Below are 273,846 nucleotides of genomic sequence, written 5' to 3'. Positions count from 1 at the left end.
CAGCGTAGGTTTACTAGGTTAATTCCCGGAATGGCGGGACTGTCATATGTTGAAAGACTGGAGCGACTAGGCTTGTATACACTGGAATTTAGAAGGATGAGAGGGGATCTTATCGAAACGTATGATTATTAAGGGGTTGGACACGTTCGAGGCAGGAAACATGTTCCCAATGTTGGGGGAGTCCAGAACAAGGGGCCACAGTTTAAGAATAAGGGGTAGGCCATTTAGAACTGAGATGAGGAAAAACCTTTTCAGTCAGAGAGTTGTGAATGTGTGGAATTCACTGCCTCAGAAGGCAGTGGAGGTCAATTCTCTGAATGCATTCAAGAGAGAGCTAGATAGAGCTCCTAAGGATAGCGGAGTCAGGGGGTATGGGGAGAAGACAAGAACGGGGTACTGATTGAGAATGATCAGCCATGATCACATTGAATGGCGGTGCTGGCTCGAAGGGCCGAATGGCCTCCTCCTACACCTATTGTCTATTGTCTATCTATTGTCTAGAATGAAAGGAAGATTGCAGGAAACGTAAACATTGACTGTGAACACTTGTGAAGAGGGGAAAGACTAGTGAAGACAAATGCAGGTCCCGTACTGTCAGAGGTGGAGGAAGTTACAACAAAGAAAGAAGCAAAGAAATGTAGATCAATGAAATATATACTTCATTTTGGCCTTCGCAAAGGAGCAGACAAATATGGGAATGTTGGGGAATACAGAATCCAGCGAGAGAGAACTAAATGGTGGTGTTACGGAAATCGAAGGGATTAAAGATCAAGAAATCTGCAGGACCTAATAGTCATAAGGTCATAAGTGATAGGAGCAGAATTAGGCCATTCGGCCCATCAAGTCTACTCCGCCATTTAATCATGGCTGATCTATCTCTCCCTCCTAACCCCATTCTCCTGCCTTCTCTCCATTACCCCTGACGCCCGGCTGCACCTGAGAATCCTTAAGGAAATAGCCCTACAAAGTGTGGGTGCATTGGGGGTCATTTTCCAAAATTCTTTAGACTCTGGAATAGTTCCAACAATTGGAAGGTTGCCAATGCAATCCCAATCATTATAATAAAAGGCAGAGAGAAAACAGGGGGTTCTAGATGGGTCCATCATATAACAACGATGGGGATGGGAAAATGCTAGAGTCCATAAGAGATGTTATAGCAGAAAACTCAGAGAAAAATGACACGATTAGACAAAGCCAATGTGGATTTGCAAAAATGATGATCGTGTGTGACAAATCTGAACATTTTTTGAGGGTGTAACTGGCAGAATATATGAGGGAAAACTGGTGGATGTGTGTATTTGGAGTCCTATGTTTACAAACCTGCTGTGCTGCTGCAAGGAGATACAGATGGCAATAAAACACTCGACTTTTAACTCTTGGGTTTTGTAAAGATCCCATGTAGCAGGTTAACACGCAGAAAATTAAAGCATATTGGCTAAAGAATAAGATATTTTATAGGTAGAGAACTGGATAGCCGACAGTAAGCAAACAATAGGAACATTTTTCCCAGTAAAGGCAGGCAGTGACTGTTGGGGAATCACAGTGACTAGTGCTGGGACCCAAACTATTTAACATAGAAACATAGGAAATAGGTGCAGGAGTTGGCCATTCGACCCTTCGAGCCAGCACCGCCATTCAATGTGATCATGGCTGATCATCCAAAATCAGTACCCCGTTCCCGCCTTCTCCCCATATCCCTTGGAACCATTAGCCCTAAGAGCTCTCTCTTGAAAACATCCAGTCAATTGGCCTCCACTGCCTTCTGTGGCGGAGAATTCCACAGATTCACAACTATTTAGAATATAGATTGATGATTTCGATGAGCGAATTGACTGTATTAACTCCACGTTTGTGTAGAACACATGTTTCTAAATACGCAGGACAAGATGTTCGAAATCCAAAGTGCCAAATGTCAACTTGCTCCCGGTGGTGATGGGAGGCTTAGGCACTCACCTATGCTCCTCCAATGTTGAGAAAGGCTAGGCAGACACGTCATTGGGGTTATCAAGTGGGCACCTACTTTCATCGACGTTTCGCTGATTGGACCCACGACTAAACTAGAGTGTGAGGAAATTGAGTGAGGCGGCACGGTAGCGCAGCAGTAGAGTTGCTGCTTTACAGCGAATGCAGCGCCGGAGACTCAGGTTCGATCCTGACTACGGGTGCTGCACTGTAAGGAGTTTGTACGTTCTCCCCGTGACCTGCGTGGGTTTCCTCCGAGATCTTCGGTTTCCTCCCACACTCCAAAGACGTACAGGTATGTAGGTTAATTGGCTGGGTAAATGTAAAAATTGTCCCTAGTGGGTGTAGGATAGTGTTAATGTACGGGGATCGCTGGGCGGCACGGACTTGGTGGGCCGAAAAGGCCTGTTTCCGGCTGTATATATATGATATGATATGATGATATGAGTGATTAGATTTATATCAAAATGCGTATAATGTAGACAAATGTGAGGTTAACCACATGTGGCGGCAATAGCAGGAAGGCAGATTACAATTAGAATGGTGATAGATTAAGAAAGGGTAACATGACCTTCATGCCCTTTCATCAGTCACTGAAGTTAAGCATATAGATGCAGCGCTCGATTAAGAAGGCAAATGGCTCATAGGCTTTGGTCGCAAGAGATTTCAAGTGTAGGAGCAAGGATGTCGCACCTTGACGTTTGTGTGCACTTTTGGTCATGAATGAGGAAGAATGCCCGAGCTATGGAGGGAGTTCAGCCAAAGTTCACCTGTCTGCAGGAAACATGTACGGAGAGAGATGGATTAGGCTTATATTACAAGAGTGGGTAGGGATCTCAATGAAACGTGCAACATTCTGACAAGCCAAAGCACATTAGATGCAGGAAGAATGTTCCCGATGTTGGCGAATTCAGGGTTCACACCAGGGTTCACAGTCTGAGGAGAAGGGCCTCATCATATAAGACTGAGATGACAAGAAATGTTGTCTCCCAGAGAATAGTGAACCTGTGGAATTCACTATTGCAAAAAGCATTTCACTTTAAATCATTAAATATATTCGAGGAGTTAGATCACATTGAAGGGCAGAACATTAATTAGAATAGACAGGGCACAATGTAAGGGTAATATAAATATTACCCACACATTGCAGTCTGAAGAAGGGTCTCGACCCGAAACGTCACCTATTCCTTTTCTCCAGAGATGCTGCCTGAACCGCTGCGTTACTCCAGCTTTTTGTGTCTCTCTTATGAATGTAAAGACATTTTTGTGAGAGTGGAAGTCAATAGACAATAGACAATAGACAATAGACAATAGGTGCAGGCCATTTGGCCCTTCGAGTCAGCACCGCCATTCAATGTGATCATGGCTGATCATTCTCAATCAGTACCCCGTTCCTGCCTTCTCCCCATACCCACTGACTCCGCTATCCTTAAGAGCTCTATCCAGCTCTCTCTTGAATGCATTCAGAGAATTGGCCTCCACTGCCTTCTGAGGCAGAGAATTCCACAGATTCACAACTCTCTGACTGAAAAAGTTTTTCCTCATCTCAGTTCTAAATGGCCTACCCCTTATTCTTAAACTGTGGCCCCTGGTTCTGGACTCCCCCAACATTGGGAACATGTTTCCTGCCTCTAACGTGTCCAACCCCTTAATAATCTTATACGTTTCGATAAGATCTCCTCTCAAGTCAATTGGAACACAACTTTGAGAAGAGGTTGGTGTGGGAGAAGTGTGGGTAAATTGCATTTAATATAAAGGTTAACTCAGGGAGAGCGCTACACTGGCAAAACCGAGGGCTTGAGTTTCCTGAACGTTGGAAAGAATGAAGAATACAGTGGTCAGCAATCAGAACATCAGTGGTTCAGGATCTGAGCTGATCAAAAGGACAGGTCCGCAGAGGCCACGTTTACACCAAACTATGAGTGGGTTTTGGTGGGAGGGGAGGTTGTGAAAGCTCGAAGGATAACAGATAACCAAAGTACCAAAAGACACAACGTACTGGAGCCACCAAGCGAGTCAGGCAGCATCTCTGGAGATCATGGCTAGGTGATGTCTCGGGTCGGGACCTTTCTTCAGACTGATAGTGTTGGTGGTGGGGGGGGGGGGGGGGGGGAGAAAGCTGGGAGAGAGGGGGTGGGGGGGAGGACAAAGCCTGGCGAGTGATAGGTGGATAAAGGTGAGGGACAGTTTTGATAGCCAGAGATGAAAAGACAGAAGGTGTGAGATAAGGATTGAGGAGGGGCGAAATGTGAAGCTAGAGGAAGGAATGTACAGGTATGTGGAAGGGGAGAAATGGTTGCAAGTGCAGGTTGAGCACAGGGAAGGGGGGGAGGGGTAGAAGAAAAAAAGGGTTGTCCTTTTTGTAAACCAGCACCTACAGTTCCTTGTGTCTCCAGATAACTATGGCACTTGGCCTTTTTAAGGAAATAGTTTTGTGCTGCACAAGTAAAGCACGATTGACTGTGGAGTAATCAATGACGATCACTCCCATCAGTGTGGGATACTTTCTTGGCCTTGCTTCCAATGGAACATTGTATGACGATACATGCTACTAATACCGGTCAGATATTACAGTTGCATCTATGCACAGCAAAGTGCCCAGTCCAGTAAAACAGTGATGAGAAATGAATCAAATGTTGTTGTGACTGTGTTGTTCTTTCCATTCGAATGTTTCAATTTGCATTGCGTCGAAATAAACAGGGTTGCTCCATTTATGTGCTTCAGTGTCTCGAGGATCTTAGCACGAGAGGCCTGTTTCCTCTAACATCGTTACATTTTTGCATATCTTTCATTCAGTTGTTCTGCGCCTTGCTACATCACCGTCTATATCTCAAGTTTCCCTTTTCCCCTGACAAGTCTGAAGAAGGGTCTCGACCCGAAACGTCACCCATTCCTTCTCTCCAGAGGTGCTGCCTGTCCCGCTGAGTTACTCCAGCATTCTGTGTCTACACTCGGTTTAAACCAGCATCTGCAGTTCGCTCCTACTCCAGGACATTCTTAAATGCCGGTTGGAAAGATAAAGAAAAATGGCAAGGAAAATAGAAGCGTTATCACATCTGACACGTAGATGTGGAAAATTACAATAAGTTCCTATTTGTTTTTATTTAAGATGGTGTCGTATCTGTAGGTGTCGAGGGACTGTCATTATTTCCACAGATCCACACCGTCAGAACTGTTAGAAGCGTTTGCTTCGGTCCCTTGGGCTCCTGCTGTGGTGGCGAAGCTGCAATAACAAACTGGACGACCAAATTACATTTTGCGCTTGAATTTCCCTGCTAAGCACTTCCCATTACGTACAGAGAGCGGGAAAATCTGATCCCACTAAAACTAGGAATCACTCGGAGCAATGCTAGTGGGTTTTACCGTGACAGAAGGACAATAGTTTTCACAATTTTATCATGCCTTAATGAACCTAAATGTTATGGCAAATAAACGGACATTTTACGGTCCAAAGTAGCTTATTTGGACAATTCAGTGGATAACCAACGTGGAGCTTCTTCATTATGTCTGTGCTTTTTCATATCAAACAACATGGGCATATCTGAGGGAACTGCAGATGCTGGTTCACACCGAAGATAGACACAAAGTGCTGGAGTAACTCAGCGGGACAGGCAGCATCTCTGGGGACAAGGAATGGGTGTTGTTTTGGGTCAAAGAAGAAACCTGAAGAAGAGTCTCCAGCAGAAAACGTCACCCATTCCTTCTCTCCAGGGATATTGCCTGTCCCGCTGTGTTACGCCAGCATTTTGTGTCTATCTGAGGCATGTCTGAGGTCAATCACAGTACTGCTATTGCTGAGTGTGCAGGGATTAGTTAACCAGGGCCTGCTCTGTAGTTGAGCCAAAGACCGTCATGACATGTGTGGCTGAGTGCAACACATGTGCAAACAATGGTTACTCGAAGAAGTCTCGCTGGGATTGGTTTACCCATGGTCACAATGTAACCGTTAGTTGGCCGGAGATACCCTTTGATTGAGCCTCATTGACATCAAGTTGGCACAGCCCCAGTGAACAACCTGTCAGAAAAGAACAACAGGAATCATGCTGCTAGTTGGATACGAAGGAGGAAGAGGCCAAGGGTGGTGGAGGTGAAGTAGGAGACTAGTGACCTCAGAGCTAAGAAGTCATGGACTTAGGATACAGTGTCACACCATCAGACAACATGGAAGCAGGCTCTTCGGCCCAACTCATCAATGCTGACCAAGATATCCATCTAAGCTAGTCCCACTTGCCCTTATTCCACTGAACCTCATTGGTGACCCAAGGACTACCTTTGATTGGACTTTACTGGCTTTACCTTGCACTAAACGTTATTCCCTTATCATGTATATAAACTTTAAATGGCTCAATTGTAATCACGTATTGTCTTTCCAATGACTGGTTTGCACGCGTCAAAAGCTTCTCACTGTACATCAGTACATGTGACAATAAACTCAACTGAACTAAACCTTTCCTATCCATGTACCTGTCCAAATGTCTCTAAGATGTTGTTATTGTACCTGCCTCAACTGCCTCCTCTGGTGGAAGCTGAGGGTTGGGGTAATGAGAAACCAGATCAGGAAGGCCAGGGTTCCACTTTCAATAAAGATGAGATCAGGAGGAATGCTGGTTCTTTTAAAAAAAATAATAATTTAATATCAAAAAATACTTTATTCAAGTAATAAATATTTACTTTCAAAACATCTTCTTTTTTAACAACCCCATCCGACATTTCCGGAGGTTACACATTCAATACAGGCATTCACTTCCAAATTTACAGACATTTACAGACATTTACACAGTATCCCTTATTTGGAGGGGCGTCTCCACCACCCCCTGCCCCCCATGTCCAGCAGCGGAAGGACCCTAGACTGTGGTCCTCCCCCACAGGGCCTTGGCGTTGCCTGCACCGAGCTTCAGTGCGTCCCTCAGCACATACTCCTGCAGTCTGCAGCGGGCCAGTCGGCAACATTCCCTGACGGACAGCTCGCTCCGCTGGGAGGTCAACAAAGCTCGGGCAGACCAAAGAGCGTCTTTCACCGAGTTGATGACCTTCCAGCAGCATTCCCCTGGTTCCATGTACAAGATTCAAGATTCAAGATGGGTTTATTGTCACATGTACCATAAGGTACAGTGGAATTCGAGTTACCATACAGCCACACCAAGTGAAAAGCAGTAAGACACACAACCACATAAAATAAAGTTTAACATAAACATCCACCTGCGGGCTCCCCACATTCCTCACTGTGATGGAAGGCAATAAAACAAACTATATTGATAAGGTCTCAGAAAGGCTTCAAGGCAATGCTTGGCCCTCAAGTGTTATTTATATTTGTTGACTATTTCAAATATGTGCACTGCATGATTTATTTTCCTTTTAGTGACGAGAATTGCAGCTCGTTTCTGGCCGTAACTGCGTGCAAACGTTTCCTGCAAACCAAACAGTGGGCTGAGAACTACCTGAACCGTGCAATGGGAGCCTTAATTGATCACAGCGTCACTGGTCAAACTCTGCATCTTCCTACGAACTGGATTGGGAAATATATCCACTTGCACAGAATCCATAAAGTTAATAGGAATGAGCAGATAACAAAGCCTTGACTATGCATCTAGCTCAGGGATTGTTTCTACCTTGTTTCAAGGCATCATTGCCGTCTCTCGCCTTTCAGTAAAAGCTCTATATCAAAAGTCAGTCATTAACTGAGTCTTCACAGGCCGTTAAAACCAAAGGTTAACAGAGTCTGAAGGGCATTATGCTGTCAGGCTCCAAAACAATCACCATAAAAGGGAAGAAAAGTGCAGGTACAATCTGCAATCTGGAGACCTGGCGATCAAAGGAACTATCCCTCACGACGTCCTCAGCTGATAACCTGAGGCAGCTATCACAAAGTGACTTATTAGAGTTGTTTGAGTTAGCCATAAAACGGAGCTGTGTTGCAATTATTAAAAACAAACTAACTAGCTTGTACCGACACTGCGCTCCTTGGGAGACCTCTGTAAGATATCGCTTGCATTGAAAGAGACTAATACATGACTGCACACAGACAGTACAGGACACAGACACACAGCTGAAAGTCCTGTTGTGTTCCATACCAATGGAGGCTATCATTCATCTTCAGCATTCTCTGTTCATTAGAAACATAGAACATAGACAAATAGGTGCAGGAGTAGGCCATTCGGGCCTTCGAGCCAGCACCACCATTCAATATGTGTAAGAAAATAACTGCAGATGCTGGTACAAATCGAAGGTATTTATTCACAAAATGCTGGAGTAACTCAGCAGGTCAGGCAGCATCTCAGGAGAGAAGGAATGGGTGATGTTTCGGGTCGAGACCCTTCAGTCTGAAGAAAGGTCTCGACCCGAAACGTCACCCACCATTCAATATGATCACGGCTGATCATCTAAAAATCAGTACCCCGTTCCTGCTTTTTCCCCATACCCCTTGATTCCTTTAGCCCTAAGAACTAAATCTAACTCTCTCTTGATTATATAGACTATAGAAGATTATATATCTTACTTATAAGACTTGTGAATGCTCCTTGAACAAAATAGACAGGGACATTGACTTCACTGTGGTAAGTCCCCAATTCTCTTAGGTATTTTTTTTAATGTAGAAAATGGCTTACCTGATGCACAAAACAACTGGATGGCCTTGCAGAGAATGGGCTTTAGGTCCAGCATCAGCCCAACACTGGCATTATCATCATATCAAAATACTGGGTTAACCCAAACATTTCGATTATGTGTATTCGACAGGAAGTGGGAGAATCTTTAGTTTCCTCGTTCCCTTTTCATGTATTTATTGGAAATTTCTTACAAGAGCTTTGATGCTAGTAGTTGTGAATTCAGTCGGGAGTCTGTCTAATTCCCAGTGGTGTGGCACTGAAGGGAAACAAGCGCAATGGTTGAAGGCCATGGTAGAAAATAGATTTTCTCCAGGTTCCTTTATCACAGACTACGTGTGGTTGAGAGTAAAGCATGACACAGCTGTTTTATGACTGCTGTATCACCACTGGGTGGCAGAATTCTTTCTCCCTCCTGACTTCACCGCATTGTGGCTTTCAAATCAAGACTTACTGTGCGACGAAGATAGACACAAAATGCTGGGGTAACTCAGCGGGACAGGCAGCATCTCTGGAGAGAAGGAATGGGTGGCTTTTCGGGTCTGAAGACTGAGGAAGTCTGAAGAAGTTTCCCGAACCGAAACGTCACCCATTCCTTCTACCCAGAGATGCTGCCTGTCCCGCTGAGTTACTCCAGCACTTTGTGTCTTTCTTCAGTGTCAACCAGCATCTGCAGTTCCTTTCGACACTTACTGTATGACTTCCTTTGAAATGAAAATTGAGTTCATCTTAAATGTGAACATTCAGAAGCAACACGCACAAAAATATACATTTGGAATCGATTTCTCAAAAAAGATTGCAGGGGCTATTTTAAGAATGTCTTTCCACTACTGTGCTTGAAGTGCTGATTCTTGGATTATTTACTTAGAGAAGTAAATTTACTTTAACTTCAAACCTCTTGCTGTCCCAAGGCTGTTTGGTTGAAGCAGGCTAGCACCTGTGTGTGATTTGATGTTCAGCGGGTTAGATCAAACTTCGTTGTTATTGCACACGCAGTGAAAGCAAAACTTGCACCTCTTGTGACAGTGTGGGCCAAAGGGCTTGTTCCTGCGCTGAACTATCCACACTCTTTGTTCTGACGCGGAGACACAAGAAAGTGCAGATGCTGGAATTTTGAGCAAAACACAAAGTACTGGAGGAACTCAGCATCTGGAGAGTGAATGGACAGATGACATTTCTTGTCGTAAGCTTTATTCTTCTTGCACTAAACATGATTCCCTTTATCTTGTACGTGCACACTGTGGGTGGCTCGATCGTAATCATGTACTGTCTTTCCGCGGACTGGTTAGCACACGACAAAAGCTTTTCACTTTACCTCGGTACACCTGACAATAAACTAAACGAAACTGCTATTGATCACTGTTGATGTCCAGAAAACTAGCCTATAAACTGCCCTGTTGTTTTTCGCATTGGTTTGGCCTCAGCTGGAATATTCTGTTCACCTTTAGACCACACTCTCAAGGAAGAATGCTTGGACAGGGTGCAATGGAGGTTTATCAGAATGCTCCCTTCTTCTTAAACTGTATCGAAGAATTAAGAATGACATGTGCTAAAGTTAATACAGGTGAGGGTGTTCACTTATGCAGAGGATCTGGAGAAACTAGGCTTGTTCTCCACGGAGCAGAGAGATAAAAGACAAATTTAATAGTAAAGTCTCACATTGAGAAAGTTTAGTTTCGTTTAGTTTAGAGATACAGCGCGGAAACAGGCCCTTCAGCCCACCGAGTCCGCGCCGAACAGCGGTCCCCGCACATTACCACTATCCTACACGCACTAGGAACAATTTACACTTATACCAAGCCCATTATCCTACAAACCTGCACGTCTTTGGACTGTGGGAGGAAACCGAAGATCTCAGAGAAAACCCATGTGGTCACGGAGAGAACGTCCAAACTCCGTACAAACTCCGTACAGGCAGCACCCGTAGTCGGGATCGAACCCGGGTCTCCGGAGCTGCAAGAGCTGTAAGGCAGCAACTCTACTGCTGTGCCACCGTGCCATCCACATTAAACACATTACAAAATGTTTTATAAAATGAACACTTTTTGGATTTTCAATTACAAGTGAACGGCAGAGGGTTGATTGGTTTGCCTGTTGTCTTCCTGATCCCAATTGACTAGATGTAGGGGGTCAATGAAAATTAAAAAACACTGATGCTGGAAATCTAAAATAAAATCGGAACATGCTGCAAATACTCAACAGGCCAGGCAGCATCTGTGGAACAAGAAGCAAACTTGCTGTGGGGAGCCTGGGTACTGCCCTACCAGAAAATGAAATGCCTCCATCCAAAATCAAAATTACATTAAGAAGAGACCTGAAAGGAGTATATAAAATTATGTAAGGTGTAGATCGGGTAGACAGTCAGAACCTTTCTCCCAGGGTGGAAATGTCAAAGATTAGAGGGTATAGATTTAAGATGAGATAAGAAGAAACTTTTCCACCCAGAGTTGTGAATTTGTGGAATTCTCTGCCACAGAGGGCAGTGGAGGCCAATTCACTGGATGAATTTTTAAAGAGAGTTAGATAGAGCTCTAGGGGCTAGCTGAATCAAGGGATATGGGGAGAAGGCAGGCACGGGGTACTGATTGTGGTGATCAACCATGATCACAATGAATGGCGGTGCTGGCTCGAAGGGCCAAATGGCCTCTTTCTGCACCTATTTTCTATGTTTCCATGAGCAAAATTTAAGGAAGATATGCAGGGCGAGTTTTTTACACGGAGATCGGTGGGTGCCTGCAATGCGCTGCTAGGGGTGGCAGTGGACGCAGATACAATAGCAGATTGAGGTGATTTAATAGTGGTGTAACACGCTTTGAGATAGGCAGGGAATGGAGGGATATGGATCATGTGCAAGCAGTGCTTACTTTAGGAAAGAACTGCAGATGCTGATGTAAACCGGAGATAGACACAAAAAGCTGGAGTAACTCAGCGGGTCAGACAGCATCTCTGGAGAAAAGGAATAGGTAAAGTTTTGGGTCGAGACCCTTCTTTGGATCGGCTACATTGTGGGTCTCGACCCGAAACGTCACCCATCCCTTCTCTCCAGAGATGCTGCCTGTCCCGCTGAGTTACTTGTGCCTATCATCAGAGATTAGTTTAACTTGGCGTTATGGTCGGCACAGACATTGTGGGCCGAAGGGCCTGCTCCTGTGCTGTTCTGTTCTATGTACCATTTCCACTGAAAATCTGAAATACAAGCAGAAAACACCGCCAAGTACTCGGCAGTTCAGGCAGCAGTGTGGCTTCTCTTAAAAGGTCATCGGTCTGAAACCTTTGCTGTTTCACCCTTTCCAGATGCTGCCTGACCTGATGGGAAATGTCCCTCATTTGTCTTTTGTTTCAGATGTCGTGGACATCTGGGGTTTACAGAAGGGAGATCTCATTTGCTCCTTGGCTTCCATGTCGCTGGCACAAAGGAAGAGCTCTCAGCCTGCTGACAAACATTCACTGAAGACTTTGGAATGAAGGCAACAGGGAAAGACTAACATCGGAGAGTATTGGAGCCTGGGACTGGATGTCAAGTATCCCGACAGGCTTTGGGGGATGCTACTAACTAAAGACAGACAGAGCGAAATGCTGGAGCCAGGGGAACAAATGGGCGCGGTGAGAACGGTCACCTCATTGACATCTGGTACCTTCACAGCTAGGCAGTACGGCCTTGAGATGATAAGGTGCCTGGCAAGGACATATTGCAAAATAACTATAATGAGAAGGAGGTATGGGCAAGCAACATAATAAGAACTCCCTCGCCTGATAAGGTTTTGTTTATTCAGCCCTTGGAGGAGTGGCAGCTTGAAATGATCGACTGACTGTAAAGCCATTTATTCACAAAATGCTGGAGTAACTCAGCGGGTCAGGCAGCATCTCTGGAGAGAAGGAATGGGCGACGTTTCGGGTCGAGACCCTTCTTCAGACTGTTGAGGGCCTTGGGTTGGATCAAAGGCTTCCTTTCGAAGGTGGAAGGAAAATTAGTATAAAAGAAGGGCGGTCCGAGATATCGGCGGTGACTACCAGGGAACAACCATGGCAAGAAGTAGGGACCTGAGTTTGAAACTCAGAGAAGATTACCCCCTACCTACAGAGTGAATCCGGCCAATTCATTCATACGGGTAATATCCGACTCCAAGTCATGAGTTTTGTGATTTAGTTTAAGAAGTGATAAGTTGAAATAGTAGAGTAAATGAGAAGTTATCAGAAGTCAATGGTTTGCATGCATGTTTAAGTTACTCGAGTGCTAATAAACATTAAGTTGTACTAAACCTTGGTTTAGAGTCCTTTGTTCGATTCGTCAGTTGATACCGTATAGAGGTAATAGGGTCAACAGTATTAAATGGCATTTCTTCTGTAAAAATTACATACTCCCAGATATAATTTTAGTTTTGGATCACTGCTCTGAAGTAATTAAAGGAAAATTTCACACAAATCCTGTCTAGCTACTCAGAAAGAAGTATTTGTTTCTGTGTTTGTGTTTGGATGTTTGTGTTGGGGTTGTGTGTCTTGTGTTTTTTTGTACTGCTGGCAAATTAATTTCGTTCGGTAAAAGTAGCTATTCTGTATTCTGTATTTCAGCAAATACTGTATCGTCTTTGAAAAGACACATTTCTATTCAGATCGTTTTTGGTTGGGGTCTTTGTTCTGTTCTCTTGAGTAGGAAGGAACTGCAGATGCTGGTGTATACCGAAGATAGACACAAAATGCCGGAGTAACTCAGCTTCATGCTGCCAGACCCGCTGAGGTACTTCAGTCAGCACTTTGTGTCTTTCTTCTTTGTTCTCTTTCTCTCCAGCCGCAGCAGCAGCTGATTGCCTGCAGGTGGCACAATGGAGTGACTTTGGCAACGTGGGCTGCAACCGAGAATTGTATTTTGTTCATGTTGAAATGGATTGTTACAAAGCACTGGGGATTTCTGTCGAAAATAAGAAAATAGTTTCTGAAAAGTTGTCAGAAAATGTTCCCTTCAGAAATGTGCACAATCTAATAATTTTGGACACAAAGTGCTGGAGTAACTCAACAGTCAGTCAGCATCTTTGGAAGAAGGGTCTGGTCACGAAACGTCACCCATTCCTTCTCTCCAGAGATACTACTCCAGCACTTTGTGTCTATCTCTAGAGAACATGGTAGGGGATGTTTCGTGTCGGGACCCTTCTTCAGATTGATTGTAAGGGTGGGGGGGGTGGCGAGGTGAGAGAGGAGAGAAAGGAGTTCTCTTCCCCTCCCATCTCCTCCTGCTGCCCCACCTGGACTACCATCTACTTCTCTACTTCTCCCCCACCCCCTCCCCCTCCATTCCTTCCTCACAATTTGCAACTCTCCAATCAGTCTGTCTGACACCTTCTGCTTCTCTGTCATTCGCTGAACCTCTCTGAACTGCATGGATTTCGTTGCACCTGGCGCACATGGCCACTCTGCGTGAAAGGGGCTTGGAGGCAGTTTCTATAGAAGTTGTGAAAGGGGAATTAGAATTAGAAAGGTGATACTGAATTGTGGGGGAAGTGGGGAAGAGTGTGGGACTAATGAGAGGGCAAATGGCCTCCTTTTGTGTTGGACGAAGTGAAGGCAGACTAGTGGTTATATCAAGTCTTTCACGAAACCAAGAACCCCGAAGGCTCCTACAACCAATGAAGTATTTTTACACCGCCATCCCTATTATCATGCAGGAAACACAGCAGCCAATGTGCACACAGCAAAACCCCATATACAGCAAAATCATAATAACTGCTTTATAGTGATTTTAAAAAAAGACTCAAGATGGGGGAGTAACACAGCAGGTCAGGCAGCATCTCTGGAGAACGTGGTGCAGTGATGTTGTGGGTCAGGACCCTTCTTCAGACTGATTGTGAGCGGGATAGAGAGGATGAGGACAAAATCTAGCAGGTAACAGGTTGATATAGACGAGGGGGGAGGGGGGGAGGGGGAGAGAGAGAGGGAGGTTGATTGGCAAATGGTGGACAAAGGCCAGAGATTAAAAAACAGAAGGACAAATTAAGTTGCGGCACGGTGGCGCAGCTGTTGAGTTGTTGCCTCACAGCGCTTGCAGCACCGGAGATCGGGTTCGATCCATACTGTGGGTGCTGTCAGTATGGAGTTTGTCTGCTCTCCCTGTGACCGCATGGGTTTTCTCCCTAGTGTGTGTAGGGTAGTGTTAATGTGTGGGGATCGTTGGTTGGTGCGGACTCGGTGGGCCGAAGGGCCTGTTTCCACGCTGCATCTCTAAACTAAAATAAACACAAAAGATGAGACAAAAGGATTGAAAAAATGCAAATTGTGAAGCTAGAGGAAGGAATGCAGGTGGACGGGGAGGGAGAGGGGAGAGATAGATGTGAGTCCAGTTCCGGGAAGGGGGGCGGGTGGTTGGGGGAAGAAGGGAGAGGGGGAAGATTTCAGATTTAGATTTAGAGATACAGCGCGGAAACAGGCCCTTCGGCCCACCGGGTCCGCACCACCCAGCGATCCCCGCACGTTAACACTATCCTACACACACTAGGGACAATTTTTACATTTGCCCAGCTAATTAACCTACACACCTGTACGTCTTTGGAGAGTGGGAGGAAACCGAAGATCTCGGAGAAAACCCACGCAGGTCACGGGGAGAACGTACAAACTCCGTACAGACGGCGTCCTTAGTCAGGATCGAACCTGAGTCTCAGGCGCTGCATTCGCTGTAAGGCAGCAACTCTACCGCTGCGCCACCGTGCCGCCCACATAAAGTTACATAAAATGACCTACAATTGATTTAATAAACTCTTTAAAGGTGTTGTTTGAGGGATAAATAGGCCCAAGTCACTGGGGAGAGCTCCCCTGTTCACAATAGACAATAGGTGCAGGAGTAGGCCATTCGGCCCTTCGAGCCAGCACCGCCATTCACTGTGATCATGGCTGATCATCCACAATCAGTACCCCGTTCTTGCTCTCTCCCCGTACAACAAAATAGGGCAATGGTTGTTTTGTTCACGTCCATCTGAAAGAACAGATGCAGGTTCTATTTAGCGGCTCATTGTGAAGCAATGGTGTGAACTCTGCCCAGCAGTGTGGAGTGGAGGGCAGTCACCGGGCAGATGTGGAGGGAGGAGAGGAGGGTCAATGAAGAGAATGGATGGAGAGAGATTGCAGCTCCACTGCAGCAGATGCCTCCCCTCCCCCTCGTGTTAATTGTCGCCATCACCAGGAGGTTTGTTCCAGTCAGTCCCAGTGGCAAGAGCTGAGATGTTGAAGTTTCCATTGATGACGACCAGCTGCATTAGCCGAGCGCTGGAGTCAGTGACGGAAAGCATTTTGCTGATTTTCCTTCTGGCACAACGAATGCAATTCATTGTGTTCTGGCACAACTTGCTAGAAAGGGGATTTTTATCTCAATTCTCAAATAATTTCTGAAAGCAGTCCAGCGACCGGCCGGCATGCATTGCAAAGAGCAACCATTGTAAATGCGAGACTAGGAGAGCTGTCAAAGTTACCAACCATTTTAACTCATTCAACATCTAGAGTCAAGAGTCCAGAGTGTTTTCAGTTTTAGTTTGTTGTCACCGAGATACAGTGAAAAGCTTTTGTTTGTGTGCTAACCAGTTTTATTGTCACGTATCGTGAAACATCATGTATTATAAATTCATAAGTGATAGGAGCAGAATTAGGCCATTCGGCCCATCAGGTCTACTCCGCCATTCAATCATGGTTGATCCGTCTCTACCTCCTAACCGGGGCGCCACGGTGGCGCAGCGGTAGAGTTGCTGCCTTACAGCGAATGCAGCGCCGGAGACTCAGGTTCGATCCTGACTACGGGCGCCGTCTGTACGGAGTTTGTACGTTCTCCCCGTGACCCGCGTGGGTTTTCTCCGAGATCTTCGGTTTCCTCCCACACTCCAAAGACGTACAGGTACGTAGGTTAATTGGCTGGGCAAATGTAAAAATTGTCCCTAGTGGGTGTAGGATAGTGTTAATGTGCGGGGATCGCTGGGCAGCGCGGACACGGTGGGCCGAAGGGCCTGTTTCTGCGCTGTATCTCTAAATATAAATCTAAAACCCCATACTCCTGCCTTCTCCCCATAACCTCCGACACCCCTATTGCCTTTCTGCAACAAAAGCTTTTCAGCGTACCACGTGACAATAAACCAAACTCAAACGGAACCATTTAATTCTTGCTTGCAGTGTTTACATTCCCAGGACAGCATTCCTCGTCCCTGTTTTGTAATTGTGTTTCTGCTAACAGGATATCTGTAGTCTTATTAATAATGAAAGATAGACACAAAATGCTGGAGTAACTCAGCGGGACAGGCAGCATTTCTGGATAGAAGGAATGGGTGACGTTTCGGGTCGAGACCCTTCTTCAGACTCTGACGTCCCGCCGAGTTACTCCAGCATTTTGTGTCCATCTTCAGTGTAAACCAGCATCTGCAATTCCTTCCTATTTATTATTGATGGATCAGTTGTGCTTAGCTTGTGTATGCATTTCTCCAGTGCAATGTCAGGCTGTGGGGACCAGGAAGATCTCAGTTAGGGTTGCCAACTGTCCTGTATTAGCCGGGACATCCCATATTTTGGGCTAAATTGGTTTGTCCCGTACGGGACCGCCCTTGTCCCGTATTAGGCCCGGGGGGGGGGGGGGGGGGGGGGAGGTGCGCTGTAGGCCCGGACGCTGTACGTCCGGATGCTGTAGGTGCGGATAGTGTAGGCCCGGACGCTGTATATCCGGATGCTGTAGGTGTGGACAGTGTAGGCCCGGACGCTGTACGTCCGGATGCTGTAGGTGCAGACAGTGTAGGCCCGGACAGTGTAGGTGCGGAGGCCCGGGCGCCGCCTAACAAAGGCTGCGTAGCAACCCGCCTCCCGGCCCGGGCGGCCGCCATTGGTGGAGCGGGAGCACGTGGCCGCTGGCTGGGTGAGGTCACGTGGGGCGTGGGGCGGTGTCCCATATTTGGGAGTGAGATAGTTGGCAACCCCTAATCTCAGTGCAGTTTGGAGTAAATGGATTCAACCAGTGTTGATAGCTACTGCACTTGATCCCAGCCATAGAAACACACTGCATGTAACAGATGTGGATGAGTGAGTGTTAGCGTGATGTCGATGGAGTTTAGCTGTTGGTGGGGGGAGAGTGGGTGGAGGCGGGATTGTGGAGAGTATGATTAAGGTGCGGTGAAATTTGTGGGGATATTAGTCATGGAGTCAAACAGGCTTGGAAACAAGCCCTTCGACCCAACTTGCCCGCATCGATCCGATCCACACTCGTCCCACCTTCCTGCGTTTGGTCCATATCCCTCCAAACCTATTCTATCCATGTAACTGTCCAAATGCTTCTTAAACACTGCGATAGTGCCTGCTTCGACGAACTCCTCCGGTGGCTCGTTCCATTCACCCACCACCCTTTATGTTAAAAAAATCACCCTTTTAAATCTTTACCCCCTCACCTTAAAATCTCTGTCCTCTAGTTCTCGATTCCCCTACTCTGGGCAAGATACTGTGCGTTTCCCCAGACTACTGCAAGTTACGTTTTAAAAAATCTAAATCATTACAAGAATACAATGAGAAATGGGGCGGCCAAGTGGTAGAGTTGCTGCCTTGCAGCGCCAGACACCCGGGTTCCAACCTGACCGTGGGTGCTGTCTGTGTGGAGTTTGTACTTTCTCCCTGTGACCGCGTGGGTTTTCTCCAGGTGCTCCGGTTTCCTCCCACATTCCAAAGACGTACAGGTTTGTAGGTTAATTGGCCTCTGTATATTGTCCCAAGTGCAAAAACTGGGATAACATGGAACTATTGTGAACGGGGGTCGTTGGTCGGCGTGGACTTGGTGGGCTGAAGGGCCTGTTTCCACGCTGTAGCTCTAAAACTAAAACTAAAATGAAATTAATCCTGGAAGATTTCACTGTGCCTAATTTTTCAAGTGGAGGCACCTTCCACACAGTATTTTGCCTTTATCTTTATGTTATGAAGGCACCATAATCAGATATCCACCATTGACAAACCAGCAAATTGGATCATTACATTTATGATGTGCAGGCAAGGAAGGGTTGGTCTTCTTGGAATCATGTTCGGCACAGGAAATGTGGGCCGAACGGCCTGTTCCTGTCCTGTCCTGTACTGCTCTATGCTCTACTTTTGATGAGGTAATTCAGTGTATTGATGTGATCTTGACAACAAGATTCATAGTAACCTTCATGTGGGACTTGGCAGGGAAATATTCGCTGTTATGGGATTTAATCTGGCTCTTGCAGCACAGTTGGATGCATGTAGTCTTATTATTAACGGGTCGATTTTGCTCAGTCTGAGAATGCATCTGTGCAGTGCACTAGGTGGCTAGGAGGTTCTCAGCGTAGATTGGGGCAAATAGATTCAGTTATGAATGCAGCTAATGCACTTATGCGCTTGATGCTAACAAGCTGAGGGAACTGGTGATACAAGCAACTGCAGATACAGGTTTACAAAAGTGCTGGAGTAACCCTTCCAGGTCAGGGAGCATCTTCCAAGGTGGAGTAAGGGTTGCTGTTCCATCTGCTCATCACTGAGGCAAGTTAATAATCTTAGGGCCCAGTAATAGTTGGCATCAAACGCAAAGTTGGAGAGCTCACAACTAGCGGTGCCAACCGAACCTCCTCATAAGATCCCAGACTTCTTCACATTTAATTTACTCCACATGGTATCAAAAATGCCCCAGATCCCTAGAGATGCCAAGGCTGTGAAAGAAGAAATCATCGTGACTGCAGTAGTGAACACCAGCTTCCAGAACTAGCTACACCTCCATCCCACTGTACAGTTACCACACAGGCATCTATCTGGCTCCATCTATGGCTGACAATAGACAATAGACAATAGGTGCAGGAGGAGGCCATTCGGCCCTTCGAGCCAGCACCACCATTCAATGTGATCATGGCTGATCATTCTCAATCAGTACCCCGTTCCTGCCTCCTCCCCATACCCCCTGACTCTGCTATCCTTAAGAGCTCTATCTAGCTCTCTCTCTTGAATGCATTCAGAGAATTGGCCTCCACTGCCTTCTGGGGCAGAGAATTCCACTCTGAGGCATCAACAAATTAACAAAATAATGCAACAGCACCTTACTAACCCCCCAGTAACATCATCAGAGCTCAATTCTCTGGTTTTATTTCATATTTTCAGCATCTGCAGAAATTTGATTTTTTTAATTGTTTTACTTTTTAAAACTAAAATATCACTGAATTCTTGCACTTTAATATTTTCTTCCTACTTTGTCTTCTAGTTACTCGTTGCTGCTTCACATGTTCACTCCAATCCTCTGACTTGCCACTGTGGCTGCGTAAACCTCAATGAAGAATGGTGGGAAAGGAAGCCATCTCCATGGCGACTGGTCTTCAGAGAGCAGGAAGGTGGATACTGGATACTGGCGAGGGGAAGCATTGATAGGAAGATGGTCAGGCAAAGGCCAGATATGGAGTGACTACATTTGTGAGAAAAGGATTGAAGAGGTGCAAATTGTGAAGGCAGAGGAAGGAACATATGTGAAAGGGCTCTTAAGGATAGCGGAGTCAGGGGGTATGGGGAGAAGGCAGGAACGGGGTACTGATTGAGAATGATCAGCCATGATCACATTGAATGGCGGTGCTGGCTCGAAGGGCCGAATGGCCTCCTCCTGCACCTATTGTCTATTGTCTAAAGGGGAGGAATCAGTGCCAGTCCAGGCACGGCACAAAGAGGGGGGGGAGGAGATGAAAAAAGGGTTGTTTCGTTTAATTTAGATTTGAGATACAGCGTGGAAACAGGCCCTTCGGCCCACCGAGTCCGTTCCGACCAGCGATCCCTGTACACTAGCACTATCCTACATACACTACGGACAATTTACAATCCTTACCAAAGCCAATTAACCCGCAAACCTGTACATCTTTGGAATGTGGGAAGAAACCAGAGCACCCTGGAAAAATCCATGTGGTCACGGAGAGATCGTATAAGCCCTGTACAGACAGCACCCGAGGTCAGGATTGAACCCGACCAGGATCGCTGGTCGGCGCGGACTCGGTGGGCCGAAGGGCCTGTTTCTGTGCTATATCTCTAAACTAAACTAAACTAAACAAAAAAGCTAGTTAATGATTTGAACCAAATTGGATCTGAAAGATGAACTGTACTCCTAGGTCCCTCTACATTACTCATATGATGCAAAACCAGGATGCTTATGCAGGCTTCGCCAAGAGATTTATACACACGACTATGGTTTCACATCAGTGATTTTAAGTCTCTGGTTCGTGCTGTTTTAAAGTAACCAAATGCAAATGGAAGAATACTGACTCACAAATGAATTAAAACCAATTGCAGTTGCATGCAATAATAAAATATGCTAATACATTCCAAACATCCCTCCTATTAATCCTACAATAATATTTCATATTCTTTTCAAAATGCTGCATCAGGGTAATAAATGCCAGGCGCGTCCTATGAATATTTCAGTATTCACAAGAAACAGCTGGTGACAGAAAGATGAAGTGACCTTCCAGCTACCTCAATATGAAAGGATTCGAACCGAATCTAAGAATATTTTAAACAGACCAAAGGCTGGAGAAGGTGAGCGGGTCAGGCAGCATCCAGGATGGGAGTGGACAGGCCACGTTTCAGATCGGGACTCTACTTCAGTCATTTTGTCTCCTTTTCACCTCTGGGCAATGTCACTACCTCCACCCATCTGCCAATCACCTCTCCCCTCACCTGTATCCACCTATCACTCTACCTCCCCATATGTCCAATACCCCTCGTTTCTCATTTTCAGTCTGAAGAAGGGTCTCGGCCTGAAACGTCACCTATTCCTTTTCTCCATGGGTGCTGCCTGACCCGCTGAGTTACTCCAGCATTTTGTGTCTGTCCACCTATCACTTGCCCGTCATTGCTTCAACGCCACCTCTCTTTTTTCTGCTTGTCTCCCTCTACTCCCATCAGTTTGAAGAAGGGGGGGTGATTGCGTGTACTAAGTGACAACTTGAATTATTAAGAAATAAGAGGTTTCTTAAGGACCTCGTCAACTCCTTTATCGATCTTTCATAATGTAATACTCGTTTAGGAAACTGATTACTGATATTATTTGTGAACATCATCATAGGAGGGACATGCAAAAATGTAGCTACATGTACAGTTCACACTCTGAAACTCCAAAGACGTACAGGTTTGTAGGTTAATTGGCTTGGTATTAATGTAAGTTGTCCCGAGTGTTTGTAGGATAGTGTTAATGTGCAGGGATCGCTGGTCGGCACAGACTCGGTGGGCCGAAGGGCCTGTTTCCCCGCTGCATCTCTGAACTAAACTAAACTAAAAGTTCTTTATGATATCATTCATCTCATTGCAGAAGTTCTGAGTGATTCATGTAATATTTCAACATGGTTTGTGGTTGCTGTTTGTGGTCTCACTTTCTTCATACTTTACATTCTTTGGTCATTGTGATAGAACATAATCATCTTCTTATTGGACTTTGAGGTATTTGGATGCAAGGCCTTCATATTTACATTCAATCTACTGCTAATGAGAGAGAAAAAGGGTTGCCAACATCATTCCCAGCCTCTCACGGCCCTGTCTGATCAGCCTTATGTCTAATATACAGAAGTACCGAAGGAAAAGTGAAACAAAATGAGTTTTTGAAATACCCTAATGATTTTTCTCCTTATAGCAATATCTAAAAGACTCATCTTTTAGAAACATAGAAAATAGGTGCAGGAGTAGGCCATTCGGCCCTTTGAGCCAGCACCGCCATTCAATATGATCATGGCTGATCATCCAAAATCTTTTCACTGTACCTCGGTACACGTGACAATAAACAAAACTGAAACATCTTAAATGTCCAGAGACTTGGTTACAACCCTGGAGAGCTGGCTATCTTAGCTGCACAATATATCTTCCTTGTGTCATGTATAAGCAATGCTTTGAGGCAAGTGATTCTTTGCTAAAAACTGCATTTTGTTAATTTTCTCAACTTTAAATGTTTTGCTTCTTCACTGAATTAGGCATTGATGGGGTAGCTTTTTAAAAATAAATGTTACCGATTTACCAAAGAGTTTCTGACTCCAGTGCAACATGTTTACTGGACATTACGTCATAAAACATCTTGAGAAGGCACTTTTGATTGATTGAGAATGGAAACAAGCCTTTCAGCCCACCGAGTCCACACCGACCATCGATCACCCCGTTCACACTCGGTCTATGTTATCCCATTTTCTCATCCACTCCCTGCACACTAGGGGCAATTTACAGTGGCCAATTGACCTACAATGTGTGGAATTCTCTGCCTCAGAAGGCAGTGGAGGCCAATTCTCTGAATGCATTCAAGAGAGAGCTAGATGGAGCTCTTAAGGATAGCGGAGTCAGGGGGCATGGGGAGAAGGCAGGAACGGGGTACTGATTGAGAATGATCAGCCATGATCACATTGAATGGTGGTGCTGGCTCGAAGGGCCGAATGGCCTACTCCTGCACCTATTGTCTACAAACCCGCACGTATTTGGGATGTGGGAGGAAACCGCAGCATCCGGAAGAAACCCAGGCAGTCATAGAGAGAACGTGCAAACTCCACACTGACAGCACCTGACGTCAGGATTGAACCTGGGTTTCTGGCGCTGCGAGGCCGCAACTCTACCAGCTGCGCTACCGTGCCGTCCTGAGAGATGGCCTGGATAGAGAGGATCAGCAAGCCATTCCTACCATCACGGGTGACGGTTCCAATTAGTGTCTGCATTGATCACACGGAATGGTTGCAGGTCCTGATCTCAACTAAGGCTGCCCATGTGTTCCACAAATGGCCTGAGGGCTTAGTTTAATTTAGTTTAGAGATACAGCGCGGAAACAGGCCCTTCGGCCCACCGAGTCTGCACCGACCAGCGATCCCCGCACATTGACACTACCCGACTCACACTAGGGACAATGTTACATTTACACCAAGCCAATGAACCTACAAAACCTATGCGTCTTGGAGTGTGGGAGGAAACCGAAGATCTTGGTGGAAACCCACGCAGATCACGGGGAGAATGAACAAACTCCGTACAGACAGTCACCCGTGGTCAGGATGGAACCCGGGTCTCTGGTGCTGTAAGGCAGCAACTCTACCGCTGCGCCACCGTGCCGCCCTTTCATCTTAATTCTCCAAGTGAGGTTGGAAATGCCGTTCCCTGTCCACAATAATGCAAATTGAAGTAAATCATTCCAGAAATAATAACATCTCATCTTCCTACATCGGAGCTGCTAACTGTGATTTCATTAAATGATCTCCCATCTCCACCTACCCTGATGCTGTTAGTCCGACCTCCTCCCCCCTTTCCACTCAAACTGGAGCAGCTACATGAGGAACTCAAGGAGCACTGGATGTGGAATATCCACGACAAAGGGCCCATTCTAACTTTGATAGTCACACAATAAATCACAACATTAACAAATATTCCAATAGATCAAAGGTGTTTATTCGCAAAATGCTGGAGTAACTCAGCAGGTCAGGCAGCATCTCAGGAGAGAAGGAATGGGTGACGTTTCAGGTCAAGACCCTTCTTCAGTCTGAAGAAGGGTCTCGACCCAAAACGTCGCCCATTCCTTCTCTCCTGAGATGCTGCCTGACCTGCTGAGTTACTCCAGCATTTTGTGAATAAACACCATCGATTTGTACCAGCATCTGCAGTTATTTTCTTATACATCCAATAGATCAAAATCATTGTACAATACCTCTGTTTACTAAGCAGGACAGGCAGCATTTCTGGAGAGAATGAACGGGTGATGTTTCAGATCGAGACCCTTCTCCAGCCGTCTTGACCCAAAACGTCACCCATTCATTCTCTCCAGAGATGCTGCCTGTCCCGCTGAGTCACGGCAGCATTTTGTGTCTATCTTCGGTGTAAACCAGCATCTGCAGTTCCTTCCTGCACACCTCTGCTTACTGGTGGGTTTTCTGAGAGCGCTCCGGTTTCTTCCCACATCTCGAAGACGTGCGGGTTTGTTGGTGAATGGGCCTCTGTAAACTGCCCTTAGTGTGTGGAGAGTGGACGAGAAAGTGGGTTAACGTAGAACTGGTGTGAACGGAGGATCGATGGTCGGCATGGACTTGGTAGGCTGAAGGGCCTGTTTCCACGCTGTATTATTCAATCAATCAATCGATCAATCACAATCACACCAATGAAGAAGATAGCCCAGTTCTAAAAAACTTGTACGAATGGATGTCGCAACATAAAGTTGGGCGTGGGGCTTCTTGTGAATAATATTTGGTATCCAAAAGTGAAAACATCGAGGAAATATGCTGATGAAGCCCAATTTGTGGCACGCATGGGATATTCAATTCCAAATTGCCTTTTTATTTGCTAAACAGCTCCGTGCCAATTGCTAATATTCTTCTTAATATAACTGCCAACTTTCAAGCCGATTGCAATTTTCCATTCTTTAGGCAGTTTGTTCCCCCCCCCCCCCCCCCCCCCCCAACAAGCTGTGCGTTTAGTTTCCTCCTTAAAACAATGAGCTTTTGATTCGGCGGCTATTTTCCACGCACCTAACTCGGAGGTTCTTGGTTCCCTTTGATCATTCCTTGCTAATGAGGCGATTTATGTAGTAGATAACTCAAGAAGGAAAATTCTTAAGAACTTCCTTATGAGTTTGGAGTGCGGGGCCATAGCGATGAACAAGGATCACAATTGCCTTTAATTACATGGGTGATGCATTACATATCAACAACATCAGAAAATGCTCTGAATGGACTATTTGTGCTTGAGGCCTCCAGACCAAGCCATGAAATCTGATGTCTGAAGTCTCTTGGCTTCTCACGTTGGCACTTCCTTTATTTAACCACACATTCTTCGTGTAGGAATTTGGGCACCGAGAACTGGATTTAAGCAACCAATCCAAGTTTGACTCCCCTTCCCATTCCCGTACTGACCTTTTTCAGAAGGGTTGCAACACGAAACATCAGCTATTTCTTTTCTCCAGAGATGCTGTCTGACCCGTTGAGTTACTCCAGCATTTTGTGTCCATTTTCTGTCCTGGGCCTCCTCCACTGTCAGAGTGAGTCCAAGCGTAAATTGGAGGAATAGTGCCTCGTATTTCACTTGGGCAGCTTACACCCCATAGAAACATAGAAAGTAGGTGCAGGAGTAGGCCATTCGGCCCTACAAGCCTGCACCGCCATTCAATATGATCATGGCTGATCATCCAACTCAGTATCCCGTACCTGCCTTCTCTCCATACCCCCTGATCCCTTTAGCCACAAGGGCCACATCTAACTCCCTCTTAAATATAGCCAATGAACTGGCTTCAACTACCTTCTGTGGCAGAGAATTCCACAGGTTCACCACTCTGTGTGAAAAAAAACGTTCTCATCTCGGTCCTAAAAGACTTCCCCCTTATCCTTAAACTGTGACCCCTTGTTCTGGACTTCCCCAACATCGGGAACAATCTTCCTGCATCTAGCCTGTCCAACCCCTTAAGAATTTTGTAAATTTCTATAAGATCCCCCCTCAATTCATACTCAGCGGTATGAATCTTGAATTCTCGAACTTACCCTCTCTCTCCGTCCCTCCCCCACCCTAGTTGCCATTCTAGTTTTAGTGTCGTCCCGTTGTTGAGTCCCTCTGTCCTTCTAACTCATTGTCACCTATCCCACAACCAACAATGGCCAATTGTGGGCTCCATATTTCCTTGATCATCATCGCATTTTGCATATCTTCCATTAATTTCTCCTAAATACCATCTATATCTCTCGTTCCCATTTCCCCTGACTGTCTGAAGAAGGGTCTCAATCCGAAACGTCACCTTTTCCTTTTCTCCAGAGATGCTGCCTGACCCGCTGAGTTAGACAATAGACAATAGGTGCAGGAGGAGGCCATTCGGCCCTTCGAGCCAGCACCGCCATTCAATGTGATCATGGCTGATCATTCTCAATCAGTACCCCGTTCCTGCCTTCTCCCCATACCCCCTGACTCCGCTATCCTTAAGAGCTCTATCTAGCTCTCTCTTGAATGCATTCAGAGAACTGGCCTCCACTGCCTTCTGAGGCAGAGAATTCCACAGATTCACAACTCTCTGACTGAAAAGGTTTTTCCTCATCTCAGTTCTAAATGGCCTACCCCTTATTCTTAAATTGTGGCCCCTTGTTCTGGAGTTAATCCAGCTTTTTGTGTCTGTCTAAGTTTGTTTCTGTTCATCTAGAACTTCTACATACGTTTTCTAGAACAGGAGACAAAATGTGGTTGGGAGGGAGAGATTAGGCCATTTGGCCCATCATGTCTTCTCTGCCCTTCAATCATGGCTGATCTATCTTGTTCTCACGACCCTTCCTGCCTTCACCCCATAACCCCTGACACTCTTACTTCTCAAGAATCTATCAACCTCCACCATATTCTTTTATCTCAGCTATATTTCTGGATTTTATCTCCACCATAAAAATATCCTTTGACTTGGCCCCAAGCCGCCAGCTGTGGCAATGAATTCCACGGCTTCACAGATTTCCAAGAAATTCCTCCTCACCTTCTTTCTGAAGGTATGTCCTTTTATCCTGAGGCTGTGGCCTCTGGTCCTAGACTCTCTCACTAGTGGAAACGTCCTTTCCACATCCACTCTATCCAGGCCTTTATCAGTGTTCTGCAGACCCATTATCAAGTAGTTAACGGCTTGAAAAAAAAAAATAATGCCATCAATTCCAGACTAACCCCATCAATTCTCTGCAACACTGGGGACATCAATAATCCTGTTACTTCACTTGATTTTATTGTGAATTGAAACAGGGAGAGAGCTAGGGGGAATTCAATAGATCAGAGAGAGAGAAAACCAGAGTCCATATTTCAAATCGATGGCCCTTTGACCGATGATAAGTGGACTCTGTTTCTCTAACCACGGATGCTGCTGGACCAGCTGGTTATCCTCTGTACTTTCTGTTTTTGTTTTCGATTTCCAGTATTTGTTTTCTAATTTTTGCACAATTCCTTCCAATGCCCTGGTGTACAACTGAAGCACATAAGGAATAGGAGTAAAATTAGGCCATTCGGCCCATCAAGTCTACTCCGCCATTCAATCATGGCAGATCTATCTCTCCCTCCTAACCCCATTCTCCTGCCTTCTCCCCATAACCTCTGACACCTGTACTAATCAAGAATCTATCTATCTCTGTCTTAAAAATATCCACTGACTTGGCCTCCACAGCCTTCTGTGTGACAAGGAATTCCACAGATTCACCACCCTCTGACTAAAGAAATTTCTCCTCATCTCCTACCTAAAATAACATCCATTAATTCTGAGGCTGTGACCTCTAGTCCTAGACTCTCCCACTAGTGGAAACATCCTCTCCATATCCACTCTATCCAGGCCTTCTACTATTCTGTACGTTTCAATGAGGTCCCCCCTCATTCTTCTAAACTCCAGTGAGTGCAGGCCCAGTGCTGACAAACGCTCATTATATGTTAACCTACTGATTCCTGGGATCCAGTCAGCTGAAAGGCAATACAGGATTACAATCGAGTCACCCACAGTATACAGATACATGATAAAGGCAATAACGTTTAGTGCATGATAAAGCCAGTAAAGTCCAATCAAAGATAGTCCGAGGGTCTCCAATGAGGTGAGGTAGAGAGTAGTTCAGGACCACTCTCTAGTCTGTCTGTCATGGGCCTCCTCCAGTGCCATAGTGAGGCCCACCGGAAATTGGAGGAACAGCACCTCATATTTCGCCTGGGCAGCTTGCAGCCCAGTGGTATGAACATCGACTTCTCCAACTTTAGATAGTTCCTCTGTCCCTCTCTTCCCCTCCTCTTTCCCAGATGTTCCTCTATCTTCCTGTCTCCACCTATATCCTTCCTTTGTCCCGCCCCCCCTGACATCAGTCTGAAGAAGGGTCTCGACCCGAAACGTCACCCATTCCTTCTCTCCCGAGATGCTGCCTGACCTGCTGAGTTACTCCAGCGATTTGTGAATAAATACTCTCTAGTTGATTGTAGGCTGGTTCAGTTGCCTGATAACAGTGGGGAAGAAACTGTCCCTGAACCTGGAGATGTGCGTTTTCACAATATTCCTAAAGACGGGGAGCACAACAAGTTGTGGCAAAAGATATAGAAGTGTGAAAACACACAGCAGGGAGTTTGAAAAGCTGCTTTGGAAAGATACTAGACATCTCCCAGTAACCTTTGGAGCCCTTTACTGGTTAAGATGCCTCAGTGAGGCACAAGCCAAACCCAGACAAAAGAAAAACAGTGCAAAGCAAAGTGAAAAACAAGTGCTTCGTTTCAACCAAAAAGTAATCTCAGCTATATTTCTGGATTCCTTCCCTATATGAGATATAAATAACTTTTTTTAAAGTGAAAACACGAGGCTCCGTGTTATAAAAATATTGGAAGCTATGTGAAAAGTACCTTCAGAAAATATGCTGTCAAATTAATATTTTGTTTTCCACAGTCTAAACATAGCTGTGTTCTGAATCACCGTCTTCCACAGGAAGTCTTAAATCTTTAACAATAAGTGAAACCAAATGTGTAGGAAGGAACTGTAGATGCTGGTTTAAACCGAAGATAGACACAAAATGCTGGAGTAACTCATCGGGACAGGCAGCATCTCTGGCACAGAAGGGATGGGTGACGTTTCAGGTCGAGACTCTTCTTCAAACTTCTGTCCTGCTGAGTTACTCCAACATTTTGGATCTATCTTCAATGAAACCAAGTGGTTCCCTTGTGCTGAATATGTTCCTTATGGAGATTTCATAGAAACATAGAAAATAGGTGCAGGAGTAGGCCATTCGGCCCTTTGAGCCTGCACCGCCATACAATATGATCATGGCTGATCATCCAACTCAGTATCCCGTACCTGCCTTCTCTCCATACCCCCTGGTCCCTTTAGCCACAAGGGCCACATCTAACTCCCTCTTAAATATAGCCAATGAACTGGCCTCAACTACCTTCTGTGGCAGAGAATTCCACAGATTCACCACTCTCTGTGTGAAAAAAAACGTTCTCATCTCGGTCCTAAAAGACTTCCCCCTTATCCTTAAACTGTGACCCCTTGTTCTGGACTTCCCCAACATCGGGAACAATCTTCCTGCATCTAGCCTGTCCAACCCCTTAAGAATTTTGTACGTTTCTATAAGATCCCCCCTCAATCTTCTAAATTCCAGCGAGTACAAGCCGAGTCTATCCAGTCTTTCTTCATATGAAAGTCCTGCCATCCCAGGAATCAAAACCACGTCCACGAAGGAAACTCAGTCCGGACACACTTCCTTTCTTTCTTTTGCCAATCAGTGCCAAAGATGGATGTTGTTTCATGGTAACATTCAGTGGAGATTCGGAAACTCCTGTACACGTGTACCCCGTAGAACACCTTGGAATGAACAACCTATTTAACAACAATCAAGAGTCAAGAGTGTTTTATTGTCAAACTGTATGTTCCGAAACGGAACAATGCAATTCTTACTTGCAGCAGCAAAACATATATGTCATAAGGTCACAAGGAATAGGAGCAGAATTAGGCCATTCGGCCCATCAAGTCTACTCCGCCATTCATTCATGGCTGATCTATCTCTCCCTCCTGAACCCAATTCTCCTGCCTTCTCCCCATAACCTGTAAACATAGTACTCTGTAAAACTCATAGTAAACAACAACAAAAGTATATGATAAACAATCACAAATATATATATCTTCTGTCATTCTATTCTGTTTTATATATAGACAATAGACAATATGTGCAGGAGTAGGCCATTCAGCCCTTCGAGCCAGCACCACCATTCAATGTGATCATGGCTGATCATTTTCATATATATATAAACATAGCACAAAAAGTAAGGAAATTTGTGTTTGGTAGATTATTTCTTTGTTGTAACAATGCTTCTTGGCAATAAATCTTATACCGTTGGAAAGCCTGTTTATTTCCCTTTTAAATGGTGCCACATTTGTAAGGAACATGCATTTGTGGGATGAGCAGCAGAGCTGAGTATATGGGTTGCGCCCATGAAAAATTTGCCAAATCTTCTCTGCCAATGCCAAACAGCTTATTCTGCTGTTGCTATTGACTCTTGTTTTGAGCTTCTGGTACCCCCAGGTGCTGACAAGAATGGGATGCCATCCCACAACAGTGTGTGACCAGGCTGGTGACCAGCATGAGGAGGAGGTGCCAGGCTGTTATGGCTGTGTATGGTTCTTCCACACGCTACTGTGGCTCCTGTTTATTAAATGAATAAATTGTTAAATTGCCAATATGTCTTGTTTCTTCAGACTTCAATCATCCAATCCACCAAACAACACCGAACAAGAGTCAATGGCAGAATAAGCTGTTTGGCATTGGCAGAGAAGATTTGGCAAATTTTTCATGGACGCAACCCATATACTCAGCTCTGCTGCTCATCCCACAAATGCATGTTCCTTACAAATGTGGCACCATTTAAAAGGGAAATAAACAGGCTTTCCAACGGTATAAGATTTATTGCCAAGAAGCATTGTTACAACAAAGAAATAATCTACCAAACACAAATTTCCTTACTTTTTGTGCTATGTTTATATATATATGATTAATGATTGAATGGCGTAGGAGTCTTGATGGGCCGATTAGCCTAATTCTGCACCTATCATTTATGAATTTAAGCTCTTCTGAAGAGCAATCAGCAATGGACTATTACCACCAGTACTGATAATGATATCCAATTCCCTGAAATGAATATTTTAAAAAATAATGAGATGTCAAGTTGAAGTTCTGAGAACAGACAAAGCTCTGAATGGCTAACGCTGGCCTTTAAATTTATTTGTTTCTGCTCTTAAAACGATTAGCCCATGCCAGGAAAGCTGCTATTTTGGAGGAACAAAATGCTGGTTTATTTCAGAAGACACAGGTTGCTGTGGTAACTCAACGGTTCAGGCAGCATCTCTGGAGAATGTGTAGGAAAGAACTGCAGATGCTGGTTTAAATTGAAGGTAGACACAAAATGCTGGAGGAACTCAGCGGGTCAGGCAGCATCTCGGGAGGGAAGGAATGGGTGACGTTTCGGTCGAGACCTGAAATGTCACCCATTCCTTCTCTCCCGAGATGCTGCCTGACCCGCTGAGTTACTCCAGCATTTTGTGTCTAGCATCTCTGGAGAACATGGATAGGTGACATTTCGGGTCCGGGCCCTTCTTCGGACTGATTGTGGCGGTAGAAGGGGGAGAAAGCTGGACAAGAAAGAGAAAGAGAGGAGGGGCAGGACAAAGGCCTGTGTGTGATAACCTCTGCCAGCCTTCTTCAACCACTGCAGACTGTGAGGAAAGGTTGCTCTCCCTTGCTGAAACATGTCTCAGCAAACTGAAGCCATAAAACATCTCGGCCTAAGTCAGGATGGGATGCGAGCAAGAAGCCATCACTGCACAGTCAGAGATGGACATCAATTGCTACTTTAGGCATTGGACGAACAGCGTGGACACAGGCCCTTCGGCCCACCGAGTCTGTGCCCACCAGCTATCACCCTGCACACTAACACTATCTTACACACTCGGGACAATTTACAATTTAACCAAAGCTAATTAACTTACAAACCTGCTCGTCTTTGGAATGTGGGAGAAAACCGGAGCACCCGGAGAAAGCCCAGGAGGTCATGAGGAGAACGTGCAAACTCCGCACAGACAGCACCCGTGGTCAGGATCAAACTCGGGTCTCTGGCGCTGTGAGGCAGCAACTCTACCACGGCGCCACCGTGCCGCTGACTCAAGCCTCTCCAGTCTGAAGAAGGGTCTCGACCCAAAACGTCAGCCATTCCTTCTCTCCAGAGATGCTGCCTGTCCCGCTGAGTTACTCCAACTTTTTGTGTCTGTCTTCGGTTTAAACCAGCACCTGCAGTTCCTTCCTACACAGCTGTTCCTTACGTCCAGTTAATCTGGGTTGACTATCTGACCAAGAAAGGATCCTGGTTGGACCCAGTCTTATTCTCAATGTTTGGTCCGTGCATTGCCACAAGCAGCGTCGTGGCAGCAGGGGTTTTGTTGATGTGTCGCCCCAGCCCCAGCCCCAGCCCCAGCCCCCTACCCTTCCCACTGCAGCCCCAGCCCCCTACCCTTCCCACTGCAGCCCCAGCCCCCTACCCTTCCCACTGCAGCCCCAGCCCCAGCCCCAGCCCCCTACCCTTCCCACTGCAGCCCCAGCCCCCTACCCTTCCTACTGCAGCCCCAGCCCCCTACCCTTCCCACTGCAGCCCCAGCCCCCTACCCTTCCCACTGCAGCCCCAGCCCCAGCCCTAGCCCTTCCCACTGAACGGCCTTTGTCTCAGGTGCCTCAGCAAAACCACTGCATCTCGTTAGGCAGCTGAGGCACAATTAGTCCAATTAGTGCAACCCAGGAATAGGAATAGTGACCTTTGGCCTGTATGGATTAGCTCCACTCTCTGGAGTGCTTTCCCCAATCTGTGGAAAGCTATTGATCAGTTATTGATCAGCTATTATTTTAGTGCAGATCAAGAGTCAAGAGAGTTTTATTGTCATGTGTCCCAAAAAGAACAATTAAATTCTTATTTGCAGCAGCACAACAGAATATGTAAACATAGTGCCCTGTAAACAATATAATAAACTAAAAAAGTTATATATATATATTATATATATGTGTGTGCGTGTATGTATATATAAAACTTTTGATACATAACTTTATATATGTGTGTGTATGTGCGTGTATATGTGTACGTATGTATGTATTTATGTATGTATGTATGTGTGCATGTACATATATATGTGTATGTAGACATACACTGATGAGCCAAAACATTATGACCACGTGCCTGATATGCTGTTGGTCCTCCGTTTGCCGCCAAAACAGCGCTGACCCATTGAGGCATAGACTATACAAGACCCCTGAAGATGTCCTGTGATACCTGGCACCAAAACATTAGCAGCAGATCCTTTAGCATCACCCCACAAGCCTTGCCGCTTCAGAGAAGCTCTGACCCAGTCGTCTGGCCATAACAATTCGGACCTTGTCAAAGTCGCTCAGGTCTTTACTCCTGCCCATTTCTCCTGCATCCAACACATCAACTTCAAGAACTGACTGTTCACTTGCTGCCTAATATATCCCACCCCTTGACAGGTGCCATTGTAACAAGATAATCAATGTTATTCACTTCACCAGTCAGTGGTCATAATGCTTTGGCTCATCGGTGTATATACAAACAAATGTTTGTGTATATACGTACATACATCAGGCACATACGTACTGAAGAAGGGTCTCGACCTGAAACGTCACCCATTCCTTCTCTCCAAAGATGCTGCCTGTCCTGCTGAGTTACTCCAGCATTTTGTGTCTAACTTACATACATCCAAAAATGAATTTCACTGTACCTCAGCACGTGACAAATACAGTAGCATAACTAACTAACTGACTGACTGACTAACTACCTTAACTTTTCCCTCCCAATGACAGGGCAAAGTTCACCCTCAACATGTGTAGGAAGGTAGTGCAGATGCTGGTTTACATCGAAGATAGACACAAAATGCTGGAGTAACTCAGTACATACATACATACATACATACATACATACATACATACATACATACATACATACATACATACATACATACATACATACATACATACATACATACATACATACATCCATACATACATACATACATACATACATACATACATACATACATACATACATACATACATACATACATACATACATACATACATACATACATACATACATACATACATACATACATACATACATCCATTGGGAGTGTGCAATACTGTGACAGGGAGGGATCTGACCTGCTGTCATCTCCACACACACTAGACCTCTGCACAGTCCCAGTTCATTGATTGTTGCAATCCTCCAACACTATTTACTGAGCACGGAACACCGGAACGGTGCCAAGAAGGAGAGTTTTCTGAATCGAGAGAAGCTGAATTGTGTTCCTCAGCGCAGGGAGGATTAAGGGTGATTTAATAGAGGCTGTCACAACTACGAAGAGTAGATTAAGTGCATTTCCTCAGACTGGCAGCTCAGTTACAGAAGATTGCCTTTAAGGTAGTTGGCAAAAGAAACAGAGGGGAGATGCAGCCATTTTATGCAGTGATTTGTTATAATAAGGGAAGGGCTGCTTGGAAGGATGATGAGAAGCAGATTTAGCAATAACTTTCAAATGAGAATTAGGGAAATACTACGGAAGGAAAACTGGTGAGTTGTGGGAAAATGCAGTGATGAAACTAATTGGACATATCGTCAAACCTCTGACACAGACAAGAAAGGTTAAATATGCAGGAAGGAACTGCAGATGTTGGTTTACACTGAAGTTAGACACAAAAAGCTGGAGTAACTCAGCGGGTCAGGCAACATCTCTTTGTAGAAGGAATGGGTGACGGTTCTGGTCGAGACCCTTCTTTCTGTGAAAGGTTAAATAGACTCTTTCATGAATGCTTGGTCATCTTTGCTGTTTAATGTTAGGGTAGCACGGTGGCGCAGCGATAGAGCTGCTGCCTTACATTGCCAGAGACCTGAGTTTGATCTGACTACGGGTGCCCTCTGTACAGAGCTTTTTACTTTCTCTCTATGACCACGTGGGTTTTCTCCGGGTGCTCCGGTTTCCTCCCACACTCCAAAGACCTGCAATTGGTTTCTGTCAATTATCCCTAGTGTTTAGGTTAGAACTAGTGTGCAGGTGATTGGTGGTTGGTGTGGACTCAGTGGGCCACGCTGTATCAACTAACTAACTAACTAACTAACTAACTAACTAACTAACTAACTAACTAACTAACTAACTAACTAACTAACTAACTAACTAACTAACTAACTAACTAACTAACTAACTAACTAACTAACTAACTAACTAACTAACTAACTAACTAACTAACTAACTAACTAACTAACTAACTAACTAACTAACTAACTAACTAACTAACTAACTAACTAACTAACTAACTAACTGACTAACTAACTAATTAATTAACTAACTACCTAACTAACTAACTAGCAAGCTAACTACCTAACTAACTAACTAACTAACTAACCAACCAACTAACTAACCAACCAATTAACCAACTAACCAACTAACTAACTAACTAACTAACTAACTAACCAACCAACTAACTGACTAACCAACTAACTAACTAATTAACTAACTAACTAACTGTAGCTGAGATGCTTATCAAATATATATCTAAGTGCTTATGTATAGTGATACTTGCACTGAACTGTATACAAAAATGAATTTCAAAGTACCTCAGTACATGACAAATACAGTAGCATAACTAACTAACTAACTGACTGACTAACTAACAACTTTTCCCTCCCAATGACAGGGCATAATGTTCACCCTCAACATGTGGAGGAAGGAACTGCAGATGCTGGTTTACATCGAAGATAGACACAAAATGCTGGAGTAACTCAGTGGGTCAGGCAGCATCTCTGGAGCGAAGGAATGGGTGGTGTTTTGGGTCGAGACCCATTCCTTTCCAGAGATGCTGCCTGTTCTGCTGAGGTACTCCAGCATTTCGTGTCTATCTTCACCCTCCACGCACCCTTTTCACGTTATGTCCTTAATTTACCTGTAAAACAATGAAAATATCCTGCCTATTGGAAACACAAGGAACTGCAGATGCTGGAATCTTGAGCAAACCACAGTGCTGGAGGAACTCGGAGGGTCAGGCAGCATCCGTGGAGGCGATGGGCAGACGACGTTTTGGGTCTGAAGAAAGGTCCCTTCTTCCTTCTTCCCCATTCCCTCACAGATGCTGCCTGACCCGCTGAGTTCCTCCAGCATTCTGTGTCTTGCTAAGAATGATAGACTCAAAATGCTGGAGTAACTCAGCGGGACAGGCAGCATCTCTGGAGAGAAGGAATGGGTGACGATTCGGGTCGAGACCCTTCTTCGGACCTATCAGACGCAGCAGCCTCTTCAGACCTGCTAAGTATCTCGTCGGTAAGCGGCAATTGCTGACAGTGACATTATATCCTATTCCTGCTCTGGATCGGAAGAGACTGAGTGAAATAAAACAGAGACAAGGTAATGGATAAATAAGGAAGCCATCGATCGCTGCTTCTGCTTAATGTCAAGCAACCTCCCACCTTTCTCTACATTACTATGAATGCTGCACAACATCTTTGAACGTATCAAATATTTACAGCTAATTTAAGTTGCCACAAAGTTGTCAGGAAAGAGGAAGTAATTTCTTTGATTGGACAAACAGCTGGCAGAATCTGGGGGCCACTGCCTGCAGTTGAGGGAGGTCAGCCGATGTTGCTTTTGCCTCTGTCATGATTGCATGTGAGTGGGTTAGACAAGGACGGAAGTCTCTCAGAGCAAGGTTGACAGCTTTACTGCCCCATTAAGACCAGCAGAGCAGGTGGCTCCATTTTGACTGGAGCCCGGCACCTGTTTTAATGTTTTTACTTTCATTTTAAGATGGAAACCTCATTTCCAATGACATAACAGGGATTCAGTTCGCAAGTCGTAGGAGCAGAGAAAGGGGTACAATGGTAGGGTTGCTGCCGCACAGCGCCAGAGACCCGGGTTCCATCCTGACCGTGGGTGCTCTGTCTGTGTGGAGTTTGCACGCTGTCCCCGTGACCCGCGTGGGTTTTCTCCGGGTGCTCCGGTTTCCACCCTCACTCCAAAGACGTGCAGGTTTGTAGGTTAATTGACAATTGTAAATTGCCCCTGGTGTGTGGGATACTGGTGTAGGATAGATCGTGGGTCGCGGTGGGCCGAAGGGCCTGTCTCCGGAGTGCGTCTCTAAAGTCTAAATCTCTAAACCGGCTTCCTTTGTCTGATTTGTGCACCATCTCTAACCTGCTCTCCGCACCATCAATTATTAGTGAGCGGCATTAAAAATCACACAGCATGCAATAAATAGTACAAGCCACTCAATCTCTCTCCCCCTTTCTCACGTGCACATGCCTCACAGCTGCAGTCTGAACAGGTCTCGGGGTAACGTTTACCAATCCGACAGGGTCACTGGTGCACAAGAGGCTGCAGATGCTGGACCCGAGAGCAACAGAATGCTGGGGGAACTAAGCGGTCGGTTGCTGGGCTGTTCTGCCGCTCCACCGTCCCATTCAGTGATCTGACTGCCACTATTGTGAAGGGCAACCATGGCCTCTTACACTGCACTGCCACGTTGCCATGGGAACACGCCAATGCCCCATCCCCCCACTCCATCAGACCGCTCGCTGCCCTCCCCTGCCTGTGGGCTTCTCACCAACAGCGTTGAAAACATTTGCAGGAAGGACCCGCAGATGATGCCGGTTTAGACCGAAGACAGTCCACAAAAGAAGCCAGAGTAGCTCAGCGGGCCAGGCAGCTTCTCTGGAGGAAAAGGAACAGGCGACGTTTCGAGTCGAGACTCTTCTTCAGACGGGGAGTCAGGGGAGAGGGAAATGGAGAGATGTCAGCGATAAAAAGGACAAGTGAATGGAAGATATACTCGAAGCAATGATGATCAAGTCAGTCTGAGGAAGGGTCTCGACCCCGTCCCTTCTCTCCAGAGATGCTGCCTGACCCCCTGAGTTACTCCAGCATTTTGAGTCCATCTTCGATAATCACGGAAAGGTCCATTGTGGAAAAATATTTGCAAAAAAAATATTTGCCTGCATCAAATCCTTTTACTCTCCATTAGCAGAGCAGTCTCTCTCTCGAAGCTCTCACTCTGTGAGCATGATGATATTTATCCTGGTTGCTCGGTTTTCCTTCTGTCACAGGGGATGGGAGCAATTTAGTGCCGCCTTCATTTTGCTGCATTAAACGTAGCGGCGGGGCAGCAGGGCAAACCACAGTGAGATGGCACTTAGTTCCCAACCTCCTGATTCATACTGAATGCAATCCCTCCGGGACTCCTGTAGAATAAATGGATGGAGCGGCGATAATTGAACTGCTTTATGTTGTGGCCTTGGTTCACATTAATGAGATTTGACCACGTAACAATTATGATTCATGGGCTGACATTTTTGGGTTCGCTCGAAGTGACGATTCGCTTTATTGATGTCAAAATTAAGCATCTCCAACCTTTGATCAATGTGAATTAAGATGTGCTTTTTTGCAACTGCCACAGTAATATGCCTGAAGTCTGTGCCGCCCTGCCTCTGTGGAGTTTGCACGTTCTCTCTGCGACCGCGTGTTCCGGTGTTTCGTCCGAGAGAACGTGCAAACTCCACACAGACAGGGCGGCACGGTGGCACAGCGGTAGAGTTGCTGCCTTACAGGGCCAGAGTCCCGGGTTCGATCCTGACTGCTGCTTGTACGTTCTCCCTGTGAGTGCGTGGGTTTTCTCTGGGTGCTCCGGTTTCATAGAAACATAGAAAATAGGTGGAGGAGGAGGCCATTTGTCCCTTCGAGCTAGCACCGCCATTCATAGAAACATAGAAAATAGATGCAGGAGGAGGCCATTTGTCCCTTCGAGCTAGCACCGCCATTCATTGTGATCATGGCTGATCACCCACAATCAGTAACCCCTGCCTGCCTTCTCACAATATCCCTTGATTCTGCTAGCCCCTAGAGCTCTATCTAACTCCCTTTTAAATTCATCCTGTGAATTGGCCTCCACTTGCTTCTGTGGCAGAGAATTCCACAAATTCACAACTCTCTGGGTGAAAAAGTTTTTTCTCACCTCAGTTTTAAATGGCCTCCCCTTTATTCTTAGACTGTGGCACCTGGTTCTGGACTCCCCAAACATTGGAAACATTTTTTCCTGCATCTAGCTTGTCCAGTCCTTTCATAATTTTATACGTCTCTATAAGATCCCCTTATTGAGGCAGCTCTTTCCTCCCACATCCTGAAAAGGTACGAGTTTGTTGGTTAATTGGCCCTCCGTAAATTGTAGGGAGTGGGTGAGAGAGTGGAGTAACATAGAACTAGTGTGAACGGAAAATCGATGGTCGGCATGGACTCGGTAGGGCTTTCAAGTTAAACTTTGAGATTACACAATTGGTGCAGCCTATGCTATCTGAGGACACTCATTGGCCATGAAGTGTAAGAAAATAACTGCAGATGCTGGTACAAATCGAAGGTATTTATTCACAAAATGCTGGAGTAACTCAGCAGGTCAGGCAGCATCTCAGGAGAGAAGGAATGGGCGACGTTTCGGGTCGAGACCCTTCTTCAGTCTGAAGAAACGTCACCCATTCCTTCTCTCCGGAGATGCTGCCTGACCTGCTGAGTTACTCCAGCATTTTGTGAATAAATACCTTCCATTGCCCATGAATATCATTTAAAATGAACCTACAGCTGCCTGTGCAATAGACTTCTGCAATATTATGGTAAAGTTAGAACCCAATGAATGGGGAATTGATCTGCACAGTGAGAGGACTAGTTACACATGTCAGCACTTAATGGAGGGCATGCAATGTCACTTACATAACATTACTTTACATCAGTCTCTATTGTACCAAACAGCATCTTTTTCAGTTCAGAAGTAAGAAAAATGCATAAAGTTAAAAAGAAGATAGACACAAAAAGGTGGAGTAACTCAGCGGGACAGGCAGCATACCTGGAGAGAAGGAATGGGTGACGTTTCGGATCAAGACCCTTCTTCAGACTGGTTAGGGATAAGGGAAACGAGAGATTTAGACGTGATGTGGAGAGATAAAGAACAATGAATGAAAGATGTGCAAAAAAGTAACGATGATAAAGGTAACAGGCCGTTGTTAGCTGTTTGTCGGGTGAAAACTAGAAGTTAGTGCGACTTGGGTGGGGGAGGGATGGAGAGAGAGGGAATGCCGGGGCTACCTGAAGTGAGAGAAATCAATATTCGTACCACTGGGCTGTAAGCTGCCCAAGCAAAATATGAGATGCTGTTCCTCCAATTTGCACTGGGCCTCACTCTGACAATGGAGGAGACTGAGGACAGAGAGGTCTGTGGAGGAATGGGAAGGAGAATTAAAGTGTCCAGCAACCGGGAGATCAGGTTGGTTCAGGCGGGCTGAGCCAAGGTGTTCCGCGAAACGATCGCCCAGTCTGCGTATGGTCTTGCCGATGTATAAGAGTCCACATCCTGAACAACGGATACAGTAGATGAGGTTGGAGGAGGTGCAAGTGAACCTCTGCGCAACCTGAAAGGACTGTCGGGGTCCCTGGACAGAGTCGAGGGAGGAGGTACAGGGACAGGTGTTGCATCTTCTGCGGTTGCAGGGGAAGGTACCTGGGGAGGGGGTGGTTTGGGCGGGAAGGGATGAGTTAACCAGGGAGTTGCGGAGGGAACGGTCTCTGCGGAAAGCGGAGAAGGGTGGAGATGAGAAAACGTGGCTAGTGGTGGGATCCCGTTGGAGGTGGTGGAAATTTCGGAGGATTATGCGTTGTATGCGACGGCTGATGGGGTGGAAGGTAAGGACTAGGGGGACTCGGCCTCTGTTGTGGCTAGGGGGGAGGGGGAGCAAGGGCGAAATTGCGGGGTGCCGAGGAGACACGAGTGAGGGCCTCGTCTATGAAAAGATCTGTCTCACCAATGGCAACATTTGCAAAGTATCTGAAACTGCTCCTTGGAATTTGCCTTGTTATAGGACATAGAGATTTACAATCACCCTCAGTATGTAATGCCAGAAAGCTTCATTGAATCGGGGCGTCACATTTCGGGCAGCAAGTGGCACCCCAGCAATAGAGCAGCTGCCTCTCAGCACCACAGACCCGGGTTCAATCCCGACTACGGGCGCTGTCTGTACGGAGTCGGTACGCGCTCCCTGTGACCACACGGGTTTTCTCTGGGTGCTCCGGTTTCCTCCTGCACTCCAAAGACGTACAGGTTTGTAGGTTAATTGGCTCCAGTAAAAATAGTAAATTGTGCCTAGTGTGTGTAGGATAGTGTACGTGTGTAAGGATCGCTGGTCGGCACGGACTCGGTGGGCCGAAGGGCCTGTTTCCGCACTGTATCTCTAAACTAAACAAAACTAAACATCATCTAAAATATCGCAAACGGACTTCAATCCTGCATGACTCTATGGTGTGTGTGTGTGTGTGTGTGTGTGTGTGTGTGTGTGTGTAAATATATAAAAATAAATAAACCAACAATACTAGTGTAAAGCAGGGCCGTTTTTACAGCATTATGGGCCCCCGGGCAAAGCAGTGTACTGGGGCCCCCTACCGTTACTCTCCCCCACCCCCTTTCCCTACCAGCCCCCCCCCCCCCCTGTCGTGCCGGCGAAAAGCACTTACCGAAAAGCACTTAGCGATGGACTTAGGGTGCTACATTGTTGCGAAAAGCACTTACAGATCGCTGTGAGAAGCACTTAGGGACCGAAAATGTTGCGAAAAAGGCACTTATTGAACCTACATTTTTAAAGTAGTATTTATTTATTACAAGTCACTTAACATACACAGATCAGCATGGGGTCCCTATGCTCGTGGGCCCCCGGGCAAGTGCCCATCAGGCCCATGCGTTAAGACGGCCCTGGTGTAAAGACACTATTATTGTAGTGTTTAACAGCCTGATGGCTGTAGGGAAGAAGTTGTTCCTGAACCTGGACGTTACAGTTTTCAGGCTCCTGCACCTTCCTCCCGATGGCTATGCGTGCGTTTACAGGACCTTTCATCAGCAGATAGACACAAAATGCTGGAGTAACTCAGCGGGACAGGCAGCGTCTCTGAGAGAAGGAAGAGGTGACGTTTTGGGTCGAGACCCTTCTTCAGACATCAGCAGATCAGGCGTGTGAGTTGCCTGCCAGTGAGGAATGTCAGTGTGTTTGTAGTGTCTGGTGTCGTTCAGGGCCGCGGATGGATAAGAGAGTTGACAGGGGTTATCTTTGCCTGGTGCACTGGGCTTCGGCTTATTTATGCTTTCGACATATTTTCAACTGCTCAGCCATCTCGCCATCCTCCCCCCACAGCACAGCTCCATCACGGCGTGTCTGCTACACTGATGTGATACCAGCATTGCCAACCTTCCAGGAAAGGTTCCATGTCCTGAGTGCTGCAGCAAGCAGCCGGGCATAAAAATGACAGCGGTGAGAGCATTTAAAAATGCACTTTCAGCACTTTCATCTGTTGGTTAAATATACCGGGCTGACAAAGTTATGAAAGGAGTAACTCAGCAGGTCAGGCAGCATCTCGGGAGAGAAGGAATGGGTGACGTTTCGGGCCCGAAACGTTACCCATTCCTTCTCTCCCGAGATGCTGCCTGACCTGCTGAGTTACTCCAGCATTTTGTGAATAAATCGATTTGTACCAGCATCTGCAGTTATTTTCTTATAATAAAAGTTATGAAAGGCATGGTTTAGGTTCAAGGCACAAGAGTCAAGAGTGTTTTATTGCCATATGTCCCACAACAGAACAATAACATTCTTACTTGCAGCAGCATAACGGATATATTGTGGTTTAGATTGATTTTTGTCATGTGTATCGAGGCACAGGTACAAAACCAGTGCGCTACAACGCTGAGAACTATATTCTGCACTCTTCCTCTTTGCTCTACCTACTGTACTTGAGTTTGACATGTGTCATCCGGACCAAACTCAGATCCTGGGGGGACAGGGCTTTCTCCATCGCTGCTCCCACCCTCTGGAACTCACTACCCCAAACCGTCAGAGACTGCTCCTCACTCACCACATTCAAAACATCACTGAAGTCTCACCTGTTCAGTACTGCCTTCAACCACTGACCGTCACCTCACCTTCTGTCTCCTTTTTCTGTTCGTTTACTTATTTATCTATTTATTCACTTCTCTATGTTTTAGTAATCCCTGTAAAGCGTCTTTGAGTGTTTGAAAAGCGCTATATAAATGTAATGCATTATTATTATTATTATTATTAATGGCAGTTTCTACACCATCTCAAAGTCCCACTTCGATAGCCATTACTACTCGGGGATGAAATGTAGGTATAGCTTACGCACACGTCGCACCCTGACATGACAAAACGAACCTTCCAAACTTCTTTTCTTCATTAATTGTTTTTTATTAAAATAGCACAAATCAAAGTAATTCATCACTTTCCGTTCTTTATCAACTGTTTCTTCTTCAAACAATATCTCAGAATTCTTGCAGTTATTACCGTATGGTTCTTACAAATATAACGAGCGCATGGTAAAGAACTATGTGCTCACCATCCTCCGAGTCTAAACTGATCCACAACCTCTGTGGCCACACGAGCCTCCTCCAATCTAGACACTCCCAATTACGCATTAAGTCACACCCACAAACAGGCAAAAAGGACATAAACTAGAAATATTCAAACATAGCCATAACGCAATGACAGTAATTGAACTTAGCATAAATGACTCCTACAACATGATTGTATTTACATATTTATAATGTATGGTATTGTAGCGACCATAGAGAGTGGTCCTAGATGTCGAACCCTCAGATTGGCCAGCAGGGTCACGTGTGGGTGCGACCGTAAGGATTGGTCCAGGGAGTGAGACCGCTGATTGGACAGCGTCGTCACGTGTGGTTTTGGCGCCCAAAGGAGTCAGTTGAGAAACTCCTTCGAAGAGAACAGTTAGTTTTAATGGTTGTCTGTCATCTCGTGATGTAAACTTTGTGATCGAATATTGCTGTCGCAATAAACTTCTTCAACAAAGAACGAGCCTCCAGACTCGCCATAGTATATCTGATCCATTTGGATAATCATTTTAGTTTGCATTGTATCCAAATAGATACTTGCACTACACGTTATTCACGTTTCTCCCTTTATCATGTATTTGTACACTGTGGACGGCTCGATTGTAATCATGTATTGTCTTTCCACTGACTGGTTGGCACGCAACAAAAGCTTTTCACTGTACCTCGGTACACGTGACAATAAACTAAACTCACACTTGGGTCAGATGTACCATACATAACTACAATCTTATCAAACTCATGTACAATAGACGGAGCAAAGGGGATGATACAGAGTACAATATAATTCTCAGCATTGCAGTGTATAATTTCCATAGACAAAGTCCAAAGTCCATTGAGATGAATCAGACAGTATCCTAAACTATGGAAGGACTGTTCAGATGCTAGCCAAGTCAAGTCAAGTCAAGTTTATTTGTCACATACACATATGAGATTTGCAGTGAAATGAAAGTCCACCCGCAGTCCAGCAATAGAGCAATAAAAATGAACAATTTCAATAGACAATAGACAATAGACAATAGGTGCAGGAGTAGGCCATTCAGCCCTTCGAGCCAGCACCGCCATTCAATGCGATCATGGCTGATCATTCTCAATCAGTACCCCGTTCCTGCCTTCTCCCCATACCCCCTCACTCCGCTATCCTTAAGAGCTCTATCCAGCTCTCTCTTGAAAGCATCCAACGAACTGGCCTCCACTGCCTTCTGAGGCAGAGAATTCCACACCTTCACCACTCTCTGACTGAAAAAGTTCTTCCTCATCTCCGTTCTAAATGGCCTACCCCTTATTCTTAAACTGTGGCCCCTTGTTCTGGACTCCCCCAACATTGGGAACATGTTTCCTGCCTCTAATGTGTCCAATCCCCTAATTATCTTATATGAGCCAGCGCTGCCGTCGCAGCTGCGGCTTGCCTGCAGTCCGTCTGTCTTTTGTGTTTTTTGTTGTTTTTGTATGAATTGTGGTTTTAATATGGTGTAGTGTTTGTATGTTATGTTTGGGGTTTTTGGGGGGGGGGGGGGGGGGGGGGGGGGTGGGAGGGAACGGGAACTGTAAAATTCTCTCTCCAGAACGGAGACGTGACCTTTGTTCTGTGTCGTGTCTCCGTTCCCGTTGCGGCCTACCACCGGCCATTCACCTGGGACCACCTGGGGCTCTGGTTCGCAGAGCCCGCGGCCTAGACTCACCACCTGCGGCGCTGGCTGCCTGCGGATGCTGCGGGTGCGGCTGCGACTCGTCTCCGGAGGCTCCGGCGCGGGCCGCGTGGACGTCGGAAGCCCGCAGACCCCTGGATGGGGGCCGACATCGGGAGCTCCGGCAGCGGCAGAGGCAGCGTGTTCGCCCGCCCCGAATCGCGGGGCTTGGGTCGGCCCGCCGCGGACCTTTCACCATCCGGCGCGGCCTGAAATAGGCCGTTGACCTTTCACCGCCCAGCGGGGGCTTCAATATCGGGAGCCCCGACCGCCCCGACGTGGCAAATCCAACAGCCTGACCGCGGGACAAGACGGCAGGGAAGAGAAAAAGACATTTTTGGCCTTCCATCACAGTGAGGAGGGACTGGAGGAGACTCACTGTGATGGATGTTTATTTTTGTTTGGTGTTAGTTGTGATTGTATGTGTTATTGCATTTTTATTGATTAATCTTATTGGTCTTATTGTTCAACTGCGGGTAATGTTTCATTTTACTACACATTTATGTGTATGTAACAAATAAACGACTATTGACTATTGATTGACTATGTTTCAATAAGATCCCCCCTCATCCTTCTAAATTCCAGTGTATACAAGTCCAATCGCTCCAGCCTTTCAACATACGACAGTCCCGCCATTCCGGGAATTAACCTAGTGAACCTACGCTGCACGTGTGTGTGTGTATCTATATATATATATGTAAGAAAATAACTGCAGATACTGGTACAAATCGAAGGTATTTATTCACAAAATGCTGGAGTAACTCAGCAGGTCAGACAGCAATCTCAGGAGAGAAGGAATGGGTGACGTTTCGGGTCGAGACCCTTCTTCAGACTGATGTCAGGGGGGCGGGACAAAGGAAGGACATACGTGGAGGCAGGAAGATAGAGGGAGATCTGGGAAGGGGGAGGGGAAGGGAGGGACAGAGGAACTATCTAAAGTTGGAGAAGTCAATGTTCATACCACTGGGCTGCAAGCTGCCCAAGCGAAATATGAGGTGCTGTTCCTCCAATTTCCGATGGGCCTCACTATGGCACTGGAGGAGGCCCATGACAGAAAGGTCAGACTGGGAATGGGAGGGGGAGTTGAAGTGCTCAGCCACCGGGAGATCAGATCGGTTAACGCAGACCGAGCGCAGGTGTTGAGCGAAGCGACCGCCGAGCCTGCGTTTGGTTTCTCCAGGAGTATGCTTGGCTACATTAGCCAGCTGACCTGACACTGATTTGGAGACACATAGACCAGGACCAGGGGGTTTAGATGAAAGGTTGGGTTGATCTCCCAACTTGGGCTGCACAAACATACGGACCTGTGACAGACACCAAACTCCAGCGCCAGACTTCAATATTTCAGGGAGAACCCACTCGCTCATCACTCTGCCAGTGATCCGTTGGTTAAAACATGAGGGCCAACACCTGTAAACGAGGCACTTGGTACACCACTCCAGACAGCATCGCTAGGTAGAGCAGAACAACCATGCTGAGCCGTTTAGATAGTTCCGTCACAATGTTTCTTTAACACGAGCTGAGTTATGTTCCCTTGTACTGTGTCCAGGAGTTTCTTGAGGCTTTTCCACTTCAACGCAGTCACAGATGCGTTCCGTTAAACATCAGCGAATATTTCAGAGCGGCACGGTGGCGCAGCGGTAGAGTTGCTGCCTTACAGCGCCAGAGACCCGGGTTCGATCCTGACTACAGGTGCTGTCTTTACGGAGTTTGTACGTTCTCCCTGTGACCTGCGTGGGTTTTCTTCAGATGCTCTGATTTCCTCCCGCACTCCAAAGACGTGCAGGTTTGTAGGTTAGTTGGCCTGTGTGGGTTGCAAATTGTCCCGAGTGTGCAGGATAGAACTATCAAACGGGGATCGCTGGTCGGTGCAGACTCGCTGGGCCGAAGGGCCTGTTTTCTCACTGTTTCTCTAAAAAGAAATCCGACAATACACAGCTTAGGTTATGCTTAAAACAAAATGACATTTTCCGACTGGGGCCACACACGGGAGAGACAGGACTATCCGGCTGATCCACGTTGCGAAGATTCACTGCCTCAACTCAGCAGCAAATAACATCTGCTTTTGATCTGTCCCAAATTACTGCCTGTCTGTGCGCAGCCGGCTGACGCATCGTCTTGGAGACGCAAGGGAATGCAGACGCTGGAATCTCCAGCAAAGCACAGAGTGCTGGAGGAGCTCAGGAAGACAGGCAGCGTCCGTGGAGGGAATGTACAGGTGATCCTGTTCTTCGGCCATGCTGTTGAAATTGTCTGGAGCAGTGACTAACAAGTGTCCGCTCGCTCACTGTTGGCAGCCAGATGTGAAGAAGGTGCTCCCTCACTGTTGGCAGCCAGATGTGAAGAAGGCTGGCTCGCCCGCCAATTGGCACCATAAGTGACCGTAACCACTCAATGGATATTTTTAAGGCAGAGATTGAAAGATCCTTGATTAATAAGGGTGTCAGGAGATATGGGGAGAAGGCAGGAGAATGGGGTTGAGAAAGAAAGATATATAGACAATAGACAATAGGTGCAGGAGGAGGCCATTCGGCCCTTCGAGCCAGCACCGCCATTCAATGTGATCATGGCTGATCATTCTCAATCAGTACCCCGTTCCTGCCTTCTCCCCATACCCCCTGACTCCGCTATCCTTAAGAGCTCTATCCAGCTCTCTCTTGAATGCATTCAGAGAATTGGCCTCCACTGCCTTCTGAGGCAGAGAATTCCACAGATTCACAACTCTCTGACTGAAAAAGTTTTTCCTCATCTCCGTTCTAAATGGCCTACCCCTTATTCTTAAACTGTGGCCCCTGGTTCTGGACTCCCCCAACATTGGGAACATGTTTCCTGCCTCTAACGTGTCCAACCCCTTAATAATCTTATACGTTTCGATATGATCCCCTCTCATCCTTCTAAATTCCAGTGTATACAAGCCTAGTCGCTCCAGTCTTTCAACATACGACAGTCCCGCCATTCCGGGAATCAGCCATGATTTTCCTTGAGCCTTCCATATCTCTGTGTCTCCCTTGTCCCCTGGCTCTCAGTCTGAAGAAGGGTCTCGACCTGAAACGTCACCCATTCCTTCTCTCCAGAGGTGCTGCCTGTCCCGCTGAGTTACTCCAGCATTTTGTGTCCACCTTCGATTTAAACCAGCGTCTGCAGTTCTCTATCACACAGTGTTTCTTGCTCAGCTTTCCAAATTGCTGCCTTTGTGTTTGTGATATAAACCTCACTTTAATAGACTCTTGCCAAACTCCTCGTCTGTTTTCCATTGCAGGATCCTGATCCATACTGAAGAATGCAGGAGTACATTAAAATGGGGTCTATCTTTAGCCATGATTGAATGGTGGTGGACTAGATGGGCCGAATGGCCTAATTCTACTCCTATCACTAATGAACATGAATAAATGAAGATTATCCACTCACTGAGTCCGTCTATGGGAAAGACTGAAAGGATATCTGAAGCCCATGATATCATCTCCCGGCATAAATCGACCATGGCAGAGGTGGAGTCGGGAAAATAAAACTGCAGATGCTGGTTTAAATCGAAGGGAGACACAAAATGCTGGAGTAACTCAGCGGGTCAGGCAGCATCTCTGGAGAGAAGCAATGGGTGACGTTACGGGTTGAGACCCTTGTTCAGACTGATGTCAGTGGAGGGGGCGGGACAAAGATAGGATGTAGTCGGAGACAGGAAGACTGGTGGGAGATCTGGGAACTGGGAGGGGATAGAGAGGGAAAGCAAGGACTATCTGAAGTTAGAGAAGTCAATGTTCACACTGCTGTGGTGTAAATTACCCAAATGAAATATGAGGTGCTGTTCCTCCAATTTCCGGTGGGCCTCACCCACTCTGACAATGGAGGAGGCCCAGGACAGAAAGGTCAGATTGGGAGTGGGAGGGGGAGTTGAAGTGCTCAGCCACCGGGAGATCGGGTTGGTTAAGACGGACTGAGCGAAACGATCGCCGAGCCTGTGTTTGGTCTCACCGATGTAGAGAAGTTGACATCTGGAACAGCGGATACAATAGATGAGGTTGGAGGAGGTGCAGGTGAACCTCTGCCTCACCTGGAAAGACTGTTTGGGTCAGAGCGGGAAGATGGGGGATGAGCAGCAGAAGGTTCAGTCCACACGTGTTTATAATGGATGTTTTCAGCTGCTGAGCATTGCTCATGGTGGCTTATGTTTCAAACCAAGTGTAAGGCATGTAGGGAGGCGAGCTGATTTAAAATCCACGGACTTTCTCCCTTAAATGTGAAGCAGCAGCATTGTGAGTGAGCAGGCAATGGCTGATGGCAGCTGCAGCTAGAACAATAGACAATAGACAATAGGTGCAGGAGGAGGCCATTCGGCCCTTTGAGCCAGCACCGCCATTCAATGTGATCATGGCTGATCATTCTCAATCAGTACCCCGTTCCTGCCTTCTCCCCATACCCCCTGACTCCGCTATCCTTAAGAGCTCTATCCAGCTCTCTCTTGAATGCATTCAGAGAATTGGCCTCCACTGCCTTCTGACGCAGAGAACAACAATGTCCCTTTATTTAATGCCATCAACGTCGCACAAATGTGCCATGCATGCAATTCATTGGAACGCTATTGAAGAAAACAATCACACTAAGTCACAGAAAGTGATACAAAAAAGCATAGCCAAAACATTAGTCAAAGAGGTAAACACAAAAAGCTGGAGTAACTCAGCGGGTCAGGCAGCATCTCTGGAGAAAAGGAGTAGGTGAGGTTTCGGGTCGAGACCCTTCCTCAGACTGAGAGTCAGGGGAAAGAGAAACGAGGGATATAGAAGGTACATAGAACAAATGAATGACAGATACGCAGAAAGCAAAGATGATGCAGGAAAGGTGGAGCCCACAATGGTCCATTGTTGGACGTGGTGTAGGGGATAATGAGTTATACAGTGAAACTCAACAGGACGACAGTTAAACTGGTACCTCGACTAGGGTGGGGATGGATGGAGAGAGAGGGGATGCAAGGGTTACTTGAAGTTAGAGGAAATAAATATTCACACCTCTGCTTTGTAAACTGCCCAAGAGGTGAGTTATACAGAGTTATACAGAGTCTTAAATAAGAAGACTTATGGGTGACACTGTGGCGCAGCGGTAGAGTTGCTGCCTTACAGCGTCGGAGACCCAGGTTCGATCTCGACTAAGTTTGCTGTCTGTACGGAGTTTGTACGTTCTTCCTGTGACCGCTTGGGCTTTCTCCAAGATCTTCGGTTTCCTCCCACACTCCAAAGACGTACAGGTATGTTGGTAAAATTGTAAATTGTCCCTAGTGTGTGCAGGATAGTGTTAATGTGTGGGGATTGGTGGACGGTACGGACTCGGTGGGCTGAAGGGCCTGTTTCCGCGCTGTATCTCTAAACTAAACAAAAGGAAGAGATAACAGGAGAGCAATGTGAACGGATGATCGATAGTCAATTGATACTTGGTGGGCTGAAGGGCCTGTCCCCACCCTGTACTTGGGAACTAAAAACTAAAACTAAGTCACATACCAGTAACTTGCATTATCCAATCTGAATCAGAATCAGAATCAGAATAACCTTTATTGTCATCCAAAAAAAACAAGTCTTTTGGACGAGATTTTGTCACCCACAGTCCAACAATAAGAGCAATAAAAATAAGCAATAACACACACAATCACAAACCAACACAAAACAAAAATAAAACATCCATCACAGTGAGTCTCCTCCAGTCACCCCCTCACTGCGATGGAAGGCCAGAATGTCTTTTCTCTTCCCCTGCCGTCTTCTCCCGCGGTCAGGCTGTTGAAGTTGCCACGTTCCAGGCCGTGCCGGACGGTGAAAGGTCCGCAGCGGGCCGACCCAAGCCCCGCGATCCGGGGCGGGCGAAGACGCTGCCGCTGCACGTCGGGGCAGTCGGGGCTCCCGACATTGAAGCCCCCGCCGGGCAGAGAAAATCCCGCGGCCTATTCCAGGCCGTGCCAGACGGTGAAAGGTCCGCGGCGGGCCAACCCAAGCCCCGCGATCTGGGGCGGGCGAAGACGCTACCGCTGCCGGAGCTCCCGATGTCGGCCCCCACCCAGGGCAGGGCCTGCGAGCTTCCGATACCACGCGGCCCGCGGCCGAAGAAGCCTCCGGAGCCTCCGGAGCCTCCGAAGGCGAGTCGCAGCCGCTCCCGCAGCACCACCACAGCATCCGAAGGCAGCCAACTCCGCACATGGTAAGTCCGGTCCGCGGGCTCTGCGAACCAGAGCCCAGGTGGTCCCAGGTGGAAGCCGCCAGCTCCAGGTGTTTGGCCGATGGTAGGCCGCAGCGGGAACGGTGACACGGCCCAGAAAACAAAGGTTGGGTCTCCGTTCGGAAGAGACAATTTTACAGTTCTCCCCCCCACACATAGTACACAACCACAAATAACACTACATCCCATCTAAACACTACAATTAAGACAAAAAAACAACAACAAAAGCACAAAGACAAACGGACCGCAGGTAAGCCGGCAGCGCCGCCATTTTGGGTCCTTTCTGTCCCTGTTCTGTCCAAATCTCTTTGACCTGAAAGGTTAACGCTGTTTCTCTTTCCACAGATGCTGCCTGACCTGCTTTGTGGTTCCAGCGTTTTGTGGCTTTGGACGAGACAGTTACTGGGTGTGACTGGGAAATAGCACCGCAGTATTAATCAGAGCTGGATTAAAATTGAGCCCTTTGTTTTTACAAAAGGCGTGTCTGAGAAGCTTTGTGGTCTTTGGCCGAGAATCAGTCTGCTCGTCCTGAAAGCAGGTATCAGTTCCCCAGTCCCAACTAATTCCCAGCACGGCACAGTTTCACTGCATCCTGCGTTATAATCCCGCTGCAGTCCAACCTTCTGCATGAAGGCATGATTTAAGATCATTAGCGCCAGAACCAGAAGTATAAAAAAGCTTCACGCTGCAAGTTGTGCACTGTAAACGGATCGATTGTAATCATGTGCTGTCTTTCCGCTGACTGGATAACACGCAACAAAAGCTTTATCACTGCACCTCAGTACACGTGACAATAAACTAAACTGTTATAAAGATATGATATGATTTTTTGTAACAAAATAACTGCAGATGCTGGCACAAATCGCAGGTATTTATTCACAAAATGCTGGAGTAACTCAGCGGGACAGGCAGCATCACTGGAGAGAAGGAATGGGTGACGTTTCGGGTCGAGACCCTTCTTCAGACTGATGTCAGGGGAGAGGGAGATACAGAGATGAGGAAGTGTAAGGTGTGAAAATAGGACAAAGGGAAAGGAGATCAGGGGAAATGTAGAATAGATCATTGTTAACCTGGGAGAAGGTAACAAAAACAAAGCAAACAGATATAAAAATGCAGTCAGAGACTGGTCGGAGAACTGGGAAGGGGGGGGGGATGGAGAGAGAGGGGAAGCAAGGGTTACTTTAAGTTAGAGAAGTCAATGTTCATACCGCTGGGGTGTAAGCTGCCCAAGTGAAATATGAGGTGCTGATCCCCCAATTTCAAATGGGCCTCACTCTGACAATGGAAGAGGCCCAGGACAGAAAGGTCAGTGTGGGAATGGGAGGGGGAGTTGAAGTGCTGAGCAACCGGGAGATCAGGTAGGTTAAGGCAGACTGAGCGGAGGTGTTCAGCGAAACGATACACAGGAGTCCACATCTGGAACAGTAGATACAGTAGATGAGGTTGGAGGATGTGCAAGTGAACCTCTGCCACACCTAAAAAAAACTGTTGGGGTCCTTGGACAGAGTAGAGGGGGGAGGCATAGGGATGTGTTGCATCTCCTGCGGTTGTAGTGGAAAGTACCTGGGGAGGTGGTGGTTTGGGTGGGAAGGGAGCGAGTTGACCAGGGAGTTGCGGGGGGTGGGGGAGGGGATGGTCTCCTCAGAAAGCGGAAAGGGGTGGAGATGGGAAGATGCGGCCAGTGGTGGGATCCCGTTGGAGGTGGCGGAAATGTCGGAGGATTAAGTGCGGTACCTACTGTTATCCGCTGTTCCAGGTGTGGACCCAGATATGTAGAACAGATGGAATTCTGTTCAGAATGTCTCCTGCACCCATAACAATGTATTTTCACCCTCGGGGTATACAATGACGTCAACAATGGAACTGTTGGCCGTTTAATGTGAACCTCTGTCTCATCTGGAGGGACTGCTGGGGTCCCTGGATGGATGTGAGGGAGGAGGGATGGCAAGGTGTGACCCGTGGTGGGATCACGTTGAAGGTGGCAGGTGTGTCGGCCGCCCCCACCTCTCTTCCAGCTTTCCTCCACCTAGGGTTGCCAACTTCCTCACTTCCCAAATACGGGACACGGTGACTCCCCCAGCCGGTGGCCCCGTGCTCCCGTCCACCAATGGCGGCCGCCCGGCTCGGGCGGCCGCCATTGGTGGAGCGGGAAGCACGTGGCCGCTGGCTGGGTGAGGTCACGTGGGAGCGCGGGGGCGGTGATGTCATCCTTTGTCCCTTCTTTGGGAGTGAGGAAGTTGGCAACCGTACTAATACGGGACAATACGTATCTGTGGAATTCTCTGCCTCAGAAGGCAGTGGAGGCTAATTCTCTGAATGCATTCAAGAGAGAGCTAGATAGAGCTCTTAAGGATAGCGGAGTCGAGGGGTATGGGGAGAAGGCAGGAACGGGGTATTGATTGAGAATGATCAGCCATGATCACATTAAATGGCGGTGCTGGCTCGAAGGGCCAAATGGCCTCCTCCTGCACCTATTTCCTAGAAGGATGAGAGGAGATCTTATCGAAACGTATAAGATTATTAAGGGGTTGGACACGTTAGAGGCAGGAAACATGTTCCCAATGTTGGGGGAGTCCAGAACAAGGGGCCAAAGTTTAAGAATAAGGGGTAGGCCATTTAGAACTGAGATGAGGAAAAACTTTTTCAGTCAGAGAGTTATGAATCTGTGGAATTCTCTGCCTCAGAAGACGGTGGAGGCCAATTCTCTGAATGCATTCAAGAGAGAGCTAGATGGAGCTCTTAAGGATAGCGGAGTCAGGGGGTATGGGGAGAAGGCAGGAACGGGGTACTGATTGAGAATGATCAGCCATGATCACATTGAATGGCGGTGCTGGCTCGAAGGGCCGAATGGCCTCCTCCTGCACCTATTGTCTATTGTCTATTGCTTATGTTTTCTATGAATGAGGAAGGGGGGAAGAAGTCCTTGTTGTATTTCTAGATGCTTCTATCATTATGTATGCTGTGTACTCTATCAGCTTCATATCAACAAGTAACTTTATTGCGCCCTGGTGTATACGACAATAAACTAATCTGAATCGCAATCTGCTCCTTAACAATTCAACAAAACAGAACATGACTGGGACACACTGAAGGGAAGCAGATTCGACTGAAACTTTAATGATATGGATCAGTCCACTCTTTTATCTCCTCCCATCAATTATCAGTCTCTCTCCTCTGAAAGCAACGGCTTATGTGGGAGGCACCAGAAACCCATTCACTCAGTACTTTGTCAAACATCCTTCCTTTGTGCCGAGGGCCCCTGAACACAAGCAGGCCACTGAAGCACCATCTGTTCCCACAGGATGTTTATGTCCACTCTTTATTGTCATCAGCCTGTAAAGACCCCGCAAAAATAGTAGATTTGCGGCAAACACGAGCTTTTATTTGACACAGTTCGTGTTCTGCGAACAGGAGAATCGTAGAAAAACGTGGAAACGTAGAAAATCGGTGCAGGACAATAGACAATAGGTGCAGGAGTAGGCCATTCGGCCCTTCGAGCCAGCACCGCCATTCAATGTGATCATGGCTGATCATTCTCAATCAGTACCCCGTTCCTACCTTCTCCCCGTACCCCCTGACTCCGCTATCCTTAAGAGCTCTATCCAGCTCTCTCTTGAATGCATTCAGAGAATTGGTCTCCACTGCCTTCCGAGGCAGTGAATTCCACAGATTCACAACTCTCTGACTGAAAAAGTTTTTCCTCATCTCAGTTCTAAATGGCCTACCCCTTATTCTTAAACTGTGGCCCCTGGTTCTGGACTCCCCCAACATTGGGAACATGTTTCCTGCCTCTAATGTGTCCAACCCCTTAATAATCTTATACGTTTCGATAAGATTTCCTCTCATCCTTTTAAATTCCAGTGTATACAAGCCAAGTCGCTCCAGTCTTTCAACATATGACAGTCCCGCCAGGAGGAGGCCATTTGGCCCTTCGAGCCAGCACCGCCATTCAACATGATCATGGCTGACCATCTAAAATCAGTTCCCCGTTCCCGCTTTCTCCCCATATCCCCCTTGATTCCGTTAGCCCCAAGAGCTATGTCTAACTCTCTCAGTGGTAAACGTCACCCATTCCTTTTCCCGGAGATGCTGCCTGACCCGCCGAGTAACTCCAGCTTTTTTTGCGTCTTTCTTTAGGGTGGGAGCCAGTTGGAAAGGTTTCAGACTCTCGAGTTATTCTTTACGACCGAACTGAGACAGAATTGGACATGCTGTTTAAAAGCTTCTTTATGCTTCCCTCTCGCCTTGAACCCACGAGAGTTAAGTTACAGGCCCAGTGTACAGGGGCCTACATACTTACGGAGAGCAATGAGTTTCAATTCCACCACGGCGGATGGACTATTTCGTTTCAGTTGATTAAAACAATCTGGGTGGCAAAGATCGCATTACTATTGAAGATAGATGCAAAGTGCTGGAGTAACTCAGCGGGTCAGGCGGCATCTCTGGAGAAAAAGGAATAGGTGACGTTTTGGGTCGGAACCCTTCTTCAGAAAGGTAAGAGACTGACTGGGCTACATCCAGCAATTGAGTCTGAAGAAGGGTTTTTTCTTCCCAAAGACATACGGTTGGGAGGCGAAATGGCTCGTCTAAATTGCCCTCGGAGTGGAGGGGAGTGGTGGAATCTGCAAGGAGTTGACGAGAAAGTGTGGAGAATTAAAAAAAATTAAATTACTGTCGGATTAGTACATATGGTGATTGATGGTCAGTGGGTGAGATGGATCTGGTGAGCCAAAGTGTCTTTCTCCAGGCGGTGTGACCTTTGACTGTTGTTGGCATCCATCCATCCATCTGTAAGAGACAATGATGCGGATTTGACATGGTCTTGTAACCATGACTCTCATCTGGAATATCTCTAATCTGTATGGTTACATACAGATACAAAGTGAAGATACAAAGTGAAGTCATGGTCATCTTCAAACCCGAATGACGAACAACAACAATGGTTACTCAACCGGACGCAACTAAATTACAGGCAGCTCTTTTTCTCCAAGAAGCCTTCTTGCTTAAGTCCATACTCCGCCACCTCCAGTTTAAATTCCATTTGGAATATTTTGGAGGACCAAGAACCAAGAACTCAAATGTCACTGTACCTTAATTGGTACGTTTGACAATAAATTGATCTTGAAATCATGAATCCTGAGTAAAGAATGCTAGAGTAATGATGACTATCAATAGACAATAGACAACCTACAGAACGTTTAAGTTGCACTCCAGACTTTTTGCACTATGATAGTCTAGTTTCGTTCAGTACAAAGATACAGTATGGATCCTTTGGCCCACTTTAGTTTAGTTTAGTTTAGCTTAGAGATGCCAGCTAGTTCAAATTGCCCAGTGATCACCTGTTTACACCAGTTCTATGTTATCCCACTTTCCCATCCACTCCCTACACACAAGGGGCTAATTTACAGAGGCCAATTCACCCACCGGTTATTCATTTCTCGTATTAATGATTGTCGCATTTGCATTATTGCGTTAATGTGTCGGTAAACCTGCAGCGAGTAAGAATTTCATTGTTCCTTTTCATGCACGTGTGACACTTAAACACTCTTAACTCTTGAATATTTTTCATGACAAACAAAGGCATTCAAAGGAAACAAAAAGAAAACATTAGTTTAATTCCCTGATGATTTTTCTTTCGTGACCCGTGTCCTGGCTGGGTATCCAATTGGCCATCCTGGCTGGGTATCCAATTATTAAAAGCAACTATACATCAAAAGAGGTGGACACAAAATGCTGGAGTAACTCAACGGGTCAGGCAGCATCTCAGGAGAGAAGGAATGGGTGACGTTTCCCCGAAACGCCGGCCATTCCTTCTCTCCCGAGATGCTGCCTGACCTGCTGAGTTACTCCAGCATTTTGTGTCGGCCTTCGATTTAAACCAGCATCTGCAATTCTTTCCTACACATCAAAAGAACTTCATTGCCTGTGGGACACTGAGGTCATGAACATACGGCACAAAGACAAGAATGGACAAGAAGGGCGGCACGGTAGCGCAGCGATAGAGTTGCTGCTTTACAGCGAATGCAGCGCCGGAGACACAGGTTCGATCCTGACTACGGGTGCTGCACTGTAAGGAGTTTGTACGTTCTCCCCGTGACCTGCGTGGGTTTTCTCCGAGATCTTCGGTTTCCTCCCACACTCCAAAGACGTACAGGTATGTAGGTTAATTGGCTGGGTAAATGTAAAAAATGGCCCTAGTGGGTGTAGGATAGTGTTAATGTACGGGGATCACTGGGCGGCACGGACTTGGAGGGCCGAAAAGGCCTGTTTCTGGCTGTAGATATATGATATGATATGATATGACTTTCTTTCCACCTCTGCAGAGGTCAGGGAGTGAACCTGGGCTGGCCGCGGTGATTTATGGAAGTGCAAAGGAGCTTTCACATCCCACTCTTTTCCCTACAGATTGTACGATCTCGGAGTTCAGTCAACTATCGTTATTGCAGGTCTCAAATTTATGATGGCGTTTCCCAATGATCAAACCCAGTTTACGTTCATGTCTCAGCTGTTTCGCCAGACATCAGCATTCCAATGGCACAATCCAAATAGGAACAAAGTTCCCATAACCTATTTAGTTTAGTTTAGTTTAGTTTAGAGATACAGTGTGGAAACAGGCCCTTCGGCCCACCGGGTCCGCGCCGCCCAGCGATCCCCGCACACTAACACTATCCTACACCCACTAGGGACAATTCTTTTTACATTCACCAAGTCCATTGACCTACAAACCTGCACGTCTTTGGAGTGTGGGAGGAAACCGAAGATCTCGGAGAAAACCCACGCAGGTCACGGGGAGAACGCACAAACTCCGTACAGACGGCGCCCGTAGTCGGGATCGAACCTGAGTCTCCGACGCTGCATTCGCTGTAAGGCAGCAACTCTACCGCTGCGCCACCGTGCCGCCCTTAACTTACAAACCTATTGTTATTCCCCAAACCATCTCAAACAGATCAGTTGGTTTATTCACCTCCTTGCTGCCCAGGGATCCTGCCATTAACAGAGCAGTTTTAATATTAATCTGCACAATATTTTTAAAAACCCAGCATCAGTGACGTTGACTGTACAAAGATCAGCTGCACGGTGGCGCGGCGGTAGAGCTGCTGCCTCAAAGCGTTGGAAACCCGGGTTCGATCCTGACTGCAGGTGCTGTCTGCACGGAGTTTGCATGTTTTCTTCCAGACCGCGTGGGTTTCCTCCGGTTTCCTCCCACATCCCAAAGACGTGCAGGTTTGTAGGTTAATTGGCTTCTGTAAATTGCCTCGAGTGTGTAGGGATTGGATGAGAGAGGGGGGGTAACATAGAACTGGTGTGAATGGGTGATCAACGGTCACTGCGGACTCGGTGGGCCGAAGAGCATGTTTCTATGCTGTATCTCTACACTGCTGGAGTGACAGCAGGCAGTGAGAATGGGCCCGCATCTGTCCTCCATTATCACCCTGAGTACTGGCACACCACAGGGCTGTGTTCTGAGCCCCATGCTCTACTCCCTATTCACACACAACTGTGTTCCTGCATTCGCCACCAACACCATTGTCATGTTTGCAGACGACACAACAGTGATTGGGCTGATTACCAACGGTGATGAAACAAACTACAGAGCGGAGGTGCAGAACCTGGCGGACTGGTGCTCTGATAACAACCTGTCCCTAAATACCACCAAGACCAAGGAGCTGATCATCAACTTCCCTAGGTCACACAACGGGGAATACGCCCCGATCTTTATCAACGGGGACAGTGTGGAGAGAGTGTCCAGTTTCAAGTTTCTGGGCACTCACATTTCGGAGGACCTCACATGGTCCAATAACACTGCTGCGCTGGTCAAGAAGGCACAGCAACGACTGTTCTACCTAAGAACACTGAAGAAGTCTGGTCTACCCCAATAGCTGCTGACGACCTTCTACCGCTGCACCATAGAGAGCATCCTAACACATGGCATCCCTGTGTGGTACCTCAGCTGCACGGAGGCAGAGAGGAAAGCTCTTCAGCGGGTAGTCCATAGAGCTCAGAGGACCATCGGAACACAGCTACCAGCCTTGGAGGGCATCTACAACACACGATGCCTCAGAAAAGCCACCAGCATCCACAAAGACTCTTCAGACCCCTGCAACAGTCTGTTCGAACTTCTACCATCGGGCAGACGATACAAGGCCTTCTACGCCCGCACCTCCAGACTCAGGAACAGCTTCATCCCCAGGGCCATAGCTGCTATGAACCGGTCCTGCTGAGCCGGATGGTCACATCGCACAGCGAACCGGCACAGATCTACTTGCACTTTATTCTGTTTTAAAACTGTTCTAATTTATTTCATTGGGTTGTTTAAATTAATACTGACGAGCTAATTAATTTATTACATCGTATGGGAGGCGCATTCCCAATCTCGTTGTACCCCTGTACAGTGACAATAAAGATATATTGTATTGTATTGTTTTGTAAACTAAGCAAAGAATGGCAAAATAAAATGCTAGTCATTCCACAGATGGTAATAAAATTGTAAAATAGTATCTGCACTTCTAAACAATTCATTGTTTGCAGAATGCCATGGAATATTTGTGGGAGAGTTGGAAATGCATTATATTTATGCAAACTCTGTAATCAGGCGGTACATTGGTGCAACGGTAATATTGCCTTACACCGCCAGAGACCCTGGATCGATCCCGACTACGGGTGCTGTCTGTACGGAGTTTGCACGTTCCACATGGGTTTTCTCCGGGTGCTCCGACACTCCAAAGACGTACAGATTTGTGGGCTGATTGATCTTTGGCAAGTTGTAAAATTGTCGCTAGTTGTGTGTAGGTTAGTGTACACGGTGATCGCTGATCAACGCGGACTCGGTGGGCCCGTAGGGCCTGTTTCCGCCTGTATCTGTATCTCTGAAGTCTACAGTAAAATCTAGATTCAGAGAAGGTAGCCTGTGTGCAGTGTGATTTCAGATCGTGAGTTTGCACATGACCTTTCCTGTCATGCTTTACGATATCCTCTGAACTCCGAGATTAAACTACAAACTTATTATCCTTCCCCATCTAACCGACGTTCTCCTTGCTATGCAACGCACCAAGTCCTTTCCTCACACTATGCAGGCTGTGATTAATAGTTGCATATATTCCCCTTGGCATTCAACATTAGATATTAATCCTTTGTCATGCTGCAGCAGAAATATATGAGCGCCGCTGATTGAATAATGCATAAATGTTATTAATGGACTGCTTGATTTATTCACTATCCATTTATATCAAAACCTGAGATTACCACTTATTGGCCTTTCAAACCCAGCACGTCGACCCCCACAGGGCTTGGAAATTAATGGAAATTCTGCTCTCACACAAGATATTTCCTCTTTTCACTCTGTTGGTATTTTCACCTTAATTTAGGTTGGCACCTTTCTTCCTTCTTGTTAGATGCCAAGGTATATTTAGTAAAATACACCTCTCTTGCTCAGCATTTCCACTGTTTTTGGTTTTCACCGCATACATTCACGTGACGTCAGTTGCCACCTTTGGTACAGCTGGAATAGTCACAGTCATACAGCGCGGAAACAGGCCCTTCGGCCCACCTCATCCATGCCAACCAAAATACCTCACCTAAGCTAGTCCCACTTGCCAGTGCTTGACCCATGCCCCTATCCACGCACCTATCCAATTGTCTTTTAAATACTATTACATTACCTGCCTCAACTACCTCCTTTAGACCAGAGATACAACGTGGAAACAGGCCCTTCAGCCCACTAATATTATCCTACACACTGGGGACAATTTACATTTTTTTTACTGAAGCCAATTAACCTACAAGCTTGTACCTCTTTGGAGGGAGGACCCAGAGAAAACCCACGCGGTCACAGAGAGAACATACGGACTCCGTCCAGACAGCACCCATAGTCAGGATTGAACCAGGGTCCCTTGCGCTGTAAGGCAGCAGCTCTAAATCCCATCCCTTCCAAACCCCATTCTCCTGCCTTCTCCCCATAACCTCTGACAACCGTACTAATCAATAATCTATCTATCTCAGCCTTAAAAATATAACTGGCTTGGCCACCACAGCCTTCTGCGGCAAAGAGTTCCACAGATTCACCACCCTCTGACTAAAGACATTTCTCCTCACCTCCTTCCGAAAAGAACATCCTTTAATTCTGAGGCTGTGACCTCCAGTTCTAGACTCTCCCGCTAGTGGAAACATCCTCTCCACATTCACTCTAACATACCTTCTGTTTGTTACAATGAGGTCCCCCCCCTCATTTTTCTGAACTCCAGCGAGTACAGGCCCAGTGCCGACAAACGCTCATCATATGTTAACCTACACATTCCTGGGATGGTTCTTGTAAACCTCCTCTGGACCCTCTCCAGAGCCAGCACATCCCTCCTCAGATATGGTGCCCCAAATTACTCACAATATTTTAAATGCGGCCTTACCAACGCCTTGTGGAGCCTCAATAGTCAATAGTCAATTTATTTGTCACATACACATAAATGTGCAGTGAAATGAAAAATTACCCGCAGTTCAACAATAAGACCAATAAAAATAAGCAATAAAAATATGCAATAACACATACAATCATAAACCAACACCAAACAAAATAAACATCCATCACAGTGAGTCTCCTCCAGTCATCTCCTCACTGTGATGGAAGGCCACAATGTCTTTTCTCTTCCCCTGCCGTCTTCTTCCAACATTACATCCCTGTTTTTGAATTACAAAATCTTGGGGCACGTGGTCACCTCATGATACCTCAAGGAACAGGTCCATGCTGAGAAGGCATCCCCACTGGAGAAGTGCAGATTCGATCATCAATAATTCCATTTCCTTTTGATCCCTTTTGCTTTCAGCCCCTGTTCCTTATAGATTCCAGGGAATTGAATTGTCGGATTTAAACGAGCCTAAGGAAACTAAACCCTGGGATTTAACCGGGCTGAGAACCTTAACTCACGAAACACAAAGGCTTTGTGCACCTTTTGAACTATTGGAGCATTTATATTAGCCTGGAGCAAACTTCAAACAAGGTCAAGTAGGTTAGAGGAGATCAGAGTGAGCATAGGGAGTACATTAATCGCCCTTGACTTGCATCATTGGGTACCTGTACCTTGAGTGAAGTGGGTTGGGTAATTTGAGGGGACTATTTTCTCTCCAACAATAAATGTTTGATGCAGATTTTGTTCATATTTCACAAATGGCTCATTCATATCTCGTGACGAATTTGGGATTTTATTAACTTTCCCTCTGGATAGCTGTGCAGATTCATGTCAGGGTCTTAAATCTGGGGAAATTCAACCTTATTAGTCGTTTCCCAAAGGCTAATGTGACACCAACACCAGTTCAAAGTCTTTGGATATGAATATAAATTGGAGCTATTGGATATCAATTTATAGACCTTTGTGTGGAAACAGGCCCTTTGGCCCATCGAGTCCACCCTGACCAGCAAACATCCCAAATATTAGCACTATCCTGCACACCAGGGATAATTTACCACAGTCAATTAACCCACAAACCCACACGTCTTCAGAGTGTGGGAGGAAACCAGAGCACCCGGAGAAAACCCATGGGAGAACGTGCAAACTCCGTACAGACAGCATCCGTAGTCAGGATCAAACCTGGGTCCCTGGCGCTGTGAGGCAGCAGCTCTACCCGCTGCGCCACCATGCCGGCCTTCTCATCCATTCCCAGGGATTTTTTTATATTAGACACAAGGAACTGCAGATGCTGGTTTACCAAAAAAAAGTGCTGGAGTAACTCAGCGGGTCAGGCAGCATCCCTGGAGAACATGCATAGGTGACGTTTCACAGAGTGCTGGAGTAACTCAGCGGGTCAGGCAGCATCTCTGGAGAACATGGATAGGTGACGTTTCACAGAGTGCTGGAGTAACTCAGCGGGTCAGGCAGCATCTCTGGAGAACATGGATAGGTGACATTTTAGTTGTCCCTTCCGAATATCCTTTGCCTCCTGAGGAAGTAGTGGTGGAGTTTGATCACCTAATTCTCTAGTTCCTTAACATAATTGTTCTCTGATCATTGGTAATATTCTAGTAAACCTTCACTGCACACTTTCCAGATCTTGACAACTGTCTAAATTGCACTGCATCTTGAAGGTTATTTCACGCTGTGCCACGTACGTGACTCACCTATATCACAAATGACCCTGGTAACCTGGCCACCTGGGTAGACTAGGTGTACGCGTGTGGGCATCTGGCACAGCTGCATGTCCTGTTACTGGTCACCTTGTGGGGAATCCGCTGTGGTGGATGTTGATGTTCACTTTTATGTAGTTGTAGAGTTTTGGTGCATTTTTGTTAGTATGGCTGTTTGGTAATCCGAGTTTCACTGTACCTTAATTGGTACACGTGACAATAAACTGACCTTTGAACCTTTGTTTTCTTTCATTCTAAGATCAAAACAAGTCTCATCTGCTGTGTGAGTTGATTTGGCAAGGCGCCATAAACCTAAACTGCTCTAGATGTAAATAAACAGCTCCAGCAATGGTCCGAGCTGGTGAGTTCGATGCATTGCTAAATGGGACCTGTTTATTCCAGCAAAGAAGGATGTTTCATGTTCACAGCCGCCAATCCCAAACGCTGCTCGTAGAACGAAACATTCAAGGAGTAACATGTACATTTTCACATCGAGTTGCAGTCTGGATATTAGTTTAGAGGTAGAGCATGGAAACGGGGCCTTCCACAGCTCTCTGCCACAGAAGGTAGTTGAGGCCAGTTCGTTGGCTATATTTAAGAGGGAGTTAGATGTGGTCCTTGTGGCTAAAGGGACCAGAGGGTATGGAGAGAAGGCAGGTACAGGTTACTGAGCTGGATGATCAGCCATGATCATATTGAATGGCGGTGCAGGCTCGAAGGGCCGAATGGCCTACTCCTGCACCTATTTTCTATGTTTCTATGTTTCCAAGTCCACGCTGGCCATAAATCATCCGTTCACACCAGTTCCATGTTATCCCACTTTCACATCCACTCCCTCCGCACAAGCGACATTTTAGAGAGGCCAATCAACCTACAAACCTGCACATCTTTGAGACGTGGGAGGGGGAAACCAAAGCACGCAGAGGGAACCCACGCGGTCCCAGGGAGGAGGTGCACAAACTCACCACCCGAGGTCAGGATCGAACCTGGGTCTCTGGCGCTGTGAGGCATATGTGCAGGGAATGGACAGGTAGTGTGAGAAAATAACTGCAGATGCTGGTACAAATCGAAGGTATTTATTCACAAAATGCAGGAGTAACTCAGCAGGTCAGGCAGCAGCTCAGGAGAGAAGGAATGGGCGACATTGCGGGTCGAGACCCTTCTTCAGACTGAGATGCTGCCTGACCTGCTGAGTTACTCCAGCATTTTGTGAGGGCATGGACAGGTGTCGTTTCGAGTCGGGACCCTTCTTCAGATGGTTATATTGGCACGGGCGTAAGAGTAAAGTCTTTATCCTTCTTCAAAGTATTGACAATAATTTGTTTGCACCCAGCAAAGAGGAACAGGGACAGGGACCCTGATTTGTCGTTTCATCCAAAACATGGAACCATTGAAGATGCTGTATTGAGAAGCAGATAATACCAACGTGTGCGGCAATATACTTATGAACCGATTACAACACGGTACGGTACGGCATGGTAGCAGCGGTAGAGTTGCTGCTTTACAGCGAATGCAGCGCCGGAGACTCAGGTTCGATCCTGACTACGGGTGCTGCACTGTAAGGAGTTTGTACGTTCTCCCCGTGACCTGCGTGGGTTTTCTCCGAGATCTTCGGTTTCCCCCCACACTCCAAAGACGTACAGGTATGTAGGTTAATTGGCTGGGTAAATGTAAATGTAAAAATTGTCCCTAGTGGGTGTAGGACAGTGTTAATGTACGGGGATCACTGGGCGGCACGGACTTGGAGGGCCGAAAAGGCCTGTTTCCGGCTGTATATATATGATATGATATGATATGATATGATATGATATGATATGATATGATATGATATGATATGATATGATATGATATGACAACAGATTTTGAAGGAAGTCAAACCCAAATAATGTGTTGTAGTAGGTATACTATATTTGATGAATAAATTAAAAACACACAGCCACCATTGAATCCGCTAACTGACTCACTAACCAAACACAAGTTAAGTCCACTGAGACAGCACACACAACACAGCTGGATTCCATTTACAGTACAGTTGTTGGATTCTGACCACTTACCTGGCCCCATTCCTCAAAATTATTCTATCTGAAAGTTGACCTAATTCCCAAGTCTTCCCATCCCAAAGTTGACCCCATTCCACAAACTATTCCCATTCCAAACTATTCCCATTCCATTCCACAGGATTTCCATCCCAAACTATTCCCAGCCCAACATTCCCATTCCAAAGTTGAACCCATTCCCCAAATTATTTCCCTCCCAAACTATTCCCAGCCCAAACTATTCCCATCCCGACATATTCCCATCCAAAAGTTGACCCCATTCCCCAAACTTTTCCCAGCCCAAACTATTCCCATCCCGACATATTCCCATTCCAAAGTTGACCCCATTTCCCCAAAGTGTTGCCATCCCAACACTGGCCCCATTCCCCACTTCCACAGCCCCATGCCCGTCCACCTCCCATCAGCACCTGCAATCCAGCTCCCAGCCACATGACCCGGTCCCAATCCTCTGTTGCACCCTGTCTCCATGCTCCAGAGGATGGCCATTGCCAAGGTCCTCCCCAATCACCTGTCCCCTGTGGCAGAGGGCTGCTCCCCAAATTGCAGTACCAAGAGAAAATGCAGATGAAACCGGAGCACCTGGAGAAAAACCCACGCAGTCACAGGGAGAACGTGCAAACTCCGTGCAGACAGCACCCGTAATCAGGATTGAACCCAGGTCTCTGGCGCTGGGAGGCTGCAACTCTACCGCTGCGCCACCGTGCCACCCAACAACCCTGCTTGGAGTATTGTGTGTGCAGTTCTGGCAACAATGCTGCACAAGGATGTCATTAAGCTGGGAAGGGTAGCAGTAAAGATTCATGAGGATTTGACCAGGACTCATGGGGTTGAGTTGTAAAGAGAAATTGGATAGACTAGGACATCTTTCTCCTGGAGCTCAATAGGTTGAGGGAGGACCTTCTAGAGGTATACGAGATAATAATAGACAAAGATAAAGTGAACCGTCACAAACTTTTTCCAGGGTACAACAGTCCAGAACTAGATAGAACTCAGCGGGTCAGGCAGATTTCTGGGGAAAAGGAATAGGTGACGTTTCGGGTCAAGACCCTTCTTCAGACTGAGAGTCAGCGGAAAGGGAGACGAGAGATTATTGAAGGTAAATAGAACAAATGAATAAACAATAGGCAAAAAGTAACAATGATCAAGAGCTCCTGGATAGGATTATGGTGAGAGGGGAAGTATTTAAAAGAGATCTGAGGAGTAATTTCTTCACAGAGAAGGTGATTAGACTCGTGCACACAGCACAACACTAACCACAACACAACCTCCGCAAATATGGCCCACATTGCTTGCATTACGCTACATACAGTACTTTGGTTTAACACTATTCTTGTCTGTTTACCAAGTATTACTAATTATTAATTGTGGATCAGTGGAGAGGTCATAGCCTCAGAATTAAAGAACGTTCATTTCGGAAGGAGATGAGGAGGAATTTCTTTAGTCAGACGGTGGTAAATTGGTGGAATTCTTTGCCACAGAAGGCTGTGGAGGCAAAGTCAGTGGATATTTTTAAGGCCGAGATAGATAAATTCTTGATTAGTACGGGTGTCAGAGGTTATGGGGAGAAGGCAGGAGAACGGGGTTAGGAGGGAGAGATAGATCAGCCATGAATGAATGGCAGACTAGTGGCAGTGAAGAAAGCCAATGGAATGTTGGCCTTCATAACAAGAGGAGTTGAGTATAGGAGCAAAGAGGTCCTTCTGCAGTTGTACAGGGCCCTAGTGAGACCGCACCTGGAGTACTGTGTGCAGTTTTGGTCTCCAAATTTGAGGAAGGATATTCTTGCTATTGAGGGCGTGCAGTGTAGGTTTACTAGGTTAATTCCCGGAATGGCGGGACTGTCATATGTTGAAAGACTGGAGCGACTAGGCTTGTATACACTGGAATTTAGAAGGATGAGAGGAGATCTTATCGAAACGTATAAGATTATTAAGGGGTTGGACATGTTAGAGGCAGGAAACATGTTCCCAATGTTGGGGGAGTCCAGAACAAGGGGTCACAGTTTAAGAATAAGGGGTAGGCCATTTAGAACTGAGATGAGGAAAAACTTTTTCAGTCAGAGAGTTGTGAATCTGTGGAATTCTCTGCCTCAGATGGCAGTGGAGGCCAATTCTCTGAATGCATTCAAGAGAGAGCTAGATAGAGCTCTTAAGAATGGCGGAGTCAGGGGGTATGGGGAGAAGGCAGGAACGGGGTATTGATTGAGAATGATCAGCCATGATCACATTGAATGGTGGTGCTGGCTCGAAGGGCCGGATGGCCTACTCCTGCACCTATTGTCTATTTATCTGTGTGTAATTGCGTAAATGAGGCTGCAGAGAATTAATGGTGAGATCCCAACTAAAAGGATGTGGAACAATGGCCTTGAGCATATGTGAATGATCCAAAGCCACAACTGAGTACGGAACAGACGTTAAACACCAAAGCCGACTTTATAAAACAGCACTCAGACAGGCAACTCATGGTGATAAATACTAGCCATAACAATAAATACTGTTGACACAACTGCTTATTTTCAGATTTTATGACGATGGAGTTAACACATTCTGAGGCTTTTATCGCATGACAATGGATTATTAACTAATGAATAATGGCAGACTACAGAATAAAAGGGTGTCAAGTCAGTTTAGGTCGTTGAAGTGCACTGCAGTTGAAACATCCTCGGCATAAACAAAAAGATTACTCTTTTAGTAAGAATATAAAAGATAGATTAAAGATGTATGGAACGCACTGCCGGGAGGAGGTAGTCCAGGCAGGGACTATCGCGACGTTTGAGAAACATTTGGACAGGTACATGGATAGGGCAGGTTTAGCAGGATTTGGGCCAAACGCGGGCAGGTGGTACTAGTGTAGATGGGAGGCATTGGTCAGTGAGGACAAGTTGGGCCAAGTTGTTTCCATGCTGTATGACTCTCTCACTGTATATATATATATATATATATATATATATATATATATATATATATATATAACTATATATATATAGCCAGGCTTCTCTCTGGAGAGAAGGAATGGGTGATTATTCGGGTCGAGACCTTTCTTCAGACCTATATGTGTGTGTGTGTGTGTGTGTGTGTGTGTGTGTGTGTGTGTGTGTGTGTGTGTGTGTGTGTGTGTGTGTATCTATATATATATATGTAAGAAAATAACTGCAGATACTGGTACAAATCGAAGGTATTTATTCACAAAATGCTGGAGTAACTCAGCAGGTCAGACAGCAATCTCAGGAGAGAAGGAATGGGTGATGTTTCGGGTCGAGACCCTTCTTTAGACTGATGTCAGGGGGGCGGGACAAAGGAAGGATATAGGTGGAGACAGGAAGATAGAGGGAGATTTGGGAAGGGGAGGGGAAGAGAGGGACAGAGGAACTATCTAAAGTTGGAGAAGTCAATGTTCATGCTGCAAGCTGCCCAGGCGAAATATGAGGTGCTGTTCCTCCAATTTCCGGTGGGCCTCACTGTGGCACTGGAGGAGGCCCATGACAGAAAGGTCAGCCTGGGAGTGGGAGGAGGAGTTGAAGTGCTCAGCCACCGGGAGATCAGGTTGGTTAAGGCGGACTGAGCGAAGGTGTTGAGCGAAGCGATCGCCGAGCCTGCGTTTGGTTTCGCCGATGTAAAGAAGTTGACATCTAGAGCAGTGGATGCAATAGATGAGGTTGGAGGAGGTGCAGGTGAACCTCTGTCTCACCTGGAAAGACTGTTTGGGTCCTTGGATGGAGTTGAGGGGGGAGGTAAAGGGGCAGGTGTTGCATCTCCTGCAGTTGCAGGGGAAAGTGCCCGGGGATGGGGTGGGATGGGGATGGGGATTCCTTCTCTCCTGAGATGCTGCCTGACCTGCTGAGTTACTCCAGCATTTTGTGTATATATATATATATATATATATATATATATATATATATATATATATGTATATATAGCTTATAATATTCCACACTGGAGTAACTCAGCGGGTCAGGCAGCATCTGCGAAGAGAAGGAATCACTGAGGTTTCGGGTCGAGACCCTTCTTCAGACTGAGAGTCAGGGGAGATAGAGACTGGGATATAGATTGGAGTTTCAGTGATGTTGAGGGAGCCATAAACTGTGGCCAGGCCTCCACGATGACTCCCATCCCCTTCTTCAAAATAATGCCACGTATTCTTTCACATGTACCCAACTGAGCGAATGGGTTATTAACAATGCAGTCTTTTAGTCTGATGTGAAAGACAGCTTTGTCTGGAACCATGCCTCTCAGTACTGCACTGCAGTGTTAGCTTAGACTGATCATGTCTCCAGAGTGTAAATTTAACCCATGGTCTTCTGACTCAGGACCATCACCAGGAGCATGGCAGACATGCAGACCTGAGGACACAGATACTGCAAGTGCTACACTTTGCCAGTGCTATGATGCTGGTTTAATTTAGTTTAGTTTAAAGATACAGTGCGGAAACAGGCCCTTCGGCCCACCGAGTCCGCACCGACCAGCCACCACCCCGTACGCTAGCGCTATGCTGCATACACACTAGGGCCAATTTACAATCCTTTTTACCAAAGCCAAATTAACCTACAAACCTGCACGTCTTTGGGGTATGGCAGGAAACCGGAGCACGCGGGTAAAACCCATGTGGTCACGGGGAGAACGTACAAACTCTGGACAGAGATGGTTAGATTCAGAGGCCAACGGCAGAGCTGTACCTCCAGCAGTGCATGCAGGTGGCTTATTCTCAATGGTTACTGTTACGTGGCGGCACCTGGAAGTGTGGTGATGTTGTGGGGGTGTTGTGATACCGAGCAATGACAAGCCCAGCATCATCAGAGACCCACGCCACCCTGGCCACACTCTCATTTCACTCCTGCCATCGGGAAGAAGGTACAGGAAGCTGAAAACGGCAACAGCAAGGTTCAGGAGCAGCGTCTTCCCTACAACCATCAGGCTATTAAACACTACAACCACAAATATGCTCTTACACTACATAGACTAGGGGACACTGGTTTTGTCTTTTTGCACTATTATTATTTGTTTGTTTTAAGTGTTTGTGTGTGTTTGTGTGTTTATATGCATATAAATAAACATATACACAGTATATGCAAATAAACACACACAAACATATATATATATATACACAAAATGCTGGAGTAACTCAGCAGGTCAGGCAGCATCTCAGGAGAGAAGGAATGGGTGATGTTTCGGGTCGAGACCCTTCTTCAGACATCTGAAGAAGGGTCTGGACCCGAAACGTCACCCATTCCTTCTCTCCTGAGATGCTGCCTGACCTGCTGAGTTACACCAGGATTTTGTGAATAAATACCTTCGATTTGTACCAGCATCTGCATTAATATTTTCTTATATATATATATATATGTTTATTTATATGCATGCCTGTGTGTGTGTGTGTATGTGTGTGTGTGTGTGTGTGTGTGTGTGTGTGTGTGTGTGTGTGTGTGTGTGTGTGTGTGTGTGTGTGTGTGTGTGTGTGTGTGTGTGTGTGTGTGTGTGTGTGTGTGTGTGTATAGAAGATAGACACAAAAAGCTGGAGTAACTCAGCGGGTCAGACAGCATCTCTGGAGAAAAGGAATATGTCCTAATTTGAGGAAGGACATTCTTGCTATTGAGGGAGTGCAGCGTAGGTTCACCAGGTTAATTCCCAGGATGGCGGGACTGACATATGATGAAAGAATGGAGCGACTGGGCTTGTAATCACTGGAATTTAGAAGGATGAGAGGGGATCTTATAGAAACATATAAAATTAATTAAGAGATTTGACACGCTAAATGCAGGAAACATGTTCCCGATGTTGGAGGGAATCCAGAACCAGGGGTCTCAGTGTACGAATAAGGGGTTTAGATCTGAGATGAGGAAAAACTTTTTCACACAGATTGTTGTGAATTTGTGGAATTCTCTGCCTCAGAAGGCAGTGGAGGCTGATTCATTGGATGCAGTCTAAAGATAGTTAGATAGAGCTCTTCGGGCTAGCGGAATCAAAGGATATGGGGAGAAGGCAGGAACGGGGTACTGAGAATGATCAGCCATGATCACATTGAATGGCATTGCTGGCTCGAAGGGCCGAATGACCTACTCCTGCACCTATTGTCTATGTATCTATGTAACATTTCAGATCGAGACCCTTCTTCAGTCTATATAAATATATATTATACTGAACTTTTTTTTCTTGTTTATTATATCGTTTACAGAGTAATATGTTTACATATTCTGTTGTGCTGCTGCAAATAAGAATTTCATTGTTCTGTCTGGGACACACGACAATAAAACACTCTTGACTCACTACTCCCCCCTCATCTTCCCCACATACCGGCAAACAAAAAACAAAAATCTCTTAAACAGCTTTTTGGAAGCATGAGGCAAGAGGATTGGCAACAAACTGAAAGGAAGAGAAAGAGTTTAGACGTAATCTCAATGTTACGTTTAATGGATCAGTCTGAAGAAGGGTCTCGACCCCAAAACATCACCCATTCCTTCTCTCCAGAGATGCTGCCTGTCCCGCTGAGTTACTCCAGCACTTTGTGTCTACCTTACATTTAATGTCCATCTGTGACCACTGACATTGACCAGTCCTGACCTGCCATCAATACAGGGAAAGAATCACAAAGTGCTGGAGTTTGCAGATTATACAAAAGTGGGTGGTTTTGCAGATAGTGAAGAGTTGCAGCAGGATCTTGATCGATTAGCCAGATGGGCTGAGGAATGGTTGATAATTTAATACAGAGAAATGTGACGTGTTGCATTTTGGGAAGTCTAGAAACATAGAAACATAGAAAATAGGTGCAGGAGTAGGCCATTCGGCCCTTCGAGCCTGCACCGCCATTCAATATGATCATGGCTGATCATCCAGCTCAGTAGTCTGTACCTGCCTTCTCTCCATATCCCCTGATCCCTTTAGCAAAAAGGGCCACATCTAACTCCTTCTTAAGTATAGCCAATGAACTGGCCTCAACTACCTTCTGTGGCAGAGAATTCCACAGACTCACCACTCTCTGTGTGAAGAAATACACAGTGTGTCTCTGTGTCTAACATGGGCAGGACCTACACATTGAATGGTAGGGCTCTGTGTTGTCGAGCAGAGGATGCTAGGAGTGCAGGTACATGGTTCCTTGAAGGTGGAGTTGCCGGTAGATAAGGTGGTCAAAAAGGCTTTGGGCTCGTTGGCCTTCATCAGAGTATTGAGTATAGAAATTGCTGCCTGTCCTGCTGAGTTACTCCAGCTTTTTGTATCTATCTTAGAAGTTGAGAGGTCAAGTAGCAGTTGTATAAGACGTTGGTGAGGCCGCATTTGGAGTATTGTGTTCATATCTGTGTACCATGTTATAGGAAATATGTTGTCAAGCTGGAAAGGGTACAGAGAAGATTTACAAAGATGTGTAAGAAGGAACTGCAGATGCTGGTTCAAACCGAAGATGGACACAAAAAGCTGGAGCAACTCAGCGGGACAGGCAGCATCTCTGAAGAGAAGGAATGGGTGATGTTTCGGGTCGAGACCCTTCTTCAGATTCTATAAAGATGTTGCTAGGACTCGGGGGAGCTAAAGGGAGAGGTTGAGTAGACTGGGAGCACAAGAGGATGAGGGGTGATCTTATAGAGGTGTATAAAATCTTGAGAGGAATAGATCAGGTCGATGCACAGAGTAGGTACATCGAGGACAAGAAGGCATAGGTTTAAGGTGAAAAGATTTAATAGGAATAAAAGGGGTACCTTTTTCCACACAAAGGGTGATACATGCTGGTAGCTGAGGCAGAGACTATCCCAACATTTAAGAAACAGACTGGTACATGGATAGGACAGGTTTGAAGGGATATGGGCCAAACGCGGGCAGGTGGGGCAAGTGTAGCTGGGACATGTTGGCTGGTGTCAGCAAGTTGGGCCAAAGGGCCTGTTTCCACGCTGTATCACTTTATGACTCTATAACTCAGCGGGTCAGGCAGCATCTCTGAAGAACACTGGAATTTAGAAGGATGAGAGGAGATCTTATCGAAACGTATAAGATTATTAAGGGGTTGGACACGTTAGAGGCAGGAAACATGTTCCCAATGTTGGGGGAGTCCTGAACAAGGGGCCACAGTTTAAGAATAAGGGGTAGGCCATTTAGAACAGAGATGAGGAAAAACTCTTTCAGTCAGAGAGTTGTGAATCTGTGGAATTCTCTGCCTCAGAAGGCAGTGGAGGCCAATTCTCTGAATGCATTCAAGAGAGAGCTGGATAGAGCTCTTAAGGATAGCGGAGTCAGGGGGTATGGGGAGAAGGCAGGAACGGGGTACTGATTGAGAATGATCAGCCATGATCACATTGAATGGTGGTGCTGGCTCAAAGGGCCGAATGGCCTCCTCCTGCACCTATTGTCTATTGTCTATTGTCTATTGATATGTGCTGTTTCGGGTCGAGGCCCTTCTTCGGACTGAAGACACCGCCTGACCCGTTGAGTTCCTGCAGCATTTTGTGTTTTGCATTGGGATAAAGATTGGGCTTTCAGTGACGTTGATGGAGGGGTAAATGTTGGCCAGGCCCTTCAGTCTGAGGAAACGTCACCTATCCATGTTCTCCAGGCATGCTGCCTGACCCGCTGATCGACTGATAGTCAGTTCAGATAGTCAGTCCGAGGAAGGGTCTCGACTTGGAATGTCACCCATTCCTTCTCTCCGGGGATGCTGCCTGACCCGCTGAGTTACTCCAGCACTTTGTGTTTTCTCCCGACCGTTAATATGGACAGGCTTATGGTGGAGAATTATCCCAAAGAAAAAGCCAAAACTAACGACATGGAAAAATAAATAGCACGCAGACAAAAAGGGGGAAAATGAATACCACCAATCAATTGATTGAACCTCTAACACCATTGTAACAGCTATCCAGAAATATATTGGAGGGTCAGTAGGTTGATTGGACGTTGCCAGTTACACACTCCTTGTACAATCTGAAAATCCCCACCCTCCCCTTCCATCGACATCCCTCCCTCTGACTTTACTTTTCACTCCCTTTCTTGCCTTATCTGACAGCTTTTATTTTTGTCTGCTTCAGTCCACTTTGTCACCCTGGTACATCCCTTTCATCTCCAGTCTTTGTCAGTTAGACAATAGACAATAGGTGCAGGAGGAGGCCATTCGGCCCTTCGAGCCAGCACCACCATTCAATGTGATCATGGCTGATCATTCTCAATCAGTACCCCGTTCCTGCCTTCTCCCCATATCCCCTGACTCCGCTATCCTTAAGAGCTGTATCTAGCTCTCTCTTGAATGCATTCAGAGAATTGGCCTCCACTGCCTTCTGAGGCAGAGAATTCCACAGATTCACAACTCTCTGACTGAAAAAGTTTTTCCTCATCTCCGTTCTAAATGGCCTACCCCTTATTCTTAACCTGTGGCCCCTGGTTCTGGACTCCCCCCAACATTGTCATTTACTCACCTCAAATTTGGGGCAACTTGGTGGGCAGGGCGGAGAATCTAGAATTCTTGATATCTTGGGGAAAGGAAACACATTTCATAGATGGTAATGATGATGATATATTGAACTTTAAAATTATAACAAAACAAAAAACTGGAGTTACTCAGCTGGTCACAGACGGCATCTGTGGAGGACACGGATAGGTGATGTTTCTGGTTGGGGTCCTTCAGATTGCATAGGGGTGGGTGGGGGGGGGGGGGAGCTGGAGAAGAGGTGGGGGTGCGACAACGCCTGGCCAGAGACACGAAATGCTGGAGTAACTCAGTAGGTCATGCAGCATCTCTGGAGAAAAAAGGGGGTGGGTGACGTTTCAGGTCGGGACAGTTCTCCAGAACAAAGGGGGGGGGGGGGGAGAGGAAGAGAGAGCACCTCTTTAAAATTAGCCAGGAGTTGCTTAGTTGTGGGCTATGATTGTCGGCAGTGCTCTTTGACTTCAACAGGTACAGAGGGCGTCTGGGGGAAGAGAAAAATACATTCTGGCCTTCCATCACAGTGAGGAGGTGACTGGAGGAGACTCACTGTGATGGATGTTTCTTTTGTTTGGTGTTGGTTTATGATTGTATGTGTTATTGCATTTTTATTGCTTATTCTTATTGGTCTTATTGTTGAACTGCGGGTAATTTTTCCATTTCACTGCACATTCATGTGTATGTGACAAATAAATTTACTATTGGGAGGGGAAGGGTGAGGGAGGGAGAGAGAGAGAGAGTGTGTGTGGATGGAGATAAATGGGTCTACTGTGGATAGGGTGAGCAGTTTTAAATACTTGGGAGTCCGCATCACAGAGGATCTGACATGGGCAACGCACATCGCCGCACTGGTGGGTAAGGCAAAGCAGCGCCTTTACCACCTTAGACAGCTGAGGAAATTCAGAGTGTCTCTGAGGATCCTTCATTGCTTCTACTCTGGGGCTGTAGAGAGCATCCTGTCCGGCAACATCACAGTCTGGTTTGGGAACAGCTCTGCCCAGGACAGGAAGGCCCCGCAGAGAGTAGTGCGTTCAGCAGAACGCACCATGGGAACTACACTCGCCCCCCTGCAGGACCTATACATCAGGAGGTGCAGATCGAGAGCAAGCAAGATCATGAGGGACCCCTGCCACCCCAGTAACGGACTGTTCCAGCTGCTACGGTCAGGCAAACGCCTCCGCCTGTCACGCTGTGAAAACGGAGAGGATGAGACGGAGTTTCTTCCCACAGGCCATCAGGACTGTCAACTTTTATAACTCCAGGGACTAAATTTTGTCTTCTCTATATTAACTTATAATTTATATGCTGTAACTGTAATTTTTGTTGTTGTTGTTGCACAATCCGCAGGCGTTGCCACTTTCATCTCACTGCACATCGTGTATGTATGTGTATGTGACAAATAAACTTGACTTGACTTGAATGGATGAATGAATGGATGAATGAAGAGGGTGTGGGAGCAGAGAGTGGGCGGGGCGGTCTGCTGTAGGCGCCGCCCGCCCGCCCGCCCGGCCGCCCGCCCGCCCGCTCTACGTCAGGCGCGGTATAAGAGCCTTGGTGGAGGAGGTCGCGTCCCATCGTGGTGTGTGTGTGTGTTGGTTGGAACAGGGGGGGTCTGCAGGCGGACAAAGGAGCTGTGGCCACATCAACATCTCAAGAGGCTGAAAGGAAAGGTCCCGGGCCGCCCAGAGCGCATCTGCAACCCATCGTCCCCTCACCTCAACACAACACAACACAACACAACACCAACCCCAACCACCATGCCGGCCAACGACAACAGCCACCGCCTGCAGATCCAGTTCGGGCTGATCAACTGCGGCAAGAGGTACCTGACGGCGGAGTCTTTCGGCTTCAAGATCAACGCCTCGGCCGCCACCATGAAGAAGAAGCAGATCTGGACGCTGGAGCAGAAGGGCGAGGACACGAGCGCGGTCTTCCTCAGGAGCCACCTCGGGAGATACCTGGCGGCCGACAAGGACGGCAACGTGTCGTGCGACAGCGAGGAGCCCGCTGACGACTGCCGCTTCCTCATCGTGGCCCACGACGACGGCCGCTGGTCCCTGCAGTCCGAGCCCCACCGGCGCTACTTCGGCGGCACCGAGGACCGCCTGATGTGCTTCGCCCAGACCATCGGGGCGGCAGAGAAGTGGAGCCTCCACATCGCCATGCACCCCCAGGCCAACATCTTCAGCGTGACCAGGAAGAGGTACGCCCACCTCAGCGGCCCCAGGGACGAGATCGCCATCGACCGCGACTGTCCCTGGGGGCTGGACTCGCTCATCACCCTGGTCTTCCAGGACCAGAAGTACAGCGTACAGACCAGCGACAACCGCCTGCTCCGCAGCGACGGGCAGCTGGTGGACAGGCCAGAGCCATCCACCGGCTACACCCTGGAGTTCAGGTCGGGCAAAGTGGCCTTCCGTGACAGCGACGGCAAGTACCTGGCGCCCTCCGGCCCCACCGGCACCATGAAGTCTGGCAAAAGCACCAAGGTGGTGAAGGACGAGCTCTTCGTGTTGGAGCAGAGCTACCCACAGGTGGTCCTCAAGGCAGCCAACGGCAGGAACGTCTCCATCCGCCAAGGTAAGGGTTTGCGTTCAATATCTCAGGTGTTTATTCACAAAATGCTGGAGTAACTCAGCGTTAAATATCTGAGGTGTTTATTCACAAAATGCTGCAGTAACTCAGCGTTAAATATCTGAGGTGTTTATTCACAAAATGCTGGAGTAACTCAGCGTTAAATATCTGAGGTGTTTATTCACAAAATGCTGGAGTAACTCAGCAGGTCAGGCAGCATCTCGGGAGAGAAGGAATGGGAGACGTTTCGGGTCGAGACTCTTCTCCTCTCCAGAGATGCTGCCTGTCCTGCTGAAGTTACTCCAGCATTTTGTGTCTTGTCTTCAGTTTAAACCAGCATCTGCAGTTCCTTCCTGCACGTAATCATACTTTTTCCAAGATTTCTTCAGACTGAAGAAGGGTCTCGACCCGAAACGTCACCCATTCCTTCTCTCCCGAGATGCTGCCTGACCTGCTGAGTTACTCCAGCATTTTGTGAATAAATACCTTCGATTTGTACCAGCATCTGCAGTTATTTTCTTAAATATCTGAGCAGCAATTGAGCAGGTCACATCCATCTTGTCGTTCATGCCATCAGAATTTCAACATGCCAAAGAGACAACAACCATCATACCTTTGAAGAAGGGTCTCAACCCATTCCTCCTCTCCAGAGATGCTGCCTGTCCTGCTGAAGTTACTCCAGCATTTTGTGTCTTATCTTCAGTTTAAACCAGCATCTGCAGTTCCTTCCTGCACGTAATCATACTTTTTCCCAAAATTTGCTAGTGGCAGTCTTCATGTTATCAAACATTATCAGAGTAGTTCTACTCCGCTGCGACACACGACGTGACTTAAAACGAGTTGTAAGAAGGAACTGCAGACTCTGGATCACACTGAAGATAGACACAAAATCCCTCAGTCTCGACCCCATCCATTCCTTCTCCCCAGAGATGCTGCCTGTCCCGCAGATTTACTCCAGCATTTTGTGTCTATCTTCAAGGAAAGGGTTAATGCCAGCACTGACTGGGCGGATGATTCCTACAACCCCTTCCCCAGTCTACGGGTGAGCCTTCGAAACCGAGAATATACGATCCACGTGTAAAATAAAAACTCTGCTGGAGTAACTCGGAGACCCAGTGAGTTACTCCAACACTTTGTGTCTATTTTGTTATGAAACAGCATCTCCAGTTCATATATTGTGCCTCCAATATACAGTATGATCCACTATTGATACATTCATTGTGTGTTTCTCCTCTCCCCCCCCCCCCCCCCCTTCGACTGAAAGTGCTTACATTTTTAGAAAATGCATAACAAATCTTGATACCGAAATGCAGCCCGTTAACTGTTTGTTAAAACACGAGTTAAATCTCGACTGGTCTCGCCTCGCAGCTAACCGCATGCTGAAATTCTTCCAGCTAGTTTTAAAGAGGTGTTCTTTCTTCCTCCCCTCCCCCTTTGCTCTGGAGAACTGTCCCGACCTGAAACGTCACCCACCCCCTTTTTCTCCAGAGATGCTGCATGACCCACTGAGTTACTCCAGCATTTTGTGTCTGTTATCTTATCACTTGCCAGGCTTTGTCGCACCCCACCTCTTCTCCCCTCCCCCTCTCTGCAATCTGAAGGACCCCCACCAGAAACATCACCTATCCGTGTCCTCCAGAGATGCTGTCTGACCAGCTAACTCCAGTTTTTTTTGTTTTTTTTAAAGTTCAATATATCATCACCATCTATGATATTTATTCACAAAATGCTGGAGTAACTCAGCAGGTCAGGCAGCATCTCAGGAGAGAAGGAATGGGCGACGTTTCGGGTCGAGACCCTTCTTCAGAAGAAACGTCGCCCATTCCTTCTCTCCTGAGATGCTGCCTGACCTGCTGAGTTACTCCAGCATTTTGTGAATAAATACCTTCGATTTGTACCAGCATCTGCAGTTATTTTCTTACATCACCATCTATGAAATGTGTTCCCTTTCCCCAAGATATCAAGAATTCCAGATGACCACATTGCCTGTAGTTGTATGGCTCAACTGGGAGTGCGTCGGCAATATGGCTTCTATGTTCATTCCAATGCAGATCTCTTTGGATTGTTGAATGGAAGCGACCCTGGGGGGTTGGTCGTGAATATCCATCGGCTATTTCACATCTCCCTCCTCCCCCCCCCCCCCCCTCCAAATAACTGCATTTAATTATAAGAAAATAACTGCAGATGCTGGTACAAATCGATTTATTCACAAAATGCTGCAGTAACTCAGCAGGTCAGGCAGCATCTCGGGAGAGAAGGAATGGGTGACGTTTCGGGTCGAGACCCTTCTTCAGAAGAAACGTCGCCCATTTAATTACTCTGGGCAAGGGAAAGGTCAGTTAGCTCCACCGAGTTCTCATTCCACCATCTTGTTGATTTACAAGACCTTCCTCTCCCCGTGTAAAACAAGATTCTATTGTGTGCAATGTGTGTGGTGATAACTTTGTAAGAGTGCCTCAGGCTTGCACGCAACAGTTTAATTCCCCCAGCATAATATCTTAAGGGGTGGGGGGAGGGAGGGTGAATAAGGGGCGATTAAACGAGGTCTCTTTGCAGCTGCCCACGATTGCTTTGTCCCCCTTTACAACACAGGCATTGAGCAGCGAACAATCCCAACATTTCCTTGCAATTCCTTGCCAGCACCCCACCCCCACCCCACCACGGTTTTTTTAGGAGAGGACGTGGAATAAAAGGGCTTCCAAACGGATACCATTTGAGCATATCCACGCCTGCAGAATTATTTAATGCACATATATATATTCTCTCTGCGTGCGTTGAAAACATTGGTGCTGAAACACAACCCCGTTAAGTCCGTATTTTTATAAAGCGGTCCGGAAAACGAGTTAAAATCTCAAATGGGGTTCCGCCTTAGTAAATAAACTGCACGCTGAAATTCTCCCGGCTAATTGGCGTCGTTTTTAAAGAGGTGCCAAGAAACACATTTGGCATGCCACGCAAACAAAGGGACTGTGCTTGAATTCAGAGAGTGGACCTTTGAGAATAGACTCGGCGAAATGTGCTTCGGATTCGTGGTCTAGGCTGAGATACAACGGAGCCTGCCCGCCCTCCCCCCCCCCCCCTCCTCCCCTCCCCCTCCTCCCCCTCTCCCCTCCACCACCTCTTCCCCCTCCACCTCTTCCCCCTCCCCCCTCCACCTCCCCTACCTCCTCTTCCCCTACCTCCTCTTCCCCCTCCACCTCCCCCCCTTCACTTCCTCCCTCCTCCTCTCCCCCCCATCCCCCCTTTTCCTAAGCCATGCTCATTTACAACCCCCTTTTCAGCCGTGCAGAGGGGAGGGAGGGAGAGGGGGGGGGGGTGGGGGAAGGAAAACCGACGCGATCTCTCGCTCGTCAATCGCGAACAAAACCAGATGTGTGTCCTTGAAGGAAGTATTTTGTTGCTGTCTGTTTCGGGTCCGCGGACGCAAATCAGCGCCTGTTGGTTCGAGATGAAGTCAGCATCAATATGCAACATTTCATTGCTGCATCCCGCCGGTTGCTTTAATGCAACAACAACAAAAAATCCAATCTCCGGTTTATGAATATGTCCTCACTATTTAAAGTGAGATTTCACGAACCCATGTTTTTGATTCTTCCCTCCCCCTCCACCCGCCCTTATTTTTCAACATGGGGTTTCGTATTGTTTTCCTCAAATGTAATTTTCAATCGTTTTTTCAAATTCAGGAAAACAATGAGATTTGTATTTAAGGCAAGCAAGCTGGAGTCGCTCAACCGGTCAGACAGCATCTCTGGAGAAAAGGAATCGGTGACGTTTCGGGTTCAGGGTCTCCAGTCTGAAGAAGGGTCTCAACCCGAAACGTCACCTATTCCTTTTCGCCAGAGATGCTGTCTGACCCGCTGAGTTACTCCAGGTTTTTTTGTGTCTTATCTTTGGTGTAAACCAGCAATAGCAGTTCCTTCCTACATATACTTGTGAATTGTCTCTGCAGAATTGTTCTTCCATTACTTTGGTATGTTGAGGCTATAAGAGTCCATCCTGGCTTTGAATGTTAGCTGTGTGCACACAGAACATCACAGGAACAGGCCCTTTGGCCCACAATACCTATCCCCAACATCACGCTAAATTAAACTAATCTCCTCTGCCTACATGTGACCCATATCCCTCTACTCCCTGCATAACCATGCACCTATCTAATAATCTCTTAAATGACACCATTGTATTTACCTCCATCACCATCCCTGGCAGCGTCTTCCAAGCACCCACCACTCTGTGCACAAAACCAAAACTTGCCCCACACATCTCCTCTCATCAGTCTGAAGAAGGGTCTCGATCCGAAACGTCACCCATTCATTCTCTCCTGAGATGCTGCCTGACCCGCTGAGTTACTCCAGCATTTTGTGTCTACCTTCGATTTAAACCAGCATCTGCAGTTATTTTCCTGTACATACATGCCTTCTGCTCTTTGACATTTCCACCTTGGTCAAAAGTTTCTGACTGTCTACTTGTGCTGTAAATGCCTTTCATAATGTTGTGTACTTCTATCAGGTTTCCCCATCAACCTCAAATGTTTTGGAGATAACAATCCAAGTTAGTCCAAAATGAGTAGGAAAGAACTGCAGATGCTGGTTTAAATCGAAGGTAGACACAAAATGCTGGAGTAACTCAGTGGGACAGGCAGCATCTCGGGAGAGAAGAATCTAGGAGTCTGAAGAAGGGTCTTGACCTGAAACGTCACCCATTCCTTCTCTCCAGAGATGCTGCCTGTCCCGCTGAGTTACTCCAGCTTTTTGTGTCTACCCAAGTTAGTCTAACCTCTGCCGTCCAAACTGTCGAGCATTCTGATAAACCTTCTGTACCACCTTCTTCAAAGCCTCACATCCTTCCTGGAAGAGGGTGACCTGAACTGCACGCAATACTCCAAATGTGGCCTCACCAAAGATTAACGTAGCTGCAATGCAACTTCCTGACTCTTACGCTCCATGTCCAGATCCATAACAGTAAGCATACCATATTCCTGCCCACCATCAAGCACATGGAAACATAAAAGGTTGATAAGTGTATATCATATCATATCATATATATACAGCCGGAAACAGGCCTTTTCGGCCCACCAAGTCCGTGCCGCCCAGTGATCCCCGTACATTAACACTATCCTACACCCACTAGGGACAATTTTTACATTTACCCAGCCAATTAACCTACATACCTGTACGTCTTTGGAGTGTATGTGAAAGAGAAGGGCAGCGATGTTTGGAGTGAATTCAAATGTTCTGGCCCAAGAGAAATAAGGGTGCGGTCATCGGTAGTGGTGATGAAAAGTGCTAAAGCTTGGATTTATTTGACTGGAGGATGGCATCGTTAAAATGAAACACTGACCAGTTGGCCCATTGTACCTGCTCCACAGTTCAAGACGATCATGACAAAGATACCTTTGCCAACTTCATACAGTAACCCCATATCAAAGATTCTCTCAATCCAAACCTCGGTGCCATTTGTCTCTAGTCCCCTACATCAATGTATCTCTCAGTCAATATTTACTGGGTAACTGCACTTCCAGAGTGAAGAAGAATATCTATCATGCATTTAAATGAACATCTTGTCTTTTCTGAATCAAACAGTACTGGGGTTGTTACAGTGGTGAGGTCACTTTTCACTCTTCAATACTTGAAAGACGATGTTGGCTTAATTACGACAAAATTGCTATTCCAGCAGTTAACTACCATTTCATTTCACTCAATCACAAAAGGTATATTTTGGCAGGGAAACCAGTCCTGCACATAACATTCGAGATGTAGCCCCATCATGTGCTATGTAATTAGAACAAGATGTCCATTGTATTGAAGTCTTGAAATAAAGGACTGTATTTCCTGAGATAGACTCAAAGTGCTGGAGTAACCCGGCTGGTCAGGCAGCATCCCTGGAGAAAAAGGATGGGTGAAGTTTTTTGGTTGGGACCCCTCTTCAAGGGGGGGGGGGGCAGCTGAAGGTGAGAAAAGACCATTACCACTCGAAGCCAGCTACAAAGATAGATAGATATCTAAGATATCCCTTTGATCAGTCTGAAGAAGGGTCTCGACCCGAAACATCACCCATTCCTTCTCTCCCGAGATGCTGCCTGACCTGCTGAGTTGTGAATAAATACCTTTGATTTGTACCAGCATCTGCAGTTATCTTCTTATAGATAGATATCTATATCAAAGATAGATGGATATCTATATCTATCAAAGATATATATATATCAAAGATAGATAGATATCTATATCTATAATCAAAGATAGATAGATATCTATATCTATCAAATATATATATATATATATATATATATATATATACAAGATAGATAGCTACAAAGGACATTGTTGGAGATAGCTACAAAGGACATTTTTTTGTGGCTGGCCCCGATATTTTCTCACCTCCGGCTTTTCATCTCTTTTCAACTTTTCAATCTGTGTGCCAAACTTGATGTCGAGACCAACACTCATCTGCCTGCACATAACCCATATCCCACCGATCCTTGCATCTCCATATGCCCATCCAAAAATCACTTGACTGCCACTGTCGTATCTTCCTCAACCACTACCTCTGGCAGCGCGTTCCAGGTACACACCATCCTGTGTTAAAAAAAAACACTTGCTCTGCACATCTCCTTTGAACTTTGCCCCATCTTCTATATACTAAAACTCTTGTTTGTTTGTTCCTGAGGGAGGGAGGATAAGGGGGGGGGGGGGGGGGGGGGGAAGGGAGGATAAGAGGGGAGGAGAGGGTGCTGCACCAATGCAGGAGAGGTTTGGGCCCAACGGGTCCACTTGGTCTAGTTCACTTTAAAGATATGGCCTCGAACATTTGATTTTTCCATCCTGGGGAAAACCGTGTTGACTGTCTCCCCTATCTATGCCATCTACTTCTCTCACATGCCCCTCCTATCTCTGGTGTTCCAGGGGAAACAACTCCATGTCTGTCCAACTTCTCACTGTACCTAATACCCCCTGATCCAGGCATTGTGGCAATTTTTATAGAAGGCTACTAATAGCTCATATCAACATGTTCTCGTATCAATTCTGATTTGGTACGTTCTAGCAAGATTTTCCCTGCTATGGATGTCGGGCTAATTGTCCTGTTCTCTATTATCTGCCTTCCTCATTTCCTAAATACTGTAGTTACATTTGCTACCTTCCAAGTCGGAGATACCATTCAGAAACTGTAGAATTTTGGAAGATAACAATGATTGCACTTATTGTCTACACAACCATCGCCTTAAAAACTCTTAGCAGGTCCTGAGTGTTTGACCGCACTGGGCCTGTACTCGCTGGCGTTCAGAAGGTTGGGGGTGGGACCTCGTTGAAACTTTCCGAATAGTGAAAGGTCTGGATAGAGTGGATGTGGAGAGGATGTTTCCACTAGTGGGAGAGTCTAGGACCAGAGGGCACAGCCTCAGAATAAAAGGACGTTCCTTCAGGAAGGAGATGAGGAGGAATCTTTTTAGTCAGAGGGTGGTGAATCTGTGGAATTCATTGCCACAGACGGCTGTGGAGGCCAGGTCAATATATATTTTTATGGTGGAGATTGACAGATTCTTGATTAGTACGAGTGTCAGGAGTTATGGGGAGAAGGCAGGAGAATGGGGTTGAGAGGGAGAGATCGATCAGCCATGATTGAATGGCAGAGTAGACCTGATGGGTCGAATAGCCTATTACTTATGAACTTTGTATAAACATCCAATTCCCACTTGGATATTGTAAACACTCCAATAAATCTATCTGATAAATTTTAAACAGATTTACTTGTGCTTATTTATGATGGACTTTCAGTTCTCGAATCCTGGCAGAATTTCCATCTTCCTTCCATAAAGGAACGCACAAAATGTTTGTTTAATTTCTCTCCTGCCATTTTTTTCCTTCCTTCTACCTCGCATTGTATGAAAAACTTGTGTTAATCTTTTATTCTTTGTGCATCCACACAAGTTCACAGTCTGTTTTCTTCCCCCTCCCCACACTAACTTACTCTAGAGTGTCACTTTCCCACATCAATGCATTTTCCACCTCTGAATTCTGAAGAATTTTTCCCACTGTGAGAGCCCCCCTTTTTGGCAACAATATGCACAATTTCCTTTTGATCCAATACTATTTTAAGCAAAGAAAAAAACCCCCGAACTGCTGGAGGAATTCAGCGGGTTCCCAACAATTTGTTTTTGGCTCCAGATTCCAGCATCTGCCGTCTCCTTGTCTCCATAATGTTATTTTAAGTTCTCTTAGCAGTTCCAGCTGGGCCACTTTTCCTGTTCTGTTTTTACCTTGAATACCACGTCTTTTTAAATATTAGCCATTCCCACATGTTTTAATGTAGTTTCCCAGTCCACCATAGCCAACTCTTTATTCTGATTTTTAAAACATTGGTTTCAGGTGGAAATAAAATATCAGACCACTGTTCCTAAAAGTCTCCTTAGAATAGAATAGAATAAGTTTTATTGGCCAAGTATGTACACATACAAGGAATTTGCCTTGGTACTCTGCTCGCAAGTAACAACACGACAATACAGTAAACAAAGAACCCGATTTATCAACCAGCCTTTTCTTGGTGTACTTTATGGGTTCCTCAACACACTGATTAACTTGACTATTGACTATTGATCTAGAAAATCATTTCTATTTTTTAGTTTATTTTAAAGATACAGCATGGAAACAGGCCCTTCAGTGACCGAGTCCGTGTTGACCAGCGATATCCGTACACTAGTAATTTACTACACACTAGGGACAACTCACAGAAGCCAATTAAACTACAAACCATTGGAGTGTGGGAGGAAACCAGAGCACCTGGAGAAAACCCATGCGGTCACCGGAAGAATGTACAAACTCCGCATAGATAGCACCGGAGGTCAGGATCGAACCGAGTCAACCCAGGACCTCTGGCGCTGTACCGCTGCGCCACCGTGCCGCTATTCGTATTCTCACACTCACCTCTTTAGATAGGCAGAAGATGGACACAAAAAGTTGGAGTAACAAGCAGCATCTCTGGAGAGAAGGAATAGGTGACGTTTTGGGTTGAGACCCTTCTTCTATGGCATATGGATCATGTGCAGGCAGAGGAGATTAGTTTAACCTGGCATCATGTTTGGCACAGACATAGTGGGCCACAGGGCCTGTTCCTATGCTCTACTGATCTATGTTATACATTCCTTGAATTCCTCATTTGATTATATGTAGATAAAACGCCCTGTTGATCATTGTATTTTCCTTGCAACATGCACCTCTAATTTCCCGATTTGTGTTTTATTTTTGCGTAGCATTGCCTTACCGCCACTGTTTTAGGGACTTGTGTAGAAATCCTACCAATGTTTTCTGTTTCATAGCCCCAGTCAAAGTTACTCAGTTTGACTTAGAGTTGTGATTGTTCCTGTCCACTGCCTCGGTCTCATTAGTTAATTCATGGGCCATTGGTCTCCTTTGCCTTTTTCTTCTGAACATTAAGTATCCTGGAGTGTAGACCCAAGGAACTGCAGATGCTGGTGTACAAAATAGACACAAAGTGCTGGAGTAACTCAGCGGGTCAGGCACCATGCCTGGAGAATGTGGATAGGTGCTGCTTTGGGTTCAATGAATCTTTAGACTCTTCCTCTTGAAGGTGGTGAAAACAGTTCTTCAATATTTTAAGGCAGTGGTTGAGAGATTCTTGCTGAACAAATGGAGTAAACGTATTGTGGAGTGTTGAGTTACAAAGCATGGCCACTTTGCAAATGTATATTTGATTAGATATTTATTTTTATTTTGACAATAGACAATAGGTGCACGAGTAGGCCATTCGGCCCTTCGAGCCAGCACCGCCATTCAATGTGATCATGGCTGATCATTCTCAATCAGTACCCCGTTCCTGCCTTCTCCCCATACCCCCTGACTCCGCTATCCTTAAGAGCTCTATCTAGAGAATTGGCCTCCACTGCCTTCTGAGGCAGAGAATTCCACAGATTCACAACTCTCTGACTGAAAAACTTTTTCTTCATCTCTGTTCTAAATGGCCTACCCCTTATTCTTAAACTGTGGCCCCTGGTTCTGGACTCCCCCAACATTGGGAACATGTTTCCTGCCTCTAACGTGTCCAACCCCTTAATAATCTTGTACGTTTCGATAAGATGCCCTCTCATCCTTCTAAATTCCAGTGTATACAAGCCTGGCCGCTCCAGTCTTTCAACATATGACAGTCCCGCCATTCCGGGAATTAACCTAGTAAACTATGCTGCACGCCCTCAATAGCAAGAATATCCTTCCTCAAATTTGGAGACCAAAACTGCACACAGTACTCCAGGTGCGGAGTACCATTAATTCTCCAGCACCTATCATTTTGAAGTTTTAAAGAGTAGGGATGACTTAATTTAACGTGCATGACCATGACACATGGATGCAGAGCGGATGTTTTCTTAAGGGGGAAAATTTTGAACCAGTGGTTGACTACTTCACACTGAAAGCTAGGGCTGTTATGCTTTGACCCCCCCCCCCCCTCTGAAGGCTGGTAGAAGCAGAGTCCTTGAATACTTACGGTACTGGTCAAGTTCATAAGTGATAGGAGCAGAATTAGGCCATTCAGCCCATCAAGTCTACTCTGCCATTCAATCACAGCTGATCTATCTCTCTCTCCAAACCCCGTTCTCCTGCCATCCCCCCCATAACCCCCGCCCTTGGTAGATTTGTGGTAAACAAATGGGGTGAATGATTAAACAACGATGCAAAGTTAAAATTACAACCCCATCAGTTTTGGTGTTGCTTGGTGGAGCAGACTTGCGGGACTGAGTGACAAGCTGAATCCCCAAGCTTGGTCTTGTGATCCTTTGGGCCGTGTTCCTCTTAAAAGGTGGTGGAAGCGCAGTCCACCAATATTTTATTGATGTGGGTGGCGCAGCGGTAGAGTTGCTGCCTGGCTGCTCCAGTGACCCGGCTCGATCCTGACTACGGGTGCTGTCTATACGGAGTTTGTACGTTCTCCCAGTGGGTTTCGTCCAGGTGCTCTGGTTTTCTCCCACAACCCAAAGACTTGCTGGTTTGGCCTCTGTAAATTGTCCCTGACATGTGGACTAGAACTAGTGCACAGGGTGATCGCTGGTCGGTGTGGATTATTTTTTTTAGATTTAGAGATACAGCGCGGAAACAGGCCCTTCTGCCCACCATGTCCGCACCGCCCAGCGATCCCCGCACATTAACACTATCCTACACCCACTAGGGACAATTTTTACATTTACCCAGTCAATTCACCTACAAACCTGTACGTCTTTGGAGTGTGGGAGGAAACCGAAGATCTCGGAGGAAAACCCACGCAGGTCACGGGGAGAACGTACAAACTCCTTCCAGGCGGCGCCTGTAGTCAGGATCGAACCTGAGTCTCCGGCGCTGCATTCGCTGTAAGGCAGCAACTCTACCGCTGCGCCACTGTGCCGCCGTTTACTCGGTGGGCCAAATGGGCCTGTTTCCACGCTTTTTCTCAAACTATTTTCAAGGCGGCGTTTGAGAAACAGCGTGGAGTGGCGGTCTGGTGCTCCGAACGTGTGTTTGCATCTTGTTATCAAAGTTCCGTGGATTTAGAATAAAGTCCTTACATTTTTTTCCCTGTGCTTTTTGCCTGCTTTGAAAAAAAATTACGTAGTTAATTAGAGTCAATGCACCATCCCTTCTTTGTTAAAATACACATTTTGCTGCCCTGCCCTGTTGCAGTGAATCCTCTAATTTCCCAAACTACCCCTCAGATGGAAACAGCCAGCCCCTTTCTTGTGTGGAAAATTTAGAACCAGGGGCTATTTACTGAAGACATAATTTTAGGGTTGTGGTGCTTTAGTCTCTCCCTCAGAGAGCTGCTGGAAGCAGAGTCCCACCATTCTCCAAGGCCTGAAATAGTACAGGCCATTCAAGTGTAGCTAAATAAACTTCCCAACACCCCTTTCCCCTGCTGGGCCAAACAATGACTTCAATCCGATAAAGATTCTCTGCCTTGCGTACATTTAAAGCTGTTTCATTGATAACTTTTGTGCTGTGGCATAATGCACTCTGGGTTCAACATGTGTTTTACTAACTGCTTTGTCGTGAGGTTCAGCAGCAAATATAATCCCAAAGCTCGCAAACCAACGACAGACACAAGGGCAGAGGGTAGGACTTCTAAACCCGACTGGAGCCAACATATTTACTGTGCTGGATTACAGCCAATTTGAATTGTTTAGCCCATAAATCTCTCTTGTCTAGAAATTTGGACAAGATCTCTATATTGGACACTAAATGCTGGATTAACTGAGGGTCAGGCAGAATCTCTGGAGAAATGGAAGATGTGACATTTCCGGTTATAGACAATAGGTGCAGGAGGAGGCCATTCGGCCCTTCGAGCCAGCACCGCCATTCAATGTGATCATGGCTGATCATTCTCAATCAGTACCCCGTTCCTGCTTTCTCCCCATACCCCCTATTCTTAAGAGCTTCCCATTTCTCCCCATACCCCCCTATTCTTACGAGCTCTATCTAGCTCTCTCTTGAATGCATTCAGAGAATTGGCCTCCACTGCCTTCTGAGGCAGAGAATTCCACAGATTCACAACTCTCTGACTGAAAAGGTTTTTCCTCATCTCAGTTCTAAATGGCCTACCCCTTATTCTTCAGACTGGGAAGGATTTCAACCCGAAACGTGGCCATTTTCTTTTCTCCAGTGATGCTGCCTGACCCACTGAGTTACTCCAGCATCTTGTGTCTGTATCTTCAGTATAAACCAGCATCTGCAGTTCCTTCCTACATATCTGTGTACTGGAAGCAGACCAACATGTGCTGGATATATTTCTTTTCTTTTTTTTTGTTGCTTTGTATGGATATCTTTGGAATTTGTATTAGCTACTCGAGTACCATATGGTCCACTTGCTCACAGTTGCGTTTAGGAATGTGTGTGTAAGAAAATCCTAAGTTGCTTCAATGCATTCTGTTGGTATCTCGTAACATTGAAAATCAGTCCGTCCGTGTGGCTCCAGTGTGTGCTATATATGGGGTGCAGTAAAACAACTGGTTTCTTCATCCATCTACAGCAGGAATGTAGAAATAGGAGCAGTAGGCCATTTGAGATGGCTCTGCCTTTCACTAAGATCATGGCCACACATCTACCCTGGTGCCAAGCTTTCTGTCCCTCTCCCTCGATTCCATCAATAACCAGAAATCTATTAATTTGTTGTAAATGAATTGGATGTCTGAGCCTGTGGGGTATATATATATAGTTCAAAGATTCACCACCCTCCACATGATGAAACTTCTCATCTCAGTACCATTGAGAGTAGCCATAATACTAGCCACTTAGGACATTGGATAAATACCTGGAAAGGAAGATTGTTGGGCCAAATGCAGGCAAATAGGACCAGCTCAGTGTACCAAGTAAGTTCAGCATGGACAATGTGGGCCCAAGGGCCTGTTTCCATGGTGTACAGTCCGACTCTTGACTAGGCACATGAGAGAGATAACATTTAAATCTTTGTGTATCTGTTGGACGTAAGGTTTACAAATTGACCCACACGTGTATCAATAGACAATAGGTGCAGGAGGAGGCCATTCGGCCCTTCGAGCCAGCACCGCCAGTCAATGTGATAATGGCTGATCATTCTCAATCAGTACCCCGTTCCTGCCTTCTCCCCATATCCCCTGATTCCGCTATCCTTAAGAGCTCTATCTAGCTCTCTCTTGAATGCATTCAGAGAATTGGCCTCCACTGCCTTCTGAGGCAGAGAATTGCACAGATTCACAACTCTCTGACTGAAAAAGTTTTTCCTCATCTCAGTTCTAAATGGCCTACCCCTTATTCTTAAACTGTGGCCCCTGGTTCTGGACTCCCCCAACATTGGGAACATGTTTCCTGCCTCTAACGTGTCCAACCCCTTAATAATCTTATACGTTTCGATAAGATCTCCTCTCATCCTTCTAAATTCCAGTGTATACAAGCCTAGTCGCTCCAGTCTTTCAACATATGACAGTCCCGCCATTCCAGGAATTAACCTAGTAAACCTACGCTGCACGCCCTCAATAGCAATCTTTGCACGATTGAATTTTCCGATCACGTAATTTGATTGCTTAACATTTCCATTCTGACCAGTGTTGTGGCCACATTTACTAAGTGTGCAGAGGAAGCTTGAGGTTACGTCTACTGCGGATGCTGTCCTTTCAGATGCTGAAAGATGCTGAAAGCAGATGCTGACCTTTCTGCAAGTCTGTGACAGGAACTGCAACACGACAGGAACTGAGTAATGGTACAAAATGGGGGATGGATAACTGCTGATAAAATGGTGATGAGGGGGTTTGGGGGTCTGAGTTTTCCACCATATTTCATTGACGCGAACCGAATGCCTCGTTGAAACGGACACTGGCTCGAGTTTGTCAGCGAGCATTTTGACAATCGATATTTCAGCCTGGAGACAAGGAACTGCAGATGCTGGAATCTTGTGTGGAACACCGAGTGCTGGAGTAACTCGGCGGGTCAGGCAGCGTCTCTGGAGGACACGGGCAGGTGATGTTTTGGGTCGGCACCCTTCTGCAGACCTCAGCCTGACTCAACGCAAGGTTTTGCCATCAGCAATGTTGCCTTCCTGCATGTTTCTAAGACTCGACCTAACCTACAGCATTGTACTACACCTGGTTGTACTGCACGAAGACCAGCCAGCCCTTCGGGACATCTTTTAAATCCACTGACAGGACCAGTGAATAAACACCGTTGTTCACTCTCGACCCAAACATCTACATGAAACAAAACGCAGCTCCTGGAGTGACTCGGACTAAAGTCTCATCAGCATCGGCGGTCACTCGAAGCGAGTATGACAGTCCTCTCTGCGGAGGACGCCTGTGCGTGACTTTGTTTAACGTGGGGAGACTGGCGCACAGACAGCCACCACACGGTCCTTGACAGATCTGGGTCAGGTTCCAGTGGCATGGAGTTCAAGACGACCGGGGACCCTTTTCTGCTGCAGCCTTCATCCATCTGCCTTCCCAGCCGTTGTGACGCTCCACTGAAGTCAGCCGTCATCCTCCCTCCGCCTGTTCCACCGTTGAGGTCTTGGTTGGATCGCTCTTTGTCAGGGACCTCCCCATCGACCTTTCCGCCATGGGCTCCAGACGGCATTGCTCGCAGGGTCTCAGGACCCACACGAGCTTCTCCACCACGACAAGGTGGCAATCCATGGAGAAGGAAGTCTAAAGTCTAATCAGCCAGTCAGGCTAGCGAGAGCTTTCTTGTCTGGAGGCAGCCGCAAGCAGGTGGTGTTGGGTGGGTGTGGAAATGTGAACGTGTGTCTTCGCTGAATTTCGCAGGAAAGTTTGAGTCGTTTGATCAAACTAAAGAAAAATCCAAGTGTTTCTCAAGAGACCCAATTAGCAGAAATGTCACACCTGTGCACCTGTTGGCAACCTAAAATCTCTCGGCGTGGAGTGACTCTCACATCTCTTCCTTTTAGTCTACTATAAACATTCTCGTCTCATCTTTCAGTCATCAGCCTGCGAGGTTGGTGTAGGATTTCTTGGGGGGGAAAGACGCGTGGATAAATGGGGCAGCACGGTACGGTGTTGACGCTGGTAGAGCCGTTGCCTCTCAGCGCCAGAGACCCAGGTTCCATTCTGTATCTCCAAGCAGAATTTCTAACTGGGCAGGGACGAATGCAGGAAACGTGCCGACCAGTTTTGCACATAGGAAGCTTCCACACAAGGCGAAATGTAATGGCAAATAATGAACTGTAGTATACAATAGACAATAGGTGCAGGAGGAGGCCATTCGACCCTTTGAGCCAGCACCGCCATTCAATGTGATCATGGCTGATCATTCTCAATCAGTACACCGTTCCTGCCTTCTCCCCATACCCCCTGACTCTGCTATCCTTAAGAGCTCTATCCTGTTCTCTCTTGAATGCATTCAGAGAATTGGCCTCCACTGCCTTCTGAGGCAGAGAATTCCACAGATTCACAACTCTCTGACTGAAAAAGTTTTTCCTCATCTCAGTTCTAAATGGCCTACCCCTTATTCTTAAACTGTGGCCCCTTGTTCTGGACTCCCCCAACATTGGGAACATGTTTCCTGCCTCTAACGTGTCCAACCCCTTAATAATCTTATACGTTTCGATAAGATAGTGTTCGATAGTGTTTCGATAGTGTTCCTCCTGTTAAGTGCTCCAACATTTACCATCTGCTATAAGCAGAAAATACTGAACCAGGCAGGATATGTGAGCAGAAAGATTTTGACATGACACTTTTTTCAAAATCGGGCTAAATTTGAGCAGCTGGGAAAATGTCGGTGTAAAATAGAATCTCGGTGTAAATGTCGGTGTAAAATAAAAATAGAATAGATTCCAGACACAGTTATCCAGACACTGTCGAAAACAGTGTCTCAATAACTCAGTGGCCCGGGCAGTATCTCTGGAGGACATTGATAGGTGATACTAGACCGAGTACTAAACCTCTCCTGCATTGGTGCAGCAACTCCCTCAACCCCCTCCCTCCCTCCCTCCCTAGGAGATAGATTTAAACTTTAAAATGAGAATAACTTAAAAAATATAACACCGATTTCAATGAAACTTCTTCCATTAGCACCAAAGGGACGACGGTGAGTAAGGTGGGCCTAACATTGTCGCGTTATCGAGTACCGTTTTGGCTGTAGTTCAGGAACAAACAAACAAACGAGAGTTTTAGTGTACAGATTTCAGGTCGGGATCCTTCCTCAGTCATCACCTATCATGTTCTCCAGAGATATTTATTCACAAAATGCTGGAGTAACTCAACAGGTCAGGCAGCATCTCAGGAGAGAAGGAATGGGTGACGTTTCGGGTCGAGGCCCTTCTTCAGATGTTCTCCAGAGATGCTGCCTGATCTGCTGAGTTACTCCAACACTTTGTGTTTTAATCAAGATTTCAGCATCTGCAACTCCTTGTGTTTCCATGGTCTAGTGTCCTTATAATTTATTGTGCGTGCATGCGTGCGTGCTTGCATGAGCACGTTGAGGATTTGATTTCTTTTGGGGCCGGTAGTTCATTTCAGGAATATAAACTGTGTGAATCGGTGTGTGTAGTAAATTTCACAATGCACAATGTCACATTTGTCCACCTTGTCTAACGTATATTATTACTTGAAACCATTGCCACCAAATGAACAATAACCTGGCTGGGGGACAAGGGCATTCTTGTTGGTGCTGTGAGTCATACCAGTGAACTCTATGCAAGCAATTAAGATGTCTATTGTAACGCAACATCTCATGACTACTTGACAACTTTAAGTGCGGGTTGAAGTTCTTTAAATGTGTTTTGTTCGTTCCAGCAGCTACATTAGTGGTAGTTTTAGTTTTGGAGACAGTGCGGAAACAAGCCCCTTAGGCCCACCGAGTCCGCACCAACCGGATCGGAGATCACCCATACACTAACTAGTTCTACCCTGCACACGAGGGACAATTTACAGCAGCCAATTAACCCACAGACCTGCACGTTAGGAGCAAAGAGTTCCTTCTGCAGTTGTACAGGGCCCTAGTGAGACCACACCTGGAGTACTGTGTGCAGTTTTGGTCTCCAAATTTGAGGAAGGGTATTCTTGTTATTGAGGGCGTGCAGCGTAGGTTTACTAGGTTAATTCCCAGAATGGCGGGACTGTCGTATGTTGAAAGATTGGAGCGACTAGGCTTGTATACACTGGAATTTAGAACGTCGACACTCTCGCTACTGGAATTTAGAAGGATGAGAGGAGAACTTATCGAAACGTATAAGATTATTAAGGGGTTGGACACGTTAGAGGCAGGAAACATGTTCCCAATGTTGGGGGAGTCCAGAACAAGGGGCCACAGTTTAAGAATAAGGGGTAGGCCATTTAGAACTGAGATGAGGAAAAACCTTTTCAGTCAGAGTTGTGAATCTGTGGAATTCTCTGCCTCAGAAGGCAGTGGAGGCCAATTCCCCGAATGCATTCAAGAGAGAGTTAGATAGAGCTCTTAAGGATAGCGGAGTCAGGTGGTATGGGGAGAAGGCAGGTACGGGGTACTGATTGAGAATGATCAGCCATGATCACATTGAATGGCGGTGCTGGCTCGAAGGGCCAAATGGCCTCCTGCACCTATTGTCTGATGTTTATTGTCTTTAGAGTGTGGGAGGGAAACCCGGAGCACCCGGAGAAAACCCACGCAGGTCACAGGGAGAAGGTGCAAACTGCAGACAGCGCCGGAGGTCAGGATCGAACTGGGTGTCGAGGTGCTGTGAGGCAGCAGCGCTACCATCTGTCCCACTGTGCTGTGCACTGGTTGGTGAATCAGAGATATCTCCCACACAGCTCAAAATGAGATTAATGCTTCCCAACTGAAATAGGAATATTTAATGGTATAAATGGGTTGCTTCTGGGGACTCGTCTCTGGATACATCAACTAATGAGCACTTAGCGTAGATGTCCCTAAGATGTGCGCTAATGGCTGTTCGCTAAGGCAGATTAGAGGCTGTCCTGATTGCCTGCAATTACCTTACATTTCATGCAGCTACATTCTTGTTGTTTTTGTTCCTGCAGAAGGGATTGTTTAGAGGACAATCTTCGGAACTGTCTGGATGGTAGATATGCAGAACTACCAAACTTGCTGAGCTCCACTTTGAGTATCTGGTGAATGCTCATCAGCTTCCCCATTGACTTTAGACTTTAGAGATATAGCACGGACATGGGCCCTTCGGCCCACAAAGTCAGCACCGACCAGCGATCACCCCGTACACTAGTACTATCCTAACCTATGGAGTGTGGGGGGAAACCTGAGCACCTGGGAAAAACCCACAGAGAGAATGTACAAAGCCCATACTGACAGCACCCGTAGTCGGGATCGGACTCTGGTCTCTGGCGCTGTAAGGCAGCAACTCTTCTCCCGAGATGCTGCCTGACCTGCTGAGTTACTCCAGCATTTTGTGAATAAATCGATTTGTACCAGCATCTGCAGTTATTTTCTTATATAACTCTACCACTGTGCTGGCCCGGGAGTGGAGCCCCATTCAGTCTTTCACTGTGGTAACCGATTGTCCAAGTCTCCAAATCTGTTGAAAATTTATAACTCTAATAAAGCAGTGTGAAGAAGGGTCCTGACCTGAAACATCACCTCTCCACGGATACTGCCTGACGTGCTGAGTTCCTCCTGCACTCTGGGTGTTTTGCTGAGGGTACCAGCATCTGCAGTGCCTTGTGTCTCCTGGTCTAGTTTTGTAGATGTCTCATCTTTTACTTGTACTTGCTCAGTACCTGTTGCCACTGAAGGTTTAGGAAAGAATTGCATTACCCAAAGCATGCATGTCCGAGACTTGATTCAATAATACTTTATGTCACATGCACCTCGCTCGGTACAATGAGATTCTTCGTTTTGCATTCAATCCGGTAAAAGCAAACAATAGATGAGCACAATCAGAAATATGTGCAAAAGTGAGATGGAGGTCTCTGGTCATTAATGCTCTCCTTGTAAATTAAGTACCTTACAATGACAAAATTAGGAGTTTAAGAGCACACTATAGATCACCCATACTGACGGGTAAAATTGGACATGATGAAAACAAGATAACATAGGCCAAAACTATATAATACGTGAAAATGTAAAATACGTGAAAACCTTTCACCGTCCAGCGCGGCCTGGAAGGTGGCAACTTCAACAGCCTGACCGCGGGAGAAGACGGCAAGGGAAGAGAAAAGACATTCTGGCCTTCCATCACAGTGAGGAGGTGACTGGAGGAGACTCACTGTGATGGATGTTTCTTTTTTTTTGTTTTGTGTTGGTTTGTGATTGTGTGTGAAATTACTTATTTTTATTGCTCTATTGCTGGACAGTGTGGGTGGACTTTCATTTCACTGCACATCTTGTATGTGTATGTGACAAATAAACTTGACTTGACTTAAACTCCACCACTTCTGGGCCGCAGGGTATATTTGCTTGCATGCATGCGACAAAAATCCTGGGTCTTTGTGCTGCAGCGCAAAGCGAAGTGTGTAATTTCAGACGCAGAAAATCGCTGTGCAATCAATGTCTCGACATTGAGAGCCGAAACTGTCTGCATGCCTGCACATTGGGATGAAGGGGGCACTGCATGAAAGCACTGGACTAAAAGGGGCTCCCAAGAAGGGAAACGCCAGTTCTGCCACACCAGAATAAAATGCCACAGCTAAGGTGGCGCAGCTGTAGAGTTGCTGTCTCACTGCGGCGCTGGAGACCCTGGTTCGATCCCGACTACGGGCGCTGTCTGTACGGAGTTTGTACGTTCTCCCCGTGACCTTGTGGGTTTTCTCCGAGATCTTCGGTTTCCTCCCACGCTCCAAACACGTACAGGCTGAATGGCCTGTTTCCGCGCTGTATCTCTAAACCAAACTAAACTAAATCTGGGCGAGTAATTCCTAAAGTAGTTTGAATAAGTGCAGTTTATTCATTATTACAGGGTCACCTCGGGTCACGAATGGCTGGACTTGTAAAAATCCCAATCCATGCACATTCGCCTGCACACTGTGAAAGCATTTTGCAAGCTAGTAGACTAAAATGTTTAATGGCATTCATTATTGACCGTATGTTTATATATATATATTCAATTAGTTTAATTATGGGTAGAGTAGGATGATTATTCGGTGAAATGGAAGAGTTGTAGCAAATAAATGCAGAGTGATTTACGGTGAAGGGCGGCTCTAGAATGTGGACATTTCTGCAGAGAAATCTCAGGGGTAGTTCTTCGGGAATGGAACGCTATTGTAAACAGGGGACCTCCTGTGTTTAAACGAGTCTTTGTCCTCGATTAAACTTGCTTTCTGCAGCTGCTCTGCTCTTCAACACGAGTGTTAAAGCAGCGATGTAAAACAGACTGCTGTTTGCTGATGTATATTAGGTACTCAAGACTAGAAATTTATTTCATCTTAAAACGCTTTGCACTGTTGAAAGTGTGGTGATCATATTTTTAAAATTTACTTGCGTGTTCCATTTAATCTCAATGAGCAGTGGGTTTTCTGACGCACTGTTCTGTTCACGTTTCTTGGAACCATTTGCTTCCATGTCAAGTCTGGTGGCTACAGTCTGCGTGTGATGGAAGATTTGGTGAGAGTGGAATAGGCAACTTGAGCAGCCACTGTGGTGCAGCGGTAGAGTTGCTGCCTTGAGGTTGGACACATTAGAGGCAGGAAACATGTTCCCAATGTTGGGGGAGTCCAGAACCAGGGGCCACAGTTTAAGAATAAGGGGTAGGCCATTTAGAACAGATGAGGAAAAACTTTTTCAGTCAGAGAGATGTGAATCTGTGGAATTCTCTGCCTCAGAGGGCAGTGGAGGCCAATTCTCTGAATACATTCAAGAGAGAGCTAGATAGAGCTCTTAAGGATAGCGGAGTCAGGGGGTATGGGGAGAAAGCAGGAACGGGGTACTCATTGAGAATGATCAGCCATGATCACATTGAATGGCGGTGCTGGCTCGAAGGGCCGAATGGCCTACTCCTGCACCTATTGTCTATTGCAACGCCGGAGACCCGGGTTCCATCCCGACTACGGGTGCTGTCTGTACGGAGTTTGTACGATCTCACCGTGACCGCGTGGGTTTTCTCCGAGATCTTCGGTTTCCTCCCACTCTCCAAGGACGTACAGGATTGTAGGTTAATTGACTTGGTGCATGTGTAAATTGTCCCTAGTGGGTGTAGGATAGTGTTAAAGTGCGGGAATCGCTGGTCGGTGCGGACACGGTGGGCCAAAGGGCCTGTTTCCGCGCTGTATCTCTAAACCAAACTTGAGCTCTCGATTGTCTTCCCCCTTCCCAGATCTCCTTCTATCATCCTGTCTCCACCTATGTCCTTCCTATGTCCCGCCCCCCTGACATCAGTCTGAAGAAGGGTCTCGACCCGAAACGTCGCCCATTCCTTCTCTCCTGAGATGCTGCCTGACCTGCTGAGTTACTCCAGCATTTTTGTGAATAAATACCTTCGATTTGTACCAGCATCTGCAGTTATTTTCTTATACAGAAATTATAAGATCTTGACATGGGAGCAGGATTAAACCATTCAGATTTCATTCTTTGCCAACAGAGCCATCCCACCCCATCTCCCTGTAGTCTGAAGAAGGGTGTCGAACCGAAACGTCACCTGTTCCTTCTCTCCAGAGATGCTGCCGGTCCCACTGAGTTACCCCAGCATTTTGTGTCTACCTTTGATTTAAACCAGCATCTGCAGTTGTTTCCTCCACATTCAGGATGTGTATCCTTGGATGCGTAGCTGCCAGCTTCCCTGTGTAGGAGCCCACTGAGATGGTCTCTCAGCCATGATTCTATGGTGCCCACAACATCATACCTGCCAATTTCTATCAACGCTACGAGCTCATCCATCTTATCTCGTATATTGCATGCATTGATGTAGATCAAACTAACAGTGAATTTCATGCAACTATCTTTCACCTTTTCTTTAATCAGAATTTGTGTTTTTTTTTGTTTTCTTCAGAATTGTTCATTGAAAATCCTGGCTCCAATTGTAGACTTCGTTCTTCTCAAGCAGCCGTAATATTTTCTCTCAATCCACGCTAAATTTCAGACATGTTTGGATATATTCTGAATTCTAGCAGATGTAACCTGTCCTCACTGTATACCGTGGGACTTTGGGCTCTCATCTCAGTAATCTGCAGTCTCACCAGATGGGTGGTAGAAATCTGCCAGGTCAAATTGGAGGGCAATTGAATTCTAATTAACAAAATGTCAAGGAGAAAGATGAACACATGCAGTTCATTCTCAGTCTAATGGCAAACCATTTGTCCTTCTGGTTTATTGCACGTTAGTGATATTTTAATCTATGGTATGGTCACTCCAAAGACGTACAGGTATGTAGGTTAATTGGCTGGGCAAATGTAAAAAAAAGAAATTGTCCCTAGTGGGTGTAGGATAGTGTTGGTGTGCGGGGATCGCTGGGCGGCGTGGACCCGGTGGGCCGAAGGGCCTGTTTCCACGCTGTATCTCAACTAAACTCCCATTCGCCATGTGTTGTCTTTCTGAGTCTCTGCTAACTCTAGCTCTACGCAACTTGCAAGTACTTTATACTTAAAAGTCACACTCAAACTTTGCCATGTTGAAATCTACTTATCCCAGCCTTGCCTATTCACTTTTGGTGATTAACATTTGATGGTTTAATGTAGAAACAAGGAACGGCAGATGCTGATTTACCAAGGAGAGACACAAAATGCTGGAGTAACTCAGTGGGTCAGGCAGCCTGGCAAATGGATATCTATAGATGCTGCCTGATCTGCTGAGTTACTCCGGCATTTTGTGCCTGCCTTTTCGTGGTTCAATATTTCCACTTACACATCCTACCCTGCTATTTACTCTAGGTGTTATCGATGGACTTAGATACATGACTTGACACCATCACCAAGACGATGAATGGTTGTGAGACCAGCAGAGATATTTCCATGACAAGGCCTCTGGACACCTTGTTTCAATAATGTCCAAAGATGATGCCTCTCTTCAGCCATCACCTCAATCATCATCTCCAGCAGAGTGTTGCCGACTATCTCACTCCCAAATACGGGACAAGATGATGTCACCGCCCCACGTGACCTCACCAAACCAGCGGCCACGTGCTCCCGCTCCACTAACGGCGGCCGCCCGGGCCGGGAGGCGGGTTGCTACGCAACCTCCGTTTGGCGAACACACTCGGCCCTGCTCCCCGAACACACTCTGTTAGCCTGCACTATCCCGGCCTACTGCGGCCCACCGGCCTAATACGGGACAAAGGCGGTCCCGTACGGGACAAAACAATTCAGCCCAAAATACAGGATGTCCTGGCTAATACGGGACAGTTGGTAACCCTACTCAAGCATGATCTAACCATTACAAATCCACACTGGCTCTATACAGCTGAATATGTCAGTCAGTCTGGGCCAACTTGTCCATAATTCCAAGGGAGACACAAAATGCTGGAGTAACTCAACGTGACAGGCAGCATCAGTGGAGAGAATGAATGGGCGACATTTCGGGTCGAGACCCTTCTTCAGACCATAATTCCCTTGTGCTCATCTTTCGCACATCTTCAATAACATAGCAATGTGTGCAGTTTTCCATTCTAGTGGAATGGATTCCAAGTTGCTACAATCTTCCTTTGATTCTTTCCTACTTTTTAATGCCTGGATGAGTAATCACTTGTTTGTGGGAATTTGTCACATCGTGCGTGCCGTTAAGTTCTTGACAGGTAAATTGCCTTTGGAAATCTAACTCTGGCCGTGACCATGTACAAGTGGATGTTTGAGATGCTACCAGCTACTGAAGCATCACCCATTCCTTCTCTCCAGGGATGCTGCCTGACCCGCTGAGTTACTCCAGCGTTTTGTGTCTATCCTCTGAATGCAAGGCTTACAGCCTAGCGGTCATTCAATATGTCTTCCATCCCCCTGTGTGCAATGAGTATCACCACGGTCCTTATTTTGCCCAGCTCGTATTAGTTTTAACCACTGTCTAACTAAGAGTCTGAAGAAGGGTCTTGACCCGAAACGTCACCCATTCATTCCTTCTTTCCAGAGATGTTGCCTGTCCTGCTGAGATACTCCAGCATTTTGTGTCTGTCTTGGTTCTTTCTAATCGTGTTTTCTTTGCCCTGTGGGTGCAAAAAAGCCCAGTTGGACTATCCCCATAAATGTTGAACGAGGTGGGGGGGATCAAATGGCCCTCCTTAGTCCTGGGCCATTTGACACCCCCCCTCGTCCATCTCTATGGAGATGCTGTGACATTCAAGATAGTGTTTAGTCTTGCGTCAGCCCCCAGCCCGTACTTGGAATTATCAGTCCATGTAGCTAGTCTTAACTCTGGTCACAGTTTAATGACCATATTCAAAATTGTTTTAAACTGATGGGGAGCTGTTTTTTTTGGATTGAGGTGAATTAGTATGTGTCAGATATGCCTCCTTGTTCTAAACTATTTGGTTTGGTGACAGGGACCAGCGTGTTGTTATTGCTAACTCTCTTGTTGGATTCCATTCCTGTTGCTGACTCCTGTAAACCACATGCATATTATGACTTTTAAAGCCCTGACAAACGACTTTCTCGGACCTGTGAGCCCTTTACTTGATTTTCACGTAGGTGTAATTGTGGTTTTGTTCATGAAAGCTGCCTTGTCTATCTGTGGTAAACACTCGCTGAAAGGGAAGGAGCATTGCCAATGTGCAGTGATGATCAGTCTTGAAACTGTGCTTTTCACAAGTTCATGAGTTATAGGAGTAGAGCAACAGTGGCAGATGTGGCTGTGGTATAGGAGTAGGAGTAGAATTAGTCCACTCCGCCATTCAATCATGGCTGATCCCTGCCTCCTAATCCCATTTTCCTGCTTTCTCCCCATAACCCTTGACACCATTTCCAATCAAGCATCTGTCTGTCTCTGCCTTGAAAATATCCACTGACTTGGCCTCCACAGCCCTCTGTGGCAATGAGTTCCACACATTAACTACCCTCTGACTAAAGAAGTTCCTCCTCACCTCCTTTCTAAAAGAGCGCCCTTTAATTCTGAGGCTATGACCTCTGGTCCTGGACTCCCCCACCAGTGGAAACATCCTCTCCACATCCACTCTATCTATCATATCATATCATATATATACAGCCGGAAACAGGCCTTTTCGGCCCTCCATGTCCGTGCCGCCCAGTGATCCCCGCACACCAACACTATCCTACACCCACCAGGGATAACCTTTACATTTACCCAGCCAATTAACCTACATACCTGTACGTCTTTGGAGTACGTCTATGTCTTTCATTATTCTGTACGTTTCAATGAGTGGGCCCCACCCCCTTCCCTGACATCAGTCTGAAGAAGGGTCTCGACCCGAAACGTCACCCATTCCTTCTCTCCTGAGATGCTGCCTGACCTGCTGAGTTACTCCACATTTTGTGTCGCCCTTCGATTTTGTGTCTTCCCACAAGATCTCTTAGTACTATGCCAGGTCTCCTATTAAAACCCCTCTCCCCACCTGCGAGTATCATGCCTCCCATGTGCATTTTATTTTTAAGCTACGCTGAGCAAAGCCCAGAGCGCTCCTCTTTGTCATCTTTCCACGAACATGTGGTGCCGTTGTGCGTTGTTATGCCTTGAGGGCCAATGCTTTGTTGGATTACTGTGCGGTGAAGTGTTTTGTGCATCGCCTGGTGGGGCTGACACTTGTAAGATAGGCCCTGAATTGCTTCCTCCCATCTCAGCTTGCAAACCCTTTTGTGTTCTTGGCAAATGTCCCTTTTTTTCACCGGCGCTTTGGCTGGGGTTTCTCCTTGAACTCATTTAAGCTGAAGGAATCTTGACCCATGGTTAGCAACCTCTGGGTGACCAGGTTTATTGGGAAAAGAAGCAAAAATATGAATAGAAGTTAATGACTTCTATTTTCATTTCAGTTCTGATTCTTATTATTAATACTGGAGCAGGTTGTTGGGGCATTGACAATATATTGGATGTAGTCTGCCATATTTTGGTACTGCACTGTGGATACTACACTGAAAAATGTCCACCCTTTCAGCTTGTGTTAATCTAAAACATTGAAAAATTTTAAAAATGGGTGCAGGAGTAGACCAATCGGCCCTTCGAGCCAGCACCACCATTCAATATGATCATGGCTGATCAATCATCTAAAATCAGTATCCCGTTCCTGCTTTTTCCCCATATCCCTCGATACCATTAGCCCAAAGAGCTAAATCTAACTCTTTTGAAAACATCCAATGAATTGGCCTCCACTGCCATCTGTGGTAGAGAATTCCACAGATTCACAACTGTGGGTGAAAATGTTTTTCCTCATCTCGGTCCAAAATAGTCAGCCCCTTATTCTTAAACTTGTGACCCCTGGTTCTGGACTCCCCCAACATGGGGAACATTCTAGAAATGAATAACCAAAATGCTGACCTGGGAAGGTTGTGGTTTCTTTGGGCATCAAACTATGTCACTCCCCATGCAGCAGTGATGGAGAAATTGGTCTATGTTGTCCTTGGATCAACCATTTTTTGGACAATTCCTAGAAGAGATTGTTTCCAAAGTACCAGGCTGGAACCTCAATAAAGGAAGTCCTACGGTTGCAGTCATACAGAACAGAAACTGGACCTTGGGCTCAAGTCTTCTACACCAACCAAGATGCCCCATCGAAGCTAGTCCAAGTTGCCCCTCTCCCACTGGGCCTTTCCTATCCATGTTCCTGTCCAAGTGTCTTTTAAATGTTTTATATTAAACCTGCCTCGACTACCTCCTCTGGCAGCTTGTTCCACATACCCAGTACACTCTGAGCGGAAAAGGTTGCCCTCAGCTTCCTATTAAATATTGCCCCCCTTACCTTAAACCTATGTCCTCTGACTCTTGATTCCTTTACCTTGGGTAATAGACTCTGCGCATTCACCCTCTTAATTCCTCATGATTTTATACTCCACCAAGTGCACCTTTATACATCTCCTCCTCCTGCTCTACAAGGAATAAAGTCCTTGCCTGCACAACCTCTCCCGACAGCTCAGGCCCTCGAGTCCATCTAATTTTTCTTTAAAGGGCATCAAAGGTTATGGGGAGAAGGCAGTAGAATGGGGTTAGGAGGGAGAGATAGATCAGCCATGATTGAATGGCGGAATAGACGATGGGCAGAATGGCCTAATTCTGCTCCTATCACTTATGACCTGAAACAGGCCCTAGCAGGTCGAGTCCGCATCGACCAGAGATCCCCGCACATTAACACTGTCCTACACACATTAGCGCCAATTTACATGTATACCAAGCCAATCAACCTACAAACCTGTACGTCTTTGGAGTGTGGGAGGAAACCGAAAATCTCGGAGAAAACCCACCGGAAGAACGTACAAACTCCGTACAGACGGCATCCGTAGTCGGGGTCGAACACGGTTCTCTGGCGCTGTGAGGCAGGAACTCTTCCGTTGTGCCACCGTGCTGCCCCAATACTTGCCCACCCTCTTTCAGTCCCCTTTCTTCCATCACCCTCGGTGGGAATCGTGGACACGGGTTTTGATGCTCCTGTCATCTACTGTTACAAGCCCATGAAACAGACATCTAACCTGGTGCACTGCGACTCCAAGCCCTGTATTTTTCCATTCCCAAACACATTTGACTACAAGTTATTATGCAGCTGCTTCCTTGCGAGCTGATCAGAATCCCTTTGATTCCTTTTCCTGCCATTCCTCAAAAGAATTAGTCTTGCTGTTTTAATTTCCCCCAGGTTATTTGGGCGAGTGTTTGGACAGGAAATAGTTGGGAGGAGTCCATCTAAACCCTTGACTTTCTAAAGCCACACGGACATTTCCATAGTTTTAGTTTAGAGATAAGGCTCGGAAACAGGCCCACCGAGTCCACGCCGACCAGCGATCCCCGCACATTAACACTATCCCACACACACACTAGGGACAATATACCCTTGTACCAAGCCAATTGACCTACAAACCTGTACATCTTTGGAGTGTGGGAGGAAACCGAAGATCTCGGAGAAAGGCCACGCAGGTCACGGGGAGAACGTACAAACCCCTGGAAGCAGACTAGCCCTCTTGCTCAACTGAACTTTGAAACTAATTCTAAGATGCAGTATGGTTAAACGTTCTTTCAACGTTTCAACGTCCAAAGACGTACAGGTATTTAGGTTAATTGACTGGGTAAATGTAAAAATTGTCCCTAGTGTGTGTAGGATAATGTTAGTGTGCGGGGATCGCTGGGCGGCGCGGACTCGGTGGGCCGAAGGGCCTGTTTCCGCGCTGTATCTCTAAAATCTAAAATGTCCTTAAAAATTGTTTCAGAGCATGGTTACGTTAAATACTGGAAAGATAATCTGGCCAGTGGATTGGAGGCTAACTAGTCTGTCCAGCTGCCTCTTTAGATGGAATCATAATGTGAAACCAGAACATACTGTATTTGACCCGAGACCATTCTGTGTCCATCTTTCGGTGGAATCTGAAGAAGGGTCTCGACCCGAAACGTCACCCATTCCTTCTTTCCAGAGATGCCGCCTGTCTCGCTGGGTTACTCCAACATTTTGTGTCTATCTTTGGTGTAAACCAGTATCAGAGGTTCCTTCTTACCCAAGCTATATTTGAATTCTGCATCACCAGCTTCCTTCTTCAGAGAGTTGATCCTGATCCTTTTTGAGTTAATTAACTTATAATTGCATGCCAGGTGTGGAGTATAAGTGCAGGGATATAAACCGCACTCTATGCAGGTGGTGTTTTCAAAGGGCCAAAGATTACAATAAATATCCTCCTTTTAAAATTGTAATTTATTGCCATCTTGCAATCTCCCATTTTCCTGTTTCCAGGGCAACACTACATGATTTGATGTTCGTGTCATGTTTAATTGCTGTCTTTTTGGACGGATGTGGTTCGAAGAATCTCATATCGGGTGTTAACTTGCTATCGGATAGACACAAAATGCCGGAGTAACTCAGCGGGACAGGCAATTATCACTGCAGAGAAGGAATGGGTGGCGTTTCAGATTGAGACCCTTCTTCAGAACCTGCCCTGTCATTGTCTTTATGCTGCCTGACCCACTGAGTTACTCCAGCATTTTGTGTCCATCTTTGGTGTAAATCAGCACCTGCAGTTCCTTCCAACACAGACTTGCTGTCAATTGTGTGTAAGATCCTAAAATGTCTCAATGCCATTCCATTGAATGGCGGTGCTGGCTCGAAGGGCCAACTGGCCTCCTCCTGCACCTATTGTCTATTGTCTTGTTAAGGTGCAAAAATAGCCAATGAAATAAGCTTCCAACTAGTCTTCCCTTTCAGCAGGTCATGGTTGAGATTTTTAAAAATCGGGGCACTACTTTTCGGTACTGAACCAAGGACCTGCTGAGTTACTCCAGCACTTTGTGGTTTTTTTCCTAAACTAACATCTGCATCTCCATGTTGTGTATGAAGAAATATCAAGCTTTTAAATAGTTGTCTCTTTGCAATTGGTCCATTAAACCCCTGGATTGGATATACCACGACAAAAGAGTGGTAAATAGATGGAAACATTTGAAACAGTCCCAGTGGAACAAAGATTGATACAAAGTGCTGGAGTAACTCGGTCGTTCAGGAGAACATCTCTGGAGGAAAAGGCAAGGTGACCTTTCAGGTCGGGACCCTCCCCCAGACTGATGAAGGGTTCCGACCCGACACGTCACCCATCCTTTTTCTCCAGAGATGCTGCCTGACCCGCTGAGTTACTCCAGCACTTTTGTGTCTCTCTTTGGTATAAACCAGCACCTGCAGTTCTTTCTTCCTAATGCAACAAATCAGATGGGATGCTGTACAAGTAAAACTTCCAATATGATTTGATTCTTGCGCATTTTCCCCATGGCTTTTAGTTAAGCTTTAGTTTAGCTACCTCGTGAGAAGAGATGAATGTGTCTGTCTGGGATCTACTTGTCTGAAGTGACTAAAACACAAATTGGTCGGATTGCCCTTGGTGGAAATTGCTGTCCATTCCGGTTTGCTTCCTAACTGTGTGACTTGTTCTTGAAAGGTATGGACCTGTCTGCTAACCAGGATGAAGAAAGTGACCAGGAAACCTTTCAGCTAGAAATCAACAAAGAAACCAAGAAATGTGCTTTCCGGACCTGCAATGGGAAATATTGGACGCTGACTTCCAATGGAGGAGTGCAGTCCACTGCTTCTATCAAGTAAGGCTACTACTTTGGCATCATGCTTGGCTCACGTTTTCTGGGCTGATGACCCCATCCTTGTGCTGTACAGTTCTAGGTTCTGATTGCAATAAGCTTTGTCAATGTTCCTTTGAGATAATGCCACCAGAAACCTTTGCCCAGAGTTATACAGTAGATGTCGTAAATGTTATCCGTTACTTTGAAACCTCAGCGGTAGAGTTGCTGCCTTGCAGCGCTGGAGTTTCGAGTTCGATCCTGACCACGGGCGCTGTCCGTACGGAGTTTATGACGTTCTCCCCGTGACCTGCGTGGGTTTCCTCCGAGATCCTCTGTTACCTCCCACACTCCAAAGACGTACAGGTTTGTAGGTTAATTGGCTTGGTATAAATGTAAATTGTCCCTTGTGTGTAGGATAGTGTTAATGCTCGGGGATCGCTGGTTGGTGCGGACTCGGTGGGCCGAAGGGCCTGTTGCCGCACTGCATCTCTAAACTAAACTAAACTAAACAAGACACACTAAGGCTGGTGAAACTCAACTAAACACACAAGCTGAGCCAGGGTAAGACGAGTCTAATGATAATAATGATATATTCCTTTATTTGTCCCACACCGGGGAAATTTGCATTGTTACAGCAGCAAAGTGGACAGCAAGAGACATTCATTATAAATAAAAATAAAGACAAGGGTAATTGTCATCATTTACTGTGTTTTTCCTTTAATGTTATTGTTGACTCGTCTGCTGGGAGCAGTGCTGGTTGTGCAGTCTCACAGCAGCGGGAAGGAAGGACCTCCTATATCTCTCCTTCACGCACTTGGGGTGAAGGAGTCTGTCACTGAAGGAGCTACTCAGTGCAGTGACAGTGTCCTGAATGGGGTGGGAGTCGTTGTCCAGCAGCGATGTTAGTTTTGCCATCATCCTCCTCTCTCCCACCGCCTGCACTGAGTCGAGGGGGCAACCCAGGACAGAGCTGGCCTTCCACAACATGGCAGGACCATCCCTTCATCCACTCCGTCTGTGACTCTTCTAACACAGTCTCTGCCTAAAACCCTAGGTTTTTCAAACTGGGAGAAGAGGTGAATTATTCCCAGGAGGAGTAAAGTCCTGGGGGAGAGTGGAGGTAAAAGTACAGTATGGTGGCTGAGACACAATTATAATTCTGAAGCAACGCACAGCAAAAAAAGTTTACAAAATTTCCAATCTAAATCAAACATTAATGAACTTTTGATCCCCCCACCCCAAATCCACAAGAAAACTCAGATTTATTAAAGTTCATAGGAGCAGAATTAGGCCATTCAGCCCATCAAGTCCACTCCGCCATTCAATCATGGCTGATCTATCTCCCTCCTAACCCCATTCTCATGCCTTTTCCACATAAACCCCTGACACCCGTACTAATCAACAATCTTATCAATCTCTGCCGTAAAAAAACATCCACTGACTTGGGTCTCCACAGCCTTCTGTGGCAAAGAATTCCACAGATTCACCACCCTCCTTTTAATTTGGAAGTGTGCTGTTTCAGTTTCCAATATTGGGTCAAATCACTGGATGGCTTCTGATTTATGTTGGTTTTCTACGGCTTGCAGGCCTTTAGTTGGATGCCTTCAGTGAAGGTAGACACAAAATGCTGGGAGTAACTCAGCAGGTCAGGCAGCATCTCGGGAGAGAAGGAATGGGTGACGTCTCGGGTCGAGACCCTTCTTCAGGGGGAGTTCCGCCCCCTCCCCTGACATCAGTCTGAAGAAGAGGTCTCGACCCGAAACGTCACCCATTCCTTTTCTCCCGAGATGTTGCTTGACCCGCTGAGTTACTCCAGCATTTTGTGTCTACCTTCGATTTAAACCAGCATCTGCAGTTTTTTCCCCTACGCCTTCAGTGTAGCGCTTGTTCCTTTAAAAACTCCCTAATATTGAAATCAAGACTTGTGGGAACAAAGCCTGGGTGGCTGGCTGCATAACATCCATTCTTCGATAAACATATCTCTGGCGTTATCTGGAAATTAATACTGCTCTTTTAGTAAGGGAGAAGATATTAAGCACTTGGCTTTTTTTGAACTCTGGTGTAAAATTATACGTCTCTCTGATGTGCAGAATTCTATAAATTCCTTGTGTTTGTGCCAGGTTACTGCAAAAAGCACATCTGAATTGGAACACAAACTATTCTAAGCTTATCCTTTAGACTTTAGAGCTACAGTGTGGAAACGGGCCCTTCGGCCCACCACGTTCATACTGACCAGTGATTAGCACGATGCTACACACTAGGGACAATTTATCATGCCAATTAACCGACAAACCCGCGCGTCTTTGGAGTGTGGGAGGAAACCGGAGCTCCCGGAGAAAACCCAGGCGGTCCCAAGGAGAACGTACAAACTTCGTACAGACAGCACCCATAGTCAGGATCGAACGTGGGTCTCTGGCGCTGTAAGGCAGCAGCTCTAACGCTGCGCACTTGTTCAGAATTCTAAAAATTCCTTGCATTTGTGTCACGACACTGCAAGAAGCACATCTGAATTGGAGCACAAACGGTTCTAGGTTTTGCCTTTGTTCAAAATAATATGATTTGCAGGAATCCTTCTAAGTAAATGAGCTGATACACCGATGTTTAGCTTAGAGATACAGCGCGGAAATGGACGCATCAGCCCACCGAGTCCACGCCGACCAGCAATCCCTGCATTCTTCACTCTCCGAATGAATACCAATGAAGGTCGACACAAAATGCTGGAGTAACTAGGCGAGACAGGCAGCAAACCTCTGGAGGGAAGGAATGAATGAGTGGCATTTTGGGTCAAAACCCTTCTTCAGACAAAGTTTTGGGAAAGGGAAACGAGAGATATGTACAATGATGTGGAGAGCTATAGAAGAATGAATGAGATATGCAGAAAAGTAATGATGATAACGGAAACAGGCCATTGTTAGCTGATTGTTTGGGTGAAAATGAGAAGATGGTGTGACTAAAATGGTGGGGGAGGGATGGAGAGAGAGGGAGGGAATGCCAGGGTTACTTGAAGTGAAATAAATCAATATTCATACCACTGGGCCGTAAGCTGCCTAAGTGAAATATGAGCTTCTGTTCCTCCTATTTGCCTTTAGCCCCACTCAGACAATGGAGGAGGCCTAGGACAGAAAGGTCAGTGTGGGAATGGGAGGGGGAATTAAAGTGTTTTAACAACCGGGAGATCAGGTAGGTCCAGGCGGACTGAGCAAAGGTGTTGCAAATATCAATGCCAATGTCTGAAGAAGGGTCTCGGCCCGAAACGTCACCCATTCCTTCTCTCCGGAGATGCTGCCTGACCTTTTGAGTTACTCCAGCAATTTGTGTCTACCTTCGATTTAAACCAGCATCTGCAGTTCTTTCCCACACAATGTTTCTTGCTCAGCTTTCTAAATTGCTGTCTTTGTGTTCATGTAATGTAAACCTCACATTGATAGACTCTTGCCAAACTCCTCATCTGTTTTCCGTTACGGGATCCTGATCGATATTGAAGAATTCACGAGTACATTAAAATGGGGTACCTGCTTTAAAAAACACGCTGGTCATGGTATAAGGTTAGGAATGGTGGTGAAGTGATATTATGTCTAAATTTGCTGTTAGTGTGTGAAAGAGGCAATAATCTGTTGAGTTTACTTTAGAGATACAAGCGCGGAAACAGGCCCTTCGGACCAGCGATCCCCGCACACTAACACTATCCTACACACACTAGGGACAATTTACACTTGTGTCAAGCCAATCAACCTACAAACCGGTACGTCTTTGCAGTGTGGGAGGAAACCGATCCCGGAGAAAACCCACGCAGGTCACGGGGATAACGTACAAACTCCATGCAAGACAGCACCTGTAGTCAGGATCGAACCTGGGTCTCTGGCGCTGTGAGGCAGCAACTCTACCGCTGCGCCACCGCGCCACCCCAATTCTATTTCTATTCGTTGAATAGAAATATCAGGCAGCTCACACTGGAGGGCAAGCGGGAGTGTTAAGCGGGCGGCACGGTGGTGCAGCGGTAGAGTTGCCGCCTTACAGCGAATGCAGCGCCGGAGACTCAGGTTTGATCCTGACTATGGGCGCAGTCTGTACGGAGTTTGCACGTTCTCCCCGTGACCTGCGTGGGTTTTCTCCGAGATCTTCGGTTTCCTCCCACACTCCAAAGACGTGTAGGTATGTAGGTTAATTGGCTGGGCAAATGTAAAAACTGTCCCTAGTGGGTGTAGGATAGTGTTAATGCGCGGGGATCGCTGGGCGGCGCGGACCCGGTGGGCCGAAGGGCCTGTTTCTGCGCTGTATCTCTAAATCTAAAATTTACTTGTTCAGTTTTTGGGTGCACGTTACCACCCTAAAGCTGTACTGTAAAGGTGTTTGTTCAGAATGACTCGAATGAGAAATTTCCCCGTTTGCAACTTTTGAACCAAATTGTCACGCGCACGGCTGAACTTTTACCTTTCTACTCTATCATATAATTTTATTTTTTTGCATGAGACATTTTAAATTACTATCATTATTTGCACCATTTCACTTTCTGCCTATTGAAGCCGTGTGGCTCCCACGTACATTGATATTTGTTACACTAGACATGTTGAACAACAGAGAACCAGTTCTGGGTGTGTTCGTACACCCACCCCCATTCCCCATAGGTTAAGTACAGTGCATTTCTGTCAGAAACTTTCCACGCTGCAGACAGAATTGACCTGGTCTCTCCTGGAACATGATTTAAAACATAGGGGCACTCTGGCATTTGAGTCCTCGTTTTTTTGTCCTTTTAATTAATCGCGCATCATTTCTCCTCCAGTCTCGACATAGGGCGGCACAGCGGGTAGAGCTGCTGCCTCTCGGCACCAGGGGACCCTGGGTTCGATCCTGACCTCAGGTACCTGTGTAGAGTTTGCACGTTCTTCCTGCGACCTCGTGGGTTTCCTCCGGGTGCTCCGGTCTCTTCCCAGATCCCAAACACGTGCGGGTTTGTAGATTAATTGGCCTCTGGGGAAATTAACTCTGACGCGTAGGTGAGTGGACGGAAAGGTGAGATAACATGGAACGAGTGTGACGGGTGATTAATGGTCCGTGTGGGCTGAAGGGCCTGTTTCCAAACTATAAACATCCCAGGTAGACACAAAATGCTGGAGTAACTCAGCGGGTCAGGCAGCATCTCTGGAGAGAAGGAATGGGTGATGTTTCGGGTCTCGAATCAATATTCATACCACTGGGCTGTAAGCTGCCTAAGTGAAATATGAGCTGCTGTTCCTCCAATTTGCTTTTAGCCCCACTCAGACAATGGAGGAGGCCTAGGACAGAAAGGTCAGTGGGAATGGGAGGGGGAATTAAAGTTGTTTAGCAACCGGGAAATCAGGTAGGTCCAGGCGGACTGAGCAAAGGTGTTGCAAATACCAATGCTAATGAATGTTTCTTGTCTGAAGAAGGGTCTTGACCCGAAACGTCACCCATTCCTTCTCTCCGGAGATGCTGCCTGTCCCGCTGAGTTACTCCAGCATTTTGTGTCTACCTTCGATTTTAAACCAGCATCTGCAGTTTTTTTTCCTTACGCTATAAACATCCCAGCTCCACAATGGTAGTCTAGGATAGGTTAGAAATTCCAATGTTTTTTGTTGCTTTCTGTTCCTCTCCCATTGCCCTTGAGCTGACTCATTGACGATTAATCATTTGCCCATTTGGTTTTCCAGAAATGACAACTGTTACTTTCAGATTGAATGGCGTGAGAGGAGAATTGTTCTGAAGGCCGTCAATGGAAAATACGTGGCTGCTAAAAAGAACGGGCAGCTCTGTGCCGGCATAGAAACACCAAGTGAGTTCCTTCTAACAGTTGCAGTTACACATCTGCATTTGTGCAAACTTCATCTCCATTATAAGACACAGGAGCAGAATGAGACCATTTGGCCCATCGCATCTACTCTGCCATTTGATCATGGTGGATATTTGTTTCCCTCTCAACCTCATTCTCTTGCCTTCTTCTCCCTAACCTTTGATGCCATTACCTTCCAAGAACCCATCAATCTCTCTGCCGTATGTGTTGTGAATATTATTGCTTTGATGTTTTGCTCTTTGCCCCACCTGTTTTACTTGTTTGGTGGTGATAGAATTAATGTGTAGTGTTACCTGATTTGGACGGATATCATCCAAACAAAAGCTATCATTGTATCTCGTACTCGTGAGAGAATACAAAATCATAACTATAATCTTCATGGTTTTGGAAGCTTTGTCTTTCAAGCTATTTGAAGGAAGCCACTGCCAAGCCTGACCTATATCGTTAGATAGACACAATGCTGGAGTGGCTCAGGCAGCGTCTCTTGATAGACAATAGACAATAGACAATAGGTGCAGGAGGAGGCCATTCGGCCCTTCGAGTTTGCACCGCCATTCACTGTGATCATGGCTGATCATCCACAATCAGTACCCCGTTCCTGCCTTCTCCCCGTATCCCTTGACTCCACTATGCTTAAGAGCTCTATCAAACTCTTTTGAAAGCTTCCAGACAATTGGCCTCCACTGCCTTCTGAGGCGGAGAATTCCACAGATTCACAACTCTCTGGGTGAAAAAGCTTTTCCTCATCTCCGTTCTAAATGGCCTACCCCTTATTCTTAAACTGTGGCCCCTGGTTCTGGACTCCCCTAACATCGGGAGCATGTTTCCTGCCTCTAACGTGTCCGATCCCTTAATCTTATATGTTTCAATAAGGCAGGCAGCATCTCTGGAGAGAAGGAAACGTCACCTATTCCTTCTCTCCAGAGATGCTGTCTGTCCCGCTGAGTTACTCCGGCATTTTATGTCTTATCTTCGGTTTAAACGAGCATCTGCAGTTCCTTCCCACACTACCGATCTATGTCGTTGCTGCTTTGCCGAGGTTTTGGAACCTCTTGACTTGGTGACAACATGCTGAAATCTTCCCTTTTCTCCCCCTCGCCTTGATCAAGCGGAGACGGAGGAGTATGTGATGAAACTCATCAACAGGCCGATCATAGTCCTCCGTGGGGAGCATGGCTTCATCGGCTGCAGGAAGGTGACCGGGACGCTGGACTCCAACAGATCTTCGTACGATGTCTTTCACCTGGAGCTGAACGATGGAGCTTACAACATCAAAGGTACATGAGCGCACGGCTGTTGTTCTTTGTTCGTTCCTGGAAAACTGTCTTGCACAGATGCCACTGTCTCATTCAATGGTCAATAGTCAATTTATTTGTCGCGTACACATAAATGTGCAATGAAATGAAAGATTACCCACAGTCCAACAATAGGACCAATAACAATAAGCAATAAAAATATGCAATAACACTTGCTGAGCTGAGACGTGGGTTGGTGGATGAGTTTGCCGTTATAGACATGACCGCAGCAATGCTCTCGTTTATGTTTTCCCACTGCGTGAGTTACTGACATGGGCGGCATTGAGTTCTACTCAATAACCAAAGTCTGTAGTCTCTTTTTTGCTCTGGTTTATTTTCACCCACATTTTAGACCGTAAGGTTGTGTCTTTATTGTTTTGATGTGGTTATGCTTTATTCTTAATTGTTAACTGTATGTTTGGGTTGTCATTTGTGAGTGGAGCACCAAGGCACATTCCTTGTATATGCACATACTTGGCCAATAAACTTATTCATTCATTCATTCATTCATTCAGCATTTCTACTGTTTGCAAGAGTTTCAGGCTCCAAATAAGTTATTTCCTGCAGGAATTTTAGAGAAAGATCTTTTCAATAACCATTTCATTATTTTTGTTACTTCCAAGTTTAAAAATATAGGGCTCCGTGTTATTATTGTTTAGAATATTGTTCGACATCAGTAGAAGCGATTCAATAGCCACCCATTGGTGAAGTATCAGATGTGCTCTTAAAACTCAATAGTATCTGATTACTGGTGCAGCAGTAGAGTCGATGCCTCACAGCGCCAGAGACCCGGGTTCGATCCCGACTACGGGTGCTGTCTGTACAGAGTTTGTACATTCTCCCCCTGACCTGCATGGATTTTTTCCCGATCTTCGGTTTCCTACCACACTCCAAAGATGTACATGTTTGTAGGTTAATTGGCTTGGTGTAAATGTATAATTGTCCCTAGTGTGTAGAATAATATTAATGTGCGGGGATCACTGGTCGGTGCGGACACGGTGGGCCAAAGGGCCTGTCTGCACTGTATCTCTAAACTAAACTTAAACTGTGGGGAGGTTATATGGAAACCGTTTTCTCCCTCCTAAACTGTTTAATTCAAAGACAGCCTTTTTCTGCTTGTTAAGTGGTTTTATGTGGTTCTCTAGTTCCCGGCTGAGATTGTTATAACCAATTCGGCTCACCTAATGCAAACGTTTCTTAATTCATCACTTGTGTTATAACAAATTTAGCCTGCATGATCTAAATGTTCTCTAGTTCATCACTTGCCTTGTATCCGACTTGTCTACAATAACACATAGTAACAGAATTACCTGCACAAGAATTGAACTTGAACCAGGCATTCTAGCCTGTGGTGTAGGCACTGATTCTTGTGTACTTAGTTGCATTTCTCAACCAAGACGTCACGATGGCGCAGCGGTAGAGTTGCTGCCTTACAGCGAATGCAGCGCCGGAGTCCTGGGTTCGATCCCAACTACGGGCGCCGTCTGTACGGAGTTTGTACGTTCTCCCCGTGACCTGCGTGGGTTTTCTCTGAGATCTTCAGTTCCCTCCCAAACTCCAAAGACGTGCAGGTTTGTAGGTTAATTGGCTTGGTATAAATGTAAAAAAATTGTCCCTAGTGGGTGTAGGATAGCGTTAATGTGCGGGGTTCGCTGGTCGGTGCGGACCCGGTGGGCTGAAGGGCCTATTTTCGCGTTGTATTTCTAAAACGACAACGTGCCCGCCTGGCTCTCATTTACTATTGTGTTCCTTTGCAGATTCCACCGGGAAATATTGGATGGTTGGAAGTGATTCCTCGGTCACCAGCAGCAGTGATAAACCGGTGGATTTCTTGTTTGAATTCTGTGACTACAATAAGGTTGCAATTAAAGTAGATGGAAAGTATTTAAAGGGGGACCATGCAGGGGTGCTCAAGGCATCTGCTGATGCCATTGACTCCTCAACCCTCTGGGAGTACTAAATGCACTTTACGTGGGGTCCCTGCATCTGTTAGCTGCAGTATCCTACCACCGACTGCCATGCCTGCCTGCCTGCCTTTCACAATCCTATTGCAACCACCCTGTTTTTTTTTTTTTAAATGGAAACGTTTTTTTTGTTGTATATTCATCTCGGCTGTAGCTGCTATTAAAGATCTGCCGTTAGATCTACGCAGGGCATTCGAGTCAGTGCTTCATGACATTCCCTTTAGCGTTCCTTAATTTGTAGTGGGATTTTTCTGGAGACTGTGACATTGGCAAAGTTACGGTCAAGACTTTATGTGCCTTTACTGCATTGCTGCTGTTCGACTGACATACCCCCGGTATTGTTGATCGCGCTTTGGTGCTGCCAGGCTGGGAGCCCATGACAACTAGCAGCTTCCCGATGTAAAGGGAGGGGAGAGGGGAGCTCCCTACGCTGGTTTTATACTGGATTTTTACTGGGCATGGATGCTGTGAACAGAGTAGCAAAAGAAACAAAAACATCAACCTCCCATCTGCAGAAGGTAGTTTCATGCTCTGTCCATTCACCAAACTCTGCGCTCATTGCCCGAGCAGGCTATCATTTAGGCTATCCATTAACACAGACCCAACAGTTGCCATGGCAACTGAATGCCATAAATTATCCGCAATCAAGCTCCTAAGAAAATTGTTCTTTGTTCCGTAGCTCGTCACTTGCCTAAGACCCAACTTGTTATAGCAGAATTACCTACACTAGGATCGAAGGTATCACAAAATGCTGGAGTAACTCAGCAGGACAGGCAGCATCTCAGGAGAGAAGGAATGGGTGACGTTTCGGGTCGAGACCCTTCTTCAGACTGAAGAAGGGTCTCGACCCGAAACGTCACCCATTCCTTCTCTCCTGAGATGCTGCCTGTCCTGCTGAGTTACTCCAGCATTTTGTGATACCTTCGATTTGTACCAGCAGTATCTGCAGTTATTTCCCTACACTGGGATCGAAGTGGACCCAGGCAGTAGAGCCTGTGGGGTGTGCATTAGTTCTTGGGTACTTGGTCGCACTTCTCAAGAACTCTTAAGCAAAAAGAGGAACCCAAAGACTTCCATATAGCATCCATCCCAAACGCATGATGATGGAGTGGCCCCATGAAGCTGGTTTTGTGTTTAGACACTTGTCTATCCATTCTGTGCGCCTACAAATTATTTCCCCGATGCATCATTACCGCATGAGGAAGATGTTACGTTGGTAATTGGGACTTTTATCTCATTGGAGTCATTGCGCTTTTATTTTGACTTTGCATTTTGTGCTTTGGTACTGCTATCTTTATACAATATTCTTCAGTCAGGTGCGTGAGCCTAATCGCCCGCAGTAACAGTGTTAAGTAGTTCTTTTAGATGCGGCAAAAGCCTAGAGGGGGAAAAACACCCTGCCATTTTGTTGCTGGAACGTGAGATGGAGATGTGGTCTCATTACCATTCTCTGCAACCTTCTCATGGTGTTGTGGCTGCTGGGATGTTTTAATACTTGTTTGCTGGAATTTGTAAAACGTTAAATATCCTTGAACTGGAATCTTTAGCAATGCTTTCTCATGATACTACCTAATTTAGTAATGGTTCAATATTAGCGGAGTGAACTGGATTTTCCCCCCAACCCCAAGAAAGCATGTGAGCCCACATCAGTTGTTCCCTCCCTTCAAAAACATGACCAAACTCAGTCGGGAATGATTTGGTTTGAGGTGAAAGATAGGCAGGCATTTGGACCCCTGCTTTTACTGGTCCTTGGTAGGATCTCCTTCATGCAATGTGGCAGTGTGCTTCCTGGAGACTGCATGTGGTCTTGTGACTTGTTGTGGAGGGACATGTTGCCAAAACCTGCTTCTGTTTTGTGAATCCTTTTGTACATTATCCTCGCAAGCAAACCGATTGGAATCGTGGTGACCAAGAGTAATGCAAGTGGTCTAACATTGTTGGTTGCTTCAATCTACCCTTTTAAAATAAAACTGGCTTCACTAGTCTTGTGTAAATTACAACGTTTCAGGAATTGCCGGATTCAAAACTTTCGATGTCACCAAATGTATATATTAAAAAAAAGCAAAACTGTTGCCAAAATGACATTAAAATTGGTGTAGACTTAAGAGTTCACCTGAAATGACGGATTCCACACACGTATCCCGTAGAAAATAACACTGTACTTTCAACTTCTTCCCATTCATGTCATTTGTATAACTTGAGGAATGTCATGTCAAATAAAAATGTCGCAAATGCTAAAATGCTTCAGTGTGTGTATTTAAATCCTCGTTAGGATCGAGCACAGAACATGGTGGTTTATTGCATCATTGCGCACGGAGTTGGGAATCTCACGGGGCGGACGTGCAGTGGGGACAGGACGAACACTTGTGTGAACAACAAAACGTGTAGGAAGGAACTGCAGATGCTGGTTTAAGCCGAAGAACGCCACAAATAAGCTGGAGTAACTCAGCGGGTCGGACAGCATCTCTGGAGAAAAGGAATAGGTGATGTTTCGAGTCGAGACTCTTCAGTCTGAACCCAGTAAAGTGATTAAAGATCGTCCGAGGGTCTCCAATGAGGTAGATGGTATCTCAGGACCTCTGTGGGTTTCATCCCACATTGAAAGACTGAAAGAAGGGTCTCGACCCAAAACGTCACCCATTCCTTCTCTCCTGAGATGCTGCCTAACCTGCTGAGTTACTCCAGCATTTTGTGATACGCGTATGTAGGTTGATTGGTTTGGTAAATGTAAAACAATGTCCCTAGTGGGTATAGGATGGTGTTAACGTGCGGGGATCGCTGGCCGGCGTGGAACCGGTGGGCTGAAAGGGCCTGTTTCTGCACTGTATCACTAAACTAAACTAAGGTTGCAGCAGAGTATTAAGGTGACCCTCTGATTCATTGTACAGGGTGCAGTACACTTGGTCAAGCCTGTCGATCACTCCATTCCATTCACAAAATGCTGGAGTAACTCAGCAGGTCAGGCAGCATCTCGGGAGAGAAGGAATGGGCGACGTTTTGGGACGAGACCCTTCTTCAGACTGAAGAAGGGTCTCGACCCGAAACGTCGCCCATTCCTTCTCTCCTGAGATGCTGCCTGACCTGCTGAGTTACTCCAACATTTTGTGAATAAATACCTTCGATTTGTACCAACATCTGCAGTTATTTTCTTATACTCCATTCCATTGTTCGATATCCAATTGCTTTTGCGTTTGCCCTTCACTGAAATTAGATAATGTAAATTTCTGCCGTGAATAGACTCAACAGTCTTCCCAAAACAACGCTCCTGCAGTCAAAATTTGATAAAACTACATTCAATAAAATCACACAATTTTTCGATTATTTCCCACATCTCCTTGAAGATGTTGTGAGGATTTTATTTTGAGCTCCTGCAAGCACAAGGTTATTAAATTGGCGCTGCGATTCAGGCGCCAGAGCTGAGCCTCACTGTAACCATCACTGTAAACACAGATAAAAGAATGAGAGGAATAGATCGGGTAAGATGTGCAGAATCTCTTGCGCAGAGCTGGGGAATCGAGGACCAGAGGACATAGGTCCAAGGTGAAGGGGGAAAGATTTAGTAGGAACTAGACCAAGTGGACCCAATTGGGCCCAAATCTCTCCTGCATTGGTGAAGCACCCTCTCCTCCCCTCTCCCCCACACCCCCCCCTCCTCCCTTCCCCCTCCCTCCCTTTCCCCTCCCTCCCTTCCCGTCCATCCCCCTTATCCTCCCTCCCTCTCCCTTCCTCCCCACTCCCTCCCTCCTCCCCACTACCCCTCCCTCCCACTCCCTCCCTCCTCCCCACTCCCACTCCCTCCCTCCTCCCCACTACCCCTCCCTCCCACTCCCTCCCTCCTCCCCACTACCCCTCCCTCCCTCTCCCTCCCCACTCCCTCCCTCCTCCCCACTACCCCTCCCTCCCTCTCCCTCCCCACTCCCTCCCTCCTCCCCACTACCCCTCCCTCCCTCTCCCTCCCCACTCCCTCCCTCCTCCCCACTACCCCTCCCTCCCTCTCCCTCCCTCCTCCCCACTACCCCTCCCTCCCTTCCCCCTCCCCTTCCCCTCCCTCCCCACTCCATCCCCCTTATCCTCCCTCCCTCTCCCTACTCCCTCCCTCTTCCCCTCCCTCCCTTCCCCTCCCTCTCCACTCCATCCCCCTCAACCCCGCTTCTCCTCCCTCCCTCTCCCTCCCAAGGAGATAGATTTAAGATTTAAGGAGTGAACTACAGATGCTGGTTTAAACAGACGATACACACAAAAAGCTGGAGTAACTCAGCGGGTCACACATCATCTCTGCAGAAAAGGAACAGGCGACAGACAGAAAGGTCCCAACATGAAACATCACGTATCCCTTTCCTTCAGAGATGCTGTCTGACCCGCTGAGTTACATCAGTTTTCTGTGTCTATGGTAAACTAAGAGTTGCAGATTGTACTGACGTGATTCTCATGCAAAGTAAATTTTAAAATCCTCCAGCATTTTGTGTCTATCTGTAACGTTCTATGTTCTCTGTCACGGATTCACTGTTGTTTGGGGCTTATTTACTGAATACTGGTGTGTTGCAGGCAGGCAGTCGGTCAAGAGGGGAATGAAACCACGGGCATTTGTTGTGTGAGCTTCTTGTATCTCAATGTGCACCAGTCAGTCAGTACATTCTACAGCGGGTCCTTGTAACAGGTCAAAACCCCCTGGGCACGCACACGTTATTACAAGGCTGGCACTAAATCAGAGTGGCACTTGTACAATGCCAGCATCTGCCAACTCTGCACACCACGTGCCCTGCGCTACCACGCCATTCAGCCTGACGAGATGCAAGACTTCATTGTGTTCGATATAAAGCCGGGCCAATGCTACGAGGACGTGCAGGGAAGAAAACTGCAGATGCTGGTTTAAATCGAAGGAAGACACAAAATGCTGGAGTAACTCAGCGGGTCAGGCAGCATCTCGGGAGAGAAGGAATGGGTGACGTTTTGGGTCGGGACCCATTCCTTTCCAGAGATGCTGCCTGACCTGCAGATGATACTAAGCTGGGGGTAGTGTGAATTGTGAGGAAGATGCAATAAGGCTGCAGGGTGACTTGGACAGGTTGTGTGAGTGGGCGGATACATGGCAGATGCAGTTTAATGTAGATAAGTGTGAAGTTATTCACTTTGGAAGTAAGAATAGAAAGGCAGATTTTTATCTGAATGGTGTCAAGTTAGGAAGAGGGGGAGTTCAACGAGATCTGGGTGTCCTAGTGCATCAGTCAATGAAAGGAAGCGTGCAGGTACAGCAGGCAGTGAAGAAAGCCAATGGAATGTTGGCCTTCATAACAAGAGGAGTTGAGTATAGGAGCAAAGAGGTCCTTCTACAGTTGTACCGGGCCCTGGTGAGACCGCACATGGAGTACTGTGTGCAGTTTTGGTCTCCAAATTTGAGGAAGGATATTCTTGCTATGGAGGGCGTGCAGTGTAGGTTCACTAGGTTAATTCCCGGAATGGCGGGACTGTCGTATGTTGAAAGGCTGGAGCGATTGGGCTTGTATACACTGGAATTTAGAAGGATGAGGGGGGATCTTATTGAAACATATAAGATAATTAGGGGATTGGACACATTAGAGGCAGGAAACATGTTCCCAATGTTGGGGGAGTCCAGAACAAGGGGCCACAGTTTAAGAATAAGGGGTAGGCCATTTAGAACGGAGATGAGGAAGAACTTTTTCAGTCAGAGAGTGGTGAAGGTGTGGAATTCTCTGCCTCAGAAGGCAGTGGAGGCCAGTTCGTTGGATGCTTTCAAGAGAGAGCTGGATAGAGCTCTTAAGGATAGCGGAGTGAGGGGGTATGGGGAGAAGGCAGGAACGGGGTACTGATTGAGAGTGATCAGCCATGATCGCATTGAATGGCTGTGCTGGCTCGAAGGGCTGAATGGCCTACTGCTGCACCTATTGTCTATTGTCTATTGAGTTATTACCCCCAGCATTTTGTGTCTACCTACGAGGGTGTGGCCAAATCTGCAGCCATTGACAATAGACAATAGGTGCAGGAGGAGGCCATTCAGCCCTTCGAGCCAGCACCACCATTCAATGTGATATTGGCTGATCATTCTCAATCAGTACCCCGTTCCTGCCTTCTCCCCATACCCCCTGACTCCGCTATCCTTAAGAGCTCTATCCAGCTCTCTCTTGAAAGCATTCAGAGAACTGGCCTCCACTGCCTTCTGAGGCAGAGAATTCCACAGATTCACAACTCTCTGACTGAAAAAGGTTTTTCCTCATCTCCGTTCTAAATGGCCTACCCCTTATTCTTAAACTGTGGCCCCTGGTTCTGGACTCCCCCAACATTGGGAACATGTTTCCTTCCTCTAACGTGTCCCTTAATAATCTTATATGTTTCGATAAGATCCCCGCTCATCGTTGCTTTTGTCTTTGGGGGACTTGCACTGACCGGGGCAGAGATTGGAGTAAAGGTCTGTCCATTCAGAGATGAGTCGACGTGTTCATTCTGTTCCCGCCACTCGGGTAATGGAGCAGGAACGACAGGTGTCAGGGGAGGGGCAGCACCATCCCCTGTCCCCACCCTTTACCGCACAAACCCACACCCACTGGCACAGTCTGCACTCTGTATCTTTCCCTTCGCTCGAACCATTCTACTCCAATTTGGCTCGATTGTGTTGATGAATAGCATCATCCGACTTAATTGGAAAACTTGCAAAACAAAGCTTTTCCCTGTACCTCCGTACACGTGACAATAATAAACCGAATAAGATTGTGGACGGCTCGATTGTAATCATGTATTGTCTTTCTGCCGACTGAATAGCACGCGACAAAAAAAGCTTTGCGCTGTAGGAAAAAAACTGCAGATGCTGGTTTAAATCGAAGGTCGACACAAAACGCTGGAGCAACTCAGCGGGATAGGCAGCATCTCTGGGGAGAAGGAATGGGTGACATTTGGGGTCTAGACACAAAGTGCTGGAGCAACTCAGCGGGGTCAGGCAGCATCTCTGGGGAGAAGGAATGGGTGACGTTTCGGGTCGAGACCCTTCTTCAGGCTGATGTCAGGGGAGGGGGCGGGACAGGCAGCATCTCTGGGGAGAAGGAATGGGTGACGATTCGGGTCGAGACCCTTCTTCAGACTGATGTCAGGGGAGGGGCGGGTGTCCCTGACATCAGTCTGAAGAAAGGTCTCGACCCGAAACGTCACCCATTCCTTCTCTCCAGAGATGCTGCCTGACCCCGCTGAGTTACTCCAGCATTTTGTGTCTAGCTTTTCTCTGTTACCTATACACGTGACAATAACCAAACCCAAGATTTTAGCCTTGCAGCCAAAACTAAGCCTTTCTGGGATGGGACAATAATTTTCAACTAAGAATTACTGCAGATTAATATTTCTGCTCATCGTGGTGTAAGTAGCCAGTGTGAAATCAATCAAAATGGCAGCTTCCCTGGCATGCATTCACAGTGACTGTTTCCCTGGCAACTCAATGAAAGAATGCACTGTGAGGAGGAGCTGGGCTTTGACAGTCAATAGAGTTTTTGTCGTGTGTCCCAGATAGAACAATGAAATTCTCACTTGCAGCAGCACAACAGAATATGAAAACATCGTGCACTGAAAACAATGTCGTAATCAAGAACAATAAGTTCAGTGTGTATGTGTACATACGCACATACTCACATTCATCGTTGTTAGGGAATTAAAGACACTGCATCTCGGCAGGCAGAGGGAGAAAGGAAGAAGGGGATAGTGGCTGCCCCTTTGATCTTCGGGGGCAGATGAGGAATGAGTTTTCTCTCACTGCTTCTACATCCCTGTTGATCCAGTGTGCCCCGGTCAATTTGTTGTTATCGCCCCTGAATTGGTGGGACTATGGAGATAGGGCATCTTGGTCAGCATGGGCATGTTGGGCCGAAGGGCCTGTTTCCATACTGCATGAATCCAGGGCTCCAAGTGGGTTCTCATACCCCTGCCTTTACTTTTGAGGAACCGATTAGAGTTTAGTCTAGTTCAGAGATACAACTCGGAAACAAGCCCTTCGGCCCACCGAGTCCGCACCGACCAGCGTTCCCCGCACATTAACACTATCCCACACAGACTAGGGACAATTTACATTGGTACCCAGCCAATTACCCTGCAAACCCGTACGTCTTTGGAGTGTGGGAGGAAACCGAAGATCTCGGAGAAAACCCACGCAGGTCACGGGGAGAACGTACAAACTCCGTACAGACGGCGCCTGTAGTCGGGATGGAACCCGGGTCTCTGGTGTTCTAAGGCAATAACTCTGCCGCTGCGCCACCGTGCCGCACGTTAAAGGACAAGTTGTTCAATGAAAGAAAGAGTTGCATTGAAGGAGTGTGCTGTTGGTCTGGTGTGTTGATGGTTGTGACTTTACGAATGGATGAAGCATGGGCCCCTTAGGTCCATGTGGGATGGAGATGTGGAGGGAATGTGAAGTTGAACACGTTGGGACCAGGGAATTAGAAACGTAACATAATGTTAGGGATGTAAGTGGGAAGACGTTGTTGAACTTCAGGATGGGACACGCCAGTGGAATATGGGATAAACTTGGCGAGTAACGGGCCAGTTCACAAGTATCATTGTTGGGTCCTTCCTGTCCCGCACAGCTAGGTGTTACATAGCTCAGCCCTTTGTGAATATTGAGGGAAATATGTTTGCTAATTGTGGCATTCAATGCTCAACAGAATCTGGAGCACGGTACAAACATTGCCACAGAGTCACACATAGGGTCGCCAACTGTCCCGTATTAGCCGGGACATCCCGTATATTGGGCTAAATTTGTTTGTCCCGTACGGGACCTCCCTTGTCTCGTATTAGACCCGGGGTCTGCTGTAGGCCCGGACAGTGTAGGCCCGGGGTCCGCTGTAGGCCTGGGGTCCGCTGTAGGCCCAGACAGTGTAGGCCCGGACACTGTAGGCCTGGTGGCCACTGTAGGCCCGGACAGTGTAGGCCCAGAGGCCCTGGTGCCACCTAATGGAAGTTGCGTAGCAACCCACCTCCCGGCCCGGGCAGCCACCATTGTGGAATGGGAACACGTGAGGCGGGTGAGGTCACGTGGGGCGCGAGGCGGTGACGTCACCTTTTGTCCCTTAATTGGGAGTGAGAAAGTTGGCAACCAGCATAGACACAGGCCCTTCGGCCCAAGTCATCCATGTTGACCAAGATGGATGCCATCAAAGCTCGATCCATTTTTCCTGCGTTTTGGCCCATATCCCTCTAAACCTTTCCTATCCATGTACCTGTCCAAATGGATTTTAAATGTCATTGAGGCTATCTTAACTACCTGTACTTTCTCTGGCTGCTCATTCCCTATACCAACAATGTTTGTACCAGAAGAGAAAATGTTCTCGCAGTGGCGCAGCGGTAGAGTTGCTGCCTCACAGCGCCAGAGACCCGTGCTCGATCCTGCTGTCTGTACGGAGCACCCATAGTCAGGATCGAACCGGCGTCTCGGGCGCTGTAAGGCAGCAACTCTACCGTTGTGCCACCAAGCTGCCTGTATTACATTTAATACAAAATACATTCATATTTAATTGAAACCTGCGAATAACTGGCACATAATGGAGAATGGCTCACATATCTCTTGGCAGCCAGTTGCTCCCTCTCATTGGCAGGGGGCGGCAGGGCAGAGCTGGGGAACCTTGATGCAAGCTGAGACGATGCATTTCCAAAGATGTTGAAGGTTTGTGCTTCCCGCTGGGCTGGGAGGCAGATCCAGGCATCGCTGGGCGGTGGGAACACAACCTGTCCTTGTGTGGCAGACCGAGAGATCGCACAGACCACAGCAACAAGCAACAACCCCTGCCTGTATTACAGGCCGCACTGCCCACTGCACCCACAACTCACTAACTCTCCCAGCCCCTGAGCCTTACCTCCGAGCAACTCAACTCAAATCGAAGGTATTTATTCACAAAATGCTGGAGTAACTCAGCAGGTCAGGCAGCATCTGAGGAGAGAAGGAACGGGTCTCGACCCGAAACGTCGCCCATTCCTTTTCTCCTCAGATGCTGCCTGACCTGCTGAGTTACTCCAGCATTTTGTGAATAAATACCTTCGATTTGTACCGGCATCTGCAGTTATTTTCTTAAACTAAACTCGAATGGTCACTTTGATGGAAGATGAAGCGAGTTTTCCTTTCTAACGAGCTGTTTGGATTCTAATGAACTTCAGGTGTGTGGAACTTGGACTTCACAGCTGCCTCTTGCTCTGATAATATCAGTCTACTTCCAGCACTAGAGAGCGGTCCCGACCTACTATCTACCTCATTGGAGACCCTCGGGCTATCTTTGATTCGACATTACAGGAATTTATCTTATAGACAATAGACAATAGACAATAGGTGCAGGAGTAGGCCATTCGGCCCTTCGAGCCAGCACCGCCATTCAATGTGATCATGGCTGATCATTCTCAATCAGTACATCAGCACTAAAACATGGCTCACGTTCTTCCCTCCATTGCGTGTCTGTACACTGGACGGCTCGATTGCAATCGTGCATTGTGTTGTCTTTCCACTGACTGGATCGACCGCAACAAAAGCTTTTGACCGTACCTCGGTACATGTGACAATAACTCAATGCAATTAACTTTGTACTTCAGATGACTCTGGGACAGTGAGGACCTAAGGTGGGTGAAACCATCTTAAACAAAATGGCGGAAATATGAAGCCACTGTAAACGCACACCTCCAGATTCAGGGGCAGTTTCTTCCCAGCTGTTCCAGGCAACTGAACAATAGACAATAGGTGCAGGAGTAGGCCATTCGGCCCTTCGTGCCAGCACCACCATTCAATATGATCATGGCTGATCATTCTCAATCAGTACCCCGTTCCTGCCTTCTCCCCATACCCCCTGACTCCGCTATCCTTAAGAGCTCTATCTAGCTCTCTCTTGAATGGATTCAGAGAATTGGCCTCCACTTCCTTCTGAGGCAGAGAATTCCACAGATTTACAACTCTCTGACAGAAAAAGTGTTTCCTCATCTCCGTTCTAAATGGCCTACCCCTTATTCTTAAACTGTGGCCCCTGGTTCTGGACTCCCCCAACATTGGGAACCATCCTATCAACAACCAGAGAGCGGTCCTGACCTACAATCAGCCTCAGACTATCTTAAATCAGACTTTACTGGATTTCATCTTGCACCAAACATTATTCCCTTTACCATGTATCTACACTCTGTGGATGGATCAATTGTAATCGTGTACAGTCTTTCCGCTGACTGGAACACAGCACACAACAAAAGCTTTTCACTGTACACGTGACAATAAATTCAACTAAACTGGACTAAACTAAAGATAGACACAAAAAGCTGGAGCAACTCAGCGGGTCAGGCAGCATCTCTGGAGAAAAGGAATAGGTGAGCTTTCGGGTCGAGACCCTTCTTCAGATTAAACTAAACTAAATTGAGATTGACACGATCAATTAATCAAAACATTTTATTGTTACTTAGACAGGATCTGAACTCAAAATTTGTAGTTCTGAGATTTCTCAAGTGAATGTCATATTTATGTCAAGCAGTTCCTTGTGTTTTTCTTTTTTCTTTTACATGTTTTTCTTTCTAGTGGGCAGCGTTATTCGAGATCAAAGTCAAAGGAATAATCACTCCGCGTTCCCACAGTTTCCTGTTGACTTTCTATACAATCATTGCTCTTCCTTCTTCCCACAAGGACACTGCTTCAGATCATCAACAACATCAGTCCATTGAGTCGTGACTTTAACACTGCGCAAACACCCCACGGCACTTCACAGGGGAGTTACCCAGCAAAAATAAACTTGCCACCAGGCCACGCAGGACTGACAATCAGTGGGTTATTCAAAGAGGGAGGCTTTCAGGAGCTTAGGCAGAAGAGGAGCAGAGGGGTGTTGGGAACGACTCCCAGAGTTAGGGCTGATGGTTGAAAACAGCAATGAGGATGCAATTAAATTCTCACTAGAGTTTTGATCAGTGGAAAACGCTGATACATTGGGCGGCACAGTGGCACGGCGGTAGAGTTGCTGCCTTACTGCACTTGCAGCACCGGAGACCCGGGTTCCATCCCGACTACGGGTGCTGTCTGTACGGAGTTTGTACGTTCTCCCCGTGACCGCGTGGGTTTTCTCCGTGATCTTCGGTTTCCTCCCACACTCCAGAGATGTACAGGTATGTAGGTAAATTGGCTATATTGTGTATAGGATAGCTTTAGTGTGCGGGGATCGCTGGTCGGCACGGACTCGGTGGGCCGAAGGGCCTGTTTCCGCGCTGTATCTCTAAACTAAACTAAACTAAAAGACACAATTCAGTGGGTGAGGCAGCATCGCTGGAGACCAAGGGTCCCGACACAAAAATATATCTATCCATGTTCTCCAGAGATGCTACCCGACCGACTGAGTTACTCCAGCACTTTGTGTCTTTTTTTTTGGTAAACCAGCATCTGCAGTTCCTAGTTCATACAATGGCGACCCGACCTCTGCATTGCATTTGTTCTGGCACTTATTATCTCACTGTCCCTTTTTAGAGTTTAAAGACACAGCTTGGAAACAGGCCCTCTGGCCCACTGAGTAATCGTTCACACTAGCTCTATGTTATTCCATTTTGTTACCCACTGCCTACCTGGGGGCAGTTTATAGAGGCCAATTAACCGACAAACCTGAACGTCTTAGGGATGATTTGGATGGAAACTGGAACACCCAGAGGAAACCCACGCAGTCACGGTGAGAACGTGCAAACTCCACACAGACGGCACCCATAGATATTTGGATAGGATAGGTTTAGAAATATATGGGTCAAATGTAGGCAGGTGGGATTAATGTAAATGGAACACGTTGGTTATCATGGACAAGTTGGGCCGAAGGGCCTGTTTCTACGCTGAATGACTCTATGACCCGAGGTCAGGTCCTAACCCAGGTCTCTGGCCCTGTAAGCATTAGGGCGGCACGGTGGTACAACGGTAGAGTTGCTGCCTTACAGCGTCAGAGACCCGGGTTCCATCCTGACTACGGGCGCTGTCTATACTGAGTTTGCTCGTTTTCCCTGTGACTGCGTGGGTTTTCTCCGGGTGCTCCGGTTTCCTCCCACACTCCAAAGAGGCACAAATATGCAAGTTAATTGGCATGGGTAAGAATTGCAAATTGACCCAGGTGTGCAGGATAGGTGCTAGTGTATGGGGATCGCTGGTCGGCGCGGACTCAGGGGGCTGTATCTCTAAACTAAACCAATCTCTACCAGCTGCAATACTGTGCAACCCTGTACAAATATGGGGATCAATACTCGGAATATTGCCATACCTCTTCTCAGCCTCAGGGTGAAGGCAGGGACTGTGGGAATGTCTGCAGTGCAAGCTACACGATGATTTGTCATTAGACACCTACACGCCCACCTGCCTTCGATCAGATCCATCGCATGCCATTGATGTTCAGCAGGGAAATGTCGTCTTATTAAAGACCAGCTCTCCTGTGGCCATCTACACACAGCAAAGGCTGAGTTCCAATGAAATTAAGACTGTGGCCTAAAAATATCTGGATTTAGTCCCCGGTGCAGTCTCAGTGCTGAGAATTAAATACTAGTCAAATTAATTAACAGGAACAATTTAAAATTGATTAATTTAGTGCATTTTCTCACATTTCTCTTGTGGGGATTGTTCTTGTGTTAGATCATCTCTGAACGATTTGAATTTTATTTCATTCATTTAATATCTCGTTGGATAAAGTAGGTATATACACCGATCAGCCAAAACATTATGACCACTGATAGGCAAGGGGGAATAACATTGGTTATCTTGTTACAATGGCACCTGTCAAGGGGTGGGATATATTAGGCAGCAAGTGAACAGTCAGTTCTTGAAGTTGACGTGTTGGATGTAGGAGAAATGGGCTGGAGTAAAGACCTGAGCGACTTTGACAAGGGCCAAATTGTTCTGGCCAGACGACTGGGTCAGAGCATCTCTGAAACGGCATGGCTTGTGGGGTGCTCCCGGTCAGCAGTGGTGAGTACCTGCCGACAGTGGTCCGAGGAGGGACAAACCACAAACCGGTGACAGGCAGGGTGTTGGGCGCCCAAGGCTCATCGATGCGCAAGGGCAACGAAGGCTATCCTGTCTGGTCCGAACCGACAGAAGGTCGACTGTGGCACAAGTCACAGAAAATTTTAATGGTGGTCACGGGAGGAATGTGTCACAATACACAGTGCATCGCACCCAGCTGCGTATGGTGCTGCACACGGAGGACCAACAGCATATTAGGCAGGCGGTCATAATGTTTTGGCTGATCGGTGTACATTAGGTAATGAAAGGGATTCCATAAATGCTAATCTTTTTTTGTTTCATTCAACACTGAAGAATCCAGTGTACAAGCCAAGTACAGCAATGTACAATCCAAGACTCCAACGCCTGCAGTTCATTGTGTCTCCTCATTTAATACCTTTTGCCTTCCTCTTTCCCCCTTTCTCTTTAAACCCTGCTTATTTCCCTGTTTCCCAGTTTTGTGAGACCGCACCTGGAGTAATGTGTGCAGTTTTGGTCTCCAAATTTGAGGAAGGATATTCTTGCTATTGAGGGCGTGCAGCGTAGGTTTACTAGGTTAATTCCCGGAATGGCGGGACTGTCGTATGTTGAAAGACTAGAGCGACTAGGCTTGTATACACTGGAATTTAGAAGGATGAGAGGGGATCTTATCGAAACGTATAAGATTATTAAGGAGTTGGACACGTTAGAGGCAGGAAACATGTTCCCAATGTTGGGGGAGTCCAGAACTAGGGGCCACAGTTTAAGAATAAGGGGTAGGCCATTTAGAACGGAGATGAGGAAAAACCTTTTCAGTCAGAGTTGTGAATCTGTGGAATTCTCTGCCTCAGAAGGCAGTGGAGGCCGAGTCTCTGAATGCATTCAAGAGAGAGCTAGATAGAGCTCTTAAGGATAGCGGAGTCAGGGGGTATGGGGAGAAGGCAGGAATGGGGTACTGATTGAGAATGATCAGCCATGGTCACATTGAATGGCTGTGCTGGCTCAAAGGGCCGAATGGCCTCCTCCTGCACCTATTGTCTGCCTTACAGCGCCAGAGACCCAGGTTCAATCCTAACTACGGGGTGCTACTGTGTAGAATCTGTACGTTCTCCCTATGACCGCGTGGGTTTTCTCCGGGCGCTCCAGTTCCCGCTGAGTTACTCCAGCATTTTGTGTCTATCTTCGGTGTAAACTCAGAATCAGCAGTTCCTTCCGCAACCTCTCTCCAGCAATGTTGCTTCACCTGCTGCTTTACATCTAGAATAACATGGTCTGTCGTTTAAAAGAGGAAGATTAAAGAAACCTGTGAACACCAGAGGGAGAAAAAAAGAGAGTTCTTAGCCGTTCATTACAGATGGTGACAGAGTCAGTCGGAGAGTAGCAGTAATCTAATTTTGTTTTATCAGTGAAGGAAGTAAACCACTTGAACAGCGCAGGGCACTTTATAATGACATTTGAACCTTTCAATTAAACCACCACAGCAGAAAGTGCAGCCCAAGTGGATGGATTAAAAAAATTAATTACATGGGGTGGAAACATTAAATAATAACCATATACCAGTCAAGAGACAGTGCATAGACAAGATCATAAACAAACCCCAAAGCACCTAAGGTAGAACAAAATGCTGGAGTAACTCAGCGGGACAGGCAGCATCTCAGGGTGACGTTTTGGGTCGAGACCCTTCCTCAGACTGGTTAGGGATAAGGGAATCGAGAGATATAGACGATGACGCTCCCTGACCAACTTGCCCTCCTTAGTCTCATCGCTGCGTTACATTTGACAGAGCTCCGGTGATGCTTTTTGGGCATTATTGTCTGAGACAGTATTGCGTTTGAAAGAACTAGTGTGCTTTGAATGGTCAGATCATGAGTTGCTCCCTGCAAAGGAAAATTCACCTGTTATTTCTTTCCCAGGGTAACAATTCAGCAAAAGTTGCAAGGTGTATAGGATGGGCAGGCACAACATTCCTGTCAGAGCTGGCATGAGTTGTTCCTCTTTTCAGATGGACATGAGAGAGATCATTACACCGCTGGATGTGCATCCTTCTAGTACACACTGCTGGAAGAATTTGCCCTCATGCCCTGAACAAAATGGATCCTTCAATCTTGGTCTTGTTGCCTTGCTGCTTCTGTACCCAGATTGGTTGTTGCCTTTCCTTTATCACAACATTAAAGCACTGCGATGGTTATCAGCCAAACCATTATGTCCACCTGCCTAATATGCTGTTGGTCCTCCGTGTGCAGCCCCATACGCAGCAGGGTGCGATGCACTGTGTATTGTGACACATTCCTCCCGTGACCACCATTAACATTTTCTGTGACTTGTGCCACAGTAGACCTTCGGTCGGTTCGGACCAGACGGGATAGCCTTCGTTGAGCCTTGGGTGCCCAACACCCTGTCGCCGGTTTGTGGTTTGTCCCTCCTCGGACCACTGTCGGTAGGTACTCACCACTGCTGACCGGGAGCACCCCACAGGCCTTGCCGTTTCAGAGATGCTCTGACCCAGTCGTCTGGCCAGAACAATTTGGCCCTTGTCAAAGTCGCTCAGGTCTTTACTCCAGCCCATTTCTCCTGCATCCAACACATCAACTTCAAGAACTGACTGTTCACTTACTGCCTAATATATCCCACCCCTTGACAGGTGCCATTGTAAGAAGATAATCAATGTTATTCACTTCGCCTGTCAGTGGTCATAATGTTTTGGCTGATCGGTGTAAGTATGATGTGAAGGCTGGAGGCTGGGACACACACCATGAATGCACCAGCTTTATTTCCTCAAAAATCGCGGCACAGCCCCACTTGGAAAAATCTACTCAGGATGCTCAAAGCACATCATCCAAAGAAGGGTCCCAACTCGAAACGTCTCCTCTCCATGTCCTCCAGAGACACTACCTGACCCACCCGCAGAGTAACTCCAGCACTTTGTGTTCTCCACTAAATTCCAGCATCTGCAGTTCCCCATGTCTACATAATCCAATGAAGTATTTTGCTGTTGCTTGAGAGAAATATTCGTCATTGTTTGCAAATGAATATGGCAATATTAACCTTAGTAGTGCTATGCAGGTACAAAGCAATGACCCATGGTCGCCTTGCTGACCATAAGGTCTGTGCTTCACTGCAATCACCCAGTGAACCATCACTGAAGGCCTGCCGTTCAACTTTAATGCATATCCTGACTGGTGGCTTTTGCTAACAATGCATGTTTGGTGATAATTTCTGAGAAATTGCATAGTTGTAGATGTAGCCCAGTCCATCACATAGACCAGACTCCCCACCATTGAGGCCATCTCCACTTCAAGCTGCCTTGGAACAGCAGCCAACCTAATCAAAGGATTGTCCCACCAATCAATTCCAAAGATACTAGAGGAGCAAGATGGGCCACTCCGTTGAAATCGCCTATACTGAAGTGTAGTACGCAAAGGAGCATAACGTCCGCCATTTTAGTAGGCAGAAGCCGCCGTTCGCTATGCCTCTCGCAGTGTAATCAGTGTTTTGGGGGAACAGTATGTGTGATGATACCATTAAAATGCAGAATATATCTCATCTATCAATTCACAGATTTAAATTTATTTTTATTTTTAAATGTCTGCACGTTTCTGCCTACTAAAATGGCACCGTGACATACTATGGTTTTTAGGGTCGAGTGGTCTATCTTGTTCCTCTAGCATCTTTGGTCAATTCCTTCTTCCCCTTGCTCCCATCCGGCAGAAAAGACTAGGCTTGTATTCACTGGAGTTTAGAAGGATGAGAGGGAATCTTATAGAAACATATAAAATTATAAAAGGGCTGGACAAGCTAGATGCAGGAAAAATGTTCCCAATGTTGGGCGAGTCCAGAACCAGGGGTCACACAGTCTTAGAATAAAGGGGAGGCCATTTAAAACTGAGGTGAGAAAAAACTTCAGTTCTATGTTTATCATCACGTATGCTGAGGTACAAATACAAGTTTTTGCTGAGTGCTAATCAGTCAGGAGAAAGACAATACATGATTACAATGGAACCATCTACAGTATACATATACATGATAAAGGGAATAACGTGAATAACATTTAGTGCAAGATAAAGTCCAGTAAAGTCCGATCAAAGATAGTCCAAGGTTCTCCCGTGAGTTAGATAGTAGCTCAGGACTGCTCTATGGTTGGTGGTCGGATGGTTCATTGGCCAGGAAGAAACTGTCAGTTGGGAACTGTCCCTGGATGTGGGGGTATGCGTTTGGACACATCCGTACCTCTTGCGTGGTGGGAGGAGGGAGAAGAGGGAGTGCCGGGGGTAAAACTCGTCCTTGATTTTGCGGTGCAATGCAGATACAATCAGTTCAAACTTGAGTAGAATAGGTGTAGCAAAGAGGAGGATACAGAGTGCAAAAAGCATCAGTTCCTTAGACGGGTCTCGTGTCCTCAATGGGGTAGAGGTGAATCGCACAGTACCCTATCTCCAGGAGGACCATTCAGAAGCCTGATAGGAAGAGGCTGCTCCTGAGGTCTGGTGGTGCATGCTTTCAAGTTTCTGTACCTTAGAATAGAATAGAAAATAGGTGCAGGAGGAGGCCATTCCGCCCATCGAGCCACCACCGCCATTCAATATGATCATGGCTGATCATCCTCAATCAATACCCCGTTCCTGCTTTCTCCTCATACCCCTTGATTCCATTAGCCCCTAGAGCTCTATCTAACTCTCTCTTGAAAACATCCAGTGAATTGGCCTCCACTGCCTTCTGCGGTAGAGAATTCCACAGATTCACAACTCGCTGGGTGAAAAAGTTTTTCCTCATCTCAGTCCAAAATGGCCTACCCCTAATTCTTAAACTGTGACCCCAGGTTCTGGACTCCCCCAACGTCGGGAACATGTTTCCTGCTCAAATTCAACTCAAAAATTGGATCTGCCAGCTGCATTTCTATTTGGCTCACTTCAAATGGAATACATTAGTTATGAATGACTTCTCACATGGCATCGAGAGTCTGGCTAGACATCTAGAATCAGAAGCAACCAAAAGATCTTGGAATTAAATTCAGGATCACTATTTGTAAAGCAAACATTTTATTCTTTATTCTTTGTCATTTTATTCTTTGTCAATATGTAGCTCGGTAAAATTTTGTTCATCTTTTTTTAAAAAACAGAACAAAACCTTTTGTCTATTGCAAGTGGAAAAAAACAGTATGGTTGATTTGACCAGTATTTACAGTAAATCTGTGGCCATTCATTTATACATTCACCAAACAACGAACACCAAAGGTCTCTTTGGCTGAAAATAAACTCTACAGGGGCGATGCCGGTCATCGTAGGTTATGCTGCTGCTGCTGCTGTGGCTGTGGTAGAAAGTTGAACAAGACGCGGTCTTGCGGGGGCTGGTAAACTGGCGGCACATTTGGTTGCCCATGGGGCGCGTTGTGTTGGTGGGGTCGGTGGTGGTGCGGGGGGTCGGGAGGGTGGTGGTGGTGGTGGTGGTGGTGATGGTGGCGGTGGCGTCGGTGATAGGGCTGCGGGCCAAAGTGCATCGGGTACTCGTGCTCGAAGTTCATGTGTTGCAGGGCGTCAAAGTTGAAATGGAAGTAGGGGGCGGGGGGAAAGGGGACCTGGAGATGGGGGGGCACTGGTGGGATGGGGGGGAACTCGGGGAACTCGGGGAACTCAGGGATCATGGGCGCCGGCCTCGGCAGGTCGTTGCGGTTGAAGTTCACTCCGGGATGCATGGGCTGGCCCCGCTCGTCCACACGCGCGGTCTTGGGAGGAGGATCGTCCGGTGGTGGGCCGATCCTTTTCACCGATTGCTCTAAAGGGCACAAAGCAAAGCAATCGCACTGCGTTAGCAAGCAGGGACCCACAGGAAAAGATTTACAGTCATACAGCGTGCAAACAGGCCCTTCGGCCCAACTTGCCCATGCCGACCAATATGCCCCATTTAAACTAGTCTCACCTGTCTACTTTCAGCCCTCATCCCTCTAAACCTATCCTATCCACATACGTGTCTAAATGTTCCTTAAACGCTCCAATCGTACTTGGTTATATTATTGTTTGTTTGTTTTTTATGTGTACGTATGCGTGCGTTTGCGCATATATATATATATATATAAGCGCATGCGTGCGTGCGTATGTATATATACACACACACACTAAACTTTTCTCTCATTTATTATATTGCTTAGTGAACTATGTTAACATGTTCTGTTGTACTGCTGCAAGTATGGAGCCTTAATCCATTTTTTAGGCGACTGCCGGTGACTGTCATAGTCGTAGCAGGTCGCCGAAAAACCGGCGACTGGACCCCCCCCCACGACAATGTCTACGACAAGCTACAACAACCTACCACCTAGTCAACGTCAAGCTACGGCAAGCTACCGACAACCTGCGACCCAATCGTCACGAGTAGGACGTCCACCCAACGATCACACAGGCGACGACCTACGACAACCGAAGTCAAGCTATGTCCACCCGCGACAAGCTATGTCCACCCGCGACAAGCTATGTCCACCCGCGACAAACTACGACCCTGTCGGCGACAACTGGAGACGACTCACGTCATTTTCGCCTCCGATTCTGACGCCGGTACCTGTCGCTGGCTGATGTGGGTAATCGCCAATGGAATTCACCGAAATCAGCACCGGCGACGACCTACGTCACCTGGCGACAACCTACGACAGCGCCCCCGTCAGGAGACGTCAAGCTACGATCATTGGCGTCAAACCCACTGTCGCCGAAAATTTTTCAACATTCCGAAAATCCAGCGGCGACCAGAAAGACGCTATGACTCTTTGGAGACGGCTCACGACCGTACAGACGACACCTCGGCGACCATGTGGTGACAGCCTAGTCACCTGCCTGTAGTCACCTAAAACATTGCCTCAGTGGGCCCTTAAGGATTTCATTGTTCTATCTGGGACATCTGACAATAAAACACTCTCGTCTCAATTACCTCCTCCAACAGCTCGTTCCGTACAACTACCATGCTTTGTGTCAAAAAAAATTAACCAGCTGGTTCCCATTAAATCTTTCCACCCTCACCTTAAACCTATGTCTTGATTCCCTGACTTCGGGCAAAAGACCCGATCGATTTATCTCATGATTTTGTACACCTCTATCAGATCACCCCATAACCTCCTGCGCTCAAAGGAATTAAGTCCAAGCCTGTTCAACCTCTTCCTGGAGCTCAGTCCCTCGAGTCCTGGTAAATCATCTCAGAAAACTTTCCAACTTGACAACATCTTTCCTATAACATGGTGACTAAAATGGAGCACAATACTCTAAATGTGGCCTCACCAATGTCTTAGCTGTTAGCCCAAGAGTTGCCTTACCGCGCAAGGTTTTATATTCTGTGTCCCTAACATTCACAGCTGTTTAGAAATTGATCTTGCCCAAGGTCTGTATATAGATTGTAACAAAGAGCAGCATCTTTCTTAATTGCGTTTTCATTGACTCAAGGATATGTTAAAGTGACTGAACGTAGAGTGCTTTAGGCAAGGGGATAAGGAAGATAAGAGGATTTAATCACCAGTAGTTGCGATCAATGCAAGAACCAACGACATCGTAAAACCAATATCATGACCAAAGAACCCAGTAGCACCACTGACGTTTTAAATATTGTCAGCACTGAGGGAGGGAGGTGGCTTCCTCTCCTTCACCTCCAGTGCTGTGTGGTGGAGGGCACGGGACAATCCTGAGTGGTACAGGATTAGTGCAATGAAGTGGCCCCATAGCAGAAGTGTCCAGGTCGCGGGGCTGGAAGCTGGAGGTGTCCTGAGCTAACTCTGCTATCACCATCGTCTACTGTACTAGTGGTGGCTCCCACTGACTGTCGCCGGAAGCTTGCGCCCTTTTCAGGACGGACGATGACAGTGACGTAACGTTTGGAACATGGGTGATGGACACGAAAGAAGTGTAATAAAGTAGGACAATGTGTGGCTGGGGAACACGCTGCTGTGTTTGTGATCTCCGTGCAGAATAACTCCGCGGAACGCAGGGCTTGTGTATCACAGGTTGTGTTCATGAGATTTAAGTGTTGGCAGTGCGGCAGTAATACTGTGGATGACTGTAACATCACTTAACAGTATGAAACGCAGGTAGGCAGAATACAAGTTTGACGCCAGAATGGGAAGTTGATTTTGTTTTCAGTTTAAAAAGGGGAAATCATTTTTAGTTTTGTTTAGTTGAGAGACGCCAGCCTTCTGCCCACCATGTCCACGCTGACCGTCAATCACCCGTTCACAGTACAGATGCTGCCCGGCTTACGACGCTCTAACTTGCGATATTTCGACCTTGCGATGGTGCAAACGGCAGCGACCCGTAGCGAGCCACAGCTCGCTTTTGGCCACGCAGCCAGGCGTATTCAATGCATTTTGACATACAAATATTTTCGGATTGCGATTGGGTTTCTCAGAACGGAACCCCCATCGTAAGCCGAGGATCACCTGAGGATCCACGTCACCCCACTTCCTACACGTGGGACAGGGGCGGTTTTACAGAGGGCCAATCAACCTACAAGCCCGAGGAAGCTGGAGCACCCGGATGGATACCCACGCGATCGGTCTCGGGGAGAACGTGCAAACTCCACGCAGGCAGCACCCGAGGGCAGGATCGACCCGGGGGTCTCTGGCGCTATGAGGCGGCAGCTCTACCCGCTGTGCCACACACCGTGTGATCCTCATCTGTAAAGGGTTGCCCATTCACCACAGAGTGAACACTATTTGGCGGCTGTCAGATTTTGAGTGCCGTGGTCCAAAGGTCGGCAAGTCCCACGATGTAGAGTTACGGGGAGAAAAAAAAATTGGAAACTTTTTCAAGAAAAAAGTGGCAGTGGGGAAAAGAGGACAAATGCTTAGTCGGTTCAAGATGAGTTAGTGGCAGCAGGCTCCAGAAACAAAATGCCACATGGTTCCATGACACCAGCAGCCCAGACAAGGCTGACAGATGGGAGGACTGGGGAATCACAATAGTTCCTCTTTTGTTCTTCTAACCAAATCGTCAAGGTCTGTAACAAAACTCCCCTTCGCGTGCGCGAAGGGGAGTTTTGATACAGACCGTGACGATTTGGTTAGAAGAACAAAAGAGGAACTATTGCGATTCGGGGTGTATGCCACCATCCGACCAAGATTAGGAAGGACACAGAAGAGCAAATCTGCAGCAAAGTTGCAGCAGTGGGAATGATGGAGTCATAGATTGATACAGTGTGGAAACAGGCCCTTCGGCCCAACTCGCCCACACCGTCCAACAATGTCCCAGCTACCCTAGTCCCACTTGCCCCGAGCTTGGTCCATAACCCTCCAAACCTGTCCTATCCATGTACCTGTCCAACAGTTTCTTAAATGAGGGGTTAGTCCTAGCCTCAACTACCTCCTCTGGCAGCTTGTTCCATTCACCTACCACCCTCTGTGTGAAAAAGTTACCCCTCTGATTCCTATTAAATCTTTTCCCCTTCACTATGAACCGATGTCCTTGATTTCCCCTACTCTGGGTAAGAGACTCTGTGCATCTACCCGATCTATTCCTCTCATGATTTTGTACGCCTCTATAAAACCTCCCCTCATCCTCCTACACTCCATGGAATAGAGACCCAGCCGACTCAACCTCTCCCGAGAGCTCACACCCTCTAGTCCTGGTAACGATGTTAAGGGGAGGGGAGGAAATACCTCGTATATATATCTAATTCATTCAAGTTCTGAGGAGTGAAATAGGGTGCTGTGCATGTTTCAATGGAGGGTTTTCAAGGGACATGGGGAATTTCATCAGCTGTGTACAAGTTATGCAAAAGGACAGGGAACATGTTTGGGGGGGGGGGGGTGGGAGGAGAGGGGGCAGGGGAGTGGTGGTCAGTGAAAAGGTACTACAGAGGCTGAAAGGTCTTCAATGTATAAAGCCAGTCTAATCTGTATGGGAATGTGTGCCAGCTTCTTAATGGGTGACGTTTCGAGTCTCAACCCGAAACGTCACCCATTCCTTCTCTCCCGAGGTGCTGCCTGACCCGCTGAGTTACTCCAGCTTTGTGTGTCCACCCATGGGATTGAGTGCAGAGTGGAAACAGGGAAATACAGTTGTCCCAAGGGACAGATAGCAGAGGTTTGTTATTCTGACTGGAAAGATGTTTATTGTGGCATTATGTGGGATTATTCAGACCATTCCTCTTGTCGTATATAAAATGGAAAAATGTGCAGCTGATGGAATATTTGAAATGTGTGAGGCAATAACTTCAGGAGATTGAAGACGGGCAAAATGGACCGGCATTGTAGACGGAATTTTACTCAGACGTGTGTTGTGAGAGACTTTGCTAGGAAGCAATATAAACTAAATGGTTCAGTGTCTTAGCGGGTGCAGCAACAGAGAGATCTGGAAGTCTACTGACACTAAACATGGGAAGACAAGACGAAAAGTAGTGCACACAATCGAGAAAGTTATGCCAAAACATAACTATGAGAGACGCCCACTCAGTTGACATTTTTAAACGACAGCTAAAAACCTATCTTTTCAATCAGGCTTTTAACTGATTTTACTTCCTTTGTCCTTTTACACTTTCAATTTGACATTTTATATTTTTATATAAATCTGTGCTCTGTATGCTATTAACTGCCTGTGCCCTTACCGTTTTAAATTGTACTCTTGTTTAGACATGTGTCTGTTTTTGTGGAAAGCACTTTGGACTGCATTCAATTGCATGAAAAGTGCGATATAAATAAAGTTATTATTATTATTACTAAAACAAAACAAAATGGCTGGTCGGCACGGACTTGGTGGGCCGAAGGGCCCGTTTTCATGCTGTATCTCCAAACTAAAGTAAACTCGTGTATTTTTTGTTTGCATCATAAAACATAGGCAGAAGGTGCAGGAGATTTAGAATGATTATAAGATTTAGAATGATAATCTGGAATGTGGAATTGTCAGTTGTGTGTAGAATTATAGATGCTGGAGTTGCATATATTACAGATGGAAAATAAAGTTCACACAGCGCTGACGTGACTCAGCGGGTCGGGCAGCATCCCCGGGGAACATAGTTGGGTGACGTTTCGGGTCAGGACTCTTCTTCAGACCTGAAACGTCACGTTCCCATGTTGCTCAGAGACGCTGCCTCAAGTGCTGAGTTAGTCCAGCGCTGCGTTTATTTCTGTGAACTAGCATCTGTGGTTCCTTGTATCCAGAGTACCGATGGAATTACCATTGATGGGTGATTGGTGTGGACATACCGGGCTTGCCCTCTGGGCTGGAGGATTATCTAACATTAGATGAGGAGTATATTTGATAGAGGTAGTCGAAATCAATGATTTCAATGGAGCAATGGAACATTTTCCAATTCACTAATGAGAAAAAGGAGTCAATATACTATTTTGCAAGGAACGACTATGAACTCAAAGGTGTGAACGGCTTTCTTCTTGCCAATAATTTCATGATTCTATGAATTTTAATTCCTTGGCTATTATGATGGTTTTCAAACAAGTTTGCAAATCGACAGAATTTCAGGGTCAGCCTGAAGATGGGCCCTGACCCAAAACGTCACCTATCCACGTTTTCCTGACTGACCCGCTAAGTTACTCAGGCACTTAGTGTCTTTTTTTTGCAAACCAGCACCTGCAGTTCCTAGTGCCTCCGAGCTCTGGTTACTTTTGGTGTAACCACTTACATCGAAGCATAGAAACATAGAAAATAGGTGCAGGAGAAGGCCATTTGGCCTTTTGAAGCAGCACCGCCATTCATTGTGATCATGGCTGATCATCTACAATCAGTAACCCGTGATTCCACTAGCCCCTAGAGCTCTATATAACTCCCTTTTACGTTCATCCAGTGAATTGGCCTCCACTGCCTTCTGTGGCAGAGAATTCCACAAATTCACAACTCTCTGGGTGAAATAGTTTCTTCTCACCTCAGTTTTAAATGGCCTCCCCTTTATTCCCCCTGGTTCTGGAACTTACCCAATTTTATCTGTTTGACCATAGCATATTTTGCCATGAAGTTACTTTACAGATTCAAATATGGGTCAAAGTGTGTCAGTGCTTCAGTTTACGTTTGTGTGAAAGATAAACAATAGATTGCACTTCTTCAATTTTCCTAGATTTGTTCACAATGATTTAATAGCAATTTAAGAGAGAAGTTAAATGCTGTCTAAAATTGGGACATGCACAAAGCCAGGCTTTGTAACCATGTCATAGCACATTTTATCAGCAGTAACGAACCACGTTTAGTCAGTAAATCAAAGCCATGTGTATGTCTCCTCGAGTCAGGCAATCTGAGAACCTAATCTCAGGAAAGCTTTGTTGGGTATTGGAGGCGGATAAATGGAACATGCTGCCTGAGGAGGTAGTGGAGGCAAATGCTATAACAGCATTTAAAAGACGCTTGGGACAGATACATTGGTAGGAAAGATTTAAAGGGATATGAGTGGGGAAAAGGGATTAGTTTGATGGGACTAGGGTTGCCAACTGTCCCGTATTAGCTGGGACATCCCATATTTTGGGCTAAATTAGTTTGTCCCGTACGGGACCGCCCTTGTCCCGCATTAGTAGGGTTGCCAACTCCCTCACTCCCAAATAAGGGACAAAGGGTGACGTCACCGCCCCCCACGTGACCTCACCCAGCCAGCGGCCACGTGCTCCCGCTCCACCAATGGCGGCCTCCCGGGTGGAGCACATGGCCACTGGCTGGGTGAGGTCACGTGGGGCGTGGGGTGGTGACGTCACCTTGTCCCGTATTTGGGAGGGAGGACGTTGGCAACCCTAGATGGGACATCTTGATTGGCATGGATGAGTCGGGCCGAAGGGCCTGTTTCTGTGCTGCAAGACCCCATGACTATGAACGGTTATGGTAAATGTCAGGTAACTCTATATGATTCAAGCACACAAATCTGTCATAACTGGTGTAACTACTGAGATATCTAATTATATTAAACTCAAAAACACAAGATGGTGGAAAAGTACACGGATGAGATGGTTAGGATGAGATACGGTGGGGTTGGGGATAGTTCATGGAAGCATAAACTGATTTTTTTTCCCCCATGCAATAATTTCTATGTAAGGCCACATATTGTAGCTGCGCAGATCAAATAACTCACCTCCAATCCTCTTTTTCTGTTCGTTTTGAGCTTCACTTTGAATCTCTCTGATTAGTCTCTCGTCATCTTCCTGCCAGAAAAGAGCCATTATTATTTATGACGAGCAGATCAAGATATTTACATTACTTTGTCATCACAGAAGTTTTCATGGTTAATTAACAGTCAGCCATGCGGGCCAGATAATGAATGTGCATCTGTTGGAAACTTGGCAGAGCGTCATTTGAATTGCAGTGCTGGTTGACAAAGGCAGTTTTTGTTTTTGGAAGGTACCATTCCTAAACGTACTGTCACACAGTTGAAAGTAGGAGATGATTTGACCCCCAGAGATGTTACATGAAGCGATTCTGATTCCTGTGTTCCCGGTCCGACTGCGATTGCAAGCCAGATATTGCAGTTGCACACAAGGTCCACAGACATTCTTGGTCTGATTTAGAATAACATGCGTCCACTTCAGTTTCATATAATCGCCAAAATAAATGGAAATATATATTTTTAAAACTTTCTCGACAATGGATACATTATAAAAAGGTACTTAAGAATGCCAAATAGCCAACGTACCCTTGAATTCATCTATTGTCTGAGAGGATGCAAGGTCAATGTTGCAACAACAAAGCTGCTTTCTGTCGTTCCTCAGAGCTATGGATGGTTTCACCAAGGGTATCATCTTATGTTGCTTCTGGATCAGGTTTTTTTTGCAATAGTAGAATAAACAACTCAGTAATTCTCCTTATCCAGATGTTTAAAGTTCCTGCTCTAGTTCCTTTGGCAGCGGCACTTCCCAGCACATAACAACTGTATGACATGTTAAAACCTGGCACACTACCACACCTATTAAAGGCCCACATTTTGAATCTCACATCCAATCCGTTGCCAGCCCCTCACATTGCCCCCCCTGTTTTTAATGTGATATTTTGTGTAGTATTGGCATTCTTCAGATCAAATCTGATACGTTAAAACATTGACAATCAACCTTATTCTCAGCAATCACATCTCACTTTAAATCAACGCAGATCTGTGATCAAACAGTTTGCCTGAGGAAAGAAATGTGCTGTGCAGAAAGGAACTGCAGATGCCGGTTTATACCAACGATAGACACAAAGTGCTGGAGTATCTCAGCGGATCAGGCAACATCGCTGGAGAAAGGGCTGGGTGACATTTTGGGTCGGGACCCTTCTTCAGACATGGAAATACGGTGTTCAGTTCATGTATTAAAATACTCTGATTTATTCAAAGTTTTCTTTATTGATCGCCTTTTGAAGGGACAGCTATGCCTGAGTTGTCAGCCTACATTTTTTAAATCACGAGCTTAATGAAGTTTCTGAAGCGAGACTATGACTGAACTGTCTTAAGGCCAGATGACTTGCACAATATAAAAGGGATTTAAAAAATCTTGCTGAAGGAGATGAGGGGATTTGGGGAGGGTGGGGATGGGACAGGAGGTTAAAGAACCAGTGGCCTGGTGCAACAGGTGAGAACAGAGCAGAGGTCTTTTAATAGCTGTAGGAAGAAACTGCAGATGCTGGTTTAAATCAAAGATAGACACAGAAAGCTGGAGTAACTCAGCGGGTCAGATAGCATCTCTGGACAAAAGGAATAAGACTTCAGTCTGAAGAAGGGTCTCGACCCAAAACATCACCTATTCCTTTTCTCCAGAGATGCTGTCTGACCCGCTGAGTTACACCAGCTTTGTGTGTCTATCTTCTTTTGATAGCTATCCATCTGGATTCCCCAACAATGTTCTGGGAACTATTTGCCAAATTATGTGTAACATTTCAGTCAATGTAACCTGCATCCACACCAAGTCAGAGGTAGCAAAACAAAACTGTCTAAATAAAGAAGTCTCTCCTGAACTCAGGAGAAATGTTTACAGAAGACAAGGAGAAAATCTTGATATTGTTGTGCAGGATTGAACTGTTTCACGACATAATTTCAGGCAAATAGCAATAATATCCTGTATCAATATGAGTCGTAGGAGTGGCAATATGGGTCATCGTGAAGCGAATTAGATTTGCATTGGGGGACCTTTTTTTAAAATGGAATTTTTGAAAAAGAAAATCACCATCATCTTTCCAAAGCAACTTCATTGTCATTTGCTCTAACTGGAAACTTCAAGTAAAAATAGGTTGCATTGGCATGGTTGTAATTGTTGATGTTTATTTAAAGATGGTCTTTTGGGACAATCCTATTTACCTCAAGTTACTACAGATATACATTCAACACAGGCCCACAAGGCCACGTTGTGTTATCTTGCTTAGCTTGAGGCACAGATAACAATATCCATTTTTATAACCAGGCTATTTTACTTTTGCCACATGATTTGAATATTTCAAAGTATCCCCACTTATTCTATCCTTGTCTAAATAACCAATCTTTATCTTATCATTGACTCTGCAAACATTGTTAGGTTTTTGACTTTGGGGAATTTTCACCCAGAGAGTTGTGAATCTGTGGAATTCTCTGCCACTGAAGGCCAGTTCACTGAATGTTTTCAAGAGAGAGTTAAATATAGCTCTTTTAGGGCTAACAGAATCAAGGGATATGGGGAGAATTTTGGATGATCAGCCATGATCACATTGAATGGCGGTGCTGGCTGGAAGGGCCGAATGGCCCACTCCTGCACCTGTTTTCTATGTTTCTATGTTTCTCAGTTGAATCCCATCTTGGTTTTGTTTTGTTTAATAAATTGAGGTTCTCATTTACACCTGTAAAACTACATTTTCGGAAAGCTGTGCTAAATTTAGTCTTAATTTTAGTTAAGGACTCTCTTGGTCTAAAATAACCAGATATGATCTTTAAGAGACTTCTGTTTGGAAATTGCAGCAATTCCCTAAAGAACAATAAAGCTCATTCATAAAGTTGGTTCAGTAGCTCCACAGTCTGACAGCAGCTCCATAATCCATCTCTTAGTATAATTATTGCAGGGAGATGATGGCAATCGAGCAATTTAAAACAAATCTATTAGGCTGCGCAATTATCTCCTAATACATATTATTTGCAGGGAGGTTTAAAATTCCTTACAAAACATGGTGATACGTTGTTAAAAGGCATTTTACTTTGCAGGGAGTATATATTTCTCTCAGTTTTAAACTATTTGCTGCCCAACTTATTTAACTAATGCATTCAGTTTCTGTGATGCATGTGCTTCTGACAAGTTTGGGAGTTATTACAAATTCCCTAATTGGCTTTAGCAAGCTACCAAACTCTTAATTGTGAAGGCATTTCCACAATGATGTTGAACAGGGGTTTCCACGATTTAAACCCAGTGATGGTGAAGGAACAGTGACATGTTTCCATGCTATCCCACTTTCGCGGCCACTCCTGACACACTAGGGCCAAAACACCTACAGACCCACGCGTCTTTGGGGAAACTGGAGCACCTGGAGGAAGCCCACGCGGTCACAAGGAGAAAGTGCAAACTCCACGTAGCACCCGAGGTGGGGATTGAACACGGGTCTCAGTTGCTGCAAGGCAGTAGCTCTGCCAACTGCACTAAGTTAGGGCAGTCTGTGAATGCAGAGGAATCACACGTGAATCCCACACATCTACTGCCTGTTGCATTGGGTGATAGTCTGGCTGAGTGAAGGTGTTCTTGTTGTTGTTCGTCCTTCGGGTTCGAAGATGACCACAACTTCACTTTCAGTTGGAGGATTGGTGACTGTGGGTCCGGAAGTGACTGGTGAGGCCAATCCGGGCCCGGAAGGCACGCCCACACGTAGGACACAAGTGGATGGGTGCTACAGTGGAAGTGGAGGTAGCCTGGGCCTTGCGCGCGGTGCGTTTCCTCTGGGCCTCTGCAGTGCATCTGTTCTCTGCTGCACGGGCTCCTGTGGTGAGCTTGCTACACCAGGTTGGACGGTCCAGAACAAGAGACTCCCAAATGCTGAGGTTGATGTCCAAGTCTTTGAGGGACACTTTGAGGCAGTCCTTAAACCGTTTCTTCTGTCCTCCTACTGAGCGCTTGCCCTGACACTGTTCTCCATACAGAAGCTGTTTTGGCAGTCGACTCTCGGGCATTCTGACAACATGGCCTGCCCACCTGGCTTGGGCTTTCCGTAGCAGGGTGTGAAGGTACAAACATACTGAAAGGCCTGAGGTGAAAGGATGGAAAAAAAGAAAAATAATTTTGCGAGAGGGGACGTGTTGGCCATAATGCAGCAGCATCTCAGCGGCGGAAGGGAAGAGACTCGACAAGCTGGTCAGGAAGGCCAGCTCTGTCCTGGGTTGCCCCCTCGACTTAGTGCATGCGGTGGGAGAGAGGAGGATGATGGCAAAGTTAACATCGCTGCTGGACAACGACTCCCACCCCAGGCAGGACACTGTCACTGCACTGAGTAGCTCCTTCAGTGACAGACTCCTTCACCCCAAGTGCGTGAAGGAGAGATATAGGTGGTCATTCCTTCCTGCTGCTGTGAGTCTGCACAACCAGCACTGCTCCCAGCAGACGAGTCAACAATAACAGCTAAGGAATACAATATATCCTTGTCTTTACTATTATTTATTTTAATGAATGATCTCTTGCTATCCACTTTGCTGCTGTAACACTGTACATTTCCCCGGTGTGGGACGAATAAAGGCATATATTATTATTATTATATTAATATTCTAAATTTTAGTTCCAATGATTTATCTGGAAATTATTTGAAATCTTCCTTGTAATGTACCAGTTCTGGAATGGTTTTATACAACCACCTGCCAAAGACACATAAGCTTTGATTTGCTCTTCTGTTTTGAACCCCTGAAACTTGGAACCTGTCCAAAAAGGTAATACTCGATTGCAAGAGTCGACGGCATTACTATCACCGAATGAAAGCACATTCCATTCATTACCCAGGGACAGATGGGCAAAATGCCCAAACACCTGCACCAGTTAGCATTCAGATTAAATGCAGTAATCTCCATTGGCCTTTTGTGTCAAAAATAAAGCAGTGTTTTCGAAGAAAAGATGAACACAAACGTGGTGCAGCGGTAACGTTGCTGCCTTGCAGCACCAGAGACCCCGGTTCAATCCTGCCTAGGGCGCTTGTCTGTACGGAATTTGTACGTTCTCCCTGTGACCACATGGGTTTCCTCCCAGATCTGTGGTTTCCTCACACTCCAATGACGTACAGGTTTGTAGGTTAATTGGCTTGGTATAAAATGTAAATTGTCCCTAGTGTGTGTAGGATAGTTTGAGGATGCGAGGATCACTGGTTGGTGTGGACTCAGTGGGCCGAAGGGCCTGTTTCTGCGCTGTGTCTCTAAACTACATTTAAATATATCTGCAGTTGTACAGGGCCCTAGTGAGATCGCACCTGGAGTACTGTGTGCAGTTTTGGTCTCCAAATTTGAGAAAGGATATTCTTGCTATTGAGGGCGTGCAGCGTAGGTTTACTAGGTTAATTTCCGGAATGGCGGGACTGTCATATGTTGAAAGACTGGAGCGACTAGGCTTGTATACACTGGAATTTAGAAGGATGAGAGATCTTATCGAAACGTATAAGATTATTAAGGGGTTGGACACGTTAGAGGCAGGAAACATGTTCCCAATGTTGGGGGAGTCCAGAACAAGGGGCCACAGTTTAAGAATAAGGGGTTGGCCATTTAGAACTGAGATGAGGAAAAACTTTTTCAGTCAGAGAGTTGTGAATCTGTGGAATTCTCTGCCTCAGAAGGCAGTGGAGGCCAATTCTCTGAATGCATTCAAGAGAGAGCTAGATAGAGCTCTTAAGGATAGCAGAGTCAGGGGGTATGGGGAGAAGGCAGGAACGGGGTACTGATTGAGAATGATCAGCTATGATCACATTGAATGGCGGTGCTGGCTCGAAGGGCCGAATGGCCTCCTTCCTGCACCTATTGTCTATTGTATCTCTTCACTAAACTAAATGTAAGATGGCACAGGGTTGAAGTTGGTGTAACAGCATTGCTGCCTCACGGCCTCAGAGTTTGGGGTTTGATGCTGACCTGGGTGCAGTCTGCCTACAGTGTTCACGTTCCCCACATGGGCAGGTGGGGTTCGGCCAGGTTCTCTGGTTTCATACATCCCGAGGCAGGAAGGTCTATCAACACGCTCAACGTCTTGTTGGCATTGATGGGCACATGAGAGAAGACGTTTAACTTCATTGCAGGGCAATACAGGTAGGGGGATGGGGAATGGGAATGATAGGATTGCTGTGGTGGGCATCATCTTTGGCCTTTGTCCACCCATCTGCCAGTCACACCCACCTCCCCTCACCTGTATCCACCAGCACTTGCCAGGCTTTGTCCTGCCCCCACCTCTCTTCCAGCTTTCTGCCCCCCGAATGCAATTAATCTGAAGGGTCCCGACGAGTAACGTCGCCTAACCACGTTCTCCAGAGATGCTGCCTGACCCGCTGAGTTACTCCAGCACTCTGTGTTTATCTTTCATATATTCACCAGCATCTGCAGTTCCTCGTGTCTACAGGCCATGGCTTCTTAAACTCTGCACAAAGTGTTTGGAGAAGCTTAGTCAAGAATAGCAACATTTTGGAGCATTAATAACTTACAAACCAGCATTAAAATACAATGAGATGACAATCTTGCAGAAAGTGGAAAAGAGGAAAGATGTTATAAAAAAACGTAAAGGTTTGTTGGTTAATTGGCTTGGCAAAATTGTAAATGGTCCCCACTGTGTAGGATAGTGCTAGTGTATGGGGTCGATGGTCGGTGCTGACTCACTGGGCCAAAGGGCTTGTTTCAGCGCTGCATCTCTAAACTAAACAAAATACTAAGTCTAAGTTGGACACAAAGTGCTGCAGCATCTCTGGAGAGAAGGAATGGGTGACGTTTCGGATCGAGACCCTTCTTCAGGCAGTCAGGAATAAATACCTTCTTAAGGCAGTGGAGGCCAATTCTCTGAATGCATTCAAGAGAGAGCTAGATAGAGCTCTTAAGGATAGTGGAGTCAGGGGGTATGGGGAGAAGGCAGGAACGGGGTACTGATTGAGAATGATCAGCCATGATCACATTGAATGGCGGTGCTGGCTCGAAGGGCCGAATGGCCTCCTCCTGCACCTATTGTCTATTGTCTATTCAGGCTCGACCCGAAATGTCACCCATTCTTTCTCCCCAGAGATGTTGCCTGTCCCGCTGAGTTACTCCAGCGCTTTGTGTCTATCTTCGGTTTAAACCAGCATCTGCAGTTCCTTCCTGAAGAACGGCCTCGACCAGAAACGTCACCCATTCCTTCTCTCCTGAGATGCTGCCTGACCTGCTGAGTTACTCCAGCATTTTGTGAATAAATACCTTCGATTTGTACCAGCATCTGCAGTTATTTTCTTACAAGTCTGTCAGTCTGATTGATTATAAATATGCTCGGACTCAGAAAATATTTCTTGGTCAACAGGAGACCACCAGCACACCAGTGCCTCGTACAGGTGGGAAATACTGCATGGACCACTTTCCCCATGGCTAGCAAATTACACAGAGTTTGATGACGGCACTATTGTAAAAATTTTCTTTGCAAGGGATCTTGGCAGCATGCAATGAATTGTTGAATCATTACTACTCCCTGTTGCAAAGATTTTTTTTTCAGGGAGAAACCATGGCAGCTTTTAAGGGAGAAATGGGTAAATAATTAAAAAGGAAGAAATTGTACCGTAGGGAAGAGAACAGGCATTGGAATTAGTTCAGCAATCACATCGCAAAAAACAGATACTCAATGTACCAACGGACCTTTAATTATGCTCTAGGCTTCGCGAAGTCAGTAATCATGAAGAATAAACTCAAAAATTATGGCATCTGGCAACCTTAATAAAAACAGGACAAGCCTTCTGAGTATTTCCAACATTATCGCATCTTATTTCATGACAAGTTTCCCCCTTTTGCGGCCAAGAGGCTCAGTCAATGGACCAAAGTTTTGTTAAAATGTAGCAAAGTTGCAGAAATTGCAGAAAAAAATGTCAGGTAGGTCATGTAGGAGGAGTGCGCACGACTTTATATGCAAGTTTCAAACGGCATTTCATTGGAAACGGTTCCAGATGTCGTCAATTAGTTTCTTGTGCAGCAATACGCTAGGCACAAAGAGCACAAGAAGCTTTTTCATCAAAAAATTGAGTAAAGTCATTTGCTTCCAAGATAATTGATGATAATGGAATAATCATAAGATTAGTTATGCACGTGCTGTATTGCCATTATGCTTTTAAGACCCACAGACTAATTCTGCCATTTAAAAAGAATCCAAGTGCTTTACAACATCCAAATCAATTGAATTTTCTTCTGCCTTTTTATATCATAGTTAAAATTTTAAGTAATGTTAATGCACAAAGAGATTGTATCACCCCCACTCATCTCCCCTTCATTGTATGCAATTATTGGCTTTCTTGATTGCCAGTTTTTAAATGCAGTTTAAATTCTTCATTCAAAGCACAGATTCTGTCGATGAAGCAGCTCTTCCAAAGTTTTCTGACCTGGCCGTTCGGCACCTCAGCCTGGGGAAGCATGCGTCGCCATAGTCCGCCTCAGTGGACATCAGTTCTGTGGAGCTGAGCTCTCCAGAGAGATGAGCATTCCCACGCTAACATCCCTTCCCTGCATTGTTCAATGCCCCTCACTTCTATCAGTCCTGTTTGCACTCGCCACCCTTGGTGTGTAAAAAAAACCTCACCCCGCACATCTCCTTTAAACTTTGCCCTCCTCACCTTAAAGCTGTGCCTCTAGTGTTTGTAGTATCACTCGGTCACCGGAGGGCTCCCTCCCCTCTCACCTGCTGTGGCTTCCAAGGTGGAGTATGTTGGTGTCTCCGGGAGAGAAGGAGGTGGAGGCAGTGGGAAAACAGGGGTGGGGGGGTTTCCCCATCCTGTGGAACAAAGGTTCTGACTGTCCACCAAACATACTAGAGGAACAAGATGAACCGCTCCGTTGAAATCGCCTATACTGAAGTGTAGTACGCAAAGGAGCGGAAAGGCCGCCATTTTAGTAAGCAAAACCCGCCATTCGCTCTGCCTCTCGCAGTGTAATCAGTGTTTTGGGGGAACAGTATGTGTGATGATACCATTAAAATGCAGAATATATCTCATCTATCAATTCACAGATTTTTGTTATTTTTCTTTTTAAATGTTTCTGGACGTTTCTGCCTACTAAAATGGGGCCTTGACGTACTACAGTTGTTAGGGTCGAGTGGTCTATCTTGCTCCTCTAGTACCATTGCTGTCCACCCTAATCCACCAATATTTTCTGGTCCTACTTCTGCCCTTTGGCTGTTGTGTACAGAATTGTTACAATTAAGTTCACAATGCTATTTGCTAATGAAATTTCCACAGTCTTACCTTGGGATCCGTCCACAAAGAGCATCTCTTACACAAGCGACAAGGGGCACCCGGTGACCGCGGGTGTTGGCAGAAATGGTCGTAGCCATTGATCGGAGCTCGGCATAGGTAGCAGATCTGGGCACCACAACGACAGGACATCCTGTTGCACCCCTCTGATTTTATGAGGCCCATTGTACACTTGTGACATTTCCTGATCGCTGCTGCTGTCATTTTCTCCTCGCTGCAAAACATAAAAAGACACAGGTTTGCAAAACGACCGTAGAGACGTCCAAATCCTTCAGGCTCAATCGACACGAAGGAAATTGATCGTATGAGCTTTGCAACATGTTCAGGTCTTATACAGTTCCACACAGAGCAAGTAACTGAGATCTCTCAAAGGTCAAGTCAAGAGTGTTTTATTGTCATATGTCCCAGACAGGAACAATGAAATTCTTACTTGCAGCAGCATAACACAATATGTAAACATAGTAGATCACAATGCTGGAGTAACTCAGCGGGACAGGCAGCATCTCTGGAGAGAAGGAATGGGTGACGTTTCGGGTCGAGACCCTTCTTCAGACCAGCGTCTGCAGTTCTTTCCTACACATAGTAGGAAAGATAGTACACTGTAAACCATCTTATAAAGGAGAAAACAAAGATCAATCACACGCACAGTCTGTGGTGTACCAAATCAGGTAGCAGGTCATCAGAATACAAGGGAAACAGATCATTAGATGAAACTGAGAGGCCTGCGTGTACTTTGTAGGTAGATTTCAAAGCGCAGTTATTTACTAGAATAAGAAAGCAGACAAGGGAACTGAAGCTTACACTTGCAGTGCCAAAGTACAACAGCGGAAAGGTCGAGGCTTAAAACACCGCTGTCAAATTTATCAAGAACGACCCCATATATTTCTCCCTCGCCACGGGAGAAAACTTGACAGGACTCAACTTGGATGCTTTTCACAACCTTCGCCATAGCAACGGCTGAATCTTAGCAAGCGCAAACTGAAAAGCCGCACCTTTTACACTGAAAATGTAAAGGGAAAAACTGCAAGAGTTGCAAAAATGTAGGAAAATGCTGCAAAAGCATTGCAAGTCAGTCAGTGTCTGCAAGTGGGAAGAAGTAGTGTTATTTTTAACCTACACAAAAATAGACACCATCACTTCTGAAAATGATCTTTGTATTCTGCTGTACCATCAACGTATCAGATGAGAACAATATGAAACGGGATGAACAGTAATTTGAACCATTCCTTCGGGGAAACACGGGAAATTTCACCCGGTCTATTGCCACATTAATCACAACCCGGAGATAGCAATATCATGAAATCCCGAGTTGAGTTTAGTTTTAGTTTAGTTGAGAGATACAGCGTGGAAACAGGCCCTTCGGCCCACCGAGTCCGCAGCGACCAGCGATCCCCGCACACTAACACTATCCTACACACACATGGGACAATTTACATTTATACCAAGCCAATTAGCCAACAAACTTGTACAGTTTTTGGAGTGTGGGAGGAAACCGAAGGTCACGGAGAAACCTCACGTGGTCACGGGGAGAACGTACAAACAGCACCCCCAGTCAGGATCGAACCTGCGTATCTGGCGCTACAAGGCAGCAACTCTACCACCATCCCACTCCGGGGATGGAGTTAATATCACATTCCAGAAATACAAGCTCACACTGTTACTTTTCACATGAAATGCTAAACTCGGGCCAGGTTTGATCACACGATTATCTCTGGAATCTTATGTATTGTCTGCATTCCTCACATGGCAGGTCTGTCCCACCAAGAAAGATTAAAGAGACAAATCTCTATTTCCCAGTTTATCTAAACTCCAGAGGTGATCTCAAGAGTCATGTTTTATTGTCATGTGTACCGAAACGGAACAATTAATTTCTTACTTGTAGCAGCCCAGATTTGTAAGCACAGTACTCAATAGACACAGGTTGAGTGCCGATTTCCCCAGCACTTTCGGTTCCAGAGCCTTAATGGATTGTAGACACAAAATGCTGGAGTAACTCAGCGGGACAGGCAGCATCTCTGGGGAGAAGGAATGGGTGACGTTTTGGGTCAAGACCCTCCTTCAGACCGAGAATCAGGGGGAGAGGGAGACACAGAGATATGGAAGGGAAAAGGGGTCGACGATCAAGGTAAATGTAGAAGGTTCACTCTTGGCTGCATCCTTGCTCTCGTAAAGGCAACCAGAATAAACGCAGGGATAAGGCAGGGCCAAATTGTGTTGCGTTATCTCACTCACTCACCAAAGAACAAGGGGCCACAGTTTAAGAATAAGGGGTAGGCCATTTAGAACTGAGATGAGGAAAAACTTTTTCAGTCAGAGAGTTGTGAATCTGTGGAATTCTCTGCCTCAGAAGGCAGTGGAGGCCAATTCTCTGAATGCATTCAAGAGAGAGCTAGATAGAGCTCTTAAGGATAGCGGAGTCAGGGGGTATGGGGAGAAGGCAGTAACGGGGTACTGATTGAGAATGATCAGCCATGATCACATTGAATGGCGGTGCTGGCTCGAAGGGCCGAATGGCATCCTCCTGCACCTATTGTCTATTGTCTATCGGCTGCCAAGCCCATGCCAGCAGTAGAGGAGGGAAAGGGGAGAAGGTTATGAGTGCTGCTACTTCCTGAGATAGCAAAGGGCATTAAAAAAAATGCTTTGTTCACATTTATTAGATTTCAGAACAGATATCTTGTTTTGCAGGAGTCAGCATACTGTGGTAATTGTGTATTTTTAAGTGCACAATAAAACGTTCAATTAAATTTGGTCAACGAAGACGTACATGCCAAGCAACTGAGTAGGGATTTTTCTCGTTTTTATGTATCGTATCCATCAGGCTGGAACACTGAAGATGCTTTTCCTCGTTTTGTTGAGTTTGCTAAATCGCGCTAAGAACACTTTCAATTGATGGATGCTGAAATACCAGCTAAAGATCTAACCGTTAATCAAGCAGGCTTCAACCCTGCAGTTGATATCTGCTTCCATATGCTCATTGGGCTTGTTAGTGCCCTAGCATGTTGCATTGGTGACATCAAACGGGTGTTGAGAACTATTAGACGTCACCAGTCCATATGGTGACATGAAATGGTCCCCAACACATAAATCCAGCGAGCATATGCACATTCACACTGGCAAAAATCTCAGCCTGTGATCATCTTCTATGACCTAAAATTCTGTCTCCAAACTCATGTCTGTATATTCCTGTTGTACATAAGACTGACTTATGTACACTGCCTATCTGTGATAATAAAAGTTGACTGATTGCCTGAAGACCAATGTTGAGGTTATGATGAGGCAGATACTGCAATCTGGAGCAAAAACAAACTTCTGGGGAAACTCAGCAGGTTAGGCAGCGTCTGTGGAGATAGAACAGCGGTCGACCTTTTTGTTCTTTGCTTGGAAGATACAGCATGGAAACAGGCCCTCCAGCCCAGAGTCCACACGGACTTCAATCACCCACTCACACTAGTTCTCGGTTGTCCCACTTTTACATCCACTCCCTCCACAGTAGGGATAATTTACAGGGGGCCAATCAACTTACAAACCCGCACGTCTTTGGCGGACACCAGAGCACCTGGAAGGAATCTATGCGGTCACAGGGAAGATGTGCAAACTCCACACAGACAGCACCCGAGGTCAGGATCGAACCCGGGTCCCTGGTGCTGTGAGGCAGCGGCTCTACCAGGTGCACCACAGTGCCTCCCCTGTTGATGGCCATAGTTTTAGTACAATCTGCGGCTCTGAGTCACACTGCACCTTCTTGCTTTGGGAGTGGATCTTCCTGCTCATGTACAGCAGGATGCTTCGCTGATCTGAAAGGAAACCATTGCACCGCACTAACGACTGGTTAACGTCCTCCGGAAGATGGCAAATATATCCCCCATTTCCTAAATTACTCATTTATCTGCACAGCTAGAAAATAATATTTTTACACGGCCATTAACTATTCTAAACAATAATACAATGAATTTCCTGATGGTGACTAAAACTATCCGACCATTTTGTGCAAGTTTCCACCGGTAGCTTGTTTTGTTATTTACAATGATTATATATATATATATATATATATATATATATGTGGAAAATATTAAGCATAAATCTCAAAATAAAGCATTAGAACAAAGCTGTTTTTAATACTCAGCTGCTCTGCCGCTCCCACCTGTTAAGGTTAACACAGCTTGTGAAGTGTGAAGAAGGGTCCTGACCCAAAACATCACCTGTCCTTTTGATCCAGAGATGCTGCCTGACCTGCTGCATTACTCCAGCACTTTGTGTGTTATCTTTAGCACTGAGGATTTGCTGTTCCAACTCTTTAGACTGCTGTTGCAAATGCACGCACCCCTGGTACGCCAGTCTTCAATCGAAACCATTCAGTTTTCTCCAAATGATTTAAAATAAGTTGTTGAAACCAGGAACTGCAGGTGCAGGTTTACAAAAAAAAAAAGAGACAAAGTGCAGGAGTAACTCAGCGGGCCATGCAGCATTTCTGGAGAACATGGATGTGTGACATTTCAAGACGGGACCCTTCTTCAAATTGGCACTGTCTCCTCAAGGGTATGCTTGCTTTGGAGAAGTTCTCCTCCCAGTCTGAAGAAGGGTCTCCATCTGAAATGTCCATGCCACTTGGGAAGCTGCCTGACCCACTGAGTTACTCCAACATTGTGTCTTTTTGTTTAAATAAATTGAATGAAGGATTTCAGAGGATTACTTGACATTTTTGCACCACTTTAGTGAAGAATTAGCCCAATCTACATAACCTAAACCAATGGTGGAATCTGAAACCTTGGAATTTATTAGAAAAAAAAATCTTCAGATAAATTTGGAATCTAGTTGCCTCCTTCACTGTAATAGCTTTCGGATACAGAAATTCCCTTTCCCGAAAAAGTAATTTTACCAGTTTAATTCAGCTAAAGAGATTCCTAATGTGGATGTTGTGAGAGATTGGGGACATCTGCTGGAGTCTGTCACCCTTTATTAATTTCCTTTCAGTACTGAATCACAGTGGGACATGACTCATTCAATCCTCACTTCCCAATGGCTGTGGAGCACCAAGATTGCTTTAACACATTGCTAATTTTCATGCCTTAACAAGGCTACAGTGTAAATACCTATTCATGCAAATACCTCTAACGCTGCAAGATCATTTAACTGAAGCATCAACCCCTTTCTCTTTTCTACGGGCTGCCTCATGACTTAGCCTCGTGGGCTTTTGCTTTTACTGGATGAGTGTCGATCTCACTGGGAGGCTTCAACAACTGTTGACCTTTTTTTTCATGTCAATGTTTGATTGATGTGAAAAAGCCAAGTAACCGATTAAAGTGCCTTGGCAACAAAATTAGAATCTTTGTATGCAGAGTGGTCCTTTGAAGATGTCATCTGTAACTGCACGCAATCAGAATCTTAAATACACATTCAAAAATTAAAAACAGTGCATGTCAAGTTTTAATGGCTGTGATGAGCAAAGCAAGATTTAGTCTAATGATGCTGTACGTCTAGCCTGATCGAACTCAAGTTGCTTTTTCACTTTCCACTGCTCTTCAACATTACTGGTATTAAAATAAGCCAATCTGATTCAATCATAGCTCTCTGTTTCCCTGGTAGATAGATTGGAAATTCCACTGCCTTAGTGAACTTGCGATTCGAAACGTAGGAAAAAATTCACAGGGCATTGTTCATGAAGGACAGCACCGTGGTGCAGATGGAGGGTTGGCAGGGCAGAGAGTCCAATACTTCAAGCTCTTGGGTGAATGTATCTCTGATGATATGTCCTAGGCACAGAATGCTGATGCACTCACAAAGAAAACTCACCAACATCTCTACTTTCTCACAAGCATGGGGAGATTCAGCATATCGCTGCACTTCTACAGGTGCAAGGTGGAGAATGTACCGAGTGCTGTAACATAGCCTGGTTTGGTAATTCCATCGCTCAAGAATAAAGGAGTCTTCAGAAAGGGGTGGCCATTTTCTGGTCCATCAAGGGGAAGGACATCCCCACCAAAGAGATCTACAGGGATCTAGCTGTTGTCAGGCGACTGAATCATCCTACCACAACTAGAGAGCAGTCCTGAACTACTAGCTACCTCATTGGTGACCCTTGGACTAGCTCTGATTGGACTTTACTGGCTTTATCTTTCACTAAACGTTATTCCCTTATCATGTGTCTTCAGTACACTGTAAACGGCTCGATTGTAATCATGTATTGTCTTTCCACGGACGGTAGAGCACTCGATAAAAGCTTTTCACTGTACCTCGGTACACGTGACAATAAACTAAACTGAACTGAACTGGCTGCCCGCCTGTAAAGTGAATCATCACAGATCTAGACCACCCTGGCCACGCTCTCGTCTCTGCTACTACCACTGGGAAGATGCAGGAGCCCGAACCGTTACCTTACAGATTCAAGAACGGCTTGGTTCCATTCACCATCACAGTCTTCAACCACCCTGCGTAGGCCTAGCTACCACCACACGTCAGCACTGAACCACGACAGACTCTGCACTACGCAGTACGTGAGTTTTTGCACGATCATGTTCCATGGAATAATCAAATAATTTATTGTATATTTACGGTTGCATCCAATGTTCCAATAAAGCTGCTGCAAGTAAAAATCTCACTGTCGTATGCCAGATAAACACTCTTGAACCTGCCCAAAAGTCTTTTAAAATTTGTCAATGTACCCGTGTCCACCACTGCCTTTGGCAGCTCATTCCATACATATTCACCAACCTCTATGACAAACCTGCCCCACAGCTACCCTTTAAATCTTTCCACTCTCACCGTTGTCCTTTGCCGTCTAGTTTTGGACTCCCCTAACTTGTGAAAATGACTAGAATTATTCTAGCTATGATCCCCATGTTTTTATATATATCTCGATAAGGTCAGCCCTCGGTCTTCTTCATTCCTAGCCTGTCCAATCTTTCCTTACAAGTCAAGCCCTCCATTTCCAGGCAACTCTTGTGCGTGCCTCTCGGGAACCCAGCAGCTCTATTTGACATAAACCAGCTGCTCGTTCCTGATGGAGCCCCAATAATTTTCATCGACCAAGATTCCCTGATCCTTCCAGCCCTGTACTTCACTCTAACAGGAATCTGTATATTTGCTCCCCTATCACTGGGTTGTCGTATTTCTTGTCCAGCATTTAATCCCAAATGAACCAAGATTTCCTCAGTTAAATATAAATATTATCTTCGGTATTGCCAACTCTCATATTTCCCACTTCTACCATAAACCTCGTCCCTCGATGATCCTTCGATGCAGTCACAGGCTGGATGTTTGTAATCAGAACATGAACGTTTCCAAAATTAAGCTTCAAACTACATACTCCCCTTTCCATCTTGGCCTCAATCCACCCACAGCTGCAATAACCATCTCCGGACAGGCCCTGTAGAACTTCTTCATTTTCGTTAACAGTAACATCTGAATCACAAATATCCTTCAGGTTGAAAAAATCTGTATCCTTATCTGTTCTGGCCGACATGTTATTCCAGACACACCAATCTTGCGGCCTCAGTTCAGGCCGAATAAGTATAAATAAATCTTTGTGGTAAAAAGATCAAACTCTTCTGAACCAATAAAGGCCAAAACCACCATCCATGGCTTTATGAACTGATTTGATTAATCCATTGCTCTACTGTCTGACTCATTTTATGGCCTCCATTAATGACCTCGTCCAAAACGGTGGTAATTTATACCTAATCCCATTTACCCATCACTCCCAATGCCAACCGGTTGGTGTCTTTCAGTTGACTGGTTAGCACGTAACAAAAGGATATCATTGTACCTTGGTACACGTGACGATAAACTAAGCTAAACTAAACTCAATTTCAAGTTCAAAAACCTCTCCTCCTTTACATAGAAACATAGAAAATAGGTGCAGGAGTAGGCCATTCGGCCCTTCGAGCCTGCACCGCCATTCAATATGATCATGGCTGATCATCCAGCTCAGTAACCTGTACCTGCCTTCTCTCCATACCCCCTGATCCCTTTAGCCACAAGGGCCACATCTAACTCCCTCTTAAATATAGCCAATGAACTGGCCTCAACTACTTTCTGTGGCAGAGAATTCCACAGACTCACCACTCTCTGTGTGAAGAAATGTTTTCTCATCTCGGTCCTAAAAGACTTCCCCCTTATCCTTAAGCTGTGACCCCTGGTTCTGGACTTCCCCAACATCGGGAACCATCTTCCCGCATCTAGCCTCTCCAACCCCTTAAGAATTTTATATGTTTCAATAAGATCCCCCCTCAGTCTTCTAAATTCCAGCGAGTATAAGCCTAGTGTATCCAGTCTTTCTTCATATGAAAGTCCTGCCATTTACATTTCTACGTCTCTAGAAAATCGTCAAGCCCACAGATTATCAAGGAAGTCAGCATTCCTCTTAGTCTGGGCTCTTTTGCACTTTCCTTTTCCAGTGCCTCATGGTTGCTAGTTTGACTTGAGCCATCTCCGCCCCAAGTTCAACTTCTTTTTTTGTCAACTTCTCTTGCTTTCTTCCATGCTTTTGAGGAACTCCTTGAAAACTGCCAAAGACAATAGACAATAGACAATAGGTGCAGGAGTAGGCCATTCAGCCCTTCGAGCCAGCACCGCCATTCAATGCGATCATGGCTGATCACTCTCAATCAGTACCCCGTTCCTGCCTTCTCCCCATACCCCCTCACTCCGCTATCCTTAAGAGCTCTATCCAGCTCTCTCTTGAAAGCATCCAACGAACTGGCCTCCACTGCCTTCTGAGGCAGAGAATTCCACACCTTCACCACCCTCTGACTGAAAAAGTTCTTCCTCATCTCCGTTCTAAATGGCCTACCCCTTATTCTCAAACTGTGGCCCCTTGTTCTGGACTCCCCCAACATTGGGAACATGTTATCTGCCTCTAATGTGTCCAATCCCCTAATTATCTTATATGTTTCAATAAGATCCCCCCTCATCCTTCTAAATTCCAGTGTATACAAGCCCAATCGCTCCAGCCTTTCAACATACGACAGTCCCGCCATTCCGGGAATTAACCTAGTGAACCTACGCTGCACGCCCTCCATAGCAAGAATATCCTTCCTCAAATTTGGAGACCAAAACTGCACACAGTACTCCAGGTGCGGTCTCACCAGGGCCCGGTACAACTGTAGAAGGACCTCTTTGCTCCTATACTCAACTCCTCTTGTTACGAAGGCCAACATTCCATTGGCTTTCTTCACTGCCTGCTGAACCTGCATGCTTCCTTTCATTGACTGATGCACTAGGACACCCAGATCTCGTTGAACTCCCCCTCCTCCTAACTTGACACCATTCAGATAATAATCTGCCTTTCTATTCTTACTTCCAAAGTGAATAACCTCACACTTATCTACATTAAACTGCATCTGCCATGTATCCGCCCACTCACACAACCTGTCCAAGTCACCCTGCAGCCTTATTGCATCTTCCTCACAATTCACACTACCCCCCAACTTAGTATCATCTGCAAATTTGCTAATGGTACTTTTAATCCCTTCGTCTAAGTCATTAATGTATATCGTGAATAGCTGGGGTCCCAGCACCGAACCTTGCGGTACCCCACTGGTCACTGCCTGCCATTCCGAAAGGGACCCATTTATCCCCACTCTTTGCTTTCTGTCTGTCAACCAATTTTCTATCCATGTCAGTACCCTACCCCCAATACCATGTGCCCTAATTTTGCCCACTAATCTCCTATGTGGGACCTTGTCGAAGGCTTTCTGAAAGTCGAGGTACACCACATCCACTGACTCTCCCTTGTCAATTTTCCTAGTTACATCCTCAAAAAATTCCAGTAGATTTGTCAAGCATGATTTCCCCTTCGTAAAGACCAAACGTGGATACTTGTCCAAACACATCCTCTTTTGCCTTGTTCTCAATTTCAATTGGTACAACTCCTACGAATAAACCTAGGCTGTTTTAACATGTAAAAAAATGGAGATATACAAATCCACATTGTATTGTTTGATAGCAGACCAAGGAGAGGAAGCTTGTGTGAATGTTTAGACTGTGTTGTGACAATGTGAACAATGAATGGTGCAAGGAATACATCAACCAGTGAGACTTTATTTCATGTAGGAAGCATCTCGTCTTTCCTTTTGATCATAATACTCATGCTTAGAATCCCCACAACCCTTGCACTACCTTATCAGGTGATAAAGAGCTCAGTGCAGCCTCAACAAAAGACTGTATATTTGCAACCGTGCATGGCTATTTTTAAACTCCAAGTATCTAGTAGTATTGACCAATATACCATTTGCCTTAACCGTGCTACAGATAGATGCTAGCTTTTGTTTTCTGCACAATACCAAACCCGTCACTCTGTGCACCACTCATTTGCAGATTCTCCCCACTTATTGACATTAATCTGCCCTTTAATTCCTCCCATTGAAGTCCAGGACCGCATATTCTCACATTAAACTACACTGGGCAAGCAGTTAAACAATGCAATTTTCAGCAGAGTTCAAACATACCCAGTCTGAGGAAGTGTATTGACCCAAAACATCACCTACCCATACTCTCCAAGGATGATGCCTGACCTGCTGAGTTACTTCAGCACTTTGCGTCCTTCTGTGTATTAACCAGCATCTGCGATTGTTTCTATACTCATTATGGTACGCCTTCCCACCTACATTTGTGTCAATACTCTCAAGTTAATAACACAATGTATGATTCACAAATATCCCATGGACCTCTCAACTCCATCCATTTATCACCTTTCACTTCCTCTCAATTATTTTGCTCTTTGCTGCCTCGCTCCCCTCATTTCTTTATCTCCTCTGCAACTGCCTCTGCTGCTTGTTTGCCTCTCCCTCCTTTCCTTCTGCTCGTTCCCCCTCTTATTTTCTCTAAGTCACCTTAGCTGTTTCCTTTGAGACGATGTGAACCAAATGAATAACTGTCGCAGGACGTTCATGACAGAAGTTTACGTTCCATAAAACAAAAAGTGATCAATTTCCATTTTTGCAAAAACCCCCCGATATATTCAATGAATGAAATGCCTCCTTTTGGCCTGGCTGACCATGCAATACCGTTAGGACAATGGTCCTTCGAGGTCAGGTCAAGAACCCTGCACTTGCAACAGATGGGACTTTAAAATTAAGCCAAATTTGGCGACTCTGTTTACTGTGTTAGTGTGCTACTACTGTACACTTGTAATGTACCTGGGATGCTTCCCTAAGATGTAACAAAGTGCTTATGCATAGTGATAGTTGAACTGAACTGCATACAAAAGTGAATTTCACTGTACCTCGGTGCATATGACAATAAAGTACCATTGAACCATTTTATCAGGCTGGCTGTCAGTTACTGTACTTACAATGACGTCCTGAACTTGATTTCATCTTTCTCGACCACCTGATCGCACGACAGCCCGGCATGGTCTTTCCACAACACCTGACACTTTCTGCAACTTTCCTAGAAAGGGTAGAGAAGATGAAAAACAATTAACCAACTCATGAACAGGTACGTTAAAGTATATCTTGCACAAGTACATGTCAGTCCAGGTGTCAGCACTGTTTATCACAGGGGTTTATCGGATCTCAAGCCACTGGCAAATGTACTCAGAGAGCAGAAATTAATTGGCATCGTTAAGAGCAAACCTGGAAATAACTGTTAATGGACACTCTTATAATGCCTCTTGTAAGGCAATTTTTGTTTAGTTTAGAGTCACAGCATAGAAACGGGCCCTTCGGTCGACCAAGTCCATGCCGACCAGCAATCCCCGCACACTAACACTATCCTGCACTATAGGGACAATTTACAATCATACCAAGTCCATTAAACTACAACCTGTATGTCTTTGGAGTGTGGGAGGAAACCCGAGATCCCGGAGAAAACCCACGCAGGTCATGGGGAGAACATAGAAACTCCTTACAGACAGCACCCGTAGTCAGGATCGAACCAGAGTCCCTGGTGCTGTAAAGCACCAACTCTTCCGCTGCACCGCCATGTTGCAATGATTCAATTTAAAGTTGTTTCGTTGTACAATTGCATCATGTTCAATCGCCTATGTGTAATATTCATCAGAAGTCCTTTACAGGTAATGCAAACACCTTCTCTTTCAATGAGCTATTACATAACTCATTAAAGGTCTAGACTGTAGCCTGAGTCACATGGAATTCCTTCAAATCTTAAGGAAAATTTAAAACAACACTGTGATCGACATTGCGTGCACTCACTTGTGAATTTTGTGCTTCTGGAGGTTTAGAAAAGGTTATACTCAATACTAGTAAAACCAACACCATAGGTCTTCCATGTAATGACTGCGACCAATGGCAAGATGCCAGATTTGACGACTGCACAAAAACGTGAGAAATTGCCAACCACAGTGAAGATGTTGCATGATATTTATGCAATCTTAGTTCAGTACTTGTTTGTCTATTACATGCTGAAACTCGAATATAGAAATGCGATTCTATTGCCCAAGACAGACAGCTGCGATGCATTGTCACGGACGCAATTCAGATTTAAGATGAATTCAAGTTGTTGCTTTGCATGTAACAAAATGATTGGAATCATCTTTTACAGCCATCTTCAACATAAGGAATTTGTAGAGTCCAATTCTTTGGTCTAGTTGAGGTCCAATTCCAGGAAGATATTAAAACAATGTGCTCCAACATAAATCAATGTGTAAATTGCTATCCTTGGTAATGCATCATACCATGGTTGGGGAACAGCTCCATCCAAGACCACAAGAAATTTCATTGAATTGTGGATGCAGCCCAGACCATCTGCAAACTAACCTCCCTCCCACTAATTCCCACTTCACGTTGCCTCGGCAAGACCACCAGCATAATCAAGGACAAGTCTCACCCTCCATTTTCTCCCCTCTCTCAGAAGGCAAGAGGTTACAGAATTGTGAAACACATTCTTCCAGATTTAGGGACAGTTTCTTCCCAGCGGTTTTCAGGCAACTGAACCATCCTATCACCAGCTAGAGAGCAGTGCTGACCTCTGCTTCATTGGAGACCCTCGGGCTATCTTTAATCAGACTTTATGATCTTGCACTAAACGTCATTCCCTTTATTCTGTATCTGTACATTGTGGACGGCTTGATTGTTATCATGTATAGTCTTTCTATTGACTGGATAGCATGCAACAAAAAGCTCTTCACTGTACCTCAGTAAACTAAACCTAAATTAATCTAGGCAATTTTTAAAAATGAATACGAATAGAGAATTGTTTGAATATTAAGATAATCTTTAAATTTTACTTGCTCCCTTTTGCTGTTGCTCATTGAGGAGTTTTTTTTCAATACGAAGAGCTGATCCCCCAAATATAAAGACAATCTTTCAGTTTTAAACACCCTCTTTTGTTAAGAGTTCATGAGGGAGGGAGAAACATTAGTAATGGCTCCATTCCTAATGACCTCATTGTGACTGATATTGCAATAGCATATACAACATCAGGCTCACTGGGGTTAAGGGCTTCTCCAGCATTCTTGGTGAAATATCACCAATGTACAGATGCTTGAGAAAAAATAATGGAACCAAACCCCACACACATATATAGTCTAAATCTTAAATAATAAAATAACTGTATTATTAATGTATCTCATGCAAATTTTTGCTGAGTATGTTTAAAGAGTGACACATTGAAACACAACTAACTGTGCATTCAAAATTTACATTTCATATAATTTTAAATTTCTTAATTTTGGATTTAAAGGCCTGCGGCAAAGTGTTGTGTTTTTGGACTGAAGGGAGGGGAACAGTGACATTTTCTAGGGATTAACAGATACCAGCCGATATACAAACAAATTGTGAATAACGCATGGACTTTTGTAAAGCAGGCTCTTAAAACAATGACTGCAAAGAGAAAAATTGGGAAACATTCTTTCATTTAACATCATGGAATCCATTTTGCAAAATTGCAATTTCTGGATCAAATCTCAAGGCAGAAACCTCACCAAAGCAGCCAGTCATTTGTTTTTTTTTGGTTGCCTACTCCCAAAAATTAATTTCCTGATTTTTGTCAAATTCTGAATATGCTGCTCCAAGACCGACTCAGCAGGGGTTAAATTAAACACGAGAACAGAAAAGCAGGGCGGGATTGTCCGGTGAAAATGGCATATAAAGCCCCACCTGCTATGTGGATACGCAGCAGTAAAGAAACACACTGCGTTTCAGTAGTGACAGAGCAAACCCTAGTGGTAGAACCCTAGTCGTGCTTCTGAATCATTCTGCTTCATTGAAACAATAGAGACCATCGGCAGCTCCAAAATATGTTTAAAAAATAATCGGTAAAAATACTTTTCTAGTCCAAGACAAAACACAAATGGCGAAAGAGGATGTTTGATTAACTTTTATTACATGCTATTCTATTTTCTTTAACATCATCTTTAAAATAATTTAGCTTGGATGTTTCTTCAAAGCTGCTTATTCGGAGATGCTGCCTGACCTGCTGAGTTGCTCCAGCATTCTGTGTCTACCAAAGAAATAGTTTCATCGTCAAGAATTTAGTTTTATAAAAGTGATGTTTTGTGGAGATGGAGCATAAAACATTACTGCATCAGAACTGGCCCTTCGGCCCACAATATCAGTGCCAAACATGATGCCAAGGCCCACTCTTATCTTCAGTGCACATAATCCATTTCCAACCGTTCCCTGCATATCCACGTGCCTATCCAACATTCTCTTAAATGCCACTGTTGTAACTGCCTCAACTACCACCCCACAGCAGTGCGTCCCAGGCACCCACCACTGTCTGTATATGGAATAAAACGCTCCACACTCCCTTCCGCACTTTCATGTTCTTCACTCGATTGCATGAATATAATCTCAATCCTGTGTTATCAAGCTTTGTATTCGCTTTACCTCCAGATTTCAATTCTGTTCACTACTTATTTGCAAGTGTGTAAATATCAAATCCCCCACGAAGGTGGAAATATTAAAGACTAGAGGGCACAGCTCCAGAGGGAGAGAGGCAATGTTTAAAGGAAATGTGCTCGGCAAGTTGTCTTTAAACATAGAGTGGTGCCTGCCTGGAACATGCTACCTAGGGGTGGTGCTGGAGGCAAATACGACAGTGATGTTTAAGAGGCTAGAGGCACCTGCATATGATGGGAACGGGGGGGGGGGGGGGGGTATATGGCACATGTGCAGGCATACGAGATTAATTTATCTTGGCATCATGTTCAGCATAGACAATGCACACCAAAGGGTCTGTTTGTGATGCATGCGTTCCATGTACAAGGCAGCAATTGTTCAGATCTGCAGGTATTGAAGGTCTGCTGGTGCCTTGTCCAAATGGTAGTCTTCATGTACCGGCATACACAGTTAAGTACAAATAGTTTCATAGCCCAGCCCAAATCTGCCACCGTGTGATGGCCATACAACAGTATTTCCCAGAGGAGCTCAAACAGCAATTCAGAAGAGAGCCCCAGATAACTTCCCCCCTTTCTTTGTTCAAGCATGCCTGAAGTCTACTGCCGTAGTCAGCTGCCGCAGCAAAATGAGCTAATTCAGCACCATTCATTATACTTTGTTCTCGGCTCTTGTTTCAGTATCACAGCAGACAGTGCAGTAAACTCACTGAACCACAGAGGATCATATTCAAAATGGATTTTCAGAGCACCCTTGTGTGGTGTGTGTGCACAGCTTGTCGGGCCAAGTCATCAAAGTCATATTGCCACCTTTGTGTTTATTTAGTTTAAATACTGTGATGTTTGGCACTCCAAAAAGCATATGGTGTATCGTGTAGTTAAATGAAACGGCAATCCACTCAGGTCATTGTAAATCTCATTACCCTCTCCTCTCGTCTAATGGACACATATCTCTAATAGCAAGCATGTAACCCTGCTTTTAGGATAGTTCAATTCTGAATTGTGTAACAGAGCATGAGACTCTGCAGTCATTTAACTACACAGCACCATTAAAAATCAGTTAAATGCAGCCTGGTCAAATCTGAAAACCATACAAGAAGCATAAAGAAATGCTGAAGACAAGCACAAATCAGAGGATCAGAATATTACCTTGCTCCTGAAAAATCTTGGAGCATGGATCAAAAGCAGTTCTCCAGAGGACATAGTGATCTTTTCTTGAGGACAGTAACATTTGCAGCAATAACTTCAATTCCCCTTCAGTTATCAGGTTAACAGATCAGCCAATGCATGTAAAGGGCACTTTTGATCAAATGTTTTTCATTTCAGAAGTTAAGGGATTTTTTAAAGACAGTCTTACTGTCTGTCTTTAAAAATTCCCTTAACTTCTGAAATGAAAAAAAAACATTTGGACAGGACTACATACTAGAAATGAATATAAAGGGGAAATACAAAACTTTACCGGTTACCGTTAAAGTTCAAAATCTCATTCCATTTTAGAATAATAATTTAACTGTCTACACAGAAAACAACTGAACACACAACTTTTGTAATAAGAAGATTAATCAATTCATAATTGATGATGAACTTTGGATTGGCAAATCATTCCAAACTTCAAAATGAATTCCAGATGTGTGCCGTACAACTTGCCAGGATCTTTCTTCAATGGAAACTAATATTTGCTGCGTGAAGGCAGACGACAGCTAACATTGTGAACAAGCAAGCAGATCTGGCAACTGGGTGAACGCTGTATTCTCTATTTATACCGATACTAAAAATAGCCTGCAACCTCACCCACCAGATCTGTGACCAGTAACTGTGGGGAGAAACTGCAATCTTTCACACCTATTTTGCATCAGACTGACTACGATTACTTCTGACTAAGCCGCTCATTAAATTAATGTCAATGCGATGTGGTGTGAAGATGTTAGGTGCGTTTCAATCCCTGGCATACCTTTGCGACGGAGTACTGCATTTAATCAAAGTAATTTGCTTAACCTCAGTCATGATGAGGACACATGTGGAGCAGTGCAAAACAGTCACAGCTTTATACAAACAACACTTAAGGAGCGAAGGAATGGGTGACGTTTCTTCAGACTGAAGAAGTGTCTCGACCCGAAACGTCACCCATTCCTTCTCTCCTGAGATGCTGCCTGTCCTGCTGAGTTACTCCAGCATTTTGTGAATAAATACCTTCGATTTGTACCAGCATCTGCAGTTATTTTCTTACACATAAGGAGCGACTTAATACAGGAAACGGGAGAGCCAATATAATAGTTTTACATAATCCACTCGTCCTGTAGGATTGTTATTAAAATCGCCCACTTTGACCATCCATTGGTGTACCCTGCCAAATGTTTCTTTTGGCTTGACTTTTATTTTTAAAATGACTTGGTGAAGTAACTCAGTGGGTCAGGCAGCATCCCTGGAGAACATAGATAAGCGACGTTTCAGGTGGGGACCCTTCTTCAGGCGACAAAATGACTTGGTATGCCTTAACGTTGAAGTTACAGAATAAAGGAAGTTTGCTGCCCCAGTATTACACTACAGCATGAGAAAGCTTCTATTGCCACACACAATGTGAATTGGGTAAAATGTTGACAGGCAAAATTCACATGAATCATCTGAGGATCACACTGTGCGAACAACCCATCTGAAACTTGACGAACATATGTTAGTTATTATTATTGTTAAAGCAAAAACAGTTATTGTTGACTGTCACTACTTATTGAATGCAATAATAATTGTCCAGCAGTTGACATTTACTTGTATACACTGTATACACTTGTAGGCTTGTATACACTGGAATTTAGAAGGATGAGAGGAGATCTTATCGAAACGTATAAGATTATTAAGGGGCAGAAAAGGAAAGAGGCAGGAAACATGTTCCCAATGTTGGGGGAGTCCAGAACCAGGGGCCACAGTTTAAGAATAAGGGGTAGGCCATTTAGAACTGAGATGAGGAAAAACATTTTCAGCCAGAGAGTTGTGAATCTGTGGAATTCTCTGCCTCAGAAGGCAGTGGAGGCCAATTCTCTGAATGCATTCAAGAGAGAGCTAGATAGAGCTCCTAAGGATAGCGGTATTTATTCACAAAATGCTGAAGTAACTCAGCAGGTCAGGCAGCATCTCAGGAGAGAAGGAATGGGTGATGTTTCGGGTCGAGACCCTTCTTCAAACTTAAGGATAGCGGAGTCAGGGGGTATGGGGAGAAGGCAGGAACGGGGTATTGATTGATAATGATCAGCCATGATCACATTGAATGGCGGTGCTGGCTCGAAGGGCCTCGTCCTGCTCCTATTGTCTACATGAATGAACCACAACCCCAATCAGTGAACATGCTATTTGGCTCTCAGTTACAATTAGATGCAGCATTAAAATGAAATATTATATTTACCATGTCCCTCAGCAGATCTATCTGGTGGATGCAAAAGATCCCATGGCATTTTGACAGGCAGCAGGGGAACCCAGCCCCTCTGCCAACATGCCGATAACCAGATGCTATCATATTTGTTTGCAAGAGCTTACTGTGTGTAAATTAGCTGCCGAGTTTCCAACAATGGTGACTGTACAAAAGTACAAGTCTTTTTTCCTTCTTTCAAACTTCGAAAATGCCACGCACATCTTTAAGAGTCAACAATTAAATGTATAATCGGGTAACACACATCCAGCAGGAGGGGGGGGGGGCATGAAAAGAGGAGCTTTTCAGATGTGATGCACAAATAAGTGAACAATAAAAATCACACAAAAAAATAATCACCAAGGCTTTTTACCCATAATTGTCCCATTCATTACGCATAATAATGCACGATTCAATCTTTGATCAAGATTGAGTGATCGTGTTTTGACCATGAAATATTTCAATGCCGCTCTGTAAATTACCCAGATGTATAAACAAATGAATCCATTTTCATGATGAACAGGAAGAATACTGTTATTTTCTCCATAACTAAACACGTTTATTCACCAAATCCCTCGAGACCGAAGCGGCGGTGGAATTGCCACGGAGACTGAAATTTTACGAACTAATAATTTAAGCGTGATACCAATTTTAGTGTTTGTAAAAATGCTGTGGAGACTTGTAATCTGTAATTTAATACAGTCCCTTTTTGTCATTATGCTCCAATAGAATCATGAGTAAAAATAATCATTCTCAATCTGTCTCTACCCATATCAAAATTAAAAACGCCAGCATCACATAATGTATATTGTTTTGAGTCTTACATCATTTCACAAAGAAGAATCTGGATATCCCATCAAAACGTCAACTCAGTTACAGCTGCTGATGGCTACTAATTCACTCTGGTTTTTGGCCAAACCCTATAATGTGGTCACAAATCACGTTAAGCAGTAAAAAATGTGCACTAAGAAAACAATATTACTGTAATGAGGATGGCCGTGGTTCATATTTTCTTCACTTGCCTTGTGATGTCAAAAGGACATTTGACAAAGCAAAAGGTCTTACTGTTATCCAGATGGCTCTTCAATGAAAGTCATGTACAGAAGTATCCAGATTTTAAAAAAAATAGACCATCATCCATATTTCACACTTAAGTCATTTTGTGTGCTTGGGGAACATGAAATCTTGCCAATTTTCTCCGTTGTGCTCTTGAAAGCATCAAAACTTTTGTGAAATGGTCCCACTGGCATTGTGCACCATCTGCACATTTTTCAAATGATCACAATACACGAGGGGGGGATAGTCTCGCACAAACACCCACCATGTTGTGTCCACGTCCCAATTTTCAAATACATGCAATTTGAGAGCAAATGTTGAAAAGTAAATTCAGAGCAGGAACCTATATCGGACTTCCCTCCCTAATCAGAGTTCCTCCTGGACTCTGCAGCAAACACTGTCCTCTTGTTACTTATCCAGGACAGAATGAAGACTGAATCACAAACGTATCTCCTTTGGCTGAATCGCAAACATATCTTGTGTGGCTTATAGACAATAGGTGCAGGAGTAGGCCATTCGGCCCTTCGAGCCTGCACCACCATTCAATGTGATCATGGCTGATCATTCTCAATCAGTACCCCGTTCCTGCCTTCTCCCCATACCCCCTGACTCCGCTATCCTTAAGAGCTCTATCTAGCTCTCTCTTGAATGCATTCAGAGAATTGGCCTCCACTGCCTTCTGAGACAGAGAATTCCACAGATTTACAACTCTCTGACTGAAAAAGTTTTTCCTCATCTTCATTCTAAATTGCCTAACCCTTATTCTTAAACTGTGGCCCCTGGTTCTGGACTCCCCCAACATTGGGAACATGTTTCCTGCCTCTAACGTGTCCAACCCCTTAATAATCTCATATGTTTCGATAAGATCCCCTCTCATCTGTCTAAATTCCAGTGTATACAAGCCTAAGCCTTGAAAGCTCCTTGAATAAATTGTTTGAAGTCTATTTCCCAATTTAAAAAAAAATGTCATCATGAATTCACATACTCTCCATAGGTGTGCATTTTAGATATTGGCAGAGAAAAGAGAACAGTACAGCACAGGAACAGGCCCTTCAGCCCACAGGCATGATGCCAAGACTAACTCTTATCTGCCTGCATATAATCCATATCCTTGAATTCTCTGCATATCCATGCACTTATCCAAAAGTCTCTTAAATGCTCCTATTGTATCTGCCTCCATCACCATGATAACACCTGCCTCAACTGCCGAATAAATAAAATTATACTATCGCAAACTTTAAGAACCATTTAGACAGGTACATGGACAGACACAAAAAGCTGGAGTCACTCAGTGGAACAGGCAGCATCCCTGGAGAGAAGGAATGGGTGAAGTTTCGGGTCGAGACCCTTCTTCAGACATGGGTAGGACAGGTTTAAAGTGATATGGGCCAAACGCAGGCAGGTGGGACTAGCGTAGATGGGACATGTTGGCCGGTGTGGGCACGTTGGGCCGAAGGGCCTGTTTCCACGCTATAAGACTCTATGACAACCCCAATATGTTATTCTTTAAACATTTCTTTGTTTGCCAACTTGAACCCAGGCCTGTAAGTTAGGTGACATACTCTTAGATCCGATGCAATGGTTTTTAAGCACAACTAATGATACACACTGCACCACAATCGAGAACCCGAAGGGCTACTGGCTGCGCAAGGTGGGTTTGCTTCCCGATTCCGTACATTGTCCGTTTTCAATCTGGAAAAGCAGAAACGAGACTTGCGAGCAGCAAAAGAATAAGATCAAGATCAGGGGATGGGAACCAGAAACTGAGAATTAGTGCTTATGAAAAGTGCAGGTGACATTACAGCGGCACAGTGGTTCATCAGACCCCATCTCCTGTCAGAAATCCCTCATCCAGCCCATCCCCTGCTTAAGATGGCAAACTGTGAAAGCACGATTGCTTGAAGATGAACTCACTGGAGAAAGTAATGCCTCATCCCTTCATTTGATTTTCTTTATTTCACGGCAATTACCTGCATATACAGATTAATAAATTTCAATTAAGATGCAAGATCCAGTTTAAAGCTTTTGTCCCTCAATCATCTGGATGTTATAAGCTGCTGCAGGCTAGCTTCTCTGCACATAAACCAAATATAACCATAGAAGGTAGAAATTGATAAAAAAAAAGCCCCGAGTTCAAATAAGGGGTGGAACTGAAACTGTTAGAGTGTTAGATACTCCCTGACGAACAGAGCAGCTTAGATGTACACGGCCGGAGACAGCTGGTGATTTCTGATAGGACGTGGTTAGCATGCTCGATCATGTGACCGCTCTACTGTAGGACCAAGGTCACATTCTCTGCTTCTGCTGGTTATTGAATAATACGGTACCGAACAATATGGGGATGGCTGCCACAGCTGGCACTATCGCCAATAACAAAGACTTCCGTTGACTTTATGAAGATCTACAGGGCATAAAATAAGCAGCTTTGGCATTGAAAAATGTTTATTCGTGTCGTGTTTTATTCATTATTCAACGTGGCATCGCAGTAGAGTTGCTGCCTCACAGCGCCAGAGTCCCGGGTCCAATCCTGACTATGGGTGCTGTCTGTACGGAGTACCTGTGCATTCTCCCAGTCACCGGTTTCCTCCAAAGACGTACAGAGTTTGTACGTTCTCCCCGTGACCTGCGTGGGTTTTCTCCAAGGTCTTCGGTTTCCTCCCACACTCCAAAGACATACAGGTATGTAGGTTAATTGGCATGGTAAATGTAAAAATTGTCCCTAATAGGGTAGTATTAATGTGCGGGGATCGCTGGTCGGCGCAGACCCGGTGGGCCGAAAGGGCCTGTTTCTGCGCTGTATCGCTCAACTAAACTTTAAAACGTACAGGTTTGTAGGTTAATTGGCTTGGGATAATTGTCCATTGTCGCTAGAGTGTGTCAGATAGTGTTAATGTGTGGGGATCGCTGGTCAGTGTGGACGCTATGGGCCATAGGGCCTGTTTCCATGCTGTATCTCTAAACTAAACTAACAATATCCAGCCAAATGGCTGTATCTTTCCAATACAACTTTGTCAATAGACACTTTTGTGCATATACCATTTCATTTTCATTCGAGTCATGCAGACCGAAACAGGCCCTTCAGCCCAACTTGCCAGTGCCGACAAAGATACCCCATCAAAACTAGTCCCACCTATCCATGTTTAGCTCATATACATCCGCCTAAACCTTTCCTATATCGTGAATGTTTTTATCCAAGGTAGCAATCATGTATGATCTTTGATCGCCCTCAAATGGGAAGCTATTTTGAATAAATCTTATCTGACTCTAATTTCTCTTAGCCAACACCCACATGCATTTTCCTGTAGTATTAATTGACAGAGTTGTGTGCAAACGTTAACTAATTTTCCCCTCTATAGACTTTGGGATGAGAGCAGTGTTCCAGGATTACTCAATAGAAATGTAAGCTGCAATTCAAGGACCCAACTGTGAGAAACTTGAGATTTGAGATTTGAGATTTAGAGATACAGCACAGAAACAGGCCCTTCGGCCCACCGGGTCCGCGCCGCCCATCGATCCCTGCACACTAACACTCTCCTACACCCACTAGGGACAATTTTTTTATTTTTTTTTACATTTGCCCAGCCAATTAACCTACAAACCTGCACCTCTTTGAAGTGTGGGAAGAAACCGAAGATCTCAGAGAAAACCTGGCAGAAAAGTCCCAGATACATTGAGATAATCCTGTTTTTCCCTAATTTTCATTTTCCCCCACCCCCCCCCAACTTTCACTTCTTACGCTATGAAACACTTAAAATAGGAAAGGACCTGTTTCATTAGATAATTCTTAACCATCAATCAGATAATGTGGAGTTTCAAACTTTCCAGTTAGATCAGGGAAATTCTGTGATGGAGAAGTGGGCATTACTGTCAGGCAATAGCTCCAGCTCAGGAACTCAGCCGCTCCAGCGATGGTAAACATAGTGAAGACAACCTTCATCTTTAGCTTGCAACATGCTGAGCTGAGACACAGAAACAGTCTGACTGTGCATGGCTCTCCACTGAAGGTCATTTATCAATGAACTATTTATTACTTGCAATGAAATACGATAGAGGCGTTTGAGAAGCTTTTGGCGTAGGCAGTTGAAGTGCAAGGAATAGAGGGATATGGATCATATCGCAAGCAGATGGGATCAGTTTAACGTGGCATCAGGTCCAGCACAAAAAAATTGTGGGCCGAAGGGCTGCACTGTTGTGTGAAACACACATCATAGAAGGATATAATACCAGTGATCCCAGAGACCTTGTTTAAAATTTGCATTCCTGCTTAATGAAAATGCCTGCATTCCAATGAATCTTGCTGCAAATTAACTTAAACAAACACATATTCTGCCTGCCAATTTATGCAGTGAAGAATGAAGAAAAACACCCATAGCGAAGCAAGACAATTGGTTGTTTTGCAAAAGGCATATTTAAAGAATGCCCACACATTTAACGAGACATCTTAAAGCTGCGCACCCATGTTGTTTATCATTTGCTCTCCAAAAGGGGACAGATCATATGTTCCTACTCATTCACTCAACCAACCCCCAGGATCATGCATCAGCCGCAGATAGTGCAGGAAAATAACAGGGTCGTTCTCTTCCTGTTAACCGGGTCGTTCTCTTCCTGTTAACCCGGTCGGTCTCTGGCGCTGTAAGGCAGCAACTCTACCGCCACGCCACTGTGTCACCCAAAAAAGTGTAAAGACATTGAAAATATCTCTCTCCCCCTAAAACTCCCTCCGTCGTGGTGTCATCTCCAAACTTGTAAATGTAGTTAGAGCAGAATTTGGCTGCACTGCCATGAAAGTATAGGGAGCATACCAAGGGGCAGCGAACACAGCCTTGCAGGGTGCCTTCGTTGAGAATTATGGTGGTAATGTCACCTGTCCCTATAGATTGCAATCAATGAGTCAGGTAAATCAAGGATCCAGTTGCAGAGGGGTTACCGAGTCCCAGGTCCAGGGACTCGTTTAGAGAGGAGTTTGGTTGGAAATATGGTGTTGAAAGTGGAGTCAATAAATAAGAGTCTAACGTAGGTGTCCTTGTTATCCAGATGGCCCAGGAATGATTGCAGGGCCGTTTACCATGGACATGGCAGTAGGTTATCAAGGCTATCTGGGAGGCTGGAGTTATGTGTCACCTGCCATGACCAGCCTCTCAAAGTTGTTTCATAATGGTAGAGGTCAAAGCCGCTGGATGGGAGTCATTAAAGCACGCTACTCTATTTTCCTTGGCATGGGATGCCAGTCGCCATCTTAAAGCAGGTGAGGCTTTAAGTGGGGAGAGGTTAAAGCTGTCCACAAATACGTCTGCCAGCTGGTCCGAGAAAAGACCAGGAGGCAGCTGTTAATAATATAATGATCCAAAGATTGTGAATTGGATACAAAAATGCCTCTTGGTATTCTTAATCAACAGCTAAGCTAGCAGGCACCTTTAGAAAGGAGGCCAGCTGTTTTAGTTTCCTCTGTGTTCTTCAGTTCCTCTTCCATTCCCCAGCTCTTCCTGTTCCTAATTGAAGTTTGTCACAATGCAAGTTATTTGGGGCAACTTTTTGCCGATATCCTTAGTACATTTCTTTGCCTGAAGGATGTCCAAGGTCTATCGCATAATCGTTTTTGATTATGTTTGCAGGCCCTGTTATGCATGAAATACTGTATTCTGTTTAACAAAACCTTAAAAGGTACATTCAGGAGAACTGAGTGAAACAAGCCGAAGTCAATTTTCTGCTTAGTTACACCCTGCAAGTGTGCACGGAGCTTAACTTGCTACAAGTACAATTTAAAGTATCACACAAATACAGCTGTGTGCTTGAAACTAATATTGTTCCTCTGGTTAAAAAAAGAGATTTATCCCACTTTGCAATTTATTTACTTCAACAAGAATAGCAATTTCTCAACAACAAACTCGCTACAAGTTCATTTTGACAAGGACATGCATAAAGTGTTTGTGGTTTTGGTGTAAATATTAAAAGCAAAATGAAGATTGCTTTTGGTTCTCAAATATGTGTAATCATGTCAGGCAACATAATTGTCTGCATCAATTTGCATGAATCTGCATCAAGAATCTGAACCTTACATGCATGGGGTGCATTTATGGTGCGAGGCCAAGCGCATGGACTGATAGCTGCATGGAGCAGCTGCGCAGCGGCAGAGGACCCCGACAGCCTGCTAGGCCGGGCCGACCCTGCAACGCCGCCAGAACAACGGGCCTTCATGGTCAGGGCCGAATGGCCTACTCCTGCACCTATTGTCTATTGTCAGGCTAAGAACCTCTGCACTCACAACAACTGGGACTTGAAAATGGCGCCAAACCTGGCGACTCTTGTACACTGTCTCAGTGGACCATTTTTATACACTCGTCCTGTATCGAAGTGCTTATGTACAGTAATAATAGTGAACTGCTTGCAGAAATGAATTTCACTCTATCTTGGTGCGCATGACCATAAAGTACTATTGAATTGCACCATTGAAACAAACATACAACTGATTTAATTTCATTAAGACTAACACACATATCGTTCATTACAACATTCAAACCACACCTTTCTAATAACCTCATTTACTGGAAAGCAGAAGCTCATGGTTCCTCTCTCCCAGCAGCTGAGAAATATCAAAGCAGCCTAGATTACCGAGCGGTTTTATTGGTGTCCAGTGCACCAGAAAGCCAGCAATTCAGTACGAGTCAGCAATTCAGTACAAAAGTCAGCAATTCAGTTCTGTCACCATTGAGCAACCAAACCTTCAGCATGAAATGCTGGTAGGTGCTGCCACTGACTGCCTCTGCAACCTGTAACAGACAGGACAATTTGGTTTAATGAGTCCTCATAGACTAACCCCCACTCCATTTTTATCTGGTGAAAGCAATTCTCAGCTGTGTGAAATAACATTTGGAAAAACAAGCATCAAAGTTCATGGTCAATATACTTGGGACAATTGATAGAAGCACAGTAGATGCATTTGTAGAAAGAACGTCATATGTTAGTACAAAGTTTGAAGGCCAAGAGTAAGTAATCCGCGAACAAGCCCCTGCTGCCATCTTCTTAATTCCTCGAGATCGAGAGGGACTGATGGGCTTTGATGTGACTAATCAGGGCACCACAGACTAATGCACAGTTGGTACAGGTTCTGCTTGGGGCAGCTGGTAGAGCCGCTGCCTCGCAGTGCCAGACGCCCGGGTTTGATCCCGATCTCAGATGCTGTCTGTGTGGCGTTTTCACATTCTCCCTGTGACTGCTATAGTTTCCTCCCACATCCCAAAGATGTGTGGTTTTGTAGGTCAATTGGTCTCTGTAAATTGGCCTTTGTGTGCAGGGAGTGGATGAGAAAGTGGGATAACAGAGAACTAGTGTGAACTAGGGTGATCGATGGTGGCCATGGACACAGTGGGCTGAAGACCCGTTTCCTTGTTGTACCTTTAAACTTTAAACTTAAATTTGGGTTGGTCATGAATTCTTTCTGTTGCTTCCTCAGGACTTTGGAGTGCTCCAAATACGCACGGTTCTCAATACCATCCCAAAGGCTGCTACTCTACATTGAGTGGTCATGGGCCAGACGTTTCCAGCAGTCAGTGAGGACATGACACTTCAAGGAAAGATTGAGCACATCATTAAGCCTTTTGAACTGTCCTTCTGATAATCACTTCCATTTTTAAAACTCAGATAGAGTATGTATTTTGCGAACCTCATGTCAGGCTTGCCGACAACAGCTCTCCGAGATATCTAGCCAAGACTAACCCAGGGCCTGAACACCAAGAATATATTTACCGGGGAAGGAGACCGATCCCAGGCTGAACAGTGCAGGGCTGTTTCTTTGTGTAGAAAGGAACTGCAGATGCTGGTTGGCAGTGAAAATAGACACAAAATGGCGGAGTAACTCAGCGGGTCAGGCAGCATTTCTGGAGAAAAGGAATAGGTGACATTTCAGGTCGACTAAGGGTCTCGATGCTGCCTGACCCGTTGAGTTATTGTGTCTAGAACTGTTTTTTTAAGTTCAGCTTCCTCTGGAATCAAGACCAGAAAAACATTTTGCCTTGCAATAAACAGAACTCTACATGGTCAGCCAAAGGAAATACCCCAAAAACATTCTTAGTGCTCACTGGGTAAAGTACCTTCAGACACAAAATGGCACAAATCCCTGCGACTAATAAACCCTTTCTGCCAACTGCACTTAAAACATAAATTTGGTTTAGTAATTTATTTGATATTAATGAATGACCTTACCAATGATGATAGACAATTATAATCTCTGGGCCGAGGTGAACATAGAGAAAATAACCAATGAGCTGCTGGATTTTCAGAACAGGTTAACTGTCTTCATTTTATGCAACTTTCTTCTGATAGAGAAGGTTAGATTTAGCTCTCTTTCAAGAGAGAGTTAGATTTCGTTCTTAGGGCTAAAGGAATCAAGGGATGTGGGGAAAAAGCAGGAACTGGTCTAAACCGATTTTAGATGATCAGCCACGATCATATTAAATGGCGGTGCTTGCTCGAAGGGCCAAATGGCCTACTCCTGCACCTATTTTTCTATGTTTCTAAGGTACTACAAAATGCTGGAGTAACTTAGCGGGTCAGGCAGCATCACTGGAGAGAAGGAATGGGTGACGGTTCGGGTCGAGACCCTTCTTCAAACGTCATCCATTCCTTCTCTCCAGAGATGCTGCCTGACCCGCTGAGTTACTCCAGCATTTTGTGATACCTTCGATTTGTACCAGCATCTGCAGTTGTTTTCCTATTTCTATGTTTCTATGTTTCTAACAATAAAAATACTTAAAAACAGGAAGATTAAATTATTGTGTAGGTAAGAAGTGCAGATGCTGGTTTACACTGAAGATAGATGCAGAATGCTGGAGTAACTCAACGGGTCAGGCAGCACCTGCCCCTGGAGGTGTCTGAAGAAGGGTGTCGGCCCGAAACGTCACCAATTCCTTTCCTTCAGAGATGCTGCCTAGCGATGTGAGTTACTCCAGCATTTTGTTTCTATCTAAGATTAAATTCTTAGTTATTTTTAAATTAGGAAGAAAGGCAGCTTGAAAGATTCAGACGTTTTAATCAACAATTTCCCATTTCCATCCTGCAATGCTGCATTCAGGCTCCTTGATGCTGTATCACCATGTTCGTTCCTTTTGAACCTGGGTCCACAGACTGTGGATTCAGTAGATAGCAAGTAAATGTGTTTTTGTTTCAAACACGGCAGAGAGGCAAGTGATTTTCAGACCCTATGATTAAAAGCAGCTGCATTCGCAGAATCTATCCAATCTGAGCTGCGATGTAAACAGTTTTGATGTTAGAAATCGGAATAATCAGCAATATGCCTTTACAAACCAAAGGGGCAGATCTAATGTCATATACAACTAGCTGGTTATTATATATTCCAACTTAAAACCATGACAGTGTGCTCTGCTTTCTCACTCCACGATAGCAGAGATAACATTCACATCCTTGCGCCAGTGCTGCACAACAGATTTCATGCAATGCCACACAAATCAATTCCACGCCGCTTCAGCTGAGTCACATACTTCATCCCTTCCCCCGTCAGTTTCAGCTCTCAGCCACTCATCTCCACCAGTGCTGTCTCAATCCCAGTCATGTCCACACCGAGCAGCAGCGGCCTATATATGGAAGAAACAGTTTGCCGCAATTGTGTCGGGTGGAGGGAGGGGGGAGAGTGCGATTTTGCAATCCAAAGCCATTTCCATTGTTCGGGAATAGAGATCGGGCATCCTTGGAAACAACAGCAAAGCAGGCAATTCAACCCAGACCCCTTTCCGCCTCTCTGAAGGGCGATTTACTGAGTCTCATTCCTTCCCTTTAGCCCATAACCCAGAAAAATATTTTGTCCTTGTGCCTATCCAATCCCCCTTTTAACATTTGATTGATTTGTGTTACATGACTAATGCATTTACCAAAGTCTAAATCAGCTTAGAATTGCCTTTTCTCACATTCCTGTTATGTTTTGCATATTATTTTGAACCAATGCCTCCCAGTGCCTGCACCCGATGCTAATGTGAAGAGGTTCTGTCTAAACACACGTACACTATCTTATCTCTTTCTGCTCGATGAAAAACACCCCAGCTTCTCCAGGCTAACTTTACAGATAAATCACTCTGCAACCCTTTTATGAGTTGCACAATTTTATCGAAGTGCAGTCTCCAAAGATGAATACAATACCTTGTAGCAGCAACACCTTGAAGCTCTCCGTGCTAAAGTCTCGGCACGGAACAACCTCCTGCGATGCTTGGCCGGATCGTCATGGGGCGCCAGGACATCTACTCTCCGAACCAGTGTTCTTGCACTCGTGTACAACGCCGCTGAGTACGCCGCCCCAGCATGGTGCCACAGCGCTCATACCAGCAAGCTAGACGCCGCCCTCAACGACACCATGCGGATCATCATTGGCTGCCTACGCCCTACTCCGACGGATCTCTTACTGGTGCTCGCAGGTATCGCACCCGCCAAGCTTCGCAGAGAGTTCTTCACTCATAGGCTGGGGTGCAAGGCCCCATCAGACGCTAAACATCTTTTGCACCACCTCGCCCAGGATTCACAGCAACTGGGACCTCAACCCCTGTCATCTCGTCACCCTTTCTCCCGTCATGCAGCGACCCTCTGTGGCTCCGGTTTCAACATACTAGGAGCATGGAGAACCAGCTGGGAACAGACATCGCCACCTCCTCAATTCACTGTCGCACCGAACACCACAGCCCCACCCGGCTCGGACACGCCCCGCAAAGAGTGGGTCGCCCTGAACCGGCTCTGCACAGGGGTCGGCCGGTTCGACGCCAACGTGCATCGTTGGGGGTTGCGTCCATCAGCAGCCTGCGTGTGTGGAGCAGACCAGCAAACAGCGCGGCACGTCATTTTTGACTGCACTGTCCTCCGTCCCCCTGGTGAAGGGGTAGACCTCACGGCCCTCGACAACAGCACATTGCACTGGCTCCAGCGCCTGGAGGCCGTTACATAATTTCTGCTGCCTTAAACGCAAGAAGAAGACAATACTCTCATTGTGGCTAAACCAATTCTTTATAAGATTTGAATATAGCCATCCCCATTTAGTACTCAATGCCTCAATTGATGAAGTTTTGGACACTCGACCCACCAAGACCTGCTGGATCTCCTGGTTGCTAACCATTTTAACTCCCCTTCCCACTCCCAGACTGACCTTTCTGTCTTGGACCTCCTTCCATTGCCAGATTGAGGCCACACACAAACCGGAGGAACAGCACCTCATATTCCACTCAATCATGTTTTGTCTTTCCGCTGACTGGTTAGCTTGCAACTATTCCCCCAAGGTTAGTGCCTCACTTTCAACATAACCACTTCTACATAACTGTCCGAACACCTTTCAAGCGTTGCAGTTGTATCTGCCTTCACCAACTCTTGTTCCAGATGTTCACCATCCTCTGTGTGAAGGGCTACCCCTAAAGCCTCCTCTCAATTTCTCCCTTCTCACCTTAAACCTGCGACCTAGTTACAGACTCCCCTGCACTGACAAAAAGGTCCAAAAGATGTGTTTGGGAGAAATAAATGAGTGATTAAAGTCAATTTTCTGCTCAGTTAAATCCTGTAAATGCGCACAGACTGTAACCAGCTAAAAACGACTGAATGTGCCACACACACAGCCATGTGCGTGAAGCCAATTTAGTTCCGCTCTGTTCCCCGACGCCCTTTACATCTGTGCCACTTTAGATTATGCTGTCTCTCTCCTGCAGTATGGATCACTTAACTGTATTACATTTCATCTGGAAGTTGACCGCCCTTTTTGTGCGTGACTGCGCACCAAGTAGACATGCATTAAACAGCTGAGGAAACAAGATAGACTCCTTTATTTTCCAACACATTTCAGATATACAATAAAGTCCAAGCACATTTACATAGTTATATAGATCTGGGTATATTATCTCCTCACAGTCCACAATTTGAACCGGGGTATATCCTACCGACACTGATATAATTTTCATGTCTATTCAGACATTTCTTTTAGATTTAGATTTAGAGATACAGCGCGGAAACAGGCCCTTCGGCCCACCGAGTCCGCGCCGCCCAGCAATCCCCACACATTAACACTATCCTACACACACTAGGGACAATTTTTACATTTACCCAGTCAATTAATCTACATACCTGTACGGCTTTGGAGTGTGGGAGGAAACTGAAGATCTCAGAGAAAACTCACGTAGGTCACGGGGAGAACGTACAAACTCCGTACAGACGGTGCCCGTAGTCAGGATCGAACCTGAGTCTCCGGCGGTGCATTCGCTGTAAGGATGCAACTCTACCGCTGCGCCACCATGCCACCCAGTCTCCAAAGCTTTACGCCTATGCCATTTTTGCCAATGCCACAGTGCCACTTTCATTTTTCTCCTCAGAAACTTTGCTCCAAATTAATCACGTCACCTTCTGTAATTTTTCAGACTTAAACCCCACTCAAATGAGCCTAGAATTGTCTTACGTTTCATTGTTGCATCTTCCAAAGAGCAACTGAGGTGACTTTCCATGTACATTCCAATCCAAGATGTTCAACTCTGCTTGCCAGTTGTTCCTTCCAAGCTTCCCATCCAGCTCACTCATTCCAACGGACAATCATAGTTCAACATTCACTGTCCTTCGTCACATTTGCTTTAAATTCTTTCAATTTTCCCCCAAAAAACCCTGATTGTTAGCAAATGTCTTACTATTGAGGGAACCAAGACATTTACTTCAAAAAAATGGATTCATGCTATTTTTAGAATTGAAAACCATTTCAAAATTGATTTAATTCCCTTTCAAATGCCCTTCCTCCAAACCATTCATTCAGGTTAATGTCCTGCCCCAACAATGAAATAGCCTCCAGTCTTTGATTGTGATTATAAAGTTCGCAAAGCCTGTGTACTTCACATCATCATCCTTCTATTGTCTATTAGCTCTTAAGGATAGCGGAGTCAGGGGGTATGGGGAGAAAGCAGGAACGGGGTACTGATTGAGAATGGTCAGCCATGATCACATTGAATGGTGGTGCTGGCTCGAAGGGCCGAATGGCCTCCTCCTGCACCTATTGTCTATTGTCTATTGTTTCCATGAATTCACCTAACTCGCTGACATGTTCCATGCTTTGCTGAACCATTACTCATCCAATTGCAGGCAGCATACCTCCAGTTTAATGCTATCTTCTCGAGTTTCCCAATCCAGGGTCTATGCCCTGCTCCGTTGTTTCCATATTTGTGCCTTTCCAAATCTGGACCCATATGTCTCCAACTTTATTCACTCTACCTTTGACATCAACTGTCTAGGCCATGAACAGCTCCATCCAAGACCACAAGAAATTGCAGCGAAATGTGGACGCAGCCCAGGACATCACACAAAGCAACCTCCCTTCTATAGACTCCATTTATACCTCACGCTGCCTCGGCAAGGCCAGCAGCATAATCAAGGACCAGTCGCACCCTGGCCACTCCTTCTCCCCCCTCCATTCAGGCAAAAGGTATGGAAGTATGAAAACACACACCTCCAGAATCAGGGACAGTTTCTTCCCAGTTATTATCAGAAACGGAATCATCTAACCACAACCAGAGAGTAGTGCTGAACTACTTCCTACCTCTTTGGGGACCCTCGGACTTTCCTTAATATAACTTTGCTGGCTTTACCTTGCACTGAACATTATTCCCTTATCATGTATCTATACACTGCAAATGGCTCGATTGTAATCATGCATTGTCCTTCTGCTGACTGGACAGCACGTGGCAAAAGCTTTTCACTGTACCTCGGTACACCTGACAATAAACTAAACTGAATTGAACTCTGGATCAGTCTGAAGAAGGGCCCCAACCCGAAACGTACCCCATCCATGTTCTCCAGGGATGCAGCCTGACCCGCTGAGTTACTCCAGAAGTTTGTCTCTTCTTTCCCTGGACTCTGGAATTCCTCTCAAAACATCTCCACTTCTACTTCTCCACCTTTACTTTTTTAGTACTTTAGCATGGAAACAGGCTCTTCAACCCACCGAGCCCGCACCGGCCAACTATCACCCTGTACACTCACATTATCCTACACACAAGGAACAATTTACAATTTTTACCGAAACCAATTAACCTACAAACCTGTACGCCTTTGGAGTGTGGGAAGAAACCGGAGCACCTGGAGAAAACCCACGCAGTCACAGAAAGAATGTCTAAACACCATACAGATAACACCCTTATTCAGGATTGAACCCGGGTCTCAGCTAAATCACTGTGCTGCCCTCTCTTTCCTTCTTTAGGTTGTCAGTTAAAACTTTTTTTGATCAAGCCTTTACTTGGCTCAGGATCAACTTTGGCAACAGTTCTGTGAAGCATATTGTTTCTACTTATAAATAGATGTATATTACGATCTTATCAATGCTCTTTCTAAGTATTTAAGTGAACCAGGATGTTAAATAACATGGTGAAAGTATGATGGATTTATTACTAATAATTATTTCACAGATTCATGCCGTTTTCAGGAGAAATTCCTCTTCCTCCAAAGCCATTTACAATTTAGCCTCCTTTAGGTTCAGCAAATTCCTTTTATTTCTTAGTTTATTCCCAAGGAAGAGGAAACGTTCTATGACCCAATATACAACCAATGCTAGATTAGGCTTGACTAAAGCATGGCTAATTGTATGTCCATTTGGAACCATGCAAATCTGGTTGAAACCACATTGAAAACATGCGGCCGCCTGATTCCGTGACACGAAAATGAAGCATTCTAGAACATGTATTCTAAAGCACGTCAAGTCCAGTCACAAAACAAAATACTGGAACAGTCCACAAGACTCAAAGCTTACCCGGCCATTGCACAAGGTCATGATTGATACCCTTAACTCCATTTTACCAGCACCATTAATTTCCCCGGATTTCAAATATGTATTGATCAGTGCCTTGCCTATGCTCGATGACTGAGTGGACATAGCCATCTGAGCTGGAGACCAAAGATGCACAGATCAGAGATCGAAATTCATTCTGATATCCGCACTGATCTCTTGACTATGCCATCTTTCTAGGACCTTCCCATTCCAAGAAGATATCTCTGAGCTGCACCCAATCAAGTCAAGTCTGAAGAAGGGTCCCGACCCATCCTTTTTCTCCAGAGATGCTGCTTGACCGGGTGAGTTACTCCAGCACTTTGCGTCTATCTCAAGCATCTTTAACTTTCTTTGGGTTGAATCATGTTGGGAAACTGTGGATGAGACTGCCGGAAATCTCCAACCACACAGACTCCGGCAGCAGACAAAATGAAACAGCTGAGATTCTCTGGCACTGGGTTACAGAGTCACACAGCAAAGGCCTCAGGAAGGGTGGAGTCCATGTCATGACGGAGAGCAGCGGGAATCACAAAGGGAGAGCAGTGAGAGAGGGTGTTGCAGAACTCCCGACAGGGGAGAAGGGAAGAAGTATGCCTACTTCTTCAAAGTAGGCATATCTTGACGAGCTTTCTCAGTGCAGCAGACAAAATGTGGAGGAAGGAAGGATGCCCGTTTATAGGGAAGATACTCACAACTAAGGTATTAGCCAGGAAAGAATTTGCATAACAACTACCAAGCGTCTGAATGACTGTCCAGGAGAGCTCTTGTCTGCAGGCTGCCAGGCTATGAATATTTGAAACATGGTTAGCAACGAAGCAACAAAAAAAAAGACACCATATATCTCAGGTATTTGACTATCAATAGTCATACTAACTGGAATTCAAGATTAAGAATTTAACGACGAGATGGGAAATGGATTTAATGGGTCACCCTTTTTAACTTTCACTGCCCGGCAATCAAAAGTTAGCTGCTAATGCACCAGCAATCTTCGCGGCATCGTCTGGATGCTGTTTCCATGACAACATCTCCCAGCTGATTGAACAATCACGCTCTCAGCAAGAGAGATACAGTAACAGGGTGTGGTGTGGGCTTGCTTTCAAGAAACACTCATCTGCGGCTCCTTTTTATCCAGGACAAAAATAAGAACTAGAACTAAAATATTATGAGAGTAAAAAGTGCAAGAGTTGGGTGGGGAGAGGTGGGAAGAGGGGAGGAGGGGGAGAAGGTGGTAACGAAAGCAAAAGGGGAAAAAAAAAGGCATAATCAGAATGGTGCAGTCACAGATTTGCCATTCCAGACACGCACTGATGTCAGAAGCCTCACCCTTATCTGTCTCAAATGGCACAACACGCACACACTCCAACCAGACACAACATGACCATGTCTGAAATATATAGTCAGCATTTAAAATTAAGATTTCTTACAAAATCTTAAGCTTCATTACCATATTTATTGTACATCACACTGTTGATAGTTTAACATCTACAAACCACGATCTTTAAGCTCTGTACATTAATTATAATGCTCAAAAGGGCTGTTAAATTAGTAGCAGGGGAGTTCTAATTACACTTTAATCAATTCTCGGAGAATACTCAATGGTCGTAAGCTTTTGCTTGCTGCATGGTTCCTCTACAACCATTTTCTTCTACATATTTCTTCTTCTTTTGTGGATTATTTTAATCCAGAATTAAAATTGGACTTTTTAAGTTATCTTTCCATCAATCCTCTTGCTGTCACGACTCTTTCTGATAGTCACAATTTATTTATTTTTAATAACAGGACAGGTCCTCAGTGCCAATGCTGCAGTTTCTAAGCAAACTGTAAGCAAACGAGGTGCTGTATCTCATTACCAAAAACAGTACCAAAACTAGTTTACAAAAATTTACCATGATTTATCATAAATATTGCATAACCCAAGCTGCAAAGGGAAATTACATTCAATTTCAGAACCATGAGGCCATGCCATTAAAGCTGCATTCTGATTTCACCAGAGCCAAGTAGACAAATGCACAGCTTGACAATCCACGCACAGCCACACATATAGTGGTGACTAACGAGAGGGCTATATTAGGAACGTTGTCTTTTTTCTCTGCAGACCTGGACATGAGGACCCAATGGCTACAATCCAATTTGGATCTTATCGAAACACATAAGATAATTAAGGGGTTGGACACGTTAGAGGCAGGAAACATGTTCCCAATGTTGCGGGGAGTCCAGAACCAGGGGCCACAGTTTAAGAATAAGGGGTAGGCCATTTAGCATAAGAGCTAGATAGAGCTCTTAAGGATAGCGGAGTCAGGGGGTATGGGGAGAAGGCAGGAATGGGGTACTGATTGAGAATGATCAGCCATGATCACATTGAATGGCAGTGCTGGCTCGAAGGGCCGAATGGCCTACTCCTGCACCTATTGTCTATTTAGAATGGAGATGAGGAAAAACTTTTTCAGTCCGAGAATTGTAAATCTGTGGAATTCTCTGCCTCAGAAGGCAGTGGGGGCCAATTCTCTGAATGCATTCAAGAGAGAGCTAGATAGAGCTCTTAAGGATAGCGGAGTCAGGGGGTATGGGGAGAAGGCAGGAACGGGGTACTGATTGGGAGTGATTGGCCATGATCACATTGAGTGGCGGTGCTGGCTCGAGGGGCCGAATGGCCTACTCCCTCACCTATTGTGTACAGAGTCTGCCAACATCAGGCTTGGCCTGTCTGCCAATGCTGATATTATTTACCAGAGCAAACTTGCCAAATAAGTCCGAGATACTGTATTAAGTATTCAACCCAAGGACAGCTTGAGTGGAGGGGGAGAAACAAGAGAAGATGGCTTGGGTGAGTTCTGCAGCACAGGCATAGGCCTCATCTGTGCCATGATTTGGCATTATGGTTGGCACAGACATTATGGGCTGAAGGGCCTGTTCCTGTGCTGTACTGTACTGTTCTATGAAAAACAAAATCACGAGCATACTGCATATGACGACTAGGTTCTTGTCTGGTTCCAAACAAGCTTTTCACCTTGCCTATTAAATTCTTGCCAGTCCTCCCAACCAGATTTCCAGCAACTACTAACTGCCATTTAAACAACTATTTACCAGTAAATCTGTTAGTCATCATGATTCAGTTCATTAATTTCTGCTGGTATGCAATCCTTAAAGCCAACAGGTATACGCTCTAAAACCTCAACCATTATTGGTTTAACATGATAAAACTCATCCACTGCCCATCTTTTCCATTGTCTGTGGTATTTTATAGCTGTTGGTTAGTCAAGTTTGCCGGAGCAAAGCAAATACTTGGTTCAGGATTCCAGGCGTGTCTCGAAGTCATTCACTGTGCTACTGATTCCCTCTAGTGGCGACAAAATATTGGACGCAAAACATTTCTGCACAAACTCATGACCTCATCTTCCTCTGCTGGGAATTTGTGCCAGGGAACTTCAGAGATGTGGCAATCATGACCATTTCTTATAAAGGGGACAGTCGATAGTGGTCATGACTGAGGAGTCATCCTGCTTCCGTCACAGGGAGAGTCATTGCAAGGTTCTTTCTCAACCATCCCGGCTCTTTCCCGAGGCGCAATGTGAATTCTTCCTATCGAGGGGCATAATCATCTCTACCACATAAAACAAAAATACAAACAGCATCCTCAATCGCTGTTTATGGCCCTATTTGACGTTAAAGTGCCCATTTATGCTTCACCGTTGTCTTGTGCAGAGAAGCATAAAAAAATAGCTGGAGGGCAAAGGTCTCTCTTAAGGTGGGCTCTGGAATAGGAGAGGGGAAAAGCAATTTGGTTAGTTAGAACCAAGAGGTACCTCATTGGTCATGTCGGTCTAAGAGACATATTGGTCAAAACAATTTTTCATATCAGCTTTAATAGGTGAACTATATATTTTAATGTAGAGTTGAAAAATACTAACATTACAAATAGCTGGATGCATTGAGAGGAAATGGTCATTAGTAGGGTGCTAAGTTTTGGTTTCATGGTCAACGAAAATAGCTTCAATAAAAAAAACTGTCGTCAGCTCTATTCAAATGAAAATCAAACAATGCTGGTGTAACTTGCAAAAAAAAAGGCTTTTAGCACTTTGGCCATCATCAGTCAGTGTATTGAGTATAGAGGTTGGGAGGTCATGTTGCAGTTGTATAAGACGTTGGTGAGACCGCATTTAGAATATTGTGTTCAGTTCTGGGTACCATGTTATAGGAAAGATATTGTCAAGCTTGAAAGGGTTCAGAAAGGATTTACGAGGATGTTGCCAGGACTAGAGGGAGTGAGCTATAGGGAGAGGTTAAGTAGTCTGGGTCGCTATTCCATGGAGCGTAGGAGGTTGAGGGGAGATCTTATAGAGGTATACAAAATCATGAGAGAAATAGATCGGGTAGATGCACAGTCTTTTACCCAGAGTAGGGGAAATCGAGGACCAGAAGACATAGGTTCAAGGTGAAGAAGAAATGATTTAACAGGAATCCGAGGGGTAACTTTTTCACACAGAGGGTGGTGGGTGTATGGAACAAGCTGCCAGAGGAGGTAGTTGAGGCTGGGACTATCCCATCATTTAAGAAACAGTTGGACAGGTACATGGATAGGACAGGTTTGGAGGGTTATGGACCAAGTGCAGGCAAGTGGGACTAGGGTAGCTGGGACATTGTTGGCCGGTGTGGGCGAGGTGGGCCAAAGGGCCTGTTTCCACACTGTATCACTCTATGACTCTCCAACTCAACAAGCCATAATAAGGGGCGTTCTTTGAAGCTCCAATTTGTTTTGAAGCATATATTGGTTACCATGAACAAACATAACTTATACATAGACAATTTGCTAATTTCACACCCTGTGTGGCAGCAGTAGATTAAGAGAGTAACCAGACTTTGAAACAGCTACCTTTAAGTAGGAAGAAATAGGGCGTGAGAAATTGAGACAAAGGCAAAAATAGCACTATAGGCATGATTCACATGTAAAATATAATTTGCTGAAATAGTTCATGGGGGAATGTGTGTGCAAAGTATATTTTGTGATAGGCTAAAGTAAATTGATCCAGAAAATTAGTTATTGATCCGATGAGAAAATTATTACCACAGCTATCAATAACTTAAATGTCTGCAGAGATATGGATGCCACTTGTGGTGAATGCATCGATCACTTCTTAGAACCATGAAGTATTTTTGGAAGTAAGGGAATAGTTTAGAGATAGACCATGGAAACAGGCCCATCAGCCCACGCCGACCATCGATCACCCGATCACACTAGTTATCCCAGTAGGGGCAACTTACATTGATCAATTAACCTACAAACCTGCACATCTTTGGGATGTGGGAGAAAACCGATACAGTCACAGTTACAGTCACAGAGTCTGAAGAAGGGTCTCGACCCAAAACATCACCCATTCCTTCTCTCCCGTGATGCTGCCTGTCCCGCTGAGTTACTCTAGTATTTTGTGTCTATCTTCGGTTTAAACCGGCATCTGCAGATCCTTCCAACACAGTCACGGGGAGAATGTGCAAACTCCGCATGGATAGCACGCAAGGTCAGGATTGAACTTGGGCTTCTGGTGCTGTGAGCCAGCGGATTTACCAGCTACGCCACTGTGCAGTTCTTTAGGAAAGATGCAAGTTAAACAAAATATAATCATTTCCACGAAGTAACTAAATATTCAGTGCACACTTATGGCTCGACCTTTTGTAGTAACCTTCCGAAGTTGCATGTAGGTGTACAGCTGTGAATATATTTCTCACGCATTTTCGACAACACTTCTCTGCTAGTTTACAAAGAGCAACTGAAGAAATTAGGGGGTAAAAGTAAATCCATTTGTTAAATGGAGGCCTCTTTACTTCCGCCCTCAACTCCATCCAAGGACCCAAACAGTCTTTCCAGGTGAGAAAGAGGTTCACCTGCACCTCCTCCAACCTCATCTATTGTATCCGCTGCTCTAGATGTCAACTTCTTTACATCGGCGAAACCAAACGCAGGCTCGGCGATCGTTTCGCTCAACACCTTCGCTCAGTCCGCCTTAACCAACCCGATCTCCCGGTGGCTGAGCACTTCAATTCCCCCTCCCACTCCCAGTCTGACCTTTCTGTCATGGGCCTCCTCCAGTACCATAGTGAGGTCCACCGGAAATTGGAGGAACAGCACCTCATATTTCGCTTGGGCAGCTTGCAGCCCAGCGGTATGAACATTGACTTCTTCAACTTTAGATAGTTCCTCTGTCCCTCTCTTCCTCTCCCCCTTCCGAGTTCTCCCTCTATCTTCCAGTCTCCGCCTATATCCTTCCTTTGTCCCGCCCCCTGACATCAGTCTGAAGAAGGGTCTCGACCCGAAATGTCACCCATTCATTCTCTCCTGAGATGCTGCCTGATCTGCTGAGTTACTCCAGCATTTTTTTAAATAAATACCTTCCATTTGTTTAAGGATCTTTAATTTTATTTCCAACATGATGTTACCTTCAACAGCAAATATCATCTTATCATTAATGAATACACATTTATTTTAAAGAATTTATTTTAATATTCTCCAGATTGGTTCCCTCATTCACTAATGATTCTCGATGTTAAGAAATCAACCACTTTATTTTTTAACAATAGTCGTATAAAATTCTCAAGAATGCTCCTGAAGTCATTTACATTCAGACACACATGTAATCAAATAGCAAATCAGAAATATATCTCAAGTCAAACACTCAAACAATTGAGCAAAGTTGCCACAGCAACACTGTAGCCCAAAGGAACGTTTTCAAGGTCATCACAAAATGCTGGAGTAACTCAGCGGGTCAGGCAGCATCTCAGAAGAGAAGGAATGGGCGACGTTTCAGGTTGAGACCCTTTTCAAGGTCATGATCATTTGGAATTGGCATTGTTTAAAACTCCTACAAAATGTAATCATGGGTGTTAACGGTTCCTCAGAATGAATTCTGCCCCCCCCCCATAAATACAATACATGACTACCTTTGATGCAGCATCATTCTGAGCACAGAAAGTGAAAGATTACTAAAACTTCATATGATTAAGCTGCTGAAGTTATGTCAACTACTGTTGGAGATATAGGAATGGGTGATTACATGGCAAGAACCTCCCCCGCTAAAAACGCACCAGGAAACTGCTATTAATAACATGAAAGTGCAGCTCTTATCACACTTCCCACACAAAGCAGTGCAACCAAGACACCAGAGTTTTCCCTTCACTACCATACTGCAAAGTAACAATGACCCCATGAGATGAGGGAGAGGCTCAATGTTTGAATAATGCAATGAAATAAGAATAAGACAAAAATGGGCGGCACGGTGGCGCAGCGGTAGAGTTGCTACCTTACAGCGAATGCAGCGCCGGAGACTCAGGTTCGATCCTTACTATGGGCGCCGTCTGTACGGAGTTTGTACGTTCTCCCCGTGACCTGCGTGGGTTTTCTCCGAGATCTTCTGTTTCCTCCCACACTCCAAAGACGTACAGGCATGTAGGTTAATTGACTGGGTAAATGTAAAAATTGTCCCTGGTGTGTGTAGGATAGTGTTAATGTGCGGGGATCGCTGGGTGGCGCGGCCTCGGTGGGTCGAAGGGCCTGTTTCCGCGCTGTATCTCTAAATCTAAATCTAAGAATAGAAATGCTTTGATCTCACCCATGTATTTGTTCTTTCTTGTTAATCTTTTGTGCTTCCAATGCCATTCATTACAATACTCTAGGCATATGGTTACCATATTGAATGCCTTTTGTGCATTTACTGACTTATAGACAAAAATCAACCTACGGACTTATAAACAAAAATGGAACTCATTCACCACACGGGGACTGCCTGTATCATTAACTAATTAAAAAGACTGCCTTTCAAAGTACAACTGAACAATATAGAGATTATATTTTAAGGATAACTGCATTTTTCACATATTTGAAATTTCTAATAAAATAAATAGCTTTGACAGAATCCTCTTACCAATTTTTCCCATTGCTTATCTGATGCAAGGATCAATATCAGGAGAGCTAAGAAGTTCGAAACAAGGGGAAGAAAAGATTTTATGGACCAGGCAATGTGTAACTATGTTTCAACATAGTTCAGCAAAAGGCTCGCATTTCTAATACTCTTTTATAGGCATGCAAGTCAAAGATAAACCACGCTTCTCATTGAAATGGATTGCATTCAACATTTAACAGCGTGACTGGATAATAGAATGGAGCAAGCAGTTAATAACTCACTTACAATGAGAATCATCCAAAAATATTGCTTTTTATTGTATTAAAAAGCTGCTGGACTAGCCAATTTACTCGTCATAACGATCTTAATCACAAATAATGCACCTTCGCAGAACAAAAGGCTAAAGAGTAAATACAATATATCCTCGACAGACAGAAATACCTTGAATCAAAAATAGTACCACCATAGCCTCAGATGTCCAATCAGCTACTTAAACACGTTTAAAAACCATAAATGGTTTAAAAATGTTTGCAGAGTGACCTCTGTTGTTAACCTTTAGAAAATCACATCCAGAAATGAACAGCAGCAGCTCTAGAAAAATAGTTTTGCTCTTTACCACAGGCAGTAAATTGAGAGGGAATCAATTCACAGCACTTTTTTCAAACTAAGGTCAAAAAGCCCATGCCGATCCTTTATAGAATATGATTATGATGCCTTCCATTTTTCACCCATCTTCTGTACTTGTTGACTATCTACTAATAGCTCCATTGTTAAATACTTGCAAAGACCCGTTTCGGTAATAATAGATTTAGATACATGGCACCATCTCTCAACTTAAAGCACCAGGTTTTTGGGAATGTGTCAATAAACCTCTTGCCAAACACAGTGGAAAACAACAAATTATCATTTTTTAAAATTTACTTTGCATGAAAATCATGTCAATATAATCTGCAACTCTTAGTTTACCATAAATAGACACAAAAAGCTGGAGTAACTCAGCGGCTCAGCAGCATCTCTGGAGAGAAGGAATGGGTGACATTTCGGGTCGAGACAGAAGGGTCTCGACCCGAAACGTCACCCATTCCTTCTCTCCATAGAGATGCTGCCTGTCCCGCTGAGTTACTCCAGCTTTTTGTGTCTATCTTCTGTTTAAACCAGCATCTGCAGTTCCTTCCCAGGCTCTTACCATGACCTGCTTATAATTATTGGATGAATTTAGCAGAAAACCTTGGAACCATTCCTGCCCAGCTGCCATAATTTAGCATCTTGTGCTGAGAAGCTTTCAATGTATATCATTTTGTGTAAAGTTACTTCACAAGATCCAGGCTTGATTTGACTAAGGGTGTTAAGTCTGTACAGAATTTGGTACGTTCGCCCAGTGACTGCGTGGGTTTTCTCTGGGTGCTCTTGTCTCCTCCCAGGCTTCAGGCTTAAAGACATTGGCTTCTGTAAATTGTCCCCCAGTGTGTAGAGTAGAATAAGTGTGAACGGGTGATCGCTGGTCGGCTTGGACCTGGTGGGATGAAGGGCCTGTTTCCATGCTGTATATTTAAACTAAACTAAGATTTTAATAAGAATAGTTTAATTTTTTTTTAAATATACAAACTGTTACAGCAACAGCTTTTTTGCCATTCAGAGCAGCACTGGCAATTCAAATCTGAACCTATTGTATTAAAGGTTAACGATATTTAAGTTCTCCAATTCCTCTTGACAATGCCCCACAGTGGAGTTAAGTTCTATTCAAGATCATCTCTGCAGGACAACCACCCTCTTGTCAGGTAAAGTTGTTGCCGTTCCTTCCTTCACTTTGGAGCATTTATCGTTGGCAGTTAGGAACAAAGGAAGCCATTTTCACTGAATCACACCAGTCCTAGTGATACAGTGTGGAAACAGGCCCTTCGGCCCAACTTGCCCACACCGGCCAACATGTCCCAGCTACACTAGTCCCACCAGTCCATATCCCTCCAAACCTGTCCTGCCCATGTACCTGTCTAACAGCTTCTTAAATGTTGGGATAGTCCCTGCCTCAACTACCTCCTCTGGCAGCTTGTTCCATACACCCACCACCCTTTGCGTTTGAATTTGTGTTGCCGTTCTCTAGCGTTGAAATTTCTGAGTGCTTCAGAGCATTATAATTTGAAATTCACTTTCATTTCTCTTCTTTCCCAGTACATTTTGTTTCAAAAAGTTTTGAATAATGTGGAAGATACTGAGCCTTCCAGCGTAAGTGATTCAGCATATTCGCTGGAGAATTTGGCAATGGACAGAGTTCAAATTTTTTTGAAGCAGATTTCAAGCTCATTTCATCCAAATTTGGGGACCCTGCTCTCTATTGCACCACCCTACTTCAGTAGAATTATACTAACAAAAAAAAAAAAGATCTGGGAAAAAAATGCCTTGAGCATGTCAAAAGTGATACTTCCTTTTAGACTTTCTTGTCAAAACTTCCAAGTTAGGGATTTGAGAAAACAATAGACATGCCGTGCATCAGAAAATGATCATAAAAAAATGGAAGTAATGAGAATCTGCTTCCTCCTTCAGGAGGAAGTGAGTGTCAATCAGCTATTCCCTCGATAAGAACCATTTCCTCTTGCTCGTACAATTTGACCAGACAGGTCAAGTCTCTGCTGCAGCACTGACCAAATTAGGCAACTGTTTGAGATTCAAGTTCCAAAGTTCTGCTTAACCCTTCCTACGATACATCTGCTCTACTTGTTTTAATACATCGTAAAGATGTACTCTGCTCTTTGGGAATCCAAAGTAAGCACCAACTTAGAAGCAGCAATCTATTTTCACAGCACCAGTTATCACAACACCTGTATTTCTTACTCTACAACTTTTGCACACGACAAGAAAAACTTTGCAATCACAATCACCGTTACAGTTGCGTGCGACTGTGAATGTATCAGATTGGATTTCCAGTCTGAGATGCTTGTTTGGGGAGAGGATGGGTGATGTAACTTGCTTCAGCACACCAGCTCGGAAGGGCAAATTAAGATGAAATCTACTTTCAGGGATCGTTAATGAAAAACGCAAGGCTGAGGATGGGACCAGGCTGTGTCGCGGTGCCTTGGGCAGCTTGCCCACTATCTCCATTAACATTCATCACTTGAGGAGCTGGAGTAGACGTAACACACGCGCATACATACAAGGAGTTGCAAAGAAATAGCAGAGGAATGAATAAAAATGAAATTAAAAATGACTTCACACTCTGTAGGCTCGGCAGCATCGGTGAAAATGGAAACGGTTATCATTACGTGTTTTTGACCTTTCATTAGAGCTGGGTAAAGGTAGAATTGAAACAAGGGCCAAGTTACAGACGCAAAGAGCGTGCAGGAGAAAAAAAAACCAAAGAGGCGATTGTCTTTGAATCTGTGTTGCCATTCTCTAGCGTTGAAACCGGCTTACGATGCTTCGACTTACGATATTTCAACTTTGCGATGGTGCAAACGGCAGCAACCAGTAGCGAGCCGCTGCTCGCTACCGGTCATGTGATCAGGTGTATTAAATGCATTTCGACTTACGATATTTTCGGTTTCCGATTGATTTCTCGGAACGCAACCCCATCGCAAGTTGAGGAGCACCTGTACTGAGCAGCTTTGTAGGTTAATTGGCTTGGTATAAATGTAAATTGTCCCCAGTGTGTGTAGGATTGGGTTAATGTGCGGGGATCGCTGGTCGGTGTGGACGCGGTGGGTTGAAGGGCCTGCTTCCGCGCTGTATCTCTAAACTAAACCAAGATCTGTGAAAGGGCGAGAGATTGAATGACAGAAGTGGCAGTGGTGCTGGTTGAAAAGATGTCTCCATCTGTCACTACTTGCAGGAACCTATGGATATGCATCCCACGATCATGATGTATGTTGATGCTGTTTAGCGTCCGACCATTTACTGCAAGGGCTGTTTCCTCAAGTTTCAGCCTGGCACAGCATAATTTCTATCCCGATTGAAAATGGAGCAAAAAGTGCACTAAAAAAGCACAAAGATCTCCCAAAGTGCCAATAATTCTGTATCAAAGTCCACATCTGAACAACGCAACTAGGCCAAACCATGCAAAGATATGTGGCATCTGTGGAATTACATTCTGGGAAGTACTTTGCACTACCAAGAGAGGAAAACCTTACAGGAGAGCATAAAAATAACATGACAACATAATATGGAACCAAGTCCCGATAGCTTCAAAATATGCTGAAGCAGAAATTCATCCTCTCTTGTTGGTGCTAAAAGTGGACATTGAGCTGAAATTCAGTTTCATTGGCTTCTGCACTCAACAGCTCAAAGCACATATATCATCCATTCAAAGTATACAAAGGAGGATAATTTTCTACCCATTGAATTTTCTTACGGCTTTAATTTTACGATGTAAATGTTCCTCCTTTACTTGACTGACAACCATCAAAAGCCTGACTTTCTATGCCTCGTGAAAACATCGAGAAAGTTGTGTTCTTTAATGTGGAAACAAAGAATGCAAATGCTGGTTAATACACAAAAGGACGCAATGTACTGGAATAATTCAGCGGGTCAGGAAGCACCTCTGGAGAACATGGATGGGCAACGTTTCCGATCGAGACCTTTCTTTCTCTGTGCCCTTTTTGTTTTGCAAACCAGCAGCTGGAGTTCCTTGTTTCTATAACTAGAACAAACAGTTGTGTCCCGTACTTCTTTAGGAATTCCTGCAGTTAGACCTGCAAGACCCTGCACGAAAACTCGGCACCAATAAAATGCAAGGCATCATTTACGTAAATGACTGCAGCTTTAGTAGTCTATTTAAACAAACAACTGCATCAGTTTGGGCTACGATTGGATGATATTTTTACAATATGCCACAGGAAACAAGCATTAAGTTGAGCGGATGAGTTTCATTCCAAACCATCGACGCTTACTATTTGACCACAAGAACATTAAGATACACTGATAACATCCTTCTTCTTCCTGTGGTGTTGCTTCCAAGTTATTGATAAATTCTATTTGCCTTTTATGGTTGCAAAATGAAGTAAGCATCACAGAAACCAAATGGTAAAAAGTACATGATTCAGGAGACAGCAATGCAGCGTACTGTGACTCAAACCCTAGAATAAGCCCTTTAAACTCCACAGACTCATACTTTTGTAAATTAGTCATCTGGGTCCATTTTAAGTTTGTGGCTGTGCAGAGAGCGAAGGGCCACTGGAGATAAGTCTGATTTTATTTGCAACTCCACAGATCATGATTGAGCAATGAATCGGGTTCCGTGAAAGGACCATTCTGTTCTTTCCCACTTGATTCATTCAATCGCCATGAGCTTCCAGTTCCGATGAAAGGTGATGGAACTGAAATGTTAACTGTTTTTCTCTCTGTGGATGTAACTAAACCCGCTGTGCACTGCTGCATTTTGTTGTTATTTATGATTTCAAGCAACTGCAGCTTTTTTTTTGCTTTTTGGCCACTATTTAACCCATCACCACCGTTCTTCCAGGAATGCTCGCCTGAAAAAGCTCTCTTCGTTTCCATTTGCCTCCTGTCGGGCTCACCTTCAATGGTGCATTTCTCTTCCCTTTTTTTGCCATTGACCAGAAACCGCTCCCACAGCAGCTTCTCTTCCCTGAGCAAATATCACCAACTGTGACTTAATCCAAGGAAATTAGCATATTTTAATTGAAATGACCACATTAACAGTTCAATTCCACCCATGAATCACAGATAAGTGCGAGCTATTCAGCACTTCTCCAATTACTGTTCTCCCCAGATCCCAAGATCCGTACTCAAGCCACGTGTCAACACTTGACCTCTCTGCAACCCCCCCAATTCATCGTCCAAGTCTGCAGAGCCACCCCAGCCTTTGAGGCTTTCGGTGCTTCAGTAAAATACCTCGATCCAGTTTCGATGATAGGTTATTGACCCGAAATCTTCATTCTGTTTCTCAGCAGACAGCGTCTGGCCTGCTAAGAATCTCGAGCATTTCCTGTTTGTACACTGGATCGTGCTGAGCGCTACCATGCAGATCTGTGAATCATTCGGCTGCTCTTAGTCCTGCACTCCTACAGGTACGTCATCCCGCCCTGCACTTTAAAAAGAGCATTTTGTGGTGGCCTGGCGGAGGCCAGAAAAAGGCTGGACACCAGGCAGGTTTAGAAAGTTCTTTATTTGGCTGTGAGCCTCCACTCACAGCGAAGTCCACCTAGGGATAAACCACTCCCCCTAACGGGCTGAGTCTTAACCACTTAAGCCTGTCCGTCAAGTGCCGAGGGGGCTGACCCTAGAAGTGGCCTGATACCCAGAGGCCACCACAATTTGCTCAAGCAGTTCTTGTTGCGTTGTGAATCTGGCACCATGCCTTGCCCTCTACTGGTGCATTCACATAACAAAATTGTCATGGCTTGGGAAGGAGTGGCTGCTCATCAGGACTATGGTTCGTGACCAGCAACCCAATGCTGAGAGATGAGGCTCGGGGTGGGGAGGGTGACGCTGACTCAAAGGGCGGGTGGGTGCAAGCCATTGCTTAGAACTTGTGGTATCTGCTCCATATGACTTTAGAGATAGAGAACGGAAAGAGGCTCTTCAGCCCACTGAGTCCAGCAATCACCCCGTACACTGGTACTATCCCACACAAGGGGGACAATTTACAATTTTTACTGAAGCAAGTAACCTACAAACCTGTATGTCTTTGGAGTGTGGGAGGAAACCATAGCACCGTGATAAAACCCACGCAGTCACAGGGAGAATGTACAAACTCCGTACAGACAGCACCCATAGTCAGGATCGAACCCAGGTCTCTGACACTGTAAACCAGTAACTCTACCACTGCGTCACTGTGCCGCCCCTCGTCATTAACACGCTCTGATGATGTTTAGGATTGAGACCCTTCCTCAGGCTGCTCTGTCACACAAGTTATAGGAGTAGGATTAGGCCATTTGGCCCATCGAGTCCACTCCACCATTCAATCATGGCATATAAAATGATTACGGGATTGGACACGCTAGATGCAGGAAACATGTTCCCGATGTTGGGGGAATCCAGAACCAGGGGCCACAGATTAGGAATAAGGGGTAGTAGGCCATTCAGAACTGAGATGAGGGAAAACTTTTTCACCCAGAGTTGTGAATTTGTGGAATTCTCGACCTCAGAAGGCAGTGGAGGTCGATTCACTGATGCATTCAAAAGAGAGTTAGATGTACTTCTTGGGGCTAGCGGAATTAAGCTATATGGGGAGAAGGCAGGCACGGGGTACTGATTGTAGATGATCAGCCATGATCACAGTGAATGGCTGGCTCGAAGGGCCGAATGGCCTACTCCTGCACCTATTTTCTATGTATCTATGTATCTCTGCCTCCTAATCCCATTTTCCTGCCCTCTCCCCGTAACCCTTGACACCCATTCTAATCAGGAATTTGTCTATGCCTTAAAAATATCCACTGACTTGGCCTCCACAGCCCTATGTGGCAATGAGTTCCACAGATTAACTACCCACTGACGAAAAAAGTTCCTCCTCACCTCCTTTCTAAAAGAGCGCCTGGATGTCCTGGATGGCTTTGAGCTTCTTACTAGTTATTGGCACCGCATTTCTCCCAACACGTGAAGAGTATTCCCTCGTGCTCCTGAGTTGTGCTGAGTAGATGGTGGAAAGGCCTTGGGATATCAGGAGGTGCATCACTCGCAGTAGGAGATCCGGCCTCTGATCTGTGCTTGCAGCTGCAGGGTCCATGAGGCTGGTCCAGTTGCGTTTTTGATAAATGGAAACTTCAAAAGCGGTGACGAGGAACATTACTCAAATCATTATTTCTTTTACTTTGGTTTTCAGTTCCTGAAGACTGCCATTTCTTTTTTAAACAGCACCTCACCCTTTTCCTCAAGGGCACCTCTCGTAGAAACCTTCAGAGCTAAAAAAAAACTTGGCCCATCTAGTTCACTTTCTAGATATTCTTTTGTGGGCATATGCCAAAGGTCCCAGAAGACAGACATACAATTCTTTCTTTATGCTCAGATCAAACAGCAAGTGTCAGGAGACACGCACCAAAAAAACTCAGCGATTTTACACCAGACCTGAGCAAATTCACTGGTTTGCATTAAAAAGGCAACACCAATAATGTACTTCTAGCAATAAGAGTTCCAAAACCTAATTCAGTTCCTTAAGCCATGCCCGGCTTAAATCAACAATCTTAACAGATTAAGAATCATGTCTAGAATGAAGGTTTTGTATTACTTCAACGATGAAATTTACTCAAACAAAAAGGCAAAAAATTAGAAAGTTACGAGACCATTTGGTGCTGTTAATCAACAAAATCCAAATATTGATCAGTGAAAAAAGAGGAAGAAGGTTGGACTTTATTACCTTCCATCACAGTGAGGAATGTGGGGAATCCGCTGTGGTGGATGTTTATGTTAACTTTTATGTAGTTGTGTGTCTTGTTGCTTTTTTTAGTCTGGATGTATGGTAATTCACATATCGCTGTACCTTAGTTGGTACACGTGACAATAAAAGACCTTTGAAACCTTTGACTTAGCTGCAGGAGACTTGTCCTGATTTCTTTAATTGCCTGTAGTCCTATTAAACTCATGTGTTCATGCATCTTGAGTTCTGGATTCTAGTGCATCCTCTACGATCGTTTACGTGGGTGGACACATGATGGTGCAGAGAACAAAGTGCCATTTGCTGCAACCTTTGCCATTTCGCCTGAAGGTTCTAGCAATGATTTCAATTAAAATTTTAGTTATGCATTCAAGTGGTTAAGTTTTCTGTACAAGAGGGCAGACATGAGCGAGACTGAAAAATGTGCTTTTGCAAGTCATTTTAATTTTGGACAGTGGGGCATTTTCTACCCATTCATTATCCAGTCTTGTTTTGCCAAGACAATGTAATCATTTTGAGAGCAAGTAATGGCTGCAGGGAGAGGGGTAGAGGGAGTATGTGAGACAGTTATTCGTTGATAGTTAGTAGCTCTGCCGTCCAACATCAGAACAGCAAGGGTTGGAGGTCAAACTACCAGCTGTCTGTCTACCCTGGAGAACAAAAGACAGGGTCATGGGTGCTTCAGAGCCAACTCTGCTGTGAGAGAGGCAGATACGAGCCAAGATCTATTCCGTTAGGTAACATTAGTTATTTTTCTTTAAAACAATCAGAGTGTGTTTTTTCTTTCGCTTGATAATAAGAATAGTGAGATATTGTTTATTTTCTAGCCAGAGAACAAGTTTTGTTGAATTAAAGCAAATTCGCTGTAACGTACTGTACAGATTCATTTAAAAGTCGAGGGCAAGCTTTGTTGAATTGAGGCAAATTTACTGTAATGTTATTGTACAGATTCATTTCAGAGTTGAGAAACTAGCAGTTGAGTGATTTGCATTTCATTACATAGTCCCGCCCTTCAGAAGACCAATGATGTCCATGGAAGAACCTGCAAGATTGCAGATTACAGTGGATACAATATAGTATAAGAAAATAACTGCAGATGCTGGTACAAATCGAAGGTATGTATTCACAAAATGCTGGAGCAACTCAGCAGGTCAGGCAGCATCTCAGGAGAGAAGGAATGGGCGACGTTTCGGGTTGAGACCCTTCTTCAGACTGATGTCAGGGGGGCGGGACAAAGGAATGATAGGTGGAGACAGGAAGATAGAGGGAGATCTGGGAAGGAGGAATGGAAGAGAGGGACAGAAGAACTATCTAAAGTTGGAGAAGTCAATGTTCATACCACTGGGCTGCAAGTCTTCAGAATCACTTTATCCACAGTGCGCCCAATCATACTAGATTTTGGCCAGTGAAGATCAACTCCAGACAGTAAGAAACACTAAACCCACTCAAGTTCAGAATTAAAGGATGTTCCTTTAGGCAGAAGATGAGGAGGAATTTCTTTAATCAGAGAGTGGTGAATCTGTGGAATCCTTTGCCACAGAAGGCCGTGGAGGTCAAGTCAATGGATATTGTTAAGGCAGAGATTGATAAATTCTTGATTAGTACAGGTGTCAGGGGTTATGGGGAGAAGGCAGGAGAATGGGGTTAGGAGGGAGAGATAGATCAGCCACGATTGAATGGCAGAGTAGACTTGATGGGCCGAATGGCCTAATTCTGCTCCTATAACCTCATGACATCTGAGGCAGACCCAAAATATTTAAAATACAAACCACGTGCTAACAGTTAATTGAGCAAACACGCTGAAACCAAGAAACATACACCCTTTGTGTGTTTACAGATAAGATTCTACCAATACAAAATACAATCACTAATTATTTCACCAATTGAATACAGAAGTGATTGTACAAGCAGAATATTTTATATTTTACATAAGCTGCAATTCTCACATTTGATTCAACTGCGTCCACTGTGTTTAATCGGATTTTATCTTGCACTAAACATTATTCCCTTTGTCCTGTATCTGCACTGTGGACAGCTTGGCTGTAATCATGTATAGGCTTTTTGTTGAGTGGATAGTACGCAACAAAACAGGCTGCAACAGGCTGCAGCTCCACCTGGCCCACACACACCGCGCTGGGCCCACAGCCCCCACCAGGCAGAGCCCCTCAGTACTGCTGGGTCCTACTGCCCACCCTCTACTACAGGTAACTGCAGCAGGGGTTCCACTGGGTCTCCCCCTTCCCCCTCCAGCCAGGCGACCCCCAGTACTCCCCACATCGGTTCTCATGCCCCCCTCTGCCCAGCTAACCCACCACCCCCCCACCATACATCCCCTCCACCTGCCCCCCTGCCTCCATCTGACCCCAACCCCCACCATTGCCGGGTGTTCACCATCCCCCCTGACCTCCCCCTTTCAGACACCGAACGGTCGGTCCTCAGCAGAGGCCTTACCTTTGTTCCCCTCCGCCCCCACATCAACGAGTTCCGCGTCCGCCATGACGTGGAGCTCTTCTTCCGCCGCCTCCGCCTCCGAGCCTTTTTCCATGGCAAGGAGTCCCGACCCACCACTGATGACCCCTTCTCCCGTCTCCAACGGACCCCCTCCACTTTTACCCCCCCGTTTGGCCTACTACCCCCACTAGAACTTTTTATTTCAAACTGCCGGCGTGACATCGGCCGCCTCAAATTCTCCACTCCCCTGACTAACTCCAACCTTTCCCCTCCTGAACGTGCAGCCCTCAACTCACTCCGCAACAACCCGGACTTAATAATTAAACCCGCTGACAAGGGAGGGGCTGTGGTAGTCTGGCGTGCTGACCTCTACCGCACCGAGGCCAGACGACAACTATCAGACACCTCTTCCTACCTATCCCTGGACCATGACCCCACCGATAAACACCAGACCTTCATCACCAGCACCATCACCGACCTCACCAACTCCGGCGAACTACCCCTCAGTGCCTCCAATCTCATAGTTCCCCAGCCCCGCACGGCCCGATTCTACCTCCTACCCAAAATCCACAAACACAATTGTCCCGGCAGACCCATTGTCTCTGCCTGCTCATGCCCCACCGAACTTATCTCTACCTACCTCGACTCCATCCTATCCCCCCTGGTCAAATCCCTCCCCACCTACGTCCAAGACACCTCACACGCTCTCCATCTCCTGGATAACTTCCGGTTCCCAGGCCCCCACTCCATCATTTTCACCATGGATGTCCAGTCACTCTACACTTCCATCCCCCACAAGGATGGTCTCGAAGCCCTCCGTTTCTTCCTCGACCGTAGAACCAGCCAATCCCCATCGACCAACACTCTCCTCCGCCGGGCAGAGCTGGTTCTTACCCTCAACAACTTCTCCTTTGACTCCTCCCACTTCCTCCAAACCAGAGGCGTGGCTATGGGCACTCGCATGGGCCCTAGCTACGCCTGCCTCTTTGTTGGGTACGTCGAACAATCCCTGTTCCAGACGTACACTGGCCCCATCCCCGAACTCTACCTCCGCTACATCGACGACTGCATTGGTGCTACCTCTTACACCCATGCAGAACTCACTGACTTTATACACTTCACCTCCAATTTCCATCCTGCCCTTAAATATACCTGGACTATCTCTGACATCTCCCTCCCGTTTCTGGACCTCACCATCTCCATCACAGGAGAAAAACTAGTGACGGACATTTATTACAAGCCCACCGACTCGCACAGCTATCTGGACTACACTTCTTCCCACCCGGTCCCCTGCAAAAAGTCTATCCCCTACTCCCAATTCCTCCGTCTACGCCGCATCTGCGCCCGGGATGAGGTGTTTCACACTAGGGCTTCCGAGATGTCCTCGTTTTTCAGAAAACGGGGCTTCCCCTCCTCCATTATAGATGAGGCTCTCACTAGGGTCTCTTCTACATCCCGCAGCTCCGCTCTTGCTCCCCATCCCCACACTCGCAACAAGGACAGGATCCCCCTCGTTCTCACCTTCCACCCCACCAGCCAGCGGATCCAACATATTATCCACCAACATTTCCGTCACCTACAACAGGACCCCACCACTGGCCATATCTTCCCATCCCCTCCCCTCTCTGCGTTCCGTAGAGACCGTTCCCTCCGCAACTCCCTGGTCCACTCGTCCCTTCCTACCCAAACCACCCTAACCCCGGGCACTTTCCCTTGCAACCGCACGAGATGCAACACCTGTCCCTTTACCTCCCCCCTCAACTCCATCAAAGGACCCAAACATTCTTTCCAGGTGAGACAGAGGTTCACCTGCACCTCCTCCAACCTCATCTATTGCATCCGCTGCTCTAGATGTCAACTTATCTATATCGGCGAAACCAAGCGCAGGCTCGGCGATCGCTTCGCTGAACACCTGCGCTCGGTCCGCATTAACGCAACTGATCTCCCGGTGGCCCAGCACTTTAACTCCCCCTCCCATTTCCAGTCTGACCTCTCTGTCATGGGCCTCCTCCAGTGCCATAGTGAGGCCCGCCGGAAATTGGAGGAGCAGCACCTCATATTTCGCCTGGGCAGTTTGCGGCCCGGCGGTATGAACGTCGACTTCTCCAACTTCAGATAGCTCCTCTGTCCCTCCCTTCCCCTCCTCCTTCCCAGATCTCCCTCTATCTTCCTGTCTCCACCTATATCCTTCCTTTGTCCCACCCCCGACATCAGTCTGAAGAAGGGTCTCGACCCGAAACGTCACCCATTCCTTCTCTCCCGAGATGCTGCCTGACCTGCTGAGTTACTCCAGCATTTTGTGAATAAATCGATTTGTACCAGCATCTGCAGTTATTTTCTTATAGTACGCAACAAAAAACCTTTTCACCGTACCTTGGTACACACGACAATAATGAACTAAACTAACAATTCAGAAAGTGAAACAAATATTAATTCACATCACCAGAGAATTTAAGATAACTTTGGCAGAATGAAAATCCTTTGTTAAGTTGAGAAATTCAAGCATCACGTCAGTTCCTACCAAGGTCACATTTTAAAACAATACTCACTCTACTAAAGAAAAAAGTTTGAACCTTCTTGAAAATATGTACACTGAAAAATTGTTAAAACTGGCGAATGAAGTCGGCAATTCCAGTCTTTTCAATCATGTAAAATCTCAGTTCATTTCTGAGTCCCACACAAGGCAGACAGCACAACTCCATCACTTACTGAGTGACAGATGTCCCATGGACTGTCAATTGCTTCCATCGCTGGTTCCAGCAGCACAATCCATTTTACGGGGCTTTCCTAAGCAATCCGTTCACTTGAAAGGACATTCCTCGCCTGGAGACGAGGTAGACTTTGCATTCCAACTCCCCAAGAGTAGACACAAAGTACTGGAGTAACTCAGTGGGTCAGGCAGTTTCTCTGGAGAAAAAGGATGGGCGATGTTTCGGTTCGGAAACCTTCATCACACCAAGAGTGGAGATGGTCGTCTTCATCCAGCAAGAGCAAGTGCAAGCAAACATTGCGTTTGGGGGATTTGATCCAGCAAGAAATTCCCTCTTTGAGATGTGGATGTGGCTCGGTCCATCACACAGACCAGACTCCCCAGCAATGACTCCATCAAGCCTTCATACTGCCTTGGGAAAACAGTCAACATAATCAAGGACCTTTCCCACTCCAGCCATTCCTTCTTCTCCCCGTTCCCATCTGTCAGAAGATACAGAAGCTTGACAGCACACACCACCAAGCTCAGGAGCAGCTTCTTCCCATTATCAGACTTCTGAACAGTCCTTCCACAAGCTAGGGTACAGTCCTGATTCTCCAACGTATATCAGTGCGAACATTGGAGGACTTCTCTCGAAGTTACCTTACAATGTCGAGAACTATATTCTGCATCTATCTTTTCACTCTAACATTTGTACTTGAGTTTGGCTTGATTATATTCATATATAGTATTATAGTCTGAAGAAGGGTCTCGACCCGAAACGTCACCCATTCTTTCTCTCCAGAAATGCTGCCTGTCCCGCTGAGTTACTCCAGCATTTTGTGTCTATCTATATTTTCTGGTTTGATCAGATAACACAGAAACAAAAGCTTCTTACTATACCTCAGTAAACGTGACAATAATAAACCTAAACCCAGATTCAGTCCCATACTTAACAGTTCTTTGACTGATTAGTCTAATTTGTAATACAGGACCTCTAGAACTTGAAACATTATGAAGACTGCCATAAAAATGAGAAGTTAATTTCAATTGTATTCAGGCTTATTTATTCTATGGTGGCATAAAAAAACCATTTGTAAACATAAAAACTTTGGACCATTTAATTTGATCAGTATCCTGCCTATACCCAACGCTTGAAGGAAGTGAACATGAATTGAGAGTTAATAATTCTGCTTGCAACTTCAGAGCTTCCATATATGGAAATAATGGTAAATGCAGCTGCAGATTGGTACAGGAAACATGGCTCATTTTTAAGGAAACACTCTTCAGTTTGAACACACAAAGCTCATTTGTCTTGTAGCAACGGACAGACCATTTGTTAGCACCACTTGACGGACATTTTCCTTGCCATTTTTACCGTACATTTTCTATAGTGGCAAACATGCAGCATGAGGGCTTTTCCTCACACACTACAAATCTGGGAATACGATTTGACAAGGCTTCAGAGCAGGCAGAGTATTTAACGAACGGCTTCATTGTAGGCAGCTCACAAGAATCCAACTAATGGAGCCGACAAACTGCACAGCATCGCTCTCAGTAATAAGGTCTTGCTGAACATGTATAAAACACTGTGCTGCCAGCACTCATTCTCTCATCCTTCAATGGAAGCAGTAACAGTCAGTCATTCCACAGGACCCAATTTGATCCTTTTTTGGCTTGGCCTCATTTTCCTCCAATCTGAGACATGACATGAACAAAAATCCTCTTGACAAGTGCTGTCACATGACATGAACAGCGATTTCTAAAGGGTTCAAGGTACAAAAGGCAAGCGCGAGTGCATCCACACACACGGACATACAGGCACGGGTGTCACCATCAATAAATACTCAGATTTCAGCAACATTCATCTTTTGTATCAGAATTGTAGGCTGCCTTTTCACAAAAAGAAAAAGAATTCGAGAGGCAATTAAACACAGGGATCTCACACGTGCCGGCTTGCAACTGTGCCAACTTTTGATCACTGCATCTCATTTTCCAACTAACACAGCATTCAATTCTTTAAAAATTCCGACGTTTGGATAAATCCAAATAAATCTTATTCAGGTGATAGAGGAAGAATTGTCAAGTAAAAAGCTGAAAAACGAAATATATTTATTTAATGAATGTTCAGGGGGAAAAAAATCCATAGTTCGAGTAGGAAGAATAAGTTGAATTATTCGTACTTAATAAATGATTTTTGGGGAAAAAAGAGTAAAATAAGTAAATTTCATCACCTTTTCTTACAAGGTCAGCGACCCTATTGAAATGAATGGACCACTGACACTTACGTCACGCTTCATCGCTGTAAAGCTGAGGGGCTGGATACAAATTGCACCAGCCTCATGCTTCAGCACATCAATGACAAGTCCAGCTGCAAGAGATGATGTGGCTGGCAACTGACCTCCTGCTCATCACCACTTCTGCTACTCAAGCCTAGAAGCACTGATCTGCGAACAGGTCGTCTTGCGGAATTTGTGGGACGATGTCAGCTCATTCAGGCTCACGCAAAACGACGCATCCAAAATGTTAGGAGGGATGAGAGGGGATCTTATCGAAAAGAAGGATGAGAGGAGATCTTATCGAAACGTATAAGATTATTAAGGGGTTGGTCACGTTAGAGGCAGGAAACATGTTCCCAATGTTGGGGGAAGTCCAGAACCAGGGGCCACAGTTGAAGAATAAGGGGTAGGCCATTTAGAACGGAGATGAGGAAAAACTTTTTCAGTCAGAGAGTTGTGAATCTGTGGAATTCTCTGCCTCAGAAGGCAGTGGAGGCCAATTCTCTGAATCCATTCAAGAGAGAGCTAGATAGAGCTCTTAAGGATAGCGGAGTCAGGGGCTATGGGGAGAAGGCAGGAATGGGGTACTGATTGAGAATGATCAGCCATGATCACATTGAATGGCGGTGCTGGCTCGAAGGGCCGAATGGCCTCCTCCTGCACCTATTGTCTATTGTTATTTCTCTCTCTGCAAATGAGAAATTTCTCTCCGCCCAAAAAGATCTGTTTCTATGCTCTGGTTGTGATTATTTGCAATTGAAGACTCTTGTGACATGACCAAATGGCGTTAGTTTCAAGGGAAAAAAAAGCTACCAACAAATTATTCTACTGTAGCAAAGCACAACTCTATCTTTGTCCAATGTCTGCACGATTATGGTTTTAGCACACACTTCGAAGCAGCTGTACAGGTCAGAACATGCCAATGTCCTCTGCCTCAGCATGGAAGACTAAGGCTAATAATGGCACTGACAATACAAATTGCAGGTAACAGCCACCGTAGATACGGCCACCAGTAATCTCTGGCTCCACTTTGCTTATGTATGCACTATGTCACCAAATTAACCAGCTAAAGAGGCTAGCTGATGAGCTGGCACTTCTTTTCAATAATATGTAAAAGAAATTTCGAGCTTCTCTTTGGCACTTGCAGAAAATATATGCATCAAGTGTGGCACGGTGGCGCAGCGGTAGAGTTGCTGCCTTACAGCGAATGCAGCGCCGGAGACTCAGGTTCGATCCTGACTATGGGCGCCGTCTGTACGGAGTTTGTACGTTCCCCCCATGACCTGCGTGGGTTTTCTCCAAGATCTTCGGTTTCCTCCCACATTCCAAAGACGTACAGGTATGTAGGTTAATTGATTGGGTAAATGTAAAAATTGTCCCTAGTGTGTGTAGGATAGTGTTAGTGTGCGGGGATCGCTGGGCGGCGCTGACTCGGTGGGCCGAAGGGCCTGTTTCCGCGCTGTATCTCTAAATCGAAATCTCTAAATCTAAAAATCTACAGAGCTGCTGCTTCACAGCATCACAGACCCAGCTTCGATCTTGACCTCAGTTGCTGTCGGTGTTGAGTTTCCACATTCTCTCTGTGACCACGTGGGTTTCCTCTGGGTGCACCCGTTTCCTCCCACATCCCAAAGATGTGCAGGTTTGTGGGTTGAATGGCCTCTGTCAAATGCTACTAGTGTAATAGACAATAGACAACAGGTGCAGGAGGAGGCCATTCGGCCCTTCGAGCCAGCACCGCCATTCAATGAGATCATGGCTGATCATTCTCAATCAGTACCCCGTTCCTGCCTTCTCCCCATACCCCCTGACTCCGCTATCCTTAAGCGGACAAGAAGGTGCGATGACTTGGAAGTAGTGAGGACGGGTGATCGATGGCTGGCGTGGACTCGACGGGCCAAAGGGTCCGTTTCCATGCTGTGTCTCTCTCAACTATCCTTGAACTAAAACGCTAAACACTTACTTTGTATCGACAGCGTCCAATAAAATTATACGTTCAGCACTTTCTTGAATACATTTGCACCACACCACCCTTTCAACAGCCTTCCCCACCTATCTTCACAAATTGCACACTAAAACACTTCAGCCAGACATGAAAAGAAAATCATTAAGTAGACATAGTCAAGACTAATCATTGCAAGCACGTTCAATTTGGATTGATATCGTGGCTTCATGCATGCTTTCACATAACAAGACTGCCTACTTACAACTTACTTCCCCTCCTCATTATTCTGTGCAGAAAAGTTCAAATAAAAAGACAAGTGCATTTAATCATTTGTCTCGACGCCTGTCCGAGAAACAATGACAGCCTCATTTCTACTCCAGAGCAGTAGCAGTTATGTGCAGTTGCACACACTCAAACACCCATATACACAGAAAATACAGCAAGGATCACAGCAAGCTAATTCCATATTTCCCTTCCTATTTCTCATCAACCCCAAAATTCCCTGCACATATCCAGTTAACATGAACGAGACCAAAAATTCAACTATGCGCCCTCTCGATAAGCCATAGAAATTGCAAAGATACAAGTGAAATGTACAATTGGTAACAACTGAAAATTAATTGATTGACTTAAAGAACCTTGCTTTTCTGATAAATATGACTCTTTTTTTCCCCAGATCCACATTAAAAAAATCTTGAGAAATATTCCAGATTATAGATTTGTTCCTGCTATAATTGGAAGCCAATTAACAGAACTCTACCTTTCAAGAAATCAGAAAAGATTGGAAACCACAGGATGGTTATTTGAGAAATAGCAGTGCTGTGGTAACAATGTAGTGTGAAAAGCAAAGGGTTTCGCATCGATTTATGACTGGGGCACTGCCAAATCTGGAGGGTGTTTTGAAGCTGTAACTATATGTTTGTGGCACAGTGGAGCAGCTCCACAGTGGAGCTATCACTTCAGAAACCCAACTTTGATCGTGATCTCAGATGCTGTCTGTGTGGAGTTTGCACATTCTCCCTGCAGCCACATGGGTTTCCTCTGGGTGCTCTGGTTCCTCCCACATCCCAAAGACAAGGTAAATTGGCCTCTGTAAAATTGCCTCCAGCGTGTGGAGAATGGATGAGAAAGTGGGATGTACAACTAGTGTGAACAGGTAATTGATGGTCAGCGTGGACTCGGGTTTCAGAAAGCCTTCGACAAGGTCCCACATAGGAGATTAGTGGGAAAAATTAGAGCACATGGTATTGGGGGTAGGGTACTGACATGGATAGAAAATCGGTTGGCAGACGGAAAGCAAAGAGTGGGGATAAATGGGTCCCTTTCAGAATGGCAGGCAGTGACTAGTGGGGTACCGCAAGGCTCAGTGCTGGGACCGCAGCTATTTATACTTGGATGGAGGGATTAAAAGTACCATTAGCAAATTTGCAGATGATACAAAGCTGGGTGGTAGTGTGAGCTGTGAGGAAGATGCTATGAGGTTGCAGGGTGACTTGGACAGGTTGTGTGAGTGGGCGGATGCATGGCAGATGCAGTTTAATGTGGATGTGCGAGGTTATCCACTAAGGTGGTAAGAATAAGAAGGCAGATTATTATCTGAATGGTGTCAAGTTAGGAAAAGGGGACGTACAACGAGATCTGGGTGTCCTAGTGTATCAGTCAATGAAAGGAAGCATGCAGGTACAGCAGGCAGTGAAGAAAGCCAATGGAATGTTGGCCTTCATAACAAGAGGAGTTGAGTATAGGAGCAAAGAGGTCCTTCTGCAGTTGTTTTGGACCCTAGTGAGACTGCACCTGGAGTACTGTGTGCAGTTTTGGTCTCCAAATTTGAGGAAGGATATTCATACTATTGAGGGCGTGCAACGTAGGTTTATTAGGTTAATTCCCGGAATGGCGGGACTGTCATATGTTAAAAGACTGGAGCGGCTAGGCTTGTATACACTGGAATTTAGAAGGATGAGAGGGGATCTTATCGAAACATATAAGATTATTAAGGGGTTGGATATGTTAGAGGCAGGAAACATGTTCCCAATGTTGGGGGAGTCCAGAACCAGGGGCCACAGTTTAAGAATAAGGGGTAGCCATTTAGAACGGAGATGAGGAAAAACTTTTTCACTCAGAGTTGTAAATCTGTGGAATTCACTGCCTCAGAAGGCAGTGGAGGCCAATTCTCTGAATGCATTCAAGAGAGAGCTAGATAGAGCTCTTAAGGATAGCGGAGTCAGGGGGTATGGGGAGAAGGCAGGAACGGGGTACTGATTGAGAATGATCAGCCATGATCACATTGAATGGTGCCGCTGGCTCGAAGGGCTGAATGGCCTCCTCCTGCACCTATTGTCTATTGAAGGGCCAGCTTCCATGCTGCATGTCTAAACAAAACTGAACATTAGCATGGATTGGGAATTGTTTAACAGGCAGAAGAGAGCAAGAAAGAATGGATGACATTAATTCATGGGCACTTCAAGGACTAGATATTTATAATCTAACCAATAACTTAAAAGAAGGGAATTATTCTGATGTTCTTGAAACAAGGCCAAATTGACAGTAAGAAGCAAGAATGTTACGAAAGACTGCAGAAAGATATGGACAAGTTACGTGGGTGGAAATGAACATAGTAAATTGAATACAATATGGATAATATCAAATTATTCACTTTAATGAGAAGAATGAAAAAAAAAGGATATTTTATAAATATGAAAGTGTCAGTTTAGTGAGAGGTTCCTGAGACAACATTTCCACCAGTCACAAAGTTAACATGTTGATACCTTATGAAAATAATTAGTATGTAAGCAATTATTACAGAGAACTGGAGTAATGATTATACGAGAGAGAATATTCATTTCACAATCAGGGCTGATACCTTCAAGTGTAAAGTGGACCCATCCCCTCCCCTGACATCAGTCTGAAGAAGGGTCTCGACCCGAAACGTCACCCATTCCTCTCTCCCGAGATGCTGCCTGACCCGCTGAGTTACTCCAGCATTTTGTGTCTACCTTTTGTTGCCTATTAGTCTTTTGCCAATGTCAGACTGCCAGTTTTCATTACTCCCAGTGTTCTCGTTGGTCTCGTGTTTGTGCATTTAATGCACCCTGCATATTTCGCCCACTGGTCAAATAACCACACCAGAGCATCTTTTTTTTTCTTCAGTTCTTTACTTTTGCCACCTTATTGTCCAATTTGGTCTCTGAATAGTGTGTAGCTCAAGTCTTGCACAGGTATTCAGCACAAGTCTTAGAGCACAAACGTCTTGCCTTGATCCTCCAAGGTCAAAGAGAATAGCCATTTTGAGGTTGAAATAAAAGATCATGTGCTTTCCCCCCCCACCCACCCCACAACCCTCACCCTCTTCACCCCACCCCAAACCCCAAACATGTGACTCTACTGCATGTCTAAAGTGGTTGCGAGATGGAATATCAATGTTATTTACCCTAGGGATGGATTTTATTGTTGACTTTGTGAACTCGGCCAAAGGTCTCTGTTGCAGATGTGGCTACGTTTTGAGGTTTTCAAGCAACATGGGAAGGTACAAATGTAACATGTACCTCACACAAAAACCACTGCAACAGCTCACCTTGGTTTCTGAATTAGCACCTCACAATACCTGCAAACTGCAGCACACAAAGGACAAAAGCAGCAGGTGTAAAATCTCACCATTGGGAATGCCATTGTAAGCAAATTCTCTTCCAAGTTGTACACCATTCTGACATAGAAATCTATCTTGACTGTCCCTTTTCTTGCTGTCTAAACAAAATCCTGGAATACCATGCCCTGTATAAAGCATCTGTGTCGGATGGGTTGAAACAGCTCACCACTGTCCTCTGAAGGGCAATTGGGAAATAGCAAATAGCCTTACCTTCAACACCTACATCACACATGAATAAAAATGTGCTTTAATACTTGAAGGCAACAACCCTGACTATGCAATAAATATTAAAATTCTCTCATGTAATCATCAATATTAAAAAAATATTGATGATTACATGAGAGAATTTTAATATTTATTGCATAGTCCCATTACTATTAATGAGACAAATACGCATTTGGCAAGATCTTTTCTGAATTAATACACTTCATTGATACAATCAATTTTACAATCTACTTATTAATCTAAAGACAGAAATTGGTTTATGCACGAAGTCCCAAAGGTATAATTTGATAATAACCTTAAAAAGACATGCGGGTTTGTAGGTTCATTGGACACTATAAGTTGCCCCACGTGTGTGGGGAGCGAATGAAAAGGTGGGATAACTGAACTAGTGTGAACGGGTCAATGGCCATCATGGACTCGATGGGTCATCTTAGTTTATTGTGCTCCAGTTCCTCCAGGTTTGATTAAGCCCTCAACCTTTGGGTGGGGAGAGAAGGGCACTGCAAATGAACAAGGAAAACTAGAGGTGACACAAAAAATTACTTCACCCGGAGTAAAGAAAAATAAAATCATTTCCATAGGGGATAGCTAAGATGAAAAATGTAGACAAGTATGTGAGGATTTAAAAAAAATGTGAGTAATGCTGATTCAGTGAAGGATGGAAGAGACTGGAAAAGAGGAGGGAAGTATAAAATGAAGATGACTTCAGTATCTGTGCCTTAAGTTGACAATCCAATCTCGCTCGAGCTCAAGTTGGACAGAGAACCAAAAGGCGGGGCTGCATGGTGCGGCAGTGGTAGAGTTGCTGCCTTACAACACCAGAGACCCAGGTTTGATCCTGACCACGGGTGCTGACTGTACGAGGCAGCCGATCGGGACCTCCACGCTGGATTGCCCCTTGCGGCCGGGGTTCTGGAACTCTGGCCTGGCCAGAGCCGGCAGACCCGTTCCCATGGCCAAATACCAAGGCTGACTTTGCGGGCTGGGAGCTCAGCTCCTCCTAGGCGGACTGTCCTAGTACAGTTGGACTCTTCTCAGAGACCGTGACCTCTGTTGGTCCAGCAAAACGGATAATCCAGAAAGGCTCTGGCTCCAAGGGTACCGGAAAATCGGCGGTGGGCCTGTGCTTGCAAACCTCTGACAAGCACACTTGTAGCAAGTTTCAAATGGAGTAAATTCACACAAGGACCATCCTGAACAGCATAAAGCATCAGTGACAAAAAAAACGATCTGCATCTCAGCCAACAAAATTGCCACGGAATATTCAATTGACTATTTCACCTTACACAAAGCATTGTGAGGTACAAACCTGAAACACATTTAAGTTATTTTAAAACTTTCATGTCACTCAGTGCAGTCAGGTCTAATCATGTAGCCCCATTTTGGTTTCAGTACTCCATTTTAACATAAGATGCCCAATATTGAAGACACTGGCTTGAGACATTTGTAGAAATGTATTCCTATTAAAGTAGATTGCAAATTTTTAATAAATCTAAAAAAAGCTTCAAACTCAATTTTTTCTTTGATAATCCCATTCCACAGATTCCAAGACTTTGCTGGCATTTAGCAGATTGATAAGTTCCCATTGTTTCTATGGAAGCTGCCTTACAAATTAGGCATTTGGCTGCAGGTCATGACCAACTTCTCGTGATTAGTTTTCCAGTTATACATTGTGCTTTGTAGATTGTGTTGGATCTATAAGAGCCTTTTAAAGGCTTTCAGACTGACTTCAATATGCAGCCTGCTCTAACATATCAATATGTGTATGGCTCAGCTCATGAGTTAAGGTCTTCCTCCAAAGAGACAGTGAACTTGGGAATCACGGACGAGATATTAGAAAAATATTATTTCATCTTCACTTCACACTATATCGCTTAATGTCGAAAAAAGTGCTCATTTGAAGATTAGACACAATTGTGCAGGTGCTTCCCACACCCCTACAAAGAGCAGTGAACATTTTGGCACCATTAAGCAATATAAATGACACTTATTTTTAATCTTCTCCGAATAATCTGAAAAGTAATTGATGTAGAATCTCATCTCCTTTTCTACCAACTCTGTCCGAAAAGGATAGCTCTTCAGCCAATTTGCTCTGTAAATATCTCCCTGGAGACTAAACAGCAAATTCATGTGAAAATTATGCACGCAAATCTCCTGGAGCGCTCATCCAGTGTGAAGTGAAGATGAAATAAATGAAATTTATAAAGTTCTCAGAAGGCAAACGAGCCGTGTGCCCATCACATGACCATTCAGAAAATAAATTGTCACAAAATGTTACGTTAAAAATGCCTGTGATCATTTACAGCGTTTAAGTGAATGTAATGTAAAATGGCAGTCAGTGCATTGAAGTAAAATGCAGGCAGATATTATAAAACTTACTCTGACTATTTATTATCAACCTCACCAAGTCCTTCACCAGACAGTTTTTTATTTCTATCGTGTCATTTGTTGCATCAATACGCTGTCCTACTCCGCCATCTAGTGGACATTCAGGACCTGATATTGACAACTTCTGAAGATGAATCGACCAACAAAAATAGTTTGCTTTGCAAGTACATTTAAATCGTTATCAGAGTGGGGGAATTGATCAAATGAAGGCTGTCCAGAACTGTTTTTTTTTTTTTAAAAGGTGAGGGAAGGATACAGCAACATTAGCTGAGGAAACAAGTACAACCGTGAGGAGCAATTACATACGTGAAAGGTGAACATATGAAGTCCTAAGGGTTTAACAAAGGAACAAAAAGAGCAATCAAATAGCTGGGAGTGTACAATTGATTCTGAAATAATCTCAGTTTGGCAGATGAGCAAATTTAGCATTAAAAGAATCCTTCTTGAAGAAAAAGGCATGGAAGCAATAGCATTTCTTAATCTTCGTTTCTCATTTTTACCTAACCCTACCTTAATATGACATTCAATCTCTAACACTTTCAAGGCATGAAATTATTATTGTATTTGACTCCATACAAACTCAAGAATGCATGGAGTTCTGCCAAGCTACGAATGGAAAAAAACGAGACTAAAAGCATTCAAGCTATGAATGCATAGACACAAAATGCTGGAGTAACTTAGTGGGTCAGGCAGCATCTCAGGAGAAAAGGAATAGGTGACAATTCAGGTTGAGACCCTTCTTCCGACCTGTCTGGATCAGCCAGAAGAAGGGTCTCAACCCGAAACGTTACCTATTCTTTATAACCCACTGAGTTGCTCCAGCTTTTTGTGTCTATGTTTGTCTATGCAGATGAATGGAGAAAGACTTGGTTTTAAAATGAAGAAACTGAGTTCTTACCTTTCGACAGCGGGGATTGGGGCAGCTGAACATATTTATTTCTTTGTCCAGTAGCGCTGGGAAGTTGCAAAATGGGCATCTGGAACATTGTCAGAAAGCAATAAATTATAAATAGTAGATGGGTTCTCATTAATCTTAACCATTACACAGTCCCAGGCCCCAGACTCAGGACACTGGCTTTATCCTCCACCCCAACTAGTTCCTGACACCATCCCACCCAGTTAACAATCTTGAAATCTTCTCAAGGCTCTTACTTCAGACACCAAGAGAGTGTGAGAGTGAGTGTGAGAGCGAGTGTGTGAGTGTGAGAGTGAATGTGAGAGTGAGTGTGAGAGTTAGTGTGAGAGTTAGTGTGAGAGCAAGAGTGAGTGTTAGAGTGAGTGTGAGAGTGAGAGAGTGAGTGTGAGAGTGAGTGTGAATGTGAGAGTGTGAGAGAGAGAGAGTGAGAGTGAGAGTGAGAGAGTGGTTCGGATATCTACCTGCGCATACTACTCCCATTCCAATATATGGACACAGTCATTTCCACATGCTATTCCCTGGCTGCAGTCTCCGAGCCCTCTATCCTCTGCACTCTCACCCCATCAGACTCGGTCCTGTACCTGCTGTCTTTACCTTTGCAAACAATCAGTAGCATATTTACCAGCTCCATGGCCAAAAATGTTAAATTCATGCCATGCAACATCCCTTTAGTGCAGAAGAGAGACAAAAAAATGCTAGAGTAACTCAGCAGGTCAGGCAGCATCTCTGGAGAAAAAGAATAGGTGATGTTTTGGATAGGAACCCTTCTTTTTGTGTCTCTCTTCAGTATAAACCAGCATCTGCAGTTATTTTCCTACAAATCCCTTGAGTGCACTTTCAACATTGCAGGTCAGTGTCTGCCAATCTCCCTTCATGGACATTGGAAAGAGTCTTATTTGGATGGAACATTCATCAGAGAATGTGAGATGTGCACATAATTTGCACAATTTGTTTTTCAATTGTTTTTTTTAAAATTTCCTGCAAACACCAAATGCTCTAGTCCAAAGATAATAACCTAATCAGAGGATAGATAAAGCTAGACATTGGACTCTGTAAAATGCTTGGTGCTATTCGAAGATGTGACTGATGTCAAGATGGCACTTCAGCAAACGTGTAGGTTTGTGTCTTTAAGTGCATAACTCAAGACACAAACGAGAGGCATCTGATCTGAACATTGACTACAACAACAAAGGGCAGATAATAAAGGGCAAGCTCCATTTTTATTTCTGACAGCACGGTGATTCCAGATAGAATTGATTCCCTTTGTAGAAATGAGGGGTTTCAGAGAAACATTTCCCAAGAAAACGCACGCACGAACTTACCCGGCCTTCCTCATGTACGGTTTGAGACAATAATGATTTGCAACAATACCAACAAAAGTTCTAACTTGCAGATTACGATGTCACTCCACTGTGCTAGTTGGAGTCAAGAGGTTTTGGAGTCAAAGCTCACAGCAGAAATTAAAAAAACAAAAATCAAAGCAGAGGGAGGCTGCATCTTTCCGATGAGATGTTAAACCATGACCCCACAGAAAGTCCATTGCCATTAACCGAAAGACAAGCAAAACTGTCCTGCGATAATTATCCATCAAATAGCATCATTAAAACCGATCCTATCATTTATCACGTTTGCGAGAGTTGGCTCTGCACAAATTGAGTATCATATTTCCTACAGTACAGTAACCACACTTCATTGCTTATAAAGCACAAGATATCTCGAGTCATGAAAGAAATGGAACTTTCCCTTTCTTCGTGTTAAATGAATATCAAGACATCAGGCAGAGATGTTACATTCCCAGTTCGAACAACTCTTGAATATAATAGAAGCATCATTAGACTCGTGCTGTAAAATACAACTATATATCATACAGAATACCGATTCGCACCGATCACCGATATAATAATATGCAGCAGACACCAACCGGACAAGTTCATCAGCGCAGGCCGTAGCAATCGCCTCCTCTGCTTGACGCTCGTAGTATTTGCATAGTATGTTCTCTGGCAATACCTTCTCCAGCTCACCATTGAGGAACGTGCACGTGCAGATACTATCCATGCAGCTCAGCTGGGACTGTAAAGAAAGGAAAAATTGACATTGACACGATGGTCATTGAAATTTGGCCATCACACACTGATCATCAAATGCTCTAAAGCTCAGGCGGCACGGTGGCGCAGCGGTAGAGTTGCTGCCTTACAGCGAATGCAGCGCCGGAGACTCAGGTTCGATCCTGACTATGGGCGCCGTCTGTACGGAGTTTGCACGTTCTCCCCGTGACCTGCGTGGGTTTTCTCCGAGATCTTCGGTTTCCTCCCACACTCCAAAGACGTGCAGGTTTGTAGGTTAATTGGCTGGGCAAATGTATAAATTGTCCCTAGTGGGTGTAGGATACATGTTAGTGTGCGGGGATCGCTGGGTGGCGTGGACCCGGTGGGCCGAAGAGCCTGTTTCTGCGCTGTATCTCTAAATCTAAAAATCTAAGTTTATATTTGTTTCCATTTGCATGGAATACTTTATTGTTACATGTGACACGGCACAAGTGAAATTCTTTGCTTGCACAACCAAGGTATGCAAATAGTTGCCACATAAATGGCACTGACAAAGTTACAACAGTTCCCCTACAGTTCATGTAGACATAAGGAACTGCAGATGCTGGTTTAACAAAAAAGCCACAAAGTACTGGAGTAACTCAGCAGTCAGCCAACATCTCTGGGGAACATGGATAGGTGACATTTCGGGACAGGACCCTTCTTCAGTCTGAAGTTACTCCAGCATCGTCTGTCTTTTTTTCTCATTACTTCATTGCTCATTCCATCATTACAATAATCCAAACTGATTACTCAAATTCTAAAAGGACCAAATTTGAATTGAGATAATAAATCTGAAAATGAGTTAGATATATTTTTCAATACTTCTTTGGTTGAGACGGGTGGGGAATGATTCAGTTTTTGATCTCTGATACGCTATCACAACCCCTTCGAATAACAGCATTATTTTGAATCCGTCTACGAGCTAGAAGATCAGACGTGCCCTTAATGAGGTGGTGGTGCAAGCTCGGAAACGGGGATGGCCTGTTCCTGTTAAAATTTACATCCTTGCCATTGGAGTTATCAACTTTTGTTTTTTAAAAGGCATCACAAAAATCAGCAGCTCATACCTTGCCAGCTCCAAACACAGCTTCCTGTGCATATCTCACGAGGCATTCTTTACAAAAGAGATGACCGTCGCTGCATTGCGTTAACTCCTCAAAGGCAAATTCTCCATAACAGCAGCCACATTCAATCAGCTGCCCATCCTGCAGGCAACACGCGTGAAGTTATTACAGGTTTTTATTTTAATATGCTATAATCCTGACAATCTACATTTCTTCCAGATTATTAAGGGGTTGGACACGTTAGAGGCAGGAAACATGTTCCCAATGTTGGGGGAGTCCAGAACCAGGGGCCACAGTTTAAGAATAAGGGGTAGGCCATTTAGAACTGAGATGAGGAAAAACTTTTTCAGTCAGAGAGTTGTAAATCTGTGGAATTCTCTGCCTCAGAAGGCAGTGGAGGCCAATTCTCTGAATGCATTCAAGAGAGAGCTAGATAGAGCTCTTAAGGATAGCGGAGTCAGGGGGTATGGGGAGAAGGCAGGAACGGGGTACTGATTGAGAATGATCAGCCATGATCACATTGAATGGCGGTGCTGGCTCGAAGGGCCGAATGGCCTCCTCCTGCACTTATTGTCTATTAAAAGACATCCAAATTAATACAAGAATGGAATACAGGATATTTTACAAATAATCTCGGAATAATCCAGCAACATTAAATCATCATAAAGCACAAGTCTTAGAATCATATGTAGGAAAAAAAAGTGCCGTTGCTGGTATAAATCGAAGGTGGACAAAAAATGCTGGAGTAACTCGGCAGGTCAGGCAGCGTCCCTGGAGAGTAGGAATGGGTGACATTTCGGGTCGAGACCCTTCTTCTGACTGAATCATAGTATCTAAGAATCTAAGACTGAATCTAAGAATCATAGTACTTAGAACAATGGGAAAAACTTATGAACTGCAGTTCTACTCCAAGGATGCAATATATACGAACAAAAATCAGGAAACAATTTTAAACAAAAATCTTCTTTTTTTTAAACACTAGAGAACCTGAAGTGGCAATGTTTGTTCACAAATACTCACCTTAGACATCAGTAGATTAAAAGCAACCATGCAGGAGAATGGAGACAGTCTTAAGGGACTGGACAGGCTAGATGCGCGAAAAATGTTCCCAATGTTGGGGGAGTCCAGAACCAGGGGTCACAGTTTAAGAATAAGGGGTAGGACTGAGATGAGGAAAAACTTTTTCACCCAAAGAGTTGTGAATCTGTGGAATTCTCTGTGGAGGCCAATTCACTGGATGTATACAAGAAAGAGTTAGATATAGCTCTGAGGGCTAATGGAATCAAGGGATATGGGGAGAAAGCAGTAACAGGGTACTGATTTTGGATGATCAGCCATGATCATATTGAATGGCGGTGCTGACTCGAAGGGCCGAATGGCCTACTCCTGTAACTATTTTCTATGTAACCACTATCACTAAGCATTCACTACCACTGCAGCTATCTGATGGTTATGGCTTGAATTGTTAAGTAGTTCTCATTTTGGGCCTTCAATAAAACTCCTGATTTTCCAGGTGTAGATACGTTTCTAAATTGACTTGAAGTCAACCGAGGGAATACTCTATTCCTTTCATTCCTACTTCAATCAAACTATGTCTTCTGTGCATTTGAGTCTTAACTGCCCAGACATTTTAGAGTCATAGAAACATACAGCACCAAAACTGGCCCTTCAACTGGCGGCACAGTGGCACAATGGTAGAGTTGCTGCCTTCCAGCACCAGAGACCCGGGTTCAATCCTGACTACGGGTGCTGTCTGCACGGAGTTTGTATGTTCTCCCTGTGACCGTGTGAACTTTCTCTGGGTGCTCTGGTTTCCTTCCACTCCAAAGACATGTAGCCATGGTTAATTGGCTTTGGTAAAATTGTAAATGGTCCCTAGTGTGTAGGATAGTGTTAGTGTACATGGCGATCACTGGTCGGCACAGACTTTGTGGGCTGAAGGGCCTGATTCATGCTGTAAGTCTAAAGTCTACACTCATCCACACTGATCAAGATGCCCAAACTTAGCTAGTCACATTTGCCAGCATTTAGCCCATATCCCCCTAAACCTTTCCTCTCCAAGTACCTGTGCAGGTGTATTTTAAATATTATTGTACCTGCTTCAAATGCCTCCTCTGGCAGCTCATATCGACCACTCTCAGTGAAAAAGATGCCCCTTGGGATTGTATTAAATTTTATTCCTCGCACTTTAAGCCTATCTGGTTCTTGACTCCCCTACCCTAGGTAAAAGACACTGTTCATTCACCTTATCAATTTCCCTTATGATTTTGTAAACAAACCCTCTTGTTGTATTCTAGCTCATCTGATGCTGTGTGTTCCATATATCAATTTCACCAACTTGATTCCCCTTCCGTGGGACGTAGCCTATATGCATTCACCCTATCATCTCTCCTCATCACTTTATACACCTCAATAAGATCACCCCTCAGCCTCCTGCACTTCAAGGAATAAAATCCTAGCTTATCCAACCTCTCCCCATAGTCCAGGCCCTCCAGACCTGGCAACATCCTCGTAAATTTCTCTGCACTCTTTCAAGCTTAATGAACACCTTCCTCTAGCGTGGTGACTGAAACTGAACACAATACTCCAAATGTGGCCTCGCCAATGTCTTGTGCAAATGTAACATCTATACTCAATACCCTAACTGATAAAGGCCACTCTACCAAAAACCCTCTTTACCAGCCCGTCTACCTGCGTCGCCACTTTTAGGGAACTGTGTACCTGTTCTTCTGGATCCCTTCTGCTCTACAACACTCCCCAGGGGCCTAGCATTCACTGTCAAGTCCTGCCTTGGTTAGACTCCCCAAAATACAGCAATTCACACTTCTCTGCGTTAAACTGTATTACTGTGTACAAATATTTTTAAAACTTTGAAATGCTACAAATTAAAAAACCTAAGTGCCAAAAATACACACCACTGTGATCAGCACCTGAATTGAGAAAGGACAGTTCCACATCTTGTTCAAATGCCCATTGCTTTAGCGAGGAGAGGAAATTAACCGAGCTTCCTTTAAGAGCTTTAATGAAAGAATACTCTCTTGCTGTGTTTACATCCTCAGCTTTCATCAGTTCTGCAAGAAATTTATCAATCCTTCCTTTTCTGACAACAGGTTCTAACAGGCACATCAAGCTTATTATTTCTCCAAGTATCGTCTTTGAATATTGTAGAATCCTTGGGTGTTTACTTCACTCAAAAGTTAAGCATTTAATTACAGCATTTCAGGACAAAATCCAATGCTTGAATGATTCTTCACATGCCTTCTTTCAAAGTGGAATCCAAAAGGGCAGAGCAACTCAACTATTTAAACTGCCAGCATCCGAGGAGATGCATCAGCGCTTTTAGATGCACAGATTGAACATTCTGACGGTTCCCAGCACGACCACTTTGGAAAGCAAGGCTGCTTATAAATGATTCATGAAGTTTGGAGCCACTCTAAAGCTGGAGATTATAAACAAGAAAGATGTCTTGAATTGTCGAACAATTTATACTTGCCTTCTGATATTGTTCTTCATTCATTTGCATAGCAAATTGAAAATCTGCATACTGAAACAGAAATAGATTTATAAATAAGAATCCAGCAGAGTTACAAACTACTTTACATTCCAATATTCTCTGCTAATAATGCTTCGTGAAAAAGTCATATCCTGCTATGCAGATAAGATTAAGAGTTGCAATCCTACATTATCCAATGTGATTTCTTCATGAAACGAGAGAAACTTAGCATACTTATTTCTCCAACGACAACTGGTAATGAAATTTTTATTATGTATACACTGTTCAAAAAATAGTTATTTTTCCATCTTTGGAAAAATCTCACTCTTCTGTAAATCCTTCTCTGTTTTTCATATTCAATCATGTTCCTCAATTCTGCACTCCTCGGGTTTCATAAAACTAATGCCACGAGAGATATGCATCTAAAGTCTGGTAAAAAAATATACAATACAAAGCAAAACATGAATAAAATGGATGGGCAGGAAATTGGGAGATTGAATGTGCAATGGATAATTAAAGGAAAAGAATGATTGCCATCAAATAATCAGAATACCAAGTCATGGCAATCTATTTTCAGTTATTGTTCAACCAATGTAGATAGAACATCTCAATGCTGCTTATTTTGAACTACGATGGTGTTAATGCCACACCACCATACTTCAACTAGTACACAAAAGTATAACTGATACATGTTTCAAAGATGATGCAGCTTAAACGAGACACATGGACTGAGAGAAAATTGAAGTGATGTAACGAATTTAATTTTTAAACGGGAAAGACGCATAATAAAAAAGAGTTAAAGAACTTCTTTGTCGCCGATAATGAGGCAATTATCAGTCAGCATCATTCACCATGGAAACAGACCCTTCAGCGCAACTCATCCATGGTGAACAAAATGCCCATCTAAGCTGGTCCCATTTGTCCATAAACCGTTCTCATCCATGTGTCTGTCCAAGAGCCTTTTAAATGCTATGATAGTGGCTACCTCCTCTGGCAGCTACCTCCTCAGGCAGCTACCTCCTCCGGCAGCTACCTCCTCCGGCAGCTACCTCCTCCGGCAGCTACCCCCTCCGGCAGCTACCTCCTCCGGCAGCTACCTCCTCCGGCAGCTACCCCCTCCGGCAGCTACCTCCTCCGGCAGCTACCTCCTCTGGCAGCTCTTTCCAAATATCCGCAACCCTCTAAGTGAAAATGTTGCCCCTCGACAGTGCTATTAAATATTGCCCCTCTCACCTCAAACCCGTGCCCGCTGGTTCTTGATTCCCCTACCCGGGGAAAAAAAAAAGACTGTAGCAGTCACCTCATGGCTTTATACACCTCCATAAGATAACCCCCTCAACTTTCCTGTGCTCCAAGGAATAAAGTAGCCATCTTCATATGAATAGCGCAACGATGAGAAAGACGTTACAATTGGACACGTTACCAGGGAAAACACAAGTGCTCCAGATTTTAGACCAGGCCACTCAACATGAACTTTCAGAACATTAATCTGACACACACTTCTCCAGCTTATATTTTCCTGATAAAAAATATCAATTACCTCTTCCATCTCTTTCATCTTCTGATGGAAGAACTCCAGTTCTTGCCGTACTAGTGGATGAAGGCCATCCTGATCATACGATCTCCAGTGTCGTCTTTTGTTTTCCAGAAAGCGCATCTGTCTCTCTATTTTAAAGGCACCTTGGAGAAACGCAAGCAAGAAATATAGGCCAATATATTCCACTTCTCATTTTCTTTCCTACAAAGAGAACCCGTCACATTTAAATGGATTTGAGGCACACAAAATGAAAGCTTGAGATGTTTTAAGATATTCAAAACCAGTAGTAATAAACTAAAAGTGGAATGAATTTAGTTCAGTATATTGCCAGGGGCACTGAGGTGCAGTGAAATTCTTATCTGATGCGTGCTACCCAGTCAGCAGAAAGACAATACGTGATTACAATCAAGCTGTCCACAGTGTACAAATATAGAATAAAGGAAGTAACGTTTAGTGCAAGCTAATGTCGATTAAAGATAGTCCGAGGGTCTCCAATGAGGAAGATGGTAGATCAGAAATGTACCCTAGTTGTTGGTTCAGCTGCCTAATAACAGCTGGGAAGAAAATGAGAGAATAATGGCAAGACTATCTGACCTCTGGTACAATTTTGCTCTTGGAAGATTTTATGTTTTCAACTTTGAGTTGAGTAGGGTTTAGTTTACTGTCACATATACCGAAGTACAGTGAAAAGCTTTTGCTGCGTGCTAATCAGTCAACGGAAAGACAGTACATGATTACAATCGAGCCATCCACAGTGTACAGTTACATGATAAAGGGAACAACGTGAATAAAGTTTAGTGCAGGATAAAGTCAGTAAGTTCCGATTAAAGATAGTCCGAGGGTCTCCAATAAGGTAGATGGTAGTTCAGGACTGCTCTCTAGTTGTTGGTCGGATGGTTGACTTGCCCGATAACAGCTGGGAAGAAACTGTCCCTGAATCTTCCAATATATGGAATTCACAGCTGCAGTCGTGGGCTTATCAAGCATATTAAAGGATATATCGCCCTCGCTACAAGACGACTCTTGTCAGCCTATTATGTAATGTTGCCGCAATGACTTTCCAATGCAAAAGTTTTGAAAATTTCCATGAAGAATACGTAAAAACATAAATAATTTGTAACAACGCTTGCAATTTTTCAGTGTGACCACCAAAATTCCATGAAGGGCCACTTCAGTAGCATAATATAAAAATATGACAACTTTGGTAATTTTAGAGAAACTACTGGGAGATACTAATACTTCATGTTTAAATACTAAATTATATTCAGCAGTGTTGTGTGCAATATATTGAGTGTATTAGTCCCATCTGTGTATCAATGCACTTGTGTTAATTAAATGAGATTTATTTTCTAAATTATTGAAATTTAAATAGAATCGGGGCCATTCCATTCACTTAAATCAGTCAACATTAAAAAATTAAACTTCACTCATTCGAGAGGCACATCCATTTTTAATTGGCAGGTCTTTCAGCATGGGCACTTCGTTCTGTAGCAGCTTTCAACTCTCACCTTGTTCAAATTTGAAACTGATTGAATTAGACGAGCTCATTTCTTTTCGTCGGGTCTTTTTCTGACTGGATTGCGGTGAGTTTTCTTGCCACTGCTTAATGGCATCTGATAAGGCCTACAAAATAAACAGCAGGAGGAAAAATGGGTAGAACACCAGCTGCTATACTCAGGACAATATCATCTTGTCATTCAAAAAAAAAAACTAAGCTCATCAATAACAAATATACAGCAGCATGGTGCTAATGCTGCTTTTGTGAACAGTGACTTCACACCTTAGAGATACAGCATGGAAACAAGCCCTTCTGCCCACCGACTCCATGCCGATCACCCCAGCACTATCCAACACACTCTAGGGACAATTCACAGTTTTACAGAAGCCAACCAACCTACACACCTGCGCGTCTTTGGAACGTTAGAGGAAACCGGAGCACCCAGAGAAAACCCAGGCGGTCACGGGGAAAATGTACAAACTCCATACAGACAGTACCCGTGCTTAGGATCGAATCCGGGTCTCTGGCACTGTCGGCAGCAACTCTACCGCTGCGCCACCACGCCGCCCACAATGATAACCAGGGAAAATATAAGAGTAGTGTTAATCATCTGCCCATCGAAACAAAACACTTTTCCATTTATGGAAGTCAGCAAATACAAGATAATTTTGACTCAAGCATCACCTCTACCCAGTCTAACGTATCCTCACCATTCCCTCAATAAATGTTGCCAAATGACTCAAGGGTTCAAACAATGTCTGGCGCAAAATTAAGTGCTGCTTTTATGCATCTTCATGCTTCATAAATATATTCCTAAGTGTAAGAATTGTAGACTGCAATGTAATTAGCCACCACATACATAAAATTGACACCAGAGCACATTTTGTGCACATCAATTGTACACAAACAACTATAAAACATACCAAAAATGCCAAGTCCCTTGAGAAAACACAAACCTTGCGGGTGATTGCATAGTGTCCCTTGAGCTCATGTAAAGCCCATTTGATGTCTTGACTGTTGAGCATTTTGAAATCTGCCATGAGGAGGTCAGAAGCTTGAAGGAAACTTTGCTGGTTTACAGGCACAAGTTTCGAAAAGTCAAAGAAATCGATCTTGTGGTTCTGTTTAACAGAAAACACGTAACACTGATTACATATACATCTTTGCTTTGAGGAAAAGAGCATATTAATGTTTGCTATAATTGTGGTTGACTAGTTATCTGGGAGAGTGTTTATGAATGTCCACGCTGGTAGTCAGTAAACATGCCTTTTGGACCACCTTGCCTATGCCGATCGCATGCCCCATCTACACTACTGCCATCCACCTGCATCTGGCCCATATCCCTCCAAACCTATTCTTTCCATGTACCTGGCCAAATGTTTTTTAAACATTATGAAGGCACCTGTCTCAACTACCTCCTCCAGCAGCTAGTTCCATATATCTACCACCCTTGTATAAAAAAAGTTACCCCTCAAGTTCCTCTGGTTCTTAATTCCCCTACTCTGGGTAAAAGACTTTGCTGCCTGACCCACTGAGTTGCTCCAGCACCTTATGTCCTATTTAGATGTCCCTTCTCAAGAAGCTAGAATAAGCCAAGTTACCTCTTCGTTACTTTCAAGCAAACTGCTGCTGTGTGTGAAAATTAAACTTTTCTTCGGATAATCAGGATTTTCTAGGAGATGGTTGCACAAGCTGAAAAACAAGAATGAAATGTTGGTACACGGGTTTATGTATATAAAATTATAATGAACTAACTAATTCTAAAATTCAGAAAAACAGAACCCTCTATTTCACTATTTTTAGTGACCGATTCTTGTTTAGACAAGATATAATACACAAACAGATATTAACATTATCTTCAAAAATACTTTTTCCTCACTTGTTAAAGTTCTCCCGAGATATCCTATGTATCCCTAACCAAAGCTATGGTCAGAAGCTACGTGCTGTTTGTTTGAGCCATCTTTCTATTTCATGCGTTCATCCTCACTATGGGCGAGTCTTGGCTCACTTTCTCTCCTTGGATGGTTATTATGAATAACATTATATTTCAGAGACTCACAAAGTGAACCCAGAAGCTTCTACCAAAAAAATAAAGAAACACTGAAAAATGGGAGTCATTCATCACCTTAATATCAACCATATATATTTTTTAAAACAGCTCTTCAACAAGAACGACAGAATTTTGGAAAAGGGATGAGTTGGGCACAATTGTCTAAGATTAAACGCAGTTGCAGAAATTTCCCATCCTTCTCACCACTGAGTTTTGGACAAGCAACATTGCTGATAAATTATTACTCTGCAATAACGGTTTTCTGGTTTTGCAGCTTGTTATCCTTTATAACATGCATTGTTGATTCTATTTTCAAGTCATTTGAAATGTTTCAGAGGTGAGCTGCCTAAACAGAAACAGAACTGACTAAAAATGGTTAAACTTTCAGTGCCACAATTCCTCATTGCCCATTAATCAAAAAGCTAAATCAAATGAACAACAATGATGTGCTTACACATTTAAATCCCAGATTTCATGTGTTGTAATCAGCTCTTCAACAAATTGTTCTTCTATTTCAGGAAACAAATTCACCTGCATGAAAAATTCAAGTTCAATAAAAATTATATTTTGATTTATTTTTTTTAAAGTCAAAATAAAGGCAATTGTGAAGAATGTATCTGCCTCCGAAACAAACAATTATTATTGCTTATTAGTTTAATTTAGTTTATTGCCACGTGTACTGGGGTACAGTGAAAAGCAATCCAGTCAGCGGAAAGACAAAACATGTTTACAATCGTGCCACTTACAGTGTCTTGATACATAACAAGGGAATAATGGTTAGTGCAAGGTTATGCCAGCAAAGTCCGATCAAGGATAGTCCAAGGTATACCAGTGAGGTATATCGTAGTTTAGGACAGTTCTCTGGTTGTGGTGGGTTTATTACTGAATAGAGAATTGCCGTTGTGACTTAATGCCTGGCACTGAGGCAACTTACATTACGTTTATGCAGTAATTTTAGTTTTAGACACACCGCATGAAAACAAGCCCTTTGGCCCACTGAGTTCAGGCTGACCATCGAGCACCCTTGCACTAGTTCAATGTTATCCGACTTCGCATCCGACACACTGGGTGCAATTTACAGAATCCAATTAACCAACAGAGATGATGCCCGACCTGTGGAGTTACTCCACCGCTTTGTGTCTATAAACCTGTGCGTCTTTGGAATGTGGAAGGAAACCAGAGCTCCTGGAGAAAACCCACAGGAAGAACGTGCAGACTCCACACAGAGAGCACCCACAGTCAGAATCAAACCTGGGTCTGGCACTGTGAAGCAGTAACTCTGCTGCTGTGCTACCCTGAGTAGATAATGGGAAGAGGAAAATAGATTCAGGTGGGTTTAGTGTAAAAATGGTGCTCAAAGGTCAATGTTGGACCAAAGGACATCACCTGTGCTCTCTCACTCTCCCTCTCTCTGACTCTTGATAAGAAACAGTTCAAAATCCATCCTCAACAAAATTCAGCAAACATAGAAACATAGAAAATAGGTGCAGGAGTAGGCCATTCGGCCCTTCGAGCCTGCACCGCCATTCAATATGATCATGGCTGATCATCCAGCTCAGTAACCTGTACCCGCCTTCTCTCCCACTGATCCCTTTAGCAAAAAGGGCCACATCTAACTCCCTCTTAAATATAGCCAATGAACTGGCCCCATCATTGCGAAGATTCTGCTTTGACAGCACAGCTGAAGTGTTTGTACATATGATACAGGTTTCAAGTTTTCTGCTTGCATTGCAAGTTTGGCGTGTTGTGCCCACAGCTGCAGACTGTACCCAACAGAAAGCAGGAAAGTAACTGGGCAGAACCAGGATTAATCTAATGTAAACATAGGAAATACAACTGTACAGCACAGGAACAGGCCCTTTGGCCCACAAATGTCTGTGCCAGACAGGATGCCAAGATCACTCTTATCTGCCTGCAAATAATCCATATCCCTGCGCCGATCCAAAAGTCTCAAACGCCACTATCGTATCTGCCTCCACCACCACCCCCAGCAGCGTGTTTTAGGTCCTCACAACGCTCTTTAGAAAAAACCTGCCTTGCACATCTCCTTTAAACTACTCCTCTCACTTAAAGCTACGCTCTCCAGTATTTGATTTTTCCATCCTGGGGAAGTGGCCTGGCTTTCCGCCCTATCTATGTCTCTCAAAATGTTTCTACGTCTATCAGGACTCCACCCAACCTCCAACATTTCTGATTGTTGAAACAGGCCACTCGGCCCACCGATTCCACGCCGACCAGCACTCACCCGTGAAACAAAATCTCTTTCAAAACATTTAACATGCGTTTGTTTGACGCACTCCTAAAGTGTTTCGTAGTATTGCGTACAGTTTTGGTCTCCTAATCTGAGGAAAGACATTCTTGCCATAGAGGGAGTACAGAGAAGGTTCACCAGATTGATTCCTGGGATGGCAGGACTTTCATATGAAGAAAGACTGGATAGACTCGGCTTGTACTCGCTGGAATTTAGAAGATTGAGTGGGGATCTTATAGAAACTTACAAAATTCTTAAGGGATTGGACAGGCTAGATGCAGGAAGATTGTTCCCGATGTTGGGGAAGTCCAGAACAAGGGGTCACAGTTTAAGGATAAGGGGGAAGTCTTTTAGGACCGAGATGAGAAAGTTTCACACAGAGTGGTGAATCTGTGGAATTCTCTGCCACAGAAGGTAGTTGAGAACAGTTCACTAGCTATATTTAAGAGGGAGTTAGATGTGGCCCTTGTGGCTAAAGGGATCAGGGGGGTATGGAGAGAAGGCAGGTACAGGATACTGAGTTGGATGATCAGCCATGATCATATTGAATGGCGGTGCAGGCTCGAAGGGCCGAATGGCCTACTCCTGCACCTACTTTCTATGTTTCTATGTTTCCCCACAAGTAGCTTATAAAGCAGGTGTGGGCTTAATCACTTTGTTGAGATGACAACAATCCAACTGTCCAACCTCCCTTTGTTGCTGATACCCATTAATCCAAGTGGCATTTTGATAAATCTCCTCCACACCCTCTCCAAAGCTTCTACATCCTTCCTGTAGACAATAGACAAGAGGTGCAGGAGGAGGCCATTCGGCCCTTCGAGCCAGCACCACCATTCAATGTGATCATGGCTGATCATTCTTAATCAGTACCCCGTTCCTGCCTTCTCCCCATACCCCCTGACTCCGCTATCCTTAAGAGCTCTATCTAGCTCTCTCTTGAATGCATTCAGAGAATTGGCCTCCACTGCCTTCTGAGGCAGAGAATTCCACAGATTCACAACTCTCTGACTGGAAAAGTTTTTCCTCATCTCACTCCTAAACGGCGGGTGACCACAACTGCACACAATGCTAGAAATGCAGCCTAACCAAAGACCTCTAAAGCGGCATGACTTCCTAACTCCTATACTCAATGCCCCGATCAATGAAGGCAAGCATAATATATGGTAGACGCAAAATGCTGGAGTAACTCAGCGGGTCATGCAGCATCGCAGGAGAGGGATGCGTGACGTTTCGGGTCGAGACACAATGCGGAAACAGGCCCAAGTCTGTGCCGACCAGCAATCACCCTATACACTAGGTATATCACATCAGTCTGAAGAAGGGTCTCGACCCGAAACGTCATCCATTCCTTCTCTCCCGAGATGCTGCATGACCCGCTGAGTTACTCCAGCATTTTTGTGTCTACCTTCGATTTTAACCAGCGTCTGCAGTCTTTTTCCACAGAATAATATATGCCTTCTTTACCACGCCGTCTATTTGTGTTGTTGTTTTGGGGGTGTTCTGGAATTGGACCCCAAGATCCCTTGCGAATTATGTGAGAAATTTAAATGCTCGACAAAATGCGCTAAGATGGAAAAGATTCCTCAACAAATGGCAAGAACTGCTTACTGTTTCTTTCACAAGTGTCTGTAAGAGTTCATTGGTTTCGTCAGCAGCTTCCTCAAGGTTTTCCAGGTCCATTGTCATATTATCTAACAAATCCTCTCCCTGCTGCCCTTGCGCGATTTGATCGTAGTCAATTGGCTGAATCTCTTCTCCGAAAGCTTCCTGCACAGCTTCGAGCTGAGGTAGTGCGAGATCTTGCTCCGGTGCCACATTAGCCTGTGCTTCTTCCCGCTCCACTATGTTTGCTGCTGAACAGAGCGGAATGTCTAGTAGTTCTATTTCATTTGTTTGCCCAGCTGGAGGCTCACTGGGACCAGCAGCCGCTCCATCGTCCACCCAATTTTGTTCCCCATTCCCCTGCTCAAGTTGGTGCTCAGCAGCAGGGGCAGCCTCCACGTCTATGGGTGGCTGAGGGTGGACGTCTTCAGGTCCGACCCGAGCTCCAACAACGTCTGACCCAAGTTTGTGTTGATTATGTTGAATCACGATGATACAGTTCCTCTCCTCTCGAAAGTTTCCATTCGATCCCTGGTTTTCCCTCGGCTGATCTCCCTGTTGGATGTTTTGCCATTCCGATGCAGGCCGGATGATGATGGGAGGTCGGATTTGTTTCACCGGCGTCTGAAAGGGATATGACAGGTGAGCACAGGTTAATGACAAGTACAGGAATGATAACAGCAAACCTTTACAAATAACGAGTGACATTGTTGATGGGTAACATTAGCCATTGCTTCATAGCAGGGCCAGCAGAGTGGTGCAGCTGGTAGAGCTGGTGACTCACACCACCAGAGATGTGGGTTCGATCCTGACCTCGGGGGCTGTCTATGTGGAGTTTGCACATTCTCCTTGTGACCACGTGGGTTTCGTCCTGGGGCTCTGGTTTCCTCCCACATCCCAAGGACATGCGGGTTTGCAGGTTAATTGGTCTCTGTAAACTGTCCACTTGTTCCGCTTTTGTCTACATTCACTATTATGCTTCCTAACGGTGTCATCTGGAAAAATGAACACACAATTCTATTTACATTTTTACATCCATATCTTTGGCAAGTATGGTTAAATACTTGGAGCCGGATAATTCCTTGGGGAAACACCATTTGAATACTTCATCTCATTTTAAACAATGCTCAGGCGACTTTCATTGTCTTTTATGTGGCATTTTAGCTCAAGGAACTTTGCAGAGGTTTTCGACAAAAAAAAAGACACAAATGCTGGAGTAACTCAGCGGGTCAGGCAGCACTCTGGAGAACATGGATAGGTGACGCTTCGGGTAGAGACCCTTCCTCAGACTGGGTACCTGAAATCCTACTTGGGTCCAAACTGGGAGGCCTGGAAACAAAGCTGGAAGCCACGTGGCACAAGATGGCGTCGCAGGCATAAACACGAGTGGATATGGTAGCGAGTCTGGTTCAGAACATGGTGGGAGAGAAGGAATCAGTCTGAAGAAGGGTTCCAGCCCAAAACGTCACCAATCCATGTTCTCCAGAGATGCTGCTTGACCCACTGAGTCACTCCAGCACTTTGTGGTCTTTTATTTTTACATAAACCAGCGCCTGCAGTTCCTTTTTTTCTACGGCTTATTTTCCACCATAGTTTGCAAGAACGAAAAACAAAATGTCGAAATCTGATTCCCATCGGTAAGAGGCAGCAAAAAGCACAATACCTCAATTAGTACAACATCTTGATCGTCTGCTACTCGGTTCTTAATGGGCACAACTGGTGGATCTTCATCCGAGTCAGAATCATCAGAGATGGTGATGACCGGTGTGATGCGAGGGTCCCTCCACACTGTCACACAAATTGAAAAAGAATAACACAAATTTAGTTTTTTAGTTTAGTTCAGAAATATAGGGCACGGAAACAGGCCATTCGGCCCACCGATTCCACGCCGACCAGCGATCGCCCGTGAAACAAAACCTCTTTCAAAACATTTAACATGCGTTTGTTTGAAGCACTCCTAAAGTGCTTCCCCACAGATAGCTTATAAAGCAGGTGTGGGCTTAATCAATTTGTTGAGGAAAGGAACAAAAGAAAAATAACCAGATGCTGAAAAACAAAAATAAAACAGATATTGTCAGCAGCTCAGACACTACTTTAGACTGAAAAACAGAATGTTTCAGGTTGATAACCCAAACAATATCTCTCCCTAAATAGTGCCTACCCTTAGAATTCCAATAGTTCGCACTTTCTATTTGAATACCTTCACATACCTTCAAGAGCGGCAGGTGAAGGAGTAGTAAAAGCTTCTTTATGTATGTTAAGAGAAAAAGATTAGTAAAGACAAATGTGGGTCCCTTGAAGGCAGAAACGGGTGAAACTATTATGGGTAACAAGGAAGTGGCAGAAGAGTTGAACATGTACTTCGGATCTGTCTTCACTAAGGAAGACACAAACAATCTCCCAGTTGTACTAGGGATGATCTCGGGAGACAGAGGAATTGAAAGAAATTTGCATTAGGGGGGAAATAGTATTGGGTAGACTGATGGGACTGAAGGCTGATAAATCCCCAGGGCCTGATGGTCTGCATCCCAGGGTACTCAAGGAGGTGGCTCTGGAAATCGAGGACTCATTGGTGATCATTTTCCAATGTTCCATAGATTCAGGATCAGTTCCTGTGGATTGGAGGGTAGCTAATGTTATCCCACTTTTCAAGAAAGGAGTGAGAGAGAAAACGGGAAATTATAGACCAGTTAGCCTGACATCGGTGGTGGGGAAGATGCTGGAGTCAATTATTAAAGAGGTAATAACGGCGCATTTGGATAGCAGTAAAATAATTGGTCCAAGTCAGCATGGATTTATGAAAGGGAAATCATGCTTGACTAATCTTCTGGAATTTTTTGAGGATGTGACAAGTAAAATGGATGAAGGAGAGCCAGTGGATGTAGTGTATCCAGACTTTCAGAAAGCCTTTGATAAGGTCCCACACGAGAGATTAGTGAGCAAAATTAGAGCACATGGTATTGGGGGTAAGGTATTGACATGGATAGAGAATTGGTTGGCAGACAGGAAGCAAAGAGTAGGAATAAACGGGCCCTTTTCAGAATGGCAGGCAGTGGCGAGTGGAGTGTTGGGGCCGCAACTATTTACAATATATATTAATGATTTGGATGATGGAATTAGAAGTAACACTAGCAAGTTAGCAGATGGCAATGCTGGGTGGCAGTGTGAACTGCGAAGAGAATATTAGGAGGTTGCAGGGTGATTTGGACAGGTTGAGTGAGTGGGCAGATGCAGTATAATGTAGATAAATATGAGGTTATCCACTTTGGTGGGAAAAACAAGGAGGCAGATTATTATCTCAATGGTGTCAGATTAGGTAAAGGGGAAGTGCAACGAGATCTGGGTGTCCTTGTACACCAGTCACTGAAAGTAAGCGAGCAGGTAGAGCAGGCAGCGAAGAAAGCTAATGGCATATTGGCCTTCATAACGAGAGGATTTGAGTATGAGGAAAGAGGTTCTTCTTCTGTTGTATAGGGCCCTGGTGAGACCATATCTGGAGTATTGTGTGCAGTTTTGGTCTCCTAATTTGAGGAAGGACATCCTTGCTATTGAAGCAATGCAGCGTAAGTTCACGAGGTTAATCCCCGGGATGGCGGGATTGTCATATAAGGAAAGATTGGAAAGACTGGGCTTGTATACACTGGAGTTCAGAAGGATGAGAGGGGATCTTATAGAGACGTATAAAATTATAAAAGGACTGGACAAGCTAGATGCAGGAAAAATGGTCCCAATGTTGGGGGAGTCCAGAACCTGGGCCACAGTCTAAGAATAAAGGGGAGGCCATTTAAAACTGAGATGAGAAGAAACTTTTTCATCCAGAGAGTTGTGAGATTTTGGAATTCTCTGCCACAGAGGGAAGTGGAGGCCAATTCACTGGATGAATTTAAAAGAGAGTTAGATAGAGCTCTAGGGGTTAGTGGAACCAAGGGATATGGGAGAAGGCACACACAGGTTACTGATTGTGGATGATCAGCCATGATCACAATGAATGGCGGTGCTGGCTCGAAGGGCCAAATGGCCTTCTCCTGCACCAATTATCTATGTCTATGTTTCTATGAATGAAACAATTAGCAAATGTATGGTGCATCACCGAAACATTAACAACGTAGAGATACATACAAAGCTGAAGTTACAATGGCCGAGGGCTGGAGCAAAGCTGGCGAGGACAGTGGGCTGACTTTGTATTACGTAGCATATTACTGCAGCCTTATATATATTCAAACTAAAAATCATGCATCTGTTAGTTACGGTAGTTTTCCTTTCCAAGAATAGATGTGCACCTTTCACCCCTCTAATGGTTTAAATATAGTATGAACAAATATCATCCAAATCTAATCAATTTTATTGAATTTACCAGATGTCGCATCTTATTTTGTTCCCTCCACAGAAAGGCAGATGAGAAGCTAACAAAAGGAACATGCTGTTCTCTACCATATGGCAGGGCCCGCTGCCAGCTAGAGAGAAATTCATAATATTCAACTGTTTGTCACTTCCAAACAGAAAAGCAGAAACGGTCTTAAATGCACACTGGTTCCTGCAGAATGCGTGTGCAGTCTGTCTTCGTTATTACAGACTTCTTTATAACGGATTTCGGTTTTGGCGAACGTAATCTGTTGCCACCCAGGCGTCCGTTACCATGAGGCGTTGGAAGCAAAGGACTGCGTTTGTTGTTTCACGGAGTGCCCCGCCCGCTAGGTGGCTGGAGCAAATCTTGCCTCAGCCTGCGTTTAAATATTATGCAGAAGGTAGACGCAAATATTATATGGTTTGATTCCTTTCCTGTTTATTATTGTCTTGTTTAGTATATGTTTATTGGCTGCTTTTCCAATACTTTTCATATATAGTATAGTTTACTTCAGAGATACTGTGCAGAAACAAGCCTTTCAGACCTCCGAGGTCGCGGCGACCAGCGATCACCCTCTAAACGAGCACTACCCTACACACCAAAGACAATTTACAACCTTTACCAAAGCCAATTAACAGACAAACCTGTACGTCTTTTGGAATGTAGGAGGAAACCGGAGCACCCGGAGAAAACCCACGCGGTCACAGGGAGAACGTACAAACTCCGTACAGACAGCACTCGTAGTCAGGATTGAACCCAGCTCTCTGGTTCTGTACGGCAGCAACTCAACCGAAGCACCACCATGCCACCCTATTTACCTCCATTACTCTGCAATAACGGACAACATCTCCCCCCCGCAAAAAAAACCCTATTATAATGAGGGTTATCTGTATTAAGCAAGACAGTCCCACTTTAAAAAATGTAGACCCTTCTAACTGGGTGGAATCTCTTCAGAGTAAAATAATAGCTGACAGATGGTTAAGGATGGCAGGACACAGCTTACAATTCTGCCGAAGATAAATGTTGTAAAGTCACGTTTTTAAAAAAAAAGACAAACTGCTGGAGTAACTCAGCGGGTCAGGCAGCATCCCTGGAGAACATGGATAGGTGACGTTTCACAGAGTGCTGGAATAACTCAGCGGGTCAGGCAGCGTCCCTGGAGATCATAGATAGGTGACGTTTCGGGTCAAGTCCCTTCTTCAGACCGAAGGGTCCCGACCTGAAACATCACCTATCCATGTTCTGCAAGGATGCTGCCTGACCCGGAGACCCACACCAGCATTTTGTTTTTTTCTCGTGTAAACCAGCATCTGCTTGTTTGTACCAAAAGGTTCCATATACTTTCTATCTCTGATTGACAGCTCTCTGCTCCAGGTTAGTTGTGGAAAACTCACCTGCCCCAGATAAGTATTCCTGCATCATTTATGCTTTAGCCCAGCAACATGAGCCAATTCCACTTTTCACACTTGCTGCAGTGATGTTTTCTCCATCCATACGTTCCCCAATTACTGCAAGGAAGTTTATATAATTTTTCCCTAGACTGTTTTTTGTTCAAGACAGCTTTTTTTCTCCCCAGCTCTCTGATTCCCAATTGAAATCACATTGCAACCAATTTGCCTCCACTTCATTTATTCCTGTACCTTTTGGATACCTGATCCAATGCTAACATTGGATGCAAGCGTTCCAGAATCAATCACCATAATGAAAACAAAAATCATAAAATCACCTACACTTCAAAGAGCACTGATTGCTCTCATGCTCCTTCCTAAGACCTTCGATACAAACAACCGCATACTAAATAATAATAATATATTCCTTTATTTGTCCCACACCAGGGAAATTTAGTGTTGCAGCAGCAAAGTGGATAGCAAGAGAGCAAGAGATCATTCATTATAAATAAAAGTAAAGACAAAGATAAATTGTCATCAATTTACTGTGTATTCCTAAACTGTTACTGTTGACTCGTCTGCTGGGAAAAGGAATGTTCTTCAATGTTAACCTTTGATCCTATGGAATATTAAGCAAAGGGTGTTCAAATGTGACCATACCTTACCCTATCTTCATTTTGTATAAACTGATGAAAACAGAAGACAAAATGGTGACAAAGCTGCCTTACAGCGAATGCAGCGCCGGAGACTCAGGTTCGATCCTGACTACGGGTGCCGTCTGTACGGAGTTTGTACGTTCTCCCCGTGACCTGCGTGGGTTTTCTCTGAGATCTTCGGTTTCCTCCCACACTCCAAAGACGTGCAGGTTTGTCGGTTAATTGACTGGGTAAATGTAAAAATTGTCCCTCATGTGTGTAGGATAGTGTTAATGTGCGGGGAATCGCTGGGCGGCGCGGACTCGGTGGGCCGAAGGGCCTGTTTCCGCGCTGTAATCTAAATCTAAAAAAATCTAAATCAATGGAAGTACTTACCACTGTGGGAATCTCCCTGAAACATGGAAACATTGATGACCTCTTCCTTGATGACTCGTTCAGCCATCGCCGCCACACACTCAACCAAAATGTTGTCCCCCAAATATTTCACATACCTGAAGCAGTGTCAAAAGAATAAAAAATTTACCACGTTACCAATGTAATAACAGACTAATGTTTCATTATGATGCCATATCAATTAATAATTACGAGTCACATCAAGGGACTTACAAGTTCAAATGTGACCATACCTTACCCTATCTGGCATTTATACAACTTGAGACCCGCAGTAATGTTATGGCTTCTCAAATGACCTTGCAAGTCACCGTTTCATCATTATCAAAGGTCTTTTTAAAGGTTTCAAAGGTCTTTTATTGTCACATGTACCAATGATGGTACACTGATATGCAAATTACCATACAGCCATCCAAAAAAAAAAAAGCAACAAGACACACAACTACTTAAAAGTTAACATAAACATCCACCACAGCGGATTCTCCACATTCCTCACTGTGATGGAAGGCAAAAGAGTCCAATCATCTTCCTCATTATTTACCCGCGGTCGGAGCAGTCGAACCATCCATCGGGACGGTCAAAGCTCCGGCAGCCAGCGATCAAAGCTCCTGCGTCGGGGCGGTCGAAGCTCCTGCTGCTTGGAGTTCCCGAAGTCGGTCTCTGACTAGAGACCGCGGGCTCCGTGACGTTAAGTCCGCAAGCACCCACGGTTGGAGCTCCGAGGTCGATCCCTGGCAAAGGGAGCACGGACTCCGCAATGTTAAAGTCCCGTAAGCTCCCCGCGGTGGAGTTCTCAAAAGTCTCTCCAGCAAAGGTTGCCAACTCCTCGATGTTAGGCCGCAATATTACAAATGGACAAAATCAGAGGAACCTTGAGCTTCTGAGGCTTGACAGCTAACTTGGGAAAGTGGCTGAAAATCTATTCCTGGGCACTTGTCCATAAATATGTGCATAAAACTAGCCCAAAATCCCAGTTCACTATTAAATCATCCACTTGCTCATTCCAAAGAGCCACTTAAAAACTCATCATTTCTCATTTAAACCTGATAGAAGTTTATAAAATTGTGAGAGCCATTGATGGGGTAGACAAACAGAATCTCTTTCCCAGGGTGGAAATGGCAAATACCAGAGGGCATAGCTTTCCAGTCAGAGGGAAAATGTCTAAAGGAGATGAGCAGGGCAATTTTGTTTTGATGCAGATGGAGGTAGGTGCCTGGAACATGCTGCCATAGCAGGTGGGGGACGCTTTTACTATACGATAGGGTCCAAGAGGCTTTGAACAGGCCCTTCGGTCCAACTTGTCCATGACAACCATGTTAAGCCGGTTCAATCTTCCCGCATTTGGCCCTTGTTTCCTGAAGGCTTCCCGACGATCTGCGTGGCCAGATGGCTTCCCAACGTGCCGCTGCCATGAACTGGGAACGCGGCCGGCGGCCTTTATCGAGGCGACGCGGTCTCGATGCCTCACAGATCGACACGTGGAAGCCTGGGTCGGGGCCCGGTTGGGGCCTCGCAGGTAGAAGCCCGGGTCGGGTGAGGCGGCCGATGGAGCCCGCGGCTAGGGCCCGGGTCAGCACCATGGAGGCGTGAAATGGGGCGTCGACAGCGGTAAAGCCTCGCGACAATGGGGCCTCGGCGGTGGTGAAGCCTCGCGGGTCGAAGAGATTATGGAGGACCTCCGTGAGGGGGGAGGGGGAAGAACAATACAATACAATATATCTTTATTGTCATTGTACAGAAATTGGAGGAACAGCACCTCATATTTCGCCTGGGCAGTTTGCAGCCCAGTGGTATGAACATCGACTTCTCCAACTTCCTCTGTCCCTCTCTTCCCCTCCTCCTTCCCAGATCTCCCTCTATCTTCCTGTCTCCACCTGTATCCTTCCTTTGTCCCGCCCCCTGACATCAGTCTGAAGAAGGGTCTCGACCCGAAACGTCACCCATTCCTTCTCTCCCGAGATGCTGCCTGACCTGCTGAGTTACTCCAGCATTTTGTGAATTTTTCAGCCAGGGCACAACTTCTTTCCAACATAGCACCTCACATGAAGCCATTGAATGGATTCACAATCTCAATCCAGAGTCTTATCCTGCTGCTGAACCATACACCAGAAGAGAACATAAAACTACGTTGCTCCTATTTACATTCAATTTGTTACACTGTTAGAGGAGGTCTCATTGGGTGCATATGTGGAACTTGGCAAGTGAAGGGAGAAGCAAATTGGAACAGATTTGGAGCTACCTCGATTACAGTTGCACTAATTAGTTTTTCAAACAATTCACATTAGCAAAGAGAATGGGAAACATATCTAACAATGTTTTCAATAGAATTTTAAAATTTGAGCACGAAAATCTGTGTTCATAAACAGCTGAGATGGAGATTTCCTGCATATACCCAACAAACATACTGCAAAAACTGTTTAGATGGTATTGATAGTACTGATCAATGGGATGATTGAATCTACAAAGTTTGGCATTGCATATTGAGGTGATGCAAATGCTGTAAATACTGAAGCCAGGAACATTTTATCAACGTGGCCTCATAATCACCGTCACTTATGCAAAGCAAGTTCCAGTCGGTTTGAACCAGCATCTGCAGGTCATTCTTACACATTTGCATAAACAACCATCTTCAACAATACTTTATGGATGGCTAAGCATTTTTGAGATAATTTGAAAATAACCTGAAGCGTTATACAAATGTGAGGTAAACAATTTTGAATAACTTCACCTCTTCAAATTTTCCATATTCAAGGGAATACCATCCTCGTATACAAAATCTTTCCTCAATATTTAACCAGTTATGCCCCAATAATAATGCAATTTGAAGAGTGGGGAATTTTAAATAAGTATACCCTCATCCAAATGCAATAGGAGCCATCAAGATTTGCAAAATGGGCATGAAGGTAGGAATGTTGCTTCAGCTCCACAACTTGGAAGGCAATGAAAATAACATCCTCAGTTGATAAGCTTGCTCTTGAAAAACATGTACCCAAATCTTATCCTCCCTAAGTAAACACAGCAATAGTTACTCACCGAACACAGGATTAATTTCTATAACAGCAGTCCATTGATTGCGGGTTGATAAAAGTAGAAATTGCTGAAATATTCACCAGATCAGGCCACTACTGTGGGGAAAAAAAATAGCGTCAACATTTCAGCTTAACAAGCTTACACCAGAACTGCAAGATCATTGATCAAATGGGACAAATTAGCAAAAAACAAAAGCATTGAGGACTGATTGTCTGTCCCTTAGTTTTGAGGACACATACCACTTGGCTACAGTTTAGGCATCACAAAAATTATGCAATGAAATGTTATCTTATTTAGTGAATGGAAGTTTACAGTAATCTTCCTTGACGATAATGAATAGAATGCTTTGAACATCCAAATGCAAGATTTGTGTAAAGTATGCAGAATGTCGCAATGGGAGGTATTTTCAACAACTTAAAAAATACCTACTGCTACGGCAGTTACAATTTTTCACTGTTAATTAGATATAAACAAATGCTTTAAACAACAAATTCAAGACAGGGCATTCGTATTTGAACGTCTGAAGAAGGGTCTCGACCCGAAACGTCACCCATTCCTTCTCTCCAGAGATGCTCCCTGTCATGCTGAGTTACTCCAGCATTTAGTGTCTATTCGTATTTGATAGAAGTGTGTTTATTACTGAAACAAAAACCTGCCCTCCATCGCATCCATTAAAAAAGTTATTTATCCCAGCTCTGTTGAGCACAAAACTTCCATTGATCCTATTTTGAAAAGGAAAATAGTAAAAGGTACCAGAAGTGCAGGCCACTTTATGATACAAAATTGACTATGGCATTCAAATACATTTGCAGACAAATACTCATCTATCACTCAAAGATTAAAGCTCCAATTCTTGAAAAGAGTTCTTCCTGCATTCTTCGCATTGAAGTTACTCAGTTCAATGAATGTACCGAACAGGCAGGCATATTTACGGAAACATTGGTTCTTACATTTGCATATCACTTGCATTTTCATAAGTACAACCATACAATTGCAGAAAATGATTTAATGGAGTAAATTAAATGAAATATTAAATCTTTTCATTGACAATAGACAATAGGTGCAGGAGGAGGCCATTTGGCCCTTCGAGCCATTCACCGTGATCATGGCCGATCATGCACAATCAGTACCCCGTTCCTGCCCTCTCCCCATATCCCCTGATTCTGCTATCATTAAGAGAGAGCTGGATAGAGCTCTTAAGGATAGCGGAGTCAGGGGGTATGGGGAGAAGGCAGGAACGGGGTACTGATTGAGAATGATCAGCCATGATCACATTGAATGGCGGTGCTGGCTCGAAGGGCCGAATGGCCTCCTCCTGCGTCTATTGTCTATTAAGAGCTCTATCTAACTCTCTCTTGAAAACATCCAGAGAATTGGCCTCCACTGCCTTCTGAGGCAGAGAATTCCACAGCTCATTGTATTCGTTGTATCCATTAGCTTAATTTGTACAAACACCACCATTAAAAGTGGTGAATATATATTTTGGTAGCACAGGTTGTTTACAAAAGTTCAGTCCATACAATAAGTTTGGTCAGAAATAAAATAAAAAGGTGCAGTTTACAAACTTGAACACATTAAAAAAAGGTTGGAAAATGAAATTGCAGAAATCTGCCAAAATAATTTAAGTAGCAATGTCATTTTGCCCAAATTCTCCTTCAGTGTAAAACCTTAACCCGATGTTGTCCCTTTGAAGCACCTTTTAACATTTTACTCAACTACCATATGCAGTACAGATTTCTTATGTACTTAAGAACTCGGTTGAAAAAACCCCCCATTAAAAGTGTTACACAGCGACAGAGGATGCATGTTCCATTTCTCATCACGTTTTTCAATCCGTGTAAATACTTTCAGAACCTGAAGAACTCCTTAATTAAGTGACACTTTATGGTTTCAAAGTACAAATTTTAGAATAATAAAAGCTAACGCTTTTCATATCATGCACCATGTAAGCTAAGAGCTGAGATTTGGACCATTGCTGATTGCTTCAAATGCAGAAAACAAAAAACGAATTTCACATTGGACAGAAACAGCGCAGATTTATTACTTCAGTTTGAACTCCCATCTGCTTTAATGGAGGAATGGAAAACATATCCCAAAATTTATTATTCTTGCAGTATTTCAAACTAATTCTTGTTTATTCTCACCCTGCAATCTAATCCCACTGTAGCATTCCCACACCAGAACCTTGCATCAAACCAAAACCTACTGCAGTGCGCAAGGCTCTCCTCCGAACCCTTTAACAAGCCTATAAGAATGTAACAGCACCTTGACCTTCGTCATATCCCTGCACAAAATTGGAATTGTCCTGTATTTTGCAGTTTCCAATATTTGTGCACAACCCGCAGGCATTGCCACTTTCATTTCACTGCACATCGAGTATGTGTATGTGACAAATAAATTTGACTTGACTTGACTTGACTTATTCATATTTTCTTCTAAACTTGCAAAGCACAGCCACACCCTTTGGCAAAACAGTCAATGACCCAATACATTTGTGCGAAGAAAATTATCCCTCTCCAGTCACTTGCCTTGCGATAATGATACATTTTAAGTGGTTGATTCTTTGATACGCTTGCACCAAAAGCAAGAGAGATAATTTAGAAGAAATTTATCACCAAAAAGAACATCAAGAATCAGAACCTTGTTACCTAACCTGAGTCCAACAGGATATAACCGTGAGTGACAGACTTGGCTTATACTTCGAAATACTTGGGTTTCACACAAGGCCGGGTAAGTACAAGAAAATATTAGCCTGTGCCAATCTGGTTAGGTACTTCACACAGGTCAGTTTGACTTGGTGTCAGTGGATGGCAATTGCATACAATGGAAAATTCACCAGTACGTATGGGAGGGTGATTTTCTAAGGTCAATTTCAACTTTGACATGGAGCCAACAGTGCAGATGGGGAGTATTGCAGGGCACAAGAAGCTCATTCTCATGCTTCTGTTTAAAGTCAATCTTGATATCAGTGTGTGAAAGTCAGCGAAGGAGGAGGCAATGAACTTTGTCCAGCTAATGTACAATATTTGGCAAAGGACTTTGTGTGCAATCTGCAGGTGTCTCTTTCAAATGTACTTTTTGCAATGGAATACTAGGAGGGCTAAACATACTGACGGCTAAAATGGAGTTGTCAGCGAACACGGTGTATTTAACCCTTACGTTACACCTTGGTGCTACAATCAGGCAGGGATATACAGAGCAGGAATGGACAGTGAATGATGCCAAGACATTTCTAACCATCGAGCTGCCTTTATGTGTCATGACCAGATGTGGCATCATCATTGAGGTGGGGGGTAGTGGATAAGGGACTTCAACTCTTATGTGAGTTCTTCAACGCAGGCGGCACAGTGGCACAACGGTGGAGCTACTGCCTTACAGCACCAGAGTCGCGGGTTTGATCCCAACTACAGGTGCTGCCTTTACAGAGTTTCTACGTTCTCCCCGTGACTGCGTGGGTTTTCTCTGGGTGCTCTGGGTTCCTCCCACAGTCCAAAGACATAGAGGTTTGTAGGTTTCACAAAATGCTGGAGTAACTCAGAGGGTCAGGCAGCATCTCTGGAGAAGAAGTGTGAAGAAGGGTCTCGACCCGAAACATCACCAATTCCTTCTCTCCAGAGATGCTGCCTGACCCGCCTAGTTACTCCAGCATTTTGTGATACCTTCGATTTGTACGTGCATCTGCAGTTATTTTCCTACAGGTTTGTAGGTTAATTGGCTTAGGTAAAAATTGTAAACTATCCTCGTGTGTAGGATAGTGTTAGTGCACTGTTCCGAGTGGACTCGGTGGGCCAAAGAGCCTGTTTCTCTAAACTAAATTGTTTGGAGTTGGAGTATCTTTTTCAGGAGTTACTGGCAAGTCTACTTTGACGTTTCCACAAGCCTCTGGGTGGAATTAGATATGGGAAGAAATGTCTATTATGCCTTTATGGATCGAGTTTCAAGTGGATGGATCGGATTTTAACTTTAGACTAAAACAGATCGTCATTGAAAATGTAGATCTCACTGCCTGAATGTTTGAAGCAAAAGCAATTATAGATATTTAAGCAAAGGTTTGATGCAGGACTGTGGTTGAAAGAACAAGAGGAATCTGAAGATTGAGGTGTGATGGGGAAGTGAAGGGGTTGAAGAAGTCAGGAACTCACTGCTTGAAAGGGTGGAGGAATCCGGAAACCTAAGGATGAACACCCCATGAGCTAGATGTGTTTTCAAAGTGTCTTTGCGGCATTTCTTCTAACTCTGGATCTCCAGTCTTGTGAAAACAGAGAGCACAATGTTTGCTTGGGAATCTGGATCCACAAACCATGTCCAGTTCATAAGGAATTGGTGGACAAGAACCTATGGTCAACATTAATTACAGTGGCTTCAGCACAGATGCCATCATTAATGGTGCAAATAGGCCCACATGATGCAAAGGAATTTCTTGGGTGCCAAGGAAGTAGGTAAACATGATCCTTCGAATCTTGACCCTTGTGGCGATGTTGGTAAATCAAGCAGATTTCATAGGTAGGGATGATGATTTTCTTGCAGAGAGAGGTCTATCTCTTCTTCCTTTGCTCACGATCAGCAGGAATGGACTTGATTTTGTGAATCCCTCACTCAACATTAGCATTTTGAGAAATTAGGCTACAAAGATAACAGGCAACTTGATTGTGCATCAATGCCACATTGTGGTGGATCGACCTGATGGAACATCTTAGTCATCTTAATGTGAAGCAAGAAACTTGTGCTACGAAATCACACACACACACACACGACGAATGGAGATCTGAAGGTTAATCAGCTCAAGCACACAAGGACGGCATTGTCATCAGTATACCAAAAATCAATTATGGATGCATCAGAGATTCAATGCAGAAACAATGAAGAATAAGGAGCTGTCCATTCGGCATTGAATTGGAAGCTATCCTTAATGAAGGGCCCATTTCCATGCTAAAGTCTAAAGTCACTCCTTAAATTTAAGACCATTATAAAGGCTGACAATTTAGTGGTGAATCAAGCAAATGATTTTCAGACAGGACCTTAGACAAAGGCAACATTTACCCCCTCAGGCAAGCGCAAGAGGTCACAACCCATCATGTCAAGAATAACAGGCAACAGCCCTGCAATTAACCACAAAGAGATTTTCCTGAGTTCAAATGAAAATTTTACAAATCTGCTGATCAGCTTTATTGATAACCAAAAGTGATTTTATTCACAATCCAGTTTTTAAAAATATTCATAACTACAATGAAGGATTTCGAGAAGGAGGTAAAGCTCAAATTCTCAATGTCAGCTATGTAAACAACAGAAGTAATTCTTCTTTTGAACCCAACAAAAATTTGAATGTACTTTATTTCTAAATTTCCTGCAACCATTACAACTCAAAATAGACAGGGTTGTGGTTTTGAAGATTGCACGGCATAGGATGGGCTACACAGAATAACTCCTAGTATAAAATAATAAACTGCAGGCGCTGGTTTATAACTCTGCTCTTTCTTTTCCTTGCTCTTTAAATAAGCATTGTCATTATTAACAGTTCTGGCTAAAATCTTGAAAAGATGTTTAAAGGGTGGAGTTAGAAAGTCAGAGCAGACTACAAATGATCCACCTACAATAACATGTAGAACTAAATAACTTATTATTTCAAAATTAAACTTTATTCAGAATGAAACATATATCCAATGCAAATATTTGTGCAAAAACTCTTCAAATATTCTCAGTGTCTATACATTCAATAGTGTCACACTCAGTAGTGATCACACCTATCCTTCAGGAAAACACCCTTGCTGCTCATGTGGCCCCCTGCGGTAATATCCCTTCCCTTGTGTGAGCGGTGTTCTCACCGGACCCCAGCCTGTAGTCCTGCCCCCATAGAGCCTTGGCATTGGATGCACCAAGCTTCAGTGCGTCCCTCAGCGCATGCTCCTGCAGTCTGGAGCGGGCCAACTGGCAACATTCCCTGGCAGGCATTCACGTGTGAATAACTTCGTGGCTCCGGTCACGTGTGGCTGCGCCTAACGGCTGCGGCTCTCTGGCAGTCTGTTTGTCTTTTTTTTGTGTGTGTCGGTGTTGGGATGGTTTTTGTTTCTGTTTTTGGCTGTGTATGTGTGGGGGGTGTGGGGAGGTGTGAGGGGGGTGGGGTGGGGTGGGGGAAACCTTTCTTTTATTGGGTCTCTTCCCCGGGGCGCAGCTCGGCCGCTGGGCCTTCCATCGCCCGCGGGGCCTTCCAGCTCGGCCGCTGGACTTAACATCGCCGGCGCGGCTCGGCCGCGGGACCTAACAGTGCCCGGCGCGGCTCGGCCGCGGGGCCTTCCATCGCCCGGTATGGCCGCGGGACGGTTCAGTGCTCGGTGCGGCTCGGCCGTGGGGCCTTCCATCGCCCGGTGCGGCTCGGCCGCTGGACTTAACATCGCCGGCGCGGCTCGGCTGAGGGACGTTTCAGTGCCCGGTGCGGCTCGGCCGCTGGACTTAACATCGCCGGCGCGGCTCGGCTGCGGGACGTTTCAGTGCCCGGTGCGGCTCGGCTGCGGGGCTTAACATCGCCAGCGCGGCTCGGCTGCGGGACGTTTCAGTGCCCGGTGCGGCTCGGCCGCTGGACTTAACATCGCCGGCGCGGCTTGGCCGCGGGACGTTTCAGTGTCCGGTGCAGCTCGGCCGCGGGACTTAGCAGCGGCCGCGGTGCCTTCCATCGCCCGGCGCGGCTCGGCCGCAGGACTTAACATCGCCGGCGCGGCTCGGCCGCGGGACGTTTCAGTGCCCGGTGTGGCTCAGCCGCGGGGCCTTCCATCCCCTTGCGGGGGCTGTGCGTGTCGGTTGCCTCGGTAGGGGTCGAGCTGCCTGTCCGTGGGCGCGGGGGGGATGAGAGTGGAAGTTTTGTTGCCTTCCATCACAGTGAGGGGGTGTTTGGAGTCACCTTTCTTGGAGTACACCCCTTGTAGTAGCAGCAGCAATCAGCAGTAGCAGCAGCAATCAGCATTAGCAGCAGCAATCAGCAGTAGCAGCACCAGTAGCAGCAAGCAGCAGTAGCAGCAAGCAGCAAGCAGCAGCAGCAGCAGCAGCAGCAGCAGCAGTAGCAAGCAGCAGCAAGCAGCACCAAGCTGTGTTGCTTGGGAAGTAGTGTGTGGGGATTGTGTGGGGATAGTAAGGAGTAAGACCTGTGTGATCTCCCGGACTAGTTTCGATCGCCTAGCTTGGGGTCGGAGAGGAATTTCCCGGATTTTTTCCCAAATTGGCCTGGGTTTTTTATCCGGTTTTTCGCCTCTCCCAGGAGATCACTCAGTTCTTTTGGGTGGGCGGTTGGAGCGGTTGGAGTAGCGGCCGGGCGGTAGGTTTAGTAACCGAGCGCAGGGCTTTGTTTGGAGAGTATGACTGCCAGGGCAGTTTTTTGTTCTGGGTGTCAGATGTGGGGAATCTGGGAGTCTGATAGTCTTCCAGACATCCACATCTGCGCCAGGTGTGACGAGATGGGGCTCCTAAGGGACAGATTGATGACCTCCGTCTGATCAGGGAGAGTGAGGAGGTTATAGATAGGAGTTACAGGGAGGTGGTCACTCCTAGACCACGGGAGGTAGACAGGTGGCTCACTGTTAGGGGGGGCAAGGAACAGAGGCAGGGACTAGGGAGTACCCCGGTGGCTGTACCCCTTGGAAATAAGTACTCCTGTTTAAGTACTGTTGGGGGGGACAGCCTACCTGGGGGCAACGACGGTGCCCGGGCCTCTGGCAAGGAGTCCGGCCCTGTTGCTCAGAAGGGTAGGGAAAGGAAGAGGAGAGCAGTAGTAATAGGGGACTCTATAGTGAGGGGGTCAGATAGGCGTTTCTGTGGACGCAGTCGGGAGACCCGGATGGTGGTTTGCCTCCCTGGTGCCGGTGTCCGGGATGTGTCTGAGCGTGTCCAGGATATCCTGAAAGGGGAGGGAGAGGAGCCAGAGGTCGTGGTACATATAGGTACCAACAATATAGGTAGGATAAGGGAAGAGGTCCTGAAAAGAGAATTCAGGGGGCTAGGAAGAGAGTTAAAAAAAAGGACTTCCAAAGTAATAATCTCAGGCTTACTGCCTGTGCCACGCGATAGTGAGAATAGGAATGGAGTGAGGTGGAGGATAAATACGTGGCTGAGGAACTGGTGCAGGGAGCAGGGTTTCAAGTTTCTAGATCATTGGGACCTCTTCTGGGGGAAGTATGACCTGTACAAAAAGGACGGGTTGCATCTGAACCCGAGGGGAACCAATATCCTGGCGGGGAGATTTGCTAAAATAACTGCGGAGACTTTAAACTAGTACGGTTGGGGGGAGGGACTCAAACACAGATAGCTAATAGGCAGTGTGTGAGGCAGGAGGCAGAAAAGGGAAACACTCAGACCCAATATGTAGGAGAGAAAGAAGGGAAAAGAAATAAACTGAGAATAAGAAATGATGGGTCCCTTAAATGTGTATATTTTAATGCTAGGAGCATTGTAAGAAAGGTGGATGAGCTTAGAGCCTGGATTGACATCTGGAAGTATGATGTTGTGGCGATCAGTGAAACATGGTTGCAGGAGGGTTGCGATTGGCAATTAAATATTCCAGGATTTCATTGTTTCAGATGTGATAGAATCGGAGGGGCAAGAGGTGGGGGTGTTGCATTGCTTGTCAGGGAGGATATCACAGCAGTGCTTTGGCAGGACAGACTAGAAGGCTCGATTAAGGAGGCTGTTTGGGTGGAACTCAGAAATGAGAAAGGTTTAGCAACACTTATAGGGGTGTATTATAGACCGCCAAATAGGGAACGAGAATTGGAAGAGCAAATATGTAAGGAGATAGCAGATATTAGTAGTAAGCACAGAGTGGTGATTGTGGGTGATTTCAATTTTCCGTATATAGACTGGGAATCACATTCTGTTAAAGGGCTGGATGGTTTGGAGTTTGTAAAATGTGTGCAGGATAGTTTTTTGCAGCAATACGTAGAGGTGCCTACCAGAGAAGGGGCAGTGTTGGACCTCCTGTTAGGAAATGAGATGGGTCAGGTGACGGAGGTATGTGTTGAGGAGCACTTTGGGTCTAGTGATCATAATGCCATTAGTTTCAATATCATTATGGAGAAGGTCAAATCTGGACCAAGGGTTGAGATTTTGGATTGGAGAAAGGCTAATTTTGAGGAGATGAGAAAGGATTTAAAAGGAGTGAAATGGAAATTGTTGTTTTATGAAAAGGATATAATAGAGAAATGGAGGATATTTAAAGGTGAAATTTTGAGAGTACAGAGTCTTTATGTCCCTGTTCGGTGGAAAGGAAAGAATAATAATTTGAAAGAGCCGTGGTTTTCCAGGGAAATTGGACACTTGGTTCGGAAAAAGAGGGAGATATACAATAAATATAAGCGGCAGGGAGTAAATGAGGTTCTTGAGGAATATAAAGAATGTAAAAGGAATCTTAAAAAGGAAATTAGAAAAGCGAAAAAAAGATATGAGGCTGCTTTGGCAAGTAATGTAAAAGTAAACCCCAAGGGGTTCTACAGATATGTCAATAGCAAAAGGATAGTGAGGGATAAAATTGGTCCATTAGAGAGTCAGAGTGGACAGCTATGTGCTGAGCCGGAAGAAATGGGGGAGATATTAAACAATTTCTTTTCTTCGGTATTTACCGAGGAGAAGGATATTGAATTATGTGAGGTAAGCGAAACAAGTAGAGTAGTGATGGAAATTAGGAGGATTAAAGAAGAGGAGGTACGGACACTTTTGAAGAATATAAAAGTGGATAAGTCTCCAGGTCCTGATAGGATATTCCCTAGGACATTGAGGGAAGTTAGTGCAGAAATAGCAGGGGCTATGACGGAAATATTTCAAACGTCATTAGAAACAGGGATGGTGCCGGAAGATTGGCGCATTGCGCATGTTGTGCCTTTGTTTAAAAAAGGTTCTAAAAGTAAACCTAGCAATTATAGACCTATTAGTTTGACGTCTGTGGTGGGAAAATTAATGGAAAAGATACTTAGGGACAATATATATAATTATTTGGATAATCAAGGCCTGATTAGAAACAGTCAACATGGATTTGTGCCTGGAAGGTCATGTTTGACTAATCTTCTTGAATTTTTTGAAGAGGTTACCAGGGAAATTGATAAGGGCAAGGCTGTGGATGTTGTCTATATGGACTTCAGTAAGGCATTTGACAAGGTTCCACATGGAAGGTTGATTAAGAAGGTTAAATCGTTGGGTATTAATAGTGAGGTTGCAAGATGGATTCAACAATGGCTGAATGGGAGATACCAGAGGGTAACGGTTGACAATTGTATGTCAGGTTGGAGGCCAGTGTCTAGTGGAGTGCCCCAAGGATCTGTGTTGGGTCCACTGTTGTTTGTCATTTACATTAATGATCTGGATGATGGTGTGGCAAATTGGATTAGTAAATATGCAGATGATACTAAGATAGGTGGAGTAGTTGATAGTGAGGTAGATTTTCAAAGTCTACAGAGAGACTTGGGCCTTTTGGAAGGGTGGGCTGAAAGATGGCAGATGGAGTTTAATGCTGATAAGTGTGAGGTGCTGCATTTTGGTAGGACAAATCAAAATAGGACGTACAGGGTAAATGGTAGGGAATTGAGGAATGCAGTGGAACAGAGGGATCTGGGAATAACTGTGCATTGTTCCCTGAAGGTGGAATCTCATGTGGATAGGGTGGTGAAGAAGGCGTTTGGTATGCTTGCCTTTATAAATCAGAGCATCGAGTATAGAAGTTGGGATGTAATGTTGAAATTGTACAGGGCATTGGTGAGGCCGAATCTGGAGTATGGTGTGCAGTTCTGGTCGCCAAATTATAGGAAGGATGTCGACAAAATGGAGAGGGTACAGAGGAGATTTACTAGAATGTTGCCTGGGTTTCAGCACTTAGGCTACAGAGAGAGGTTGAACAGGTTGGGTCTTTATTCTTTGGAGCGTAGAAGGTTGAGGGGGGACTTGATAGAGGTTTTTAAAATTATGAGAGGGACGGACAGAGTTGATGTGGGTAGGCTTTTCCCTTTGAGAGTGGGGAAGATTCCAACAAGGGGACATAGCTTCAGAATTGAGGGACAAAGGTTTAGGGGTAACATGAGGGGGAACTTCTTTACTCAGATGATTGTGGCTGTATGGAATGGGCTTCCGGTGGAAGTGGTGGAGGCTGGCTCGATTTTATTATTTAAGAGTAAATTGGATAGGTATATGGCTAGGAGGGGATTGGAGGGTTATGGTCTGAGTGCAGGTAGATGAGACTAGGTCAGGGAGAATGGTCGGCGTGGACTGGTAGGGCCGGACAGGCCTGTTTCCATGCTGTAGTTGTTATATGTTATATGTTATATGTTATATGTTGGTGTTGGGGTCGTGTGTCCTGTGTTCTTTTCTTTTTTGCTGTGTCTTGTGACTGCTGAAATTTCGTTCGGTATTTATACCGAATGACAATAAAGTTCTGTTATACTGTTATATACCTGCACCTCCTCCAACCTCATCTATTGCATCCGCTGCTCTAGATGTCAACTTATTTACATCGGCGAAACCAAGCGCAGGCTCGGCGATCACTTCGCTCAGCACCTGCGCTCGGTCCGCATTGACCAAACTGATCTCCCGGTGGCCGAGCACTTCAACTCCCCCTCCCATTCCCAGTCTGACCTTTCTGTCATGGGCCTCCTCCAGTGCCATAGTGAGGCCCACCGGAAATTGGAGGAACAGCACCTCATATTTCGCCTGGGCAGCTTGCAGCCCAGTGGTATGAACATTGACTTCTCCAACTTTAGATAGTTCCTCTGTCCCTCTCTTCCCCTCCTCCTTCCCAGATCCCCCTTTATCTTCCTGCCTCCACCTATATCCTTCCTTTGTCCCGCCCCCCTGACATCAGTCTGAAGAAGGGTCTCGACCAGAAACGTCACCCATTCCTTCTCTCCTGAGATGCTGCCTGACCTGCTGAGTTACTCCAGCATTTTGTGAATAAATTCCCTGACATGCATCTCGTTCTGCTGGGACACCTTTCACCGCCAAATCGATGATCTCCCAGCAGCACTTGAAGCTCGGGTCCAAATCTGTCCCTGGGAATAGCCTGTAAATCAGCAAGTCCTGTTATGGAGCTGTAATAAATTTGCTTAAATTTGTTAAGATTAAAACATGACATAATGGATGTTTGGACTTTAAGCAACAGATATCTTCTACTTGGATGTTTTGTTTTTAATCACCAATTACTTCCTCGTCTTCTCCGAATTTATCATATCATATCATATATATACAGCCGGAAACAGGCCTTTTCGGCCCTCCAAGTCCGTGCCGCCCAGCGATCCCCGTACATTAACACTATCCTACACCCACTAGGGACAATTTTTACATTTACCCAGCCAATTAACCTACATACCTGTACGTCTTTAAACAGCTCAAATGGAATCGAGATGCATCAAACGGATTTGCAAAGACATTATATGATTAGTTCGACATGCGATTAAATAAATCGGCTTTAAAAGATGGGTGGAGACAACTTTTTTTCTTAAAAAGTGAGTCATAAAGCATCTAAAGCAACTACAGTAAATGATTTACCTACCAAGTTCCCAAAATATGAACAAGAGAAATGTGATCTATTTTTTAAATATTGTTTGGGAAGCAAACAGTTCTTAAGCTGAAGAATTTAAGTGGAGTCTTCATTCAAACTTGGGAATTTCATCAGAAAAAAAGAACTAAATTTGGTTTAGCACCCAAAAAATAAATAGGATAATTATTAAATAAAGAATGGAAGCAGATCTCTTTTTTTTTGCCTAGAAGGTGGGTGAATTCTGGAAAAAATTGCCTGAATTGGTGTTGTAGACAGCCACATGCACAACAATGGTGTCTCTGGACAATATACCTGAATGGCCAAGACACATAGGTCTATGGACCAAGTGTCAGTAAATAGGAATGATGCTGATGGGGCAAAGGCTGCCAGACTCGCTGAGTTACTATTGATGGGTGCATGTCCTCCTCAGGTTACAAAACCCCAACAGTTGTACAGCCCAGACGTACAAATGAACAAAGAGCTTTTGGGGCCTGCAGCACATAAAACAACTTGGACTTTGAAAATGGCGCCAAAAACCTGGCAACTCCTGTACATTTTCATATTATTTTATTTATTTCATATTTCAGATACAGCGCGGAAACAGGCCTTTTCGGCCCACCAAGTCCGCACCGCCCAGTGATCCCCACACACTAACACTATCCTACACACACTAGGGACAATTTTTACATATACCCAGTCAATTAACCTACATACCTGTACGTCTTTGGAGTGTGGGAGGAAACCGAAGATCTCGGAGAAAACCCACGCAGGTCACGGGAAGAACGTACAAACTCCTTACAGACGGCGCCCGCAGTCAGGATCGAACCTGAGTCTCCGGCGCTGCATTCGCTGTAAAGCAGCAACTCTACCGCTGCGCTACCGTGCTACCCATGTCTCAATGGACTATTTCTATACACTTTCTACTTAATCTAGGATTGTGCGTATGTATATTCATCGTGTGCTGAACTGTATGCAAAAAAAGAATTTCACGGTACCTTGGCACATGTGACAATAAAGAGCCATTGGCCGTTTGTATGGAATTGCCAGCTGCTGCAGGCACCTTCTGCCAAGTGTGAACTCAGTATGCAGCAGCATTTGAATGGTCGAGTTAAATGCTCTGCATAAACCATATGTTGCCGTTGGCTGGTCTGTACTTTTATCTAAATACTAGACCAAGTGGGGCCCAAACCTCTCCTGCATTGGTGCAGCACTCTCCCCCCTCCCTCCCTCCACCCCCCTCCCTCCCTCCACCACCCTCCCTCCCTCCACCCCCCTCCCTCCCTCCACCCCCCTCCCTCCACCCCCTCCCTCCAACACCTACCTCCACCCCCCTCTCCCTCCCTCCGCACCCCTCCCTCCCTCCACACCCCCCCTCCCTCCCTCCACATCCCCCCCTCCCTCCCTCCACACACCCCTCCACCCCTGCCTCCACCCCCCTCCCTCCATCCTCCCTCCCTCCCTCCCCCCATCCTCCCTCCCTAGGAGATAGATTTAAACTTTTAACTTTAAAATATAACACCAATTTCAATGAAACTTCTTCCATTAGCACCAAAGGGACAACGATGAGTAAGGTGGCCCTAAAATTGTCGCGCTATCGTGTACCGTTTTGGCTATAGTTCAGGAACAGACAAACAAGTTTTAGTATGTAGATATTGCCATACGGTCACATTTCCAGCATGCAAACTTCTCGGGATACAAACAGTTCTGAGGAATGGGACCCACCCTGTTGTAACTGGGGAGGACGTGTACAATATATTTGGCATGGACATTGTGGGCCAAAGAGGCTATTTCTGCACTCAATGACGGTGAAGATGCTTGGTGGGGCAAGAAGGACAGGCAGGCTGAGTTACCACTGATACCCACGTGGCACTATGATATAATCATGATAACAAAAACTGGATTCACGGATACAGGTCCGTGCATTAAATATTGGAGACATTTTAAGTGTCTGAGAACTACAGGGAAGCAAAGAGAAGAAAAGGCTCGCGGCAGTGAACAAACAGAAGACCACAGTATTCCACGTTATATTGCCAGAGAGAGATGTCACAGAGAGTTCAAACTAGTTAAAGTTAAGAAACAGGAGATGAGATTCAACTGGAATACCGAGTTCAAGTCTGGTCATCACATTACAGTAAGCATGCGAGCCCTTTCCAGCGAGACTTGAGAAAAGAATTATTCCTGGAATGAGGGACTACAGTTACAAGGATTTGAGAGGCTGGGTGTGTTTTCTTTGGAGGGGATGTCTGAGGGGAGGACCAAAATAAATATATAAAATGAGCAGGAATTAGGCCGAGAGGATAGCTGGAAGCTATTCACCTTGATGGATTCACCTTAAAGGCCGCAAGTATAAAACAAAGGGGAAAAGAATTAAGAGAACGATACAGAAGTGGGATTGTCAGGACCCATTGTGAGGGAGGGATCTGAATAAGTATATGGTGAAGGAAAAAATTGCAAAGGTATAGAGATGAGTTGGTTCTTAATTACACTAGTTATACATTGTACTTTTAAAAAAAACTTTGAACATGAAGGGTGCAAATGCGGCTGGAAACGTGGCAACTTGTGTACTGTCTTAGTGTAATCTAATATCCTTAACTCTTGTATTTAAGTATGACTGTGCCGATGTATACAAGATTTTTACTGAACATTTTACTCTGCAAAAAAGAACTTCACTGAACCTAGGTACGTACGGTGGACAATAAAATACCATGAACAATTTTAAAACAATAAACGTAGCAATCTTTCTGTTGTCTAGCATTAATCACCCACTCAGAAGAGATCAAGGACTGTTTCTACAATCTCTTTTGTATGTAGAAAGGAACTGCAGATGCTGGTTTAAACTGAAGATAGACACAAAAAGTTGGAGTAACTCAGCGGGTCAGACAACATCTCTGGAGAAAAGGAATAGGTGACGTTTCGAGTCGAGATCCTTCTTCAGACTGAGAGTCAGGGAAAGGGAAACAGGCCATTGTTAGCTGTGGGCAAGGTGAAAACAAGTTACAGACAATGAGACTAAACAAGACAACTTTGAAGCTAGTCCAACTGGGTGGGAGAGGGTTAGAGAGAGAGGGGATGCAAGGGTTACTTTTGTATGTTTGATTTATTCCCCTGATAATAAACAGCGAACAAGCTTGTCTGCCTGTTGTGGGCTTATTTCAAAACCATTAGAGATTCACAACCAAAACGTATCAGTAAATAGGCAGTGACTCAATGGTGTTGCTAGTTTTAAAATATTATCCATTGTGAAGCATATCAACTGGGTGGTGGATACATATGCGTTTGTACACAGTTGTAAGAACATTAAAAATAAGATTTCTGAGAACGAATGGACAATTCTGTGTGATGTTGTGAACGTCTGGCTTGACTGAGAGACGGGTTTTAGAATGTCTAATGGTTTTGCAATTATCCCAAAGGGCAGCAATGCTGGGGCTGTTTATTATCAGGTGAAACTGATTTTAGGAGCTGTCCCTAATCTTTACTTTAAATGTAAGAAAATAACTGCAGATGCTGGTACAAATCGACGGTATTTATTCACAAAATGTTGGAGTAACTCAGCAGGTCAGGCAGCATCTCAGGAGAGAAGGAATGGGCGATGTTTCGGGTCGAGACCCTTCTTCGAAGTAACTCAGCAGGTCAGGCAGCATCTCAGGAGAGAAGGAATGGGCGACGTTTCGGGTCGAGACCCTTCTTCGAAGTAACTCAGCAGGTCAGGCAGCATCTCAGGAGAGAAGGAATGGGCGACGTTTCGGGTCTCGACCCGAAACGTCGCCCATTCCTTCTCTCCTGAGATGCTGCCTGACCTGCTGAGTTACTCCAGCATTTTGTGAATAAATACCTAATCTTTACTTTATTCTTTACTTTAACCATAACCATAACCATAACCATAACAACACTTTATTGTCACTCGGCACAACACCGAGCGAAATTTCAGCAGTCACACAAAATACAGCAAAAAAGAAAAGAACACAGGACACCCGACCCCAACACAAACATCCATCACAGTGACTCCAAACACCCCCTCACTGTGATGGAGGCAACAAAACTTCCCCTCTCTTCCCCCCGCACCCACGGACAGGCAGCTCGACCCCCTACCGAGGCAACCGACACGCACAGCCCCCGCAAGGGGATGGAAGGCCCCCCCGGCCGAGCCGCCCCGGGCACCGAAACGTCCCGCGGCCACACCGGGCGATGTTAAGTCCAACGGCCGAGCCGCACCGGGCACTGAAACGTCCCGCGGCCGAACAGCGCTGACGATGTTAAGTCCAGCGGCCAAGCCGCACCGGGCACTGAAACGTCCCGCGGCCACACCGGGCGATGTTAAGTCCAGCGGCCAAGCCGCACCGGGCATTGAAACGTCCCGCGGCCGAGCCGCACCGGGCACTGAAACGTCCCGCGGCCACACCGGGCACTGAAACGTCCCGCGGCCACACCGGGCGATGTTAAGTCCAGCGGCCAAGCCGCACCGGGCACTGAAACGTCCCGCGGCCGAGCCGCACCGGGCACTGAAACGTCCCGCGGCCGCACCGGGCGATGTTAAGTCCAGCGGCCGAGCCGCACCGGGCACTGAAACGTCCCGCGGCCGAGCTGCGCCGGCAATGTTAAGGCCCGCAGCCGAGCCGCACCGGGCACTGAAACGTCCCGCAGCCGAGCTGCGCCGGCAATGTTAAGGCCCGCAGCCGAGCCGCACCGGGCACTGAAACGTCCCGCAGCCGAGCTGCGCCGGCAATGTTAAGGCCCGCAGCCGAGCCGCGCCCCGGGGAAGAGACCTAATAAAATAAAGGTTTCCCCCCGCCCCACCCCCCCACCCCACCCCACACCCCCACCCCCACCACACATACACAGCCAAAAACAGAAACAAAAACCATCCCAACACCGACACAAACAAAAAAAAAAGAAAAAAAGACAACAGACTGCCAGAGAGCCGCAGCCGTTAGGCGCAGCCAACTCCTATTTCTGAGATACAGCGTGGAAACAGACCCTTCGGCCTACCAAGTCCAGTAATCACTCCGTACACTAGAACTATCCTACACACTAGGAACAATTTTACAGAAGCCAATTAACTTAAAAATCTATACATCTAAGGAGTGTGGGAGGACACTGGAGCACCCGGAGAAAACCCACGCGGTTACAGGGAAAACTTACAAATGCCGTACAAACAGCCCACCTAGTCTGAAGATGGGTCTCGACCCGAAACGCCACCCATTCCTTCTCTCCAGAGACGCTGCCTGTCCCACTGAGTTACTCCAGCATTTTGTGCCTATCTTCAATTTAAACCAGCATCAGCAGTTCTTTCCTACACCCCGTAGTGATGAATGAACTCGGCGCTGTAAGGCAGCAACTCTATCGCTGCACCACTGTGTTTCCCTATTGACCTGCTGAGTAACTCCAGCACTTTGTATCATTAGATGCATACAAGTAGTGAGAACAGACAGAGCACAACTATACTAACGTTAAGAAACAAGCTGCCTCCAGAAAAGAATCCTAGTCTAGATTTTAAATATAGAATGTCTGAATGATTGTCTCATGCAAAGAATAGAATGACTGTACTGTTCACAGCTCTTGATCTAGAATGGGATGATTATATTACAATAGCAGTCAGTGTCATAACCACATCATTTGAAATTAGAATGGAAACTAAAACTAATGATTGCCCACTTCCTTCGAAACAGTCACAATCTCATTATATTACAGGACACATGTTGGCACTGAACTCATCTGAAACACTGGATTTCCAATGTTCACAACAACCCAAGATTAATTAAGGATCAAATTAAATTATGGAATGTACTACAAAAAGAATGCACAAGCTGCAAGCAAGATTGACAAAGTTATGGCAAAGTAACATGTACTTTTATTCGTGTAGGAAAGATGCTGGTTTAAACCCGAAGATAGACACAAAAAAGCTGGAGTAACTCAGCAGGATCTGCAGCATCTCTGGAGAGAAGGAATGGGTGACGTTTCGGGTCGAGACCCTCTTCAGACTGAAAGTTACGGGAAAGGGAAATTAGAGATATAGACGATGATGTTGAGAGATATAGAACAATGAATGAAAGATATGTAAAAATGTAATGATGATAAAGGAAACAGGCCATTGTTAACTATTTGTTGGGCGAAAAGGAGAAGCTGGTGTGACTTGGATGTGGGGCGGTTTAAAGAATTTTGAAGTTAGAGAATTTTTATTCATAATTTTGGGGGAAAAAACAAACTATATTCACACTTGTTACACATTTTTAGAAAGGTCTAAATCATTCCATAACACAATGCCCGTGAGATATTTTACTGCATTTTTGTAATCCACAATACATATCCTTCAAGGAACCACAACAGATGGAAGCAATCCAGGTCACCATCTTGCTTCATAACTTTGGTGTAGAGACACACAAGTTGGGATTGGGTGGATAGGGGACGGGTCCCGAGAGGCGGCTACCAGTGAGGTGCCTCGGGTGGCTGTGAGGAAGGATCCAGATTGTTGGGATGTGGGGTTTGTTGCATGACATGAGGTGAAGTACATTGAGCTAAACTATCTAGCATTTAGGAGAATGGAAGGCAAATTAAGTGAAACATACAAAATTCTTCCAGCAATAATATTCCTCTTGGGAATGAAAGGGGTCAGTCTCAACTCAAGCAGATGGCCATTCTGGGCAGATGAGAGGAAATACGGGAAGTCAATCTTTGGAATCTCTGGCAGCTCAGGCGCATGGTGCTGAGTGACAAACTCTGATGATTATTTCTTATGCACTTCGGCTAGAACCCTTTCAAGCAACTGAGAGGACAACCAGAGGCCTTGCAAGAGGTGGAGAGGACATGAAGTGATTTGAATGGGATATGTCCTAGGTGAGGCTGACGCAGTGAGTCAGCAAGACAAAGGAGATAGTGATCGACTTCAGGAAGCAAAGCGGTACACATACCCCAAAGTGCGTTGACGGTGCCGAAGTAGAGATGGCTGAAAACTTCAAATTCCCAGGAGACAATATCACCAACAATTTCCCCTGGATCACCCATATATGAAGCAACAACCAATAAAGCACATCAATGCCTCTACTTCCTCAGGTTTCAGAAGTTCGGCATGTCCCCTACAACTCTCACCAACTTCGACAGATGCACCAAAGAAAGCATTTTATCAGGACGCATCACAGCTTGGTTTGGGAACAGCTCCATCCAAGACCCCGAGAAACTGCAGCGAATCGTGGACGCAGCCCAGACCATCACACAAACCAACCTCCCTTTTATTGACTCCATTCATGTCTCACGTTGCCTCGGCAAGGCCAGCAGCTTAATCAAGGATGAGTCACACCCTTCTCCCATCAGGCAAAGGTATAGAAGTGCGAAAACGCACATCACCAGATTCAGGAACAGTTTCTTCCCAACTGTCAACGGGCTATCCTTGATCGGACTTTGCTGGCTTTACCTTCCACTAAACATTATTCCCTTATCATGTATCTATACACTGTAAATGGCTGTAAATGCAATCATGTATTGTATTTCTGCTGACTGGAAAGCACGCAGCAAAAGCTTTTCACTGTATCGCGGTACACATGACAATAAACTAAACTGAACTGAACTTTAGATGGGGTATGGTGGGAAAAATTCAGGGGCAAAAGCCAATTTCTGAATGGCAGGACATATGTATGCAGACCTTTTTGAGCGGTTATAGTAGGATATGTACACAGTGTTGGCTGACTTTGAGTGTAGAGGATACCGTGTAATATCTCCAATGGTGAGGGCAAGGGCTGGTATCCGGGGGTACAGTGGGATATATCAGGGATATCTGACTTTAGAGAGGGTGGAGTGAGATATGTGCAGGAATGAGGGCTGATTTTCTAGTAGTGGGTACAATGGGGTACATATCTTGGGGTGGGGGCTTCTTTTAGAGTACAGGGGGTGCAGCAGGATAGACGCAGTGCGCATGGGCAAATACGTGGGGGGGAGAGGGGGGCAAGGGGTGGTTTTAGAGCACAAGGGTACAGTGGGATACATCCAGGGGCAGGGTATATTTACAGGGATATGGGGTATATGCACTGGGCACTGTGTGTGTGTGCAGGGCACAGGATATATGCAGGGGCAAGGGCTGGTTTTAGAGCACAAGGGTACTGTGGGGTACATCCTGGGGCAAGGTATATATCCAGGGATGTGGGGTATATGCACTGGACACAGAATATACATGCAGGGCACAAGATAGATGCTGGGGCAAGGGCTGGTTTCAGAGTGCTGGGATATATCTATCCTAGGGCAAGGGCAAGGGATATATCCAGCAGCAGGAGTTTTAGATTGCAGTGCTAGAGTCGGATATATGAAGGGGTAGAGTTGGAGAAATGCAGTAGCAAGGGAGATATGGAGGAGTGACGGTAAAATCCAGGGGCAGGGGTTGGTTTTAGAGTTACAGGTGGGGGGGGGGGGGTATCCGGGGGGAAGCTGTGTTTGCTGGGGATAACAGTGGGAATGAGTGTGTGTGAGTGTGTACAGAGGAAGGTGCCCGGTGCCAAGGTTGGGCTGCCCAGTTGCCAGGTGCAGCTGGCACCCGGGTCTGACAAGTCCCCACTCCCCCCTCTCTCTCCTCCACTCCCCCTCTCTCTCCTCCACTCCTCTCTCTCCTCCACTCCTCTCTCCTCCACTCCTCTCTCTCCTCCACCCCCCCTCTCTCTCCACCCCCTCCTCTCTCCTCCACTCCTCTCTCTCCTCCACTCCTCCACCCCCCCCCCTCTCTCCACCCCCTCCTCTCTCCTCCACTCCTCTCTCCTCCACTCCTCTCTCTCCTCCACTCCTCTCTCTCCTCCACCCCCCCTCTCTCCACCCCCTCCTCTCTCCTCCACCGCCCCCTCTCTCCGCCCCCTCCTCTCTCCTCCACTCCCCCCCCCTCTCTCTCCACCCCCCCCTCTCTCCACCCCCTCCTCTCTCCTCCACTCCTCTCTCCTCCACTCCTCCCTCTCCACCCCCCCCCCCTCCCCTCCACCCCCCCCTCTCTCTCCCTCCCTCTGGGGAAGGAGTTCCTCGCACCAACTCCGAGCCGAGGGCTGTTGTGAGGAGAGGCCGATCCCGATGGCGATGCAGCGCCGCCTCTGCCCTTCCACTGCCCCAGCCCCGAACGTCACAAGTGGCCGCGGCTTACAAGACCGCCGCGCTGCCTCACCGTGCTGTCCGTCTGTCCGGCCGCCAGGCGCCGCGTCCCGTCGCGTCCCATCCCATCCCGCTCCGCAGCCCAGGGCCCCGGCCTCACTGGCAGGAAGTGACGCACTCGCGCCCTCCGTCTGACGTCAGTCGCAACCCAGCGGAGCACACTTTGGGAGTTGTAGTCTCTAATCTCCTGGCCAGTTCCCACACTGACCTGAAGATTCAAGATCAAGATATCTTTATTTGTCATCCAAAAAACAAGTTTTTTGGACGAGATTTAGTCACCCAATAATAAAAGCAATAAAACAAGCAAATTACACAACCCCAACCAACACAAAAAAAAAGAAACATCCATCACAGTGAGTCTCCTCCAGTCCCCTCCGCACTGTGATGGATGGCTAGAATGTCTTTTCCCTTCCCCTGCCGTCTTCTTCTTAGAAGAAGTCTGAAGAAGGGTCTCGACCCGAAACGTCACCCATTCCTTCTCTCCCGAGATGCAGCCTGACCTGCTGAGTTACTCCAGCATTTTGTGAATAAATCGATTTGTACCAGCATCTGCAGTTATTTTCTTATCCCACACTGACCTCTGGGGCCGGGGCTTGGTCTTGGTCTTGGTCCCTGGTCCCTGGGGCCGTGGGTCTGGGTCTTGGGTCTTGGGTCCCGGGTCCTGGTCCACTGTCACAGGCCCAACGCAAATTGGAGGAACAGCCCCTTATATTTTGCTTGGGCAGCTTGCATCCCAGTGGTATAAACATTGACTTCTCTCATTTAAAGTAACCCTTGCTTTCCCTTTCTCTCCATCCCACCCCCATCCTAGTTCTACGACCAGTCTGGCTTATGGTTAAGGTGAAGGGGAAAACATTTAAGAAACAGTGAGACAGGTACATGGATAGGACAGGTTTAGAGGGATATGGACCAAGCGCAGGCAGGTGGGACTAGTGTAGCTGGGACATGTTGGCCGGTGTGGGCAAGTTGGGCCGAAGTGCCTGTTTTCACACTGTATCACTCTATGACTGTCCCTCTGATTAAATGTTATCCCTGTATGCTTCGTTGTCACCTTCTCCTTGCTAACAATTATCTTTTCTACACGTTCCTTGATTTACATCCACTTTGATGTCTCGTTTTCACACCTTACACTTCCTTATCTCTGTGTCTCCCACTCCCCTAACTCTCAGTCTGAAGAAGGATCTCGACCCGAAATGTCACCCATTCCTTCTATCCAGCGATGCTGCCTGTTCTGCTGAGTTGCTCCAGCATTTTGTGTCTATCTTCGGTGCAAACCAGCATCTGCAGTTCCTTCCTACCTACACTGACCTTTCTGTCTTCGGCTTCGGATGTTGCCAGGACTCTAGGGTCTGAAGGATATATAGGGAGAGGTTGAGCAGGCTTGGACTTCATTCCTTTAAGCGCAAGCCGGTGGGGGTGATTTTATAGAGGTGTACAAAATCATGAGAGGAATAGATCGGGCAAACACAGTCTCTTGCCCAGAGTAGAGGAATCGAGAACCAGAGGACATAGGTTTAAGGTGAGGAGAGAAAGATTTAGTTTAGTTTCTAGATACTGCACGGAAACAGACCCTTCGGCCCACCGAGTGTGTGCGACCTACAATCCCCGCGCTATAATACTATCCTACACACTGGGGACAATTTACAATTTTACCAAGCAAATTAGCCTACAAACCTGTCGGAGTGTGGGAGGAAACCGGAGCTCCCGGAGAAAACCCACGCAGGTCACTGGGTAAGTGTACAAACTCCATACAGACAGCACCCGTAGTCAGGATTGAACCCGGGTTTCTGGCGCTGTGAGGCAGCAACTCTACTGCTGCTCCACCGTACCGCCCCAAATCTACGGCATCTGGTATTTCCAGGCGGAATCCCATCCAAGTACTGACCAGGCCTGAGCCTGTTTAGCTTCCGAGATTAGACGAGATTGAGCGTTTTCAGGCTTCCATCGCCCGGTACGGCTCGGCCGCGGGACCTTCCATCTCCTTGCGGGGGCTGCGCGAGTCGGGAACCTCGGTCGCCTCGGCAGAAGTCGAGCTATCTGTCCGCGGGAGAAGCATGGGGGAAGAGAGAATAATTTTTTTTTGCCTTCCATCACAGTGAAGGGGTGTCTGGAGGAGTCACTGTGATGGATGTTTGCGTTAAAATTGTGTGTCTTGTGTCTTTTACTCTGTACTGTTGTGGCTGCGTGGCAAATGATTTCCGTTCAATTCATTTTGAATGACGATAAAGGTAATTCAGATTCAGATTCAGATTAGTATGGCCGTAGACATATGGGACCTGAATAGGAACCTGAGGGGTAACTCTGGTTACAGAAAGGGTGTTGTGTGTATAGATCAATTTGCCAGAAGAGGTAGTTAAGGCAAGTACTGTTGCAACATTTTTTTGTCATTGTCGTTGTTAAATGTACGTTTTGTTTTATTTTTAATTCTGTGTATGTAGGGGGGTGGTGGGGGGGGGTGGGGGAAACCTTTTTTTCAATCTCCTCCTCAACGGAGATGCGACCTTTACCGTGTCGTATCTCCGTTCGCGCTACGGCCTAGCATCGTGGAGTCGGCGGCCTCCAGCTGGGATCGACCTCGAAGACTCCGGTCGCAGGGCCTGGACTTACCATCTCGGAGGCTTCGGCCGTTGGGCCCTGCAGACCGCAACATCGGGAGCTCGCAGGTCCCTGGCTGGCGACCGGCTTTTGGGAGCTCCAGCCGTAGCAGCTTCGACCGCCCCGAAGCGCAAGGTACGATCAACCCGCCCGCAGGCCCTTCATCGCCCTGCTCGGCTCGGCTGCGGCATTTTCCCTCGCCCGGTGGGGGCTCAGGCCCTTCATCGCCCTGCTCGGCTCGGCCCTGGGACTTTCCATCGCCCGGTGGGGGCTCAGGCCCTTCATCGCCCTGCTCGGCTCGGCCCTGGGACTTTCCATCGCCCGGTGGGGGCTTCAAGGGGTTGGGAGCCTCGATCACCTCGTGGCGCCACGGGAGAAGAATGAGGAGGAGATAAGACTTTGCCTTCCATCACAGTGAGGGTATGCCTGGAGCAATCACTGTGATGGCTGTTTTGTGTAAAAAATTGTATCTGTGTGTCTTGTGCTTTTTGATGTCTGCTGCCGGACCCTGACGTGAGAGGACGCTGGCGTTGAGTATTCGCCGCTTTTCCGTCAGGATAGTTTGTCTGTTTGTTTCTATGTTAATTGTATTTGTAAAGCGCTTTGAGCATGTGATAAGGCGCTATATAAAATAAATATATTATTATTATTATTATTATTATAACATTTAAGAAACATTCAGACAGGTTCATGGATAGGACTGGTTTAGAGGGATAAAGGCCAAATACAGGCAGGTGAGACTAGGGTAGTTGGGGTATGTTGGTCGATCTGGGCAAGTTGGGCCGAAGGGCCTGATTTCATGCAATTTTCACTCTACGACCAGAGATGCTGCCTGACCTGCTGAGTTTTGATGACTTTTGATACATTGCTCTGTTAGCTGCTCATGTTAGTTGATTGTTGACAGCCCCACTTGTTTACTGATCTTACTAAAACAGAGAAGCGCTGCCGCTCTTTTTTGATCAGCAGTGAAGAGGGAAGTTCTGTGTTCATGGGGAGAGGAAAGTTATGAAAAAGTGTGTACAATTGAGAACAATTTTGACAAAGTAATTAAAGATAAACTGTTCTGATGGATAAATTGATCAATAACCCAGGACTCAAATACAAGGCAAAGGAGAGAGATGAAATTAGGACAATTATTTCACTCTGAATTGTTTGGATCCAAATTCACTGCCTGAAAGGCTGACAGAAAAGGTTCTAAAATGATTTTCTGAAGGGGCTTGAATAAGAACGTAAGCACAGCTAAATTAGTGGGCTCGGGGAGAAAATCGGACAGATGAATGTATTGGATACCTCTTACAAAGAGCCAGTCTGCGCTGTGTCATTCTGATGCTAAATATACCATGTGTGTCTTTTCAATCAGTTGTCAGTTTAATTTCCCTTGCCTCTTGCTCTAACTGTGCATTTATATTGATGTTTTGCACTGAGGTCTGTTCAATTGTTGTATTAACCTCTGATACTATTGTCAGAAAATCTCACGTACTATTCTGAAAATGCATTCAAATCTTGAAATCTAAATTACCTCAATCTCAGAGGAGACCAACACTTAGAAAAATAATTTGTTCTTGAAGCAAGAGATGGCAGGTGTCCTGCACAATTGGGAAGCCATATTTCCCATTTGTTGCCTTGCTTACGAAGTATGCGAAATATTAAGAAACTAGACACCAAATGCTGGAGTAACTCAGCGGGACAGGCAGCATCTCCGGTGAAAAGGAATAGGTGACATTTCGGGTCGAAACCCTTCTTCAGACTAAAATGTTTCTTCAGACTTCTTCAGCCAAAATATTAAGAATAATGGAGTTATAAATTGGAGACCTTTATGGTTGAAATTGTCGTTGATAAACACAACAAATGCAATAATGTTAGGTAGAAAAATGATTCCACACTGGGTAAGATATTGCACTGCACTAGAATGGGCAAAATATCCATGCAAAATCCCCATCGTGCAAATGTACCTAACTAGGTTTTTCCAAATTTAGATTAATTTTTTTAATATTTAGAAAGACGGGTCAGATTTCTCTTTTTCAAATTATTGTATTATGGCGTAATAAAAAATGCCTTTTATTAAAACGAATCTGCATTTTTTAAAATGAGATTTATCACGTCCGATTAAACATACATGAGTCAAGCCATGAATTATTCGGGTTTTTCGGAGTGTTAGTATTGTGTAAATCACTGATGTTTATCAACGACTTTAATCTTGAGTCTGAAGAAGAGTCCTGACCTGAAATGGCACCTCTCTATGTTCTCCAGGAATGCTGCGTGACCCGCTGAGTTACTCCAGCACTTTGTGTCCTCTTGTATATTAACCAGCGCCTGCAGTTCCTTGTTTCTAGAAGTCTGAAGAAGGGTCTTGACCCGAAACATCACCCATTCCTTCTCTCCTGAGATGCTGCCTGACCTGCTGAGTTACTCCAGCATTTTGTGAATAAATACCTTCGAGTTGTACCAGCATCTGCAGTTATTGTCTTATATATATATATATATATATATTCACAAAATGCTGGAGTAACTCAGCAGGTCAGGCAGCATCTCGGGAGAGAAGGAATGGGTGACGTTTCGGGTCGAGACCCTTCTTCAGATAACAGCATCTGCAGTTATTTTCTTATATATATATATATATATTGTTTCTACTCTAATCCTTTCTTGTGCCTGACTGCTGCTTTACCTTGAGTGCTTGCTTCCTGCATCTGACTGATTTGGTCTATTTGCTCCCGCACGTTGGAACATGTTTACACACATGTAATAATTGATCAAATGACAGGGTGCGTTCAGTGATGCTGCATGTTAAGGGCATGAGGCATCTCTGATGTTGCCTCATGGGTGTTAGCTTTGGAAAGGGCACTAACATCAGCAAAGGAGTTGAGAAGAACTCAATCCACAACGATAACGACACAGATAAACTTTCTCTCAGATTAAAAACAAAGATGTGATATTATGCCTGATGCCCTCTTCAATTGACAATGTAAAGGCTGAATGGCCAAGCCGTTACAACGTTCACCTTACTGATATTCTTGAAGCTTCTCCTTCCTCAGAACTTCATATCAAACAATCTTTTCGCCTCTACCTTCATTCCTCTTTTCTGATCTGACATTGTTTTGTTTCCCTTTCACCTCGAGCCTTTGGCAATTACTCCACCATTTGCCAATCAACCCCCCCCCCCCACACCCCTCCCTCCCCTCATCTGTATCTCCCTCATCTCACCTTGGTTTGATCCTGATGGAGTTTGTACGTTTTCCCTGTGACCGCGTGGGTTTTCCCCAGGTGCTCCAGTTTCCTCCCACACTCCAAAGCCAGATGGGTATGTAGGTTAATTGGTTTTGGTTAAAAAAATTGTAAATTGTCTGCAGCGTTTAGACCGTGCTAGTGTATATGGTGATCGCTGGTCGGTGTGGACTATGTGACCATCTATCACATTGGAGATCCTCGCACTATCTTCAATCGGACTTTACTAGACTTTATCTTGCACTGAACACATACCCTTTGTCCTGTACCTGTACACTGTGGACAGCTTGATTGTGATCACATATAGTCTTTTTGCTGACTGGATAGCACGCAATAACAAAAGCTTTTCACTGTACCTCGCTCGGTACACGTGACAATAATGAACTAAACTAAACTAGCCTTTTCAGTCTCTTCTCATATGACAGAACTCTCTTCCCAGGAGCCATCTGTTTAATCCACAAGGGACTCTCATGAGAGCAAGTATATTCTTTTTTGGATTAGGAATTTTGACACGTGGTATTTGTGGCAAAAGCAGAGCTTAAAACCCGATGCAGTTTCAATGCAGTTTCATTTTTAATCACAGATATTTTAATGCCATGAGGATTGAAACTGTGCTATTTAAATCACTCGCCCTCTCTTGGATAACTCTGGTAGGACTGAGTGGCACAGATTATTGACACGCCGTAAATGTCCTGGTCTCAGCCTCAATCAGCCACCCCTGATCCTGATCCGTGAGGGTTACTGATAAAAATAAACCAATAATACCATCATTTAGGTTTAGATTTTGGTTTATACAGACACCGTGATGTCACATGTCAGCTTTTGTGAGTCCAGTTGCATTCCCACGAGGACCCGGATCAGGTTCAACAACGACAAGCCCTGGTTTACAGAAGAACTCAGACAGCTCCGCCAGTGTAACGTTGAGGCC

General features: G+C 45.3%; 2 protein-coding genes across 3 annotated transcripts; one reads left to right on the top strand and one right to left on the bottom strand.

The window, feature by feature from the left end:
• The first annotated feature begins 76,473 nt into the window (after positions 1 to 76,473).
• On the top strand, positions 76,474 to 117,916 carry fscn1a (fascin actin-bundling protein 1a). The gene is made up of 5 exons (XM_078417640.1): positions 76,474 to 77,512; positions 107,886 to 108,042; positions 113,691 to 113,812; positions 114,940 to 115,107; positions 116,883 to 117,916. The coding sequence occupies exons 1-5, from the start codon at positions 76,690 to 76,692 to the stop codon at positions 117,083 to 117,085; spliced, it is 1,473 nt and encodes a 490-aa protein (XP_078273766.1). The 5' UTR covers positions 76,474 to 76,689; the 3' UTR covers positions 117,086 to 117,916.
• An 18,168-nt stretch (positions 117,917 to 136,084) lies between these two features.
• On the bottom strand, positions 136,085 to 267,211 carry rnf216 (ring finger protein 216). 2 transcript variants are annotated; one of them, XM_078418419.1, is made up of 18 exons: positions 267,115 to 267,211; positions 245,495 to 245,583; positions 242,447 to 242,562; positions 237,346 to 237,470; positions 235,689 to 236,306; positions 232,284 to 232,360; positions 231,381 to 231,471; positions 230,736 to 230,900; positions 229,790 to 229,904; positions 228,285 to 228,424; positions 226,745 to 226,795; positions 223,255 to 223,392; positions 222,022 to 222,170; positions 220,083 to 220,161; positions 164,620 to 164,717; positions 153,318 to 153,540; positions 144,055 to 144,124; positions 136,085 to 136,800 (listed from the first exon to the last, which is right to left on the bottom strand). In XM_078418419.1, exons 3-18 carry the CDS (start codon positions 242,511 to 242,513, stop codon positions 136,304 to 136,306), a joined length of 2,703 nt encoding a protein of 900 aa, XP_078274545.1. In that variant the 5' UTR covers positions 242,514 to 242,562; positions 245,495 to 245,583; positions 267,115 to 267,211; the 3' UTR covers positions 136,085 to 136,303. The 2 variants fall into 2 exon arrangements, with proteins under 2 accessions (XP_078274545.1, XP_078274544.1); XM_078418418.1 differs by having other exon boundaries at positions 245,495 to 245,586; positions 267,115 to 267,176.
• Between the last annotated feature and the right edge of the window lie 6,635 nt (positions 267,212 to 273,846).

This window comes from Rhinoraja longicauda, chromosome 21 (genome assembly GCF_053455715.1).
Source record: "Rhinoraja longicauda isolate Sanriku21f chromosome 21, sRhiLon1.1, whole genome shotgun sequence".
NCBI classification, from domain to species: Eukaryota; Metazoa; Chordata; class Chondrichthyes; order Rajiformes; family Arhynchobatidae; genus Rhinoraja; species Rhinoraja longicauda.
Note: the sequence above shows the minus strand (reverse complement) of the source record. Positions and strands in the feature narration are given on the sequence as shown.

Bases quoted from the DNA above. Each gene is read 5' to 3' on its own strand.
- fscn1a (XM_078417640.1), top strand. From the start codon at position 76,690: ATGCCGGCCAACGACAACAGCCACCGCCTGCAGATCCAGTTCGGGCTG. The intron at 108,043-113,690 runs GTAAGGCTACTA...TTGGTTTTCCAG, and splicing joins CAGTCCACTGCTTCTATCAA to AAATGACAACTGTTACTTTC. The intron at 115,108-116,882 runs GTACATGAGCGC...GTTCCTTTGCAG, and splicing joins TGGAGCTTACAACATCAAAG to ATTCCACCGGGAAATATTGG.
- rnf216 (XM_078418419.1), bottom strand. From the start codon at position 242,513: ATGGCTGAACGAGTCATCAAGGAAGAGGTCATCAATGTTTCCATGTTT. The intron at 237,471-242,446 runs GTAAGTACTTCC...TTTGTGTGACAG, and splicing joins TCAGGGAGATTCCCACAGTG to TGTGGAGGGACCCTCGCATC. The intron at 232,361-235,688 runs GTAAGCAGTTCT...TTTTTCATGCAG, and splicing joins AGACACTTGTGAAAGAAACA to GTGAATTTGTTTCCTGAAAT.